This window comes from Plectropomus leopardus, chromosome 4 (genome assembly GCF_026936395.1).
Source record: "Plectropomus leopardus strain MGB_pleo_1.0 chromosome 4, ASM2693639v1, whole genome shotgun sequence".
In the NCBI taxonomy this organism is placed as follows: domain Eukaryota; kingdom Metazoa; phylum Chordata; class Actinopteri; order Perciformes; family Serranidae; genus Plectropomus; species Plectropomus leopardus.
Window position 1 is genome coordinate 17,117,143 of NC_142179.1, and position 265,070 is coordinate 17,382,212.

The 265,070-nt window shown below is 39.2% G+C and overlaps 4 protein-coding genes and 2 long non-coding RNA genes across 16 annotated transcripts in view; all 6 read right to left on the bottom strand.

Annotated features, from left to right (window-relative positions):
* LOC148189752 (uncharacterized) overlaps window positions 1-610 on the bottom strand; it is a 2,457-nt gene extending 1,847 nt beyond the window's left edge. The window contains exon 1 of the long non-coding RNA XR_015776318.1: window positions 69-610. This is a non-coding gene — a long non-coding RNA (uncharacterized LOC148189752). The remainder of the gene's footprint in view (window positions 1-68) is intronic.
* Window positions 611-3,896: 3,286 nt separating this feature from the next.
* Window positions 3,897-161,561, bottom strand: ccser1 (coiled-coil serine-rich protein 1). The gene is made up of 11 exons (XM_042488761.2): window positions 161,344-161,561; window positions 153,322-154,336; window positions 151,591-152,008; window positions 147,457-147,641; window positions 137,037-137,127; window positions 133,232-133,337; window positions 109,296-109,470; window positions 103,230-103,307; window positions 88,736-88,813; window positions 81,247-81,327; window positions 3,897-10,735 (listed from the first exon to the last, which is right to left on the bottom strand). Exons 2-11 carry the CDS (start codon window positions 154,309-154,311, stop codon window positions 9,926-9,928), a joined length of 3,012 nt encoding a protein of 1,003 aa, XP_042344695.2. The 5' UTR covers window positions 154,312-154,336; window positions 161,344-161,561; the 3' UTR covers window positions 3,897-9,925.
* A 3,035-nt stretch (window positions 161,562-164,596) lies between these two features.
* trim36 (tripartite motif containing 36) lies at window positions 164,597-207,130 on the bottom strand. 9 transcript variants are annotated; one of them, XM_088076655.1, is made up of 15 exons: window positions 206,845-207,130; window positions 199,555-199,789; window positions 194,460-194,489; window positions 191,070-191,150; window positions 189,690-190,036; window positions 188,132-188,278; window positions 184,927-185,022; window positions 183,980-184,117; window positions 183,590-183,705; window positions 181,937-182,058; window positions 174,375-174,492; window positions 174,081-174,286; window positions 170,182-170,365; window positions 169,589-169,702; window positions 164,597-167,899 (listed from the first exon to the last, which is right to left on the bottom strand). In XM_088076655.1, exons 1-15 carry the CDS (start codon window positions 206,905-206,907, stop codon window positions 167,530-167,532), a joined length of 2,367 nt encoding a protein of 788 aa, XP_087932781.1. In that variant the 5' UTR covers window positions 206,908-207,130; the 3' UTR covers window positions 164,597-167,529. The 9 variants fall into 9 exon arrangements, with proteins under 9 accessions (XP_087932781.1, XP_087932780.1, XP_087932782.1 ...); XM_088076654.1 differs by having other exon boundaries at window positions 199,543-199,789; XM_088076656.1 differs by lacking the exon at window positions 206,845-207,130 and adding an exon at window positions 201,384-201,638 and having other exon boundaries at window positions 199,543-199,789.
* Window positions 207,131-211,690: 4,560 nt separating this feature from the next.
* On the bottom strand, window positions 211,691-233,380 carry pggt1b (protein geranylgeranyltransferase type I, beta subunit). The gene is made up of 9 exons (XM_042488417.2): window positions 233,226-233,380; window positions 232,557-232,675; window positions 228,556-228,620; window positions 227,037-227,188; window positions 226,470-226,602; window positions 222,985-223,030; window positions 219,435-219,619; window positions 218,343-218,451; window positions 211,691-215,639 (listed from the first exon to the last, which is right to left on the bottom strand). Exons 1-9 carry the CDS (start codon window positions 233,351-233,353, stop codon window positions 215,473-215,475), a joined length of 1,104 nt encoding a protein of 367 aa, XP_042344351.1. The 5' UTR covers window positions 233,354-233,380; the 3' UTR covers window positions 211,691-215,472.
* Window positions 233,381-234,168: 788 nt separating this feature from the next.
* ccdc112 (coiled-coil domain containing 112) lies at window positions 234,169-241,552 on the bottom strand. 3 transcript variants are annotated; one of them, XM_042488825.2, is made up of 14 exons: window positions 241,478-241,552; window positions 240,831-240,943; window positions 239,381-239,502; window positions 239,104-239,193; window positions 238,772-238,847; window positions 238,013-238,139; window positions 237,581-237,697; window positions 237,219-237,356; window positions 235,991-236,097; window positions 235,669-235,795; window positions 235,296-235,463; window positions 234,964-235,062; window positions 234,707-234,825; window positions 234,169-234,597 (listed from the first exon to the last, which is right to left on the bottom strand). In XM_042488825.2, exons 1-14 carry the CDS (start codon window positions 241,520-241,522, stop codon window positions 234,567-234,569), a joined length of 1,479 nt encoding a protein of 492 aa, XP_042344759.2. In that variant the 5' UTR covers window positions 241,523-241,552; the 3' UTR covers window positions 234,169-234,566. The 3 variants fall into 3 exon arrangements, with proteins under 3 accessions (XP_042344759.2, XP_087932787.1, XP_087932788.1); XM_088076661.1 differs by having other exon boundaries at window positions 240,831-240,940; window positions 241,478-241,531; XM_088076662.1 differs by lacking the exons at window positions 240,831-240,943; window positions 241,478-241,552 and having other exon boundaries at window positions 239,403-239,502.
* A 9,660-nt stretch (window positions 241,553-251,212) lies between these two features.
* LOC148189753 (uncharacterized) lies at window positions 251,213-259,037 on the bottom strand. Its single transcript, XR_015776435.1, has 2 exons — window positions 253,279-259,037; window positions 251,213-251,939 (listed from the first exon to the last, which is right to left on the bottom strand). It is a non-coding gene; the product is annotated as an uncharacterized LOC148189753 (long non-coding RNA).
* Window positions 259,038-265,070: the final 6,033 nt, after the last annotated feature.

A 265,070-nucleotide genomic window follows, 5' to 3' on the forward strand; every position in this document is an offset into this window, starting at 1 on the left:
CCATTTAGCTTTCAATAAAGTCAGAGAGAAAGAAAACTGAAAGTCGGGATTGTGTTTGCTTCACTCACCGGGACATGAAGGTCCTTCATGGGGGCAAAGTGTCCACTGTCCTGCCGGTAATACAGTCCATCAGCACAGAATATTCCAGTGATATTTCGGCAAAATGTCCAACTCTCTGCTGTCCAAATGTTCTCCAACGCTGTCCTGTTTTCCACCCCAGCACAGGTCCAGGTGCTAACGCCAGGTGCTAACGGCTTAGCGAAGTGCCGTTAGCTTAGCCGGTACAATTAGCAAACATGCCTACTGGGTGGTTTCATTTGTATATCGTCGCTAAATGTAAATGATTCAATTAGTTGTTCCTCCAATGCTGACCACTCAGTCCCGCGAAGTTAGTAACTTGTCTCGACTTATCAGCGGATGTCCAAACACCTGTGACTCCAGATGAAGTCTGCTGCTGCTGCGCACTAACACTGGAATAGCTTCAGGCAAGAGGCAAGCGCAAGGTCCACAGTTTCCAATAAATGGATTTAGACACGCCCCTGATCACCTGTCAATACCACCCTCTGCTCTGACACTAGAGAGACCTGACAAGAGCAAAGAAGTGCAGCTTCACAGGTTGTTTTGAAACCGTACATCAGACACCTGTCATGGGAGAGCATCATTCACAGATGAGGCCATTTATAGCACATGTCATTAACACAGCATATGTAACCTATCTGTAAACTAGTGATACTCAACTTAAGGCCAGTGGACCAGATCTGGCCCCAGGTAGGGTGCCAGGTGGCCCCCAAGCCATTTTAAATTCACTATAGGAATAAAATGATTCACGCTGGGAATTGTTTTTGTACTTTTCATATACACAAGGTGTCATAGTGCATAAAAGAGCATCAGAATAGAGTTTGTTTATCAAAAAAAAAGTGCCAGTGGAGGATCCCCCACACCTGCTGACAGAGGTCTTAGCTAAGATTCTGATGTCCTAAAATCCTAGAAACGTCCCAAAATCCTGGGAATGTTCTGGAATTCTAGAAATGTGCAAAAATCCTAGAAATGTCCTGAAACCCTACAAGTGTCCCAAAATCATAGAGATGTCCTAAAATCCAGAAATGTCTTAAAATCACAGGGTCCTAAAAATCCCAGAAACAACTTGAAATACTAAAATGCACTAATCATAGAAATGACCTAAAATCCCAGAACTGTCCTGAAATCCTAGAAACATCCTAAAATCACAGCAATGTTCTACAGTCCTAGAAATGTGCTAAAATCTTAGAAATGTCTTAAATCACAGAGTCTTAAAATTCTTGAATTAACTTGAAATGTCCTAACATCCTTAAATGTCTTGGAATCTTAGAAATGTCCTTAAATGCTGGAGGCATGTATTGGGTTGCTGCGACTGGCCCCTGGCTTCCTGTCCTTTGCAAAAGTGCTTCCCAAGTAAAGCAAGTTGAGGGTCCGTGCTGTAAACATTGAGTCTGCACCATTTCCAAGTTGGTGTATGCCTAGCCGTGCGGGCTGAGTTTAAACAACTTTTGTCTGCCGATGTCAAAGTTTTTCTTGTTTCATTCTTGTTTTATGATAACCGTGTAGCCTTATGTGTGGGAAAGGACATATGCGTGATTTTTTTGTGTGCAACCGTCATGTTGCCATTGCCTATACAGCAGCAATGCCAATGCCTCACCATAACTGACTCACAAGTACTGAATATCACAACCCAGAGGGTGCTGTTTCACTCATCCTGGAAGAAACCCAATCAATATTGGGAAAGAGACTGCAAAAATGCTGACACAGTAAATTTTCTGTGGTAAAGAAAAAATGTTTAATCAACAAATATTGAGGATAACTAATTTTCACTCCTGCCAACTATAAAGAGGCAAGAATGATCCAATGCTATCATTTTTAAGTTACGCAACATCGGTAAGAATTTGGCATAAACAGCATTAATCATGAAACCTGTTTTGTTAATTAATGCTGTAGTGGAGTTTACAAAATGAATGTCTGGCTGATTAATCTCCTACATCTAAATCATTTCCATAATTATCTGGACTGCTCTAATTACAAATCAAGGATCCCCAACAATGCCAAGTAAACATGGTCGTCAATACTTTCAGTTGAATATCAGGCCAACTAAAATAACTCAATCAGATTAGATTTCTTTAGGGAATAGCGTCGCAGGATAAACAACACGGGCATAAGTGTTATCTGAAGGACACAAACTTGAAGGTGTTTTTAAAACACAAAAGATTTGGGGCTTTTGAGAAAACATTCGGAGCAGGAGTCCCAGAATCTCCCACCTCCCACTCTGCCTCTGATATCACTGCTGATCTGTATCCAAATAGAAAACCCTGCCACAATTTCATAGGGCTCCATTACAATGTGTTTGTCCCTGTTGCCTCTTAAATGTCACAACAAGAATGAGGTTGTAAACACCATTTTCTCCCAAACCTCAGTTCTGTTATGCAGTGCTGTACTCCACAGGTATCCAATATTTACAGACATACTTATGGTATATTTTATTTCACCTATTGTTACTCCCTTGTTCCCCATTTTCTGGTTTTCTACCTCTGTACCTACATTATAGTATTGATTATGAAGCGGTCAGAGACATTACTAAACCCAGACATAGGAACACTAACAAGTCCTTTGTGTTTCAGTTTTATGTTGATTATTTTATTTATTATCATTAAATTCTAATAAAATTTTGTGTTTTATCTTATTTTGAACTTTTTTTAATGCAAAAAAACACAACACCAGCATCCTGCCACCTTTAGAATCTCAGCAGCATCCCAGCCAAAAATAAACAAATAAAGTGAGTTTTGTGGCCGTTGTGCAGCCAGCCAAATACTTATCATGATTTACAGAATATAAATTGATGCCCAGGAGTTGTGTGTTTTGTTTTGTTGAATTTACAATGACATAAAACTGCAAATCCAAGCAGAAAATGCAAGGCTTTTTGACAGGCTGGAACTGCCATGCTTGTCATATTTGCTTAATAAGTTATTTAAACAGTTATCAATGATACTTTAACAATATAATACATTTTAGGCCTATTAATGAACCATTTTAGCACTTTTGGACTAAAAACCAGAAATGCTAATTTTAAGGACAACTGAGGATCCATCATCAACAGCAAAATAAAACATGCAGTCTATTACTTGAACACTTTGGACTCCAAAGCTCAGTTAATCAGCAGTATTTTTACTGATGTGCTGACCCGCTGACATATGAATTACACCGAGTTAGTATCAAAACTGCTGTCTTTTAATCTAGTGTGTTTGTGTGTGTGTGTCAGCCAGTCATAACCTCACCAACGCTAATTGAGTGAGTCCAGAAATGAGAAGCGTGCACAGGTCCTCCCTAAGGGGTAAACAGTCAAAGCCGACATCCCACACACACATGCACGCACTCAAACTCATTCTAATGTAATTGATTTTCTAAACACTTCCATACTTTATGGTCACTGCCAAATGAAAACTCACTCAAATAGGTTGGAGGCGAGTGTCAAATGAGGTAAAATTACTCCTGTCTGCACCCGCTGCCGTGCACAACCTTTTAAAGTCCACCTAAATGTTACAGCTGGAAAAGTTTTCTCAGTCTTTTAGAGTGATGGCCCCTAAGATTCTTTATTCATTGCTTTGTTGTACGCTCTACTTTCACTCTTTGATTTTATTCATTCTTTTCTTTAGAGATTTGTACAGTGAAATCTACTCAGCCTGAGAGATGGAGCCTCGGTCCCATGGATTCAACGCTTTATTATTCCACCGCTCTTTTTTGGTGGCAGCAGAATCCATCATTCATTCCCATTGCTTCAATGCGTCCCAGTCATTTCACAGACACACCTTATTTTATAATGGAAAGCCTGACATTAGTAATGGAAAATCAATAATCAAATCTACAGTAAATGTTTTCCTCAATTTTATTTGTATTAAATATTAACAATAAGGAGACAGTGGACAAAATTCTTTTGATAAAACATTTCTCATGTGAATAAACAACTGTGAGAGTGACCCAAAAAAAAAGTTGGACAAAACCTAAAGAGAAATACCTTGGGTAAACACACGCCGCAAGGTTTTTTGACCACGGTTAAGCCCATTGAACAGTTCTTGACAAACACACAAAATTTCAAAACTGTTTCAAAGAAGAATGTAAAGTGAAAAACAGCTATGAAGAAAGATATTTTGTTTTGATTTTTCCCAATTAATTTTTGGGCTAACTGGTCAGAGGCTCACTGTGTGACACTACCGAACAGTTTTATACACTTAGACAGAGTTCGTCCTCAACTGAAAAAAGCAGCTTCAACAGATCACCACTCTCTTTTCTGACACAGACAAGCAAATGTTTTCAAAGTCCTGTCTTTCAAAGTAATCTCAAGCAGAAATAGCCGTAGTGCAAAGGCTGGATTTCAAAGAGGGGGATAGTTGATTCATTTATAGTTGACCCTACATCTACCTACTGGCCTTCAAGTGAAAAAACTGTTATGGGGCTAAAGTTTAACATTTTTGTCTGGTTGTTTTTTGATGTGCAGCTACAGTCTGAAACACTTCAGTGAGAGCTCAGACTGCTGACTGCATGTGACATTTGTCAATAAAACACTTTTTGTTGTGTTGAAATCTGTGATGTGCCAACAAACATTGTATGTGAAACCTAGTCTTAAAGGAACAGTTCAACAAAAAATAAAAAATACAATTTTTTCCTCTTACTCGTAGTGCTATTTATCAATCTAGATTGTAATGGGGTGAGTTGCTGAGTGTTGGAGATGTTGGCTGTAGAGATTGAACTATTATATATTAATATACTAATATAATCCAACTAGATGGCACTCCGCTTGTGGTGCTCAAAGCGCCAACAAACTACATTTGAAAAACTAAACAGCTTTGTATTTGAAGAAATCATGACCTTGCTATTCAAGATAATCCGCTTACCGTGTTGTGAGCAGTTTCATGTAGGAACTATTTTCTTTCTACCGACAACACTGGTATTTTCTTTCTACACTCAACAACAGAATCACTACGCAAAAGAAAGCACGAACCTTAACTCACCTAACAAGAATGAGCTAGCTAATGTTACAGCTCAGCCAAGGAGGACACTACTAATATTCATAGCTCGCACTGTCACGAGTACGAGCCTCTCATCCATGAGTAGATGCACACTTCCCTTTGCATGGTGATACGGTTAGTGGATGTAGATCAGTAGAAATTAAATACTTCTTACATGAAACTGCTCACTACACAGTCTGTGGATTATTTTAAATAACCGGGAAATGATTTCTGGAAAGAGACACTGCTGTTGAGTTTTTCAACAAAATTTTCAATTTTTTTTTACTCCTGTAGCACAACAAGCCGAGTGCGATCTGGTTGCATTTAATGCAAAGGAAGGCAGACATCTTTACAGCTGATATCTCAAACACTTAGCAACTCAGACCCAAACAATCTGGTTTTATAAATAGCATTACAGGTAAGAAAATATATGATTGATTTTGGTGTGAACTGTCCCTTTAAGAGTCATTTATGTGAGCACAAACAGATTGTGATCATGAACAGTGAACATCAACAGTTATAATAATTTATGTACAATTATACAGCTCAATTTCATTATTACAGAAATTTGTGAAGGAAAAATAATAACTACAGTAAGCACATTAAAAAGCTAGCACAGCGTAATATCTGTAATTCATTACAATTATAATAAGAAAACTTCATGATTATTATAATTGTCATGTCATGACCACTATCTTTATTAGTTAGTGTCAAGATGCTTTTAGGAAACTGATTCTATGGCAATAAATATAAATAAGGCAGAAAACAATAAATAACTTCCCAACAAATAAATGGGTCTTAAATGCACAACATGCTGCCAAGTAAAATGAAGGATTGAGGTTTGTGAGGTGTGCCCACTTTTCTATTGCAGACCCCTGTTTTCTTAGCAGTAAAATTTTCAATTTCAGTTCACTCTTACAATTACACAGGCAGATATGTCTTCATAAAACCTCAGAGCCACATTTGAACTGCCGTCTCAGATGTGGCTCTTTCCCTTTCATGATATGTCTCTTAACCAGCAGCCCACCTTTCTGACTTCCCACTTTGAACCACAGATTGTATAAAATGGACGGAGCCACAATGACATCACTCATTGGTTTGTGGACTCCCATTTTGAAGCCTTGTGTTTGGTTATTTGCCAGTTGCCATCTTGGATCTTTAAAGCCAGAATTTGGATGAGAGGTTGGAGCTGTGGAGGAGCCAAGGGTGGATCTGACTCACAGACTGCAGTGACACCTCACAGAGAGCCTGCCATGGCCTTAATTATGCAGAACTTTAAGTCTTAATAAAATTTAAACAGGTGGGTTATATAAAAATTCACCCCCCTGCATACAGTAGTCATGAATGTTGAAAAAATTAGGATGGGGGTGGCTGAAATGCCAAACTTGAGGTTTCAAAACAGCAGTCCACAAACCAATGGGTAACATTACGGTAGCTATGACCATTATTTTACACAGTCTGTGCTTTCGAGTTGAATTAATTTCTAAGCCCCGTAGGTTGCAGCTTGATTAACACAGCTGAAACAACCACAGCTGTTTAAAAAAATTAAATCTGAGTGGGCAGTGCAAACAGAACCAAACACTCCCTTATGACATTTCACAAAGTGTCAATGACATTACGATGCCTGCGTTGACGAGGGATGTAAAAAGTATTTCTTAAGGTCAGCCAGCAACGCAGCATTGTCACCCTCTGTGTGTAAACAAACCAAGCAGGGAATGTTTAGTTCACATTAGAGCTGCCGCTCTCAGTCCAGGTCCTCCGGAGCCACATTACTGCTGGCCGTCTACACTACCAGGTAGTTAATTGCATTCACCAGGTGTAAAATGACTCCCTGATTAGACAGCTGGAATGAAAATCAGGCCCCAATGCCCAGGACTGAGAGCCACTGCAACAGAGTCTGTTACCGATACACTGTATGACAATACAAGCTCTGGGTAAGTACACTGATCCGGGGAGAGAGATAGAGGGAAGGAGAAACCTGGGACATGATAGTGGGAGAAGAAAGATAATGGATTGTAAAGAGGTACAAAAGGAGCTACTGAGTTGGCATGCAGTAGCGTTGAATGCTGGGAGACAGAGGGAGGGAAATGTATAGGGAGAGATGGAGGAGGGGATAGATGGAAAATGCAGAAAGAAATAAGGACAGAGAAGAGACAGAGGGGGAAAAAGGGATGAAAAGAGAGGAATTTGTGTTCATGTAAAACAGACCAGAGGGAGAGACGTAGTTTCCACCAGTGGGAGCAGAGCTGTCTTCCTGCAGGCTTTTCTTCACCTCTATCTGGTCTTTGCCTCACGACGTGTGCATTACAACACCCACACATACACACACACACACACACACACACACCCACACACACACACACAATCTATACACCCTCCCTAAAGCCAGGTGCCGTTTAGAGACAGACAAGGTCAACAACTTTTCCAGAATCTAACATTTTGTGCAGACGCCGGGAGCTGTGAACTTCTGGCCTGTACTTAGCAGCAGAGCAGGCTCCCGCCTCCTGGTTGACATTATAAGATTTGTTTACCCCAAAGCCTGTGTGGAAAGAAAAGGGCTGTTCTGCAGTCTATTCTACTCAACAGAGCAAATATCTTCAACAGTGGCAGATTGAAGAGGCTGTTACGCAGCCCAGTTGTTCACAAATAAAAAAAAAAACTTTTAAATGAGTTTTCTCGCTTATCAAATTGTGACATGTTTTGTCCCCGAAGTGTGAATAATGTACAACTTAGCAGGTCATGGCAGTTACGATATAAATCTCAATCAAAAGGTTTGAGTCTACAGTCCAAAAAAACAACATAATTGCTGGCCTTATTATACCAAATGCCATCTCGTTAGGTAAAACATCAACGCATCTGCAATCGGGAAGATAAAAGAAGGCTAGCATATAAGGACTGGGTATCAGTGGAAACACTCAGTGCTGATGCTTTTCCAAATGGGGTTGTTTGTATAAAATCATGTTTTCTGTATCTTTCTTTTCATTATTTGATCAAGTAAACAATTTTCTGTGCAATACTTGTCTCGTCACATGTTCCCCTAGGCAGAATCAGATTCTACTCAATTGATGCGTCAGTAAAACTGTCATAGAAAACGTGTCAGCTAACTGTAATGCCATCATTTGAAACATTTTTCCTTTTGAATCTTAAAATGGATATTGATTCTGTCATTTTGCAAAACACCAGTAGGTATCCCAGCTCCATACCCAGCCCTAAAGAAGATATGAAGTGCTTCATTCCAAAAAACTGATACTGTTTTTCCCCATTTAGGAAAAAAATACATAATGCTTGCTTTGCCAAATCTTAGAAATCTTGCTCTGCTCTATCTCATTGTCTGATGTGTTTGGATTTTGTAAGCGGAGGGTTCAGCAGAGTTACTGACATGTACTTTTGTCATTATGAATGCCAAACAAACAGCAGATCTCTCATTTTAGAATGAACTCTTCATGTATTGTACTGTACTAATCTAACACTGCAGATACACATTTCTCTTGTATATAATGTGGGTAATATTGCAACATTGTATTCCTATGAAAAAAGTGGTCCAGTATTAAGCCAAAAGTACTTCAAATGTCATACATACTGTACACCGATCAGCCAAAATATTAAAACCAGTGACAGGTGAAGTGAATTACACTGATCCTCTGATTACAATGTAATGTTCTGCTAAGAAATCTGGTATTCATGCAGACGCCACTTGACACACTCCATCCGCCCACTGTTGCAGATCAAGCAAACCCCCTCATGGCAACGGCAGTCCCTGGTGGCAGTGGCCCCTCCTACCAGGACAATGCACCATACCACCCCACAAAAACTGCTCAGCCTCTCAATTCCCCAAATCCCAATTCAATCGCATCTGTGGGCCCCGCCAGAATAAGTGTGATCCATGGAGGCTTCACCTTTAAACCCACAGGTCTCAAAGGATCCACGGACAACACCCTGGTGCATTTCCCACCTGTCAGTGGTCTTAATGTTGTGGCTGGTTGGTGTATGTGAGCAGAAGGATAAACATTTACTTCTCAAAACACTCAACAGGCTTTTGGTCAGAGGTTTTGGCATGTTTTTTTTCCCTTCTTGAGAGTTGATACTGAAACGTTATTAAAAGACTTTAAAAGTCACCCAGATCCTGTTGCGGCATAAAATGCTCACCTGTATTCTCCAGTTTTAAAAAGCATGCAGTAAAAGGGTCGTGGATGTGGATGTTTTCTCATTTGCACTTGTGTCAGCAGACATCAAGGAATGAGGAGTTGATCTGATGGAGGATTTGGCAATGTGAGAGTATATCCTTATCAGCGCAAATGATGGTCAGTCCCATAGTTCATTAAGCAGCACATGGTTTAACTTTTAAAAATGATCAAATAAATGGATAAAAAATAATCTTTCACAACACACATACAAACCTTACCTCTGCCTCCAGTTTAAACGCCTTGCTCTTTGTGCAGATTGTGAGGCGGCCATATCGCAGATGATGTCTCTGTGTGAGAGTGTGTATCTTTGTGTAAGTGTGTGTGACTGTGATCTGTATGTGTGCATGGATATGAGTCTTGGTGCACTTTGCATCTGTGGGCGTAAGCACATCTAAACTGTCAGCATGACACAATGTGGGGGTTCTGACAGACGGGTGAGTGCCTTTTTCATACTCACAGCCTGATATGTGTGTGTGACCTTGCATATGAGTGTGTTTAAGCGAGCAAATCTAAGAACAAAATGTCAGCGAAGGTTTGGTCTGGATTGTGAAGAGAGACAGGCATGATTGTAAGCGCGTGTTGTTGATGGATTCACAGGGAACTGGGACAGTGAAAGTCAAGCAACTTGTATTGAAGGAGCAGCAGTTTCTCTAAAAAGTCACACATTTTGTGGCTCGAGTCAATATGGATGGTGTAAATGAGTGTGTGCTCTCAGCTGTCTCTCTGCGTCAGAGCTTGCAGTTCAGCAGTCTGTAGGGAATGTTGGAGGAAGACGTTTTTACGACTGTAGCTATGCAGAGACAGAGGGCCTCGAGGTGGTTGTCCTAAACGACCCGTAAATGTGGAGGATGAGGAGGAAGAGGAGGCTGAGGAAGGAGTAGCAGGTGGAGGGGAGGCTTGGATGGATGATGAAATGCTTGGGGAGGGGCTCCCTCTGCTTGCAAGACTGTGGAGACTTGAGGAGGCGCTGGCTCCGACTGCACGAGGGATATGGCTAGGGGGATGGTGCTCTCCTCCTCCTCTTCTCGCACCAACTGACAGACTCACCCCTCCTCCTCCTCCTCCTGAAATTAAGGACTCAGAAGAGGAGGACACCCCCTCTGGCAGCCTGGAGGACAGAGATGGAACTGCGGTGTGATTAGCAGCTGCTGAGCCGGAGCCTGGGCATTGATTTGGACTAAGGCCCGGGTGTGAAACTTGAAGCTGGGCTGGAGTAGTAAGTGAGGATTGGGCTGACACTGCAGAAGTGGCACAGGACGAGTTGGAGGAGCCCTGAGCCAGATTTGGAGCAGGGTTACGGGCTGTGGGCTGTGCCAAGACTCCCTGGCAGTGGCGCTCCTCCCTGGCAGCGTGTCGTTCCGAAGCAGGAGGTCGGCCATGCAGAGATGGATAGTGGTGGGGGAGGTGCTGGTTACAGAGGTCCCCTCCGAGTGCTGCCCCCACACCCCGTGCTGCTCTTCGGTCCCTTGAAACCAGGCTGCTGCTGCTGCCTAGTCCTGACCACCGGCCTGGATGACTGATCTGAGAAAGACGAAGACAAAAAGAAACAGGGAAAACACATGTTCAGAGACTTCAGCACTTACTCTACTTTCTTTCTGTCAGTGAGTGTGTGATGTGAATCTTTCAAGAGGGACATGAGAGAAAGAGAGAGAGAGACACCGACAAGCAGAGACAAACAGAGAGACAGGCAGCGTGAGAGAGAGCACTGTTCAGTATAGATTGTTAATTGGGTGACATTTGGAGAACGATCTCTCTGGGCTCCTGCAGCTTGTTCTAATTGTTTCTAAACCAACCGGAACCCTGCTCACTAAAGAACAGACACACATGCAGAAACACACACACACACACACACACACACGGAAACAGGACAACACAATGTGCATGTATGGAGACATGTGCTCAAGGTATGCACCAATCCTCTCTCACAAAGCAATGGGATCTCTCTCTTTCACACCACACACACACACGCACACACACACACACACACAATGGGGAAGATGGCATATATAGCTAGATGGCAGAAACAGGAGCCACCTGTTCTCGTTCACACTCCACTGCACCCCCCTTATGCAACGTATCTCTTCACTGTCCCCCTTCTGTCTCTCTCTCTCGCTCTCTCTTCTTATCCCTCTCTCTCTCTCTCTCTCCCACACACACACAAACACACGCAAACCCAAAAGTCACACTGGGACCAAGTGTGCAATGTTCACTAAAGTAGCACAATCTCATCCGACACTGTAGCTCACGGGACAGTAAGCTGAGTTGACATTTGCCGACACGATGGCTGTGTGTGTTCTCTTGTGTGTTATGTATTAGCATGTGTCTGTGAGTGTACACGCACACATACTGTTTGCATCATAGGTATCAACATGCATGTCTGTGCGTACGCGTTGATTAACACTCCTGTGTGCTTTCATGTGTACGAATGTGATCATATATTTCATGTGTTTGTGCATGCAAATGAATATTAAAAGTAATGTAATTACAGTGTCAGGGCTGTCGACAGAAATTTGGTGTGAGGTAGAAATGTGATTAGCCAGTACACAGCTAACTGAATAAGTACAGTATAACAGTTGCAATGCTAATTCAATGAAACGGTTTCTATTCATAATACTGTCAGCTTGAAATCAAATTAAAGAGGGGAAGGGAGGGAGAACGTGGGGGAGATCACAAAGAAACTGGAAGGCAGACTTTGTGGATTACAAATGATGCTCATTGGACAGAGAAATGTTAGATAGATAAGTGTCACAGTTGATTTGCACTACAGGCGTCTTAATGCTGAACCTTCAGTTAAACTCAATACAAACTAAATTCAGTCAGTTTTTCAAACTTAATGGAACATTCGAATGACTTATGCATACGTTTTATGGGTTAAAGAGCATCACACATTGGCGGTGTATGACGCACCTACTTTTTCAATGCAAGGCCACACAAAAGCCGCCCATAGCACCTATCATTATGGCAACATATACCTCTCTCCTACTTCCCACTGACAGCACTCTAAAAGTAGCAATTTCATTGCATTTACTCCCTGAATCGTCCCATCTCGACTACTGTATTGTGACTACTTCCTGTATCTGTATGAAACGTTCAGTTTGTGCCACTGGTGTGTTTACATCAAATGATGCAACATGGCCAATGTGTGCTACGCTTTCTTCTTTGTGTTATACACTGAGCTTTTAAGCCCCTTTCACAAATGCACTGTAAACCTGAAATTATTACCCAGAGGACCTGTATGTCAGAATGCAAGAGTCGTAGCAATTGGTTGGACATTAAACAAACAGCTTTATCCTGCCAGCTCCCTGGTGAAAAGTCTGTGTAATGTCCAAATGAGCCCATGTGTGAATAGAGCAGGCCATTGTCCACAGAATTCACAGTGACCGAGAGGATGCATGGACAGTGTTTCTGATATGGGTTCAAGTGAAAATGGAAGAAAACATTTGCGGGTGAACAAGAAGAGTCATATACATGAAGATGGCAGCAAAAATGTTTAACTGGAGAGTTGAGGAGACTCGGGAACTTTTGTCAGTAAGGGCCGATGCCAAATTAGTCAAACAAATTCAACAAACATCAAGAGACTTGGTTTTTAATGACCAAATTATGAAATGGCCAAAATATCTCAGAGTAATCGTCATCATGTCCTGCCTCCTACAGATTATTCCCAGTAGATGAGAACGCTTCTGACACAATCTCCTGTTGTGTGCTGCATGTATGAAAGGGCAACTTTTGACAATGTCTGGACCTGATTCCCTGGATGTTGTCCAGAGTTCATATGAGAAAACATCTATATACAGAGTCATAGTGGTAATTTGGCCCAGTACTTTCTATATTGCTGGACAAATTAAAATAGCAACTTTAATGAAAGTACAAGTTGGGTTGAAAGATAAAAAAAAATGTAAAACCCCTTTTGTACATGGCACGCACCTTTAATGAGTAGTTGGACGGACCGATTATATTTAATGAAGTAGTCATATTCATGCAGTAAGAAGAGAGTAGTATTAATTATACTATGCGGTTGAAAAATTCTGTCTGTGTAATGGCTTGTGAAAGTTTCCAGCCCCTGAACACCACCAGACTTTTAATATCTTACTGTGAGGTGCTATTTCTAGCTTTTTTTGCATTTCAAAGTATGAAAGGATTCTATGAGGATTTAGCTGTGACTGGCTCTAATTTAGTCTGAGGCGGTGTGGAGTACAGGGAGGGGTAAATATGATAAGTAAACAAGGTCCTGAGAACAGTAGAAAAAACAAGTGAACAGGGTCAGCCTTGCTTTGAACCTTTCTGTTGCTGATACAGATATTCATGCTAAAGAAATAAAAAGATTTTCTTTTTCTCGTCTTACTTTAAAGATAAAGAAAGAGGGAGTTAATTGTTGTTTTTACAACAAAATCATGTGTAAGCCAGTTCAAAGCCTGATTACAGAGGAGTCTTATATTTGATAATAAAATCTTAATCTGCACATGCTGCTTGTATTCCCCCACCTACAATACACAAAAACAGCTCCTGACATATTTCTTATATCACCACGATATTACTTTTTTTTTTTTTTTTTAAAAAAAAAAGCTAAATTAAAGCCAAACAAGCTGTACTTTAAAAACTCCGTCTCTTTGTCCTTTCATGTCCAACTTTTAAAAAAAAAAAAGGAACCACCACAGCGCTCTGCCAAAACATCAAACGGCGTGTCGTTGTCTATACAGCTTACTTAAAGAGCTCGGGGAATGCGTCTCTACTTTCTAATGGGCTCTAATGGGTGGATAAACACTACAAAACTCCTTGCAGATTGCTTGATCCAATTAAGAGAAGTGAGAATTTCCATTCCAGCCAAATTTCCTACATAAGGGCGCAGTGAAAAAAATAAGGGTATTGTCATGGTACTGAATATCCACTGTGGCGGTGTAGGTTTATGTGGGGCGGCTTAATTAGGGCTAAATCTATAAACAAAAAAAAAATTCTGCTGTGTTTTTCCACCCTCAGACATTTGAGAAAACAACATAAGGTAAGGCGAGAACAGCAAGATACAAATTGGCAACTGACAACTTTGAAAGAAATAATTACCAGGCAGAGTACAAAGAGCTGGTTGTAGAAACATATGCTCCATATCAAAGGGGCAATGCTGATCCAAGTTGGGGAGGGAGAAAAAAAAAGTAAAAAATTCATCAAATACAATGAATCAAACGCAACCAAAAACTGGGTTAAAGCTGGGGTGGCGTATGTGTGAGCGCACAGGAAGGGCAGACAGACAGAGAGAGAGAGAGAAAAAAAAGGTCAAGCGCAATGAAAGACAGGAGTAAACAAATTGAGAAAAAAAGTGAGCAGACAGGAGAAAAAAGAATGAGAAACTGGCGAGAGGGTGATTAAAAACAAAGAAAGAAAAATGAGTACAACAGAACAGACAGCAAGGTACAGAGAGGAAGAGAGCAGCTCTGATTTACAAACTCAGGTGTCCTTTCTCAAGTACACACTCTGCGGCAAGCGGGCTGCCTCTTCTCCAGTGACAGACCGCCTGTGTGTGAGCAAACACTCTGGAGTCTCTCTTACACACACAGTCCTATAAATACACACACATATACATAGACATAGGTAAATCAGAGTGATTTAAGGGGGCCCTCTCCTGCAACCTTAGTTTTTATTGGGCAGTGAAGAACACAGCAATGTGGTAATGGCCAAGTTTGCATAAAAGAGCTCCTTAAAACCCTAAAACATCCCTACACAGCATTTGCTATCGGCTCTCTTTGTCATTTTTATACTGGAAGAGGAGAGAAGGGTGGGGGATTTATTTCAGGAATTTTCCTCCCCTTAAATAAAATAAAACCAACTAATCACAGAAAACACTACAGACTGTAGCACAGTGTAACACAGGCCCAGTGTAAGCAGAGCACACCTCATGCACCTGCCATCAATCACACACCATGGCTCAACATCCCTGCACCCACACATCGAACTTTAATGAAGGCCATGGGGCTGAAACGCATTGGACCCCAAAAGTTTCCGGCTCTTCACAGTGAGATTAGACTGGTAAAAGTTTGTAAATGCGAATTCTTTATATTCTTTGACACCCACGTACACCGCGAACAAAGTAATCCTGTGGTTCTTTGAAAGTGTGAAACGCCGGGGTGTTCAGTGTGGATACAATAACAGTGCAGTACGCCCACACAGATGGTACTCTAAAATCCTATTTAGACTATAATCAAATACAGTTTCCAACCGCGATTTGTGAGCCCAAAGCATCCCGCCTCATCCGTTCACCTTTATCTCAACAGACGGTCTCATTCATATTTGTTTGCATATTTATGCCCGGAGTGACAGGAAGGTAGAGATGGCAAGGTGCAAAACCCGGGACCCAAACTGTAAATTTGATGTCGCCTCTTGATACTGTTGTTATTGTATGTGGGGAGTCAAAATGACAGCAGACTGTACATCAAGATCATTTGACAAAGCCTTAAGAAGTTCTAATATGCTACAAGTGCTGTATGCTGGTTTGCATTAGTTTTTGAAAGTGAAGGAGTAATATAAAGAAGCAAAACAAGCTGAGAAAAACACAATGTCAATACCCGAGAATCCCACATGCTAAAACTATCACTTTCTTAGCTCTTGCCCAGAAAGTATCATTGAATATTTACAGATAAGGTTTTTACAGCAGAGTCTCCCACATCAACTGAAGGCACTTTGCGGGATAAACCTGCAACAAACAATCAAACAAGAGGTGAAACTGCATCCTGACTCTGGTGTCTCAAGGCCATAGCATACCTTTACTTTGAACTTGCTGGTTTACATCAATACACACAACCCCCACAGGAAATGAGTCTCTTGTACAGCCTGTAGCAGCATCCTTGCTTTCCCCTCCTTCGCTCCATTTTGACTTTGTTCGAGTCTTCCATCTTCATCTCCCCTCTATTCCCTGTCTCTCCTCACTATTTCCCTATACAGCTCTCCCAATTTTCCAACTGCCATCTCACTCTTCACCTCGCCTGTCTCTGATTTTTATGTGAAATTTTACTTATAATATGTGATACAGGAAGCACATTAAAATTCAGGAAATACAGTAGCAGTAAATCTGCTGCAGATCAGGACAGTAATTTCACCAAAGTAAGAACGGGAGAGGACAAAACAAGTAAACAACCTGAGGGGTCAGAATTAATGCTGAAGTAAAGAAAAGGACATAATGAAAGTGCTGCGACATAAAAGAGTATTGAACAGAGAGGTGGATCTATAAAGGGGCCTGGATAGAGTGTCAGCATGCCCACCCAATCAGATTCATAAAAACTAAGTCACTTAGTCATGTGAGAGGAAAATTTCATGATTCTGATCGGGTGGGCACACTGTCAATCTGTCAGTCACCATATTGACAGAGATAAGAAACAGGTAGCGCACATTCTCCAGTCAGGTGCCATTATAACCATCACAAAAGAAAAGGGTGCAACAAAACATGATAGAAATATGATGTACAATGTATGATGTTTGTCTCAAATGGAAGACATGGACACGAGAAGCTAGCTTGCCATCTAATGTTAGCTAGCTTGATAATAAAATACTCAAAAAAATGATATTTTTGGTCCATTTACCATTTTTTTACGTTCCATGCCTGTATACTGACTCAACACCTGCCAGGCAGCATGTCTCATGTGGGGAAGTTTGTATTTTTTGCGACCAATATCATTCAATAGCATCAGCTAGTTAGACAGGTTAACAATCACTGTCTCCTCCACACATACTTCTTTGCAATTGGTTGAGACAGTGACTTTGCTGGTCATTTTTCTGTTTTTTTCTGTGTCAGTATCGCATTTGTTTTCATTGTTTAGCTTTTTTAAAAAAAAATGTTGTGCTATTTTTGGGTTATGACTTGTTTAGTTGCTTGTTGCCTTCTCCTCATGATTGTGAAAGAATCAAATCAATTTGCTTAGATTTTAAAGGGTTAACAGTAGGCAGGTTGATCTATACTGAAAGTGTGGGTCCCAGAAGTCCAGCTATGTCTTTGCTCCCCTTCCCCGTCTTTCTCCGTCTTCTTTCCTTTTCTTGTCTCCCTCCCATTTTCTCCCCACCCCTCTTGACCTCTCTTCTTCTCTCATCTCTCACCTTCCCCACCACTCTGTCTTTTCTTTCGTCCCTTATTCACCCTTTCTTCGTTATGTAACTTGGTGCTTAAGAATGCCAGCGACAGGAAAGGCTGAATAGACCCTGACAGCTGGAGGATTGATGGTGCGCTACAGCGGTCTGAAGACCATACAGAGAGAGAGAGAGACAGACAGAGAGGGAGGGAGAGAGAGAGAGAAAGAGAGAGAAAGAGGGGGTTGGTGTTTTTTTTGCTTTCTTTTTTTGGTGGTGACAGTCGAGGTGAGGTTGGAGCTGAGATGATGAAGAAAGATGGAGAGGACCAAAGTTGAGCTTACGTCGCTCGAGCTGTCAATCCGGCCCACACTGCAGCAAACTGCCAACCAGCTGGCTGGGTGTCACATCCCGGACCTGCCTGCTGGAGGCACACACACTGAGGGGCAGAACACTAATGTGATGCACTGCACAGCTAATCGGCTCACAGTGCTCCCAATCTTCAATGCTGTCACTGTACTACTGCAAAATTATCGACATTAGGCGGATGTTACATCGAGTAACTGCAGCCAAACACAGGAACCTGCTGCACCCCACGAGTATCAAACAGGGCTGTGTGTGTCTGTAACTTGATAAATATTTAGACTTACAATACCTCAGACAGGGCATCTCTGCTGCATATCAATGTGGCTGAAGGCCTGAATATATTATAATGTCTGAGACTGAGTCATCTCTTTCCTATTTCACTACAAAGAAATTCATAGGAGAAAACAAATGTATTTCCGCCAATAGCCTTGGGAAACACTGCAAATCTTATAACCATGTACACAGCCCATGAACCATCACATGCACCCCAAGATGTTTAATCACACACTTAGGAGCGGCATGAAGACTCTACTTGAACTGGTGAAGGTTACTGTAAGTACTTGAGGGGAACACTAACCATCGCTGCTAACTTGAAGCCTGTCTGATATTTCAGATTTGCAGCGTTGTTCTTAAAAAACCCTGATGATTAAGCTTTTCTTGTTTGGTCCAAAGAATTCAGATTCAAAGCACTTCATACACACAGCATAGCCCAGTTCTTTTTTAAGCACCTGGGGAGAGCAGGGCTGGTGTGGCAAATACTATATAATCATTATGTAAATTAGTCCACCGTGTCCTCTGATGACTTTAAGTGACTTTTAGAGCAGCCAGTCCAAATAATCCCTCTAAAAACATGAATGTCAGCGTTATTTAGCAGGGAACTGATATTACTTTCACTTGGATGGACAAGAAGGATTGAACCAAAAACCTGTGGTCATGAGGTCACTTTGATGCCTAGTTTATACTAGTGGACATGACTTAGAGTTGAATTTCTGCTTGCTGATAGTTTTTGGAGCTCCCTAGCAATAGCCCTAGGTCACAGGCAAATCTGAGACAGCTCAGCACTCGAAAATCTGTGCTTAAGCATTATGCGTGAACTATTCCAAGACACAATCTGAGAAGCTCCCTGATGCATCACAGACGTTCCTCAGACTAAATATTTGTTCCTGTCGGTCAACAACAAAATAAAGGAGAAAAGCCAAGTAGCGCTTTTTGCTGACCACCTGGAGGTACTTTTAACAATCACAGACAGTTTGAAGAAGCTAAATACTATATTCAGAGTCTGGACTTGGATTGCCTGCACATGGCTCTTACTTCTGATCCTTCAAGTGGACATAGAGGCAAGTGAACCACAATGGTAGTGGCTAGCAATGCTAATGATGCCAACAGTGCAAACAGTGCTAAAAACAGCAATAGTACTGACGAAGCTAACAGTGTTGACTGGGGGGAAACTGGAGGGTGAGTGTTATGCTTCTGTGACTATGCAGTCACACAAGCGTTTTTCAAGACAGTGTTCTCAGTGGTAATGACGGTATGAGTGCAGTGCAAAGTGGCAGTGATTGGCTAGGCAGTGCAAAAGGAGGAGGGACTCACATGCACTAACATGCATGCACAGCCAGCCTGGCAACCAAAACAAAGAACAGAGAAGCTCTGATTCCAACATACACTGAAGGAGTGTGACTTAATTCTCTGTTAATGCTCTCTAATTATTGTTCAAAATCTAATCTGTCTGTCTGTCTCTGTGTGTGTGTGTGTGTGTGTGTGTGTGTGTGTGTGTGTGTTTGTGCATAAAACTGTTAAAAGAAGTTAACCACTCAATCAGAGTTTCAGCTAACTGTTCTATATGTTTATTATTACTGTTCTGCCTAAATATAGCTGTTGTTGACAGCTATATTGTTGTTGATTGTGTATCTTACAGCCACACAACCAATAACACATTGCCTAGCAACGGCAAGACGCCTCTCACTGACAAAATGCCTCAGTGTGACCTGGATTACAGCCACAGGGGACGGGAGCATCGCAGTTCAACTCAGTTCTGAGGCGTCCAATGTGATCACCGCCAAAGACGTAGAGAGTTGCTGAACTTGGGTCTGATCAGTGATTCTTAGTCAGTACTTATGATTGTCGGTGTTGAGAAGTGTATGGCCCCTGGATTTCCAATTCCTCCCAGAGTGAAAAAGGCAGGCTGACAAGTATTGAAGCCAGTGCCATGCTGTGGCCAGGAGGCCTAATGAGGTTTCTTGAGCAGCTCTGATGGGCATAGATGCTGAGAGTCTGGCAATGCTCATCAACCACCATCCCCAACAGGTCTGTGTGTGCACGCACATACGCATGTGTCTGTGTGTGCGTGTATGTAATCATGGCAAAACTCATCGACCACCAGCCTGTGCCAATATGCTTGGTGAACACTGCCCAAAACCATGAGTAAACAGGAGCGAGATGTAAAAGAGGAGAGTGAACCAGCAAAGATGAGGGAAGGAAATAAGAGAGGGCGGACGGAGGGAGAGATAGGAGTGAAGTAGAATAAAGGAGAGGAAGGAGAGTAGCAGAGGGAGAAAGAGGACAAAGAAGTGAGAGGAGGAAAAGGTGAAAGAAATAAGAGAGAAAAGACAAATAACATAAGGCGAAAAGAGTGGCTAAAATAAGTAAAAGGTAGCAGGTGACACACAGGTAATAGTTAGGTAAAACAACAAAGGAAGAGAGGACAGCAAGAGGATAGATAGTCAGATGGATGAGGGGAACAACAGGGGACAAAGCTGGAGTAAAAGGTGACAGGAGAGAACCAAAGTTAGAGAAGATGAAAGAAAGAGATAATTAAAGCTAGAGTGTCTTCTAGTGAAGAGAAGTCTAAAAGAGGTAGCATCAATATAGGGCAAAAAGAGAAACCTTTGGAGTCACTTCAATGGAAAGCTACATGCTGGAGAGGGACATGAACTACTCAGGAGCAATTTATGTGTCAACAGCATCAGTTTCAAGGGTCCTGCATCAGTTTCAAGGGTCCCATTGGAAACCAAAGAATGAAGTGATATTTTTGCAGGATTTCACTAGGAAATCACAGTGTATATTTTATTCTGTATCCTTAGAAAACACTGACCTTACAGAGAAGTTCAATCTGTGTATCTCTGTATTAAAAATGATGCGTTTTTTTTGTTTTTTTAAACCAAAGACACTAATTCTATTCAAAAAGACTGCTAGGAATTAAATGCTTGTCACGTGCTGCATCTCATTTTGGCTCAGTGGGATTGTATGCCAGATTTAATGCCTAATTTAAGTCATAAAAACTTAATTATCCACAACACAATTACAGATTTAGCTTCAAACATCCATGTATCTATTTCACCCTGAACATAAAAACTGTCTATTGCAATCCAATGTTCACCTTTATGGTTTAACCAGTTAACAAAAGTGGACAAATACTCCCATATCCATGTTTGGATCTTTCATTTTCCCATCCTCCTCCTGTTTTTTTTTCTTCTTTTTTCTCTTTAATCTCATGTAAAAGCTAGACATAAAAAAAATCACAGCCAAGATTATACTGATACTTAGACTCAATCCCGATGCACCTCTACCACTTAGCCCTTACCCTGCCATTTTGTGCATTCACATATAGGGTTACAGTGTCCCAATTCTCATTGGGATATAGGGGTAGCACAGTGTGTAAGGGCTACCTGGTCCCCCAAATAGAGGTTTTTCAGAGGTAAACTTCAAACCTACTATTCTGAGAAATCACTGGCAAGAACTCCACAAAAGTATTTTTTTGTCAACACAGATTTAAAAAAAAAAAAAAAAAAAAAGATAACCGTTGTATTATCTTAGTTTAATGTTGTTTTAATGTACTGTGGTCCTAACACAACATATTGCTTATGTAGAGACATCTTGGTAGCTAACTAGGTTATATTGTTATTGCTGATTTGTGCACGACAGTCCTGCATTTGAAATGTTTCCAATTTGCACCCCTCCCTTTGATTGCATGACGCCAGATATTTATCTTAAGTCTAGCATTGAAGTTGCTGCACTGTTACTGCTCCTCTAATATCAGAGCAGACTGGCAGGGTAGAAGCACAGGTGGATAAAATTAGCCTGGATAGCAACGCTAGTGACTTGGTAATGAAGCAGTATTCTTTTTTTATCAAATGACATGTTTGATTGACTGGCAGCATGAAACTTAAGTTGTGAAGAAAATAGTGGGTGTCCTGACAACTGCAAAAGGATGCCTTATAGCCCACGCAAGACCAGGCACCACAGCAGAACATGGCATATTTTCAACACTTCTTGTGCCTGTTTATGTAAACGTAAGCATTGACTCTTGAAAGGTCGTTTCATTTCATTTGGGAAGATTTCAACCACTACCCCTTGTAACTCTGTTTTGAGAGGCAAGATGGCCCTCGAAAACAAGGGGCAGGGGTAAAAATGAGAAACGGGCTTGGTCCCTAGTCAATAATAAAGGATAAACAGTTATCCAATAGGCTACTTTAACTAGCACTACTATCTTTCATAATTAGGAAATTATGCATTTTGTTTTTCAGGACTGTGACCTCTAGGAGAAAGCTGCCATGCCAGACTCTGTCTAATCTGCTCTCCTATCCAAAGACATGCAGGTCAGGTGAATCTGAAACTCTTCATGGCCTGTTGGTGTCAGTGTGTTTGTCAACGTGTGTTAGCCCTGTGTTAGACTGGCACCCAGACCTCTAGCCTGATGTGTGCTGGGAGTCCATCCAGCCTCCTGTGATGCTGAGCAGGTTTAGTGGTTTAGCTAATGAATAGATGGATGTTTTACCTGCTACGCTGCAAATAGAAACCACAACCTGATTTTAGGTGTGCAGTAACACATAAGGGCTAACTACCCCTCCTTGTGCACTTCAGCTGTAACTGGATTGATTGCTGCACCTGGCTGCTCCCCCAGGTGTCAACATGGTCCCCGCTGGTGCTGTCTAATTATTGCAGAAGCTGTGATCTATGCTCAGCATTACTCTCTGCCTAATATGTTCCTGTAAGCTGTCACTACTGCTCTGTATGTGCATACAACGATTCCTCTGGATTAATATGTATTGCTCTATTAGTTCTTACCTTCAACTCCCATGCTACATTTAAAAAATGTCCCAAATGGTTATTTAATACCTTAAACTGGCACTATAACTTCTATCTAAACCTCAAATTATGTTGACAGTATTGTTTACAGAGGGTTATCTTTACAATAAGGAACCCTGGCCACACCAAGAGTTGGACTCTTGTCAGTGTACATTCCCTTGGCTTGACATTACTCGTCTAGCTGAGGACTGGCAGTATACCTGGGATTATTCCACTTTAATCAGGCTAACTATTGGCTGGCTTCTCCTTCTTCCACCAGTCTCATCCTCCAGGCTGTGTGGGTGGGAAAGCTGTACCTTCCCATTCTACACCCCAAGGCTTCCACTGTAACCCTTAACTTGCCCACATGCATGCCCATTAATCACTGACTTTTGCACACCTCAACATTTTATTGCACTTGTCTATAACTTTTCTAAACTTTTAAACTCTTGTTATTCCAAGTCTCTCCATCTGTTTCAAATCTGTGGTCATAAATCTTGTTCTCGCTTGCTGTCAAGCCATGACAGAGAAAATCTAAACATGTTATTTTATTTAGACTCACTGTCACCAACCAACAATGCACGATCTCTCCAGTTCCACATAAGAAACTTCTCAAGGACTGCAAGTTTATACTCTGAAAACATCTTCTGGCTAGACTGGTGAATGCGCATCCTCTCGTGACGTCTGGCAAAACTAACAAACTCATTCAAAATTGTGCTGCCTTAAGTTTCACTTATGTCATATCCCCTGCACACACAGTCCTCTCCCAGTTGAACTCCACAGACTTCAGGATTCTGCTAATCTCACACAATCCTCTACTTCTGGTCTCCACAACTGCAACCTAGTCAATGCTCTCTGTGTCCTTTCCGCCCCTAACACCCAGATCTACACGTGTCCTTTTGCTTTTTGCCCTGCAGCATCCAGGCTCACACATCTACCATGCAACATAATGCACCTTGAATCAACAATTATTTCCATTAAAATTTAATTGGATTGGAAGACCATAATATCTACAGTGTAGATGAATATAATGTGTCATCAAATTATTCTGAGAGGTTGAATCTTTTGGTTAAAAAATAGTAAGGAAAAAAAAAGACTGCTGTGGGTGATGGGTCGAAGAAATGTTTGTCAGACTAGAAACAGATGGATCCATACACCAAAACAGCTCTCATTGAATTTTAATACTGTACAATATTTTGAGCCAGCAGAGAAGTCTGAGGAAAAGCTGCTTTATATAAAATATACGCTGTAAGCTATTTGGTGCGCAAATCTATTTGTTTCTACTCAGACACTTTCAGTTCGACATAAAAAACACAATTCCTGCCCTCCTTTTTTCTAACAATGGAAATGCATCTATTTCAAACTTGGGAATTATGACCCTCGATTTAAAAGTGGCCAATTAGCTTAACCACGAACGCCTTATATTCTTTTAATAAGGTTTGTTACTTTGTTAAGCTTGTGTTGAGGTTTGTACTTGTTTTCAAATTTCCAAAACGTCTCGAACAACAGGCTCATTTGGATGCTAATATTTGAGAAAAGAAGAAAAGCAGATTGGAAGCAGCGACCACTGATCTGTATGAGAGGGATCGTTTTCCGATTCAAAGGCTGTAAGTTGGTAAAGCCCTCTCAGTGTGTGACTTTTGCAGCTGTTTACTCTTTGCTATAATATACTTGCTAGTTTTCCTGTAATCAACAATAAGATGTTGTGGCCAAACAAATCTATCTCAAATCTAAAAGACAACAATAAAGCACAGAGGCTTGACAGCTTGTGTTGGACAGGATGGATGGACAGCCTGACAGTCGCGAAAACAATGAAGATTGTGGTTATGACAGTGTGGTAAAGACTGTCAGAGTGATACATCATGTGGGAGAGCTCAGGAATTGTAGCAGTAGTGGTGCTTACGTGTGTGACTGTAAACATCTTTATATGTTATATATGTGCATATCATCATATGTAGTTTGAGTGTGTGTGTGTGCTGTATATGTCTGTATGTGAGAGAGCAGTGGGGTTTGTAACACAATGGTGAGCACTGATGGAGCGTGAAGCTGATGTGAGCCAAAAGTCTTTTTCTCTGTCTGTGTATATCAAAGCCTCCCCCAGACGCAGCAGCACACACGCGTGCACCGACTGATTACAAATACTCATACACACCCATGCAATTATGTGCTCATACTGCAGCAAGTACACACACACACGCACACATGCACGCACACACACACACACACACACACACACACACACACACACACACACACACACACACACACACACACACGTGTATGCAAGTATGCACCAGCTTATTACGAACACATACAGTTTCACTAACACACACTCACACACAACTACCCTCCTGTCAGTTGGCGAAGCTGATAAGCTGCTTTCCCGGTTTCTCATCTTGTTCTGTGTGACAGCCCAGGAGAGCTGAAACAATACGGGAAATCAGAACGGTGGGGGTGTGGGAGAAAAACAGAGATTGAAAAATGAAAGATGAAGAGGAAAGTAGAGGAGAAGTGTGGAAAAGTGAAGAGGGAAAAAAGAAATAAGTAGATTTTTCCATCAGATATCAGGAAGGCCTGATGATAATGTTGCAGCTACCACCTGTGTCATCACACTGAAAACAAGTGACTGCCCTGCTGCATCCGCACTCCACTCAACAAGACAGAGTGGAGAGGAGAGAGACAGTGATCTCACATGATACATTTAACCCTTTGAAACCTGGAAAGACATCTGTTTTATCTATGTTTAGACCCCTTCGACATGCATTTAAACCTTTGAAACCTGAGAAAAATTGGTTTCTTTTTTATTTTTGAAAACATGGCTGAAAAAAAGCAAGGAACAACTTTGCAGGAGATGTCCCAAAAAATGGAAAAAAATAGGAACAGAAAATGACCTGAAAAATTAGTTTTACAAAAAAGAGAGTGAGAGAAAAATGTCCAGAAAACTGCATTTATAATAACAACTACAACAACAAGAGATGAAGTGGGCTTTGAAATAACTCCAATGTAAACCCATCTGTTTGTCTTTGTGTCACTGCACCCTGAAGAAGGCGCAAGCCGATACGCGTTGGTGTAATTTTAATGAATTTAGCCCATTAAATTAAAGGCCTTTTACATTTTTCAAACCTACTTGAGTGCCTGGACTTGGATTTTTTTGTGCCATTTTCTCTTTTTTTTGGCCAAAAGTTTTCCTCTTATTTTGGCCATCTGAGGTGATATTGGACGCTAAGAGCAACTTATGCAATATTAAAAGCAAGAGAGTTTGTGTTGAGAGTAGGCCAGGGTGGATAGATGGGTCAAACAAACAAAGGACTTTCACCCAAAAGACCACTGATTGTGTCCCATGTAAAACCAAAAGTCATAATAATTTTTAACCAAAACTATTTTATTTTCTTAAACTCAACCAAATACTTTTGTTACCTAAACCCTATGTAGTTTTAGTACCATAACTTAAATTCCGGTAAAGACACTGTATGCATGTGACGAGTGGAAACTGACATGCCTAAAACAAATGCTAGAGGGGTACTTAGAGCATTTTAGTTTGAAGCATAAGGTTAATGACCAAGTGGCAGTAGCCTTTGATGAGTTGGGACACTAAACTTGCTATAGGTGCAGATGAATATTTTGTTACAAAGTAAATTTTTGTCGTCAGTCAATGGTTTAACAGTAAAGGCCCTATTTCTGTGCTTGTACAGATAAAATTCAATGACCTTGCACTCACAACCCATCTCTTTCTTCTTCTTTTTTGTGGCCTCCTAAACAAAACATTGGTTTCTTCCTGGGTAAAGTTGGCCTGGATTCCCCTCTCCATTATGTATCTGTCAGTGTGCCATGACTGGGAACACAGTGCTTTTAAAGGAAATAAGATTAGCTGATTTGATTAGCTATGACTGTTGCCAGCTCCTTACACACCTACAACTAATTCTTCCTAATTCAACCCATTTCACATCTGTGCCCCCGCTGTGCCTCTGCTGCATCAGCACCTCGGGTCATGAAATTACCAAGTACCTGTTTGTCACAGCTAAGTGAGCATGTCCTGTGAGCTCACATTGTGGACCTGTGAGGCAGCAGGATCCTTCACCTTGATTCACTGACACAAACAAGCCCACAATGATGAGTTACCTCCAGACAAATGACTATTTGTAAAGGCAATAAACACCATAGACAGTGTCAACAGTTTTTACGGAGACAATTTTCTTTCGTTTCAGTACGTTTCAGAGAGAAGTCTGTGGAGACATATTGCTATTGAATCATTTAAAATATAATTTTACAGTATACAGTTAAAAAAAAAAAAAAAAAAAATATCTGCCCTGATACAACAAGAGGAAAGGAGATGTTTGGATAGAGAAATACAGAAAATACCGTTCAGTGTCGCTTATTGAATCTTAATCCTTTAGAATCCCCTATCCAATCTTTCTAGGTAGTTTGTTTGGTTGGGAATTAAGGCATCCTTTAGTTACACAAGATGCAACATTCATTAACCCTGCTCTGTGACATTCATTAACCCTGTCCTATATGCTGAAAAGGAAAGCACTGTTTGCGGAGGGATGTGCTACAACGGCAGAAGCAATAGAGGTCCAAGTAAATCAACACAGTGGAAAAAATATTTTAATTCTACTTTAAAATGCAGTAAACATCAAGTAAATAAACCCTAGATTCTCCTACATACATGTTGCACTTCATTATATCTGATGATGAAATCGCTGTTGTACGACTACAGGTCACAGAATTGGTCACAGAATATAGGCTACCACCTGTGGTGGACTGAGGCAGAGCACCTGTCCTTCTCAAGCTATCCATAATGCCAGTCTAATTAGCAACTGTGTTGCTGAGTTAGCACACACATCGCTAGTTTTCCATCTTTTTCTTTGGATCCAGTCGATTTCGATAGTAATAAAACTAAACTTGTATATTTTCACTTTGATATAATCCCTGGTTTTCTATGAGAAAAAAATAGAAACTTGATGTTTCTTGATATTGTATGTTCTTTGACATCAAAGTGTGGTATTGATTCATCCCACACTGCTGAGCTCCCTCAAAAAAGATGCTGCCAATTTTACTCTGCTTGCAACTAAACACGCATTTCTGTTGGAAGCATTTATTGATGAATGGCAGTAAAACAGAGTGTAACTGTCTGAGCTGAAGCAAAAGGATACATCTCACTGATACTTATACAGTCTACACACGTGTAAAGTGCATTATGGGATGCTTAGCAAAACTTTTAAGGGACAGTATGCATGGGGTATTATTTTCAGATTCAGTTTCTTTGTGTTGATAAAAATTAAGTGCATCCTCATTATTGGGGCAGACCACTACATTATCTGTGTAAATAGAAAGCCAAAGCAAACCACTGATAGGTGATCCAACTGTGCAGCCGTCTGTTGTTACTACAGATGATGCTCGACTAGGACGTCTCAATTCACAAAATAAGTGTTTACACAGCTTCTCCTTCCTTACATACTTCGCTCCTTTAAGTGCAAGGAGAAGGAGACAATTAACACCTTATAAATGCTGCAAAGACTACAGGGGCTTTATGACTATGAGCATTACCACCCACATACACACATAGGCCTGTCCATGACTCTTCGATTGTTTAAGACAGATGCTACAGAGTGGCGTACTGTGTCAGACTATCAAACAGTGGCACACAACCAAAAATTGATTCACTGAAGAGAGAGAGGATGCGGCCATGCCACCATCAGCATAAATTATTAAATGCAACCATCTTGTTGAGCAAAGATTCACGGTCGAATTTTGTGTCCATAAACACTACACTCTACCAGGATAAGACGAGCAGAATTGCAGTTGTGCATCTCCTGGAAAGATTCCAGAAAGACATCATTTTTCCAAATGAGACACATTTTCCAAATGAGGTTGGACACGGAAAATGAGTTTGCAAAAGTTATTTTGTTCTAATTATGTTTTAATGAACTATTTTTGTTCTGAATAATTGAATCTTTTCTCATATAAAAAGGCACAGAGATCATTAGCCTACATTCTACATTGGTATTGTCATTGTTTCTGCACTGTGTCCCATTTTTAGCCTTGTTATCGGCGGACACATTAAAAGGCAGTATTTAAATCACCGCTTATTGCGTAGCAGTTACGGTGGCCAGAGACCAACCAACCTCACCGGGGAATATTATCTGTAGAGAGCCACAGTGAAGGAACTGAAAATACAAATCTGAGCTAAACAAGGGCTAGATAATATTTCAGTACCTGAGAAATAATAATCGTCCTCTATTCATTCATATGTGGAAATATAGAGTTAAACTAGACTGTGTCAAAAATAGTAAATCACATCTGGTGAGGAAATATAACACAATCTTATCTTAGCAGAAATCAGAATTCAAGCATTCAGAGGATAGTATGTAAAGGGATACATCAATTACTCACCCTGTGTTACAATGAATTTGTTAAAAAAAATACAGCCTATGTATAGTTTTTTTCTCATATGCCTTTATTGTAAATAAAGAATTCAAAAACAGAGGAAATTTCTGATGAATTCAAGTCAGAGGGGTCTGTTATTAACAATAGCAAAACTAAAACAAAACATCTTTTTATAAACTCTCACACAACTCTTGCAGTACAATCCAAGTCTCATTTATCCAGTCTTTGATTGGAAATGAACTAAAGTGAAACTTATCTATGTTCTCTCCAAAGCCATAATCCACTGACAAAAACAGGAATTTTACCCCACTGAACACAGGAGCTGGTGGTCTACTGCTGCCTTGATCAGTTAGTTTGCATGTGTTATTGTGTGACTTCAGTGAATTTGAAGCAACTCTTTCAGACACCAAAATTACACAATAACACAAACAAGCCAACCAATTCAGGCAGCGGCACACCAGCAGCTCCAGTGTTCATTAGAGTAAAAGAGAGCATAGATAACGTTCACCCTCAGTTCAGTTCGCTGTTTGAAATGGTTGTTTATTTGGGAAGTACCGAACAAAAAACTGTATAAATGAGACTTGGATTACACTGCATGAGTTGTGTGAATATGTATACACTGATTTGTTTGATATAGATTTGCTGTTGTTGAACATGGACCCCTATGATTTCCATTTCTCAAGAATTTTCTCAGTTTTGGATTCTTTGTTCATTGTGGAGACATGCAAGAAAAAAAAAAGGTTTCTTTACAAATTAAATGATCATTCAGGGGCTGAAGGCTTCCTTTAACATATCTCTGTGATGGTGAAAAACATCAGGAATTAGGTGATCAATCAATTAGTGACACATGCTCAATTTAAAATGAACGATAAACTACACTTCATGTCAGTACACTGGATGCCTAAATGGTAGCTACATATTGAATGGCTCAGAGGGACACATCAACATGAACAGAGATAGACGACATGGGAGAGGACTGCGAGGCAAAAAGATCTCTGTCCTTCGTGGCCCCATGGGGTGCATCTATCAACTGTCACTCCTGGTCTGCATGGTGAATATGCTGCATATGAACGTACGCGTAGTGTGTGTATGTCCATGTGCGCACATATGGGTTTGTGTGCAGCCAATGTGCTGTATCAGTGAGTGCAGAAAGTGTCATGTCCTGTATCTCTGAGTACCTGAGGGCCTTGAGAGTCCGGCACTGAATATCTATCTGTCTGTCTCTCTACCTACTTATTAAACACCAGGAGAAACAGCAGCAAACTCAACACAGAATGAGGAAGGAGGCGAAGGGACGACACAAAGAGAGGACAATAAAGGATGAGAAGGAGAATGGGTTTACGTGCATACAACAGTATTGATGTAAGAGAAAGAATGAGAAAAGAATGCAAAGACAGAGATGGAAAGAAAAGATTCATTCTATGATTAATTATCCTCATTGTATCCCTGAAAAACGCTGAGGAAAGAAAATTGTGGGAAGCGGAGAATATGCAAAGACACTGACTCACATACACAATCACACAGAGCCACAAAGGTTTATGAAAGTTTGAGCTGAAGTGTTTATAAAAGTTCATTCAATTCCTCTGAAGTTCTGACGACAGGGCCAGAATAACAGAAAAATCACAGCTAACATTTCAGCTGAGGTCGGCCGCATCTCGGCTTATGAGGTTATTAAATACACACCATGTGTAAACACTCAGTCTGAGTCTTGTTATCTTTAATGAAAATAAACTAGAACCACATTTGATTTTTGATGAGACTGCCCTGGAGTTCTAAGAAAAAGTTTTTAAATTTAGTATGTGAAGGCATACATAGCCCCTAGCACAAAAAAAAACAATTTCCCACACTCAGAAACCCACTCGAGTAAAATACAAACAGAGAAAACCATTAAAACACATATGCACACTTCTCTGACAGATACTGTAAGTGCTTTCTGCATGGTATTCATGTCTGTAGTACGTAATGGAAATGGTAAATGGTTCCATGAAGTTAGGTCACATGTAAAATGCACACAAAATGTTACAGGCTGGTCACACATTTGGAAAAACACCAAAATGTCCAATATTCCAGGAATATTGCTCTAAGCTCTAGATTTTGGTAAATATGCATTTTTGAGTTACATGAAAAGCTGAATCAGAAGTCTGAGCCACCGTGCCCACAAAGAAATACTCCTGCACACAACTTTTTTAAAAAATCTTTAGATTAAACAATGAGGCATGGTGTATTAATCCCTGAGGTGCCTAAAGGTAGGTTTTGGAACCTTTGAATAGAGTCAGGGTTGTGGTTTCTGCCCGTACCGTCTTTGTGCTAATGCCTTGTTCATACCACAGGACTTTAGCCCTGATTTTCTACTCACCAACACTTTTTGGAGCTCCCCAACAAAAACCCCAGATCATGGGCAAATCGATGTAGGCTGGGAGCTTGTAAATTTGTGCTCAAAAATTTGTGAGCTGTCTGTGACGCAGAGAGGCTTACCTTAAGATGGATTACTGAATGGGCCTACTGGGAAAAGACCAAGGGGCCCAAAGTGCCTGGGGACCCATGGCTTTCACTTGCAAAATGTCAAATGCCAAATTAACATGTATCGGCCAGGAAGAAACTCAAAGAGACCACAAAGAGACACAAAATTACAAAAATAGACAGGAAAAATAACCTCAAAGGCACAAAACCACCACAAAGTTTCTAGCTTCTATGTAGGAAAGGTGGTGGGGCCCTTTGCATATCTATGCCCAGGGGCCCATTGTCTCATAATCCGCATTACTCATGATTCATCTATGGGCTAAACAGTGCACAGCAGAAGCATCCCAAATATCTGGCAATCAAAATATCTGGACCTACAGCCAAAGAAAGATCTTTACTCGGGGTTGAGGACAGAGACAAGTGGCGCTTTGAGTGTGTGCATGTGTGTTTGAGAGGGAGTACAGAGGGAGTGGAAGAGAAGGTGGAAGGTGGACTATTGCAAGCAATGTTGGTGCAAGTTATTAGCCTAATAACTTACTTGGATCACTGCTATGTCACACTTTTTTTTTTTAAAGATTATTTTCAGGCATTTCACAGCTTTCTATAATTAAGAGAAAAAGCAGGAAAATAAAAGGAGAGAGAGGGGATGATATACAGCAATTAGCCTGGGCCAGATTCATACCCTGGGCAGCTGCTGTGAGGACTCAGTCTCAATGGCAGGCACTCTACTCGCTGAGCTGCCAATCACTTTTGACTTTGATATGTTTTACTTAGCAACCTCCTGACCCTGAGTTTTGGTTCAACTCATGCATCACATGGCAAACTAAAATGCGTGTAGTGTGACCTTTTCTTTAGGTATCATCCAACCTGCTGCTGGTGGTTATGTTATACTTGGCACAGATATAAACATGAAAGTGTGCTAACAAAAATGTCAAACATTTATTTTATAGATTAATGAATTTCATATGAACATAGATGGAACTAAGTTGGGTTTTCTCAATTTCCAGCATACTGCAGCTAAACTTTAACTGCCCACACATGAGCACACACAGGCAGTATTGCATGTATCAGGTGGATAACATGGAAACTTTTTCTTCCTGGATGCATGAAACCAACGGGAAGAAAGAAGCAAATCAAAACCACAAAAGTGTGTGTGTTAAGGAGTTGCCTTGCTCAGAGGGTGGAAAACATGAGACACCCAGACAATTTCAGATTTCATGTTGTCACTGAATATTCATTTGCAATATTTGTCAGTGAAATATTCCATCTTTGTGTTGTGTGTATGTGTGTATGTGTGTGTGTGTGTGTGTGTCTTACTACTTTGCCTCTAGGCCATCCGGAATGTGCAGATTCCAAAAGAATAGCTCATCAATATTCATATGAGTTTATGCTTTCATTAATGTTGCAGCAAATTGTCTCAGATCAAGCTCACAGCTTGTATCTGCGTCCACACTCGTGTATCTCGCAGACAGCCAGCATGAGAAAGTGTGCGTGAGAGAGGGGGAGAGTTATCAGAGGGGAATAAAGATGGAGAGAACAAAGAGAGGGCTAGAACTGCTACAGATGGCCCTATGTTTCCAGCAGATGAAAAGGAGACTTTGAAAAAAGAAGGGAAAAGATCATACAGATGAGGGGGGGAAACATGAGGAGGTCAAGAGAAGAAAATAAAAGAGAGGAAGAAAGACTGAGTAGGAAGGAGAAGAGAGTGAAGTTCTAAAGGTACCTGTCCTACTTTGGTTTGACTAATGAACCCAAAGTGTCCTGAATCTGTCCTGAATCACCGCAGGCCCAGTTAGACCACCCTGGGCTGAGTGTGTCTGTGTTTCCTCTTGCATGTGTTTAAGTGTGTGAGACATCTTGATGTGTGCGTGATTTAATATGCTCTCTACTGTATACTAAAGTTGTGTGTATGTGATCTCAATGGCCTGCATGTGTTTAATGAACCACTGTCGCTTCTAGTCATCTGGCTTCATACCAACATGTGTAAGTCACACACGCACACACACACACAATTTGCAACAAAAATAGCAGGGCTATCTAATGTCCAGGGAAAAACAACACATACACGAACACGCAGCACAAGAAATGACTAAAGGGTCTTGTTGCATTATAGCGATAATACAACCACAGCTGCCAGCTTCCGAGACAAACTCTCATATCAGCGTTTATGCGTCTGTATTTCCTTTAAATAAACAATCCCCAGCGCCTTGACATGTTTCTGCATGTGTGTGTTCATGCTTCCTAATCTCTATCCTCTCGGCACCCCATGCATGATTAACCATGTTCAAAGGGGACGACTATGAGTTAATGAGAGACGTGTAATTGGCTTTCATGTGCAAGCTGGGGATATGTACAGTAGCTCAGAGAAGGAATGAACTATTGTGTCTCATGTTTGAAACAAGATGCCAAAGATCATTGGGAGAAACTAACAGTATAGTGACCTGTTTTTTTAAATGTTTATACAATGAATGAAATCAACATATTATCTTTGAAAAGATTTCTTCACGACATGACAGCTCCCCAGTACTAAAGCCAAAACAAAACTGGCTGCAGTATAGGTCACAAACGCCGCCTCCTTCATGTAAGCAGATGGGACATGGGCCAAACTAAAAACTCAAAGTACACGTCAAATACATTTTTCCTAAAGATGGTTCCTGTCTATAAGATAGTTCTTATTATGCTGATAAAAGTTTGAGTGTTTTTTTCTAGCAAGTTTGATTTTAATAATGTATTTGATGCTTTAAAAAGGGATTTTGACGACATTATTGAAGACAGTGTTCCTACTGGTGTGCCTGCATACGATGGCGCTGCTCACAATTGGTCAGACGGAGGATGCTTGACAAGACAGAGATCATTACTGACTATGGCTCCAAATGACATGCCAAAGCAAGATGGAAGTGTCTGTATCAGGTATATTTTTGCCTAATTTTTGCACAGTGGGGGTAAGTGGAGACGTCCATCTTTACATACAGTCTGGTTTGGAGATAAGGTTTTTTTTTTATTTTATGACAGTATAAATTAAATACTTTAACCAATCTTCAAAATAAATTTAGGGAGATTTAGGGTGTTTTCATATTAGGTGTGAAATATTAGGCTGAGTACAATTGCCCACCCCCCTCTACTTTCCAACTGCTCCGATTTCACATCAGCAATGTTGTTGTCGTACCCTGGTACACTTGTGCTATAATCTATGTGACATTTTTGTTGTGCTACAGTTTAGAAAAGAGCACCAGCGACGGAAATTGTTGTCCCGGGGATCATCATCAGCAGGGGCAAGTGGGGCAACAAGGCAAAGCTATGCTCCTGGCAGGAGGAGGAGCTGGTGATGTAAGGCACGGGGCTCACCACCTCCTGCCAGAACTGACTGTAGAAGGTGGCAGCGAAGCCAGATTCTGGGTCTGACCATGGTTGGCTGCGCTGCCGTCTGACACAGAGGGATCAGTATTCGATTGAGACTGTTTGATAACCAGTTAAAAACTCCTTTCAGTCAGGTTAAACAGCAGACTGCTTCTGTGTTTTGGCACAGTTGGTGTTCACACCTGATGCGTACTGTACTGGAGAACAAATGAACCGTACTGGAGAACACCTTTTTAAGTGGACCTGTAGGCCACAATATGCTGTACAATTTAAACAAAATAGATTTTGAGGTTAATTGGACTCAGACCCAGGCTTGAATCCCAGACGTAAAGGCCCCCTTTTTGGAATTTATCTGGTACCCATCCCAGTTTCAGCTGTACCTCCATTGCAGGTAGATATAAATAAGCCCAAAGATGATAAATTATTTAAAAACTAACATGATATCTTATTTAACTTTTCCTAAACTACAGAAATTAACTATATTTTCAACTTTCTGTCAAACACAATCTTTAACGATTAAAGCAAATCCAGATTGCACTGTGGGTACTAAAGTGTAAGAAAGGGATGAATTACAGTCTTGATTAGATGCTGCATGTTACCTCCAACAGAGCGAGCTGCGCACAGGAAGAAAACTTTCTATTTGTTTTCACAATGCAAAGGCTGGAGGGAAACTGGCTTTAGCTGGCTTGAGCAATAACAGGCAATTTGTCTTCCTCTGTGTCTGAGAGCTGTATTTTTCATGTGGATTAAATATATGTCTCGCATCTCATGTGTTCCCTCTGCTGGCATCCAGACAGTTCTTCCACCAGTGGAGGCACACCTGTGTTGATCATTTCTCTCTGCCTCCTTCTCTACACAGACATGGCAGCGCAGTCTTATGAATTCAAATGTATGGAGCCCATATTTTCTCCTTTACATCCTTCTCCATACTTGCTAATACTATGCTAATAAGTAACTCCCATGGCTTCTTCCTCTGATTCTCAAAGATGAAGCTCAAGCTAATTGCTTTTTTAATAGCTTGGAACATGGCTTATTGTGTGTGAGTGTGTGTTCCCATGTGTATTTGACTGTATGGACATGCACACGTGCAGCTTTATGCTGATATGATTACTGTAACTTGTGTAAAATGCTGTTGGAATTGTTTCCCATTTTTGTGTGTTTTCCATCATTGTGCTATTTGATGTTGCTCTAAAGCCTCATTGTGCTGTTGCTAGATTTATTTAGCTGCTTGCTATAAGAAAAAAAGAGGGAAAATATCATTTTTGTTTCCCACTTCTAATTTTTACAGAATCACTGAATGTAACTCTTGGGGATGTCTGTGTGGTAGAGTGGAATGAAGAGGATAATAATATGAATAGTTTTTCGATTTCTTACAACTCTTTAGGGCAATATAAAATCTGTTACTCGTCTTAATGGACCTAACTAGAACAGAAACAGGAATAATGAGAAAACTCATGCTCAAACTTTAGGTCTGACGTGACAGACTGAGGCATGAATGTGAAAAAATATCATCTTGAAAAAAAAGGGAGACAGAAAGGCAACGTGTGGCAACGACAATGAAACACAACATCTTGTCACTCTAAAAAAGGATAAATATATAAATAAAGTAAAACCAAGTTTCAAAATAAATTTTTAAAATGACAAAAAAAAGGATTGTGGTTTCGAGCAGTATGTAGAGCAGTGTGGAGCTCTGATATGGGCCTCTCTTCAAAGGCAAATGGCCTTTCATCTCAGCCTGCAGAATCTCACAAGCACTTGTACACACACACATGCAGTGCCTATAAAAAGTATTCATCCCCTTTGGACTTTTTTCTGTGCGTTAATGTTTACAAAACTGAATAACAGAAGATGTAATTAGGCTTTTTTTGACACTGAATTAAAAAGAAAAAAAATCTTGTGGTGAAAACAAATCTATACAAATGAATCTAAATTAAGATCAAATAAAACACAAGGGGGTTTCCAAGTTGTGGGTGGAGCTACACCGTATGGTCACCAAACTCTTTGTATTTAGAACTAGAATTACCGCCTCAGGGTCGTATGTCACCAAGCACCAGTCAAGTTACACTTATAGTTTACGTACATACATATTTGTGAAAACATGGATGCTTTACACACATCTTTCCCAGCAGCACAGAACATCTATACAGCCAGCAAGATGTCAGGGTGGACACACAAAATTGTAACACCAATAAAGTATCTGACCAAATGTCCTTCCTTCTGTTTCTGAGTTATGATGTTGAGTAAAGGCAAGAAAAGTGTTTTTACAAAACATAATGACGTCACAGTGAGGCTGACCTTTGACCTTTTGAATATAAAATGTCACACATCATTTTATCCTATTCAGCATTTGTGTGAAATTGTTTTCATGATTAGCATAGAAATTCTTGAGGTAGGCTGTAAACATGTTTTATGAGGTCACCTTGACCTTTGATCACCAAAATCGACCAAATTCATTATTTTGTCTAAGTGGGTATTTGTGCCAAATTTGAAGAAATTCCCTCAACGCGTTTTTGAGATATCGCTTTCAGACAGACAACCTGAAAACATAATGCCTCAGGCCAGGGCTGTCGCCGGCGTGGAGGCATAAAAATAATAAAGGTGTAATTTTTCACACTTTAATAGGTGCAACAAAGCTAACAGGAGGGAGAGAGAGAGCAATGTCAATCAGGCACAGTTTGTGCACACCCACACAGTCCTGAGAGGACATCTAATTAGCTAAAATAATTGAGGGACCTTTAAATATGCTTTTAAAAATCTGAGTAACCGTGACGACAGGCGCCATTTTGCTGCATCACACCACTTAATTTCTGTCAGTTATTCCTGTCAGTCATCATTCTATCCATCTCACTGCGAAACAAACAAAAACACACACACACAGACACACGCACACACACACACACACACACACACACACACACACACACACACACACACACACTATCAATTTCCATCTCTCCACCTTGTTTTTCTTCTACCTGTGTTTGATGACGAGTGAATGACTACCAGACTGGCTGCTTTAATGCTTTAAAAACATGCATAAGATAATGTTAAGTACACACAGTGTGAAATGATAAACTGATGCATAGTAACACACTTTGATGCACATGTAAACAAACAGCCCCTCAAAGTAGGAACGTCCTGATTGAGCCTTTTTGTCCCTATCACGATCCACGTAATTTAATATTGAGTAACTGCTGATAGAAGTCTTGATCTGATATTTTTCAACATAATACAGCTGCACAGGGTCTACATCACAATTACAAAGCCTCATCCAAGATGAGATATGACAGCTGAATGGCTCAGCATTAAGAAAATGCCACCTACATCACCGCTCGCTTTTCATGGTTTCTGGCAGCGTTTGGTTTCCAACAGCGTATAGTGTCCATACTGAGAAAAGTTTCAGTCAGGAGCAGTTGTTGAGTATAGGTTTGGGACACAGTGTTGCCAACGCTTTTCCAGTGAAAGTAGCTGGCACAAAACATGCTTAAAGTTGCTGGATGACATTATGTGCTTATTTGCATATTGGTGATGTGCATTTGTTTGGGATAATGGGAGCACTTTACAACATCCCCAATTTAGATTCAATATGAAAATCCTCAACAATACATTTAAATGCAATGAGTTTGTGCTTCTGCTCCAGAAAGCAACAGCATCAATGCAACCTACAACTGAACTCCCACAGTGCAGTGAGCGGTGTCTCCTTTCCACCTGCCTGCCCCACATCTACTGACAGCCTGAGATAGAGAGACACTGAGAGACTCAGCACTGTTGACAGAGGAGCTGTGAACTGTGATTAGTCTGAGTAGCACAAATGAAATACAAAATAATGTGATGGTCTGAATAAGCCGTCAGATTTGTTGCTAGTTGCTATTTAGAAATAAAGCCACTAATAACTTACTAAATCTACCATGAAAGTCACCAAGATGGAAACACTTTCTAGACAGCCTCCTTTTAGCCCTAGCATGAACACATGTTGCACAAAGCGTACGTTACGGCTAATATTAGGCCTTCAAAGGCAGCATATTGTAGATACTAAGGCCTGGATCTGCTCACTGAACTTCACAATTGTGCTATTTATTTGATCATGTTATTTAGCAAATTTACTTGTTCACAAAGGTGTGATACAGCTAACAAAAAAATGATGAAAACATGCCGTTACTAGCTCTGATAGTATTCTTGATAAAATCTAAATGGATAGCCTTGGAACATCTCTACCTAAAAGCATTACTTATAAATTCTTTAACATTCTGCTTCCAATTTTTAGCAGCTCCACGACAACACGATGTCACTCTCAACTGGTCAAATATGGCAGCCTGGCCAATGGCCTTACACTTTAAACTGTTACACTCTAGGTGCCGCTGGAGCCTCAGTTTCTGATCAATACATACATACAATGTGATTTAAAAATAAACTAATAAACTATGTGTTCACAAGAAACATGGATTTTGGCACCAAAACTAGCTAGTTAGGCTTAGGAAAGGATCATTTTTGACCCACTCTCCACCCTAACCTCTTCCGTACACAGACTCGCTTACTCTCCACATCACGTCAGTTGCTCTGAGCTATTAGGCGCAGCAGATGAGTTTACCCAGTAGTCCATTTAAAGCCTACTGCTATATTCATTAATTAAAACCAAGGTACATAAAACCATACATAAGACATATTTTAACTTTTCTTCAAATGGCTAAACTCCTTCCTACATTGCTGACATGCTCACAGTGGACTAATTCCTCAGATCATCCAGTAAAAGTCTCCTTACTTCACCCAGAATAAATTCGAGATCAGTTTATGACCCTTCCAGTCGTTAAAGTCCTACTCTCTCAAATTCTTTACCACATGAACTAAGAGCAACTACAACAGTGTGTTCTATTAAAATCAGACCGAAAACTTTTTTTTTTCTCGCAAGCTTTTAGTTGTTTAAGGTGTGGAGTTAACAAGTAATAATATTTTATAATCAGTATTGCCCTTATTTCATTTTTTAAATTAATAATACCTTCTTGTCTTATTACCTTTTCATTGTAATTTATTCTTATATTATATCAGACCTATTAAATTGGTGGCCAGTGGGCCATATCTGGCACAGAAGACTTCCGAGTGGCCCATCATAAATCTACATACCAGTATGACGAAGTATGTAAATGACTCAGCTTAGTGTCAAGAAGTAGCTAAAATGAAAGCCATATCGCTTCCTTCTCATCTTTGTTGAGTTACACATGTGCAGTACCAATTGGGCAGGATGTACACATCAGTATATAAACACTGCCAATAATGTCTTTCACAAAACATTATGGCATTATGGTAGAGAGAGTGTAGAGAGGTGTCTTATTGGTAACAGTAGTTGCCGCTTGTTATATTTTTGTGCGTTATTAACAATGGTAGTTCTTTTTTTATGTGTTTGCACATTGTAATGTGACTGGGATAGATATGTTACCACCATTTTTATTTATTTTTATTTCAACAGTAAAACAATAAACATTGCTATTTTTTTTTTACTACATACATTTGCATTTGTTTAACATTTGCCAATTCCAAAAACTAAAATAAAAAAAAAAAAAATTGAAATAGGATACTGAAAATGTCTGGCCAGTCTATATCTCCAGCTTTCAAAATGCGGCCAAATTGAATTTTCCATTGAATAGCCTTGTTTATATGTTCTTAACTTATATGCTTTTCTTATATATGATCTTTACTGTTTTTGAGTCATTTGACTCATTGACTCTATGCCTGTTGTATAAAATGCGCAATATAAATCACCTTTAATTGATCCGACTGTTCTGTTAAGATGGCGCTCTCCAAGGTGCTGATCCCAATAAGCTATCCTGGTGCTCCCTCTATCTCTCCTCAACCCACAACAGTGGGAAGGCTGCCACCAGTGGAAACTTTCAGCCAATAATTATCCTTGTCTAATATCTGTTTCCTAACATATATTTACCCCCTGTTAGTGTTTACTGGTTGCTGAGTCTTGAGTTCACCTATAGAGGAGTAAAATTATCTGTTTGTTGTTTTTTCATTGCTGTGCATTGACCATAGCCAAGTGAGATTAGTTACACAGCCCTGCTGGCTGTGGTGTTTTTCGTTTTGCCAAGAAAATAAAGTCCTTAAACCTGTCTTCAGTCTCCTGCCTCTCACTGCACTTAGGCCCTCACTGCATTCTTACATATTTAAGGTTACAAGTGAGGTCATAGAGATAGCGAAGTCTATCTCAGTATAAGGCAGAAGCCAGGAGGAGCTCTTGACAGATCCATCAATCCATCATGTGGCTAACACTAAAAAACTTACTCTTCATTTCCACTGCTGAGTGATTCAGAGTGATTCAGAGTCTCAAATTCACATGAGAAGCACACTTTCAGACTATGAGAAGAAAACTACAGGCGCACAGAAGATGTGCATTTTACTTAAGTGTTTTAAGTGCACCCAGTTAAAAGTGAATAATTCAGGAAAATGTGAAGTCATGTAATAGTACATTCTTTGGCGTCTACCATTATCTGTACTGAGTTAAACCTTGCACAAAAATACGCCTACTGGGGGAAGTATTTCTCACGGCCTTCAGGTTAAATGCCATGGAGAATTTTACAAGCAATGTATGCTTGTGCTAAGAGACTCCAGTTTCCTTTCCTTTGGTGCCCATGGCAACTCTGAGATTTTCTGTCTCTGTCCCAATTCTCCAGCTCCTTCGAAATATGTGTCCTAAATTCACTTCCTTCCTGACAAAGTGTGTGCCCTAAATTACCAACACCACTCTAGTTTTATTTCCAACAAATGCACCCTTGTGCTAATCTTTTTTTTGGGAGGGAGTTAGTAAATGTGCCTGACAGGTGTAATCTCTTTGCAGCCTCATGTCTTTTTGAGTGTTTTCAAAACTGTGAACAAACAGCTGAAACATGAATTGCATTGCAAAGTGTTCAGACAAGGACACAAGCCCAGTTGTCCACTTTAACCATTATGATGCTTTTTAAAATTCTAAGATTGCTTTAATTCAACCTCCAACTAATTCTGATTTTGAGTGCTTCTGAGTAAACACAAAATTCCTCTATCCGCTATTTATTCATACAGAGAGAGGAAAAAAGTCAGATGACTTAGAGACAGGCTTATGTGTCATTTCTAAACAAGGGTAAAAAAAGACTGAATAATGTCTGGGAGCAATAGGATGAAGAAAACTGTCTCTGATTTGCTTTTCTCTCTCATATGGTAATTGCCTGATAACCAAGGAAAGTAAATTTTCAGAACAGAAAAACAGAAGAACGGACGTCCCCATTCAGATCAACATAGCAGAATGGTTACAGCGATGACTGTTTTTATGTGTACCATTGCCATAGCAACAATTGTAACATGCTAACTTCCATATGAACTTCCATATAAACAAACCAACCAGGGCAAGCTGTGAACTCACTGAGATGAGGTTTTGTAGTATCCATCAAACAAGCAGTGTACTTTTCAAATAAGTAATCTGTTACTTTTAAAGTATTATCGTAACTGTTAATTCCCAGTTTCTTTTGTTGCTATTAATTTCTCTTTTGCTGAAACATGATGCGCTGTAGCTGCTTCCAAAGAACGACTGAGAGCTACTGCTCTGTGTGCAGCTAAGAGACAGAGATGTCGTTGTTTTTTTCTTTTTTAACCAAACTAGAGTTGGGGGGTTGTTAAAACTGTGACCTAGATGACAAAAAAAACTAACTAAGACGGTTATGGTGGGTTTTATTTTTGTTTCTGTTTAGTTTGAATGAACGTTAGTCTTAGTTTGGTGAAAGAGAGAAATATGGTCTACAGTTGTATTTTCATGTTAATTAAAAGTAAATGGGTGTAAGAACAGGCAGAGTTATTAAACAAGGGAGTGTGACACACTTTACCAGCCCACTGATGTCTGGTGTCACCATAATAACTAATGACAATTGCCATTTTCTTTTGTACTTGACCCCCGGCAAATACTTCAATGTCCTTTCTTTTTATTCTATTTCTATGGATAATACTCATACATGCACATATTCTGTCCAACATCATCTGTTACACGAGTTTCTCTTAACTAACATCTGATTCCAGCCCTTTTCACTTAAACTTTGGGAAGTGAGATTTTATAATTGGAACCTAAAACATTATTTATGATGTACACGTACGCACTTGTTAGCATCACAAAGAGTCTGCCACTCATGACTGAGCTGTAAAAAATAAAAAATGCATTCATTTCTCAAAGGTGTGACTGTTGCACCTATCTTTAATCTAAGGAGGAAAAAAATCTATCTTTAGTGATATAAAAGTGGTCAGTTGCTATTAATTAAGGCAGAGAATGATGATAATAGCATATGCAAATACTTTTTTAAAGGGCAGTTATCTGGGAGTCAATTTTTTACTCTAAACATCTGTGTTGATCTGACGTTTTGAATAATTTTTCAGCCATTACCTAACAATGAAAAACTCATTAAAGCAGTTGAGGCCCATTTAATAGAGAGCTTAATTAGCTTGTCTGAGAGACCCACAGCAGCCAATGCAAACCAAAAAGAACTGCACTCATTGCAATATGTATTGCATCATTTGGAGTCACAGAAAACAAAGCAAGGTCGTGTACATTTGAAGAAGTGGGGATTTGTGAATATTTCCCCTTACTAATACTAAGAACTGATCTGACAAACAAAAGTATTGATCCAGGGCTGTATTTTTGCTCTACTGATGATTATTTAATGATTCTGAATGGGATGGATTCAGGCTGAATTTGACAAAATTTGTTATTCAAAATACAAATCATATTAGGCTCAGCCATTGAAACAGAAGTGTCTTATCCCCTTATCGAAGAGGATATGCATTTATCTTAATCTCATTTATCTAAAATTCTGTGTCAGGTATAATCAGTGGCTGTAAATCTTCCCTGCACTTCAGAAGATGACAAGTCAAACAACAAAACATAAAAAACTGCTCTCAAATGAGCACTCTTTGAAAAATAAGTTTTTGTCAGCAGATTCAAAATCTTCTGTCTCTTGTTTCTGTAGCACACCAATACATCAAAGTTGTTGCATCAAAAGAACACAGACTTTCAGATTACTAAGGTAAGTCGGGGTCAGACCCGCCTAATTTTCATGAGCAAACTGTGAGAAGATTCAGAGAAATCAGCTTGACTGTTAGTAAGCTAGTACACGCTTCCACATGCATGGACAGGCCTGTAATTGAACAACTGGGATGAAGAAAAATGAATAAACACATCTGTCTGATTTATTGATTAATCAAAATTTCTTTAGCCCTAGCCATATGTACGTTTACAAAAACATTTTGACATGTACATAATAAAAGTGAGGATAGAAAAAAGAAGAAAAGGGTCATGGTGGCATCCTTACAGTATATGTTACTAGAGCCAGTGCTGCATAGCAGGCTCACTTATCTTACATAGAGTTGCACCAATACTACATAATTAATCCATCCACCCACTTAAAGCCTCCCCCTCAAACTGACAGAAAGAAAGAGTTCAAAAAGGAGAAAGACAGAATTAATAACAGACCTCATGTGTGAGTGAGAGTGATGCAAAGCAGCATGACATCAGTTCTCTAACTGGAGCAACCACCTGTTTCAGGATCATCTCTGACCTTTAACCTTATTATCCCCATCTTCAATTTTGGCATGGGTTAAAAAAAAGGATGGAAGACCACGAAAAGATCCACTTTTAATGCATGTGCAATGTGCAAAGGCATTTTTTTGCAGACAGTAGATATCATCAAAAGCCAGAGACTGTATCATTTTGACTTGCTGTGAGCTGTAAATTCACATTTTCACCTTATGGAGTGGTCTCTCTCTCTTTCCATGCCGCTGCCTGCATGTCTGCAGCTGCAAAGAGTAGTGTGAAAGTCAAGAGCACTCACTCTGCAGCAAAATCTGGGGACCAATACATCCCCAGGAGCACACTGCACACACACAAAAAAGTCTGCTCAACTTGAAGCAATCTCAGTCCACTGAAAGTCCCTGACTGATGATTTGAGCCTCTGACTTTCAAGAGGCAGCCCTTATGACTGATTAATGAATTGATTTCTTTTTTGTGTGTCATGCACACAAACATATTCTCAAACCTAATAGGTTTACAAGACACCATTAAAATGGCTTTGTAGTGATCAAATAAAACTAACAAAATACTCTGCCTTCTATCAGTGGCCCGGCATACAAAGTCTGCATCACAAAAAGGTTCCCCTCCTGAAACATTAATGAAAAATGAACCTCATTCTCAATTTTACCTCACACAACAAACAAAGTCTGTCCCTCTCTGGAGTGGCATCAAATCTACCTCTCTCAGACGAATGGTAATGTTCCTGAGCATACCTGTGCACATAGGGATCTTTGTCTTTTGTTTTATACTTCACATAAAGTTCAACACTGCAGTTATTTTCATGAGATAATACGTTTGTAATTTTGGTTTATAGCACATATAAACAGACATTTTTTTCTATGCACTGTTGACCAAGCCTTTATGTGTTATAACACCTGTATGCACTCACTTAAGTCTACTGGTGCACTTTGCTGCACAATATTTTTCAGAATAATTCAACCCAAAATCATCTATATAACTTAAATTCATAAAGAAAACTTCATTTTCTCACATACCTCCAGAGTGAAAGGAGAAATCAAAAACCAAGAAACTTTTAAAGAATTGAAATAAAAAAGTACCGCGTTGAACAGCAAAACTGGTGCATTCCATAGAAATCCCACCTCCCACATCATGCACTGGCGAGGAGTTCTGTTATTACTCACCCACACCTGTCGCTTTCTGGTCAGTTTTCAAAGTTTTTGGATTCTTTGTTCACTGTGGAGGCATGTGAGAAAAACTAACTTTTCTTTAAGAATTCTAGGTAACACAGGGTGAATAACTGATATATAAATGATCCTTCTGGGAATTAAGTATTCCTTTAAATGTTGTGCACAATCCTTGGTAAAAATAACATCAATTACATCTTTCCATCTCTTGCTCTTGCACTCTATTTCACTATTCTTTCTATTCCCCCATTTCTTCTCCCTTGTGTAAGCGTTACAGTCTTTCACGCACATGTCGCAGTCTTTCATGGCCTTTGCTTCTAATACATTTAATTCCATAGATTCCATTCACTCCACTAATAAGTGAGTGCGTTGGCAAGTGAGTGGTTGAGTGTGTGTATAGGTCACCATATACAGATGTCTACATTTTGTGTATTTGGTAGTTTCTTTCATTCGTCTGTTTGATTGCAGACTCATGTCTCGAATGTTGCAGTTGCCTTGACCTTAAAAAAATAGCCAGGAGAGTTAGCCAGTACACTGTAAATTTGGGAGCAAATAAATAAGACTTATTGTTGACTGTGAAGGATTTTTTTTTGTGAACTCAATGTGTAAACATGGACTTTATACAAAATAGTGGGTAAAATAAAATGCTTTGCAAGGCTAATGACAATTTTCTCTCATTAATGTGAACAATTTTACAGATTAAGAGATTTTTTTTGCTTGTTCAAAAAAGTATCTAAAAAAGTGAGAAACCTGCACTTGCCAGAATGACAGTTGCTGTCTTCAAATATCTGACCAGAAATCTAAAATCAAAAAATGTTCAACTATTATTAAAAAACAAGAGCAGGATATCATCATTTTGGAGAAGATGGAACCTCTGATGGCATATTAGGGCTATTGTAAAATTAAAAACAAACAAACAAATGGAGCTGAGGGAAGGGTAATATTTAGAGGAAAAATCCCAGGAAAATAATAAGTCAACTAAGTCTCAAGTCTCAAAAAAAAAAAACCCCAAAAACCTGTCACACAGGACACAAACCCTTGTTCGCACAATAAAAGTCCTGTGCTAAACCCATTCATCTATCACAACTTCCGACCTTCCTGGCAGATGATAGTTGAGTTTTTTTTTCTCTTGTAAATTTGCAACATTAATCTTGAAAATGTAGATTTTTTTTTTCTCAGAATATTATTCCCCTCCTCTGGCTGAGTATTTTTAGAACCTACAATGGTCTAAAATGCCATTGTAAAAAACAACATGTATATAAAAATGAGAGCATTGCTGTGTGTGTGTGTGTGTGTGTGTGTGTGTGTGTGTAAGAGCTTGAATTTGAATGTTAAATGTCTCTCCTGGACATGTAACAGCACAATGGACCTCTGAAGACTGACAGATCAAAGTTGTCTAATCTAACCTGTCCGTGTCTCATATCCACACCTCTATCCCTCCTCTCTCCATGACCCTGTCCATAAATGCCAGCTTGTCTTTCTCTTTCTTCTTCCAACTCTCACACTGATCCATCCATCATTCCCCTTAGCCTCACCCTAATTAACACTCTACCTGCTTCGCTCTCACTCTCTCTTTCATCCATCTATCCATTCATCACCCTTGCTGGCCTGCCCAGGTCATTACCCACTGTGATGATGGTTTTGTCGCTCTAATTATCCTAATTATAGCTGTCAGTTATAACCTGGTCCTCTGTGGGGACCTTGTGATCCTACTGTGACTCTTTCTGACCTTGGCCACTGAGTGTGTGCATGTGTGTGATACCTCCGTTCTGACCTCAGCACAGGACTACTCTCACACTGTGCCTTTCTCAACTCCGGATTTACTTTCTTTTTTTCATCTTACAGTAGATTTTTTGATTTGTTTTATTTTCTAGCTACCCTCGTTTTAGCATTGCTTGTTTATTCCCTACTTCCTACCCTACCTGTCATTTTGGCCTTAAATCAGGAATTTTGTTCCACCCTCAATGGCCTGAACCATACTCTTGACGATTTATTCAAGTGGACCTGGGCATGAACTGGAGCTCTATGCCTGGGTGCGGTACAAACTATTCACACTAATCAAACAAGCTGGACTTGGAGGTCAAGCTCACTCAGATCCAAGCCTGGGTCCCTTTTTTGAAAGCCCCCAGCATTACTATTTCAAATACATCGCACTTTGTTCGATGGTGCTGTTGTTTCAGATTTTATCTGCTCTCTAGCCCATTCTGTAGTATTTTTTTTATTTTTTTATTTTAAGCACCACATTTTTGATTTTTTTTTTAAATTTAAGATTATTTTATGGGCTTTTTTGCCTTTATTGATAGGACAGATTGAGCATGAAAGGGGGAGAGAGGGGATTTAAGGACCACATCTGATGTGAGTTTTGAACCTCCAGTGCCATTTGATGACATTTTATTCATTGAAGGATTTTCAGGAAATATAACAATGCACTGCAAACTATAATGACGCTCATGAGTGTAAACAGCTGACTGCATGTTTTACAAGTTAAAAATTGGATGTAATTTTGGTACACTGATACAGTGCTTTCTCCTACTTCTGTGTTGTTCATGTTTACTGCTGATCTCTGCTACTAAACAAGAAAAACTTAGTTGTCGTTTCCATGTTATAGCTTTGTTTTATTTAGCTTTTATTTAAAAAAAAATCCATTGCATGCCCATTCCATTTTGTACATTTTCTAAATATTGTACTAAGTATTGTATTAAATTTAGAAATTCTACATTCATGAGAAAACTAATTATGTCAGTTTTGTCGTGATTAATACATGTGCCTTGCCTTGCTTGTTTGGTATTTCAAAGTGAAAGGAGAGTTGCTACAAGAGAGGATTTCATGAAATGAGATGATGTCGACAATTGGGTGAAAATTGGGTCTTTTGACTTTTCACTGAGAGCATCTCAATCTGCACCTGGTACGTTCTGTGACAGAAATATGCAGCAATTATACAATAATGCTAAATGAGAATAAATACTTTGATTAAACACTCTCCAACATGTAGATGTAATTAGACTAGATTAAAGTTTAATGCAATTATAGCAAGAATGACAGTACATCAGCCTTCTAATCTTTCAGACTGTATGAAACCCTTTCAGTCTTACAGCAGTACGATGGGAGCAGGCCAGATATTGCAGCCTCTAAAGTAAAGCAACACTACACATGGTAGACCTGGCTACCTTTGTTAAAATCATGCACAACCAATACAAGGTCACTGCACAATGGCAAACACACAACACATCTCTAATTCTGACAACATCAAACAGCTTGGGTGTATCAGTTTTGTGCACAGGGCACTGCAACAAGTGAAGAAAAAAAAACAAGTTAACTTACATATACCCTTGTTGTCCTTTTGTACATGACCCAGGTTTCTCCGTGATTATGCTCTTAAAATAGAGCTAATATGTTATTTACCTGTCATTCAATACATTCAAGTATGTTACATATGTCTTTTCCCTGACTGAATGTTAAACCCTGAACTCTATTTCTCTCTTTTCTATTCTGTGTGCTTTAAAAGTGGCTTGCAGTTGTTCCACTAATCCTTTGTGCTACATGCCATAATTATGATTAATGAATTTCCTCCCTTCCTCATGCTGGCTCAGAGCAGTGTGTGTTTGTGTGGGAATTCATGTCTGTATTAGCTGCTGTTATGATGATATATATGATGTGTTCATCTGATTCGTACATGTAACTGTATGGGTGAGAGAGCAGGGCCCATCTCTACAGTGTATCAATCTTTATGAAAAGGTTCCTCTTCAAATGTCTGGCATCTACCCCCCCTTTTTTTCATGCATTTTTTAATGCATTTCTGTTCTCTTTCATTTTGCCTTTTATTCTCTCTTACTTGGCCTCAAACCCCCTGCAACCACCCACCATCCTTCTATGTCTGGCCCTCCCTCATTCTTGCTCTCTGCGTGCGCTCCTCTTTAGACCCCCTCCATCCCTCTCTCTCCCAGGCATCTTTCTGCTTTCATGAAACAGATGTCCCTTCATTAATAAAGACCTGCTCTACCACAGTAATGAAGGAATGAGCCAGCGTGCACAAGGGAGAGGGGGGAGGATGAGTACAAAAAAGATAATATTTAACATGTATGTGTGTGGGTGTTGTGCTGCAAAACCAGAACACACTGCACTGCATCACTAACCCACTCCCCTTTATCTTCCTGTAAGCAAACACTTCAACATTGGCTGGCCAGCTAAAAACAAGTCATTTCATTGCCTTCTTTTTTAGCTCTATTCTCATTTTGTTTGAAGTTACTGTCACTGAATTTTTAAAAAGGCATTTCAAAGCCTATATAACCTAAAACTGGGGCATTATTAGTCTGAAATTGTAATACTGAGTTATGTCAAACTATGGCTGGGCAATAAAACGATAACAATAATTATCTTGATATAAATTTCTTCCCTAGAAATATAACACATTTTCAATTTAATTAAATCAGCCATTCACCGAAAGAGGGAACAAAAATGCACCATAACCGGTAGATGCCAACTACAATTGAAACCTGATTCAATTTTATTGTGGTGCATTCATAGACCCTTCACAAGATTTGAGAAATTTTGGTTTAATTTCTTTCGTGAAAGTTTTAACAACAACAAAAAAAAACAAGAAGAAATGTAATGCAAATTGCAATATATAAGTAGATATAGAAAATAATTTTTAAAAAGAAATTGTTGTGGGGAAAAATGTTCAGAAAAATAAATTTTAACTATAATGAATATATATTTAAAATTCCATTAAAGAATTATTATTATTTTTAAACACATTTTAATTTCTTTGTTTTTTTTACTGTTGTGTTTAGCTTTCCTTTCCTTTTATAATTTATTTTCTTTTCATTTTTTTTGCCCAGTTTCAGATTATTTTCTTCTCCTTTTTTCAGTAATTTTTAAAATCATATTTAGGCCATTTTTATTTTTTTTACTTTTCCCACCGCATTCACATATTTTTGAAAGACATCATGCCAATTTGCTCAGATTTCAAGAAGTTAAAGCTGGAGTAGGCAGTTTAATATTGGCTTCATTGGGCAAAAATCCCATGATAAACTTTGTGCATATTGTAATCCAAGTAGTCTGAGAGAAAACTAGACTTATGCTTCTCCTCTTGGCTCTATTTTCAGGCTTCAAAAATCCAGTGCATGATGGGAGATAACAGGTCATTTCAGAGGGAGGACATTCCTATTGGCTGTTTTACAGTGATAGCCTGATTCAGAGACAGCGAGGCCCGCAGAGAACGTTGCTATTCCAGTAACAGTAACAACTGCATACACTGCAAAGAAACCCAAAAAAGGAAGACACTATCAAAGAAAGAGTCTTAACAAGGAGGCGCCCAGGAGCTCAGTTGGAAGAGCGAGGGGGCCCATTGTACAGAGGCTATGTCCTCACTGCAGTGGCCGCAGGTTCGATTCTGGCCTCGGCCCTTTGTTGCATGCCATCCCCTCCCTCTCCTCCTTTCACACTTGAGCTGTTCTATCCATTAAAGACTCAAGCCCCAAAGAATAATAAAAAAAAAGAGTCTAAAGAGAGTCCGACAATAAATTAAATAAAACAAGTGTAAATATCGGCAATGTGTTTCAAAGATGGAGACAAAATGTTGCTAATAGTTTAGCCTTCTGCATACCAAAGCTAAAGGCTCACAGCTGCATCTTCAAGTTCATGTTTATGCAACCAACATTAGCTAGACCTTCCACCACTACAGGCCACCTTGCCAGGGGGAGGGCAGGCAGCTGCTCCGGAGACTCCACCCCCCCCCCGTCATTACATTACACATGTGAGACCTATGCTGTGGTGTTGTGCTAGCTGAAGTCAGGCTGCTACAGCCGCCATCTTCTGAGCTGCTGGGCGCTGTCCAACCAGCAAAGACATTCACAGCAGTGAGGCGCAAGGTGGAGGGATCACAGGGTGGCTAGCTAGCTAATTCTTCTCTTATTTGTGGCGTGATAGAGAGAGACAGAGAGAGAGTGGGGCAAGGAGGGACTGAGTGAATGAGCTGCTCTCAACTGTACAATAAAACAGGATTAAATAAATCCAAGTATAGGAAACACTGGCTTACTCTATGAAGTGCCTGCATATGCTTATGGTCATCTGATGGGAGGGGCTTAAGACAGAGAGGAAGGAAGGGAGAGCTACAAGAGGATGAACGTTCAAATTCTGTCATTTTTGTTGTTGTTTCTTGCTGATTTTAGATTTCTGCATGTCCCTGCTTCAAACAGATGAGGAAGAAGAAGTAATAGAGGACATGACCAGAAACCAGCTACAGTAGCTGTATGTGATTACATGATTGGCCAAATCGACCAGACACATGTCAGACAAACTGCCTGAGATGGTCCCAGCTAACAAAGAATGCAGAGGACTGGATCAAATGACCAGGCAGAGCGTGTATCCGAGGCTGAAGCATGGCGTGAATCCCTCATGGACAGCAAACTGTAGTTTAGAAGTACTTGGTTAGTTTCAAGGAGAGTTTAAGTGGCGTGATCTAAAGATAATCTCATGTCTTTTCTCCTTGAGCTCCCCACACACTGAGACACACCAGCTGTTGTCCCATTTTCACGCACACACACACACACACACACACACACACACACACACACACACACACACACACACACACACACACACACACACACTCTCTCTCTTCTCGAATTCGGACACCAATACACATTTGCACTGCACTCCTGCAAACACACATACGCACACCTTTCAATAACTGCCCATGAAATTGTCTGCTTAAAGCTCTACGCACTGTCTACTAATCCCAGAGATCAATCAATCAATTGTTTATTTCTAAAACACTTAGGAGTAACTGATGTATCTTCTTATGGGCAGAGCAAATCAGTCAATCTGTGAACTGAGCAGAGGGGCAGGTGGAGGAGTCAGAGAATACCAACACACTTTAAACTTAATATTGTGTGGCCTCAGTTTTTATCTCCCTCTGATCCAGTCTAATTCTGAAGGAGAAAATCGAATGCCCCCGCTTTAATTTCAAAGAGCGACTTACTGGCTTTGCTTTTGTCTGAAAGCTGACTACCATTGTTTGTGTGTTTGGTGCTGCACATTGTTCTGTTGTTTTCTTTAGATTTGTCACATTCAGTCAGCAACACATCTTTTATCCAATCAGCAGCTTTGCAAAAACATGTCACATCATTTGCAAAGGGCTGATAAAATGTTGACTTCCGCCCTGCCAACCACGCTAGAGACAAACTGAGTGACACGGCCCTGCTCTCAGTGGTGAAATATTCCCATCAGAGGCAGACTCATGCAGCTGCAAACTGATTACGCTAACAATCCTCTGTGCTTTCTTCATTAGATCATTTGCCCAACGTTAAACTGTGTCTTGCCTGGCCAATTTAAAAACGAAATCAGACCCACTCAGACAATTTCCTCCAATATACGCTACAGAGAGGACACTGTTATCTGTCTGAGCTCATTGTTGAACACTGTCTCATTCAGCTGATGGAAATGTAAGAAATGCCTCCAAAAAATCTGCAACATGACCAATACTGAACTAAGTGTAACATTTAGTGGGCTTAAAGCGTTGCTTTCAGTCACACAATGACCTTTAACACTGAACGTCTGTTTACAGAGTGATCTTAATTACAAACACAGCATCAAACATCATTAAAGGGATATGTCAGATTATTTGTTTGTCTGATTGTTTGTTTGTCTGGGGAACTTGTCCATAGTAAGTTTTTTACCTATAGTTGATGGCAGACGCCAGGCCCTCAGGCAGCAGTACTGCTGGTCGATCAGTTAGTTTGTTTGTGTTGTGGATCCAAACTAACCCTTGAAAATGACGGTCACACAGTAACACAAATATATTAACCTCTAGGAAGCGCTGGACCAGAAACTCCCATGTTCTGTGAGGTAAAATCACTTTTCTTGTCAAAGAAGTCTGGTGGCTTTGACAATGGCTTCAGTTTGTCATTGGAAAGGGCTACGTGAGGGCAAGGTTAAATGATGAAAAGTTTCTAAATCTTGCATACACAGAGACTGATATTGTTTTTTTGGGGGGTCGGGGGTAAAATGCCCCTGTATGTAAGACACTGACCATGGATAAGTTCCCTATAAAATAAACCCACTTAAAAAAACCCATCTTTTTAAGTAGATGGAAAAATACAGCTGAGTCTTACTGGGAGGGAAAACAAAGATGATGTGGAAAATAAAACTACATTATATCAACTTGTCCATGAACAAAACAGTATCCTTCTGATTAATTGATGTCTTCAGGCACATTGGATGCACGTATAAATGCTGCATGATGTGAAAAGTGCAGTTCAACAACAAATTTAAATGTAGATATAGTGACAAATTTGACAGGAGATGAGATATGACACCCAGCTCTGCCAACAGGGCAATGCAATCACAGCAATGCAAATCACCTACCATCACTCAAAACAGCCAACCTGTGGCTTTGCTCGGTATGAATTACCTGTAAACAGGTTGTTAGGGCATGCAAATCACATCCGAGTCAGACTGATTCATTTCTATTAATCAAAAGAGAATCACGTACGACGGACAACAAATAATAAATGCTGATTAGGAATGAACAAGAAATGATGAATGCTGATCATTATGGTTACTTTGAGTGTATTAAACTTGACAAAATAGTATTATCAAAATATAATTTTCACATTGCATTACGAGAGACAACCGATGTCTGAGTTAATAAATCTATCTGTAAATCTTTTAAGCTATGAAAAGACGATTTTCAGTTGACATGCATTAGTATGGAGCCGGTTAAAGAGAGAGTCCGACTAGAAATCAACATGTAAAATTAAAACAGATACATCTTTTTTTCTGTCACACTCAATCATTGCTCAATTGAATGAATATTTTTTTTAAAAAGTGTCTCTATAGTCTAAAGTGGCCGTCTTGCTATAATCCATCAATGTCATCTTTCTTTTTCTCCACATTTTCTGTATTCACGGTCATACACACGGTATACACACGCCATTACACTATACAGATGGAATTTGATTTCTGTCTTTGAGAGGATGGGGGAGACTTGGCAGGGATGAGAGAGCCACTTGAGAGCACTGAGACCTACATAGAATTAGATTGCTTTGGAATACACCCATGAGGTCACATTTACCATAACGAAGGTAAATCTAATGTTCAGCTGTCTTGATTGGAGAGAGAAACAGGCTAAGCAATGAATGGTTAGATAAATGATGGATAGACGGCAGATGGCACATATAGTACAAACCTGGGCCAGTTGTGAGCTTATCCCTGCCTAGAGGGCGAATAGACCATTACATAGTCTACAGCCTGCCAGCCTACATCAATCAATTACTAAAAATAATGAAAAGCTAAAAAAGAGCAATATTTTCATATGGATCCCATACCTTATTCCTAGGATGGTTTCCTGATGTGAAATATTGAATATATAGCTGGAATTCGATTAAAAAATAAAAAATAAATAAATATTGTTGGGAGAAAGCAATTTTCAGACCCAGGTTTGTAGCTTGACCCAACCCAGACACCCATACCTGTTTCATTCCTCCGTCATACCATGCTGGTTACTGCTTCCGGACAAATGGAGGTAGACATGTATGGATGGAAAAACATAAGAGAAGACACAAGAGATATGACGCAGTGAGATGAGTACGGTGGAACATGGAGTACACACAAATGACTACAAGAACATGGATGAACATGGATGGGAAGGAACACAAAGGAGCACGGAGAGAGTATGGGTAAATGTGGCCATAAACATACATGCCACAGTCTATAACTTGATGAGTGACATGCGCCTAATGAGAAAACCAAAAGCCCTTTGAAGAGTGAAATAAGTGGGAGCTGAAAATGAGAAGTCATAACAAAATGTTTTGATGAATATAATCATTTTAGGTCTCAATAGAAAGTTTCTAATGAGGCACAAAAATTGTACACGGTTCAAAAATAAAAAATTAAAAAGGATGTGTCACACACACACACACACACACACACACACACACACACACACACACACACACACACACACACACAAACACACAGACAATAGTCACTTACAAAGAAGCAAGGTTTATCAACATGCTGCGTGGTGATTCCCAGAAGAGCCTTCAAGAGACTAAGTGTACTTGTTCTTGTTTATGATATGCAGAGCCAGTACCAAAAAGAGCTTACATGTGACAGTAAGAGAGCCATTTGAAATCTGTGTGATTGCCTATTTGTGCTTGAGTGTGTGCTTTATGTGCATGTGCCACAAATACAAAAGGAATATAGCAAGCAAAGAAAATGGGTTTTGTAATACATGTGTTAAATAGCAGTATGCTATAGGTGGAGTCTATTATTTCACATTTAGACCCCGATAAGACAGATTATGTTTAAGCAGCCTGAGGTGGCTTTTTGTAATTGTTTTCTATGAGAGCGCTATGCTTGCTGCTTTTGGGTTGTTTAGTGCCTCACATTTTTGCAGGAGCACCCTGAACACCCAGAGTTGAAAAAACTTCAACACAGTACTGAAAAAGTGTCTGACATTGTTGTTGCCATACTAAGCAAGACATATCTAAACAAATTGTCTCCTCATCTACTTTTTAACATTTTACCAACCGTAATTAGGCCAAACAATAGACAGCAGATTGACAAACTGTGCCTGACTCATCCTAAAATAATCATTGAACCGCCCATCATACAGGCAAAACTACTGAACCAGCTCACTGTGATTTCCGCTCTTTCTGACGGTCTCGTGCTCACACAGATCTCACTTTTCCAGTGTCCAGTCCCTCAGATGCCCTCTGTATGTTTATTTTAAAGCAGATTTAAGGTACAGATATATGAGTTTACAACACAGCAAAACAGCAGTTAAGCTAAGGACAGGTGATTCTGTGGCTGCCTAGTAAGATTTTAAAAAAGACACAATGAACTGCAAAAAAAGCACTGTCTGCTTTAACAAAAAAACTGATCTTCACCTTAAAATGAAGTATTTTCTTTTTTTCAAATGATAAATTGAGATGGAGTTTTTGTGTAGTAAAAATATCAAGCAAAAAAAAAAAAAAAGGCTGCAGTTTGTTCTTTGTGTGCACTGAAAAAAAACCCACTACATAGCCCTGGCTCTGTAAATGGGAAACAAATAAAGCGGCTTGGACAACACTATGCATGCTACACAATGCATTGCCCTCAACGCTCCCTCTTCCACAGCCTCGCATATAAGGATCTGAGCTACATCATGATAGTAATGAAATGTAAATAACATTAGAGATATTACTGGAGCATTGCATTGCATGTAGTATATTCATGCAACAAACACAAATAAAAATGCTTCAGCAGTAATTTGTAAAAGGAGAAAAGACAAGAAAACTGTGTCAGTAGAAGTAATGGTGATTTGAAAAGGGAAGTGAGGAAGAAGAGTGAAGAAAGAGAAAGAGAGAAAGAGAGAGAGAGACAGAGAGAGAGAGACAAATAGAGGAGCCATAAAAGGCAGCAGCACTTGAAGCGGACGCCAAGACAGTAGGAGGTCTGGAAAAGGGACAGAGAATGGTGGCAGATGAGAGGAGGATCAAAGACCAGGACGACAGGATAAGGAGTGGAGATGCCAGTTCAATTTAGGATTTCTGAAAATGGCCTCATATGCTATCTATAGGTGGTGAGACATCCTCGGTACTTCAGTCTCTTGAAGCAGACGGTGCTGTGTTCAGCAATAATGTGGTTGTGTTACTGGTGTAAAAAAACAAAAAAATCACTGTAGCTGGGCTAAAAATAAAATGATGACAGAATATTCTGTCATTTATAAAATTCAAAACAGGTGACCTCACACATAAATTGACAACCACGCAATTGTCTAAATTGTGAATAACAAGCTAACAACCACAGTGACAAATGCTGTAAAATTAGGCATATTTTGTGAAAAACTTCTCTATATATTTTTCAACATACTGCACATAGAGATGGATGCTGTGAAACTGGATTTTGTTGGAATCCATTGAAACAGTTGTAAAGCAGACTACAGCTGCGGTCTGAGGGGGCAAGCTACAATCTTTTTAGAGTGACGTTACGATACTCAAAACACAGGTTTCTGTTAGATGAGATTACATACTGTGACATTTGAAAACTAATAAAGCCCACCTTGTGTCTCTTATTTGTCGTTCTCTCTTCCTATGTGAACAAAAATGGTTGTAATCACTTGTTCTGGGAGAGAAGTTCAACCGTGCTTATTTTCAGTCTTACGCACCAACTGAAATTAAATTACAATCTTTTTTTTTGTTAGGGAAATCAATACGAGTGATACATTTCACTGATTGGCGTTTCCATTGTTGCACCTTGCTTGTGCTAAAAATTGTTCTATCAATCAATATTAATTTGATAAAAAATACTTAAGTATCCCGGTAGCTCAACTGGTAAAGTGTGTAGCATAACAGCTCGATCCTTACCAACATTTTCAATTAGGAAATGTCCAGCTAGAAGCATTTCAAAGTGCTTTTGTGAGGTGCAGCACTTTTTCAGCTGAGATGCTTTGGTAGCATCTGGTTGCTATGGTACTGAGTATCTGCGGAAGTAAAAGTGTCAGCGCAAGGTAGAGAAGTTGCTCTGAATGAAGGGAAGGCTAAAACACGTAGGAATGGAAGATGACTTGGCGGACAATGTGGCTTCACAAGAGCAAAAATATATTAATATATAAACAGTACAATAACATATTTCCAGGATAGAATGGTTGGTCTTCTTGGTATCTGTCCCTCTTCCACTGTGATTGAATAGCTGTCTGTGACAACGAGTGCAGTGTTTTACCCAATGTTGAACATTTTTCAACTTTCAGCACCCAGAAAGAAAATGCCAAACGGGCAGCGCCTCATCATGCTGCTGCCGGCCCATTGAAAAGTATTTTAAAAAATGCAGCCCCCAAGAAAAAATGTTTTGGTGGACAAAGGCCCCTCAATGTCTCTTTTCAGTTTTCACTAAAATAAAGGCAAAATTCCTACCCTCAACACATCTTAAAGAATTCCCATTGATAGTTCTGCCTCTATATAAGACGTAGTAGTGCAAGGCTTATAAGTAAGGAAAATAATCCTTCCAATTAGAGATAATTCTCCCTATGAGTGTGGCCATTTCATTGTTGCCCTCACTTTTCGTGATACTTTGAGCTTTAGAATATCCAATGAGGATAGGAGCCATTATGAATTCATTATTCAAGGTGAATGCAAGGAAGGTTGCACAAAGGGCAGCATAGTAAAGAGAAAATATGGCATACCACAGAGCGATTAACACGGTGACTGTATCACCAAATACAGGGAACATTATATATATTTTATAAACAAGTAAAATTTGATTTGATATCTACGTAATGAAACAAAACGGAGACAAAATGAGCGAGGACTGAGGTAGTGCGGGAAGGAGAGAGAGAGATGCCTCTTGACGCCCGAGTTAAAATGTTAATCTGGTCTCGACCTTTTGGAACATATCTAAAGGAGCTGAGAGCCAGTAGGCACACACAAACACACACACACACACACACACTACAATCAAATTCTGGGCTCCTAATTATGTAAACCCGCTACTCAAATAAATGAATATGTGACCACAGATATGGTGTCTGGTAGTGAAAGCTGGAGAGCTGGGAGGAGCAGGAAGGAGAGAGAAAATGATGAGGAGAAAGGACAGAAGGGAAAGAGAAACAGGTGGCAGATGGAAAAAAAGGACAGAGGGGAAGATGGAGAGTTAGAGATGGAGAGGAGAGGGAGCCAAGAGGCAGAATGAACCGCTCTTCATTCATTACTGATAAGAGCACTTATAGGTCAGCAACATGGCACACACTTGTGCAGGAACGCACGGGTGCTGCAGCACACACTGTGCATATTAAAACCCAAGAAGTCATGTTGGCAATGCTGTGCCTTCCCTTCAAATATTTTAGATGTCTTGTTTATCATTTAAACATGCTTAAATTCAGCCTGGCATATTTGGTATTTTTGGTGACTTGGGATACAATATATATGGACAAGACATCAATCATTTTTCTGACCTCGATATTGTTTGTTTTGTTTATATGTGTGTTTGTCTTAATAAGAACATCACCAATGTTATAGGTAACATGATGCCAGCATAAACAGTAGGGTTTTGCCAGCCTTTACAGGAACATCCTTCCCATTTTTACTCTTAGCCCCACCTACTTCCATAACTACGAGGAGAAATAAAGCAATACTACAAAGATGAAACCATTCAGCTTACTAGTGTCTGGTAGCTCGCAGCTGCAGTTTTGATGTGGCACAGTCCTGATAGCTGTTAGCTTTAAAATGCCTTGCCACCAGCTAAAAAGTTTATTTGTAGTATTACCCTAAAACAACTTCATCCTTTACTCTGTGAATCCACCAGCATACTGTCTGGGTCCCAGGCCATTCATACCTCTGTCCCGACTGCAGCGCACCAGGATTATGGTGGTAACTGCAATTTTCCTGGAGCTTTGCTAAGCTTGTATAAAAAATGAAAGAGGCATCACTTGGTTTTGTTTCTGTTGGCCATTTTTTGATTAAGTTTCCAATTGAATAATTTCAAATTTTGAATTCCTTTAAAGATAATCGAATTTTATAAATACTTTTGTATTTATTTACCCTTTGAAACCTGAAGCAACATCACTTTTCTTGTGGGGCTTAAAGAGGCCTTTTTCAGAAGTATTTAAATATTTGAACCTAAGCAAATTGGCGTGATTTCTTCCAAAAACACAGGTAATATGTCAATGAGCAACAAAATGTTCCATAAAGTGCAAGAAAATAGTAGATTTACATTTTGTGTTGCAGGATATCCTCCAACCAGTTACAGTGACAACCCTACACACACTGGCTTCGTCCTTCTGAGGCAACTTTGTCATTGAAAAGAGTATTGCTATCATTTGTCTTTCACCTCTTGTTTCCATGTACAGTGACTTCTCTTCCCCCCTCATTATTATCCTCTCTCCTATCTTCATAAATCTATGAAATCCTTCACCTTGTCTTGTTTTTTTCTCTAAACTTCAGTCTCTACCCTCTGCTCTCCACTTCCTTTTCATGATTTTGTTTCCCGCCGTAACCCTGCCCAATCCTTTTAACTCCTTTATGAGAGCTCCATGCGCAAAGTTAAAGGAGACTGTGCCTTTGAAGTTGTACAGTAGCTCCTGAACTCTTTGGTGCTCAAACCGCCACTTAAGATCTGTGGACTCTGTAAAATAGCAGCTCAAAATTCACCTGCTTACTCTTTGTTAAGTTTTACCAGTCTCATATGGTGTCTGTAATATCAACAGCTGTTAATGTTTATTGGAGCTCATACATTTTATTCTCTTCCACAGCCCCCTTTGTTATTTTTTATTTGTCTTTCATTTTCTTTGTCCTTGACTTGACTGCTTCTCCTAGTTTTCTTTACTTCCTTCCTCTCCTGTCTTCCCTCCCCCCTCCTTTCCTCCCGTCCTGTCCTGTTCCTTTACCCTCTCTGTCACTCTTTCTCCTTCTCAAATCCTCTCCTCATCTTTCCCTTTTCCTCATCATGTCCTCCCCTTCCTGGCTCCTTCTCCCCTCCTGTCCTTCTGTCCTCCTCCCGCCTACACCGGTGTACCCGGTGTCATTGTTCGGATAATTATTTATTAACGTGTTTATGTCGCCTATGTCCCTGTCTGTTGCTGCCATCTGCGCCCAGTTAGGTGCCCGCCTCCCTGCGCCGTTCTGCCCTGCCCGTGGGGGAGAGAGCCATACATGGGGGCACAGATCAGAGACTCCCACACAAGCAAACACACACACTTTATCTCTCTGTTCTTCTTTCTGTGACACAAAAACCCACACACGCACACCTTCTGCCGACAGCCCCCTCTCTCCCCTGTGCTGCCCCTGGGGCTAGGTGGGGTTAGCCGGGAAGAGAGGCACGCAGCAGTAGCCACCGCGGTCCCTTCTGTCCTGTCCTGTTCTGTTTGCTTTGTTCTTCTCTGTCAGCACTACACGTATAGATGAAGGAGGTGGGAGCAGGAGTGGTGTTACCTTGATAAAGTTATTTGGAGGACACAGAAAGAAGGCACATATAGAAGACTAATTATCAGTTGACTGGGAATGTTTGAACTCTGAGGACTATACAGCAAGTTAAATGTACTGTATTGTACAGCTGCAACACTTAATGGCTTGGTTGTCAACTATTACATCATTCCTTTGAAACTTGAGCAAATTAGATTGATTTCTTTCAAAAGCATCTTTCAAAAATGAACAGAAAAAATGCTTGAAAATAACAGTAATTCAGTAAAATATTTATTATAAGGATAAATGTACCTACTAATTTCTTGCAATTTGCAGAAAAGTTGCTGCCAAAATTCTCACTGGCTTTTCCCCCCATCTTTTCAAAAGACAGCAAACTAATTTTGAAGGTTTAAACATTTGTGAAGGCATCTGAATGCAGCAAAAGAAAATTGATGTTGATCCAAGTTTCAAAGGGGTAATCAGCAACTACTTGATAATCGATTGATCAGTTTGAGTAATTCTTTTAGAAATAAAGCAAAAAATTCTCTTGTTCCATTTTCTTAAATGCGAATATTCTCTGGTTTCGTTCTTTATAACAGAAAACAGACATTTGAGGATGCTATCTTGTATTGACATTTTTCACAATTTTCTGACATTTTAAAGACCCAACAACTAATTGATTAATGGAGAATTAGTGAGTGGCTGAGGATACCATTTAAGGTTCCACTTGCTACTCATTTTTCTAACCATTCAAACACACTCACACACTGGAGGAACAGCCATCAGGAGCAATATGGTGTTCAGTATTTTGCCCGAGCACACTTGTTGACTGGAGGAGCTGGGGATCGAACCGCCAACCTTACGATTAGAGGATGACCCGCTCTAACTCTGAGCCACAGCTTGTTAATTCTTGGGCCATCTGTAATCAAGAAATGTTGCCGTCACCTTAACAAAGCAGGGTTGATTTGGGGTGATTCTGATTTGAATGTTTTGTGGCAGCATATTCTTATTGTGTATACCATATCCTATGGGTACGTATAACATGTTAATGCAACCTGAGCCTAATCCTTAAGGATCTAAGCAGCTGACGGCATGCCATCCTCCCCATGATGTGATATGAGGCAGGATAAAGAAAGGGGGTGGACAAAGAAAGAGGAAAGAAAACACAGAGCGATAAAGGAGGAAACAACCAAAGGGAGGGAGACAGGAAGATAGGGGGAGGCAGAGGAAGCCTGTGGGACTGCAGGGGGGGATTGTGATCATGTATCCTGGATCTCAATAAGTAAACAGAACAAATATTCTCCTTCTCTTCTCCTCCTTCTCTGCTCTTCTCACAAGCCATTCCAAGTCCCCTGTCGTCCATTCTCTTATCATGATCTCTATCTGTTGGCTTCTTGGCAGTCCATCTTTCTCATCTTCTCCACTCCCCACGGCAGCTTTCTTTCATCCCCTCGTTTTTTGCTCCATTTCTTGCTGCATTTCTTCAGCTCTCACAAGTCTCACAGCATCAGGGTTTTTTTTTGTCTTTACATCCTTAATTCTATCTAACTAAGCCTCCCTCTATGTCATTGTGTCTTCTGTGTATGCATGAGCCTAACTCTCTCTCTCTCTCCGAGTAGAAGATTAGGAGGGAGGATGGCAGAGGAGGTGGTCCTGGTAGCCTCTATCAAGGAGCGGAAAGGAGTGTGGGTACTTCCTCAGGGAGAGTGCCTCATTAGTGTGAATGGTACACAGGAGAGCATGTAGAGACTGTGTGTATATGTGTCTGTTTGAGTGCCTCTGTCTATAATTAGGAGTCACAGCGAGTAGCACTGTGGATCAGAGTTAGATAAGTGCTCTGGCAGCTAGCCAGCACTGGAGCTAGCCTCATGTGCGGAAACACACACACAAGCATACACACACACACCCACACACACAGATAGCTCCCACCTCTGAGGTTCTTGTATGGCAGTGCAGTGTGGTTGTTGGGAATTATTTGGCTTCCGCCTCCTCTGAAAAGTACCACCTGCAGATGGCAGGGGCCAGTTGGATGTATCCAGTTTTACCTTGACAATATCTGTCTCTCGCTGGAAACCACATTCACAGATGCACACACCCACACACCTGTACTTTATCATCTGCCTGTCTGAGGCAGGCAACAAGGGAACCACAATGGGTACCAAAAACAGAGGATCAAAGACATGATGCGGCCACACATGCACGCACACACGCCCAAATGCTCAAAATAGGGAATCGCTCTTGCCCTCATTCAACCCCAGAAGGGACAACTCTGACACATGTGCAAAACACACACACACAATATTTCCTCCGGCATGCGTCCTCCACCTGGGTAAAGGAGTCTTTCATCTTGGCGTGACTGCCACTGGGCAGGCTTGCATACCCACGCACACAGACACACACACTCTTTCACTCTCTCCACCTGCTACCCCTTCTCGCTATGTGGATATAAGCGAGCCACCTCCACCAGCCTGCAAACACACATTCAAACACAAGCACTGACTCTGCTGGGCAACCAACAAACGCAGATGTATGTTTAGAAGGCACTGAATCAAAGAGTCAATGTATTTACAATTCAAATTAATTCATGAAAGTTCAGAAAGCTCTCCACCTAGAGGCTGTTCTGTCAGGCCTTTATGGGGCACTACAAAACACTTCACCCTAAAGTAACAGTTTATGGCTTTAGTCAGAGTTTTAAGACTGCAGAATAGATGTGGTGTCTGTGCAGCTTTATGATGCCTAGACTTTAGCGCCACATTGCTATTAGTTGGAGGATGAAATCCAAATTTGGTGGAGCCTTAGAAGAGCTAGGCTTTGGTGGGGAAGCATTTTGTCGATGCATGAGAGGCAAATCTGGCCCAAACATACGCCTCTTTAACCCTAATGACTCCTTGATGGAGCTATAATTTGCAAAATTGCCACCAAGACACACATAAAATAAGGGGCAATTAGCCGTTGCTATGGAGAAAAACACTGACTTTGTATTTCTAAGGAGAAGAAGTCAGGGGTCTCTTCTATTAACTTACAGCACCTACAGTCTGTCTTGTTTCGGCAAAGCATCTAGTGGACATCAGAAGAATTGCATCATGAGGCTTTTCTGGCTTCAGCACTCAGCAGTGGTGGTTACCTGGTTTCACCTTGCTGAATAAATGGTATTTAGCTCATTAATGTTGTTTGTCCAGCAACAGGTCCAGAAGTGACTAATAATTCAACAGCACAGCATTACTGTCAGTCCTTGAGGAGTTTAATGAGCAAAAAGGATCACTAAGACACACACGCACAAACGCACGCACGCACGCACACACACACACACACACGTAGAAAGTCTGGGTGGTTGTGTAAAAATAACTCAACTGCACACACACACACACACAAACATGCACAGACATGGAACTGCATAGGTGCCCTTGCGCAAATGAAGCAAACAAATGATGCTCTAATGGCTCTTACTGTCTCTTTATGCATTGACCTTCAAACACAGGGGTTATATTCCTGAGAGGCACACTCACGCACATACTCACAAATCAAACCAGAGAAAAAGGCTCTTTGCACTTAATGGTTAACAGTAGATGTGTTCTTATAGAATGTGCATATGGGACGTCTGGTCTTTCTGTGCATCTATAAATGCCTGTGTCTGTGAATGTGTGCGTCATGTAATCACATGTGGTTGAGTGGAGGGTGGCCAAAGCCTGTCTAGACAAGGTTACAGGTCACATAGGTCGATGAAAGGTTATAAAGTGCTGTGAAAGGTGGGGCACAGTTCATAGCGCAATGGCAGACGGGGTAAAAGTTCACACATGTACTGAAAGAGGAAGGCTGGGATCATTGCATTCACAAACTGGTGCTCTTAATAGCATGCTCAACATTACTACAATCCAGCACAGAGTGGGTAGGTAGGCAGGAAGCAAGGAAAAGACATGAGAAAAAAGAACACTTTGTTTAGCTTTCCTCCCCGGAGGCATTTTCACTTTGGGAAATTCCTGAACTCCCCTGCAACATAATATTTTTTGTGCAGTACAGTATTTAAAATGCAAACCCATTATCATGAGTTCTACCTTATTTTCGCTGCAAATTACAATAAGCACACGTCTTAGTGCTTTTTTTATGTTGGAGGGCTGTTGATGAATTTCCATAAGTGAGAACATTTCCACAAAAAGGAGGGGAAAATAAGGGAGGAAGGGGAAAAGTGCACCTCTAAAAACCATGGTGACTGCGTACTGTAATTTACAAATCCCTGAGTGGTTGGTTAGTTGTTCAGTACTTGTTTGTGTCGGTTATGAATGTTCAATGTTATGAATGTCTCTTTTCAAAATAAAAGTCCCTTTTCACAGGACATGTGCTGTTTGTTAATTGCATTCAGTCTTTTTCAAAATAAACTTAGAATGTAGGGAAAAAAACGTATTTTTCATTTGACGAGTTGATAGTGAGACTGGGTTAATGTTAGTTAGCTTACTGGAGCATAATACACATTTCGGTCCTTTCAGATAAGCTAAAATCTTTCAGGTGTGCTTGATTTTGTATTTCAAGCACTTGAATGCCCAGAGTGCAAAGTGTTCCTCACATTGTTCAATATTTGAAACCATGTCATTTGTCAAGATCATTGGCTTAAAACAGAAATGACCTGCACCATGAAATTGCAATAAAAAAGAGAAACTATCTGTACCACTGATTTATGCTGGGGCAGAGTTTTTTTTTCTCCCTCATCTGACTTAAAACACAGAAAATATTACACTGTCTTTTACACTGACTTCCAACAGACAGAGCTGTTTTGTTAGAGTGATTTAAACCAGAAAAGAGATTATCTTGTTGCCAAGATGCTTTAGGGTCACCAGCACTTCGGGCAGGATTTATTTCAGATAGGTGTAATAGGCAGCATTCTTGTCTACATTACGGGACAAGGCAGTGCAGGTGGCATTCTTAACTCAGAGGGTCTCCATACGAGGATTGATTAATACATCAACTGGCTTAACCCATCCACTATCATTTCACTTCACAAAAACAGCAATAGATTCAGTGACAGCATCTGCTTTTATATTACGCTTTTTTTGAAAGTACATTAAGCTTAAACTAGTCATTAATTAATATTGCACTCATGTGTATTAAGTGTGTAAAACCCCATTATTACTACACTGAGAACCTTCATTATGTCTAATTGTGGAAAACAAATGCTATAAGAACAGTATTAGCTGATTTGTGAAGTAAAACAATTGCAGATCAGAGTTTAATCAGCCCTTGGAGCTGCATAGATTAATCAAGCCTCGGTACCAAGACCCCCTGTTCTCCCATCTATCACGGTACATTAAGGTAGACCACTACAAAACACAGTCACGTCCAGTCAGGTGATATCAGAACACAGACACTCACTCAGCTGTCTCCTTGACGACAAAGTGGCGCTCCCCTGCGCCTTGATGCCCTGGAAACAGAAGACATGTTGACACAAAGAGTAACCAAGAAAAAAAAAATAAAGAGGGGGACGGAGACAAAGAGGGATTGTTGTTAGATAAGAAGAGAAAGAAATACTTTACTTTGGTATATTTCACAGCAGTCATGAATCAAGCTTCAACACTTCCTGCCACCTAATGTGTATTTATCGTTGGCAGCCTGTCATTTCTCATTACGTGTAAATAACTGCAAACAGGTCTGCGCACAGTGAACAAATATACAGTGTCACTGATGCAAAACAGCCCACAAAATTCAATGCTGGTTCATTTTGTCGTCTGTAGACACATGGTCATTGTTTTTAGTACAATAACACTAACCCACCTGCTTAGTTAACTCATTCATGCATTCACTCAATCACAGCTACAGCACATCTGCAAGTTTCTATTCAAAGACCTGGTAACGTGCAGTGCATTGCCTCCTTTCTGTAATATTGATGAAAAGTGTGAGGTGCTTTGCGTCATTGACTCCTGTTTTGATGAACAGAAGAAAAAATAGAGCTAGTGGGTGACACCACAGCCGCAAAGTACAGGGTTTATAAATACTGGTGGTTTGTTCTTCATGTTCCCACACAGGGGTGTTCTTCATGTACCCACACAGCCGCTTGCCTGCCAAAAACTACAAATGTTATACCAATTCCACAACAATGTGCTTAGAAGCCAAGAGACAAGGACACCATTTTTAGGCAACTGCGCAAACATATATGCACAATGCTCAAATAACAGTATTTCCATGGTATTTCCTATCCATATTAATGTTGTCCCAGCTGGCAATGCTCTTCTCCTGTTACTAATTATTTTGAATTCCCAAACAGTGAAACAAACTCCATGAAGAAATACGATTAGTAAACACTGCATCCTCTTTTAAGGTACCAGTAAAAAACAGGGTTAGTCTATAAACTTGCATTTAAATTATAATTTGTTATGCTGCTACTGTAATAGTTATTTATTTTGTTGAGTCCTACATGGTGTTTGCATTTTGCCGACTGCATATTAATGGGCCAACAGTATTAATTATCCTTTAGCCTCAATATAAAGTGTCTGCTCAGGAGCTTAGCTTTAAGTGGACATTTAAGCACACTGTATTGTTAATCTTATAAACTTAAGGTGCAGATGCTTTGTTATGGCAATACTCTTAGTTAATCTTGTTTTAACAATACATTGGAATGCTAAACATGCCTTAATGGACCCAGCAATAAGTCGTCTTATTGTCTGATTTTAAATATGAATTTAATTCTTTTGAGTACGAACATTACCAAGATAAAGGTAAGGTTTACAGTAATATAGTAGGAGTACAATATGGCTGTACCACAGAAACAAATGTATTAATAAAGATCATTAGTAAAATTAAGTCAAAGGATTATTTCAATATTTGAGACATGCTATATTTTCCCTTGCAGATACCTACACTGAACAAAATCTACAGATCTTTTGCTTTCGCTTGCATTTTCATTGGATGAAGTGAAAGACCTAATACTTTTTTTATGCACACAAAAGACAAACTTCTCTTAAATTTGATCACAAATTTGTTTAAATCTGTGTTACTGAGCACTTTGCCAACCTAATCCGTAATCCATCAACCTGACAGGTGTGGCATATCAAGATGCTGATTAAACAGCATCATTACTACACAGCTGTGTCTTGGGATGGTCACAATAAAAGGCCACTCTACAATCTGCAGTTTGATCACATTACACAATGCCACAGATGTCACAAGTTTTGAGGGAGTGTGCCGTTGGCATGCTGAATGGCCACCAGAGCTGTTGCCCATGAGCTTAATGTTTATTTCACTACCATATATCGTCTTCAATATCATTTCTGAGGAATTGGCAGTGCATCCATCCGGCCTTACAACCACTGACCACATGTAACCACACCAGTTCAGGACCTCTATATTCAGGGTCTCCACCTGCAAGATCATCTGAAATCATCTACCTGAGAAGCTGAGGAAAGAGTTGGTTTGCACAACTGAAGAATTAAAAACTATCAAAAACTGTCTCAGAGACGCTTATCTCACCGGCTGGTGTCAGATGATCTTGCAGGTGAAAAAGCCAGATGTGGGTGCACCCACTTGCTCACTTGGTATATCGGGTGCCCCGTGTACAACCACGATGGCCTTGCCACTGCAGGTTCGATTCAAACCTTGGCCCTTTGCTACATGTCATCCCCTATCTCTCTCCCTTCCACCCTATTACTGTCCTGTCAAAGTAAAGGCTTAAAAAATCCCCAAAATAATCTAAAAAAAAAAAAGAAAAAAAAGGCCAGATGTGGAATTCCTGGCCCGCTAGTCCAGTTGGATGTACTGCCAAACTCTCAGACATGGCACTGGAGATGGCTTATGGTAGTAAAATGAACATTCAACTAATGGGCGGACATTCCTGCAGTCAGCATGCCAATGGCATGTTCCCCCAAAACTTGCGACATCTGTTATTGTGTCATGTGTTCAAACTGCATATTTTGGAGTCGCATAAAAAAAGCATACATACTTCAAGTCATGAAAAACGAGAGCAAAATTGTTATGTTTATATATCCCAAAAATAACAGTATCTGCCTGCCAGCACCTATGAAGCTCACTATTTGACAGGTTTTATCTGGTCTGTATCTAAGTCTGGTTAACGTATACAAAAAACTGAATTGAGTCTGTGAATTTAGTCAATAAATTAGTCAATAAACACCAATACATTTTTGCAAATTGGAAAAACATAACTGTGTCAATATTTGATATTTACAAGGCAGTTTGTAAAGGATTAAGATGAGGATTATAAAAAATGTGTTAAAAAGTAATGTGCAGGTAAGTGTACAGCCACTCATAATTGGCTGAACTATTAAAATGCTATACAACTATCCAGTATACCTTATGACCACCGATAACTGCTGATCCAAAGAAACTATTTAATGTTGTCCAGTGTTTCATTACCACACTGCTTCTCTGCCACATGCATTAAAACATTAAGTAAAATTCCTCGCTCACACACACACACAGACACACAGACACAAACAGACAGACAGACACACACACACACACACACACACACACATGCATGCACGAACACCCACTTAGTGCTAATCTTAGCAGGCAGATGGAAAGAGGTCTTGAACAGTAAAAATTGATGGTGACATAAAACTGCAATAAAATACCCTATTCCCCTGAACACAGCCTTTACATCTATCTATCTATCTATCTATCTATCTATCTATCTATCTATCTATCTATCTATCTATTTGTCTGTCTGTCCATCTGTCCAGGTCCAGCACTCTTCAAACACCTCCTGGAGTTCAGGCCAACATCACTGCAGTGATAGGGAACCCCTCATCCCTGCACAGTCACCACACCAGGATCCTGCAACATTTGATCTTCTAACCCCGTTAAACTGTCAAGAGCCATCACACTTAAATGTCCATCTCCTCCACATGTGCTATCACAACTCCCGTCTGCAAACCACACAAAAAACTGTCTGGCATCAACCTTTTTCATAAAAGTGAACTTTAAATAACAGTAAAAAAGAAAGTTAAACAGGCATAAACACCCAACAGTCAGTAAGACAAGTAATAATACTTTTAGACAACAATAAATGTCATAACTCCGATTAACTTGTCTTTTTTTGGCAAGCAAGAAGTGAGTACAAAAATAATCACGTAATTTCTCCCTCAAATCATACAATAAGGGTTCAATAATTCCTACAATGTGATGCACAAGCTCACCGCTGCTCTCACTACTGAGGATGGGATGATGTATGATTTTATTGTGGCTCACAATAAAAAACACTAGCAATAAGTTGATCATGGTGAATTTCCATTATTGATTTAATTGTGAATATTATTTTCAACAGCACCCAAAGAAACAGGTGGGCAAAAGGGACCCTGCAATATCATGTTGCATACACATCAACCTCAAAAATTAATCAAGTATTGGCATATTGAAATTAATTATGTTTTTTTAGGATAGTTTTAAGCATACTTTGAAAGTTATCTGAATAATACTGTAAATCAGGATTATTTTGGCCAGGACCATCATGATTTTTTTTGTCCCATGCCTACTCACTGTAACATCAAAACTGTGTGTAACTACAGGTCACCACACAAACACAGAGTAATCAGTAAGAGTAATAATAAAAGTGATGGTAAAAAGGGAAGGAGAGGAGAGGGTTAACAAGAGTTGGAGAGAAACTGTAATAGAGGATGAGCAGTGACAGGGCGGAGCAAAGCAGGGTGAAAGAGTAACGGTAATAAAGGAGAAGAGGGAGAAGAGGGAGGAAGTAAATGTGAGCAGAGAGGGATACAGGTGAAAGGCCGACCATAAAGATGAGAATGTAGGAAGGCACAGTGAAGGGATATCAAGAAATGGATGAGAAGGAGAGACGGCTGATGGAAGGAGAAAGGAAAAAGAAGCAAACGTTTGAGAAGAAGGAAATGCAGTCAAAAGGATAAGATGATGGGGGAGATGAAGATAAGAGGAGAAACGGAAAAGGTGGTAAGGGCAAGGGAGAGAGAAAGTAAGAGCAATATGAAGATGGAGAGAGATCAGAGCAAAGAAAATGAATGAGTGTGCAGAGAGAAAGAAAGGAAAATCAAGGGCATTTTTATGAAGGGAGAGGAAGAAAAGAAGGATTAGGGAAATCATAAAATTTATAGAAGAGAGGGCGAAAGATGGAAGGACAAGAAGACTGACAGACAAAAAGAAAAATTTATAAAAACTCTAAGTAGGGCAGAAAACTGCCTCTCTCGTGCTCAGCCCCTATCTCCTCCTCTTTCTCTCTATCTTTCTTTCTTATTTCTATCCTTAGCAGCACCATTACTCAGTAAGGACTATGGCTGTACAAAATGATCTAGTTTACAGGAATAGGAGTTGGAGACCTACATAGTTGCAATCAGCACTGGACCCTCCATCCTCCCGCCTAAACTGGCACAGACATGGAGAGCACTGATGATGTAGGCTCATATGATCTATGTCATCATACATATTGACTCAGGGTTCCCCAGCCCTGCGAATGTACGTACAGAGTGGTGCTGATTAGGAGTGCTCTCTCAACAGGGGTCTGCTGAACGTGATCTGTGTCACCACCGTAAACTGCCATAATAGCTGGACATCAGTAAAAGCAAGCGAGACCAAAGCCTTCTTCTTCCCATGACACTATGGATCAATAACCACGGACAGAAACATCCCCAGAACAAAGGCAAAGAAAAAGAATCAATGGCTGCTCTGCTTTGATTTGTACAAATGTTGAGATAATCATTCATTCTCACACAGCTAAAAGGTGGCACAATTCAGCGAGAGACATAACTGTTACTGAGCGGGAATGCTTTCCTAAGCAGTTAGCTGCCAAGGAGCATTCAGGGAGATTCAATTCAGATTTAATCTTTCATTAGTATTATAAAATGGAAATGACCTAAAAAGGTGCTTAAAATTGTACTTATTCTGTAACATAATTTTAAATCTAAAATTGTGATAGTTATCTATTAATAGTTTCCATAGCGTGTTTGTTTTTTCCTTAAACATGCCCCTCTAGCATTTCTAAAATAACTGTCAAAATCTACAATTTTTTTTGGCAATTTCTTACCAAGTTGCTTATTGGCTATTTTCCCATGTTAAAAAAAATCAAACCAATATGTTCAGGGTTTAATGGGTTAAATATGTGTGAAAGGCATCCAAACGCAGCACAAGAAAAGTGATGTTGCTACAGGTTTCAAAGGGTTAAATCACTTGCTACTGTGCTTTCTCTGTATATTTCATATTTTACAATGATGGTACATCAGGTCTCAGGTTATATGGACAAGCCGTTAGAAATGACAAGACAAGTCTGACGTTTTTCATTTTGTCATTCTTCATATGAAATGGCTCGTCTAGCTCAAAGAGATGATTCCTCAGCACATAAAGTCCCTCCATACCTCAGTACAGTACACTACTTTAGAGATGGAGTGAGGAGAAAAAGCAGAATGTGAGACAAAGAGGAAAGAATCTGCATGATCTTCTTAAATGTTTCTCCATTCAAATGTAATAGCCCACAAACAGACGATAAACGATCCTCAACTATCCCTCCGCTCCTCTCATTCTTTTCAGAAGCTACTAAAGAGTCAGAGAGGGGATGAAGAGAGGGGCGGGTGTGAAGCCAGGAGAAAAAGAGAGAGAAAAAGAGAGAAAAAAAGGGAGGCAAAAAAAGTAAAGTTGCACAAATCTGGGGAGAATAGAAGACGACGGAGAAGAGAGTGAGAAAGACAGCGCGAGAAAGGGAACAAGAGTGAGCTAACCATCAAGAGCTTTTGATTCCCCCCATAAAATGTTCCTTTTAAGAATGCCCATGAAATTAGCTTGCTGAAAGAAAGCAATCTCAATCGATTCAATCCCCTCTAAAAAACTTTCAAACAGCCACCATACCTCCAGCTCTTAAGAGTCTCTGCGGGACATAAAATAGATTCTCGCTTTTTCTCTCTAACCCCCCTCTTTATTTTCTCTCTGTCTTACTCTTTCTCAGTTTCCCTTTCACCTTAGCTGCCATCTCTACATTGGCACACTGACAGAAAGAGGAGAAATCTTTAAGCGCAGAATTGAAAAATGGTTGTCAGGCCACAATTTTCAAGTTGTGTAAGACTCACTATGCTGCCACTTGCCAGCTACAGGTGGATCTTTTTTAGCAACACTCTTCACAAGGGTCCTTTATATGAAGAAGGGGGGTGTCAAACATACAGGGCATTTCCACCAGCAGGTCAGTTCAGTTCAGTTTGGTATGCATTTTTTTACATTAACATTGTGAAAAGTTGTGGATGATAGCTTTAGTACCTTTGGAACTGTCCCCATTTCTGGTTACCCCTCTGCTTGGGGTACCTAGCGCACAGATCCAGCACTAAAAGGTGGAGCTGGAAACATTGCAGCCTGTTGATTGGTCAATTGAGAGCTGTCAATTAAGAGCCGTCAATTAAGAGCCGTCACTCTCACTGGACAAAGACTCAAACAGAATAACTTTTTTCAAGTATTATTACTGATGTTAGCATTATTATATATTTTTGTATTCTCGTTCTTTTAATATAATTTAATGTAATGTAATTTAATTTATTTACTTATTTATTTATTTGTACCCCAATTTATTTACTTCTTGGAGGTCCACGGTGGGTGGTGTATGTATGTTTGAATGTTTGTAAGTATATTGACTATAAAACCTATAAATAAAGTATGAAAAAAAAGGATGTTGTGAAAGCCTGCGGCTTGGGCACAGCCAAAACTTTGATTTGTAAATGGTTTTTAAGGCAGAGGATAACTTGACCTGCTTCTTCAATCACTTCTACTTTACTTTGGCGATGCCAGCTTTACTGCATAATGGCAATGTATGGAAAATGCACATAACATGTCAGTGAGTGGTAAGCTCACTGTCTGTGGAAAAACTGAGACATATTGTTGAAATTGAACTTATCTTGCTTGAGACATCTAAGGCTGTTCACCAGTTTTGTAAATGAAGAATTTCAGAGTGTGTACAATGAAAGGAAAGGAATAAAAAGGGAAGTGTTGTTTTTTAAATTATTATGCAATGGTTTTATTGGTCCAGCCCACTTACGATCAAATTGGTCTGCATGTGACCCATGAACGAAAATAAGTTTGACACCCCTGATGCAGAAAATAAAACACGATAAAAGTAACCACCAACTAGTGATGACAACATGTTGTACCTGCTGATAGACACTTTATCTACATTTGATGACTTGACTTTATGATAAGTTTGTAGATCATATTCATAAAGCATTATCATGCATTCACTTTTTTCAGCATTCCCACTAATTTACTGCTGTAATTTGCCTACATACAAAAAATTAAAATCAGGTTTGGCTGAAGAGGGTCACAATGACTGCACTGACATCTGGTAGATTGAGGGGCCCCACATTTTTTTCACTACACTGCATCTTAAATTGGTTTAACTGTGCAGAAACCAAGAAAATATATGACTTTTGGAGGAATGGAGAATATAGGTGCGTGACTAATGTAAAATGGTCCATTATTCATGATAGCTTTAACACAGTCGATTTCCATTTACTCAGTACAGCTGTGAAAACTAACAAGATGAGCATCTCAGCTGTCATTTAATCTGAACTAAACATTCATACAAACAAACACTTGAGTTCAAGACATGACTTAAGGAGTGAGGAATGCACTCCAGCAATCCAAAAACTTTTCTAGGCCTTTCTAGAACTCAGCAACATATGAGATAACCTGAATAAAGTAGAATGAAAGATGAACTTCAAGGCAAGTTGGTCTGAAGTTGCATGAAGGGCCAGGAGCGGTCCCTGGTACAGAGTGTCTGACGGTGGGGAAACCAGGGCAGGAGAATCCCTGATGGATTCCTGGAGGCCTGGAAACCTCTGTAAGGAGAGGAGAGGAACTTCTGAAAGCTAACTTCTGCACTTTCAGGGATCAGCGAACAAAAGCAGGTAGAAAACAAGGAGGAGGACAACAGAGTGAGGAAAAGTAGGGGGACGCTCCAGAAAAGAAGCAGAGTGAGGTAGAGGGAGAGAGGATGAGTGAGATGGTCGACCTCGTGAAGTGGCAGAAGCAGTAGAAATAGCTGCCCCACTTGTAGACACACTTTCTGTTGCTAGCCGAATGTCCTCGATGCACCGGGGTAGCTAACCTATATAGGCCTGCTTCGCCGCAGCATATCCCACACACTCACAAACACACAGGGACACACACTCTGTGTGTCTCTCTCTTTGTCTAATACACACAGGCATGCACAAATGGGAGGGGAGGGGGGAGGCTAAAATCAGGCCGCACATGCTGTAGCTACTGCTGAGTTAAGTCACCTGTGCTGTTAGCCTAGCTTGCTAGCGGGCAGCCAGCTGCTCCTCTAATTAAGAGCCCATCTACTCAAGGGGCCTGAGCATATGGAGGACTCTATAGCTAGGAACTGGTTTTATAATAGATAGCGATGCCATACACTTGAGCTCTGGCCAGACTTCCTAAAGTTAGATGTACTGTGTTGGGAAGATAACACTGTTGTGTTCCTGAGTAGACTTTATGCATTAAAGGAATTTGAGGATAACAGGATATTCTGAATTTGTTGTGGATCATGTAAACGGCATATTATGTTAAGATGTCCCAAATGAAGCCTTATTCCAAATTTGACATAATAAATGACATGTTTCAGCACATTTATCGGAGTATGCGGGGCTGCATGTATTTTCATTTTCAGAATAATGGCAAAAAACTGAATAATTTGTGCATGTAAATGTAGTCAGTGATGAGTTAATTCAGTAGATTTGCGTATTGCCGACTCTTTCTGAATGGACAAATGCTGTATATCTGGTAGCTAATATCACACTGTTTTCCACCTGCAGAGTAGACACTCAGTAGCACTACTTGAATTCAAATGATTACCTGCAAATTAATCAAACCACTTCACCTCATAGAGGTGATATAATTGAGTGCATCTTAAAAGATTAAACCTCTCCTCATATATACTACTGGACTGTAGGAGCAAAGAAAGAACATCTTTACCCTCCTGGTGAGGCAAATCAAGGTGATTGTCTAAAATTAGTTTTAATTAAATTAATTGAAATTAATCAGAATGTCAGAAAAATCAAACTACTTTAAAATACTCTCCATCCACAGTCCATTTTTATCTGGCAAAGAGTCATTAAGTAAAACAGTGGTTCAAACTAAAAGCATGATCTGTTAGGGGCATCACCATACTAATGAGCAGTTTATGCCATGTGAGGCATGTCAACACATAAAAACACACAAGCGACCAGAATATCGAGTGCATTATAATGTCTGAGGTATAAATGCAACCTATTTGACTGATGTTACTTTGACACCTTCAACAGCATTTTTATTGACTTTGCTGTCCAAGACCAGGACTAATGGCTGCCTCAGAGAACACACGCACACACACACTTGCATAGGCAGACACACAGGCAATGACAAACACATGGCCATGCATACAAATTTGCCGTTCAACACAACCTGCACAAACCCACACCTTGGCTTGCTTTAGCCTCTAGTACCAACAAATATACAATTATGTGAGGCCATTTCAGGCTACATTATGAGAAATGCATTAGTCAGTGATGGCAAATGGAGCACAGCGCACAAATATCTAAGGCTGAATGTGTGTGTATATGTATGTGATGTGTGAGAAAGTGCTAGAAAGACACAGAGGGAAACTTAAAACAGAGGAAAGGAAAATCCCTAAAAAGGACGAATGATGACAGTTATCATATGATAGAATTCAAAGCTGTAATTTCATGCAGACGCAGTCGACAAAGTGGCGTTTTTTTCTGAGGCACGGTGAGGCGTTTTGCTGCACCTGTATTGGTGACTTGTCTTGCACTGCAGAGAAAACAGTCAAAGTAGGGGGGCGTCATTATCCAGCACTGCACTGCAATTTTGCTGTCAAGGTTCACCATCTGCAGCCCACCTGTGTGGGTCTGGTCAATGGTGCACTGAGCAAAGTGCATCTACATCTGAGCTACTTTTTAAGATTTTAGTAAGGGGGCACATGAACCACACAAACTTTATAAAAAATCATCAGCATCACACGATCTTGCCAGCTGATATTTATGGCGGTGTGAATTTCATACATGTAACATTATGCTTGGCTGATATAATAGAAGGATGCAAATCTTGGCAGTTTAAATATCAGTATTGCCAAATAGTCCATCCACCTATTAAGTTCCTGTTTAAAAACTTTAGGATATAACAGTGTTGCCAGCTTATATTTATGGCTGTGTGAATTTCATATATGTAACATTATTCTTGGCTGATAGAACTGAAAATTGCAAATCTTGGCAGGCAAAATGTCAGTATTGCCAAATAACACATCCACCTATGAAGTTACTTTTCAGGGACTTTAGGATTAAACCATGTTGCCAGCTGACAATTTGGACTATTTTAACTGGACAGGATGAATTTCATAACACTTGCATGGTCTGAGAGAAGAGGAGATACAAATATTGGCAGGTAAAATATCAGATTTGCCAAATAACCAACTGGGAAGTTCCTTTTCAGAAACTTTAGGATAAAGCAATGTTGCAAGCTGATATTTTGGACTGTTTTGACTGAACAGTTTTAATTTCATGTACATAACATTAAAAGGAAAAAATAAGGATGCTAAACTTGTCTGTGTAATTGTAATTTTTTTGAACAATTGACACATTTACTGCATATTAATACACACAATATAGTTTAATTTCTGTAGTATAATAAAGCCAACAAGGTAGAGTAAAGATTAACTTCTGATTCTTAGTGGCAACCCTCATCCACGACTATAAAGACCTCCATTCAGCTGATTAACTCCCTTTGTTGTCATCTGAGAATGGCATCTATGTGTTCCATCTGCAGTCTTTAAATTAATTAAATTATTTTTTTTATCTCATGCAGTTTGTTTGTTTTTTTTAGTTGATATTTTAATATATATTGTTGTCTGTTTGTAAACTGTTGGTTATCATATATAGCTGCCGTTAATGTCACTATTACTTGGGGTCCTTCTACAAGCCCCTAGGTTGTTTTTTTCATCCAAACTGTGCATTGTTTATGTTATTGTATTTTTTCCCTTGTGTTTCATTTTATCATATGCACAAGTATATAACCAAACAGCCTAAGTGGGGAAATTTGTTAAAACATACATACACACACCAGACACACAGTGAACACCTTAATCAGATCCTGTTTTGTCACCACCAGGATGCTGCAAAATAATCACACAAAGTCCACACACCCAGCTGGTCTGTTGTGGTTTGATATTCTACACAAACTGCACTTTTACAGCATAAAAATCATGCCAGGGTTTGGAGGAAATGACACAATCAAGATGAACAGTACAAGAAAAGTTCACTTTGCTCCGTTAAAAGATATCAGAGGGCAATAAAAACCCTCTTGTTTTCTGTCAGACAACACTCTCAGGACCATCGTTCATCCTCTTGTTTCCAATAGGGTCTAGCAAATGTAGCACCTAAAGCTTAGTACTAATGAACAACATAATGTGGATGAGCATAATTATAACTGTTCATTTAACTGTTAGTTTATTTTATAGTTACAGTGTGAGTACGGGACTCTCCCCAGGGTTCTCCATTGTGAAACTGTAAATGGCTTTATTATACAGTGGAAACCACTTATCGTCACGTCTGTGCGGGTCAAGCGGTGATTAGTATGACCTTTTTTTTCATTTTCTTTATTTCTCATGCAGATTACCATCTAATTGACATTTGTATATTTATTAAATTATTTCAAAGTAGTGCAATGGACAGCTTCATTATTTACTGAATATTATGGATTGTTTCAAAATAAAGTACAGCTGTTTAGAATGCTTTTTAAATTACTGTACAAAAGAGGGCACCCAGTAGCTCATCTGGTAAAGTGGGCACCCCATGTACAAAGGCTGTGTCCTTGCTGCAGCAGCCGCCGGTTCAATTCCACCCTCAGCCCTTTGCTGCACATCATGCCCTCTCTCTCCCCCTTTCATGATTATATAACTGTCCTATCAATTCAAGGGAAAATTCCCTCGAAAAAATAACCTTAAAATATACATATACATATATATATAAATTAAATTACTGTACGGATACAATGACACTTTAAATACATTACAATACTGTATCAACAATGTTTACTGTAATTTAAGTTTCCCTCATCAAAGGTACATTAAGTGATCGGTCATTGTCAGTCCACTTGATAAGGGTGGTTTCAACAGGTACTTTCCTCGTGCACATTCATTTTCTGTCTCCACTCTCATTGTTTGAGTGATGCGGTAACCTGACAAACACCAAGTTTTGCGGCTGCATCTCACTGATTCATTTTTGGCAGTTTGTCATAACCCTTTTTCCCCACACTGATTATAATGTGCATGCAGATTATGTATAAAAAGATCCAAAATGAACACTTAAGTGGCCCACATGATGACTATGCAAATTGTCAAAACGCTGTTGGTATAGGAATGATTCTGTCCCAAGCTTTTTGATCCATATACAGGCTTCCCACACGTTTACATGGACAAAATTTCAAAACTTTTTAATGCCGGGAGAGAAAGAAACATGTGTGACAGAACACAAAATGTCACACACACAGAAATGTTAAATCTACAGCTACAGAAAATAAATTTGCAATTTTGTTACATGGACATTATCTAAAGAAAAAAATAACCTAAATATTTCACACAACAAAATTCCACAACTTTTCTAAAACTTTAAATGTTTTTTACTAATTCCCTGACCTTCCCAGGCCTGGAAAATGTGTTTGTGAAAATCCATGACATTTCCAGGTTTTTCATGAATGTGGGAACGCTACATATAAGCAGTTAAGAGGTTTCCACTGTGGCAAGAAGAGCACTTTTCTGAAGGAAATAAAGGGTACCAATGTGGTTTACCATGACTGTAACAGGTGATATTATTTTTACTGATCATATGAGCAGTTATCAGTGGGTGGTTTAGTGCTATAAAGTTATTGAATTATTTGTATAAATCTCTGCATACAAGTGAAGTAATATAAATGAAGTGCTATGAATAGCCAATAACTAAAGGTCACAGTGAAGGAAGAGTCACTTGGTGTTCTGCAGCACACACATGCAAATCTATGTTCTGTTCTCTTCAGTTCTATTGACATTGTACCAATAAAGTCATATATTATCTGTGTGGATGTATGTTAGTGTGGGTATTATGCACCCCCTCGCTCACACAATGACACAGCTTTCCTCCTTTAACAATGTTTCTCGCCAACTTTATACGCAGCACGATTGAAGATATAAAGAACTTTCAGAGGAGATAATAAAAAAGTGTTTTAAAGGCAGGAAACAAAGAAACAGACCCCAAAACCCTGCTCCTGTTTCCGTTACAGGCAGCCATTTTTAGGCAGTCATCCATTAAGTCTGCAGCGTTCCCATACTGTCAGCCCCAAGTGAAGCCAAAGAGGCCATGTCAACTGAGGGCCGAGGTAGGAGGCAGCACAGCACCCTCTGTCAGCACAGTGGGAATTGTTAGAAGGAGGCGAGGAGCAGGTAGTGGACTATAATATGAATGTCACCACAGTACAACATCTTTAGAATGAGTAAGATGGATGAGAGCTTTAGCTCAATGTGAACAGATGCTCATAAAGAGATGGAAAAGAAAAGAAGAGTGGGGGATGGCGGCTCTGGCTCAGCATAAAACGCATCGCCACAGAGAGGATAACAATATAAGAGAATAGAGAAAGAGGGCAATTTAGGTTTTTGTTGTAGTCTTTGTAAAATATAATCATATAATTTACATAAAGCGCATTTCCAGTGCAACAATGCATTGTTTGTGGGGTTTTTTGCGTCTGTCAGAGCGAAAGAGAGAGGGTGTGTGTGGTCTGTGTGTTTCTCACCTCTGGCCCCATGTGCTCTGTCTGCGTTGCGCGGTCAGTCATTTGGCAGTCTTTCATCTTCAGGGCAGCTTTGGCACTCTCCTGCATACAAAACAAACCCACACCCATCAGCCGTTTCCAAAATCTCACAGAGAAAGAACATCAAATACAAATAAATCAGAACAACTTAACACTCTCCCAGCAGACTTATGCCTTGCCTGCACTCACAACACTTAGCATAGTTGGCTTCCATGCTTAACTAGCTATCAGAAGCAACAAAAATAAAAAAAACAAAAAACTTGAATCTCTAAACAACCTTAACAAAACCAAATCCTTTTTCCCCCTTCGGCTTCCTCTCCTGGAAATCCAAGAGGTCATAAAACTGGGCTGAATTGCAGGAGAACTTTTCTACAGCCAGACATTGGAGCAGGAACTATCCTCAAAGTGCGCCAGTAGAGAGAAATTCATAAAAAGTGACAGCTAGTACTGGCCGGCTTGCTAGAAAGGTCCTTCTAGGAGATAATTAATAGGTTTCCTCTGGCAGATTTACAGATGAAGGTGCAGAAAGAAAAGTGTTTGCCCTGTCCTTCAGAATACAGCACTTTTACCTTGACTAGGAACCTCCCGACTCCTGTTACCTCTATGTGATCATTCTGAAAAGGCAGCTTGCAAGTCCTCTGAATGAGAGGAACCCAGCACTATTTCCACCGGGAGCATTTTATGACGATGTCACTAATCATCCTGACATGCTCGCCCTATACTACTCATAGGCCAGGGAACAGAATAAGTTGAAAGTTTCAGCGGTTCTGAAATATTGAGAAATTCATTAACCTTGATTAAAATTAATCACTGAACTTAGGACAGTGTGTAGGGATGGGTTAATGGTAGGGAGAATGAAAGGGAGTTCATTTATGATATGGCTCTAAATATACTGTCCTGTTTAAATCCAGCAGAAGCGAGCTGACAGATTAAGTTAAAAAACTGTTTTCATTAGTCATGCCTGTGCCCACATGAAAAGCAAAGCAGGTTTTCCGCGGCTAAATGTTGCAGTTGGAGCACGGTCCTTCAACAAAATGCACCAGCAGAGAGAGGAGAAAACTCATAAAAAGTGACAGCTAGTGATGGCCAGCCAGCTAGCAGGTCCTTCTAGGAGATAATTAATAGGTTTTCACTGGCAGATTTACAGGCGGAGGCAGAGCGAGCGGAGCGCTGGCTATGAGCTGCCCTTTCCTTCAGAAATGCTGCACTTTAACTTAGCTGCGGCAGGCAAGGTATCCCTTTTAGATTCTCACACACAGACACAAATATACCTTCACAAGGGTTCTCAAGGACAGCAAGGCCCCACACATACACAACTCCATGATTTCAAAGCAATGACCTTTGTTTCAAGGACATACAGTGCAGTTAAAGATAAGGTTAGACTGCAACTGCATGGAGGATACAGGCTGGTATGAGACAATTTATCAATACACACACACATAGATATATGCGCACTTGCTCGTAAAAACACGTAAGCAGCAGTACATGTCTAGAAATCAAATCCAGCTGGTTGCAAGAGCCAGAACATCCCTGTCAGAGAGAAGTGCCAAATAGATGAATACACTCGCTCACACATTCAAGTCTGATCAGCATCTGTGTGTGTGTTTGTGCATGCACAAATGATTGCATGGCCCAAAGACTGATTGATGGATCCATGTGTGATGTGGGGAAAAAAAAGAAAAAAACATTTGGTGGTTTCACCGTGTCACCATATGGGAGATAGAGAGAGAAAGAAAAAAAAGTGTAGAGGTAATGAGAGTAAATAAAGAAAAGAAGAGAAAAGAGGTGGACACAAAGTACATCGAAGAGGGTAGTCAATCTATATCCAGACTTGGAGACTTAAAGGAATACTTCACCTCCCAAATGATCATTTGTGTATCAATTACTCACTCACTAGATTCAATCTGTGAAGAAAACTTTCATTTTCTTGCATGCCTCGGGTGGACAATAAATCCAAAGACAAAAAAATTCCTCATGAATTTTTCAACAGACATCCATTTATAAACTCTCATACAACTTGTGCAGTATAATCCAGGACTAATTTATCCAGTCGCATGCTCAGTACTTACAAAACAGACAGCCCAGTGAAACTTATCTATGCTCTCCTAAAGCAGACTCCACTGACAAAAACTGTAATTTTACATCGCTGAACACGGGAGCTGGTGCTGTACTACTGCATCAATCAGTTATTGTGTGACCTTGTTAAATCCAAACTAACCCATTTAAACAACAAAATCACACACTAACTTAAACAAATCAAGGCAGTAAAAGATAAGCAGCTCCTGTCTTCAGTTAGGGAAAATTACTGTTTTTGTCAATGAAGTCTGCCTTTGACGAGACCATTGATAACTGTTTGGGTACTACTCAGCAACGACTGCATGAATAAGACTTGGATAACATTGCATGAGTTATATGATGTTTTGATACAGTTTGTGTCAGTTAAATATGGTCATCTATAACTTTAAAAATGCAGAATTTTATCAGTTTTTGGATTCTTCTACCACCAGAGGCATGCTGGAAAAAAAGTTTTCTTAGTAAATTCAATGAAACACAGAGTGAGTAATTGATATACCACTGATCACTGGGCAGAGGTGAAGTAATCCTTTAAAGGAAAAGGCATTTGATATTCTATTTCTGTTATTTAAAATGATTAGATTATTTTAAGTAGTATAATTGCTTGTGTACTGCTTGTGTATCTAAAGCCCAACACAGTTTGGCTTATTCTTCTGCATCATAGACCTCTATTGTTGTTAAAAGCCATTAAAAACACATCAGAGAGTTACACTGTTGCACTGGATGACATGTTTCTTCATTACCATGAACATGATCCCTTCTAGTTTATTTTGATTAAATCCCACATACACCGTCCTGCTGCTGTAAATATTCACTCCATCTGCAGCTGGAAATAGTGCCTATTACAAATGCACTATTTACTCCTGTTTTGGTATGGCTTGCTGAAAAATACAGTGCCTTGCTGTTTTGGGAAACTTCTCTTCCTTGTTACAATGAAGCTGTATATTTGTGACCTGTTTTCAAAAATGTATACTTCAGTAGCAACGGGCTTGGTGCGGAGAGACACAGATAAGCTGGGGAGCTCGGAAAGTACTGAAAAAGGGACTAATGAATTGTTGGCTTCCACGGGACTTACTGACAATAAGAAAAATATAGAATATCACCAGTCTTACCCTTAAAAGGGATAGTTCACCCCATTATCAAACATACATATTATTGATCTTCTTTGAGAGGGCAGACATCTCTTAGGCCAACATCTCCAACACTCAGCAACTCACACCAAAACAATCTAGACTGATAAATAGCACTACAGGTAAGTGGAAAAATATATATTTGTGATTTTGGGTGGACCTTTATGCCTAGTAGTAGTTTCTAGTGGTGTTAAACTGGACTACATTATACAAAAATAATTTCCCCCCTCATGCTTCAGTGGGCAATGCATTAGATTTTATATATATATATATATATATATATATATATATATATATATATATATATATATATATATATAATGTTAATTTACTCTACTGTTTCCAATCTCATTGAAACACTATAAGCATTTTTATATAACACTACTTTAGTGCAGTTTTTGTTTTTCATCAGTCATTTTTTTGCACCAGTGCAAGAACATATCAAAGTTCCTAACACAGTTAGTCAAAATGCATTCTGGATAATAACCTTCTTTGTCAACACTATAATCTTTCGATAATCTTAAATCTTTATCCCCCCCAAAAAATCTAACATCAAGCTGCCTACAGAGAAATCAATCTACCTGAGCCACTGAGGACTGCCACAGCGAAATACCATAATCTTTAAAGAGAAAAAGATCACATTTCTTCTAAAACTTCTAATCGGCTTATTTAAAGTACCTAATTTATGAAGTGTTTTATTCACTGAATTCAATTTCCTTGTGAAATGAAATTATAATTAAATGTAAAATGCATTATAGATAATTATGAAGTGCTGCGTGTATTTATTAAAAAATAGAATTAGCAGCAAGAAATTATTGACTGCAATTAAAAAGGTGTTTTAGTGTGCAAGTATCCAGTATGTTACATTGCCTGTAGACACAAATTTTTCAGAGAGAGAAATGATTGTTACATGAACTGTTAAACAGTGTCAATAGATGTAATACAGCTCCAATCTTCTGTACAAGAGGAAAGCTTTAGGTCTGAATAACTTCAGGCAAAGCTGTGTTCTGGGGAAACTGTGCCTGTACATTTAGCTGTCTGAGAGACCATTTCAGTCATCAGGTAAGTCTGACGTCTGAATACAAATTTGCTCAATTTTTGTATTACCTCTACATTACGTGAGCACAGTGCTGAATACAGCCCAGACAGAGAGAGGAAAGAGGAGGATAGGTGCAGCTGAGGGAGAGAAAAATGAGATGTGAGTGCCAGAAAGTCATCAAACAAACAGATGCCAAATGAGACTCAAGGCAGTGGGTTGGACTGGCATCCGTCACAATAGCGCTATAACACTGGCACATTATCCTGCTCAGGCCTGGCATTATGTCTGCATTACATTGCTTTGATAGAACAGGTGACAAATTACAGACTTGTAGAAGACAAATGACGAAAAACGTTGCCGTATGGAGAATTTTTGCACATGATCCAACAATCAAGCTTCCAAAAGGGAACACAGACAACTCAATGTGTTTTGCATTTAAACACTCATGTTTCACTAGTGTAATTTGCTTACTGTAAACATCTAAACATGCTGCAGGGGCAACATTTACTTCTCTCTTGGCTGGATTAGGGATAGGAATCGAGAACTCATTCCAGTTGATAATTGGCTCCAAATTGTCCACTCCACTGAAATAATATGCCCCCAAATTTATCAGATCTTTTCACTCATGTTGGCATGTTTTTTCTGACAGTTGTGAATTGCAAAACAATGACGTTATACTCATGTGTTTATGCTTCTGGACAGCTGCAACAAAAAGGGCTCATTGCAAAGAGGAAGAAACGGTCCAAACCGTGGCTTCATTTCACAAGGAAAGTTGACAACAGAGTGCTGCTTGTAACATCTGCAAAATTATCATTTCAAGTGAAGGTCTAAAACACCAGCAAAATGCTGAAACAACTTTCTATGTAACATTGCCTTAAATTCCAGGAATGCCATGCATTTGGCTGTTTCTGTGTGTGGTCAGTCTCTCGTCACTCTGCCCTCTGCTGTATCTACTGTATCTCATACAGCAGAACATCATAGGCAGATGGAAAAATGACAAAGCTGTTTGGAAAACTCTTTAAGAAAAGTAAAACTTTCCAGTTCTTTGAAATGTTGTTTTTTTTGTCTAAACCTTCCTCAGAAATGGATATTTTAATGTTTAAAAGGGAATGAAAAAGACTGTGCTTCAAAGGCAATTAGTCTTTAATTTATATCCATAACACAAATAATTCAGAAACATTCAAGCTGTTTTAATTATTAATTTCAAAGTTTGAAACTGTGACAGAGATAAAATTAGATGATCAAACCTACCATTGCTCAGTGTTTGAGAGTTGCTTCTCTTATTACATTGGAAACTGCTTTTAGTGATCGCATCTGCCCAGGTCAAATTGATCACTATAAGCAGATGATTACTATAATCGATTTAGGTGGACTACTGTCAGGCAAAGCATTGTGGGAGTAAGTGTGTAGGTTTAAATGTTTGTCCAGTTATTGTCATGTATGAAAAGAACCAATATAAACACTTTAAATGGACTACTTGATTAATATACCTCTTTACCAAGCTTTTGGTCCATAAAAGGGTTTCCCTATAGTTAAAAAGGCTTAACTGTCTTTTGGAAAAACATTTTTGCTTTATTGGATTTATTTAAATTCCTCATCACTGCACATCATACATACATATCGCTGTATTGTGATCATATGAATATCTAGAACTTGTTCATGACAGTGAGTCAAAACAGAGAAGTCTTTTTTAAGTATATGTGAAAAATCCTTTGAGAAAACTGGTTTAGTAAATACTTTGTATTCATTTTGAGAGAACTATGAACTACAAGACAACTGATAACAAATTTTATTAATTTTCCAGCCTTAGTACAAAATGAACACGCAAAATTTCTGTATTATTGACTAACTTCAACTGTTTTATTGGCTCTTGGGTTTACTGCCTTGGCTTGGCTTTGTTTGTAAAAGCACGTAAAATGTGTTTTTAAAGGTGCCATGTAAATAAAGTTATTATTATTTTATTTTGTTAGATCAACTCTCATGAAAGAAGCTCAACACTGTGTTGTGATTTCTGTTTATAGACTGTTTCAAGCATGACGTTAACACTCTAAGTAGGTCCCTTTGGGAGCGTCTGGTGGCTCAGTCGATAGAGTGGCGCCCCATATACAGAGGCTGTATCCTCGCCGCAGTGCCCATGGGTTCGACTCCAGCCTCGGCCCTTTGCTGCATGTTTCCCACTCTCTCTCTCTCTCCTTTTTCACGCTCACACTGTCCTGTCACTTAAAGGCAATAAAAGCCTAAAAAAATAAACTAAAAAAAAGTAGGTCCCTTTGAATTTGCTTTTGTAATGCTTTATATTTTATAGGCCAAATCATTGTGACAGCATCACTACTGGGCTTACAACTGGCAATTGATTTGTATTGCAGAGATATTTGAAATCTGCAAACTGGTTTATTTCTGTTGTCTTTTACAGATGTAACTGTAATGTTTAAAGATATATTCTTGAGCACAGTGTTCTGACCTGTCTAATGGCTCTGCTCTGCTTATTTTATGTACTTTGTTGCTTTGCTAACATCTTTAATGAACCAAATCTACTGGCACAGAAGCTGAGAAATGTACTGCTGTGGACCCAAAAAATCCACAGAATCAGTGTAAATGTACACCGTATTTCAATATTTTCGCTGCTTTACCTTATACAATTACCAAGTGAAGCTATGGTCCACCACTAACCAGTCCCATTGTGACGAGTTTAAGAAGAGGAATTTGAGAAAATATTTAACAAAAAATAGATGTTACCAATTATGATATAAGACATTTTCTTAACAATTAAGGCCTTATTTTTAGATTACTGAATTCAATGCCTTTAAAGACTTTTTAAGGATTAGCAGGAACCCTGGCCAGAGTTTGCTCAGAGCCATTTTTTTTTAACATGACAAAAGGGTTTTCTACCATGAAGTTATTGGTTTATCTAACCTTGTGATTCAGTCTATGGGTGTGAAATTAGCTGACAGAAAGTAAACCCAAGCTCTTGCCTTGCAATACTCTAGTGAAATGGTCTATACCCACTATAACTAAAAGACATTTTAAAATTCAAAATGCCATCCCTGGAAAAAAGAATTAATATGGTTTTTAAAATAAAAAATACTCTGCAAAGATTCACACAAAGGTGCAAGAGGATGTCAGACATCTAGAAAAACACTGACAGTTTTTTTGTTTTGCACTCACATTTGAACAAAAACCTGCCCATTATTATGATTATCATGTATAATTACAGGTTAGTGGACCTCACCAGTTCACTGTGCAGTCTGAGAATCAGTTCATCTTTTTCTCTCAGTTGTTGCAGCAAGGCCTCCTCTCTGCCAGGTTCCTAAACACAAGCAACAAGACACCATGTTACACATTACTCAGGACACTGCAGACAGTGGTGATTTATCTAAGGGACCATATTCCCGCAAAAGCAATACATAGAGCCTAACAGGATGACAACATAGAAAAGGTGTTTGTATGTGTGTGTTTGTGTGTATGTGTTTCTCTGGCTGTCTCCATAAAAGTTAACGTGTGTTCGCAAGTGTTTTATGTGCATTTATGAGTTTGTTGCTGTTCTTGCTACTGTGTGTGTGCGTGTAATAAAGTTGTCACGCATGCAGCAGGCATTGTGATCTCCTCTCCTCTCTACGTGTCTGTGATAAACTTGGTGTGTCCTATGGCAGCATCCCCAGAGCGCACGGCACTTTAATATGACCTTGTGTTGTCAGGGGACATTACTGTGGGGAAAGATGGAGAGCGGCAACAGAGACAGAAGACAGGAGAGGCAGGAGAATAATAATACTAATAAATATAACATTATTCTTAAGGCATCTTTCAAAACAACAGTTACAAAGTGCTTTACAACAAACAAAAAAAAAATAGACAATTATAAATGATTTTCAAGAGATGTCATTGTGTCACGTAAAAATGCGTTTGATGTTTGTGATGTATTCGTGCTTATAATTGTGTTGTTTGTCTCATTTACCCACTTAGGTTCTTTAAGTAGAATTATTTGACATGACTTGTGTTTCAAAGTTGCTGAAGTGAAAACAGCAAAAATTAAAGTCTGACAACCTGATTTTCACTGGCAGGGTTTGCTAAAGCCCAGTTATCGGACTGTTGAAGAGCCAAGAGGCAGCCGCCAGAGGATCTCAGGCTGCACACTGACTCACAGGGAGGTCAAAAATCAGAAATGTAGCCTGGCTCCATACCCAGCAGTTTTGATTAAAATATTCAACTTAATTCAAACATTGACAGGAAGCTTAAATCTGGACACAGAGTGAAAAAGAAAAAAGAAAATAGAGAATATGAGCAAAGGAATAAGAGAGATGGAACGATAAGATGGAAAGAAGGAAATGACGGACAGACGGTCATTACCTCTTCAAGGACATAAAAGCAGGTGACAAAAAGAGGGGCAAGATAACAGGAGGAAAATGAGTGGGGAAACAGGAGGAAAGGGGGACAGCGATAGAGAGAAGGAGAGGACAGAGAGGGCCTGAGGCTGAGCATGATGGTCTGAGACCGTGGGGAGCCATCTAGCTAAAGGACAGACAGAGAGTCAGAGGGAGACCACAGGGAACCATATAGCTACAACACCGTCCTTTAAATGACCTCTCTGATGCAAAAACAGACAGCTAGCCTGATCCCCGAGTCACATCAATATTCAGAAATGTACAAATATAACCTGTACACAAGTGAGTTATATAAAGATTGTATTAATGATTCTAAATAGCTGAAAGGGATTTTTTTGGTTTATACTGGCTGCATTATGAAGACACCTGTTGAGTGTGAAGGGAGGATTATTGAGTCAACTGAACTCAATCAACTTTATTAGTCTTGTCACAATACTGGAGTTTCTAACTTCAATACAATACTGATTCTCAACAAAATGTTCAATACCACAGGGGAATAAAAGGACAAATTACTAAAAGACAAAAATGACTGCTTATCTTAGCTGCAAAGAACAGCAGAACCACTGCAGGAAAAAAATGACATTAAAACTTTTCTATCATAAGTGAAACAAATAGTCTTCTTGTGGTGGTGCACATGTGAAGCCTCTGAGGATGTTGCACATTAAAAATGCACTTAAGTGCAAGTAAAAACAAGACAAAACATTTCTTTGCTCTAGTAGATCTTGGCCTATTGTACATACATTTTGTTGCTTTTATTCCACACTTTCTTCAGTAAACGTACGTTTCCAGCATTAATAAAGCCACTCTGAAATTAATTCAAATGGGATGAAGAGAGCGAGTGAGAAGGGGCTATGGGGGCACAGAGGCAGTTTGTGTGTCAACTCTGTTGGAGTGTAGTGTCAATAGTATCAGTAATGCTGACAATCAGTAATGAAACAGTTTCAAATATTCACAGTTGACATATCAATAAATTGGTATTTTACCTGCACATAATTATTCCCGATTAATTTCTGCTTATTGCAAGTGCAGAAGACACCTGCTGGTCTAGAGGTGTGCAAAAGTTTTGTTTTTAATACCTGAACAGCGCAATGCATACACTCTTGATGCTGGATTTGTCACACAAAAAAGTGAATATAAAGAGGGACAGTGAAAGAGGACAGTGAAGTTTGAACAGGGTTTCTTCAGGGTTCACAAAGTTCAGACTTTGAAAGACTATTTTAAAACCACATAGAATACCATTTAAAACCAGTTTCACAATCACGTCTGCTGAGGTATAAAGGTATGATAGAAAACAATCATGGGCTCAGAGGTTGCATCAGCTGGCTGTTTTCCTTCATTGACTGAATTGTTTTAACAATGACAGAAAAATCTGAAGACTGTCCATCATTTTGACAGATTAGGACACAGAGAGCGACCGACTGTAACTTTAAGTATTTCACACCTTTGTCAGCTGGTGGTGTGCACATATTAATTGGCTGTTGTCTGTGATCTCATGTGCTGGCTTTTGCCATCGTGTTGGTAGGCTGTATCCCCACATGACATTCCATTCAGTTTCATTGCAGCTGAGTGTCAGAAGTTTAGTTAATAAGCCCAATAATTGTGACAGAGTTGATAATTGAGGTGAAAAAAAGAGGGATTTATGTGCTGGAAAAGATCATTTGTCACTTCATGCGGTGTTGACATAAAAAGTGACCGCACAGACAGTGTTTCTGTTCATCCCTTCTCTTCGTGCCCTTATCTGTTAGCCTCATCTGTATATTAATAATTAAAAAATGAAAATGAATGGAAATTAACGCAATAAAAAACAATCATCATGACAGAATTTTGCGACCCAGTCCCTAAAATGACAGCCAAAAAGAAAGTCTAACACAACCTCTGCATGGACAATTGGTCTTTTAATGATTTATTATCATATCACATTTTTGTTAGTGCGCCCCAACATCTGCTGTAGCAAGCAGTAGTGACAGTGTTTGCGACAGGTTTGTTAGTGCTGACTGAAAATCCACAAAAATGAGACTAAGCAGTGCCATAGATGCAGAATCCACTGCCTCAAAATTTGCACTTTTAGTTTACAGGGGTATAATTTCTCCCAACAGCCCACAATCTGATACACAAACATTTTATAACTATAATTAATGAACATAGATTAAAGACTTTTTAATACCCTCTAAGGCTTTATAATTCAATTCTTTTAAAACTTTGTTTAATGTCATACGTAAATCACTTTGAATTCCCTCATTGTTGAAAGGTGCTATAGAGATAAACCTGTCTCGCCTTTTAAAGATCTAAACGCACCCTGTTAAACTTTCTCACCTCTGCACATGAGGCCAATCACAGTGTGAAGTGGGCTTCTGAGAGTCAGATCATTGCTTTCAGAGAGCTGAAGAAACAGGCGTACCACCCTTAATTTGACATTGAAAAGGTGTGTGTGTGTGTGTGTGTGTTAGTGTTGTGTGCGGGGGGGGGGTTCAACTGCTGTTCAACCATCTGACAAGCACTTAATTTGGAGCATAATTGTGCCATAAATAGTTAAAGTGAGAGAAAGTGCAGTCTCATTTCCACACAATTATACCAAATAAACATTTCCCATCCATCTTGACAGCTGAATAGGTGACGGCAATGTTTCACAATTCCACAAGGGATTAGTAAGACCAATGTCCTCAAGATCTGCAAGTGTCTCAAAAAGTTTTGATGGGTTTTGTTTTCTGTCTGCCTCATTTTAGACGTCTAATTGATGTTCAGGCCTGTGTTGGGTGTTTTACATAGACACAAAATAATGGTCAAGGAGGACAAAGCTAAAAGCCTTGCTAAGTGCTTGGATGGTGATAAAACCTACAAAAAAATCTTTCCCACTAGGAAATTGACAAACAATTAACAAAAACAAATCCCAGCAGTATTCAATTAGAATGGACTGTTTACCTGGCTTTGCTGAGGAAATACTAGTATTTATAGATAATAAGGATTTTTTTCCCAATTGCCAGAACACACACAAACAGACACACACAAACACACACAAACAGCGGGAAATTACTAGCATGAGATTTGGTTGGGACTGAAAAACTGCTAACATGCTGTGACAATTACTACATTAGTCAGCCTCTAAAATTAATCTCACCCGAATAGGACTGAAGGCTGTTCTAAATGAGCTGTCTGGCTACAACTGCACAGTGTTTTTTTACTTCGCCCTGTGTGTGCGTGCATGACATTGCATGTGTACCAGCAGTTGTGTTTCAAACATTCAGAAAAAGCTCATGACTAAATCCATGTAGACTTTGTTGACTTGCGTGGTTTGTTTACAGGTCAGACAAGACCTTAAGAGTGTAAACAGAAAGAAAGAGAAGCTGTGAGAGAAATACAGAAGGATAAGAAAGCGAGAGAGAGCGATTATGTATTTCAACTAGGCCACGCAGAGTTTAATACCAAGGGACTGGACACGCTATTATGACCTCAATGTGATGACCTACAATTAAAACCAAAAGTGCACTGGCCTAACTTTGTTGTCTATCTGCTAAAACACCCTTTGCTGAGCAGCCCGGCCCTGTAGTATCCTGCAAAAGTCATTCAGAAAGAGAAAGGCAACAAATCTAAAACTAAAATGAGAAACTTTACTCTGTTTGCTGAAAGAAGCATCACAATGTGCATTAAGTCGCCCATCAGGTGGCATTCCAACCAATTTTTCAAGGCTGAATTGAATGGAAAGGGCTGTGGAAGAAAAGTGGGGCATGCGAATTTATTTCTAATGTGATTGGAATGGCCTCAGTGGGGATAAATCTGATCAAAATCATTGGAGTGCATCCACTTTATGTGATTTTGTATAGAGGTTAAGGCCACTCTATGCTTGCAATCAGCACCAAGTTGAAGAGGGTATGGAGATGAATTACATTCCCCTTGTTAGCAGAAATTATTCAATTTGGTCGCTTTTTTTTTTTTTGAAACAGACATTAGAGAAAACGTGAATGTTGTTTATCTATTATTTTGACACCTCTCTTCCAATTTTTTAACAAATTGCATATTTCTTGAAATTGGGGCAATGGCTGTGAGAAATAACAGCATAATCAAATGCATTCTCCTCTTTATACCAATTTACCAACCACCTATCCATAATGTTTCACTTCTTAAACCAGAAGTGCCTGTGACTTGTAGGGGCTGGAAGGGATGTAAGATGGTATAATCACCTTGACTACATAATCCTGGAGTGTCACTACATTTTAGGCTAACTTCCAACAGCTGCTACGGTCCTGACAAAAACTAGGAAACATGACCACATTGCTCCAGTTCTAAAATCTTAACACTAGCAACCTGTCACTCAAAGAATAGATTTTAAAATCTTGCTGCTTGTGTATGAATCACTGCGTGGCCCAGTACATGCTTGTGACCAATGAACTTTCCAGGACCCTCACGGCATCTGGGGTTGGTCTACTGACCATTCCAAGAATTCAAACAAAACATGGTGAAGCAGCGTTTTGTTATCATAAAGTACAAACCTAGAATAACCTCCCAGATGATGTTAGACAAGCCTCGACTCTGACCAAAAAAGCTAAAAACGTTGCTTTTTACACTGCCAACTCCAATCAACTGCAAACTTGTTTTTAAACTTGATTTTGAATTATTTTAAGTAATCTTTTTATCTTTGCATCACTTGTCTGCACTTTTGCTTTTGTTATGGGTGATTTTTATTTAAGAAAATATATTGTTTAATAATTAATTTTACCTTTTATACATTTTCTGTGTTTTACATTTTAATGCTCTGTAAAGCATTTTGAATTGCCCTGTTGTATGAAATGTGCATCACAAATAAAGCTGCCTGTCTTACCAGCAAACCTTATTTGGTCATGAACGGACCTCCTTAACAACTTCAATTCTAACAGGATGACGAGGACGTGGAGGTGTTTAAGACACAATAATTATGTAAAACTACGCACAGAAACAGAACAGACACCAAACAATAAAAGCCAATCTGACGAGAGGAGCTTTAAGCTGCTATTTAAAGGTCTCAGCTGTATCCACGAATCTTAAGCCCAAAGGAAAGACAGTTCCAGTGTTGTGGGTAGCTGCTTCAAATGCTCAATCACCTTTAGTTTTTAATGTAGTCTGACCAACAGCCGAGGATTCTTGGTCAGAAGATCTGAAAGAAAACTTAATCCACTAGCTGTACAGAGACCAAGTATATCACACATGTACTGTAGGCAGTGGTCTGACCATGCAGAGGCCCATATGTAATCACAAGAATTATAAACTGAAATCTAAATACATCATCAGAAAGCCAAAGCATGTAAGAAATAAGTTCTTCAGTTCGACATGGATCAAACAGGAGTTTCTGACGTGAGTATACTGTTCTTAAATCGCATGGACAGAGAGAAATTTCTGAGGGCTTCATACATATTACATAGAGTATGTCTCCATATATTACTTATTCCTTGTATCCAAACTGAGAAATAACTTATATATAACTTAAATATAGGGTTAGGGTAATATCACACATTTTCACAGATGGAAAAACTGCAAAATAAAGTATGTTGGAATGTGCCGGCAAGTGTACTACAAATTGCTTAATTTTTCAGTTTGGTGCTGATGGACACTGTTGTCCCAAAATGAGAAATGGAGGAGCAACTCTCTCTTGAAAGACAAGAGGAAAACAACTGATTGCAGTAATGACTTACTGGCATTTTACTAGCTTTTTTGAGAATCAGAAAATTGGGTCTGAAAAGGGTCATGTTCAAAACTCATTGTCTGATTTTTCCATTAACGCACTCCCTTTTGGTACAAAATGCTAAAGCAGTTGAATTCTTTGCAAAACTCTTCCAAAACAGTGCACCCCGAAAATTGAAAGGCAGCTCCATTTTTTTGAGTTTTTATAATCATTCTGTTGTTGTAGCTATATTCCTGTAACTCCAGCAGTGGCATGGAAGCTAAGCAAATACTGTTGAGGAAGGCGAGTTAGTTTGGATCCAAAATCACACAATAACACAAACAAATTAACAGACTGAGGCAACGGTAGACCAGTGACTCCTGTGTTCTGTGAGGTGAAATGTTTTTGTCAAAGGAGTCTGGTGGATTTGAAGAGAGCAATATAAGTGCTTCATTCCCCCATCTGAAAGGGCTGCCTGACAGCAAGCAGTGAAAGCAGTGAAAATATTATCCATGACCATGGATAAGTACATCATACAACCCAACAGCGCTCTTACCTACGTCACTGCTGTTTGCTAACAATTGAGTGGGCGTTTTCATTTAACAAACTACAGTAAAGTACATAGATGGAGTTAAGCTTTATGTACAAAGTACTTAAAGGTCGACTTCAGGTGAGCGTACTTCGTATCTTGTACGGAACTGAAACACAAAAACTGAGTACAGAAAGTGCCACAATGTAGGCTGATCAAGCCAACTAAACCCTGGATAAAATGGATACAAGTCTTATTTCATGTCTCAGATAGGTGCTTAAACAACCTATGGCTAAGTAATAAACTCTTCATATTTATGGCTGGATTAAAAAAAACAAAAAAAAAAAACATGAACAAATCTGTGCACACTGACCCAGCATTAAACTGACTACCTCTGCTATGAAATATTTGCTCTTGTCTTTATCTGTCTTAATGTCTGTCTGCCTGCTGTCTGTGTTTATCCGTCTGCCACACCGACTATAATTATGATGTTAATAGCATACTATTTATACACACTGTCAGAAGAGGGCGAGAGAAGCAGCTTAAGTGTAAAAAAAAAAAGAAGAGAGAGGAGGTGATGAAATATGTGTCATTTGCACATACAGATACAGTATCAAGCCTTCCAGAACGTACAATTTAAAAGTCTGACCTTTGTCACCTGTCGTTATGCATTTACTCAGCTGTCAGTAGACTCTGGAGACCAGGTCACCATCATCTCCTCAGTATGCTATGATTCAGCAGCTTTGAAAATAAAAATTTCTGTGCATCTGAATACTGTACACAGCAAGCTGTGTCTCTCCTCATAAACTGAAGGACATGCTGTGTCTGGTGAACAGCAGCACTCATGATGATGCTGTATGTACTCTGTCTCAAGCACCTCAAAAGATAGAAAAGCTGACACCTCACACAGAAACAGTTAGGCAACCTGTCAAACCAGCCCTCTAATATTTATGCAGTTTGAAAGAGAAGAGAGATTTCACCTGCCTAGATGTCTTAAAAATATAGCCATAGCCACTGAGCTGGAATTATCAGAGACATATTAAATATAACATAAGTGGTTGTAAAAATTAGGCTAATTAAATGCATTGAAATACTGTAATTCTACTGTATTTCATGTTGCTGAGACAGGAACCCACAGACACATCAATGATAGTATAAAATATGAAATATTAGCGGACCAGAAGCTGGTTGCATAAAGAGAGGCTCTAACTATGGCTTAGATGTAACAAATAGTCTTCAGATATAAGTCTTAAGTCTTGAGTATTTTGACTAGGATTAATTTTCTATGTGTTCTGAGTGAATTAAAACTCTTTGAAACACAAGGCAAAAAAAACATCTTCTCAGCTGCTCCTCTCCTCTAAAACCAGCAGAAAACATATGCCTTCTGGAATAATTTCAATTGTCATAAGGACATTTTACTGTGAATATTCAAAGCTGAGTGTTGTGGCAGCAGAAGTCATATATATGTATTACACTAAGCTGCTGCCGCAGTCTCTTAAATCTCCTTCTTTAGTCATTACTCACTCCATAACTCTGTTTTTCTCTTATCAGCAGGTGTCATGGATTGTTACTTCAGAAACACAGCTGTTAAGTGTGGAGATACCCCGGGGCAAAGGGTAGTAAACTTGAAACATTTTGGCCTTCCTTTTCAAACAACAAAGAAGTCTAAACAATAAATACAGACCTCATGCGGTAGATCAACGTCGTCTTTGTGCAGCCAGCCTCAGACGGAACTGACTTTTTTGGCTAATGTCGTAATGAGTATTATGAGATACAAGTCTATTCAAATGATCACAAGTCGGGGTTTCCATCCAAATGTAGCACGAATATTAGCTAAATTTCTGGAAATTCAGAAAAAGAAAATGCAAATGAATGTGTTTTTCCATTCACTACTGTACTGCAAATATTGAGAGTTGGTTCATAGAGATAAGCAGAAGGGTGGTCTTGATCTAGGTACCACTGCAACAGAGGACGGAACAAGGTGGAGTAATAAAAACTGCACTACTCAAACCTTAAGCAAGGAAAACAATGGATGTAAAACAATGAAGAGCACACTGGACAATAGAAATAGCACGTTTTGAAAAAAGTATTATGACAGCTACAGTATGTGCTCCTGGAGGTTGGGTTGGGTATTGTGTTTTCTGTCCAATACCCGTGCCAAAACGATAATTTTAAAAAAGTAACAGTACCTGTACCTTTCTTTCAAAATGATGGTACATCATGACAATATGTCATCATTTATAATGTGAATCTGTTTCCATTGGAATTAATCACATTCACATTTAATCAATACACCAACTTTCCCACCTCCCCCAGGTGTAAAAATCTTTTCTGCAATACTTGTGATTTTTCTGAAAATTTAGCATTTCCAATCAGATTTTTTTAAAGCAAGTTAAAGACATGATTAATAAAAGATGGATGGAAATGCACCTAGAAAAACACTGAGATGGAGTAACAGAAATTTAACAGAAAATATGAAATTCAGGACTGCAAATCCTGAGAACTTTGTGATTACCTTTCCCTGTCTTTCACACATTAACACACTTTGGTTTGTGACAGTGTGCGTGTGTGTGTGCGTGAAACTGGCCATCCTAGCTGTTAATGTGAGGCTCAGACAGAAACAGTGTTTGGAGAAGAGATTACCTGGAATGAAAGAGAGCCAAAAAGAAGACAAAGAAGGAGACAGATAGAGAAATGAGACTGGCAGTCTGGTTTGTGCTCATGCTTCTTCTAAAATAACATTTTGTATTTTGATATTCAGTCTGTGTGTGAGGATGTGTGTTTATAATTGCCTATTTGCATGAGTTTGTTTTGAGTACCCATGAAAATTGTATGTTCACATCTTACTGCAAACATGTATCTTTTTAACCCTCTCAAACTGTGGCCTTGGTGTAGAGAGCAATCTATAATTATAAATTCAAAGTCATTATAGTAATACATTATTAATTTCTAATTATGCAGCATGTGACACAATGATAAATGTTTGACTATAAAAAGATGTTCCTCGTGTCTGCAGAAACAAAGGTGAATGTACACAAATGTCAATTAATTAGGTACAAAAGTTGCTGTCCTAGACTTTTTTTGACACACTGCTGCACCTCTGGCAGTGAGATTTTTACTTCAGTCTTCTAAAATACAGTAGAACACTTTAACTGGGACAAAATCTGATAAAAATCATGTCATATGCATTGGGTCTAAATTAAACTGGGGCGCAGTGTGACACCGCAGCCTCTCAGGTGGCTACTGTAGATTATTTTTATATCCGCAGAGTCGTTTTCTGGAGTGCCAGGACAAATTCTCCTCTTCTCGCCCCTCCCACAACCCCTCTTTTTCTTCTTTCCCTCCCTTCTCTCTTTCTCTACCGCCCACCTCTTCAAACTCTTCCCTTGTTTTTCCTCTCACCTCCATCTCTTGAACTCCCATATTCATTTCCTCCTCTTTTACTGAGTTATCTAACTTAATGTCTTCGATCTGAATGCATTCCCTTTGTATGCACCTCAACTATAGCTTCCATATGTTACCCTAAAGCCTTTCCCCCTCATACTGCTCACTCCTCACTCTATCTTATAGTCAAGAAGAACAACGTCCTATTCTCAGCATCGCAACTATTTCCTCATATTCAGCTTCTCCTCATGCAATATGCCCTCTCCATCTTTATGTTGTTTCTTGCATGCCTCCAGCTCTGTCAAAGGGTTAGCCTTTGCCTCCCACCTTCTTACTCATTCTCTTCTATATATATATACTCTCACACTTCCTCAACCTGCTTCCATCTCCTGCCTAACCTCAATATCGCCAGCTCTTGCTGTTTTCTCCCTAATCTTTATATCAATCTCCATGCTGCTGCCACTTCCTCCGTCTCGCCTCTTTTGCAAAACCACAGTCCACTTCTAGTTAGGCAAAAAGACAGTCAGGATAGTTATGATGGACGCTTCATTGCTAATCAGAAAAAGAAAACAATAGCCTACTGTCCCTGTTTATGACAAGAATCTTGTCCAGATTTTCTTAACACTTGGATGCCAGCTGGTGCTTGTTCTTCAGTAAAAGTTTGGCAAACAAACATGTTAATAATCTGGTGCACAGCTTTCTTAATATTTAACAATGAATTAACAAATCCTTAAAAAAAATCTAAATCCTCACATTTTCTTCATAACCAACCAACTTTGTTTCAAGAGTGAATCTTGCTCTTATAATATGAATATCTTTTTTACAAGAGCTGTCACGATTCTAAATGAGGTTTCTATTTCAATCATCGAAATCAAAAGCACAATTGATGATGCCTCACAAACCAGTGGTCAGGCCATAAAACCAATGATATACTGATCTTCACAAAACAAGACTCAACTCATTTAAGGTCACGGTCACACATGAGCGAATGCAGGCGAGTGACCGCCGAAGAAATATTTGTGCTTAATGTGGGCAGTGCCTTATGTGACGAGCACCGAAACCCAGCGTCAAAGCTAATGTTAGCTAGCTTGCGAATAAATACCACAAAATATTTTGTATGTTTTGATACATTCTCCATTATCTTGAATTTTCTGTGGCCGTCTCCTGACTCATGGCAAGCCAGGCAGCATCTCTTTTGTGGGGCTGTTTGATATTTTTGCAGCCAATATTATACAATATCTGCAGGTTAAACATAGCAACATCAATGTCTCCTCCGCATGGAGATTTTTTCTACTGGTTGAGGCTGCAACTTTTGTAGAAGTTTACCAAAGTTGAACTCCAATCATTGCAAAGATGTAATTTGCTTTGCCACTTAAAGTGAATGCTTTATTTGCCCCTCAGCTCACAATGAATGCAAGTGTATAGGAGGCTAATATTTTTATTTCGCTCATTTGGCTGTACCCTAGCAATGGCAGAGCTATCAGTTCTTTAAAAATGTTTAGATCGAAAATTTTATCCAATTATGACCTTAAAATCGAAAATCAAACTGAATTGTGGATTTGGATATTTGTGATACCACTACTTAATACATACATACAGTTTGAGTTTCCAAAGTCAACAATAAACCTTCATGCTTATTTCAAACCAGTTTGTATGATTGTAATATAGGTCTGCTATTACACAAAAACTGTGGTTTGCACTGTTTAAACAGACACTTGCCCTGATTTCTTTTTAATCACTCCAGATCAAACTTTTCCAGCTGTCCACCTTCCCTGTCTGTCCATCCGTACATTCCTTCACAAGGGAGTTTGAGCCAGAGCTGCTGTCTTCATGCTGTGTCCCACCCTACATTTTTAATTTTTCCTTATCATCCAGCTGCCACTGATACTCCATGTAGGTCAATAAAGAGGGCATGCACTCACAAAAACATCCGCTCTCTCTAACACACACAAACACAAATAAATGCACAAAAACTGAGATGAGTGACAAAAAAAAATACTGTGTGTAACCCCATGTTAAAAATTCCCAGTGTTACACAAATATAAGTTCATGCACACTAACACACACTTGTACACAGTTTGTTGGTACTGGTCAGATACAGAAACATTAGTTTGTTGTTGCATTTTACTCCACTACATTTCTAGGGGCTTTAAGAAAACACCACAGAGTATTAGGAAGAATACGAAGTCTGCTGCTCCTCTCCCGTGTAATGTTGAGTTCCCTAACAAGAACTCTGCTGCCACCCAACTAAATCCCAGAAAAAAAGCTTAACAAAAGCCCTCCCTTGGTAAATCTTGTATACACGCACACACACACACACACACACACACACACACACACACACACACACACACACACACACACACACACACACACACACACACACACACACACAGACACAGTCCCTGCAGAGATTAATAAATATCATCTAGATCTCACAGCTCTGATGGACGAGGCTGACAGAGAGGGTCTGGAGCCTGTCAACACAAGCAGAGCACTTTGCCCCCCTCTCATTCAATTTATCCCAACCTCTATTTTTGATACTCTCTTCTTTATATTTCCCTCATTTTCTCCCTCCCCGGCTTGTCCCTTTTTCTTCTTATTTGATCTCTTCGTGATTAATTAGAAGCTGGTTTGGAAAAAGGCTGTTAATTGTTCTGATAAGGGTAAAAATGGAGGAGACACACTGATCAAAGGAGGATTCAGTTTTATATTTTTGATCAGAGACAGACTGCTGTGCTCTTTTAATTGAACTAGCGGGTTCCATGTAGTTGAGGGTTGTGTGAGTAATTGTTGCTCGGTGTAGAAAATTGATATGTAGCTCACTTAAAGCACCTCTACAGAACTTTGCAAAATCATATCTGTGTATAAAATAATGGCAAAAACAATATTTTCAATATTTGAATCAACACTATTGCACAACAGAACCTTAAACTTTTAGGGTCATACTGTATGATTCAATTGGCTACAACATGCCTGCTCATATTGAACATAGATATACAAACCCTGATTTAAGCCATCAACAATTTCAAAAAAGCTTAGTTCAGTTTTATATCACAATAGTCTCAAGACTACAACTTTAGCCGCAACATGTAAACAACTACTTCAATTGCATTGAAAGTAACCCACTACAGTTTATGACAGATCTTTTGACAGCAGCCGTGTGGGAAATCAAAGACAGCCAAAAAAAATTTATGACCTGCCAGAAATCCATATAGTCGTCCTACAGACCGAAAGTTGATCAGGCATCGCAACCGCCCTCAAACTGCATGTCAAACACCAATCAATATGGTTGAAATCCAGCCTAATTCTAAGATTAGTCAGGGGTGATCAGTTTGAGACTAAAATTCTAAAATCAGGCTTGATCTGTACAGTGTCTGCACAGCTTGATTAAAACATTTGCTTGCTTGAGAGACAGTAAGGTTAAGTGTGGGTGATGCACTCACACTGGTTGACAGATGTCAATGACATTTGGTTGAAAGTTGGCCCAAGCCACCTATTAAGCATAGTGGAGGTTTCTGGCACAACTTCACAAACTTCCGATGTGCATGATGAATAAAGAAAGTCTTGAAGAAGTCAAAGAGCAACACTTGAAGTTTAAAAAAACACTGATGATGATCCTGATGAAGGCCACAAGCCAAAACACGTTGGTCTAATAAAGTTGTTCTTCAAACTACAAGTGTTGCTGGAGCTCTTTGTCCTCTCCAAGCCACTTATTACACACTCACTAAACATCTCTCCCTTTTTCTCAAACAAAAACACACAAATTCAGTGTTGTGCATATTGATAAAATGGGGTTTACCTTAAATGGAAGAGACTTTTCACTGCAGGGGCTGATGGGTAGAGACTGGAGGCTGCTGGCAGGACTCGTCTCTGTGCTCTGCAAAAGATAAAAACATAAACATTAAGATGAGGTTTGTGATATACACACTGTAAGTGATAAATGAGTGACGTGCCCAGAATGATTTTCACAGGATCAATCTCATTTAATACCTGTCTGTTTTTTTACACAACCCAGGAAGCTGGGTTGTGTAAAAAAAGCTTATTTCCAGCTCTTAATTCCTGCAACTTAATTTTGTTGTCAATCAATACAGAGTGTCCCAGGGAAGACGTTTTTCTGAAGACCAACCAGGAAGCCTGATTCGCCCCGATTCCTTCATAAAAAGCCTATGACATTTTTCCATTGGATTTTGGATCATTTCAGAAAATAAGCTCTGTGGTAAAAAAAAAAATGTTTATGTAACTTATACGTTTTGTTCAGCAAGATAATCTTCACAAATAAACACCACTTTCAGGATTTTTGAAGTCTAAATGCAATCGTAGTAAAGTAAAAAGCTATTGCTAGGCTAAAACGAACTACACCATGGTCGCATGATTAATGCTGCCACCACCACAACGAGGTTGTAAAGCTGTGTTTGGCATGATTTGATGTGATGATGTTCTGTAGTCTCATTTAGCCGCTTGTTTGCAACGGTCTTTTTGAATATGCATTAAAGCTTCAAAGTTCACGAGTGGGCTATTTACTGACGTATTTTATGCTGTGGAACAAAACATGAAAGTCTCTTCAGCTAATACTAACCACAGACCTTATTTCAGGTCTCATTTCAAACCCACTGACTTTGAGACAAAGGAACCAGAGGTGTTGAAGTGCTAATTCATTTTTGGGTTTTAGAACTCATTATTGAGGTTCCCTATTGGCAAAAACATTACACAGAGAAGTCTGGCAACTCATACAATAAGAAAATGAGAGAGAGGGATAATATATTAAAATGCAAAATTATATCTAGTCTCTTAATCTAGAATTAAGGCACCTTTTGCTCATAATTGGTTTCACAGAACTTGACTATATGAACACAACTTCATACTGTAACTTCTTTCCACCTGGTTTCTTACATAATCTCTGTGTTTTCTTACACCAGCTGTGATCAGACACATTTTGGCTCTGCTCCTCGACACAGGTGTCTTGTGGGCAGAGAGCAGGGGCAGCTAGAGGGGTTTCCACACAAACACACACACTTCTGAAAGAGAGCAGACGCTGGTCTAAATGTCACCTGTGACGGCTTATGATCGGACAGATGGTAAAGCTGGAGAGGATAAAGTCATGTCTTTAGGCAGGACTGCTGATATTGATGTAATGCTACATAGTAAGGACATGACAGCACACACAAAGAGGATGTGACAGGACACATGACAGAGACATGTCATGGGACAGGGACAGGTAAACTGTGAGCTAGTAACATGTTCCACACACTTAGCTTTCTGAACAATGTGTTTCTTGCCATATGCTGCCCTCTTGCAGATTTATATGAAAGCCAATGCCTCTGCTGTTTGAGAGAGATGACAATACTTCCAGTCAGGACACCCAAAAAAAGGCACTTTTTAGGCTAAAATCCTGATTATGTTTGTGCATATTTTTTGGCTTGGTTTCAGTCTCTGAGAAACATCAGAGTCCAAATCTTTGCACAGCACAAACTTGACGGTTTATTGGTTTGGCTGACCTTTTAAAGAAGCATACCTCCCTATCAGAATTATAGGTGCGCTATGGCGTCAGGCCCTCAATGTGTCATCGGTGATCAATGCCTTTCCCCATGTGGAGAGACAGGCGCACACTCACTGACGCCCAAACACTCTCCGCCTCTCTTTCTCTCTCTAACACATACACATTCTCTTTAAGGTCACCCCTGTCCCACAGGCCTTAACACACAACTGTCCTCACAATTAGATGTGGTTCAGTAAAAAGCCTTTCAGATTTGAGAATGGGGAAAGCTGCCGGGGAGCTCTGGATTTAATGACTTGCACTACCCAGGAGCTAAATGTCTAAAGATGATGAATGGCCTAAGAAAGGAAAGCAGGTTTTGTAGTTTGATACACCCATTTAATCACATTCACACATCAGTTAAATCAAGAAATGAAAACCTTCAAATAACTCAAGGTGCATTTATGCCCTCTCTCTCTCATTGACATTTGGCTTTTCTTATCGGAAAGCAGCGCCATTAACAAAATGCTGTCATGCAATTTAGTGAGTTCTGTGGCAAACACTGGGTGAGTGTTTTGAATTTGAAATGCTGTTCGGGCATTGCTGAGTTTTCTTCTTTATTTATTTTAACCCTGGGTTTCTGGAGTTCTTATGTTAGACTAAAGCTGTAAAGAAATGGCTGCAGGGATGAATACAACTGCCTCAAAAGTAACAAACAACAGCATTTTTAACTACGCTTATAATACAGACAGCTATCCTTATAACAACACTACGCCGCTGAAAAGATTTGGTGGAGGCAGCAAAGAATAAGCTGCTGCCACAAGTCAAGCAGTGGCCTCGGGGGTCAGAGTCACTGGGACGGACGGAGGGGCTGCAGAGGCACAAGCTAACAGGGCCTGGCGTTGCATGTGTGGATATTGCACAACCATGCCCACAAAGGCTGTGAGTATATGCTGTAACGAATAGGACCGTCACAGTTTTGCTTGAATCCATGGCTGACATTGACAAATGGGGATCATTGTGTTGGGCACAATAATGCACACATGGACAGTGGCATTTTAGAAATGTTCCTCCAAGCAGCCAACAGGATAAACTGCTGAGAATGAACCAAATCAGGGAAGGATGGAGTCGCTACAGCTGCCTTAAATATGCTAATCTGACAAAAATGATGCACAACAAACAAATTATATGGTGTGATGTTATTATCTGGCCTGTTGGTCATGCGTGTCATGTGTAATGATATGCATTCTTCTTTGCTTTCTGTAGGATACCAGCATTTATATCATAACCTGTTTTTTTAAATTGTCATTTTTAAACCTTAAGTCGAAACAGCAGAGGGAGAAGACAGGAAATGATGGAGAGACATGCAACAAATGACCCGACTTGAACTGGGTATGTTAAGGTTCATGATTTGCATCTTAACAGCTCTGTGTCATGGCCTTTTGACAGAAAATCAGATACTGGCATGTTGTTGTACTTTTTATCATTTTATTCACTGCTTCCAAGTCTTCTTACTGACAACTTTTGAGCCACAGTAAACTTCTTTATCCAAAAAGCTGGCTAACACAACTGAACTAAGTGTGCGTTGTCTCAGAGGGCAGCTAGACTTTTTAAAAATTAAATTAAAAAGTTTTAGTGCTCAGTCTATCTTAAGGCATAATACATTACATAACTAGCTACAATCTGGGTAATGTAAGACGATGGCTATCTTTCTCTGCAATGTTTCTACCAAAACTGCTCCACAGTCCTGACTGTTGATTTATATTATTGTATTTGTGGGCAACCTTAAAGTTTAACAGAGCGACAATGTCACTTCTCAGGGATGATGTAAGTTTGACCAACTTGTACTTTGTTTTAGGTTGCTCAATTATAATTTAAGAAAGTCTTTGCTACAGTAATGACTGTTTCAGAGCAGAAAAGATGGAGAATGTCTATGAGATACTGAGATAAATACTGAACTTTTGGACTTGAGCACCTGGTTGATAACTGTTTACACTACAGACTCATATAATGAAGTGAAGACTTCATTGAGTGTAATATTTGGCTAACTGTCACTTTCCAATATATTAACATCCGTTAGAGACTATTTCTAGAGATGAAATGACGAGCTGAAGCTCAGTGAGCTTGTGGTGGACAACCAGGGGATCAGGACAGAGCACAAAGTTGTTGTCATTACAGCAGACAGTGTTCAAATATGGATGTTGCTGCAAAGAAGCTACAAATTCCAAAACGTGGATACTTAACACACATCTTTAACTCAGCAGCACAGAAGATCTATACAATCAGCAGTTTCAAGGTGCTTTTCAGCACCTGACCAAATGTCTCAACTTTTGTTCCTGAATTATGGCGTTGAATAATGGCCAGAAAAGTGTTTTTGGGTTTTGTCCTTTTTCGAATTTGAAGAAGTTCCCTCAAAGCTGAGATATTGCGTTCATGAGAGGGGAAAAACAAATAGATGGACAGATGAACAACCCAAAAGCAAAATCTTTGTCCACGGCTGTCACCGGTGCTGTGACTGTGACAACAAATGAATGCAACAGAAGATTGGGGCTCAATACCAGAAGGTCAGGCAAATAAAATGCAAAGCATACAGACATGCCGAGTCACCCTCCCCTTGCCACAGAGTGGATTACATCCGTTGATGGCGGGTAACAAAATTTGCAAGTTAATGACACAACAGAGCAAGCAAAGAGGGCAAAGTATCCCCTCTTTCATATTCATGCTCTGCTGCTGTGCTGCGTACCCCCTGTCTCTCTCTTTTGCTCTCTCTTTAGTCTCTCCATTGCCACTCTAGTTTATGTCTCTCTCCACTAATTATTATCTTATCATTTTCATGTCTCATGTCTCACTCACAGCTGTCCTGGGAGGGAGAAACAGAGCGATGAGGAGTGACGAGAAAGGGAGAAAGTCATACATATGCCTCTGTGGACTGTAATTCACAGAAAGGTCCTCACAGCAGGCTTTGATCTTAGTTTAAAGGTACTAATGGTGGGGTATTAGGGAAGGTCTGGTCACCCTTTTATATGTCTTTTTGTGTATTTGTATTTGTGAGTGTGGGTCTGTATAATATTGCTGTATTTTGTAAAGGTGAGTCACCCATGTAGATGACAAGAGAACAGCAGCCAGACATTGATAATGGATGCTCTTACTGCTCAAATACTGAAGCATATGGTATTACTAACATCCCTCTTTGGTATGTAAATGTATATACTTTCAAAATATAGGGACAAAGGGTATTTGTGAAAATATGGGCACTTTCATTCCAAAGCAAAACGTACACAACCCAATATATTAAATGCCACCAAACACAAACTCCCACATAACTAGTTCCATTGATGTTGTGCTTACACAACTTTGCAAAAATTTGTACAATTGTTTAGGCCTCAGTGTAATCATGTTCTGGCCAGGTGTGAACTCCAAAACTGGAATTATAATCAGCAGTTGATTATAAGTTTTATCATTATGACTGAGAATCTTCCCCAAGTCAAGCTTTCTGCAAATTGCAATTACCCTAAATAAAAGCATGCAACACATTTAGAACAGTTTTATGTTCTCTTGAGAAAAAAAGAAAAAAAAACATGATAAATTATCAAATGTAAATGCTCTACAAGGTTAAAAACTAGAGCATTATTACGTTCTATTTATATTCTGGTGTAAAGCAGTCCAACGACTGCATGACTGCACAGGGCCATCAATATGGTTCCCTGGCTTTTACAGTTACACCTTGCACAGCTATTGCTACGTGTCACTGCTAAGTGATCATTACAGGTAATCACGCCTATAATGATGTGGATGTAATTTTACTAGTTTTTCACTCACACTGAGATGGCCTCATAGCCTCAGGTAAAACTTAAGCTTTAAGCAAGCTAAAGCATATAAAGAGCAGAGTGATACTCTGAAATAGGAGGATTAATGTGCAAGTGTGTGTCTGTGTGCATGTAAAGAATATGATGGCAAACGCTCAAATAAGCCACCCAGCTTCCTCCTCCGAATGTAAAATCTGATTAAATTAACAAAACAAAGTGATTACAGAGACCTTTTAAAGGTGGAAAAGCATCCATTTTGAGATGATTTCATGGACATGAAATCGAGCTGATTAAAACGGGGAGAGAAGAATTTGTCAGTGGAGCACTGAACTGTTTTGGTTCGAAATGCCAATCGCGTCTTATGATTTGCTAACCTCTTACTCTTACTGGTTTAAAATAATTTAATGCATTTATAACTTGATCAAAGAAGGGTCTGTCGAGGTGCTGCAAGATGAATAACAATGAATATTGGCCTCTAGTTGTGTTATTCCTGTGCTTTGTGGCAGTCAGTGTCTTAATCTCAGCATGAACCCGTGTTAAGAGGAGTCTGCATGCTTGTGTCGGTGTGTGCTCGTGCATATCCCACCTCCTGCAGCGTCCGTCTCAGTCTTAAAAGCAGGGTTTTGACAGCAGTGCAGTCCTGCTGCATCAGTCGGAGTGGAAGGGTCTCCAGTCCCGGAGGTAAAGGCTCATCTTCCCTTCCCAAACCCAGCCCCGAGCTCCAGTCAGCAGGCAACAGGCTGGTCGGCCGGCAGGGCTCCCTGGAGGGGAGGTAGAGTGGAGCGAAGGGAGAGAAATAAAGAGACTTAATGTTACCATGAGTCAGTGTGAAAATGTGATCATTGACCTGCCTTCACTGCTCCCCACTGCTCTCCACAGGCAACCAGCTCATCCTTGCCTTTGATCGCTACTGATGGTGTACATGACATATTACACAGCACTGTCAAGATATCAGCCGCTTCTGAGAATCCCAATAGTTTGCAGCATTCTGCGAGATATCATGTGCGGCAGAAAAAAAAAAAACACGCACAGGCTTGGTCTGAACAATAACTTATCAGCATGCAGAACTATAACAGCTGCTCTTTTTATAACTTTTTCTTAAAAAAAACAAAAAACTATAAAATCAATCAAGTCTTTGTCTTCTTATGATTTGAGCACTTTGACTGGCTGTTTAACACTATAAGAAACAGTGATGTCACCAAAGTAAGACATTTCTCTCTCTGTTACAGCTACACATAAAAATAAAGCTGCCCCCCTTTTTTGTTATGGAATCCATTTTTTATTGTTCGTTATGTCTTATGTCTTTGTGATATGCATTCTGTCTGTCTTACTTGTCTGTGTTTTGTATGCACCTGCTGTGGAAAAGAATGTCCTCTTTGAGGAGAAATTATCTATCTATCTATCTATCTATCTATCTATCTATCTATCCATCTATCTATCTGATTATTAGATGCACAGATATTCAGTTTTGTTAAAAGCATTATGTGAAGATTTGCGTCAGTTCTTCACAAAGTGGTTTTCAAAGGCCTCACAGCGTATGAGTTTTCTTCACAGAGTTCTTAATATGGAGGTGGCTAATAGTGCCCAACTCCATAAACAGCACTAAACAATGGCAACAGTGCTGACAGAGCTAATGGTGTTAACTTGGGGGTAACCAGAGGGTGGGCGCAATGCTTTTGCAATGCTTTTGCAATGCAGCTGTCCTAATATCAGTAATAACCACCATATGAGCACAGTGCAAAGCAGCAGCAATGAGCTAAGAGGATACACACATGCACAAACATGCTTGTGCAGCTTTAGACTTCATTATTTGATGACATTGCTATACCATATCTTTACATAACAAACAGCATACAGTGGTTTGCTGCTACACCATATGGATAAAAGTATTGGGCCACCTACAAATTACACCTACAGGAGCTTTTATGACATTCCATGTGTCTGCGGGTATGTTTGCCCATTCATCCAGATTTCATACACCTGTGGCAATGGGACTGAATGAAACACCGGAATTCAATGATTAACAGGTATGGCGAGGAAGTTGTGCAGTGTCCTCCTGGGGGACGTGTTGGTCTCCAGATTTTGATGAAGAGTGGTGCTCTTGATTTTCACACTTCTGTTTGATACAGAGCTGCGGACATGCAGGCAGTGAGTGACACGGAGGACATATTTGGTAAATAGGGACCGCTATGCTTGGCAGCGATGAATTTGCAGCTCAGGGCAAGTTAATATGCTGCAGTCTCTGGCATTTGTTTGATATCTAGTGTCAGCAAAAAAATTTGTTGCACATTTGCGACCCATCGTTTACGAGCATGAGCATATACCCCCATACATATCAGGTGAGGTCAGGGCTTTCTAAAAAGGTGGCGATCAGATGTCTGACCGTAAACAGCAGGCATCCAAGTGACACAGTGCCAAAAACAAATGCAAATACAGTGAGGCAAAATGCCAAACGAGGGTAAATCTGGGGCTGACGTTTACTTATTTATGAACAGTAACCAACGATCCTGCATTGTATACTGCTCTGAATGTTACATACAGCTCCTTTAAATAAACGAAAGTGAAAAGACAAGAAAAACAGAAAGACAAAAGAGAGGTTTCTACAGAGGGGAAAATAAGACAGGAAAACAAAGGTCAGCTGATGACCAAGACCTGCAACACAGCAGCTGCTCCACAGGACTCCCTCAGGACTTCATTCTAATGAGCACTCAATTCTACAATAAGTCTGTTTTAAGATGATTTAAAACAGACAACACCAGGTGATAACAAACTCCCACACAAACAGACAAAATAAAGGCACATACAAATGCCTGTGTGTGTAGACACACATTCACACTAATGCATTCAGAGATCAAAGAAGCCGAAGCACATGAGTCCATCTTCTAATCCTGCATCTCACCATCATTAACAACTCAAAAGGATACTTCACTGTCAAGAGCTTTGATTCATTATAGCTCATCACAGCTGTGTGATCCCGTCTTTGTGTCCTTCTCATATTTTTTTGAGGATTCTTAATGTAGTGTTTTGTGTTATTGCGTGTCCACAATTATACTTCTGCAGAAACAACCACTGTGTGTGTGCTGATTGTGTGACTGTGACTGTGACTGCGTGTGTGTAGGAGATCTCACAGTTGGAGAGCTGCATATCAAACACCTTTCTAATTAACAAAGCTTTCAATGTTAAGCGCAGCAGACCTCCTGGCCGTTTGACAGATAGAAGGGATGAAATCTCTCTGAAAAAGACAAGTTCATGAGTCACTGTTTAAGGCCTGATTATTAACAAGCCTCTGAACCAATAAAACTCTCTACTCCTCTGCACAGCTGCGACACTTTTGCGCTGGTGTGGGGTCGGACTCACATTGACACAAACAACAGGGGGAGATCAGACAGGCCACTGTTTTAATTAACTGTCCCATTTGAGAACACAGTCCATTAAGCAGTAAACGGGCCTCTGGAGCAGTATGTCTTTGGTCTCCGGTGCATGGCCTCTGTTCTTTTTCTCTCACCTTCAACACCTATTCAGTGTAGCAGAGGACAGATACTGGGAGAAACTTTAAACAGGAGTCAGAGGTGCTCAATGTCAAAGCATTCCTCATCTTTCTTTGCCTTCCAGCCAGCACTAAAACTCAATTGAAGCACCACAACTAAAAACACTGACCTTATCTATAAAAACTAATATCTTCATAGTCATTCGTGGCTTGGAGCCCACTTTACTTGTTCTGTCAGTTTGAGAGTTTAAGTTTAACCAGAAGCATATTTTTAACTGCTTTACGACGTAAGACTACTTTATATTCCTCCAGACTTTAAAACAGTCTCAAAGCAGAGATCAGGCTCTTCTTCTGTTTAGTAGTTTCAACTGTTTCAAAGAAATTATGTGACTAATGTTTTAATTTGGTTGGTTACATCTCTGCCTGGCCGCTCACATGTACAAGATGCCAAATACATTAGAAAAATAAATGCAACAGCTTACTTTTTAATAATTTGTGCATTTTAAATGATATTCCATGAAGGCTGTGTGGCTGATTTTGTGCATAATTTGAACTTTTGAACTGCAGTATTTGATGATTATGGGGTAGTAAAAGATACACTCTGAAAAGCATTTTTTAATTTGCACATTCTCATTTTAGGATTAACATAAACCCTCAGTAAATAGTTGTTCATAGGTTCATTTAACACTCTTTTCACCCAGCAATAACTATGAAAGAAGTCAAAACTGTCAAATTACGCTCAACCTTTAAAGTCTGGCCTGGCTATGTTCATGGCTACAGCTACCATGAAGAAAGAAGTTATTAGCATGAATGAATGTCTGGTTAGCTAAGAATTAGAATGAAGACAATCTAATAAAGACAACAGTTAGAGTACAATGAAATTTGAAATCATCAATAAGCAAATAAGCTATGGTATTTGAGTTTAAAGCTGTAGTCAGTAATTTAAATAAAATCAACTTTTTGTCATATTTCCTAAAACTATCACTCTATCCACACATTAGTACAAAAGACAAATAACCTGTGAAAAAAAAATCATGTTCTCCTTTCTCTTTGTGCTTCTGATGGCTTTTACAAGAATCCATCACACAAAAATACCCAATCAAAGCCAAGGAGTCTCTAAACCAAGATTCTGTTACTGCATTGCCTATTTCTCGCATCAGATGTTTTCAGAAACACATTTTAGTGTACTGTTTAGCTGTAAAATGAGAACGTTTGTGAATCAGCCACCATGTGCGAGCCAAAACTACGCACTAGTTGGACTAAACTTTCTCATTTTACAGCTTAACAGTACACTGAAATATGTTTCTGAAAAGCTGAGAAACAGGCAAGGCAGTAACAGAATCTCGATTTTGCATAAGATGCATGAGAGACTCCTCGGCTATGATTGGATGTTTTTGTGATTCCTGCAAATTTCATTAGCACAATGAGGAGGAAAAGGAATATGATTTTTTTTCTCAGAGATGTAACACTATATGGATAAGGGACAGTTTCAAGATTAATAAGAAAGTTATTTGTATGAAAGTTATCAATGTTAAGCAAAAATAACCTCAACACTGAGTTGTGTAAATGCTGAAACCTGAACCTTTGGAGGGTAAAATCTGCCTTCTTTTATTGACAACTATTAAAAAGCAAACACTGTCGGATTTTCTATCAATAAAAATGTGAAGACGACCCTGACTTGGTCCAAAGAGATTTTCCAAATGTCAAATGTAACAAGAGCTTTTTGAATGTTTAGCTTCAAGGCTGATGTGTTTTGAGAGAGTAAACTAATAATAATGATAGATCATGATTCTTCCTCACAACTGCACAAAAATAAAATGTTGGCTTTTAGCTTTGTCAGATTATTACTGAATTGAATGTGAAGCCTTTATACAAGTTATCTTACTGGGTGCACAGTACCATGACATAAACTATTATAGAAGGAGTAAACAAGCAGGTAACAAAAAAACACAGCTATTGGAGTTAACTTTACTGTAGTGAAAGAATAATGCTGTAAACGCAATGTAAAAAGTATTGTGTGCTTAAGGCATGATTGTCAACAGTTTCCCCATTTCAGGTAAGAACGCTGACATAAAGTAACTGGCAAAAACAACTAAAATGAACCAACAGATTAATCAAACACATCTGAATAAACTACAGTCCCGCATTTCTCAGCATAGTTGTGATAGCATTTTGACAGGAATGCATCAAGAAGGGGACTGTTTAGCTCACCTTCTTTATGACATTTTCAAAAGGTGAGCCAAGAAATACCAATCTCCTGTCTAAAAACCACAAAGACAACCAGTGAGCTCACAGTCTGCATATCAAGAAAAGGAGGAGAGGGGAGGGATGGCAGCAGAGAGAGGCAAGCATAGACGCAGTAACGAGCTCTTTATCATCAAGAGACCGTGTTCACTTTGACTGATAGCCATTTAGAGGGTAGGTGAGGGGAAATTAGATGCCTTTAGTCCCATTCTCCCAGAAAAATCACGTAAACAGTGGCGGCAAGCATTAAGTTGGACAGCAAATTCTCCGGGAAAAATGTTCTCTGAGCAAAACAAGACCATATCACTAAAATATCGATCAACATGAGCAACTCCAAAGAATTCTTTCTGAAAAGGTCGGACTGAATTGCTCCCTCATTTGCCCTGATACTTTCTTCTTCACTTGTTCTTCAGACAACCCCTCTTTCTTCTCTTCGCCATCTCTCTGTCTTTTTTTGACTCTCTATTCATCAATCATCCATCCTCAACCGCTCTGTCCAAGCTCTTGTCTTTCTTACTTTTCTTTGTTCACCTGCCCTTCGCCCAACCCTTGTCTTCTGTCTCTACAGCTCCCCTCCTTGCCCCTTCATCCCCACCCCACCCCGCCCCCCTTATCACTCTGACAACCACTACACTCAACTGGTGCAGTTTCAAACCCTGAGGTGTCCCCCTGGGGATTCTGCTTAGCTCCTCAGACAAACGTCATCATCAAAATAAAAAATAAAACTGACTTGACTCGATGAAGCCTGCTGTCTTCTGAGGACAGGTGAGCTCTGTCTGGTGCTTTTTTCCCACTTTAAACTGTATTCGATGCAGCTTTTGTTCCTGCCTAGCATCTCAGGTTAGAGCGAACCTTCTCCCTTTATTTCTCTGTTGCTCAACCCTGCTATCTCAGCTGGATGAATTGAGTGTAAATAAATGACATACGATCAATCATGCACTCTTCTCTCTGACAGCTTGTGTCAAGTGGCGCAGTGCAGTGACACAAAAAAGTTTTTTTTTCTGCACTCAAAGTTGTTTTTAGTTTTGTTTTTGTTATATGTCTGTGTGTTTCTCTGAGTCTGACACTCCTGCCCTTTTGCTAGCTTTCACCAGGGTTTGGATTCTTCTTTTACCTCTGTGGTGCACATCAAATCCACAGAGCGACGGCAAAATGAGTGGGAGAGGGGTTCAAACAACACTCACCTTCCTGAAACTATAATAAAAGAGGCGCCTTTATGCAAGGTATTTACTGGTGCAGGTGACAAGAGGTGTAATGTTTCTGGTCGGGCTGTAAATGTGTTTTACTGTAGGGAATTCTTATTTTAACATGGGAAAACCACTAAATCTCATCTTTACAGTAATGTCTGATTCACTCTCAGTACTAGGTTATTGTGTTTTTTAAAAGATGCAATAATCTCTATACAAGGGCTGGGCAATTCAACGAAAATCAATCGAAACCGACATTCAGAACCTCTAACTGACGTAATCCTGCCCATGTCAGTTATTTTGGTTATTTAAAAATTCAGTTAATCCTTTTTCCCTACCATGGTTGCCAACTCTCATGCATCTGGCGTGAGTCTCACGCTTTTGGGCTCTGTCTCACGCTCTCAGGACACCGAGGAAAATCTAACGCCAAAATTACTGTGACAGCAGAAGTGTTGAACAATAATATAATGCAGTGAACGATTTTGACTGTAGAATACTGCTGAGACAACCGAGTCATATTGTGCTTCCACGGTGTTTCATTATCGCGGATCAAACAGCTGATTGTCCAACAGCAGCGGTACAGTATAAATACAATTGTATGACATTATGGTAGCTAAGAAGTAAAAGTACCAGTTTAAGGTTAAAACAAATGGGCTTGATTTCTTCAAAAGTTTATGCGTTAATAACGCGTAACACAAATTCATTTTAAAGCCACTCATTTTTCTTTGTTTGTTTGAATGACAAGTTCTCCCATAAATTTGTAATTACTGTCTATTTGCACAGATATATATATATATATATAGCAACAGGAAGTAAGCCTTTTAAGCCAATTATGAATGAATGGAATGTGCGTGTCCAGCACCACCTAGTGGCCACTGATAGTGGTGCAACATGTAAATTATGTCACTCCAGGGTCCAAACTCTCTGCATGCACTATCTGACTTTCACAGAAATAAACGACCACATCAGCCGGAGTGCCGCCAGGGAGGTGCAAGGGCCCATTCATCGCTGCTTGCAGCTTTAAATTTTTTTATTACTGTATTTCTATTTTATATTATCACATACTTTGTGCTGGTACTTATTCCTACTTTATAGTTCTATATGCTGGGCATCAGAGCAAATTTAACAAACCACAATTTCCCCCAGGAATCAATAAAGTATTTCTGATTCTAATTTATCATGCTGTCTTTAGCAGTACAAACTGCATTTAGTAATTTCTTTATTTTGCCTCTATGTCCACCTACAGCTAGAATGCAATGTCATTTTATTGTATGTCCTGGCAATATTCAACATGGTTGCAGAAGTAGTTTATGTATTGCCTGGCAAAGCTATGTTGTGAAGTTTAGGATGATGGATGGGCACTAGGGATGGGTGGATCGCTACCACCCGATCAAAACTTTGATACTTACAAGCTATTAATTTCGTATTTATTCCCTTAAAAAAAATATTGATAGTAAATACATATAAATAAAAGACATGGGTGGTTGTATCTCTTTCAAATGTCTGCAGCACAAATATAATGTTTGCAGCAAAACAGCTGATAGCCTATCCTGTTTCCAAACCATATTCAAATAGCACAAGGGAGACACTTTGTTTGCTCCAGGGCCAGAGTCAGTACTGACGGCCCCAAAACAAGACACGGAAAAAACTTTTGCTGGTCTTGTTGAGCTGCAGCATTTATTAGTGCACTAACTATAAACTCTACTGTACACACACTTGATCTCTTCACCACTAAACTTTAACTCTCCTTTGCCCCTCTGCACTCGCAGTCATCCTCTCTGTCTTTCGCTCTACCACCCACTCCTTACAGACACACACACACATACACACACCTCATCACCACCCAACAAAAAACAAACATGAGAGATGGCAGAAAGGGAAAATAGAATGGTGTGGTGCTACTTTTCACCTGTAGACAAAAACATAGCAAAACTCATTATTTGTGACAATAAAGTGCCACACAGCAGTAACCCTTTTAAAATAGTTATAAATTTATATTTTTAAAATTCTAGACTACTTTTATATTTATTAGCACAAATGTTGTACTCATATTTGCATTTATACGGCATTTGTTATTAATAGCTGGTATGTATCATGTGATATGCCTTTAAGTGTAATTTTTTTTCTTAAATATTACCATCATTTTAAAAAAATCCCACACTCATTAAGAAATGATGTGTATCAGTGTCATATCAAATTTGAAAATCTGGTATCACTCATCCTTTACAGGCATGCAAAATCCTTAAGTCTGACAAGACAGATCAAGTTTCATGTCTCATTCTGTACCAGAAGTAGGTTTTTAAATATTTAGACATGAACACAAAGGCCCTAAAAAAGTCATACCTCAATCAAGATTTTATTATCACATGCAAATACTGAAGGAATAAAAACGGAAAAATATTGGCAGTATATCTGCAACGTATTTTTTAGAAGTGACCTGAACTAGCAATGGGCTATTTCCTATACATACGTTTATGGTTTCTGTGGTTTGAACTTCTGGATCTAAATCTCCCCTCAAGAATTTCAGCTTAATTAATTGAGCAGTAAACGAGGCCCAAGTTTGAGTGGGTGTGGAAGAAACAAAAAACCGCCAGTGTCTGAGGTATATGCAAGTGTGTGTATGTGTGTGTATCTATGTGTATATGTGAAAGCATGTCAGGTGCATGTTTTTGACCATAGGTTCAGAGAAGACAAAGTCATTTTCCAGCTAAGCACAGGTCTCATCTGCAGGTAATTACCTCACACATACGTGGATGAGTACTCACCAGACACACACACACACACATACCAGGAAGTGCACGACACAGTTGAAGACAAGTCTGTTCAGTGATGATAGATGTTATACAGGCAGGGAGACCGTTCCTCTACTCAGGGTCATCTGTCTTTTCACTGTCATGAGCCGATAGCCCGACACGCTCACTCTATTTCTCTTTTTTTACTACTCTCTCTCACTCTCTCTCACACACACACACACACACACACACACACACACACACACACACACACACAGCACCTCTGAACAGGTATTATGTATCTGAGTACAGGGAACAGGGCTTTGTGATAGGAGTCAGTTAGAAAACTACAAATGGGCAAAGTCCTAATTTGAATTTATAAATATGTAGTATTACACCAACTAGTGGCCAACACTGGCACTGTGCGACCATGTCAGTGTGAAGCATAATTACAACTGAATACATGGATTAAAGTGCAATTAAAAATGTTCAAAGAATTGTTTCTCTTCACAATCTTGTTATGGAAAATTGTAAGAACTCAAACACACATAAAATAAAGCACAAAAACCACTGATGAGTTAAAGATTAGAATTACGTTTGTAGAATACTAATTGAGAAAAACCAAACCTTATCACGAAATCCAGAAGTCAGGAAGAATAAGTACATCTTCTAACAAGAGATACAGACAGCATCTTTAACAGTTAAAAATCCTGAAAAACATGTTTTATTTTCTTTCCACTGAACTGCACATGCCAACTGTATCACTGCGCAGAGGGAAGTATGCATTTACTCTTGGACGAAAGGCTCATGACAGCGCAAGATGTAAAAGTTAAGGCGTCCTCCTTGGCGAGCTAAGTCGTGCTAGGTGAGCTAGCTTCTGCGTAGTGATTTGTTTGGCGCATGTAGTTCAGCAGAATGAAAATAGTTCATGCATGAAACTGCTCACAACAAGGTCTGTGAATTATCTTGAGTAACCAGGTCATGATTTCTGGAAAGAGACATTGCTGTTAAATTTTCCAAATGTATTTTTTTGACGCTTTGGGCTCCACAAGCCGAGTGTCATCTAGTTCTACTATATCTAAGAGAAGGCTAAAATCTCCAACACTCAGCAACTCACACCAAAACAAACGAGATTGATAAATAGCATTACGGGTAAGAGAAAAAGCATATATTTTTTGTGATGAAATTTCCCTTAAGCACGTGTTTTTGCAGTCTCCATATAAAGCAGTGAGCAGAGTGAACAGAGTCACAGTAATAAAAGTGAATAAATTATCAAACTAATGTTTCATGCAAGTTTACTGTCACAGTCTTTCCCGAGTAATTACACAAAGTAGGAAAAAGTAAACAGGGGAGGAGTGTGAAAAATGCTTCCCTCCTTTCCATTGTACTGATATTTTTCTTTAGCTCTTTTTGCCGTCACAATACATTTTATCTTTTGTCATTTCTACTTCTGTCTCATCGCATTTTCATTTTTCTCTTGCTCACCTCCTTTTCCTGTTTTCTCCTCTTCCTTCAATATGTAATTTCTCCTCTTTTGTCTTCCTCTCCCTTAAAACCTTCCTCACCCTCCCTCTGCCTCCCCCCTCCCTCTCCTCTCAGAAGCCGTTTCTCAATAGCAGCGTTAGAAGTGATCCATTTCACCAACCTGAAAAAGCCAATTATCTACCTTTTTATGACTTTCATTATTTTACCACTCAAACAGTGCTTTATTACTAGGCCATGGCTCCCAGCACATACCTGCACAATCATCCACATAAGCAATAAACAATGCACGCACGCACACACATAAAGCCAACAATGAAGGGACACACATTCCTATATGCACGCTTTACATAATGTTCAGTTAACGTTTGAAGTGACAAATAATGACTGCTAGTCAAATAAATTATGTGTGATTGAAGTGCATTATGTTTAGCAGCAGTGAAGAGGGGTGGGCTGTACCCTTGTCAATCAGCCATATGAAGACTGCATTGTCTCCAGAATAATAACAGTAAAAGACACTTTAACACTGAGAAGCAGCGAGAGAGGCAGTCAGTCTCATATGCCAACTTTTCCCTCATTAATTTTTTACTGACAACAAGGAACACATTTATGGGGACAATGCAGTATGTGTGCGTGTGAGTAGCACAGACATCTGTGTGTCATGCGTGCACTTATATGCATGCACAAGTGAAGTATAACAGCATACAGCAGCTATTGGAGAATGATCGCCCTCATTTGTCACTCCTTCTTTCCATCTGACAGACACAGTGTGCTCATCTGCATTCAGCACCTGAGGCTACGGATGTTTAATGCTGCCATTAAACTCATCTCCGACATAAAGTGCATCTGTGACTAAAGAGTGAGCACAAGCCAAGCTCCAGGCAGTGAGTCTAATGGTGAATTCAAGTCTTCAGACACAGAAAGGGAGAGAATATAAAACAAATTTAATATGGCAGGGGTAACTTACTGATTAACCTAATTGTCCTCTCCGCTTCAGTTTGCACTCTACACTCTGCACTCTGAGTCTGCACTTGTTTTGTAAGAAGTCTGTGCTGTCATCCTATTTTTCCTTAACCTTTAGTTTACTCCTGCTTCTCACTCTATTTTTACCTACGACTTTCTGAGGCTGTCCACTCATCCACTGCTTTGGCATCTGTGATTATCATGACGGTAAACCATAAAAAGGTGGGCTAAAAAACACTATACCAGCTTTTTGTGGGGGAGCAACCTTAGGGAGTTCTCAGAACATACTTGCACTAATTACTATCAAAACTTCTTGTTGCTTGGAGAGATCTATTTAATATTGGTCCCATGTGTCACATTACATTTTCCTATTTCAGAGAAAATCGCCAAGCCACATTGCCCAAAATGTTATCCAATATTGAAGCCTTCAAGTCATATTCCACTTAAGTAGAGCTTTCTTACTTTTTAGTATTAAAAAAAATGTCTATGAGTTCATAAAGTCCACTATTAAGAGTGACTGCCCCAGGAAATCTAAATGTGTTACACTGTTGAGTTTATAGTGTTATACAACCACCACAGCATTTCTTCCATTGTTATTTAATGACGCTGGTTCCATTTATTCAAAAGTAACTCTGTCTGTTTGAAATCTTGGTAATGAGAACTGACTAAAACAGCATTATTGCTAAAGGTGACAATAGATCTCAAAAGCAACCACTGGTTGACTGAGGCAGTTTTATTTTATTTTTTCATAAACTCAAATCAACAAATCCATGTTAAAAAATGCAAATTCCCCATCCAAAGGGAATTTTTATTTGGAGGGCACATTAAATGTTCATCTGTTCTATTCATTAAGGACATGAGAATTTCACACTATTTATTCTAATACCATGATGATAAAGGATCAGAATTTCAATTACCTGATAATGTGTTGTGATTTTGTTTATTCAAGACACCTCAGCCTCTATGTGCCTCATCTGACCCTGCAGCTACGAGAAGCTAGAAGTGTCAAAGACTTGCAAAATAAATATAACAGTAACACCATTAAAATGTATATAGTGTATGCATCAGGTAACATATTTTTTAGCTTGAAGGAGCAGTGTGTAGGATTTAGTGACCTCTAGCTGTGAGAATTGCAGATTGCAAACAACTGAAACTCATCCGACGTGCCAAGCGTGAACTCCCAGATAGGATTACATCAGGGTTTATTGTTCGGGAGGTTTTTACCAGGAGCCAAATTATCTAAAGAGGTATCCTCCTCTCCAAAACAAACGGACCAGGTGATTAAAACCAGTAAATATACATTTAAAATGTAGGTTTTCTGTTGTAAACTTTGAGGAGAAAACACAGGGGCAGACCTGTACTGCAAATTCCGAGTCTAAGATATGTATTTGGTAAGTGTACAAACACAGCATGTAGCTAATTTTTTTATGATGATGGTCTGTAACAACACCAACAAGATCAAAATAAACTAAAATGGTGTCCCTCCCTCTTCATCTTGTTTCCTCTGGTCATTGTCAGGCTGCCTAATTTCCTTTCACAGAGCCAAATATATTGTTAAAGATGAGTCATAATTCTGATTTGTTATTTTGTTGTGGCATTATTGTCACTGCCTTGATAAAATAATAGCACAGTTGAACAAAGGTATCAGTACTGAGTCATAACAGTACACATGATTAAAATGACAGTGATCCTGTATGCACGCCTTTATTGTGACAGACTCTGTATCAGGGTCAGCTCTGTGTCAAATGTTAAACTTCATATTTTCGTTGACAGCCATTTTGAATAAATGTTACTAAATATTCCCTTATTAAGACCTGTTAGTCATGTTTTGGTGTTGGTGCACACAAATATAATTTCCTGTTCACAATCACCTGCATAAACTCTGATTCTCAATAAATAAAATGGAAATGTGCCAAGGTACCAGAAATAAGCTTCTCTAATCCAAGAAAGGCATGTATGCTCCTCGTCTGCTATTCTTTAAAAGCTGTTTCCATGGCAATACTGAAACATCCAGTATATCTGTCTAAAAGAAAATTGGAGAGCAGGATATGAAGACGCGAATGAAATGTTTATCAAAATAGGAAACTCTGAGTTACCTAGTTATGTGTTATGTGTATAGAAGGCTATAATGACTTGCTTTGATTGAGTACTAAATGTACTTTACAGTATGTAATGTACAGTCTACAAAATTTAACAAATGGGTCCATCTGTATGAAGGGAATTTAACAGTGATGGGAAACTGGATTGCCTGGCTTTGTTGATATCAAGAAGATGCCCACCAACACCTCTGATTAAAAGATTCTGTCTCTTTTAGCGCCCATTAACAGCAAAATAAAAAAAATTAAAAAGTTTTACATGCTATAATGCTCTGCCTCTTGACAAGTTTATACATCCACCTGGCACTTCTGTGTCATCTGCAGCAATAGCATGGGTTTGCTAGAAATGCTCAGTGAGCACAGGTTTTAGTTTAGTCCCCATGGGGTTGGGTACCAAACTCTGTACCTTTAACGGTACCCACTGAATTATGTCAGTACTATTAAATATAGATCCAGTTTAAGGCCTCTGGAAACGTGGCATGATATCAGTAAGAAAATGTTAAGAATGCCTATATTATATCAAATTGAGTGTCTTATTAAGTATCTACAACTCTGAGTTAAAATAAATGTCCCCAACTATTAAAACAACTTAGCTCAAAACAGCTCATTTTGAGGATAGCATTTCTCCAGACTGTGTGGGTGTGGCAGATCACAATTTAATTGAAACTTCGATGCCACGTTTGTCAACTGTCTTTCGTCTCCCCGACAGCCAAGGACCAAAGCAGGACCAGCGTGGTACAGCCCTATCTGTTCCAGCCACAAGAGCGTTTTATTTCTACATGAATTAACAAATGGTTAAGTTCTTCACACATTCAATCCGTTTGGTGTTGCTGCTCCTTCTCCCCAGAGTGCCCAGAGTGCGCTCTGACACTCCCAGAGCGCAGTGCTCTGGATAACAGAACGGTAAATTTCAACAGCTCTGGGGATATACAGTACAAACGGTCCAGTTTGTGCCAGAGTGTTTCCAAACAAATCCTATTGAAAGGAACATTGAGGCATGTTTAATTAGTATCAACTGACACCTGACTTTGAATTTTTGATTGGCTTCATCCATATTACGTGATATGGATCGGAAAAAAACACAACTAAATCAACCCAGCTTCAGGAAACTGAAAACTTGGATTATGGCTAATGTCTGATCATTTTTTATGCTTTTTATTGTGCATGTGAAATCATAAATTACATTCTAAGAAAGCTTTTTGGTGATCTGGGCTCCCAGAGGCTTTAAATCCATTAGTGCCACACGTCAGTACCTGAAAGTGCATCTAAACCTAAACAGGTTTAGAGAAGAGGTTGAACTGCAGCAAAGAGCCCCAAAGCCTTGAAGCCAGCTAGGAGCTCAAAGACCAGCAACAGAGCTCCACAAAGCCGCCTGGTTCAACTTCAGACAGGACACAACTGTGCGCCAAAGCTGGGAAGCTTTTTACAGAGCTCCGCAGCCATGCTGTCAGGGAGCAAAAACTCCTGCTGCAGTGCCCATATGTGGCAATAGCTTTGGTATCTGGTCTAATTTCTTTTATATTTCATTTTAGTTTAGTTAGTGACTATGTCACCCCTGCAGATTTTTCAAGTACCCTTGGATACCAGTATCTAATTCCAGGTATGGGAGCCGATATAGGTTCAAATGTGTACCGTGCCCAACCGTAACTCTGAACAGACACAGTAGCACCAAACTTGAAACATCAATGTGACAATAAGACTTCAGGATGCTGTGCACAGTCACTGCATCCAGCTATTGTTTGCCAAGAAATAGTTACAGTAAAGAACTCCCCCATAACCACAAATTATTGTTTCTAGCTCTCTGTTCTGAGCCAGACTTGCTCTTGCCCCCTGCTTTCAGTCTTTATCCTAGGCTTGAATAAACATCGCTCCACTTGGTGCACAGATATGAGACTGATATTGATCCTATCATCTAAAGAAAGCATAAAAGCATACATCCTCAAAAGTTGAACTATCCCTTTAAACTTGTCACTTACTCAGCCAAAAACTTATATCATTAGAAGGTTTTGCTTTGACTCAAAACACCAATGTTTTGTGATGATTATTACAGAGGCTTTCTCTTCCAGAGCTTCAGCTCTAACATTACGGGCAGTTATATCAGCAACAAATTCTCATGGGAAATATTCAGTATTTGCTAAGAATGTTTTTTTTGTTTTGAACAGTGGTAGGAATGTGTTTGAGAGAGCAACAAACAGGGTGGGAAACATTGTATCACAGCAGAATGCAATCATGAATGTTTTGCTGTACATTTCATTGGAACCATGCTCTTATCTCAGCATGCTGTATCAACAGTATGTTCAAGATCAACATACTCTATGTTGTAGTCCAAAAAAGGAGACAAGAGGCAAACAATGCACAACGAGCCAAAAATAAAAGTGCACCCCTTTCTTTGTTATTCAGAAAACCACCATATGCTGCAAAATGACACTAAAGTTCAGGAAAACAAACATGTATGTCATGTCTAACAAACTGGTGACAGAAACAGTGAATACCACTTCAGTGATTCCTTTCATTTCAGGAACAGACCACTAACTAATGGAAAGCAAAGGAATGACTTATTCATTGCCAATCTGATGTTTTCTCTCTGCGATACAAATCAGAACAAGTTCCCACTCAAAGCAAGTGGGAAAAAAAAGCAGAAGCCAACACTAATTAGTCTTCTCGTGTTGAACATTTAATAAACCCAATTGAGTGATGAAAATTAGAGGCTAAACAACAGCAATGGACTGTGCATGAAAACAGACGCAGAGCAGACTACAGACTACAGGGTTTTGAACCTGTTTGGTCTATTAGGCTGGTCTGAAAATCAAAAATGTCAGAGAATAATAGCCATAGCTCCCCTGAGGCTTGTGAAGAGTGCAATGCTTAGCTAATACAAGCGATCTGTGGGAAGTGACTGTGAGAAAAATAAAACTATCTATCTCAAAGGATTGTATAAGGAACATAAAAAAATAACCAACTGTCCAAAGAGCACAATACCAGATAAGAGTTTTGTCACCACTTGTTGGATTAATAAATTCTGCGTCATTATATTCCAGAAAATTGAACAGAGATGGAGGAAAATCTACTCCGTGTTCCCTCGCACTCCCTCTGTATGCTGTGTGTGTCTGAAAATCATGCTGCAGTGCATTTTATCTGTCCCCAGCTCCACTCCAAGGCTCAGCTGGATTCTTTATGCTTGTCTATTTTTATAAATGTGCATGTGAGTGAATGTTTGTATGACGTGCTGTAGGAGGAGATGTGTGTGTTATTTTTGCTGACTATATTAAGTCAGGTGGGATTAGACAACAACTTGGCTGATATACTTTATGAATCACATTAACATTAAACAAATTTCTTCCCTCTGTTTATGTGTGTATGTGAGTGATTTCTATATAATCACGGATTACATGTCTCTGTGGGAAAGTTTATCACTATGCACCACATCTACCCGAATGTGAGAGGATGGCATCCTTTCAAATCACAGGACACTTTCTCTACACTTTTCTTTGCTGCTCAGCGTTGTCTAACTACCAAACTGACTCAAGTATGACAAGTGTGAGTATACTATCTGTCTTACACTCTTCCTCTCTATTGCCGTCTATGATGTGCTTAATTTACAAAACCCCGCTGATTCTGTTGCAATTGCTCCTTTTCATTTGCAGTCTAAAACACACAAAATAAGCACACAGGAAAAACACATTAAACCCCAAACTACAAAGTGAAAGTAGAAGTAACCCTTTATAGCTTATGACATACTTTTTGGTAATATACTCATTAGGCTTTGGCAATATCAAGACAATGCGGTATACCAGGATACAGAAGTCAATTTTTTTGTGTTAACACCTCACCCAATCCTTGATCCTATAGACAGTCTCGTATACTCTACAATGACTTCTATCACCAGCAGCTATGCTTTCATGTGTAGTTTTTTTTTTATTTTTTTAATTATTATTACACAAATACCATCATATTCCCCTTGTGTAATAGAAAAGGATATGAAGCTATGACAAAATAGATAAAGACTAATGTATGGACCACACTGCCTGCGTGAGCAGTGCAAGTTTGGCATTTCGGTCAGCGTAACCGAGGTGGGGGCCGTGCAGGAGTGAGGAGTGGCTCTGACTGGAAGCCAAGGAAACTATCTGCATAAAGCCCCAATTTAAATATGTGGGCCCTTAAATATGTGTGACTTTGGGCTGGGTGAGTTATGAAAAAATTCACTCCCGTACTGTTGTTGAGTGTTGAAATTGGCTGTAGAGAACAAAGCCAGTTTTTGTACCAGGCTGGAAACATATTTATTTCTGTTGCAAAGTTGGGCATTTTAACATGGGTTCTATGTACCATAGATGTTCTGCAGCAGAGCAGCAGCCGTGCTGTGCCAGAGCAGCGCTGCTTACCTGTTAACATGGGTGGCGAAAACAGAACCATGAGATTCTGTGATGCACATGTGCTGCTCACACAGGCAGTATGGCCCAAGCATAATAATTTGTACAATCTGTTAAATAAGAATCTCTATAGCCTGATAGACCAATGCATTCTGGGTCTATAAACAGAAGAAACAAAATATTAACTCTGAAATCCTCTTTAACTAAGTTGTCAATGGGTAGAATTGGGACCTGTCCACAAATGTTGGCATTTTTCTAATAAGTATTATTATGCGATTGAAGAGCTTGTGAATCATACAGCTAAAGATTAATCCTCAGATCATGGAGCTATGGAAATTAAGACATTTACATGAGTGTCCCCTGCCTATTGACAGACAAGGACACCTCTAAGTGTTTGCATGTCCTCTCCTAAGATTACCTGTCTTCTGCACAGTAATAAAGGGCAATGAAAAGAGAAAAGGGGAAAGAAAAGAAAAAGGGAAGGGGAACACTCAACAGGCAGACTGCTGTTACCATAGCAACTAGCAAGCTATACCGCAACTGTCAAAATTTAATTTCCTCTGTGTGTTTTTCTATAGGAGAGAAGAGGGAGGAGTCGATGTCTTAACACAAGGCATTAAGATATATCACACAAACAAATGTTCAGTATTCATCTTTCTATGCGCCCTCTGCCCACCTCCTCCACCGCACAAAAGCACTGAGGCACACTCATTATTGTCATGCAGTGAAGATGGGCAATATTCTCTAGAGTAAGTGCTGCAACTGGCAGAAGTGCACTGAGGAGGGCTTTATATAACAAAACACATGAACTGATGCCAAAAAAGTATTTTTGGCCCATCTACATTCTGTCAATATGTAGCCCTGTATGACTGCATAAATTTGGTGTTTTGAGCATTTTAGTATGACATGCAAGCGTGAGGGAACAGCAAATGAAGTGGCTGTGTTAATGTTCACTGGAGATCAACAATGAACTGCTCTCTGCTAAAATAAATCCACCCAACATATCTGATTTATTCTAAAACTTATAGGAACTGTCTTTTAATATAAGGCTACTGTAAAGGCACTGAACTGGAAATATCTAGAGCTGCAACAATCAGTCAATTAATCAATTAGCCAATTGACAGAAAATGTATCTGTAACTATGTATATCTACAAATAATCATTTAAGTCTTTTTCTTTTAAAGATTACTTTTTTGGGCTTTGTATCTTCATTCCATAGGACAGCTGAAGCATGAAAGGAGGACACAGCCTCTATACCTGGGGGGGCCGCTCTATCCACTGAGCAACCAGGCGCCCCATTTGAGTCATTTTTAAAGGATAAATTGTAAAACATTAACCAGTTATAATATTTCAAATGTGAGGATCTTCGGCATTTCTTGACCTTCTATGACAGAAAACTGAATATTTTTGGATTTTGGACTGTTTGTCTGACAAAATTTGAGAATTACAAGATGTCCCTCTGGAAAATATGACAGGCATTTCTCACCATTTCACATATTTTATTGACAAAAGAGTTTAATGCTTAATTTTGGAAACAATCAGCAGATTAATTGATGATCAGTGATGCTCAATTGTTCATTGCAGCCCTAAAAACACCTGTATGTAAAGTTGCATCACTGAATCTAACACTACTTTTCCTTCATTCTCACTCTTTAGATTATATGATTAAAAAACTATTGTACAGCCCTTCCAAGATGTTGCTATATTCTGATTGCAATAATTAAAGAAAAATTCAGCGAATCCCTGTAAATTCTGCATGACATTTCAGTTTCAATCAACGGCAACTTTTTTGCAAATTTGATCAATCATCTTGTTTTCGCATGAGTTTTATGAGTTGTAGCAATCCCCCATCTGTCACCAAATTCACTTCCTTGTTCCTGGTTGTTAAGATGCAGACGTGCGACAAAAACATTTCACAACAAAAAATACAACTCTACTCTCTCTTCAAACTATTTTTGCAATTTTCACTTGCCCTCGCAATTCAATTCCAACAAAACAACTGAAAACACTGCAACAAACATTTCAATTTAAAATTTAAAAAAAGCTGCAGAAATCAGCAGAATTCCCTGAAGGGGTGAACTGTAAAGTAAAGTCTCTGTTGACCAATCCCTGTTTATAAGCTACTGTGCAGCATGTGTTAGGTGATGAGAAACAGTGACTTTCTAGGATTTTGCCCCAAATTCTTGTGACTATAGGACAGTCTCTCTTTTCTATCCAACTCTTCTTCCATTTCCCACTCTTTTTCCGTCTCTCCCCCTCTTCACACCTACTGTATGCACCCACAACGAAAAGAAACTAATATTAGCACAAGGTGTTTCTTTTTGAGGTTTCAGTGTTTAAATAGTCGGAAATACAGAGAACTAAATGCTTGCCATCAAAATTATCCAACTGCCATACATCAAAAAGAAAGTGTGTGTGCATGACTTTAAGTGTCTGTGTTTGTGTGTGTGTGTGTGTGTGTGTGTGTGTGTGTGTGTGTGTGCGCGCGCGCGCGTGCATGCGTGTGTGTGTGTGTGTATACAGCAGATGTTCTGTGCAGCCTGTAAGACAGCCAGCAGTATCCTGCAGCTGATACCCTCTCTGGACAAGCTGACTGACTGACAGGTGTGTGTGTGTGTGTGTGTGTGTGTGTGTGTGTGTGTGTGTGTGTGTGTGTGTGTGTGTGTGTGTGTGTGTGTGTGTGTGTGTGTGTATGCGTGCCTGTGTGTGTTTTTTTGTGTGTGAAGATGGGAGCTTGCTTTGCCTCAAGCAAATCAATGTCCCCTTGAGGGAATGTGGAACCTGAGACAAAGAGCGAGAGAGACTGAGAGAGAAAGAGCAAGCCCTGGGCAAACACGTTTTGCTCTCTTTCCCCTCTCCAATCTCAGCATCTTCACTCACAGACTTTACACACTTCTGCTGCAGATGCTGAACTAGTGGGAAATTTACACATGCCAGCAGCCTTGTGTCAATCAGGGTAAGAAACTCCATTATGTAACCTGCTCCAATGTTTCCAGAACATGTTTTACTGACGTGGATTCCTGCTTTCATGGTTATTTAAATAAAAAAATGTTTCAAAATTCACTTCAAAATCAAAAGAAAGAAGAGTCTCAAAGTCTATAAGCCTCAAAGGTGTGATATGTAATTGAAGTGTATCCGCTCTTTCAATCGAGTTGTTTTTTCAAGATGTTTTCTGAGGTTACTCGCTGCTCTGCACTTCAGCTACAAAAAACTGCTCCCTTGCTGTGGAGAAGTTAACTGCACACACACACTTCTCCCAAAGCTCTCTATATCATATCACTGCCTCACTGTCAGTTGCACACTCACTTTTAAATTCTGGGATATGTCTACGGTTTCAGAGGCTTGAGTCATTCTGGAGCAAAAGGTTTAAGACTTAAGTGCAGATTGGGGGTTTGTTATAAAGGTGGCATATAAAGAGGAGCTAATTAGGTCATCACTTAGGCACAACACGATTTAAATGTGAATTTGCTGCATGCCTTTTTTGCCACACAAGCAGCTTAGCTCTGGGGATGGAAATGTCAATTTCTCTAATTGCTAATTAGCAAATGTTAGCATGCTAACACATGAAACTGAGATGCGAATATGGTAAGACACAGAATTGTGTCACTGAAATTGGATTTAGTTGTTCAATACTAATGTTTGACTTTTTTTTTACCCTTTTATTTCATATAGTGTTTGAGAGTTTGGTGGGACATTCAGGGTCGACTTAGCCCTTTGAACTAATGAATGCTTTCCATGCTAATGACAGATCAGAAATATGCAACATTTTACAATACCAGATATAAAAAAAAGTCAGAGACTGTATTGCATTAAGTTGATGTAAGGTGTAAATTCACCTCTTTTAAGCACAAGACAGAGGATAGCATTATTGGAGCTTGGCAGGGCAAAGCTTCTCTTTATTCAGACAGCTTGCTCCCATTCACTCAGACTCATCCTGGGTCTGGGTCTGCAGCTTCCTGTACCGGAGAGCAGCATGAAAGCAAGGAGCGCTCACACTTCAGCTTATTAAAGACTGCTCAATTTGAAGAATCTTAGTCGACTACGGGGTCTCAAACTAATAATTCAGATCTTCTACTTTCAGCGGACAGCCCTATTTAATATCATACCATAAACATAATATTTGCAACATATCAGCATATCAGCATTGTCATTGCGAGCATGTTAGTTCGCTATCATTCGCATTAGCTAAAAGTACCACTGTGCCAAGTACAGCTCCACAGAGCTGACTGCATTGCCAGTACTGAGGCTCAGTTTTGTTTAAAACTGAATGGTCATCTCAGAGCAGTGCTGCAAAATGCGGTTAGAGCATTTGAAGCTACACAGCAAAAAACCATTTATTCATTCATTCATCCTCTCGCACAGCTTAAGGGATACAGTACTATTGTGATACACTGTCTCTGATTGTATGGAAAGGGATGGACCCATCTCCTCACATTATGGCATTTGTAGTCTGAACCATGATGCTGCAGTCAAGGAAAACTCAATCAAACAGAAAAAAACTGGCGTCAGATGAATGACATTTTAGACTTGACCTTGTACACAGAGCGGGATAATGCAAATACTTTTGTGTGTGTCTGGACATGAATGCTCCTCCAGAACTTTCAAAGACAAGTGGGACTTAAGTAGAAATGAAACAACCAATGAACTGTCTGACAAAAACCTTGGATGGGTTGAAAAGGTTGACTCCCAACTTGCATGATTCACTGACAGTGTCTAGACAGAGAAAATGTCTCTCTATTCAGCGCAACATTCAAAGAGTGTTAAAAGCGTGATAAAAATGTCCTCAGAAAAAAAAGAAGCCAAGGCTAAGCACAATGTCTCAATGGTGTAGTATAAATCCTTCAACCTCTACTTCAAAACAACTCGCAAAAGTTGCCCTGCACTGTATCTGCAAACAAAGACGCTCATAGCCAAATTATTTAGGGGAAACATGGATAGGCAGATACATTTACTCTATGTGTGGGAGCAGAAATAAAATACATATTATTAGGGAGTAGAGAGAGGAGAACTGAAAGTATAAAGATCTACTGGCTGTTGTTAGACTCATCACCAGACAATACCACTGGTGATACAATCTTTCTATTACACACTACCTCCATAAAACCAAATAAGCCCTTTCCACAGAGCTGCTTTGTTTGTGTGCATGTGTGTATGCATCTTTTTGCAGAGGCGTGGGCATGCATACATTTCACTTTGAGACCTATTCTGACTCTTGAGCTCAGAGAAGAAACAAGTGGCCAAGTCAAATCAGATATGGAACCGTCCTTGGCAGCGGTACACACACGTACAAACAGAAACTCTAAGTGTTCTCTTTCAGCTGATGGCTACTGGGTGAAAGAGGAGAACAGAAAGACAGCTTGCATATTCATTCGAGGAGAAATTATTTATTTATTTACCCTGCGTCTTTCTGTGCTAGAGTCCCGACTCATCTCCAAGGGAGGGAAAGACATAAAATATGTGACGCATTTACAGGGAACATTCAAGATCAGCAATTCCAAGAATAGACAATAACCCCTTTCCTCTCTCTTTGTCTCTCAAGTGGCAGTTAACTGTGGGGCATGTGATAAAAAGCACTACTGTAGCTTTAATGTAAAGAAAATGGACTGTACAGAGGATAAATGCTCCTGTGGACAAGTGGGCATCAAAACAGGTCCTTGAGCCACCCATATGCTCCACTTGTATTTGATTAAGGCCTGATCCTGGCCAGCCAGCACCAGATCATTTTTCTTCTGTCTTTTCTTTTCATGGTTGTGCATCTGTGTCAAGCCCACATATACACAAATGGCACACACATATACACACATCGTTTTTTAAATATTTGTCTTCATTTGCTTTGTTAGAGCACAAAACATATCTACTCAAAATTTACACATTTTTACACTGACAGCACTTTTGCACATTCTCCCAATTGCTTTATAGGGAGAGCACACAACACAGTTTATTAATAATAATTAATATATTTACCTCTGAGTGTTTTCCTTCCCTGGGATGCGATCACCTGATGGGTCCATGGGGGAGGGTAGCAGGTTGAGACAGGAGGCCAGGGACTGGCTTGAGTCTTCTCTGGACACTGTGCACACACACAAACACATGATTTTATCACATTAATTTTTGATTCTTTAATCGTAGCTGACACCTATTTGCGATACTTTACTTACAGATTTTCAACTGGCTTTATATCAAAACAATGTGAACAGTAAATGTAAATTAAGTATAATAAACTTCCCTCAATCTTAGTGTATGGAAGGACCCAGATCTCAGATGAAACTTTAAAACGAGGCAGTGCTGATCAAATATCAACAAAGATTCTGTTCCTGTATTGCCTATTTCTAACCTAAAGAGTCCCCAGACACATATTTTATTGCACTGTTTGGTTGTAATATGAGAATGTGTGAACAGGATGTGGGTTCTATATGGTTTGATGTATTGTAAAAACAGAGGCTGAAAATACTGAGATCAAATGGTAAAACCAAGCAGTGCTGATAAAATATGGACCAAGATTCTGTTACTGCATTATTTCTTGCCTCAAATGTTTTCTTAAACATATTTTAGCTAACTATTTAAGTGTAATTTGAGATAGTTTGTGACTGATAAGCACCCATATTGTTTCTTGTTTTAAAACAAACAAGCTTGCATTAAATAACCCAACAGCTGGAGCATTTATTGGTCTAGGTTGGTGCAATGCATTCTGGTAGTTGTAGATTTTCTAACTCTTGAGCCAAAGTGAATGCCTCTAGCACCAATTTAAAAAGTATTTGTTTATTTCTACTGCAAAGAAGGCCAAGTTTATTTTCAAAAAAGACCATCTTTCCAGCTGAGAAATTCTTTTTTAAAGGGGTAATATGCAGGATTTTCTTAAAAAAAAATGCACAGACTCATACAACAGTAATCCCTCTAAATCATCACTTGTGACCCACTAGAAGTTTGTAGCTGTATATTTATCTACACAGACCCTTCCCCCACATCTTCATTTTATCTTCATTTTCTTCTTCTTTTTGTGTGCTCGGGATGTTTCTGGAAACGGCACACAGGTGAGGCCTGGTCTGTTAAGAAGGTAGCAACCAGGTGCCAGACCATAAGCAGCACGCATCCAAGAGGAAGCCGCAAACATTGAGGACACAGCGTTGAAACGCCAAGTGGACAAAGCTCATTCCAAAATTAGAGTAAATCTGAGGTTGGATTTCACTTTCACTTTTCATTGCAAGCATGTTTAAAAATGATAACTAACAATTCCTGCATACCTGGCCTTTAAATGTTTCAAAATACCTCGCCTGACCTCAACATATTTCATTCATCAACAACTCTACATACACGTCCTCCCAAATTAAATTAGAGCTCTTAAAACATCAGTCACGTCACAAAGTAGCTTATTAAAATTCAGTAGTGATAGGTTTGAGTTATGAATACTATCAGATGATTTTAAAAAATGATATGTCTGCTTTCACTTGCACATTTGACAGAGCAGTGTGGAAGAGTCTGGAGCAAAAACTTGCGATGAAGCCATGGCCTTGGCATTTCCTCATGTCTTTGTAAAGGTCCTGCTGTCTTTCTCTTTCTGTCCCCGTCTGATTCCACAGGGCACGAGTCATAGTTGGATTAGAAACACAGAGCCCTGCAGCTGAACACTGTTGGCTATAAATTGCTGTGAAAAGGCTTGCTTTTTAATAAAGGCTTCAACAAGCCACCTGAGAGAGGTAAAATAAAGAGCGCCAATGAGAGTGCAGGATGGTGGTGTGTCCTGTCATGCACATCTGTCTGTATATATCTCTGTATATACGTGTACTTATATCTGGTCTGTCTTTTTAATGTATACTGCCCGAATAAGTGTGTGCAGGTGTGCGTGAGTACTTATATTAGTCCCTTTAATTTGAGTGTGTGGTAGAACCTCACTCTCCCATCGCCAGCACAAAGTCTTAGTCCCTTGACTTTATGAGAACAATTCATCAAACCTTTAATTTCATGCTACACTCTGCAAACCATTAGGTCTAATAACTAAGCATGCACGCGTGTGTGTATTAATGCCGGTGCCTCCTTTTTGCTCTGCACCAGCCTGTGCCTTTAGAGGTGTTTTAAATCTCTGTGTGTGGGTGTGTGAGTGCTCAGTTAAAAACCCACCCTCCCTCCCAAAACTCTCCAAACCCCCATAAGCACGGGAAATTCAGTTTATTAGGGCTGAAGCTCCTGTTGTAATCTTTACTCCACAGTGCTGCTGAGCATTTTACTTTATTTGACTGCAACTGTAATATTCTGCGAGTCCATCTGGGACTTTGAGATAGATGAATTTAACCTCACATTTATATATAGTGCACCCTCAGATCTGTTAGATAACAGTCAAAGCAGAATGTGCTCATACACATGATGAGAGCCAAGCTGAGAGTAAATGCACACTGATGTATCCTGTCTCTACATTTATAGTCAAAGATTTAGTCTTTGTATCTGAGTGAAGCCGAGATGTGGAGGGGGATCACATTTCAAGCTCATGTTTAGTTTCAGTTGATTATGAAAATTATATTCAAGTATCATACACCAGCTGTCCAAATTAATGTGTGCATTTTGTGTCTTTGCAGTTTGATGTTTGTTAATACGAAGCAAATATTTGCAATCTGAAACATAATCAATGCTGACAGTATTTGCAATTTTGCCAAATTACCACAATGTTCCTGTGAGGGATGATTAAATAGGAACTGTGCTTGCATATGCAATCAATCATTTCACTTCACAACATCTTCTCACAACAAAAAAATAACAAATCGCTTCCTATATTAAGAATTTACACAAGAATGTGTTACAAAAGACTCTATTAAGTCCATCTTAACACATTCACTTGGGCTGTAGTTACAGCCACCCACCATGCTCATTAAATATAATACTTTCCCTCATGTGGAAAGCCTGGGTTACTGTGTTTAGCACTACATGCTGCACTGTGACAGAGCACAAGCAATGGTTCTCCTCTGACAGTCACTTTTCAACCATGAGGCATGTCAGAAGGATTTTGACTGAAATGCCAAAACAACAAAGGAGATAAATTGCTGCAAATGAGGCAGCTACATCAAAGTTGTGGCACATGTGAAAAGAACCAAGGAGAGTACTGGTTTCATGTTTTTAGGGTGATGGAGTAGAGGTGGCTTTAATGAGGAAAAAGAAAAAAAGGGGGGGGGGGGGCAAAGAGGTGCTGAAGCAAGGAAAAGCGAGAAAGGAAAAAGAATCAACGACAATTAGGAAATATGAGCAGATGTCCACTTGAATAGAGGGGGCGATAGATAAAAAGGAAAGAGTTTGTATGTGACAGATTTTCTCCTGATTTGAATGGTTTCTTTCCAAGAGGCTTCCTTCCAGAAGAAAAGCTATGCAATGATTTGGGAGAAATTTACCTAAAAATAAGAACTAACAGACCTTGTATTTGACCCCACACTGGATAGTGTTGAATTCTGAATTTACTTGCAAAGTCCATACCAATGCATAAATATGTAGATAGATGTTTGCTTGAGATAGATAAGTGTGAAAAAGTGAGCAGGCTTCTGTGTAGAGACCAAGGCTAGAAATTAGCACAAACCACCAGCCAAATGCTGGTAAAGTATACAAGTAGCTGCTAGATTTGCTTCACTCACTGGCCAAAAAAACAAAAAGAAAAAAAAAACAATAGTAATTCACTGAGTGGCTTGTAGATTTTGGAATCCACGGACCACAGTGGCAGGTGAACAAAAGTTCATTTTCATTTCCAACACTGGTAGAGACGCAGACCTTGTAAAGCTAAAAAAATTTAAATTACCATGTCGATGTCGCTGATCATCAGAAAGGTCCAAGTCTAACATAAGGTCATCTTCATCCAGCTCTGATGAACCCAGGTTGTTCAGCACATCCTGAAGAGAAAAAGGAAAAAGCCCAAAACTTAAAATAAACAATTAGAAAATAAACATCTGACAAAAAAATGGAGTAATTATGACATCCATAATAACATAATGTATCTGAATTGTTCTGTATTCCTTACAGAGAAAAAATACTTTAGCAATTAAACTAAACAAGTCATTATGATGAACATTTTTAATACAATTTTAGCGAGGCACTCATTAATTTCTAACAGGTTTAGCAAACCCTGAGGAAGAAAAAGAAAAAAATACTAATTAAACATAGGACTAAGATATGACAACATAAAAGCAAATAATTAAATGATTTTCATCAGAGTTATCCAGGTAGCTCAAAACATTCAGAAGAGATTCCCCAAACAGGAAAATACTAAATTTTATCAGCATTAGCAATAATAATGATGTTATTTTTTTATAAAGGAGTGGGATTTTTTTTCACTTCACTTAATGAGATATTTAGTCCCTAATCCCTGCATCTAACCTCATGAAAACATATTGCTACTGCTCTTAGGTTGGAATCATTAGGGTTTAGTTTGACAAAGCAACGAATGTGCCAATTCAGACTGTAGTTTTGTGTAACATCTGTCAACATCCCCCATGTTTCACAGGCAAAATACCTGCTGAACTTTGCAAACCTATATTGTCCCTCTTCTCCCACACAAAAAATTAAATTTCATCACAGAATGATATTATATAGATTTTTTGGACAACAATACAATATTTGACATTTGATATCACAAAGTCTGCAATGATATGAGTTCGATTTGATTCAATTCAGGGGCCTGTGATCGATATGAGACGGTATCAATACATATCCCCATTGTCTTTTTCTTGGCTGCTCGCCGTTGTCTGGTGGAAGCTGGGCTGCCAGCACTGCTTGAATTTTCTGGAAGGTGGTGTGCTTGGATGGAAATGGTGACAGAGATACGCCTCTGGTTTTTCAAAATGATGGCATAGCTCAACGATGATGATATTTATTGATAATTTAACTTTGCATCAATGATAATGGATTGTTAATTATCAAATTGACCCAGATCGATAATTTGTTACACCCATACCCATTACTTAGTCATGCAATTTTGTAAATTGTGTTTTTGGAAATCAAAGCATTTATCTGATGACATTACCTTGATTTTGTAGGCTCTAAAATTAATCTAACAAAATGTGCTGTGTTAACACTAAGAACTTGACACTTTTACAGAGAACAAGGTGTTCTTTGCCAATACGACAGAGCTAACAGTGCTGATATCCTTACTCGAGAAAAAAAGAAAAGAAAATACCACTTGCCGGAGCAGTACCTCACCTGTATCCCCCCTGCCTTTATCTACCTCCTACATCTCAAACTGCATGAAATATAAACCACTGAGTCTACTAACCACTCTAAAACGTCTGTTTAACAAAAAACAGATATACAGTGTGTCTGTGAGGTGGGTTTTTTCTCTCATAACTTGCCTTCAAATATTCAATTCAATTCAATTATTGCTGATAATCCAGTAATAATAACTCAAGAATGTCATAAAAAAACATCTTTTACAGACCTGCCTCCACCCTGGGTGACCCTGAATTATCCACAGTGTCCCCACTCACATTATAGTTTTAATATTCTAGATATTGGTTTTCCAATTCCTTATGTTTTACATTAGCAACAGCCATATCACTATACTGAGATAGTGTGTCACTGGTTAATGCCCACCACAAAATCTTCACTTGTAATCTTTCAGTAAATGCTCCTATGTTCTTGGTATTATCATGAGGTTGTAATGATCCATAATGCTCCTTTTGGTTCAGCCACATTGCAAAAGTCAATGCTGCCATCTGATGGTCCTCAAAGGAAAATCTACTGCAGAAAAAAGTTGCAGCTTCAAGAATAAAGACTAGCAAATTAATTTATTAAAACACTACATACCCCTGCAGAAGAGTGTGAATACTGTAGCTAATTATCGCAGCAGGGAACAGCACTGGCTAAAATAGACTTGCTTGAACATTTGCACTTAATAACACACACACACACAGATCAGACAAAGAACTCTCAACTGCCAACATAGGCTTCCCTGATGCCATATTCTCACCATCAGTGGGTTCTTTCCAATTACCCTTGAAGTAAAGGGACAAAACGATACCAAGGACAAATAATGGTAATTTTAGATAATTCTGCGCACTTGGTTTCAACAGTATACAATATAGGTGCACTAAAAGACAAATACCGATAATAACAATTACCAGTGTTTTTTAAAATGTCATTCAGTACACTGAATTGTCCTGATGCAGCAAATCTCAGCAGTCTGATAACGTCAAAAGGCCACAACAACAGGCCTAATTATTCACAATGAGTAGTGCTTTGACCTGATTCTGAATTTTCACCTGAAACCACCTTTTAGACAAGATTTTAAAATGAAGATAAGTGATGCTTACCATGGGCTTTCAGAGCCCTTAATATTGGCTGAAAGACTTACTCTGAACTTTTGTGCACTCAAAAGATGAAAAACTTAAACCAAAGCAAATATCAGGAGCCTAAAACTATGCGCCCGTCTCATAAAGTATCTGCAGATGGATCTGAAAATCCAATAACCAACTCTGTTCAGCTCTCATCACAGTTGTTTAGACATAAACAATCTCACAACAATCTCACAGCCACACTCTGTATTGATCTCATCCCATCTGAGTACCAAAGCCTCAATGCTTAGTGACATGCCTAAGTATTTAAACATACCTTTGTGTGTGTGTGTGTGTGCGTGCGCGTGCACACGAGAGAGAGAGAGAGAGAGAGAGAGAGAGAGGGAGAGCTAGAGCAAGTGCAAGAGCAAGAGAGAGAGAGAGAGAGAGAGAGAAAGAGAGAGAGAGCAAGAGAGAGGGAGAAAGATATTTCCAAACAGCTAAATCAATGTTCTCCAATGCCATACCTTACCTCGGTGAAGCCATTATGGCCTGTGTACTGTATGAGTGTGTAACACTATATTGCTGTTTTTCCACCATATGCTCGGCGCAGTTAACATCAGAAAAAGACTGGAATGCATTTCACCGTAATGCAATTGAACAGAAGATCCCATTTCAGGCATTACAGCTAATAGCTAAAGGTATTGGAAAAGAAATGAAGACCCATACCGTGTACTACTACTGCACACAGACTTCATTCAAAGCTAAATTGCCCAATTTAATGTGCCCCGCTAACCACAGAAATGTATTAATATGATTTTACAACCCAGAGATGTCACCTTTTTACCTCACTCATGCGATATGAGTGAGTGTAATCCTTGAGTTAATAGAGATAATATCAGATTCTGGTCTCATTAACAGATGGCTCCATCTCTTAACTGCCAAGCAGAATGACATCCAAAACAGGGATAAGAGGAAGCAAGAGGTTCTTTCTGTCCATTAAAATCCACTGGTTTCTGTTCAAACGCTGTGGAAATCACAAATACAGTCTATGAAAATTACATTTATTCAGCGCTCTAGGGTGATAAATGCATTAAGATCTTGGGAAAGAGATTTGGCTCTGCAGCCAGGTATTATAGCTCCCAGCAATGGAAAAATATACGGACTAACAAATGACTTTCATTCTGTCTGAGCAGACGCTTCACAGCCAGTTGTGTTTACAATGTGCCTGAGGGAACAAGGGATTGAATGTCCAGTCAAATCAGGAAATCTGTTTGTTGAATGAAAAGGAACTGATTTCTACCCACAATGCCTCACTTACATCACCTGACATGTGTTATTTTTTAATCTTCTCCTATAAATACAGAATAGTCACTCATCTTAAAGCAAAGCAAACAAGCAATGCCATTTAAAACTGGAGAGAGATAAACAACAGTAAATCGTGGTGCTTTATACTGTGGACGTTTTTTGGCAACAGAGTCCATATTTTAACCATGGCCATAAATTTTAAGGGTTTCACTTTAAATGTTTTAATTCAGGATTCCTTTGCATAAAATCTACAGCTTCATAAGAATCTTCTCCGACTGAGGCTGTTGAGGCAGAAATTATGACTACAGTCAAAACATATCAACATATAACTACATTTCCTGCTTCTGCAATACATAGTCTGGACATGAAAAGGATTTCTAGAAGATCAAGTACCTAACGAGAACATATTGGAAGGCATATGTCTATTGACCTTTCCATATAGCAACAGGAGACATTTTGACATATAGCAGGAAAAGCAGAGCTGTAATTAACATGAAACAACTTTATTGTTTTTCAGTGCTCCAGTTTCGCGGCCCTGGTACGTTATTGAGCATGCTAGGGAATAGCTTTAGCTAGGAATAGCAAAAAGTGAGGTTGAACCTGATTTTGCTCCCCATTTAATTCTTTGCAGAACAATTGAGACCTATTTGATGAGACCTATGAGACCTTCTGTTTCTTGTTCTACAGCCAGTTCGATAGACACAATCAGCAGAGAAGGAAGGGGGGCTGCTTGGCTCGAGTCAGTACTAGAACAATGACTGAAATTACCTTAAGTCAAGTGTTTGATCAGAAAGTGTATAATTTACAACTTTGTGGGGTGCTGTCGTTCGCACCCTCATTTATGCTTACAACCCTCAGGGTTCCTACACATTTTCATTGACAAAATTTTAAAACATTTCAATGACTTTTCAAGGACCCATAATAAAATTTCCATTACCATTCACAATGTATTACATGTTTTACATATTATCTCAAAAATGATGTATAATTTAAAAGTAGTAGTGGAGCATAGATATGGAAACTTTGTAATTCATGGCCCTGTGTTAAATCACACTGTCACAAAATAATTTTTCTCTTAGTCAAACATATCCGATTCTAACTATTTAAACATAGTTTGAGCTAGCTGGCAAAAATGGAGAGACAGTACACTGGGAGGAAATGAATGTAAGTGTATGTAAAAGAAACATGTTCACGTTCATCTTAAAATCTTTTTAGTGACTGTCTTGTATGCTACTGTATAGTTCATTTTTCATGTCTGGCTATGTTTGTTTTTTTCTGTATACTGTGTTCAGGTCCCTCTTGATATAAATGAGATTACCTGATTGAATAAAGATTGAACATATAAATTAGGCAATATCTTGTAGAGAAATTGAATTTTACAAACTAGGCAAGGAGCATTGAAGCCATCTGGAGGCTGGTGGTGTCCTAACTCTATACTATAAGACACTACATGTTGGTTCTTCCTTTGTCACCCATCTGTAATCTAATTAAATACAGCCTTAAATTAAAGTAGTGCAGAGTTTACACTAGAAAAAGGTATTAAGTTATGACTATGCCTATACATTACCATAATACCATAATTACATCATAATTAAACTGAATGAATGCCTGACTGCACCAACAAAATCCAAAAACTTTTAAAATGTTCATCTTTGAGCTCTTTAGCCACATTACTGTGGATGAAAAGCAGTTTCAGTAAATTAAAAGAAACATTTCGTTCATACAGCAGAGGTAGTCAATTCCAATCCTCGAGGGTTGGAGTCCTGCAGACTCTTGTTCCTCTCTGATAGCTAATGAGCCCCTAATTGACTATCAACTCCATTCTTTCCAGGTACATTTACCACTTTATAAGCCTCTACACTGTTCAATTATTTAAAAATTAACACGTTTAGAATATGAACAAGAACTTATCCTGACATAATCACCATGATATATGAAACAAAACTAGTCATAATAAGGGCATTAACTTACTGGATGCAATATTAGAAGCTACTCACAAGTGTATGTGAACATGCTGGTTTTCCCACAACAGAACTGGTGTTCATATTTGACACTAAGTAGTTTTTTTAAACAACTTTTCTTAAGAAATATGCATATAAATGCAGCATGGTGATTGTTTCTAAGAATAAACAGCACAAAGACGGCTGTTAACTGCATCAACTGTGCCACGTACTTAAAGCTGGGGTAGGCTGTCACAGGTGTTTCTGGGCAAAATTCCTCTGATAAACCTTTCATCCATGATGGCGATTTCAGAGACAGCAGCTGTCAATGATATAAATTACTGCTCATTAACTGCAGTCAAACTCGGCAGCACTGATCAAATATGAACCAAGATTCGACAGCGTAGGCCACTGTTTTCAGAAGCAGTGGAAAGTTGTTTATATTTTCACTGAAAGATTTACCAGTTCAATTGTTTCAATTGTATGTGATTTTCTTGTTTGTTTTGATAAACTTTATTATTTGAGAAGCAGCTGACCAAAAGATTTTCACATTACCTAATTTAGTCCCCATTCAAAGAACTTTAGACACCCCTTGGCAAGCTGAAGCAAAGCACTGCCCACCGGCTGGACCAACTTCTTCTTTTCTAAGCACTACACTACAATACGTTTCTGGAAACATCTGAGGCAAGAAAAAGGCAATGCAATAACAGAATCTAGATTCACATTTCACTAATGCTTATTTTCAGGTGTCTTCATTTTTGGTGAAAAAAATGTTCATGAAAAAAATTATTTGAAGGCCAATGACTTACAGCGTTTTTGCTCATCTTACTTTTTGTGCTAACAACTATGAATTACTATTAGTCATGAGACAAATCCACTTTTTAATCAACTACTGTTTTCAGAGCTCTACTGTGCGACCAGTTATGATTAAGAAACCTAGCCTCAGAGAAAAATGATTAGAAATTTGATTTGATTTGATGTGTGTACGATAATTGTTACTGCTTTTATATGATGTCTTTAGGCAAAGTAAGCACTCACAACCCATATTATACTCACACCCTTATTGTTTTGCATTTCAAAACGCAATCGTCTAGTTGTGGTTATTACAAATTCTGTCTGGGCGAGGAAGTGAATCCTGATCTGTTCTATGATTAATACAAGTGTCACTTACGATATCTAGTCTTTACAAGGCAGCAATCAGACTGGAGGATATGAAAACAAAAGACAGCCTGCCTTACAACACTGTCTACCAAGCGAGCTGCCAAGCAACTGTGGTTGTGCATAAGTAACAGTCAAAGTAAAGTGGATTGCGGTTGAACTATTCTGCCACATATGCCAATCAAACTACAAACAAAAGTTCATGTTCAAAGTTGTTCAGCTTCTCTCTTAGATAAGAGAGAATTTCTAAGTTATTCTTTTTGTCAATGTGAATTGAATGCAGTCACTGTCAGCCTGCCAAAATCTTATCATTGCTGTCTTTGAGAGACTTATGAGCAACAAACATTGTATATGTTAGTAAAATAAATATTTCGCAGCATCCAAAAGGGATACCAAAATAACAATAACAACTGGAATGAAATCACAGAACAGCTCAAGCAAACAGAGCCTTGCTTTGCTTTGCAGAGGCACCTCACAGTTTATTTGAATTCAACAAATTAGTCATTTGTCACTGCAAATCAAATCTTTATTTGTTTTAGGATAATTAGATTCTATCTGCGCTGTAATGAAAAAGCAACAATAGGGGTGACCTCTAGCTCACCAGGTAGAGTGTGTGCCCCATATGGCTGAGGCCTCTGCAGCAGCCGGGGTTCGAGTCCAACCTGTGGGCCTTCTCTCTCCTACATTACCTGTGTAAAACTATCCTGGAAAAAGGCTCAAAAAATAACCTTTACAAAAAGAAAAAGCAACAATAAAGCACATCCACCTTGCACACTGTTTAGTATGGTGTGCTTTAGTTTGTCTCTGTTTAGCCCTGAACTGGTGCAATGTCCCAAAGGCCTCCTTCACACATAAACACCACAGTCAGCCACATTGTATATGCTTAAACAATGAGCAGACCTTTTTCTATTCTTTTTATTCATACCCTCACCGGCTTTCATTATGTATTTACTTAGAAGAGGGCGTCTCAGGTGTTTTGGTCCAGACTTTTTCATAAGCTTCATAAGTGCCCTCTGCCAGCCAACAAACTTTTATCAAACTCAAAGAAAAAGGAGAAGTGGTGGTACATAATTTAATATATACTCCAAGGCTCCTGCACTTTCTGCACAACTTAGGCCCCTGAAGGGTCCTTCATAGGCGGGAGGAAGGAAAAGAAGAGATTACTCCACATTTGCTGGAGTGTGTGTCAAGAAGCTGATGCAGTCTGTAAAGCACACAGCAACGTGCTGTGTATATCCCTGCCCTTTTTAATCTCTTCGTGAAAGCCGATAGTTCCTGGTAAAATAAATGGAATTGACTTAAACTAGCTTTCCTCCTACAGGGTGTCAGCGTGTGTGTTGTAAGAAAACCAGCTCAAAAAACAATAGTAGCTATAGCCCGTCCCAAGAAACAAACGTGGATATAGCTACAGCATGCATCAAACAAAGACGGATGCAATGTTTGTTAGACAACCAAAGCTAACAAACAAGATATAATGCTTAAATCCTACAGATGACTGAAGAAGTTTTCCAAAGCACTATCCATCCACACTGGCACTGAACTTAATATCAGAGCTTTGCTTTAAATAGCTCTAAATGTAAGAAGCCAGACTTTTATTGTGTTGTTCAAATTCATGTGTACATACACATACAACATTACTTTTACAGATTCTCATGCTTGACTTGAGCTGTTAAATATCTGTACTGAGCGGCAAATTAAGACTTGAGGTGCTGTTTTGTTAGGCCAAGTCAATACAGCACTTTAGATCATCATTTAATGTGCAAGTTCTCAATTAGCTCAATTTGCATTACATTAAATAACAAGTACATCTGAAAATTAGTTTCTGAGATAACCAGGACCTACAAACACCACATACAGACTACTTTTGCCCTTGCTCTAAATGTAAACAGGCACAATTAATTTCAAAATTAACATTTTAAGCAAATATGTGGTTTGTAGTTTTTAACTCAAAGTAAGTGAAAATACAAAGCACTATTTTTGTGCATCAAAGTTGCACACTGCGTCTGCGTTTACTCTGGGCGTGCTGGAAGACTTTTGGTATTTTCATGGCTAAAGGCATGGGTACTGGGGGAGATTAGAAGGGATATCCTATCATGCTGTATATTGTAAAGGAGTATGTTAGCAGCTGGTTACAGTTGTGGCCAATTACATCCGCTCTTTTCATCCCCAGGGCTCTTCCTGTAATGATGCACTAGCAATTTGATAATCCGGAGGTGAGTTTCCCAGTCCCTGGATATGCAGCGTTGTTGAGTTAAGAGTGCATAGCAATTAAAAAACTTGCTAAGGGCAGAAGTGAAATTGGATTCAAGATTGTGGAAATATTAAATATCTGTGTGTTATTTTACACATTTCCCCTTATACAGTTATTGTATAAATAACAATATGCAGTACTTGTGTCACTCTTCTGCTCCACACATCACCTCACAGTACACACTGTTCAGTGCTAACTCAGAGAGAACCATATGTGCAGAGATGGACTTTTAAGCTCATTTTGGGACACCTTTTTCGATATTACTGTGAAACAAGCAAACAAACTTGTACCTGCCCACAGGCCTAGGGCTTTCAAACAAATCTTTATTTACACCTGTCAGAAACCAAAACAGCCTGCAGGAGCCGACGAACCATTTAATTGTCTATTTTACACATACAGTGTGAGCACTCAGGTCACGACTTAACGACTGGTTAAGCGCATAACTTTCGAGCTTTGGCTTCACATTGCAGATGATTAACTTGTACAGTGGGAGCTGGAATTAAACAACATTTTTAAAACGGGCTCAATTTGCAAAGTGTTTTCCCAGCTTAACAGTACTGAATTCCAAGTACAAGTACAGGTATTGGTTCAGTACCCAACCCTAGTGCCATGCATGTAAACTTTTAAAATGCATAATTCTAATCATTTCAGAATTAAGAAACCATTGGTTTAGATATAAAGCGCTTTTATTTCTGTCTGTCTTGTTTTCAAGTTCAGGGACATATTCATTTTCCGTAATGTACTTTTAGTTCCTTTTTTTAAATTTGTGGCAATTTATTGCTGCCCTGTAACTGCACTGCAGTGTATTCTAATTTGGTCAGTTTTGCCTGTTTTTATACTTTTTGTACTAACTGAATTTATTTTCCTCATTGTTGTGATTTAAAATGATGTTCCAGTGCATTTCTCTGCCATATGTAAAGTACTTTTACTTGCGTCTGAGCCTGAAAATGTTCTATGCAAATGAACTTGCCCTGCCTTCCAGCGAGTATATACAGAAGAGGAAGTGGCAAATACTCCGTTATTTAGTGCCACTAATTGCATGTGTGTGTCTGGGTCTAGTTATGCTTTACCCTAAAGATCTTAATTAGAATGTAAACTGTTAAACATACACTACACTGTATGTTTCATACACACACACTTGTGTCTGCTAAAGTGTTATATAATGATAACAGAGCATGACCCAAAGTCTGTAAATTATTTTTATATGATTAACTTCAAAGGCACTCGTATTTATTTATGATATAATCTAGGGGCTTGCACTAACCGATAAAACCACACACACAGCTCCAGACCTACCAGACTTCCCAGTTTGGATGATGAGGAGTTGTTCCTGTGTTTGAGCAGACCACATCCTTCCATGCCAGGGGCATCTCTGTGGTTTCCATGGATACGAGGCCCACCAGCCCCCTCAGACGAGGAGCGAAGGCGCCTTTCCATCCGCATCACCTCATGATAGGGGCTGACACTGCTACACAGAGAGGCTGGAGGAAAGAAAGAAGTAACAAGAGGGCAGAAAGTCAGATAGACGAAAGAATAAAGGTGAAACTGTTGTAATTTCCACAAGCACAGACATAATCATCTTTTTATTAATATTTCCAATTGGTAACAGGAAGCCCAATATCCTCTAGGAAATAAGGTTGTTTTCATAAAACGTAATGACAAAGCAGCTTACTTATTCAGCATTTTAATGAAGTTAAATCTTCTCCTTATGAAGCTCTGTGGCCATATTGCTTTTGGTCAAATGGTATTTCTGTCAGTTTTTTAATAATCAAGTTTTTTTTCCGAGCACCTACAACAAGCTTGCAGTGTAACAATAAAACTAGAGAATGAATGTGAGCTTTCAGGGGCAACACTTTTTTACTCAAACAAAAAGAGGCTTGTTTTAACAGCTCAGTTTTCAAAACAAACAATGCCACGTCATCTCATTGAGGGAAAGGTTATAACACATTTTTTATAAACAGCACTTAATGACAACACTCACTCTCTCTCTCTCTCTCTCTCTCTCTCTCTCTCTCACACACACACACACACACACACACACACACACACACACACACACACACGTGTATGTATCCATGTCTTGTCTTTGTTCTTGTGAAATCACACACTGAAAAGAAGTGAATGGACATTTGCAGTTTTTTGGCTTCACACTGAGCAACAAAACACTGAAGAAGCCCCATGATTACCATGTCTCCTTGTGTCTCCAACCACTTTACCACAGACTCAGACCATTTCAATCAGACAGGAAAATAGATACACAGTCCCACAATCAGAGGCCTGTGACTATAGGGCTTTGTATTGTTTGAATTTTAACAACTGCTGATGCTGATTCTTTGAGGGGCGGAGTCAAAATGTGTCACATGCTTGTTTTAAAGCATCAAAATTATTTATAATAACTTTTACACAATTCATATTCATATTTATAATTCACTTTGTACAGTGTACCTGAAAATTAATTAATGCAGTTTCATTGTTTGCTGTGATTAGATAATATTATTCTTTATGATCCATTCATTCTCTCTTTTTATTTACTGTACTGGTTTGCATTTATTTAGCACTTTGCTCGTCATGGCAGCAACTCAAAGTGCTTTACAACACAAGCACCATTCACAGACACAGTCATACACTGCTGGTTTAGGCTGCCATCCAAGGTGCCACCTGCTCATCAGAAGTGATATACATTCAAACAGGTAAAACCACCGGGAGATATTTAGGGTTCAGTATTTTGTGCAACATGCAAAGACAGGCACATGCAGGCTTGTTTACTTCATAGCTGAAATGGTGGTCAGTATACACAATATACGAGTGGAAACACAAAAGAACATCCTTTGCGCCTTGGAGAAAAACACACAAAGGTTGAGAATGATGACTATTGTCACAAGAGTGTAGCTCAGTGAGTACTGTGTGTGTAGCAAGTGTGTGGTTCAATGAGCATGAGAGACAGAGCTGCACTGACAGCAAACAGGTGTTGCTGATCAGAGCAGAGAAGAAAGAAGCCCAACCCTTCCTGTGACACAAATTCGGTTTTGTTGGAGCCCAACAGAGAAGCTCACTCTGTTTTTACTGTAGTCTGTGTGTAGTTCTCACTGCCCGGAAGCTAAACATTTACCAAGTGCAAATCAATATTCAGCATTTTTCCTGCAAGCATGAATTGTAATACATTGCGTGTGTGTGTGTATGTGTGTGTGTGTGTGTGTAACAGGCCATTGATACTGCAATAAATGGTTGCTGACAAATGATCCGACAATCACACCAATTTTAAAATGCACAACTGCACACATTGCACAATTACATCAGTCAGTTTTCTGAGTTTCTTATATAACAGAAAGATGACAATGTGTCAAACTGAGTCCGTCAACTATAACTCAAATACTTCCTAGAGCAGTATCTGTGCTGGATTGTGTATGAATATCCTAATAATAATTCTAATTATTTTGGTGACTACTCTGACGATAATGTTTTGATCATGATTGGTCTTGATGATATTCATTAGTTTCCACATCTCTTATTAACACTGTCACAGTTTCAACTTCAAGCAGAGCATTAACAAATTGGCATTTCAGTATCGGCAAAAGGCAATTATCAGTTACAGCAACTAAACTCTGATTCCTAATTACACGGTTAGTTAGTCATAGTGAAACCCTAAATTTGTCAACACTCCTTATGAGTTTAAATGATCTATCTCTATCCCTGAAAGGGTAATAAACCCAGGCAGTAATTCATGTTTTTCAGTGTCTGATCAAAGTCTGACATGAAGTAAACAAGTGCTGGAAAACCTAGAGTTGGGTTTCAGATTTGGAGAGAAATTATTCGTTTTTGTTACCAGAGAAGCCTTGAGAAACCTCCTCTGCAATACATTACAACAGCTGAGAAAGAAGTGAGGAGGATAGTAACAAATCATCCTTGGTTAAAGAATAAATTGTCAGTATGACAGACACTGTTTGACTACCGTCAACCCACAACTGACAATGATTTATTAAACTAAGGTCATCATTTCAGATTTACTGGCTGAGTTACTGCTTGGAGTGACAGCTACGAGAGTTTCAAATCAGTTTTCAAAGCTGTAAAATGTCTTGGAACATTTGTTATGTTTGGAAACACTCTCAGTTTTATCGGAATTCATATTTACCAAAGAATTTGGAAGTTGGGAAAACATGATGTTGTCCATAGTCATCCAGTAGTTTTCACTCATGTGGAAACAAGCTGGAAAAGACTTGAGTATGGAAGTACTTTCTTCACCACAACTTATCAGTTTCTTGGGGAAATCTTTTCAGGAAGCTTTGTAATGAAAGATTTTTACTGGCTATGTTGCTCACTCTTGCTCCCGTGTTGAGTCATGCATAAGGAAGTAATAAAACCAAACACTGAAGGAGCAGAAGCACAGAATCTCTTCAACCACCCAATGAATGTTTTGATGAATCATTGATAATAGAGATTATATACTAACAGGAAGTTAGTTTGTCAATGTGTTAGTTTGTCTAACACAAAACGAGCAGAACAAAATGCATGTACAGACATTTAAGTCACCAAAGAAAGCATATGCTATCCTCAATTATCAATTAAGGGCAAAAAACGCCCCAAAAAATATCTTTGTCCTGTATCATTAGGATCAACGTGGGGATTTCAAAATCTGGTGACTGATATGAAGTTTATGCAGTACTGTCACGCTTCTGATGTGTTTATGTTTTGTTGCCAAAAAGAGCTCACAACAAAATAACAGATTATAAGCATTATTAGTATTATTGGACTGCAAACTGACCACATGTTGTAAATAATGACAAACAGGTAAAAACAGGACAAAAAGGAGGCGTCTTGTACAGTTATGACTAAGGCTTTTTACGGTGCTATTGTAGTTACACACTTTTTATGGGCTTAATGAACTGACAAAGTACTTAGAGTTGAAAACAAGCACAGCAGTTTTAACAGCTTTTTATCCGGGAAAATACCCGTGCTAACATGCTTAAGTGTTACTATGATTATCAAAAAGGCCTGCATAAATCCGATATAGCTGTTTACAGATCAAAAACAAGATCATGGACATGCTTGACGATCAGCAGATGTTAGCGGTTTAGCCTTTGATAAGATCACTTGCCTGCCATCATAAAATCCTGTGGTTGGTTGATTTGTTTTTAGACCAGAAACTAACCAGACGAGTGTCCACTGGGAGGTAGACTGACACCCTCCTTTTCAGGTGATCTCGATTTGGTTGTTTGGTCCACAACAGGGCTCAATAGACTGCATTCACACAAGTCTAAACAAACTGTACTAACCATTGTGCACTGGTGTATGCTGTGTGTGTGTGTGTGTGTGTGTGTGTGTGTGTGTGTGTGTGTGTGTGTGTGTGTGTGTGTGTGTGTGTGTGTGTGTGTGTGTGTGTAATTCTGTGATTTACCCGCAAGTGTTTGAACATTTCATTTGAGCGTTTCATACCTGCATGTGGTTTCCTCAGATGAGAGGACCTCGGTTCGTGGCAGCCACAGAAGCTTCCTCTTTCTTGAATGGAGCGCGTGTTTCTCGGCCTCCTTTCTGACTGCTCTGGGTTAGAGTGACAACCCTCACTGCGTACCACACATGCCTCGCTCTCACTTGTGGTCTCTGTGTGGTAACCTGCCTTCCGCTCCTCCACCATCTTCTTCCTCTCCGCGGCTGCCACCTCATGCCTCGCTTCCTCTCTCTCTTCCTCCCTCTCCTTCCTCTCTTCCAGTGATTGTTCCCGCAGAGGTAGGCAGGGTACAGCTGTCTCAGGCTCCGAGAGGGAAATGGCAGTCTCATAGTCTGTGTTGTTTGCTGTGCTGGTGTCGGGGAGTAAAGGTTTTTCAGCACTGGACTGGGCCGGAGTGAAGAAAACCTGAGGAGAGGAGATTTCATTGAGTATGTGTAAAAACAGTTCAGTTTTTACAGTTTTAAAATGTAACACTCAAGAACATCTGTGTACTCCAATGAGGCATAAACTTTACAGAGCACTTTCACACGCTATAGACGGTGGATATTTGTGTCCTCCGGCAGCAAAATGTGCATGTTCTGATAGCACAGTCACACAGTATTTACTATTCAATGGCCTAATGTACTATTCAAAGTACAGAACTTTGTCTTTGCAGCTGTTGCACTGAGTTCATGGTTTCCTTTCTGGAGTCCCCATCACTACCAGGAACTAAAATACAATAAATTCTTTGAAGGAGGAAAAGTTGTAAGCACAAAGGTGGGAAATGTGGAGGGCAGTTTTCAGACACACGTGGGTTTTCTTTGTCATGCCTTTGCTCTTTCAATAAAAGGACTTTTCATGCCCAGTGCTCAATTTTTATGCCACATTTCACAGATTCCCCACAGTGGTCATAAATACTCCTCCTTTATGGATTTTGTTCTTGACATCCAAGGGCACCTGTGGTTGTGTAGTCCATTCCTCAAAACAATAATAGTGCAATCTTTTTAAAAAAACAGTTTCTGGTTTGTATGTTTACAAGCAGAAAGAGTTATTGTTGGAATAATGTAGCACGCTTGTCATAAGGTTACATTTGGATCATGACGTTCATTCTGCTGTACAATAATCAGGTTGCCCACACATTTTCATGGACAAAATTCAAAACTTTTTCATGACTTTTCAAGGACCCATTGTAAAATTTTTCTTTATGACAAGCATGTGCTTCACTGTGTCTGCGGCCCTTCCCAGCTTGTTTACGGTACTTTTCTACAAATACAGACACAGATACACACACACACACACGGCGGAGTCTTGTTCCCCATAACAAAGGCCGCCACACTGCATCACATATTCAGGTAGCCTATCTTATAGGAAAAACTTGGCTACTAATCATGGAAAGAACCGAGCAATTTGCCGTTATATTGAATTACATGGATTGTAATGTAGTTATCCCTGGAAAATTACTATAACGATTAAACTTCATTACACGCAACAAAATTCACTGGCATTTATTAAACTTTCAGTTATTTTTACTAATTCCATGAGTTTTTCAGGCCTGGAAAATAAGAAATTCCATGACCTTTCCAGGTTCTCCATGACTGTGGGAACCCTGTATGATAACACACCACTTTTTAACATGAAGCTAACTATTTTTCTATACTGATTAACACATTTATTTCCAAAGATTTATTTCATACATGATTCAGAAAGACAGAGAAAATAGTGTAAATCGAGCACACTACCTGGGAGGTAGAGACAGCGACACTGAAGCTCTCTGGAACACATGAAGGTTCAGGTGGAGCTGCATCAATAGCCAGCCCAGGCACAGAGGCCAGTCCTGGGGTTAAACCAGATCCAGGACTGGGAGCTGGCAGAGCATCCACCTCAGATACAGAGTCCTCCGTGATGGGGATGAACTCTGAAGGAGTGATGGCTGTGGTTCGGTCCTCTGATATCATAGGGGACTGTAGTGAGCTCTCACCGCCGGCACCGAGCAGCTCGCCTGGCCACGACCCCGGGGTGAGCCCTCCTGTTCCCGGAGTTACGGTTGTGGAGCTCGGAGGTTCCAGATTCACTTCTGGAGGTCTGTGGTGATCAGAGGTGCGGGAGAAGCGGTGGTGAGCAGAGAAAGATTTGGGCAGTAGCTGTTTCTTCCGCGACGACCGTTTATTGTTATTACTGCCCCCACTGTAGTCATCGAGGAACCCAGAGTCGTCGCCCTCATTGGCCCCTGAGCCACTGATACAGTTTATAAACACATTTCGATTGGCTGTGGAGGAGGAAGAAGAAGCTTTTTCAAAATCCTCTGTCTGAGAGCGTGTGATTTTCTTTTGCTTATGGCTGCCAAACCCAAATGAGTGGCGCGACTTTGGGCGCCCACCACCTTCACTGAATCCCGTTGACGTTGACGTCGTTATCGTCTGCTGGTTATTTCCATTTGCGTCAGTGCTCTGTGTCAGCGGGGGTGTGAGGTTGAGGTTGATAGGCTGAACACGTGGATCACTATTTCGTTTAGCAGAGAAACTGAGAGATGGAGTGCGGAAAAGGCTCCGGCGTTTCCCCGTACTGCCAGAACTGGAGTTGGTGCTGGAGGGAGAGGAGGTGTGGACCCCATTACCCTGTCCACCTGAAGACGGAGAGGAGGGAAGAGAGTCCTGCCTTTTACTGCTGCTGCGGCGGAAGATTGGCAGGCGGGACACCAGTGTGGAACGGCGGGAGCCTGATTCACCCATCTAGAAGTTGAGGCAGTGGGGCACTCTGAGGGAACAAAAAACACAACATTTTTAAATCAGTTGCTGGAATTGGCAAGGCACTCAGTTATTGTGACTTTCACAACTTTGAGCATGCACGCACTCTAATGTATTGTTCATATTCACTTACCAACCCAAGCAAATGCTGGACCCATAACCAACCATCCGTAAATATAAATCTTAATAAACAACTATGAGAAGCTTTAGTGTACAGACTGTTTGAGGTGAGAAATCTCACATTAACAGATCACTTCTCTCACACTAAATGAGTCAAAACAAGTTGCTGCTGTAGATGCTTCTGTTGCAAACGATGGTTAATTCATATGTAAACAAAAACAGTGTTGTTTACCATGTTGTTGCTAGACTGTCTCCTCTGAGAAGTTTCTATGATGAAATCATTTCAGAATGCAACTGTCATAACATTTTAGAAAGCAAAACATAAACTAATTTCCATTTTTCACATAGGTATTACATGGTTATCAACTCTGAAAATACCTAACATATAAAAGATTCCTGGCTGAGGTGCAGTCCCATGTCTGGTACATCTGTACATGAAAAGCACAAAGGATGTGAAAGGTCACAGAAAGAGAAGCTGAATTTGTCATCCAGTCAACTAGTATTTTTTAACCCTAAACCTCCCTGCCATCTGACATATTCAAATAAAAAAGAAGACATCACTGCTTATAGTTGTTTTTATTATTTTACGTTTATAATGACGTGGTCTGAAACAAACGTATATTTTTGTCAGGCACACAGAGATTATGCCCCAAGGATCAGTTCTTGTTTGGTCTCAATCAGATTTAAAGTTTGTACACGCATGTAATTACAGCCGGTATGAGAGCAGAAGGGTTGACATCTCTTTAACATGCTACATATTAGAATTAACGTTTATCTGCAAGATTGTCGGTAACTGTTTGCAAACAAGCTCGCCATTGACAGTCAAAGTAAAAGCTAAGCCCAGCTTCACTGTCATTTGGCTTTTTGCCTCACTATTTGCGTTTTTTGGCACAGCGTCTCTTGGATTCCTGCTGCTTAGGATCTGGCACCTGGTCACTACCTTTTTATAAAGTCCTGACCTCACCTGAGTGCTGTGGAGGTACACGCCCACAAATGTCCCAAACACAGAAAATAAGAATAAATTAAGAAAACACAGGCACAGTCCCTGCAGAAAAATTAAATGCACCACTAGTGAGTCATGAGGGATTATTTCTGTGTGGGTCTATATATTGTTTTTAAAGGAAAATCCTGCAGAGTATATTTTAAGTGTTTGCAGAAGTGTTCACTACTCATATATAGTAAGTACTGATTCTGCACTTTGTGTACCCAAGCATGTTGTGTATGTTTTACCTAAAACATTTACTGACTTATTTCAGATAGGACAACACAAAGAAACGTGAGGACCCTTTTTAAAGATTATCCTCTCAGACAAAATATCCAAAACTAAATAGAAAACTGAACATAGGAAAGCTATTACAAGACGCCTGTGGCTAAAATACATTAAGAATATTAAAACAGCCTCAGCTGCACCCACTTGAGAGCGTAGGCTACAACACAGTGCCTCATGTAATCTTCACTTACAAAACTCTTTATGCATTTTACAAATTAGCAAGCCTGTTGTTAAGCGCAGTCAAAGCAGGGCTACTTTCTCACTGCTTGTAATAATTGACTAAAGTTTTCAAGCTTTGAGTCACAGATTAAAGGGAGACATTCATTTCAGTAAATACTCACATTTTCATTTTTTTTGCAATTAATTAGCCGAACAGTGACTATGTTGTCCTCGTATTTTTGAAGTTGCTGCCTCTGTATGAGCTACTGAAGCATTTTGTTTTCGATCTCAGTGTAATAAGATTACATTAACACCCTTTACTGAGGTGGCTTATGAGTGTGTCACCTCCTTGAAAGTAAATTTGATCAAGTTGTAAATACACAGTGATGCCGTTCTTATTTTCCTTCCAAGTTGCCTCAGCGTGACATATAAAAAGGTCAATAAATACTGTCAAAGACAGAGAAGACAAAATTACATTTATAGTAATGATACCGTAAACAATGGAATGGATTACACACAAACATAAAAAATGTTTTTACACTTATCTCTGTCTGCCCTCGCTTTAAAGCTGCCTTTGTGAGTCAAAACACACTGCAGGTTAGCAGCATTGTCCAACACTTTTGAAACACATTTGAGACTTCCTTTTTTCAAATGAGCCAGCAGTTCAATTGTTACTTATCACAACCACACAGCCATTTGACCAGGTCATGCAGTCTGACCTGGCTCATTAAGACGAGGAAAACATCCTCCAACTAACTGGACAGAGATTAAAACAGATTGAGTACACCTCTCACAGTCAGGGGAAATAAGAAAACTCTGTGAATTGTTGGCTTATAAGTTTCTAGTCTTGTATGTGTTAGACAGATAAACCCTCACATTACTTAAACTGACCAACTGTTAATGGACATATTTGTACTTGGCATTAGGGAAATGTGACCCACTGGAGCACTTCTCACCAGCATAATAAAAAAAATCACTCCACTTAAAGGTACAATATACAGAATAGTTGGTTACTGTTTGTAAATCCGTTCACCAGAAAAAAGTCAAGTAAAATCCAAACACTTTTTATTACAAATTTACTTTCATTTGGCGTTTGGCCTTGTTGTATTTGAAATTTGCAAAAACAAGCGTTAACTTCTGCCCTGGTCAGAAGCAAAGACAGATATATTAAACTAATTTACATGTTTTTGACGGTGGTGGGAGAAACCGGAGTGCCCGGACAGAACCCATGGAGACACAGGGAGAACATGCAAACTCCACACAAAAAAGCCTGGGTCGGCCGGGGCTTGAACCCGGGACCTCCTTGCTATGAGGCAACAGCGAAACTGTACTTCAAACGCAGCTGAAATGTGTGGCCCTTCGCATTACGAGCATTACATATTATGCTAGAAAAAAAACCCCAGCAAATTACCAAATTACATTTATTTGAAAAAACATTCTTTAGGAATAATGCCTGATTATTACAACGGCATTTTCACTGGGTGATTGCATAAAATAATGATTATTTTAATAATACGCTTAACTGATGAGTACTTCATGTACAGACTAGTGAGGGTAGCAATGTTTAATTGACTAATCAACTTCATGTGCAAATGTTTAGTTGGTACCTTTTTTTACGAAGATCCAACCACACCTGTGTGCTGTCGGGATACATGCACACAAGAAAAGAAGAAAACAGAAAAATACATGGCGTAAGTGATAACAGAGGAATTGCTTCTGTATGTATACATTGTTTTTGTATGAACATTCTGCATGGTATATCTTTAAGGTCTTTACAAAAAGAGGACGTAGAGAGGTAGAACTGCACTGGTGCTTACTTCCTCACTTTTCGGCCACTGCGTAAGAAGTGAGAGTACCTGTATTAGAAAAGCAGCAGTTCACCTCATATCAGTTCCTCTTCCCTTTGCTCTCTGCAGTTAGTGATAATGCTGCTGTGGTAAATAACAAAGCGGAGAGCAAACTCAATTTGATTTGCCGCATGTTTGACTTCCATTTGCATGTGGATTTAGGAACTGACTGAAATAAATCAAGCATATTCAGAGTGGACTAGACTAATACATTTCTAAGCTTTAAAGATACCAACAGGCTTCTGGAGTGCTTCAGTTTCTGAATATTTCAGTAGTTGCATTTTCAAGTAACTGTCCGCATTCACACTGAGCCAAAATGATTAAATGATCACCAAAGTAATGCTGCTAGTATTGATGACAAAATGCTAATTAATTTAAAATTGGTGTAAAGGCTTTGCAGTTGCATCAGAACAACTTTTGCCTGAATACTAACTTTTATAAGCTATTTTATAAGTTATTGTTAATAGCCATAAAGATACAGCAAATTCACTGCTCAATGCCAATGTGCCAGATAAACCATCTTAAGTTTGCCTTTTATTCCTGCACTGCTGTGTAGTTTGCATTGTCTTATCACCACACTCTGCAGCCATGTATGGGTCCAAATTCCCATCTCAGTGCACTTTTAAACTAATACACGTTTATCAGTCTGTTTGAAAGAAAGAAAGGTGTGTATGGGGTGTGAATAACTGGGTGTTTCCTATAAAACAGGTTCTTCATGGGATCTTTTTCACAGAGATAATAACCACACATAACATACAAACCAGATTCCTTTGCCACATGTAATGGAACAATATACTGCTGTGTATAAGTGCTGAGTGACCACAGAAAACAACATGCTTAACACAAGCTTTCACAGTTTCCTTCTGACTGATATGGTATCTTGGTTACTTTACACAAATGTGGCTCTGCCAAAGTAAGGTTAATTATTTGTTTTTGCCTGGAGGGGAATTGCTTTAATTGCTTCACTTGGTACAGCATTCAGAGAAAATTAAATTAAAATGCCAGGAAACACAAACTACATACAAGTAACCAACCACGTAACATTAAGCAGATTTCCAGATAATAACAAATCTATCATCACTTAATCTATGTTAGATCAACATATCGCCTAGCTTCTGTGATGCATGTGCGGTATAGCATAGCACAACTGTCAGCCTTGACAATGCAAGCCAGGACGTGTGGTCAAAACAACAACCTATCTTGAGCTAGAGAGGACACATTTTAAACCAGGGACTCAAATGTAATCTTTAAATATTGGCTAAACGAAAATATTGCTACTCTGAACATATGACAACCATCGTGTTTAGGGATCACCAAAGAAAAAATAATCTGTAGACTAAGAACCTCTGCTAATTCAGACTACACTCGCCATCATCAGTTTGACTTTTGGATACTGTATGCATTAACAATGAAAGCTATGGTGGCCGAGAGACACACGGCAACTTCAGAAAACACATGCAAATAGACAAAGCTCAAGCAAATCACATGCAAAGAGTTTGAAAACACATAAGTCACACATAGAAAAACATGCGAACACAAGCAAAGTTAAGAACACAAGCAAAGTTAGAAAAGCATTCACCAACTTGACAGCACATACATGGCATAGAGAAACACTGCAGACTGGAAAACACATTCAGATAAAGGTGAGAGGTGTAATAGTGAGATAGATTACCCAAAAAGTAACAAATGAAAACAATTACAACCAGTAACACAGATTAAAAAAGTAATTTAAAAAAAAAATAGATCAATCTATAGATATTCAGAATATTAGAATATATACTGTGTATGTAAAAACACCGTCTGTGATAGATGATGAACACACAACTTTTCTTATTTGGTAACTTGACATTATTAGTCAGAGCCTAAATTTATAGTAGACTATAAGCCATCGTTTTGAACCAATGTAGTTTGTACAGGAATATGATATATGATATTGCAATGAACCATGTTAAGGTGCACGCTATAATAAAGACCTCTCCATTTGCAAACACAATGCATCAGTGTTTCTATTGTACCATGCATATGCAGGCCTCAGTTAAAGTGAATGAGAAATGAAGTGAATATTTGCAAGGTGCATTTGGCTAAAGTTGGGTTAGCGTTGGGCCTTTTGTAGCCAGTTAACACATCATACAGTTTGCATAGGATGAGATGCAGTGAGACAATATGTTTTTGTTATATAATATGTGATGAACAGACTGGATTAAGTTGAAATTATTAGTCCAAGCCTAAATTTATCAGAACTGATGCAGTTTGTATGGGAATATGATATTGCACTAAACAATGTGACTGCACAGCTAGAATAATGCCTTTTCAATTTGCAAACACAATGCATCAGTGTTTCTATTGCACCATGCACATGCAATCTTCAGTTTAAGTGAAAGGGAAATAAAGAGAAAGCTGCAAGAAGCATTTGGCTAAAAATGGGTTAGTGTTGGGCCCTTTGTTATGAATCTGCAGGGTTATTTACTCAGACTTTACAACGCTCACTCCAGAGACAGAGAAGGCATTTCACAGCGCCTTCCACAAGCTAAGTAGCACCAAAAACACTGATATTTTTATGAAAAGAAAAATAATAAAGTGTCCCGGGTTTTGCTGAAAGTCATCAGAGTTTCTAAAGCACCTTGCATGGGCAAGCTCAGCTCAACAAAGCGAATATTTGCAGAATGCATTTGGCTAAAAATGGGTTAGTGTTGGCCTTTTGCAAAAAATCTTTAGAGTTATTCACTTAGACTTTACAAACCTCACTCCATAGACACAGAAGGCATTTCATGACAGCTTCCACAAGCTGTGTGGCAACAACACTGATATTCATATGAAAAAGGGTATATCTTATAATGCATCAGAGTTTCTATTGCACCATGCATGTGCAAGCTTCAGTTGAAGTGAATGGGAAAAGGAGCAAATATTTGCAGGACGCATTTGCCTGAAATAAGTTAGTGCTGAGCCTTCTGTTTTAAATTTTCAGGGTTATTTACTCAGACTTTACTCAGACAAAGCTCACTCCAGAACTACAGGAGGCATTTAACAAACACACCTTACATGTGAAATCGATGGGAGTTTTAAGGTTTTGCCAACAATGTTATATTTACAATAGCTGCTGCTATAGTAGCACGTTGCCATGATTAGTGATTGAGAGTTTGTCTGAATCATCAAAGATCAATGAATGGGCCTTAGCATGTTGTCACTGTGTGCTTATAGTCTTACCAACAGTTCTCACAACTGTTCAACGGGCCCGGTTGCTTTTCTATTTTGTCCATGAATTAGCTACAGCCAGTTAGCACATTATACAGACTGTGTGGGATAAAATGCAATGAAATAAATGCATGTGAGCAGCAGCAGCAGCCCAGCGGGACACCAACAACTGTCAAACCGAAACGTCAACAACGCTGTGAAGCCTTAAATCCAGACTAGCTAGCTAGGTCAATTCAGTCACACTCAGACGCTCCGTATAAGCTGTGGCGCTAATGGTCCAAGCGACACTATATCGATAAAACGCAGCGTATCGCTGTCTTCGAGCTGTAAAGGTCACCGGTGTTCAGAGGAAACACAGTAGCAGCACCGTCCTGTTGTGGTTCAGCCGGGCTGCTGCTAACACACAAACCGTCCGTTAACGTACGTTACCTTCAGCGGATTCCCGGAGTCTCCACCGACGCTGCTCGGGGCAGAAACAGCTGAATATATCTTCGCTCTGTGGCCACGCGAGTTACTGTAAACCTACATGAGGAGATGTAGGAGCGCACAATGGTTAGTGAAATCGTACTGAGGTAGCACCTTGTGTTGCGCTGACGCCAATGTTACACCTCAGTGACGTGGAGGGTCTCTTCCGCGTTGCAACGGCAGGCCGCGAGCGAGCGTGCACAGCGTGACGTCCCTCCTTTTCCTCCTCCTACAGCTCAGCATCCTCCAGCAGGTGGATGGATGGACAATTCAGTCTTTCTCTGGCGAATATCATCAATAAACCCATCCTAATCGATTCTTATCATAGGATTTATAGCCTTACATTGCACTCCAGAAATAATCTGTTTGTAAAAGTCCCGCAAATAATATTTTTCATTCATTCATTCTAACCTTTAGTTAGGACTCGAGAAATCTATTGAGAAAGGCCCTTATTTTCATCGATGTCGAGCATGAATAAAGACACTAAAACGATAGATAGATAGATAGATAGATAGATAGATAGATAGATAGATAGATAGATAGATAGATAGATAGTAACTTAATTAATCCCAAAGGGAAATTCAGGTTTCCAACAGCTCAGTAGGCCTATCTTGTTGCACAGACATAAAAATGGGAGAGACAAATTACAACAAATGATAAAAGTGTATAAAAATCTAAAAAGGATTTAAAAGAATAGATATAAAAACCCAAAGAATAAAAGAGCCATTGAATGGATATTAAAGCACAGAATAAAAACCATGTGGTGTCTGTGATAAAATAAATAGCCATTAATGATAATAAATATACTGTGGTTTAAAATGCACAGTGTGCGTAACCTGAATTAACAGATTAAAATGCCAACAGAGCCCCTGTACTAGTTTAAAAAATGAATGTATAGTCTGTGCATCACGTGTATGATCAGGCCTCTTAGTCCTTCTTCTTAGTCCTTCCTCATAAACAAACATGTTGAAGTTAAAATATAAATAACATCATAAAAACACAGGTTAATGAACATGTTATTGTGTAGATGTATAATGAAAAACTTTTACACTCAGCACTCAATTAAGGTATCTGAACAGTCCTAATGATGGACAAGTGTCCCAATTTAAGTTCCTTTGTGGATTATTCCATGTGAAAGGTGCACTGTAGTGCATTTTGAATTCCAAGAGTGTAAGTAATCATACGCAAAATAGCCCATTTCCAAATAGTTTGTAATTGGGTTGTAATTATTGATGCATTAATGCAGCTGGTGAAGGTGGAGCTTTAATTACTTTACTGCTGGGTTATCATAATATATCATAATGTTTATATTTATTATATTGTCTAATATTAATTTGAATCCCCAAAGTAACTCTGTTTATCAAATAAATGAAATAAAACAAAAAGCACAATGTTTTACTGGAAATACTCATGTTTAACTTTAAGGTAGTTGTTTTTTAGCCTATAGATTTTAGCATCACTTTGCATCCCTTAAATAGCTATTTGTTCTCTTTTGGTATGTTGACATGTACAGCTGTCATTGAATACAACAGTTAAATACAGAAAATGATTAGTTTATTATGACTCTGACTTGGCTTTAATTAATGAAAGACAAAAGACACATGACTGACATAGCTGCAAACTCCAAGCAAAAATTGGACAGCTTTTGTGCTGGTAAGCATGTATAGTTACGGTGTTAAATTGTTAATTTATATACAATATTCTTGTGTAGCCTACGTCTTTTTTTGAAGGTTTGCATTGAACAAGTAGTATGTTAATGTGACAATAAACTCTTTAATGTGCATTTTTATTTTTCATCTGAAGAGGTGCTTTAATTTACTAGTTGACTAGAGAGTAAGTCACAGTGATAAATATTAATTTTTGTTTCAGTGCATATAAATTTTATTCTTTGATTTTTGTTGTTTTCGCTTTTACTTAACTAGTGTTCCCTCAGGTGTTATATTGGATTAATTTTGTATAATCTTTAGTCTCCCAACTTTATTTTTGACTTTACTTCTTCAATACACTTGTTTGTATGTTTGGTATAAAGTAGATTATATTTTTGTTTTTTCACGCTTCATTTTGTTTATATAGCCTCTATAGTTTTTTGTTGATGATAATATCTATTACCTTACTTTTCTCTGCAGTAATACTTAAATTTCAATGTGTTGGTTTATTGACTCAATTAAGTTTATCTTATCTTATACAAAACACAGCCTCCAGAGTTTAATGAATTTCGCATCCTCCCATAATCTTTAATTTTGTCTTATGTGTAATCAACTCAACTGTGGAAGAAAATGTTTCAGTAAAATACAAAGAAGAATTATTAGACATCCTGAACGTGCCTCAGCACATTCACTTTTAAACTATTAAAGATCAAGGTCTGCCTCCATAGTGCCCAGATAAGTAAACATGGAAGATTTGCGGTTGTGTCTCAAACATGTATTGCATGCAAGACAGAATTTCTGAACTACAAGGCTGCTTTAATTTTCCCCTAAAAGGGCTTTTCCAAGGGATTTTTTCCTTATCAGAAATGAGGGTCAAAGGAGAAAGTGTGTTGTTTACTGTACAAAGCCCCACAAGGCCTTTTTTGGTAATTTGTGATGAGGTTGTATATATAAAATTGACTTGATTCTACGAGGAATAATGGGAGAAAGATACTAATGCAAAAACTGAATGATTCATATAGTTTAGGGGTTGGGATTTCCACCAAAGTGGGTTTCACAGAGTGGTAACTGCCTAAACATTGCACACTCCACATCTGTTGCCCTTTTGAAACCTGAGCAAATTGGTTTAATTTCTTTCAAAAACACCAGTGAAGGCAACAAGCAACTTAAAGACATTACCCAAAAATAAGCAGAGAAATTAATGAAAAACACAGTAAAAAAATTAAAATAAAATTATTTTTTGGATAATTTTAAAAATAGTCATCCCCTCTTTTTTAAACTATTTTATTAGTTTATTATTAGGTTTTTTTCTTTTCCCCTTAAGCTAATTTCTTGTGTTTCTTGCAATCCATGGGACCTTTCTTGCCAAGTTGGTCACTGCCTCTTTTCCCCACATTTTGGCAAGAAATCAAACCAATTTGCTCAGGTTTCAAAGGTTCAAATAGTTTGTGAATGGTGTCTAAACATAAAATGAGAAAACTGAGGTTGATCTAGGTTTAAATGGTTTAATTAATCAAATGGTATCTACACAACAGCTCAAATATGTCAACAACATTATTAAAGAGACAAAGTAGATTTAAAAACACACTAGTTTTATTTGATGGAATCCCCACACAGCAAATTAAAAAGTGTAGCATTTCCAGGAATCTGAGCAAAGAACAATATTTCCACATCTTTACATACTACACATACAGAAACCCACCACTTACACACCACATCCAAATCCTCTGGAGAAACCACATGAGGACAAATGCACTGTCGCTAATTTAGAGTTCAGAAAATTTGAGTTTTACTGAGAAAAAAAAATTACATATCAAGTAGTGTTTAAACTCCACTTTGAGCCCATTTCAAACCACAAAGTAAACTATAAACTAATTACAGTGCAAATTGTCTTGATAGGCTTTCATCTGTCTAAACGATTTTCTACAGCCTGCTTAATAATATTGCACACACACATTTATGATACACACCTGCAGAGCCAAACAGTTGCTGACATGCTACAGATTTTTAAAGTGCTAGCTTGAAAATAGATTGAGAGCCAGCCTGCTAAATATTTGGTTCTAAATTTGTTACTGAAAAGCAGGCTAGGAAGCATTTAAACTTGAAAATCAGATGAGCTGTTAAGATGACAAGCCTTTTGTCATATTTCTATAACTACAAACAACTGTGCTGTGACCCCCGAGTGGAACAAACCCATTGAAAGCCAATAAACATTCAGTTGCAGTAAACAGGAATACATTCTGTGATGGAAATAAAAATGTGAACCCTGCCAATTTTTTTTAAATGCATAGACGTGTTTTAAAGATGTTGAAACAGTCAATTTTAAAATACAGGAATCAGGGTTCAAGACTGTGAAATCTGACGATTGGAGTGAAATAAATGAGAGCAACAACTGTGGGACAAAAATATTTACAGTCACAGAAATCCAATATTTTGTTTTTTAAACTGGAAAATGTTTCTGATCAGCTACATGTAAGAGCATGAATTTTTAAATGTTTAACCCAAAACAAAAAACCCATAATGTGTTGCACACTATATAACCAAAACATTTAAACTGACTAATCAAACCAACACCACAAAGAGGAGGAAGAAAAGGTTGTTAGTACCATTTGAAAAACACTCCCTTGACAAAGGCAGCCGAACAGGTTTAACATCTGCTTACAGTAATTTCCACCAAAATTGATACACGTCTTTCAAGTCCACAAGCAAACACCAACTTGTAACATAAACGTTAAGATGTACTTTATTTCACTAAAAATAATATACTCTGGATTAATATGTACATGGAAGTTAAATCAAACAGTTTGAAAGATCAGCTTATTATCTGACATTAAAAAGAAGGCGGATATCAAACGCACTGTAGAGGACAAAGCTGCAAATCAAACCAAACTTGTTTCTGTGAGGAAAGGTACAGTAGTTAAGGTTTTCCAGGCCTGACGGATAGAGGTAGGTAGCATTGGGGCCCCAATCAGGGCCAGAAACCTGAGAAAACACACACACCAATTACCCTAACCCTCCAGAAATCAAAATATACATGAATGTACAAACATGTGCAGGCACATAACCAGTATATGTCAATACAAAAAAACAGGTGTGTTCGCTCGGCAAACAGTCTGTCTAGTGCGCTCTCTTAGACTTGAATATCTGAGCTGATTTAATCAAAGCCAATCAACCACTTAGGTGATCTGTCTGACAGCCATACTCGGCAGTGACATACTAAAATGCTACACGTCATGTGTCTGCACTGCAAGTAAACAGTGAATTTGATAGCAAAGTGTGTTTTGTGATAGCACTTTTTGTAAGAACCTGAATAACCGTTTTGTTCTTAAACTGCGTGTAAAGGCTGTGAGGCCACAGAGTGGTGTGTTGCACTTAAGTCAGCACCAGAACCAACACGATTTGGCTATGAGTGACTTTGCAGCTGTCGAACTGACTCCAAGTACCTGCTGTTTTGGTACCCGGATGGTTTTTATGGTGTTGGAGTCACATTCAGTGCTGTGCAAACAGTGAGAGGCTTTAAAATCCAAGTAACTACTCAAGGACTTAGGTGTAAAAGGTGAACGCTTTTTGTGAGTCACTATGAGACATGAACGTGTCGATAATGTCTACGCCGTTTATAGTGAAGAAGCTAACTAGGTAGTGATAAAAACGTGATGATTGTTAGGTTTATCATGTGCGAGGCTTCATTCATCATATTGTGCAAAAACAGCTGAACAAAATGGTGACAAAGAGGAAAAGTAGTGTTTACAGTGATAAGAGTAAATAGGTAAGAATAATGAATATTCACCGTTATAACTTTGACACCAGTGTCTGTGATCAAACTACAGTAAAAACCCACATACAGTATTTATGCTGATAAGTATTTCCACAATGCTTGTGCAATGACACTAACAATAAGGGATCCATTTCCTAAAAAGAAAAAAAAAAAAGGCACGAAGGCGCTAGCTTTAAAGTAGCTACAAGGCTCTCAGGTCCACCAAGATCACATCTAAACCTATGCTGCTACGTTTGGACAAATAGTTACAGAAAAGAGCCAAAAAGATCACCCAATACACACAAAATAATCTATAAACATATACCTTGCAAAAGAGGAAGTGTAAGTGTAAGCTCGAAGGCGTTTCATGTTAAAAAGATTTAAAGTAGCTGCGGACTAACTTTGCAGAAAATTCCACAACAGCTGATTGCAGCTGGAGATTAAAACCAGGTCAAATACAATTAACAGATACTTTGGTATGTAGAGAAGACCTTTCACATACCAACCTCTGAAGACCTTTGTATGTGGACACTTATACTCAGCGTCAAACTCTTGTGTATGGATCATACATTATTCATGCCAGCTCTAAATAGGACAGTCTCTGACAGAGAGAGATCCCATTTTCACATTTAGGACCATCTGCCTCATCTAACCTTCAAAAAAACTATTTGGATTGTACTCCATCACCCTGTCAATAAAATCTGCTCTCCTCAGAACACGCCACAGATTAAACAGCATCCGCATCCCCCCTCAAAAGGTCAGTCTCTTAGCGGTGACAAACTCTTCCAGCTGAACCTTACCGCTGCCCATGAGACCAAAAGCTGGATACATAGTTCCCGAACAATCCACCTGCCTCTCATAAAGGCACCTCATGGTGTCTGCATCGTAGAAATACACCCGGCACGCGTCGTAATCGAGACATACACCCAAGCGCTGAGGCATGGGAAGCACGCGGTTGCCGGGGTCAGCGGATGATGCGTTTGCTGTAGAGACGGAGGAGGATGAAGCAGCCTTGGGGATGAAGACTTTTCCCATGCCCAGGGTGAGGAGGGTGAAGGGCTGGGAAAGCTCATAGCATGCGTCTTCACTGCCGCTGTCATGCCCACTGTCGTGGTCGTATCTGGTGAAAGAAAGAAGGAAAAGAAGATGATGAAGAAGATGTAGAAGAAGAGGGGAGGTATATTAGCACAGGGAGATAAACATTTGATACAAACTGTAACAACGTTGAAACTTCTGTTAAAGCCCAAACACACCAAACAAAAATCAAAGAACTAGTGTCGCCTCAAGTTTCCTCTGTCTTGGCCAGAAAGTTTGCCCTTGAACACACCGCAAAGTCTACAGCCAACAGGCAACCAGCACATACGTCCTGCACCTGTGCTAGAGGAAATAACTCTATACCAGCATACAGTGGTAGTCTGTGTTTGTCATTAAAAAAAGGAAACTCAAAGACTGACAGGACTGATTCAAGACACTAGTTAGCACATTAACAACACAACCTGATGCTGAAATAAAAAAAAAGGTTATTTACTGTGCACTAGCCACCATTAACACAAACATTTACAAACTGTTTCTGCTAAAGAGCTCAATGGCTAAAAAAAATTAAAAACATTACTCAATATAACAAACTGTGTTTTGATCTCCTTCCCTCTTCACTTTAGCTGTTTGTTTTACCCACTTCCACCCTCTTCTCGTACACTGAGCTGAACTGTCAATCATCTCATTCGCTAACAGGCTCAGTCAGCTGCGATGCAACATGTTAAATCAGGCAAAAAACAGGTGGTGACGGCCAATGAGTGCCAACAATGTAGGACACAACACAAAAACTAGGACGATGTTTACTGATGGCCTGACATTGACTGATGGCAGGGAGACGAGTTGTTCAATCACAGACCTTAAAACCAGATCAACAAATGTGTTGAACAGGGACCAGAGTGATGATCTGCCCCAATCCATCCTATGTGTCAAAAATTAGTTTTTGGCCCAAACTGTTAATAAGTGTCACAACGATTTATCTGCTGATTATTTTCTCAAAGAATTGATGGTCTGTAAAATGTCAGAAAATACAGAAAAGGGCTTATCACATTTTCTCAGAGCACAAAGGTGACATTTTCAGATGTTTTGTTTTGTCTGACCAACAGTGCAAAACGCACATGCATTCAATTTACATTTAAAGAAGCCAAAAAAAAAAAAAACTTGACACATTAATATTCACATGCTAAGGGGCTTGAACCAGTGAATTCTTTGCTTTTATTTGATAGCGTTAATTAAAACATAATTTTCTGTTGATTGACAATTTGAAAAGCCATGTAAACCTTTCATGTCGTCTTTTAAACATAAAAACAGAAATCAGACTGCTTTTGTTTATATATTTACCTTTTCTTTAAAAAAAAAAAAAAGGGACTTAAGACTTTTCATGTGTTTTCTTTTGAGGGAAAAATGCAAACTCAACCCTCAAATAACTGGTGTAATGCTGCCAGCTATTTGTCACCTCACATACATTTAGTAATTACTACAGATTTAAAATGTATTTGCGTAAATAAATGTGTTCCTTTACATGCTTTTACATGAGCTGATCCTGTGAGAAAGGCAGGCTTTGTCTGAGAGTAAGCTCTTTACGAGTTTATACCGGTTCTCTTACATCACAGGATTAGGTATGACTCAGACACACTTTGCTGTGCTGTGATTGTTTGTGTGTGCTGCACATGTCTGGTATGCAAAGGTAAACATAAACAGAATTTGTACGGTTTCACCACGTGTTTATGAATTGTGGACAAAGTGTGGATGATAGCTGTGTTTTGCTTTCACTCACCTCGGGCTGCTGGTATCTCTCGGGCTGTGAAACCATTCAAGCAGCTTTGAATCAGAGGCAACTCCAACTTTAACCATGTAGGAGTATGGTTCCACCTTGAAGGCCCAATAGTGTCTGCAAAACAAACAGATTAGTTTTTTTTTTAAATTTTATTTACTACAAAATTAGACATTATTATGACCCCCTAATATGCTCATTTTCTGATTTGTCCTCTGACATCTCCGGAGCATAAAACTCTTCACACTGACTTTCTGAACAAAGGTAAAGAAAATAGACAGTTTAATTATTCCATCACCTCTTGCTCAAAAATACATTTCCATCTCTGCTCTCTCTCTCTTGAATATTTTATATCCAGACATCATGACATATTGATAGTCTAATGAACAAGATACCAGGAGCTTCCACAGTGTGTGCTACACTGCCTGTGTGTTCTCATTTTTGACCAGATTTAAATGTAATTTGCTAATGTTTGTACAGCTTTCTTGAGACAACATCTTACATTTTAACAGTAAACTTTTAAGCCGCAAATTAAGCACACTGCTGGACACAACATCTTTGCGCCAGCGTCCCAGTGTTGTCCGTTTGTAGCTTACCTTCCCTGAGAGATGCCCGTGTCCCCAATGATGTAGTCCAGTGCGATGTAGCTGCCTGTCTGCACGCGCTCTGCTGCGAGGAGGAAGGCCATGCTTGCTACGCTCTCCACAGTGTCCCGTCGCTTATTTAGAATGAGACGGTCTGCACTGAAGCCACACTTTTCGCTAAACAGGAAACCAAAAGCTGTATGTGAAGAGAAAGGGGGCGAATGAGTGAGAGGATGGACACATGGGAGATAAAGGACGGAAAGATGGAGAAAACAGAGGAAGAAGAAGGTGGAAGAGAGAAGTATAACAAGAGAGAGAAAAGTAGAAAGGTTAAAAAAAAACATTAATAAAACTCAGAAGAAACTAGATTTTGCAGGTCCATACAACTTGTACAGAAAACCGTAGTTTGTTCCTTTCTAGGGAACAGGGAGTGGGTGGGTGACAAGAGCTGACACATGAGGGCGCTGTAGGACAATCTTAAAAAGCTGCACAAAGAGCTACTTGCCATCATAATCTACCAGAGCAACAGCCATGAAACCCAATTCACATTTCTATGTGCAGCTGCCATTTATATTCATCATCTGGGTGTAATTAAATGCACTCTATAAATAGTTTGTAGGCCAAAGGCCATGATTACAATAATCCAGGGTACATATAGGCTGAAATGATTATGCCTGTTCACTCAACCGTCCCATGCAATCTGGGGTTTACACTGGGGAAGACCAGTTAATTGTCATGTGTCTAGGGAAGTCCTTCCAACAACTAGGCCATGATAATGATAATAGTATTACCATGACTAACAGTGAACAGATAATAATGCTCTGTGAAGTTATGCAGCAGGGATACAATGATGCCAACAGCTATCATTTAAGATAAAGTGGAAGCTTAAAATCTAATTTCAAATGAAGTGCCATGTCAAAAATAAGTAAATGGGCAATTACAAGCTGTATTCTCCAATGATTACATTTGGCTCCATTTTTTTGTGATACGGGGTGTATGTGCTCAAAAAAACTATTGCTCTGCCACTCTTCTACATCCAAGTTGCAAAAAAAAAAAAAGACAACTGGCTTAGTACCGTCAATTGACGCTGCCTGTCATTTAATAAATAAAAGAAGAAATGGGGGCAAGCTTAATTGCTGCAGCATGAAATTAGTCCCAAAGCAACAATATTTTAATTTGACATGCAGTTAAAAAGTAGACCAAGATATTTATAGTATGAATTTTCTTTCTTTTTTTTCTTTTTTTTTGCAGTGAGTGTGTGATGAGCACCTGGGACAGACAATTGTATCTCAGACACAATCAGACGCTGAATCTGTGGGTTCAGCATCTCTGGGTTAAAAGAAGGATCTTTTTTAAACCCAATCACAGCTGTCATAAGTAGACCACGTGTGTCGATCACAGATTGTCCTCATGCAGATGAGGAGAAAGAGACAAGTGGTGGACCAACTAAATGTGTTGGTAGTAAGAGAAATACAGAAATGCTTCACACCTATTTGCGGAAAGTATAGTGTAGTGGATAACTACATTGGTTTTGTCTGCAGGTCTTAAGTGCAAGGCTCCGTTAAAGCGATCTTCTATCCATCACTCGTTACCTTAAACTGCAGCTGCGCTGACACATAATAACCACACAAGGAGATACTTGTTATTTTTACAAATCAGTTGGACACTTTGCATTAACAGTTAGCAGTGGAAATTAATAAATAATGAAATATTCTATTAAGACAAATTACTAACGAGTATTTAGACGCTTTTATCCACCTCCACTGCACTCGTCCACAACACCACACAGACCAGCTAAGGGAGGATGAGAGTCTTGTTACTGTCTTCACTGAAATCACCTTTGCAACTTCATTAGCCATTTCTAATCATCTCAACAATTGCAATAATAACCTACCACTATATATTACATAATCACTGAACTTCTGACAGTAACATGATCAGGAAGATAATTGGTATTGTGGACACGAGTGCTGACTTTTAAGTGTTTGGCCCTGGTTTAAATCAGCTCTATGGCATGCACGTTCCCTTTAACAATGAAAATGATAACAGCAGGCCTACTTTAAAGAATTACAGAGGCTAGGTCTATTTTAATGCAGGCTAATAAAAATGAGTAAAAATGCAGAGGCTAAGAAGACCATGGAATAATTATGAAACATATTTATTTCAGATCAGAGTGACAGCTGATTGAACCAGTCAGGCACCAGGATTAAACAAGCCTGACTGCACGGAATAAATCTCCATGGTAATTTATGTGCCGCTGCTTTCATGCATTTGAGTCATGGCTAAATTCAGCCTGTATACCTGGAAAATCCTGGCTTAATCCACTATCTAAGTTTTGTGCAATAGCCCTCTGCAGGATAGGAGCACAGATTCCTAATGTTGATATACAGAGCACCACATTTAGCACAGATCTTTTTTTATTTGATCGATTGATATAGTGATATTTTTTGCGAACCTTTTCTTTTTGCTAAATTTTCTTTGTGCTAATACCATTATTACCATAGTCTCATCTGGTTACATAAACCACATCAATGAAAATGACGATACTGATGACATCTTGAAGGGTTTTCCCTTGTAACTTTGTTCTGAGGGATAAAGGGGCGCTCAAAAATAAGGATTAGGGGTTAAATAAGAAATGGTATTGGGCCCAAGACTGACAAAATAAAGACCAAAGTTCTTACATATTGTAATGTGCTTATAATTTTAAGGGTATGGCTGAAGAACATTTGTTGTCTGTAACCGTCTCCACTCATACTTTGTCATCAGTCGTAGTTTGTGTTTGTGTGCGAGAGCCAGTGCATGTTTTGTCCTCAGCCTTTCACCCTGGTCTGAAATTTCACCTCATTACTGACGCACAGTGAATCCATCCACTCAGTCGTACACGAACCAGAGAGCACAGGAATGTGGAAGCTCCAATCACAACACAAATGACAAGGCTTTATGCCTTAGTGACGTGTCATGTATGCATGTGTGTAACAGACTGACATTGATGTTGGGCTCCTGCCACAGGAAGGGAAAATGAGGAGCCTGGAGTGTGTCAAACCTTAGTGACAATGCAACAGAAAAGACCTTTGGAAATCCCAGATTTTTACTCTGACAGTATAAATAATCAGCTAAAGCAGCGAGTATAATGAAATGATAATAAATCAAAGCGACACAGTCCCTCACTGGAAGGATATGACTTGAATTCAAGTTCAGCAGATGGTTTGGGATGACTGTTTTTAATGAATTCCACGTTGCATCTGTCAGGCTGCTCTAAAACGTTTGCAACAGATGCAACTGCAGGTTTCTTTTCCAAGCTGTTTCTCTGTGCACCAAGCTTTACTCCCACATACTCATACAGACAAAAGATATATTGGTTTCAGCCATCTGAGACACAAAAGCCATCACCATGGTGATAAACTGAAACACTGTTGTGCTTCATTACCTCCATCATGCATGCTGCAAGAAAATCCGAAATTCAAAAACAGTGAGGTATCTGTCATCTGATAGTCTTCTAAAAATCCAAATGCAAAACACTGAGACGGCTCTGATATGTAAAGAGGTTGGAGGAGCTTAGCCATTGTTTTTGCCAAAAGAGGCCCAATAACAGGGGCTGCTTTGTCCGTCCATAATAACACTCTGTCAATTAATTAATGCCAAATAACAACAATAACACAGATTGTGGGGATTGAGCTTAATAAAAACTCCTTGCCATTTTCTTTTAAATCACTTTTTCTTCAGAAACTCAACCAATATCTTCATATCACGTAAAACCTCCCTTCCTCCAATTCCCTGTTCCCTTTATGTCCAACTCTGTCCTCAAAGGACAGACTAAGAACACGCACACCCATCACTGGGGGAAAAGAAAGGGGAACAGACATATCTAACAAATTTTCTGGAAAACTGTACCCCCGCCTCTTACAGCTTACCCGGTGCAGGAGGGGTGTGGAAGGTGACCTCAGGGCTGTGGGGGCTGAACATGGAGTTCCTGCAGCTTCGGACCCTGAAGGAGTACAGGCTGTCAGGGTCCAGGTCACACACCACAGTGCTGGGACCGTACACCCGGTCTGTAGCCCTCCAGACACCACTGTCCTCACCGTCCTCCTGGGACGGGGACTGGCCCGGGCCTCCGAGTCTAGACAAAAAGGAGGTTATAGTCAGCCCATTGACCTACACACTCCTTTACTCTTTTCTTGTTGTGTTTCATGTATGTTTGCACCCACCTGCGGTATTCAAGTATGTGGTGATCTGTAGGTAGATGGTCATCAGAGAGTCTCCAGCAGATTGAGGCCTCGTTATAGACTCTGCTGTTGGACAAGTCAATCAGAGGAGGGTCTGGAACTGAAGAAATGCAAAAGAAGATAACCAGTCAGTAAAATTCAAACCAGAGATGGCGAGACTGTCAACGTAGATCATTCTTCAATTAACTATGAGATGAAGTAAACAAACAAGAGGGTCTAAAATAGGGGTGGAAATTTCCCGTCACGTCACAATTCGATTTCATACCAGAGGGGCACAATGTGATTAGAAAACGCTTATTATCATCAACGCATCAACATTTTTGATATCGATACAGAATTTCTTTTTTTTCTACCTACTGGATTGTATCCATCTACAGTGCACTCAGCCATCCTCACCAAAAGTCAAGAAGTAGCCTAGTTTAAAATTTAAATATGACATGTTTTCACCTGTTATATTTCACTATTCAACTGGTTCAACTACAGAAAACATACACCCATCATACAAAATTGTCACAGCATCATGTCGAGCATTGGGTTTTACATTTCCGATTATTTTCTTTATAGCATCAAGACCATCTTAGAAAATCAAGATGTATCTAACAATCTGTTTTGTCCTTACACTTTGTCTAAAACACTCTGCATGTGTGCGAAATGCAGCTGACAAAATCAAATTTCAAAGCAATGCCAAAACTGAAGCTGGGCCCTTCTTTGTGCAGTTTGCATGTTATCCCCATGTCAGTGTGGGTTCTTGCTGGGTTCTCCGGCTTCCTCCCACAGTCCAAAGACATGCAGGTCAGGTTAATTGGAGACTTTTAATTTACCCGTAGGTGTGAATGTGAGCATGAATGGTTGTCTGTCTCTGTGTCAGCTCTGTGATAGTCTGGCAACCTGTCCAGGGTGTACCCTGCATCTTGTCTAATGTCAGCTGGGATCAGTTCCAGCCCCCCTGCTACCTTGAGTAGGATAAGCTGTTACAGATAATGTATGGATGCTAAAATTCCACAATAAAATGTTTTTTTGTTTGGCCAGGTTTTATAACATTGCACCTGACTGAGGTTAATGCTGAAAAACTGGTTTCTGGTGATAAGCCAAATGCAACAGATCTCATGCATAAATGGAAAAAACTAATAAATTCCAGCAAAATCTCTTTGGTCCTAATCATGCTTAGTGTAGTGTTTCAACTCAATAACTCGGGTTTAAGCAAATGCCGCGGTGTGAGTGTGGCAAAGATTAGACTTGTCAGGATCAGGGCTATCCACTTGGGACAATGGACAAGACTGTCTTGCATAATGGAGCCTGTTAAGAGGTTTTCACATAGACTCACTGCCAGGAAATGCACTTTGTAAAACACCCCCACCACCAACACCACCTCTTTCTTCCTCTCTTCCACTTTCACCTCTAATTTTCTTCCATCTCTTTACTGCAGCCATGTCTCACCACTTCTTCCATTCCACTTTCTCACCATATTGACTGTATTTTTCATCCTCTTGGTGGTTGTAAAGATTTCCTGTAAAGCATCAGCCTTTATAGTCATCTACAACAGCCCACTTCCTATCCATCCTCTCATTTATGTCAACATAATCCACTGCGTTCACCTTATCATTTACTGTTCTCACAGCCCAAAGCTCATTTTTCTCCAGAAACAGAATCACATTACTGTAAATCATGTAGGTCACCATATTTTCTCTGTAAGATCAAGGCATTTCTTTGCACACTTCATTCATTCTCCTTGTGAGAATTCCCCTCATCTCCTTTGTACTATTTCCATCCATCTAGTTTTCTATTCTTCCCATTTTCTCCATCTTTTGACATTCCCAAACCCTCTTTTCTAAAGCCCTTTTCCCCTACAGGCAGATTCCCCGTGCTGACCAGCATCGCCACTGACGCAGAGCTTTCTGGGCCTCTAAAGTCACTTAGCTAATCCTTAGTCTCCAAAGTCGTTTTCTCCCAGGCACAACTCTCTTTCATGAGCTTGTGTCCTCTTATAGCCCATTTCATGCACAACTACAACTACACACCATGTTGGTAACGTTACTGTACGTGCATGTATATTACAGTAGTGTACCTGTACAGTACCTTGAAATAATTGATGATGTAATTTCCAATAAGACAGGGAAATTTATATTAAGGGCATAAAAATTCAAAATGCATATTAAAGGATAAATATAAAAGGCTAAAACATGACATTGACAACTTCTTCTCTTGGTTAGTAGCAGAGAAGAGCAGAATGACTGCAAACCCTAAAAAACATTAACAATAAGAGACAGAAAAAATTACCGTTGGTACCAGTATATGGATATAGCTGAAAATGGAGTACTGACACCGCTTAAAATATTCAGAATCTTACATTTGACAACACTACATTACAGAGATATATTAGATAATAACGGATATAATGCAAATAATGTTATAAGCAAATCACTCCCAGTTTGTTTACAAAACTTCTTTTAGTACAGGAGAACAGAACAGAAAAGCTAAAATAAAAATTATATATATATATACACACATACATATTAATCAAAGATTAAGCTTATTTCTATTATTTGGGTTGTTAGTTGTGGAACAATGCCAATATAATTTCAAAAATTAGTTATCAATTTTTGTTTTTTTAAAGAGTGGTTTACAAAGCTATTTTTGAGGGCTACAAGTCTGAATTATGTTTTTATATTCTTGGAGTGTAGTTTAAATTGATAAGAATGTAGGACAGGCATATATAAGCTCTTGCCAGTCACTTCTTAATACATAGGCTGTGTTTTTAGCTTGAGCAGTTTGTATTGTGTATACTTATTGCATTATGTGTGATGACTTTAAAAAAATACTACTACTACCACTACTAATGAGCCACTAACAATGAAAAATAAAATTGTGTTTTCATCTGTTTACCAACAGATGGACCAACAGGAAAAAAACCAAACAGGGCAGTGAGCCACCCAACACTGCAGGAGGCAGAGTTCAGTGACTGAGAGAAAAGCACTATTGATCACATACATACAGGCTGCTGCCAGACAGTCGGCAACAAGGCCAAGTTTCACTGCAGGAAACCACTTTCTCTTGGGTCATTTTTCATTCCATCACTCCCTTTACAAATATGAGACGACTGAAGTTTAATTTCTACATATCTTTTAAGACGTTTATTAAATTTAAACTGTCTTGTATGGGAAATAAATGAGAGAATCGTTGTTTTCAGCCTGACATTTTGAGGAAACCCCAATTAAAATGGACCACAAATGGGCATTTTCATTTGACAACACAGTCTTTCACAGCGTCTCAAGAAGCGGAGCATGAGGTCAAAATGTGCAGAAGGGGCACAGCTGGGTTAACACGGGAGCGCACAAACACGTCATTATCCAAGAGGGGAAGATATGACTAGAAAGCATGGACAAGCTGAAGGCAATGAGAAAAATCTGACACATGCAGCATTAAACACTAACAGGATGGACGGCGTCATATTCAAAACTTGACAATATGATGTATGTTTTTCTATGCATGTTAAGAGGACGAGATGCTCTCATTAAGGAGAACACATAACGGCAACATCTTTGCATTTAGTTCAGATTTAAGCTTCAGCCTCAGGTTTTTCAGAACTATACATGAGTGTGTTTTCAGTTTCCTGTATAATGGATGTATAAGTGCTTCCGGGCACTGTCCAGAGATACTATAGTGGTACTTCACTGCTGCATCATCTGCCAAGACTTCAATTAAATTACTGCAGTGTATAACTGCCCATACAGCTTCTTTTTGCTCTCTGAGCTCAGACTAAGAGCTTCGGTAACTCCCGCAGGCCACTTAGATTAAACACACTCATCAATATGACAGCCACCCAAAAAGATGCATGCAGCACTTTCCCAAAAGGATGCAGCAGTTTAGGGTACATTTTTATATGAAAAACCCATTCTCTGCAGTGTGGGGATTATCGACGAGCCTAAGGTAGCGTGATGATGAATATTCAGTCATTTTAATACTGTTAAGATTGAGATGATGACTGATAAATTATGTTTTTGATAGGATTTTCTCAGGGTAATGCTTACCTTAGGTTATTGTATGGTCAAATAGAAAACCGCAGAGTAGATAATGGGACTATAAAATAATTCAGGGTTTGGTTTGCACTTAACAGTTTTGAGATAAAAACACTACTTTTGAAAGCATTTATTTGATCAAACTATCAACGTGACTGTATTTTTTTTAATGATTATCAAACGGTTTCTTCTTTTAATGAGCATTTTCTAGTTCACGAGTCTAGACAGAACCAAGCGTACCCTCAGAGATAAATCTCACATCACTGATTTTAAACAAACCAACAGTGCTGCAACAAAAGCCCACAAGCTCACCAGCAGTTACTGAGACAACTGCCAGTTAGCTGCATCCTCTTGAGGGATAATGGCTCTACGCCAAAGTGACCTCAGCTTTATCTACAATGTCAGCAACGTTTAATCCGTCAATGATTTTAACATTTTTTGAATGCTCAAGTCCGAAGGCACGGCTGACACTCAAATCTAAACCACTTTCTATTGAGAATGACAATCATTTACATCGAGCTCTTTTTTCCAGATGCCCCCCAAACCTCATATACCACTCAACTGTCTGTGGCTAACTACGACTGAAAGAACTGTCACAACTAACCGTCACCATCTGCAACAATGATATTCAATACTGCACTGCTCTCCCTCCAAGTCACTGACACACGTGATGTTGTCAGGTTAGACAGAAAGGCGTGGGAGACGAGCCTCGGCCAGACGCAGCCTCATGTCACTCAAGTAAAGAGTCCATCTCTGTCTCAAGTGTTATCATTATGCATTATCAAGGCAGCAATGCAACAAAGGTAGATCCAATATAAACACAATACTATCATGTTAATGCAGTAATTTTCAGTTTGAGTGCACATGGTAGTAATGTATTATATATAATTCTCCAGCTTTATTTAGGAGTATGAAAGGAATTTTGGCCAAGTGAACAACTTAAAGGGGACATATTACGTGTTTATCGCTCTGTAATATGTTACAGTAAGGGATGTTCATATGAAAGTGGCCAAAGTTTCAAATAATAAGGTAAATCTATTCAAAAGTACCCCCTGTGAGCAAAAAAAAAAAAAAGTTTTTTCCTACATTTGAGACAAGCAAGATTTTTTGCTACATGCAGCAACATGCAAACGTTGAAAAGACATGTATTCTTGGTTGCTCATGTTGTTAATTTCTCCCAAATAAGATTCCTGCTGAAACATGTCTGGTTGTAGAGGTTTTGGTTTAGAAGCTTTTATCGGTCAATTTTTCACAGTAGAAAGTGTCGCTATTCTTAGTTAGTCATTTTGCCAGCTATAATGACTGTGCAGGGATGCAGAGAAATAAAAGACCCAGAAAAGCTGACCAATCAGAACAGAGTGGGCTTTTAACGTTAGGGGGGGTTAAAGAAACTGGCATTAAAGTAGAGCGTTTCAGACAGACCATTCATACTGACGTTTCAAAAGACGGTATGAAGAAAATAGTGTTTTTTGACCATTAAAGCATGTAAACATGTTTGAGCTGAGACACAGACATATATAAATAAGAAAATGAGCAAAGATGGTCCCCTTTAATCTGACAATGATTATCTGAGTTTTGATGAAATGTTGCAACACACGTGCCCAATCCAGCTGCTTGATGACACATCAGTGATTCTCATTTTGTAAGGCTGCATTGACGAGGCCTCCGACTGACCCTTTCGTGATTATTTACATCTTCTTATTTAGACATTTTTGCAACCTGCTCAATTATCTTCAGACTTTTGATCTTTGCCCGCGGAAACTTTTATTGAGCAACTGTTGCTATGTCAGCTGACATTTTTTAACCTACCAAATTGTTCTGTCCTTTATAGTCCTTTGAGACCAATTTCCATGATGGACTGAAATCATGAGACTTTTGTCCCTTGAACTCGGGTCTGTCTGGATAGTTATAAGACGTGGTAACATCAGGCAGTCCATCACATAACCATGTTTGCCTTCTGACATTTTTGTCTGATAACACGCTGTCACCATCCAACCAACATTTACTGGGGTGTCTTTAAAAAGTATTTCCATAACAATGTGTAAGGTCGACAGAGATTTGTATTTGAAATCACTGGTGCACTGCAATGATTTACACTGCACCTGAGCTCTGGCAGTTGAGTGCTATGCTGCAATATGATCAGACCCATGCGTGTTCATGTTGGCCGAACATTACGGTCCTCTATAACTTGTTTCTTTTACGTTTTGTTCTCTGTCTCATAACACGACACCCACTATGGTGTAGAATAATCCATGGTATTATTATTAGGAAGCATGTATCCTTTCTTCCCTGGGAAACCTCTACCTGAGCTGCCCTTTAAAGATCAGGTCTTTTGTAAATCAGCAGACTGGAAAAAAGCCTCACAGAGCAGTAAAATCCACTCTGAGTGTATCCGGGGTTGTAAGTGTTTATCCCAAAGATGACCTTTGACCTTTTAGCACAGCACAGTTCACAGGGCCGTGCATGTGACAGACAGGTGTTGACAAACAGCTTAGTTTGACCATATTTCTTGTTTTAAAAAGCTTATTTTGTTATACTAACTTAGTAAAGTGGCAAAGCTCTTTTGTTCTGTCACAGTCGAGAGGACACATGAACAAAGACTAGCTTCATCTTCAGAGCTGAACAGAAGCAGAAAACGTCACCATATTTTCTGTAGATGAGCTAAGGGTCACTTTTTCCAGCTGTTGTGGTCAAACTGTTATGCAGCTTGTCTCTTAACAAAGAGTTTCTGTGAGACATGATGTGTGGAAACGCTGAAGTGGAAACATGTTCGAGAACAGAACTCCTTAAAACGGAGACCAAAAACTGAAAATATGTAAATGTTTCATGATTCACTCCACTTTAATTCAGGTTAAAAGTAAAATATTTGAATTATATTGTACTCACTAGTTTTGTATAACACTGTCAGAGTGTCACAGTAAATATTAGGGCTGTACCGAAGAGTCTGAAAAGTCATTCATAATGTTGACATATGTTGTTTTTTTCTTTTATTCATGCAGTTTAAACTTGATATTTCTGCACAGTTGCAGAAAAAGATTATGTGACACTAATATTTAATTATACTCTTTGTAGAATTTGATTGTTGTCGTAGTTTCACAACATTGTCTCTGACATTTTCAACGACTCAAGAATCTGGTAAAGTCCAATATAGATGTAATCATTTCCAGAATTCACAACATGCTTTTATCTAATCAAATATTCTGCTTTTTGTTAGCATTTAACCTTTTGAAAACAACACTTTCAATTTGGTAAAAAAACCAATTTGACCTCCCACTTGATGCATACACATAGAGAGGCACACACTTGGTTGGTGGTATTTATGTTGATGAAATTGTTATGTTCATTAAAGAAAGATGAAGACTTAAACATTTAATCACTTAACGTACACTGAGGATTTTGTTTGAGGATTTCTTTTTTAGTAGGGCGATGTCATAAAATGTGACAATGGACATTTGAAGTATCTTTCAATAACCACAGCACAAGCTTTGAATGAAAAAACCTAAAACATTTTAAATAAATGGGTTGTACCTCCACCAAAGCACATCTCTTTGAGCAGAGTTTCTTCTCTGGATGTGTCCAACACAAACTCGTCAAAGCAGGGGTCAGACGCAGGGTGGAACGTCCTCAGAGACTCTGTGGCCCTCTGGATCCTGAAAACAGACAAGGCAGACATACAGAGTAGGATTAAATCAATCAAATCAGTGGAGTCATTATTTTCTTTCATTAATTCATTCATTTGTTTGTGATGCAGGACACTCACTAAGCTTAATAATTTGTCGCTGTTTATGCTGCTAAATTTAGTGAAAAATCAGTTGCTATCAGAAATGGATTTCCTTTGTTTTTTAGCTAATATTCACGAATGTTAATCGCAGCAATTATCACCTGTTAAAGCCTTTCAGTACCTTGTCTCCAGCCTCAAATACTGTATTATGATCATCGTTGAATGCTAACGTAATTTATTTGTGCCATTAAGGACACATTTATGGTAAATGCCTTTTGCTTTCATCTCTTTAATTTTCTATTGTCTTCCAGAAACCATATGTCAGTCAAATCAAAAATCAATCCCCCTCACATGATACAACATCTGTGGACTGGACAATATGACATTTATTTGCATGTGCTGTAACCCCCTGCCTTCATTCATTATTCAGTACAACATTGAATTTCATAACCTGGGCCTGGACATAACCTGCCTGTGTTTGTTTGTAAGTGAAGCCAGTGAGTGGGATTCAGAAGCCAAGTGTTTTCATCCACTGTGTTCAAATATATTTTTTATTATGTTGAACTTTTGAATCATTTGTTGTATCTATTTATAATGACTTTCATAAGTGAAAAAGAGGCTTAAATATCCTTGCAGACAGGAGAAAAGTGTGCAGGCCACAGTATCATGCTCTTGAGAGTGAAAAGGTTTTGCGATTATCCAAAGCTGCTAATGGGGATCAATTAGTCAGCTTAGAGCAAAAGACGCAGCATCGACTGGACACTGCAGCATAAATCTTTCCTTAGCTGCCCTTGAGTTTGTAACCTGTGTGCACGTGGCTCCCTGTCTTCCTGACACACTCCGGTCACCCAAACACATAATCAGATTGATGCTCTCAGCACTAAAATAAACAGACCAAATCCCACTGGTGAAATCCACTGGGAAACTGGAGGCGTCGCTAATAATAATAATCTCTTTGCAACACAAAATGAGTTACAACAGACTTCAGTTTATGACTGTTGAGCCTGTTAAATAATCATGTTTCGCTTCTGTAATTTGTAGTGAATTTATCTGGTAATCATTACGAAGTTGCCAAAATAATAAATTAACAGTTTACATTCAGGATTTAAGTGGTGAAAGCTATCAATAATGATTCCCAACAGGCCCGGCTCAGCTTCCTGTTAGCGGGTTGACTGAGGAAAGCTCTGAGACACCAGAGAGATGCGCAAGTGCACTGTCTGCTTTACGTATAAAAATAGGTAATTTTACTGTTGACTCCTGTCTAATTTACAGATTCCAATTACAGCTGACAAGTGATGTGATTTTAAATGTTACTTCAAAGAGGTAAAACAATTTATGAACATATATCCTGGCATGTTTTTGCACTTTCTTATCTTTTCTGAAGGTTTCAGCTGTGTGAAATGAACAATAAAAAAACATTCATTCATTTAAGTTAAAATGTCAGTGTCACCCAGCTCTACCTGGTGTGTAGCTGCTTTGCAGTCTGTACAAAGCAGGACTGATCGGTCTCTTTCAGCACCTCCTGAGCGTAGCCCACAAGACCGCTGTTCTCCAGCATGCCCTGGTACTCCTCCACCTGGGAAACATTTTGAAAAGTCAGGGTACTTTAACATTTTGAAATTGATTAAAACAAGTGAGTCTGTACTGAACAGTATCCTCTCATCCTAAAGGCTCTTTTTGCACCCCTAATCAGACATAAAGGAAATCACCTACGACATACTAATCATCATGTGTTTAATGCAATCCTGATTTCTCGTTTTCTTCCAGGTGAAAATATGATGAGCAGAAGGATGATGCATGGACGAAGAGGATACTTAATAGAAATAAAAGTCAGTCCAGGTATTTCATACCTGAGCCTTGAGTTGGTCCAGACGTCTGTTTCGAGACTGTTCGATTGACCTCAGCATCTCCGACTTCCTCTCCTGCAGAGTCTCAAACAGACGCTCAAAGTGCTCGTTGGCTCTACGCTCGGCCAGCTGACCATTTTCCTTCAAGAAGAAGAAAGTTTTGTTATCTTTATGTAAAAAGAAAATAAAATGTTCCTATCGTATATCCCTCCTTAAATGCTAACATGTAGTGTGAGCATTGCTTCAGAAAGTGTAAAGTCAGGTCACAGAGCATCAACACATTATCCTGAAATATGTGATCATCCTCACAACATGCTGTGAGGATGATCATCCTCACAACATCCTGTTTTCCATCCATACACGAGTATAGATTCAAGAGTGACAGAACAGTTACTGTATTAAACTATATGCTGTTTTTTGGTATTAAAACTTTAGCTTGACAGATAGTGGATATGAACACGGACAAAAGTTTAAAGATTTAATGTATGTCACACCCATTTTAAGGTTACAGTCAAGGAAGTAAAAGTTCCAAGTTCACATTGTAAAATTCAAATTCACCGTTCAGAAAATTATTACGAGTAGTATGTCATACTTTAACTGATATTTAAAAAAATAAATAAAAAAGCATCAAAGTAAAAAGGGGAACAAGCTCAGCTGAAACTCAGACGTGCAGGAGGGAAACTGGTAGGCAAATTCTGTGTTTCCTTGGTTTTGCATACTGTTTGTTTCATGACCTTTCCTTATACATCCAAACATAATGTGGGATTGTTCCTCAACATAACAGACTGGTTTTGTGAGAGCTATATAAATATTTGTATTCTGTAAGAAAAGGCACCACATTCCTCCTGTTTTCAAGAACTATCAACTCGTGTAGATCTGAAGGGGGTTTAAGAGATGTAATTTTGGGAGTGGAGTGAAAAAAGGACCTTCAGCAGCATGAGTCAGCTCACCTCAGTCTGATTGATGAGCTGCTCCAGATCAGTAATCTGAGCCCTGACCTGGTCCTCTTTGCTGATGAGGTAATGGATACTCTTGGCCAGCTTCTCCTGGGGAGACGAAAGATCAGCAGCAGATACAGTGAGTTTATCAAACCGTAAAACAATGACACAGCGCTAAGATGGCAAATAAGATATCTGCACAGTTTTCAAACACAACTTCAATGACATTTTAAAACCTTTTCTATCTCCATTTCTCTTAATCTTTTGAAATAATTATCCAAATTTTCCTGCAGTTTACTCTGAAAGGGCATTTTTAGTGCGAGCATAGGGCTTAAGCTCACACAGCGCCTCATACGAATCATTGCATGCTTGCAGTGTCATGTTTTTGGCATTTTTCCTTTCCCCCTTACTGAGGCCCTCAAATCAGAAGTTGGATAAACACGTCCTTCTGAGTTAAAATGTACATCACAGTAGGGCTGGGTGATATGAGGATAAAATCAAATATCACAATATTATTGACCATTTATCTTGATAACAACATTGTGACTATATTGTAGGGTTGACTACTGGTACTTTCACAAAATATTAACAATTAGATTTTTGATAAATAGTCATCAGTAATGTGGACATAACGACAAAGTGGGCAAAGGCAAATAATGAAACAACTAGAACAGTGTGATTAGGTCAGAAAATTTCATCAATTTCCTGAAAGCCTTTAAAACCAGGAAAACTGCACACTTATGATTATATGATATCCAAAATCCAAGATCACAATATCAACATATTATTGTTATTTTGCCTAACCCTACATTACAGCCACACAAGGTGTATTACCAAAACCTACCAAGTGGTAACACACAAATAAATAGGAATTAGACAATGATCAAAGAGTTATTGTTGTGGGGTATAAAATACCTGTAAAACAAACAGAAAAACTGGGAAAAAATGCAATGCCTCTTCTATTATTCCAGACATTGCAATACATTTTTAGACCTTGAATATCAAATACTATACACTTTAAGGATCCCTGGGGACCCTGAAATAAGACATAATTTTCATGACTGTCACTTAATCAACATCTGCACTGCATACACAAAAAAAGTTCATTAAAATGTGTGTCATTTTAAGGAGTAGAGCAGGATTTGGGACTTTGTGCTCACATTCCCGAGCTCTGACATGGGTCACATTTTCCTCTCATCTTATATCATATTCACAACTGCAGCTGCAGCTGTTCGGGACATGTGCAGCGTGTCCTGTATGACCCTGTATGTCCCTTTAGTATGTGAGAGCCAGTTTCAGTGGGAGCAGTGTGCAAAACAGCACACACTAGTATCACAATAATATGACAGTGCAAAACCCAAACTACTTCCTGACTGATGACGTATTCTAGGATATGTGATTACATCTTCCAACAATTTGTAGATACAGTGCACACAAAATTATGGGGAACAAATGGTCCCATTAAATATTAAGCACTGTGGTGTTTGTGTCAACGCAGACGAGCAGATTGAATTTCACACAGATTCTGCCTCGACTCGCTGAACCACCCCGCATCAACTCCACAAAGCTGTGTGTTCATGCCAACAAGATTAAATTACTATTCGATATGTTTCACTTAAAACCTTTTCTGTTAAAGGTTTCAGTGTGTTGCCTGGTGCTGTCATAGCAAACATAAACTACTGACAGTTTTGTCTCTACAGAAGCTAAACCAAACACTCAAGGTGATTGAAATTATTCCTACCGAGTGGCAAAAATCTGGCGACCACACGCGAGACCAATTAGTTTTAACCCAGTTAGCCAGCCTGCCTGGGTTTCAGTTTCCAAAAGAAGAGAGATTGATATCTAAGGTCTGGTGCATGCCAGCACAGGTACAGGTCAGACATTAATTTTACAGCAGGAGATGACAAATCCAGAGAGCAGTCAGTCAGTGGGTGGTACAGCACAACAAAACACCTCCTTAAGGCTTTTTTGTTAAATACTTAAAGCACTAATCCCACTGAATGGAAAGATATTACTCATCCAAAAGCTTTTACTCCATTTCCTGTTATTAAATTGAGTTTTGTAAATTTCTGAGAATCGATTTGCCTGGGAGTCGTGTAAATTGTACCATTTAAAAATGGAATATCTTCACAAAATGGTGGTTACTGGAGATTTCAGTGTAAATACATCAATAATTACAAGTTCTAAGGCTGCTTTGCTGAGCCTCGACTCCATTTCAAGCCTTTGTTAAAGTGAAACTTTGGTATTTTTCCATCTGGACCCTTTTTCCTCATGTTTTTGTCCAAGTGAGTAATGGGGACAACAATTTTTGAAATGGGTCCAGTGATGAGAGAGAGGGCTGCAGCCAGCAGCCGCAATACAGGCTGCAATGTAACCACTGTGGGCACTATGCCTCCTCAGTTTACATCCACTGTATGTCCTTGTTTTTACCACTTTAGTGTGTGACAATGGGAAGAATCTCTACTGAGATAGACCTTTTTCTAGGGACTAAGATCCACTTTTGTTTAACCAGAAACAGGCCCAAAACTGGAATCACCATCCCCACCAAACTCCAGTTAAATAAACAGTAATTTTAGTGTGTGTGTGAGTGCCAGCATATTTTCACATATAAGTGGGTGAATTAAGGGTTTATTTCAACCAAACCAGATTTGCCAATTCTTGGAACATTGGAGATACAGACCAAGAGAGCTTTTGTTGGTTTTCTTTTGTTTCTGTTGACTTTGAAGTGTGTTTTTTAATGGTAAAATTACTGCTTATTTAAGTGGAGTCTAGTGGATTGAGCATCATGATTTTGGGGCCATTTCTGGTTAGACAAAAGGTCTGTCTCTTTAGAGATCCTTTCCATAAAGTTATCAGATACTCTAAATAACAATCTGATCCAGTCTGTGGTGAAAGCAAGAATTTTTAAAATTTTAAATTGGTGGTGCGAGTCAGTTTACATTGCAGCTTATTTAGCTGCTGCTGGCTGCAGTGCTCTTGATCAATAATGGCCAAGTTTTTTAAAAAAATATTGTTTCTATTAGTCATTTAAACACAAAAACATGTAAAAATAGGATCCAGGTTAAAAGGTGTTTCAGCTCAGTTTAATCTTTATCATGTGACTGTATTGGGTTGCACTCCAAATGACTCATTACAAATTCCAGTTTGTTCAATTGACACACACCCATAGCAGATAACCTCTCTTTTCTCAAAGCGCTAACGTGTTTGAACGCCGTACCTTGAGGATCTTGTAGGCACTGCTCATGGAGGTGACTTTGTGGTTGGCGTGGGATCCTCCCAGTTTGCAGAGGTGACACACGGGTCGTTTGCACACCTCACAGTACATGTTCACCTTCTCCATCTCATGCTCGGGACACATGAGCACCTTAAATATCAAACAGAACATAATGAGTTAAAATCCACTGGGGGAAAAAACTTTTAGTGCATATTAATTCTACAGTGATTAAAAAACAAGCTGAAGTGAAACAGGAAGATAATCTTAACAAAAAAAGCATCCAGACAACTCTCTGTGACCCACTTCCTGAAGGATCTTAAAATACATTTAAATCAGCACTTTTTTTTAAACTGCCAAGATCCTCATCCTCAAATTATCAGAGACAGCATTTCACTGTTTGATCTACAAACGGATTAGACAGAGCAATGCAATATATTGACAAAGGCAGCTACTTTCCAATCAATTTAGTGGTCACAGAGAAAGATACAGAGAAAAGTGTGGTATATAATGAATTAAACTCCTCATATATTAGATTATGTCAAAGTGGCGACATTTGCTTAAACATACATATTGTATGATTTAAGATATTAAAATCCCTCTCTAGACACAATTTTACACTAATATTATTGCTCTGTTTGACATGCTTTTTCCACATAATAGTTAAAAATAGTGGAAGGAAGCCTCAGGTTCAGTTTACATCCCAAAACTGCACACTCTACTATGTTTGCTACCGTCTCTGCCCTCTGTACTGACAAGTCTGCTCTGCGCTGGAGGTTTCAGGTTTCTTTGACGGTGTTAGCCAAAGTCTGTTCTCCCATCAGACAGCATTTGGCTTTTCATATTAGTGATGTCCCTAATCTATTTTACCAGGCATATGCTTAAATAAGATTTTGGGGAAAGTGCACGAGCTTTGCACCTTTAGTAGAGGAATGTGAAAACGACTCTCTCATGATAAACTTTGCACAGATACAAGCCAGTATAATCAAGATAAGACATTTTAGGAAGCACAACAGAAGAAAAAACACTTCTGAGTAAAGGGGGGCTTTACACGTTGACTAATCAAAGGGCCAACTAACACAAATGAGATATTCCTGATGAGAAATTAATCATTAGAAAAAACAGATAGTGAACAATTTCGAGCAGATTACTTCTCAAAGCTCATTTAGTCATTTAAAGACTGAGCAAAGACTAATCTGTACATGCTAATGTTTGTTTATGAGTCATGCGACGATTTATCTCCTGAGAGATGTTCATAGTCCAACTGAAACAAAATCTAGGTAAAGGAGAGGGATGACTGGTTGCTCTGTATAATCAAAGATAGGTCAAAAACTTGTGTCAGGTGCTCACAGTTAAGTTAATTCAGGCACTCCAAAAATGTGGGAAACGAGGAGGAATTACATTTAAAACCTTTATTGTAGTGGCTAGATCGTTAAAAAAGCCAACAGGTTTCTACTTCCTGTTTATCCTGAGTCAAGTCCTTAGGACATAACAGATAAATAGTGCAAAAAAACCAAAAACAAAACGCAAGATAAAGCCTTCATAAGGTGGTGACGGTACTTGCCTTGGGCCTAAAATTGGTGGTGGGACCAACATACTCATGCTGAGCTTTGGGCGTGCCCCAGGGGTGGTGCATCTTGAAGCACTCATTACAGTAGCTGGCCTTGCAGTCCATGCAGCTCTTTGTAGCCTCCTGCTGCTGAGGAGGCTTACAGATGTTACACATGATGGCGATGGCTGCCCGGGCCGCCTGCCGGTAGCGCTCCACGATGCTCTCCAGGGTGAAGTTGCGGAACAGCATGCTGATGCCGCGCTCGCCAAGGTCAATGTCATGCTGGCAGCCTGGGCATGGGATGGTGGTGACCCGGGGAGTCACAGAACCTCTGCGCCACCCCGGGGACGAGATGGAGCCTGGAGGAGAGCGGAGGGCAAGTGAGAAAAGATCATGCATAATGTGAATACAAAGCTTTGGGTCACCCAGTTTCAAATCTTGTCTGAGGCCCTATTTTGACAACAACAATGTTCTTTGATTTCAAATGACACTGAAGGCATAGTTTCCAAGAGCGTCGAATAGAGGCTTTGAAAAATGTGAACCCCGATTTGTGTTCAACACATTCTGGGCCGAGATTCACAAAGCAGCATTACATCATCTGTGTGATGTGCCAAGTATGATCTTAAGGGAAAAATGCCTTTGATAGCATATATAAGCTTTCACATATAGGGCTTCAGCTTGTCTCCCTTTGTGCTTTATTTCCACATGACGACTACTCCACAGGGACATGGATGTATGCACGAAAACATCAGTACAGGCAATTTATTGAGTAGTCGTCATTACAAGGAAATAAGTCCAGGAAGAGAGACTTTCCAAGAGTGCTGGGGCAGGCTGACGAGTGATGACATACAGGAGGATGGCATCCTTGGAGCTTATAGAGAATGCACTGTATGAGAAATCAATTTTGCACTGCAAGTCATTTAACATTTACCACAGGAGTGAACAGGATGTAAGTGCTCACAATGATCTGGACAAAGGAAATGAAATGAGCGATCTAGAAAATTAAAATGACAAAACAAAGATTTTTTAAATCAAGCAAGTATGAATAGATGAAATTTAAAATAAAAAGATGTCCTGCAATTGAACTTTAAAACCACATGTCCAGTTCAATGCATCAACACTTGTTTTCACATGACAAAACTCCTCTTGAAGCAACATCGCTTTCAAGAGTTTCTCACAACATTGTGCTTGTTACTGATGCAGCAGCAGCATCATAACAAAGCAGCAACACAGTAACATGAGGTGGAAATAAAGGAGTTGTTACACAAGGTCACATCACAGACACAAGCATTGGGAGGGGGGGGGCGCAAAACACTGTTAGCACAGACTCAAACAAAGCCAGCAAACTAAAGACAATACACTGCAAAATAAATGACAGAAATATTGCTTCACGTTTTTGGGGGACAGGGGAAGCGAGGAGTGCTGGATTTATCTCTGTTTGCAAGCCAGTTTTTCCACTTCGTTTCCGAGGACCTGGAAATTAAATCAAACACTCCTCAGGTAAGCAAAATACAGGAAAACTACTTCACTTTTGCAAAGACGATGCAGCTGAGGGAAAAGCAGTGACAGAGCAACAAACATAAAAACACTGATATGTGTAGTCATGCCGTGTGACATGAGTAGAACTAAAGACTGTGACAGTGCGGGGACGGTCTATTACCTGGAGCTAAAATCTGTGTTCTGACAAACCTGAGTGCTGTTTGTTACACATTGATTAACCTTCCTGCATGAATTCATATGACAGAACGTGAACTGAGCACTGTGGTGTGACATTATGACGAAAGACTCAGTCTGACGATGGTGATGAAGGTGACATGGTTTTGTTAAGACAGTGAAGTCATCGGGTGAATTCTTGTCTTGCGGAAAGATTTCATATGTAAACCAATGAATGATGACGGTGAGTGCGTGTATGTGTGTCTGTATTTACATGCATGTCATGTTGGGAAACTGACTCAGGTTCTGTGGTCTGTAGCTACTGCAGGTATGAGCGAAACAAGAGATGCCTGCGGCAAAGTTTGTGCATGTGTGTGTGCGTGTTGATTTGTGGATCTGCAGAGGGTTGCAGAGTCGAAGGCAGAAACTGACGAGTCATTGCAGAGCAAAAGGGGCTTGTTTTCTTTCCTGTGCACAAATCTTCAGACACAGATTGATGCTTGAACTGATGGAGCATTTTTAGGTTTCATTAGGTTATTACTGTAAACGGGCTCATGCCTGCATATTAACATTCACATTTTTAAAACTGAATTTGGTCATACAGTCAAGGGAATTTTTTATAGTCCTGCAGCCCATTGCACCAGCTTTACAGATGTTCTCTCTTAAAGACATACTATGCAGGATTTTCCTAAAAGAAAAAAAAAAGATTATACAGACATACAACAATGGCCCACTAGAAGTGTTGTAGTGCTGTATTTATCTGCAAAGATTCTGCCCTCTGCCTGTATTTTCTTATTTTCTACTTATTTTCTGTGATATATATATACACAGCGCTCAGGTGAGGTTGGGTGCCAGAACAATGCAAATTTAGCAGGCAAAATACCAAGCAAGAATGAATCGTTGGTTGTCTTTTACTCTCACTTTCGCTGGTGAGCTTGTTTTGCAAACAGTAACACAGGCAGTTGAATCTCCAACATCACTACACAGTATTTAGAGCAGCTCTATTGCACGACCAACACGTTTCGGCTTGTGGCCTTCGTCAGGGTCATCCTGGAGGACCACAAGCCAAAATGCATAGGTCTTGCAATAAAGCTGTTCTAAATACTACAGGTGTTGCTGGAGATTTAACCTCTTCTGATTTAATTCCCTCCATCCACTTTGGTAATTGGTTAAGTTCTGCCTTAAATCCTCACTCTGCGTTTACAAATAGTAACAGACAATCTTGCATAGTATACCTTTGAATTAGGGTGCAAAGTCCAAACTACACGATAAATTTAATCTCGCTAATTTAACCGTAGAGCTGTGTTAATGTTAAGTTGTAACTTACTTCTACATTAGAACCATTTCATCTGGCGCAACCCTTGAAATGTTAACTGTGTGTAAATTCTGGCCTAAGTTAGTTAAATTAACGTAAATTACGCTACATTTGAATTAATTCATGGCTGGTGCAACCCAGTGCTGTTTATTCAGGCTTGTTGAATATTGTTTTGTGATCCAAACATTTGTTCTGTCAGTGGAGGAATTTTTCAGACTGTAATCTGCATAAAAATCTAATAAATAGGAAATAAGAGCTGCAACAGTTAGCTGACTAACGGATTGGTGGATCGACAGAAAAATACATGGCTTCTATTTTAATGTTTGATTGAATTAATTACTGAATAATGAAAATAATCAGTAGTTGAAGCCCTACAGGAAATTAAGGAAGAGTTTCTTGGTCTGATGTTAAATTATCGTCATAAAAAGGGTTTCAATCATTTTTTTAGTTTTTCATGCTTGAATTTACTAACTTTTTCAAAGATATTTTTATTGATGAAACCACTGTGTCACTTTATGCTGCTATTCTATTTTGAGCTGACTCCAGCTATATTTTATTCTTTGAGGGTATCAGTACAGAGTGGCTTTTTTCTGTGCTTTCAAACACAAGAGAATGACATGTTTTAAAAACATCCACTGAGCACGTCTAATAACTGCATCAGTCAGCCTAATAATAATAAAAAAAAAAACTATTACTCAGTCTTGTTTTACTTGGCCAGCAGCCTGACACTTCTCAATTCATCATACCCAAAATGATTAGAGGTAAGCTGAAACAGGTCTGCATTCTTATAAACTGTTTCTCAAACACTAATGACTGTCGAGTGAAGTATAATATGTACCCTGAAGGCACACAGACGGCAGTCTGTTAAAGCCTATTACGAATGTTAGCAAGCCCAAACATATTGTAGGTTTTCTTTTAGTGTGTGTGTGTGTGTTAAACCCATAAAAAAAACACAGACTAACAGTTCTCTGTCTCAGTAAATCAGGTTTACTTGCCAACAGGTTTTACGAAATGAATGCAAAGCTTAGTCTGAACACACACACACACACACACACACACACACACACACACACACACACACACACACACACACACAAAACACAGCACACACACACACACACACACACACACACACACACACACACACACACACACACACACACACACACACATTCCTGTCCCCCTTCGACTCCTAGGAAACATCCTCACCCCTTTCTCACTAAATTTAGTCTTTCAATTTCTTTTTGCCAATTGCCAAAACTCCCTTTTTTGGCCTTACCTTCCTTCAGTTCTCATCTCCTACTTTCCTCCACGCCACTCCTTTTTAGTCATATGCTGACTCATCATCGCTTCAAGGTTTTCTCTGTTCCCCTTTCATTTCACTAATTCCTTTTCTAACCTACTTACAAAATTAAATATCAAAGTTTGACAAAAAGGTGGGGAAAAAAGAAGAAAAAAAAATGATATGAGAATAACCTCAGGCATTTTTGCCTCTCCTTACCATCATCTTTAAATACACTGTTAATTTTAGATAATAGGAAAAGCTCAGTGGACATTTTTAAGAGGTACATGCCTTTTAATTCCAACTATCATCACCTAGTATTAAATGTCTAACAATTAATTAATAATCACTAAATGCGGTGACTGCGGTAATTCTCCTGGAAAATCAACCAGTGGTGTGAGTTTGTATGGTTGTGTTGACAGGGCTGAAGTAGACTAAGTAGAGAAAAAGGTAAAACCAAACTAGGGTTTAACAGGGGGTCTAGTAACACTGTACTCACTACAGCTACTCAAAACACGGAGCCCGCGTCTACCTCGACTTCCAAACGACCTTCGCACTGTGGCTGCAAGCAATGAACAGAGAAGTGAGGTGAGACCAACAAGAAAAAGAAACAATACATAATGTGAAGTGACGTGAGATACCTTTTTTTTTAAAAAAAAATCATGACATTTAATAAACAAAGCCAACATAAAAGTAAACTGAAGAAAAAAATTAGTAATGCAGTTCAGAGTGAAATACAAAACATACTGTTTTGAATATACATACAAGATGTGAACAGTTAGAGCGAACAATTAACTCTTGATTTGTGCACTTAGTTTAAGCCAAAATCCACACCGAGTTTAACAAATGTTCAGAACTAGACAAATCACATTTCTGCAATAAAAATGTCAGCAATTTGCATTAAAAAGAACAGTCAAGCATTCTGGGAAATTTGCTTATTCGCCTTCTTGCTAAATATGAAGCTGGACCCAGGAGAGGGTTAGCTTAGCTCAATTAACATCAAGACTGAAAACAGGCAAACAACTCACTCGGCTCTGTCCAAAACATAAAAACATCCTCCTATCAGCAATATATATATTTTAATCACGGGCTGCGTTTAAATGCTTAGGGGGGTTCATAACTGAGTAAAATGACCCGAAATACCTAAGTAGAAGTCATAATAAACAAGAGTTGCTTAAATTCTCTAAATGCTAAAAAAGGTGCTTCAATTCTTCCTTTCCCATCTCATTTAGGAAAGGAGACACTGGACCGTCCTTTACAAAAAGAAAGGAGATAATTCTGTCTCACAATCCCTGCAGCAGCAACATTAAAGCAATGTATCTTTCTGCCATTCACAGAGACAATAGTTGCATAAACTTGATAATTATTTACATACAATTACACTAACTGGGAGTCCTGCCACTGAATATGAGTGAAGTGTAGTTAGTAAGAAAAGGGTGAGCGTGAGCAACCAATCTGTGACTGTTTTTGTGACTGGCACTCTACACTCTTTTCCCAATTTGAACCTTAGTAATGAGGCTTTAGTTTTCCACAGGTTTGTCCACGATTCAGTTTACTTTATTTCAGCAGGGACACTGCAAATTACATCATATTTAACGTCGATATAAGAGAGTGGTATCAATCTTATCGAACATTTGACAAGAAAATTGCTAAGCATATTTCCCAGTATGTCAAACTATTCCATTAACAGCACTCACACTTAGACTCTAAAGGGCATTTGTCAAGAGTTAGCTGTTGAACAGAAATGCTTCATGCCCTGTTTTGAGCCCCGGCAACATAAAATAAGATGAAGTTGAGAAACAATGCTGATGAGGTTTAGTAACCGCCTTCCCTCTGTCCATGCAGAGCAAGGCTTGTCCAAGCTGCACACTGACTAATATAGCCTTAAGTCTTTTCTTTCTCTCCCTTCACCTAATCCCTCATTCATTCCTTACAGGCAGGTTGCGTCACCATGGCTACCAATGATCTGATCTCCCAGAGTTGGAGGCGGACAACAGAATTACTCGTTTTTTTCTGTTTGGGAGTTTATGTGCTCATAGCGTACTTTAAGGTCTCCTAAAAATTCCTCAACACAGAGAATTTGTGTTTTGTAATCTGCTGATTAAATGCACTTAACACGGGAACAACCTCTCTGAATAATCCCAGTGGGAATTCCACTCGCACTAAACTCGTGAATGGACTAAATAAACGGTGCAGTTCGTTCATGACATGCTGCTAAAGGAACAGTACGTTTAAAATAAGTCTTAAATTACTTAAAACAGTGTGCATAAATGCACAATCAGTCAGAATGAGACTATAAAAATGGCAGAGCTGTCCTTGAGCACAAAACGGCTTTCAGCAAGGTGCGAGATTTGTTTACTCAAAAAGCTGGATTTGATTATTTCCTGCGTCAACAGATGCAGCCCTGCCAGTGAAGAATGAACTCATTCAGGTTGAAGAGGAGAGTCTGAATGAGGGAGGCTGTGTCTGGGAGACCGGTCCCAGTGGTTTTGAACCATGAATAGCTCAATGGCTCCCAAAAACGAGTTCACCTCACTGTACTCTGGGGATCTCTTTAGCTGTGGGGTTCAGTGTAGCTGCAAGGCGACTTGGCATCTCAGTTAAATGGATACCAGGCTCAGTTTTACGTAATGTGGGCCACAGACACATTTGATGACAAACCAATCAGATTTAAGGAAATAACTTTGTGTGCTAAATCCATACTACACCGTGTATTTTTACAGTTTTTCAGTATTATACAAGAAATCATTATATAGAGAAATCCTTGAACTATCAGACATCAAACTGCAGCTTGAGTACTACTTCCAGTTAAACTTCACAGTACTTATTTTCCTTTACAGTGTTTCTGGAGCTGTTTCACCACCATTTCACCAAAAATAAGATGCAAATTTTTCCATCTGTGAGCTCAATTTCTGTCCAACATTACAATTCAATCGCCAGAATAAATATTGGCACTGTATGTTTCTGCAGACAACTGATATGTAACATTTGTATGTTTAATACGTAGCAAATATGTTGAAACCTAACGTTTCTTTAGATTTCACTTTTCATTTTTTTATTGCAACAACACTGTGGTTAAATTGTGGTTAGCTTTAGGCACAAAAAACATTGAGTTATGGTTAGAAAAAACATAGTATGTTGGCTTATACCCAGTTTGGATGTTACAAGCGCGACTGTGCACTGAACTCTCATTAAATATAACCACGTTTGAGAGACTTGAACATTGATCTGCTGTCGTCTCACTCAGGTGTCATGCCATCCACTTCCTCCTCTTCACAAGAAACTCAACTCATACACATGTAATCCCAACTATGTCATACATATGAAGTGTACAAATGTAACATATCCATTGTTTGCAGAAATGAACAATGCCAGTTTTTCAGTCGGGCGTCTGAGCTGTACATCAACACACACTTTTAGTATGCATACTGAGTGTTTTGAGTTTATTTTGTAGTTTCCTCAGTATGAACACTCATACATCTGCTAAAAATAAGTGTGTAGTATGGATTTGGGACACTGAATATACATGAGTGTTTGTGTTCAGTATCAAACATTTAAATGCATTTAAATATCAAAGCACAACTATAAGTGTCAGTGATAAATCAGCTATTTATATCTACTGAGTTGTGTCCCATTTCCATACCAATACACACAGCATGAAGCATAAACCATTTGTCATAACATATATCTTTTCCAGTTAGTACAAAAATGGTATTAAGTGTGTCAGTTATTTTGTATCCTAAAGAGAATGCGGTGTCTGCAGGTATATATATTTATATATAAATTAAAGTGAATTAGGGTAATAATACATTTTACCAAAAGGTAAGTAGGTTTTAAGACAGTTAGTGGCAGGTTAAACGATTTGTGTGAAATGTGAACTTCCTTGCAGAGCAGCTTAACTAATTTTGACATGAAAAAACAAGACTAATAAATAAAATTAGATTAAATGTTTGTAGCAATTAAGACCTAACAACAGACATTTTAAGAATATTTAATGGCTTTCAGGGCCCAATAATTATAAAACTGAATTTAATTTATTTTAAGGAGCTGCATACACCCTGCAAAATAATACATTTGCACTGGCAGGTTTCACTGCATATTACTTTACTTTCTTTAAGATATTTTTGCAGCCGCCTCTTCATCATTAAGTAGGACCTCCATTTCCTTTATTACATTGCATTATAGGACAATAGTGTACATCAACAGGTAACTAAATAATCTAATGTTTCTAGTATGCATGCTGTCTGTTTAACTGATCTTAATTTTGTCTGTTTTCCAGTATGTAAACACTCAAAACCGGCTTAGAATCAGTATGAGTATGGAAGTCAGACACAACTCTGGTTTTGTCAACAAGAGTGGACAAGAGTACAAATGAGACAACATCTTTTTGGACATGGCCTGCAGCCCAGAGCTCTCAGAAAGCAGAAAGGCAGTCTTGTGTCCCCACTGGGTAGTTTTCAAGGCTTAGACATTGACCTGCTCAAGCTTGGCTGCAGTAGAGCCATGTGCTCAGCAGAGAACTCAAAATATGTTGTGACAAGTTAATTTAGCTACCTGCAACCCCCACCTCGACCACAGCTTTCCCTCCCTGCAGCTCAGCTCGGTTTAAGAGTTTAGGAGCTTACAGATGTGCTTTGTTCACTCATGTGTACACAAAACACACACATATGCTTGTATATCCGATTAAAGGTGGAGTGAAAGCGATCTCTCTGTTCTTAAAACATTTTCAAATGAATATGTGAGTCCATGCATGATTGAGGGGATGTTTGATGCCCGTGGGCCATTAGAGGCAGACAGCGGAGACAATTAGGGCTTGAGAGAGCTTGTCAACGTTTATTTTCTCTCAGGAGACAAAACTACAGTTTGTCAAGTTCCTCTGCTGTCTCTTTAATGACGCCTGTGAAAACAGACAGGACTAGAGGAGGACGTGTTGACTGACAATGTTATGGCTGAGCTGTAAAATTATTAAGCTTTTTTTTTTAAAGGTTTGTTCTTGTTTATGTAGGACAAGGAGGGGGGGTCTGTGCCGCACTAAAACCCACACATACAATTAAGCTTGGCCCATTTTTTGTCTCGCAGACTTTCCACAGCCTTATTTGCCCTCAACCTTTAATTTGCATTGGCTCTTCACGGTGGTGTTGTTTGTGAGTTGGCTAATCATATTACATTCCTATTTGTAAACACATATTTTCTTATAACTTCCTTATAAAACAGCCTTTTATTATTTTCTACAGGAGGTAAATCCCAGGCTGCAGTCACTGAAACCTGTTGAATGCAAATGACAGCAGAACTAAAAATTGAAGTTGAGGGAATTTGGAGGAAGACAATGTAACAGGAAGTTAGCACGACAGATACAAAGCTCATATTGCCTTGCCTGGAAACAGCCTGAGATGCATTCAATTTTCACACTTCCTGTACAGTGATCGCCTGATTATTAGCTTCCATTAGCTCACATAATCAGGCTGTCCAACAGTAAAGCACGAGCACTGCTCCTACTAACGCCTCAACAACGCCTTTAACCTTGGAGAAATGTGAGATCCACTCTCCTGCACTTTTCATAATATCATTCCTGTAAAGCACTATATCTACAGAAAGAAATATTTTTGCCTCCTTACCCCGAGACCCACCTGATCTCACAAGCCTGTCCAGCCTCTCCATGGAAGGGGAGGGCACCCTGGACCTGGGGCTGCCCGGCAGCGAGCACTCGGAGCCGGCGTCAAAAGAGTCCTCATGGTTGAGCATCAGCAGCTCTCTGACACACTTGTGGCAGACGCTGTGCTGGCAGGGCAGGATCAGCGGATGCGTGAAGAGCTCCTTACAGATCGGGCAGATCAGCTCCCTCTCAATGTTCTTGATCGGGACCTGGTGATGGAGATATGACATAGTAGTGTTGTCAGAAATATCTAGGAGACCTCAGCGGATAATTCAGCTCACTGTAAAAACCTCCTAAACAGTTAACTCTGGAATCCTAACTGGGAGTTCACACTTGGCACACGGGAGAAGTTTCAGCTCGTTGCAATCTGCAATCCTCACTGCTAGGTGCCACTAAATCCTAAACAGTGCTCTTTTAACCCTTTGAAAGTTGGAATGACATTACTTATCATGTGCTGCTTTCAGACGACTTTACACGTAAGCTATTTAAACCTTTGAACCCTGAACAAATTGATGCGATTTCTTTCAAAAACATGGGGATAAAGGCAACAAGAAAACTCGAAAAGAAATATTCCACGAATTGCAAGAAATAAGTATTTTAAAAATATTATTATTTTTAAATTTTCAGGTGATTTTCTTTCCTCAGATTTTTTGGGTCATTTCTTATGTAGCTCACTGTCTTCTTCCCATGTTTTTGAAAGAAATCAAGCCTCTTTGCTCAGGTTTCAAAGGGTGAATACAAATTTTAAATTGCACGCCCTCCATATCAATTATTCCCCTTGTATTGAAAATCAATATTTTTCAAGGTATTGTGTCCAAATTAGGAAGTATTGTGCCAACACCATGACACAGAATTGTACTTAAGGCACCAACACAGCTGCTGTCATCCTTTATCTTAATCTTACAAGAGATGAAGAGGAAACAAAACAACAGAAGGCATCACAGCTCAGTCTGAAATAAGGCTGCGACTTCATACTTTGAGGCAAGGATACAGCTGTCTTTGATTCTTGGAACAATAACCTATTATTAGGACATTTTCGATGCAGCTAAAATGGGCCTATTGTCTGTGCTTTAAGCTGTGAAAACATTTTGTGTCAGTGAGGTGGAAAAAAATGAGTTTTTAGGTGGGGAGATTCGGGTTTAAAGTAGTGATTTTGTGCCACATGGGCATGCATTCAACTTTACTTGAAAGGCAGTTGATGCAACCACAATACCAGCCAGCCACGGTGTCTTTACCATGTTTCTGATACATTACATAAGACGGGATTAAGCCCAGCTGGCTAAATATAGACAAACAGTGAAATACTCGATTCCAGCAGCGCACGTTTTAACCTTCAGAAGACGAGCTGAAAACGTTTCTGCGAGCTCCAGAAAGAAAACTGTCCTCCCACATTTACCGACTGATTGTTCATTTATTGCAGGCGGTGTGATAAAACTCCCCAGTAAAATCTATCTTCCTTCTGTTGTGAACAAACATTAATTTAGGAAAAACGCCTCCGGACGTGTTTAAAGACAATACACAGAGAGACAGAGGAAGTTTAAACAGAAAGGAGAAAAACAACGAGTGTCCTCAAAGCCTGCATAAAGCGAAGATTTCATTCAAAAATTAAACATTGTTTCATTCAAAAAGGAAACAATGACTCGACACAATATGAATGGACACATAGTGGCGACAGTTTAAAGCTCTGAAAGTGCTTTCGACAATAGCCGGTCTCTTCATACGCACAGCGGAGAAGCTACAGGCTGTTAAACAATGACGAGACAAAAAGCGTTTTTATCATAAAGCTTCTCTTCTGCAACTTACCGCCACTGTGCTGCTACGCCGCATCTCTGCAGTCATACTGAGGGAGAAAATATAAAGCCTGGGAGTGAAACAACACCTTATCCGGCGTTTTTTTGTTTTGTTCGGGCTAAAAGCAAACTTCTCGGACGGGAGCTGAAGATGCCGACAGCGACGGCTGAGTGAATTTAAATAGAGTGACGCCGCTGAGAGGCAGCGCTGCGGTGAATCAGCAGCCAATTCACTGCTGCAGAGCGTGCGGGCGGGCCCGCGCACGCACGCACGCACACAAACACGCTCACACAGGGGGAGGAGAGGAGGAGGAGGAGGAGGAGGGGGCTGATCTCCATAGGAACTAATGCTGCCTTCAGGTGCTCCTCGTAAACTTTATTAACTCACCAAAACAACTTGTCGCCCATTCATGTGCTTTATAGACAGGCAAGAGTGTGTACAATGTTGTTAGTTTACTTTGCATTCATTTTCTTATTTCAATCAGGTACAGATAAGATGAAATGAAATTGCTACATTTATTGTAGCCCTACGTAGGTACAGTGTGATGTGAGCTAAATGCTAACCATGCAGATGTTTAGCAGGCAGCATATAATGTTCACCATAGCTATGAGAGCCAGTATGCTGACATTTGCTAATCAGTATTAAACAGAACATGCAGCTGAAGCAGGGTTATGGGAATGTCTTTAGTTTAACACATATCTGATTATAAATTTATGAAAGCGTAATGCATTCACTTGAGAGTGGAGAAAAACATTTCCCCTGTTTTTTCGAACAACAGTATCATCAATGCGAGTGAAGTGCTTATGGGAAGATCTGCCCTTGTTTTCATAATCAACAAGATAATATTCTTAATTCTGAGAAGTTTTAATGAAAAGAAAATCTGCTTATTTTCTAAATCAATGAGATGGTTGTCTTGGAATTCAGAGAAAAAAAGGTTAATGGGAAGAAAATCATAGTTAATATCTTGAAAATTCTATTTTTTCCAAATAAATGAGATTATTATTTAAACATTTTGAGAAAAATTCTCATGAAAAAAAAGTGGATTAAGAAAAAAGAGAAGGATTTTTTCCATTAAAAATGTTCCCATAATAATCAGATAATAATAATTCAGAAAAAATAGCACAGCACTATTTTGTCAAGTGAAAGCATTATGCTAAATCAAAGTATTTGTGGAAATAAAATTTTGAGCTGATGGTGGCACTAGAGCGATCACCAAGTTTTTACAATTCATTCTGAGAAAAATTCAATTCTCCATCTAGTGTACTTTTTACTGGATAAGTGAAAACATTGACCTGCTTGTAGCACTATTTTAAAAAGTCAGGGGATTACCAAAGTCAGCGAGCTTCATCCTCTGGGGAACATGAATGTAGAAAATTTCATGAAAATACATAAAATATTTGTAGAGATATTTCAGTCTGGACCAAAGTGATGGTCTGCCCCTATATTGTTACCCATAGAGCCATGCTTGAATACAACATAAATGATAAACACCACCTACACAGAAATTGAAGCATAAGTGTAACAAAAACACTCACAAATGTGAGTAGACAAGGACGTTACAATAAAAAACAAATTACAAAAATTGTACTTGAGGGTGTCAAATTGGGTAGTAGATAGTGTCTTTGGTCTGCAGATGTTGGCAGCATGAAATACTATTATTGCACTGTGTAGTCTGTCACTGTGTGACTGACTACTCCACTGGGGTATATACCTGCATATCAGTGCTTAAAATTGTAATTTGAAACAAAAACTGTCAAGATACATGCATCATCTTACTTAGTGTTTATACAAGAGAGACTAACTAGGTTTTCAGTCTCTAGTCTGAGAGTCGGCTACTGTTTTCAGCCCTCATATAAGGTTTCTATACCTTATTAAAGAGGCCCGTGAAGGCTATAACTCCTGTTAACTTTACAGTCACTACTGATGTCAGGGTCCCTTTCATTCTTTCAGGGATTTATGATCTCCTAATTGCTTGCTGCAGTGGCATTTTGTAGGTCTGCAGTTCATTTTATTGTACATTGGGGCCCCCTAGCAGGTCGACCCAACAATGTTTTGGTTAAAGAACAAAATGAACCATGCAACAGCTTTTTGGGAGGGAGCAGTAATGTCTTTTGGCTGTAAAGTGTAGCATATAATGGTATGCAGCAGCACAGAATGACTAAGTGAAATTTTTTAATCAATCAAGAGTGTGCACAGTCACTGAGGGCACTGTGGGCATCTTTAGGACTCTGTTGAGTCATTCACTTTTCCAAAAGCATTTTTTGGCAGCAAACCAGCAGCTCTACAATCATACTGGAGGCAACAGAGACTCCACCCATGTCTAGATATCTATCTCATATACCTTCAGCTACAACAGTACAATGTTTTACTTAAATATTGTGTGGGTGCAGTCCAAACCCACAGCCAGGGAGGGGTCAAAGGGTGCAGATGAGCCTTGACCCGGTGGGGCCCATGCAAAGGTCTATGCTCCACTGGTGGTGCTGGAGTGGGTGTGATGAGGGGCCCAATTTGGAAAATGTTGTCCCTTTGTCAATGATTTCTAATGGCGGGTCTGATGAGGTCTATAGGGACCTTTAGGACCCATGAGATTCAAAACCCAGCTGTGTCTGCACGCTAAAACATCCAAATGGCTCCATAAAGTTATGCATCATTTTCAAAGTGTATGATCTGTTTCATTCGGTTTGTTAAATTTGCGCAATTGCAGACGTGGATTTTCTTTGCATGCCACAAAACACCATAAATGAGAGTTTTCCACAGACTGTGTAACCGTGGCCTAAATACATCTATTCTTTCACACAGCTATCAAAAATGTAGTGACACGTGTTCAGTAAAGAGGTCAAAAAATAAAACAGGATATTTTGGAGCACAAACTGTCTGTACAGTCTCATGTCATGCTGTTGTGTATTTTGATACTACAGCCTACAGAAAAAGACCCAACAAATACTCTCTCACAATCGGGCCATAGTTACACTGTGTGTTTGTTGTGTGTTTGTTGGCATCTTAATTTTTGCTTATTCGCTCTGATTATTCTGACACCACAAAGATAGGACTAAACATGGATGGCAATCATACAAGACAGGCCTGATTAAATTTTAAAATATCACTGAATTCAGCAGCTGCAGCCGGCCAGTGAGTCAATCACGCTTTTTTTTTCATCCCACATATGAAACACACACAGGCTCATGCATGCATGGATGAATGGCTCAGATTGGAGCAGGAGAGATGAATTTCAACACATTCTGTCAGTCTGGAATGGGTGAAATGGGTAAAGGCCTCCTCCCTGTGCAGGCTCATACACACCTCAGTAACCCGGTGCCCTGTCTCACCACACAGCTGCTGCCAAGTGTCCCACATATTGACACGAGTCTGTGATCTGCCTGCAGCGCCAACACACTCAGAGACTATAAGGACTCTAATTAAACTCTTTATCTTCACATTTTTTTCCTCTAAGAATAGAAAAACAGCCTTGCAGCCACAAGGCACTGACACAGACCAGAACAGAGAAAGTGTGGCTCCATATATTGGTTAAGTAATGTATCTATTTATAGTACATTGTTACATTTGATTACTTATTACTTTTCAAAAAAATGTTTTAAACTGGGCAATAAAACTGAAAAATGTTAAGGCTATGTCAAAACAAGGTATTCCTGCACAGCAAGAAGATGTAAAGCAACAGGATGAATGTTTTATATTATATAGAAACTGTTTCCCCAAAAATAATATATTCAGACAAAACCCCTTTTTGATTAGGAACTGTTATTCAATTAGATGTTTTTATCTTAGTATACAGTTACATTTATTTTGTAATTTTACTACATGGAACTATTACTGCCCAACAGAGTTATGGAGGTATATTACAACATAATAATATATAATAATATCATTCAAAATAACAGAACAGGGATGGTTGAAGCATAGGATTATACGATTAAGATTATATCAATATTTTGAACTGCATAGTGTGCCATATTATACCAGCATAACACACAGCTGAGATATTTTACATGGATAGAATAGAATTGAACAGAATAGAGCAGAATACAGAAGAGAGTCTATTGAATAGAGTGTAGAATAGAACTGGGATAGAATTAAATAGGATTGAATTATGGGGGCTTATCATTACTTGACATTAACTTATAATACCTAATAGAATTGAAATAAAAAGGTTTGGTATTAGTATGATTACTTTGGTAGAGGAACAGAACAGAAATATTTACAGGAATAGAATAGAATAGAATAGAATAGAATAGAATAGAATAGAATAGAATAGAATAGAATGCTCAAGCCCATGTGTGGACTTATATATAGACTATTCAATTAATAGAACAAACAAGGATCCATTGCTTCTCAGAGTGGAGAATAGAGTTAGATAGAATTAGATAGAATTAAATGATGGGGGTATGTCGCTTCTTAATATTAACATATATTGCTTAATAGAATTGAACTGAATAGGTTTGGTGTCAATATAAGTAGCAGAGGCACACCTTAAATTATTTTACAGGACTAGAACTAAATTAAACAAACAAACAAAAAGATATGTGTAGATCTATCTAGACTAGTGAATCTGTAGAACAGATTAGGGTTTAATGCTTATCATTACAATGCTACAGTGGAGTGTAGAATAGAATAAAATGCTGGTAATAATATAATAATTATAAATATGAATATATCAATGTTTTATAGAAATTAGTTGAATTTAATATGCATTAAAATTTCTAGAATAGCAGAGGCACACACCTGAAATAGAATAGAATAGTATAAAATAGAATAGAATAGAATAGAATAGAATAGAATAGAATAGAATAGAGGGTCCATCTAGAGGTAATTCAATCATAGAACATTAATACCTCAGATAATGTTACAATCACAATATAAGGTGGCATCAATTAATAGAGAGTGTAAGGAGTAATGTGAATAGAATAGAATAGAATAGAATAGAATAGAATGCTGTAGCCTATGTATTGGTCTACCATTCAATTTATGGAGCATATTAGAGTCTATTGTTATTACAATATTAGAATACAGTGAAGAACAGAATAATGGGAGTGGTTGTTTATTTTATTGGTATATCAATGGTAAATATAATTGAATTAGAATAGGCATTAATATGATTAGAAAAGCAGAACACACACCTGCAACCGTGTAACAGAAATAGAATAAAATAGAATTGAACAGAATAGGTGTGGATCCAACTAAAAACCTATTAACACCTCAGGTCATGTTACAATTCCAGAATAAAGTAGATAGTTGTATAATAGCACACTATATAATGTGACTGATTGGGACTGATGAGAATAGAATAGAATAGAATAGAATAGAATAGAATAGAATAGACAGTGGTCTGGGTTTGTCAGCATCCCTCTCCCTGCCCTGACAGCTCTGCAGGCCGGCCCGGCGCTGCTGCTGTCGGCAGCATGATGACAGACAGACCGCTGCTGTCAGAAAGACCGTAAATCATCCGGATGAGACTCACCTCGCCCCGCTCGATGCGCTCCACGATGCTGGCGAACTCCGTCATATCCTCAGAGTCCGACATGGCTCCAGATGAGGGTGGGTGTTGCAGCGCCGGTCAGCAAATACTAGAAAAATGTAGAAAAACACACGCGCGCACACACACAGCAGCTGCGGCTTAAACAAACAGGATCAAAAGCTTCACAGCTTCACAGGGGAGGTGAGATAACATCAAGAGAGAAGAGCCGCTCCTCAGACCACATCACCATCCTCCCTCCCTCTCCCTCTCTCCCTGCTTGTCCGTATAGAGTCTACAGTACATGCGCCGGCTGCAAGAAGCCAATTTTATTTTAGTTTGCCTCATCTTGGAGGGAAAACCCCGCCCTCGCCTCCTCAGTAGTGTACCATCTCCCTCCTTCTCCCTCTGCATCATCATCCCTCAGCGGCGATGTCTCCACTCACAGAGCTCTTTGTATGCTCCTGCTCCGTCATCTATCAGCCCGTCTCATCCATCAATCACTGGAATAATCTTAATAATCTCAGATTGGGGATTAAAGAGGCGGGGTGGGGGGTCTTAAATCTGTTGGTGCTGCAGTCAGTCAAGTTGGGCATTACGCATGGCTGGCCGCGCGCTCATGTATGCATATGTTGCTTTAAATGGACTCATTTCTGCTCATTGCGACCCAAATATGTGACTGCAACTCCCTGGTCCCACCATGGTGATTGAGGACTGATTCTGTCATCATGATAGGTTTAAATAGAGACCTGTTTTCATGCACGAGTCGGAATGTAAAGCGCCTGTTGTGTGAGGCCGGATTAAGTTCATGTTTTTAATTTTTTTTCTGGCAATGCCACTTGTTCCGCGTCACCAGATGGCCTGATGGCTTCATGCAGACATATTCCACCCCATTGAGCATGTGGAGGGGGACAAACGGGCAGACTGCCCTGACGGAGCAAACGGTGCATGACAAAACTAATAATTCAAAACTGACTACTGTTTCCAAAAGCACTGAGATAATCACTGTTTACTGCAGTGTAGCAACATGATCTCATTTTTGGAACAGCTGTCATCTATGGAAAATCTTAAAATCGATGTTATTATCTTAAAAATGGGATCAAATTTAGCCTACCATTTACAAATGATGCATCTGAGGCTGAATAATGAATCCAACTCGAAGTGGGAAAAACTGCAATTCATCGAATGGCCACTTGAGGCTGACTCCACAAGCGAGTCAATCCAGACCTTTGTTTTTTATTTATAACACCAGTTTTCATTTTATTGGGGCTTAAAGTTATGCATAATTAAGGGCAGGACGTAGCCTATTAGTGGTGCATTCCATTTGAAGCTAGAAGTCGAAATTTCCAAATTCTTGGTCGGGAATTTAAACTGTAATCAAGCCAGATATTCAACTTTAAAAGTTGGAAAAACCTCACCAATCTCGACCTCAAAATCCATAATGGCTGTGCGGCTTGCCAACTATAGTGAAACTGTGGAGTTTTACTGTTTATTAGCACTTAGTTGTACTGTCGAGCTTCTATCTGTGGACATGTTGCTTCGGTGTGTGTATGAGCAAAAAACAGCATAATGCATTGCTGTCTGGTGTTGCTAATAATGGCTAACTTGGCAAAAATTGTTTTTTTAACCTACTGAAACTGCAAAGCAAATTTAAGAACAGCATTACATGGTTGACTGCATCCAGTACAACACGTCGCAAAACCAAGATGTAAGAGCAATAACAGTTCAAAATTACAATGATGCAAAATCCAATGGAAAAATCCCACTGACTTTCTGATGAGGGAACCATTTCTGCAGCACTTTGTACCGCTGTAGCAGGCACAGGTAACAGCGCACAAGATGAAATCCTCGTCAAAAAACAAACAACACAGCATGACGTCAACTTCACATTCTTTCCATTTGCTGTTTAGCACTTAGACAAAGTGCAGCTGAGGCCAATGGAAACGCAGGCATTTCATCATAAACCAAATGTTAGACAAATAAAAATTATAATATTTTCATGACTCCAGATGGAAGAATTACAGGACAGTCAGAGTAACAATTCAGCCAGAGGGAAACATGAATGTCCATACCAAAGTTCACAGAATATCTCCAATAGTGTTGAAACATTTCACTCAAAAACCACATCTGATCCATATGGTGGCATTATCAGAATAGTCTGAAGATCAACAGTCATTAGGATTCATCCTCTGGGAACCATTAATGTTTGTGCCAGATTTCATGAAAAAAAAGCTTGTCCTTATCACAATCTAATGTCTGTTCTATTAGCATCATAAATGAACTAATAACCATTTAAAAAGGCATTAGCTACAGCTTACAGACCCTGTGCTAGGGTGCCTTGCTGCAAAGCTGTGACATACGGCTCACCGGTCGAGTGCAGCATCTATTGGCCATATCTGTATTTTTATAACCACTTCAATAGACTCTAGGGGCAAAGATGAGAGCTTAAGTCATATCTGTGGAGATGACACTTGACTGCCCTGTAAAAAACCATATAACTGAGCCACAATGCCCTTCACTAGACTGAATAATCAATAAAATGCATTGATTAGTGTGTTTTACTAAGCAGAATTGACTCAAGTTAAATAACTACAGAGAAAGCAAGCTGTTGTATAAGCACATATACGTCAACCCGCAGGCCTGCTGATCATTCGAAATGAGTCATCCATATCACATGATGCAAAGCAGTAAACACACTGTGTGGTAGCAACAGCTCCATTCAACAAACAACAAAAAAAAACAAAGGACTGTGACAACAAGTCCCCCGGTGCTTGACAAATAAATCAACTGATCTTAGCAGCAGTGTTCTCATCAATGAAAGGCAGAAAATCTGAGTCATCAAAGTTCACAAAACCAGATTTCAACTCGAGTTATCTTCCGCTCAGCCTCTCCTACGTGATGGCAGTATAAGGTTACATGTCTCAGAAGGAAGTCTGTCTGCCATGCAGGTATTAGTTGTCTGTTGAACAGGGGACCATAAAACCACACCCAAACTACAGCTGCAGCTGGCTGTCAAGGGAGCATCTCCAGATGGTTGTAGTCTGTGTTGGGCTGTATCCACAAGGGAAGAAAATACATTTGAATCCTTATTTTCCCCTTTTTGTTTTTTAGATTGCTTTCTAAATGTAAAAAAAAAATCAGAAACATCTCATCGAATTATGTTGAATTTTTTATTAACCTCTACTTTCAGATGTCTAAGTGCCATTATGGGCCACATTTGTCTGGATTGAATTACCTCATCAGTGCCAACAGTGAAGTCTGCGGCTGTGCTATGCAGCTCCCAAGTGGGACTCTATATGTGTGTTTGCATGCGTGCCCTGTATCCAGTGAAACTCCCCTTCCCCCAGGCTTTTAATTATGTCTTAGCCACTGACCCAGCAAAGAACAGAAAAAAACTCCTCATCAGTCTGCGTTACTTTCAAGCTCATCCACATTGCAGAAAAAATGAAGGGTAATTGAGGCAAATTAGGGAAAATGCTGACCAGTTGTTGTTTTTGAAGTTAAAAATAGATCAACAGTTTTGAGTCATCCAGCCACAGTCTACAGCAAAAAGAAAGACTTGGGTCTTGTAAACAGAATTTCAGCTGTTGTAGGTAAATAACACCTGAATCTTTTTGCTCAAGGAAATAAAAAGGTACTGAAACAGAAGTATTTCTAACCTGTGCCTAAAAGAAATGTCATGTTTGATGAGGACATATTAGTGATCGATGTATCTAATGCCTGCCGCTCATTTTAATTCAACCTTTCATCACAACATAAAACCCTCACTATGAATAGTTGTTATTCACCACTAAAAAATAACTTAAAGGGATAGTTCAGTTTTTTTTTTTTTTAGGTGGGGTAAGGTAAGGTACAACTTAAATGTCTCCGAGGGGCAATTTGAAATACAGACTGTAGTCATATGTACAACTAAACAGACAAATATAAATACCTAAACACACAGAAGCTAGAATCACACACCGTCAGGGGTAAATTATGGCTCAATGCTTGTTAAGGTAAACAATAGCAGACGGGACAAAGGTTGTTCTATAACGCTTTGTGCTGCAGGGAAGCAAAACCTCCGCCCTCACGGAAGCACCTGAACTCAACATGAAGGGTTAGAGTTATTGTTGAGTTGGGTTAGGATTGTTGTGAGTCCGAGACAATCGACCGAGATTTAGCGGTGACCCTCTCTTCATGTAGATGCTTTCTAAGACATTTTATTTGTCTTAGAAACATTAATCTGGAGGAAAGACTGGTCACACCACCAAACAAATTCATCCAGTACTGGACCATGATCGAATGAGGTGAAACCTACAGAAGATGGAAGAAAGAGTAGTACCGCAGACACTAAGCAATGTCTTGCTGTGGACGAGAGGAGCTGCAAAACATATTTAAGACACTTAAAACAAAGTCAGTCCCCTCCAAAATCAAAATCAGTTTAAGAATATTATACTGGCTATTTGTTACATTTTCTAAACCACTGAACTTCTGTATCTCTGCATTAGTGCAACTGTCGGGGGGGGCAACAACAACTATGGAAAATCAATGATTTCTTGTTTGAAACAGTCCATGTCTTTTTGCCGTTATATATTTGTTTCCTATAATAATATGATTTTTGTATGTTAAGTCGTGTGAGACCTACTGTCAAGGGACTTGTTTTAATAAATGCTAAAAAATAAAAAATAAATAATGGACGTTTTGCTTTAGACCAATCGAGCTGTAATCCTATCCAGACTTCTAGAAGAAAAGCCTCTTTTACCCACTTCAGCGCGAAATGTCAACCTAACAAAAAAACATCACAAACTTGCCATGAATGCCACAATTATCCTTCCAAAAGCAACCCTGAGATCTCACACTGAAACCAGAACAATTGTAAAAGTTAGTAGGTGTTTTTATTAACCATAAATACAATATGCACCGCCAAGCTAGAATGGACATCAACACCCTCAAATTCAAAGCCGAAGTATTATAATACATCACATATCAACATTTGCATATTCAACTCCTTTGACTGTCTCAATGATGTAGCTGTAAACATTTTTTCATCTTGAGCACTTGCACAATAGAAGTCACATATTTATAGACATTTACATATTTATCTACACTTAATATCTCTACAAAGCATAGAAAAAATAAATTCCATTACATTTATTGTTACATTTTTTATCATTACATTATGTATATTAGTTTATGATAGAGCGAGGGTTCATGGCTGACCATGTGTGGCATTTTGGCTGCATCTCAAAAGACTTTCACAGTCCCTTCTCAAGACGATCCAAACACTGCAGCAGTCTTAAACGCGCAAAGCCTCAGTCCCCTCTGTACATGCAGTGGGACTGAGAGCACTGACTGCAGTGTGACGTAGCAAAAAAGAGACACAATAAAACAACTGCTGTAAGTGGCAAATCCACTCATCCAATCTTTCATCCTTTTTAAGTCGAGTAAGCATTTATGGGTTCTAGCTCAATGAATTCTTCCCTCCTCCTGGAAATACATTATAGATCAGACATAAAGGGACAAAGCCATATTCTGGTCAAACGACCTGTCAGTCAGCTCTTGTCTAACTGGATAAGTGAACTCTACAAAAACAGGAGGGGGAAATGTTTACAGAGTAGGTGTTTCACTTCCTGAATGTTCACTAGGATTAAGGATACAGTTTTCCTTCGTCCCCTCTAGAGAACACTTGTATATTCAGAGCATTTCTTGACCAAAACAGCCAATCTAAGTCCAATTTAAGCATGCTGTACATGTAGAAAAAAAAGAAAAAGGAAGATGAGAGCATTCAGAGAGCAGTGACCCAGAGTAACGCTACATGAGGCACATTTTCAGAGTCAAGTTTGAGAGCGTGGTCTTGCAATATTAGTTGGCCTATGTACACTAAGGACAGAACCATACCCGACGGAGAGTAGTAAAGTCGTAAAAGTCACTTGAGAGGATGCATGAGACATGGTCGTTCTGTTTCACTGCATTGTTGACCCAGGACCACCACCAGATTTAGAACATTTCATAACTAAATTACAGAAAAAGATTATGGTGAATAATTCAAAAACTTGTATTATAACATAATTTGTACGTCTGAGGCTCAATTCAGCAGCGGCAACTGAAGTCATAGCTGAACACTCCCTAAGGTGACTTTTTTCAAAATATTTTATAGTAACTTAGAAAAATGTTTGCAAAAAAATGGCAGGAGAGAAGTCGGCAAGAGCAACTGTAGCAAAGCCTACAGGCAAACAATAACATCAAACAACACAGCAACACAAGATGCAGCTGGCTAAAAAGCTATTGTTTTTGCACCAAAATAAGGCTATATAACAGTGGGGGTTTGGTTAGAGGTTAAGAAAGGAGATTCCAGCCTCTGACAGTTCATTTTCAATAATAGATGTGTCAAATTATTTATTTATTCACCTCTGCGCCCCTCCTCTCTCCTTTCCTCAGTCTGGCTGCTCTGTTTTCTAAGTCTGAAAAAGAGGGCAACTTGGCGGGAAGGGGGAAAAGGCAGGTACAGCTTAATTTAGTTGGTCGAGGGAAATCCACCGAGACGATATTGAATTTAATATCCACTCAGAACTGGTGCTGCACACAGCAGACTTCTTCTGCAGGTAACATGCTGCAGACAGGCCACTGTATTTCTGACCTGCTGTGATATTGTCTCCTCCTCAATTCTCGTCTCAGGGAGCAGGTGTTGCTGTGTCAGCAGTCTTGTAATAAAAGGGTGTGGCTTCAGCAGGGGGGCTGGAGGAACCTGTGAAGCTAGAAATGTCACTTGCTGGGAATCAGGAGGATTTTTTTGTGTGTGAAAAGAAGGCAAGAGGAAAAGCTGAACTCAGAACTGCAGTGTTTCACTATGTGAGGCGGTTACCACTAATTAAAACTATAAATTTGTAGCTTAGTTCAAGGGATTAAAAGGTCGCTTGTGTGAGCTGCAAGTGGCTGCCGACGCGTATGTTATATGTCGCACTAGAGGCTGACGCTTTTGTGTTAAACGTTGCAGCTGTCATGCCTCTTTTTCCTCCATGGCTTGTTGTCTAAAACACAGTGGAGCTTTATTATATCGCCTTTGTTTGATTCTGTGTAAAAATGCAAAGGCGGTGTAGAGAAGGGACTTCTTAGCCGCCCTATGGTGCAATCTCTGTGTAAAAAGGGCTCGTGGCACATTTGGCTCATGTGCATTGTTCTTTGTTTTTGCCTTGCATCCTTTCTGTTCCGAAAATAACATGTCAATTCCCAACACTGTTCAAAAGAACAAATTTCCTCAAGTCATGATGCCACTGTCTTATCTTTCTCTTATTGATTTCAGGCTGGTTGGTGCCTTGCAGGGAGTGTGGAAGCTGGGGAAGCAGCGATGCTCAGATCAGTTCAGGGTTCAGGAGTCGGGGGATGTTGGGATGGGATCTGCTGGAGAGAAGGGATTTTTAAGCCCCTATTCTAAAACAATATTCCTTTAAAGGCCCAGTCTATTTCTTCTGTTAGCTTTAGACAAAATGTGAAAAATAATATGATTTTGTCTATGATCTAAACTGATAAGGCCTGCAGCTGAACTAATTCCTTCTTTCTACAAGTTTTTGATTTTTTTCCTCTCTCATTGATTTCCCCCTTGGGGTAGTTGTTGGCTCTTAGCTGCCTTTTCCATAAATTTAACCCCAGCGGTTCTATTATCATATAAATCTTTCTTGATCTCTGGACAAAGCCTGCAGTGGTGAAACTGAAGCGAGAAACATGGGAGAGTTTACCTGCCCGGCTGGTATGACCTGTGGGACTGAAGAGCTTGAGGCTCTGAAGAGAAACATGAGGATGGAGATATTAGAGGAGCAGAGAGGCAAAAAATATTGTAAAGGGAGCACAGAGCCCTAGGGTGCGTAATCGTAAAGATGTACGGGTGGTAATTGTAAAGAAACAAGTGATTTTGTCTCAATGGTCCCTAAATTACGCCCCCAAAACGATAGCTGGCCCCCTCAATTTGTGAACACAAATGAGAAATACATTTGCTATATTATTGTAAGATACGGGGAAATTATTCAGGGATCGCAAACTTGTATATCATCATCACCAGCTCTCTCAAAAACTTCTAGTTACTGAGGCCACCAGTTACTCCAGAACCATTTAAAGACACAATTTAGGCCCTCTTTGGGGTCTCAGGGAATAACGCTTACTCTGAGGATGTTTCTGATGTCCATGTAAAGTGAGTCACTTTATCCTTGGCTAATAAGGTGTACAGCAGATTGTGCTGTTGACTATGATGAGGAGCAGCAAGCTTCCAAAACTGCATCATCTGAAAAAAGTTAGCAAAATTGAGGCATCTGGCGTTTCTTCGAGTCTCCAGTGACTCAAATTTGACTTTCTGGCACATAATTTTATCCCCACAAATCACAAAGCAATATTTTCTATGTTCTAACAATAAAAAGGCAGCAAAAGAAAAGTGTGGCATATATTGCTTAACAGAAAAGTCACTTTTGATGGACTTAAAATGAGCACCCTGAAGTTACTAATGTGTAACTGGGGTTTTATAAACCTTCCTGAAATGAGGTGGCCTCTCAGGTGAGAGGCCAAACGTCTTCAAGACACAGCAAAAGTCCAGTCGTCTCTGACTGGCTCCTGTTAGATGTTCCTCATTACTGAACCTGTTAAGAGACAGAGCTGTGGCTCGTCCTGCTGTCAGTGCTGTCTGCTACAGCTGCCAGTGTTGTCCCTCCATGTCTGCTGCAGCTGCTGGACGTGCTGAAAGGCTCTCTGGCTGATGTTAAGAGCTGGGTGGACCTTCCTCAGACCAGGCTCTCCAATCAGAGACAATCCACACAGCCCCAAGTAGGCATGGAGAGGGTCTGGTGGACAGAGAATGGAGAGAAAGGGGGAGAGGGGAAGAATTGGGGAGCATAGCGAGGGATGAAAGAGTGAGAAAAGAGAAAAAGGAGAAAAAAAAGGAGAAACTAGGTCAGAGATGGGAACACAGCAGAAGCACCTGCATGTGACAGGTCTGCAGACTTGATTAGAGCGAGGACGACGATACTGTTTGACACCTCACTCTCCATTACTGAATCAATAAAACAATAACCTAATTTCCCATAGAAACACCATTATGCAGAAGCAATGTTTTTGTTGTACTGCTCCTTTAACAAGATATAAATAATGCATACAGGTTGACCCCGCTGCCCTTTCCCTCCCCTGGGACCATAGTAAAAGCTGCACTGGCCAGTTAATGGACCAGTAATTGAATTATAATTAAATGACAGATGATTGGACACGGACATCAAAATCAATCAAAGCAACATTAGCAGCATCCATCAGGATTCATACGGACTCAAACTGAAGGTTGTAAAATAGAAGAATTAGTATGATAAATCCAATATTTAATACTTTTTTTTACATTTACATTTATATGACAAGTTGTGATATCCCGCAATTGTATTAAAGCTAGTTAGAAAAACTGATACAAAACAAACAAAAATTTGCAGAACATGAACAAGGTAAGACCATGATATAGTTCCACTGAAATGCATATTATTGGATTATTGCTCAGCTGCACTTCAGTAATGGCCATTTAACTTATGATTTGATCAGAACACTAATTCCCAAACTAGATGCAAAACTTCACTGTTTGTTTACACAATCAACCGTTTCAGTGAAGAAGAGTGTGTGATGAGCAGAACCGGGCTATTATCCCTCTGTGGCCATCAGATCCACTGGACTTGAGATCGTGGATAAGTTGAATTTTTCCATCCCTGTAGTGTATTTATGATTGATATTTGTGATGCTATGGATGGTTTTAATGTAACTTGTCTTTTTTTTCATTAAACCTGTAAAAACTTTTTTTCAAGCCACTAAGGGGCCGTGGAAAACAAATTGTGAATACAACATTGACAAATCAATACTTTTTAAGGTGATACAGTAAAAACTTGTTTGCAAACAGTAGCTTACTTACACATCCAGCAGTTACATAGCAACATATTTATTCATAAACTAGCAATAGCTATAATCTCTATATGTGAAACATCAGTTACTACAGCTTGTTTCTAACAGGCGGTTTGTTGTTGAATAAAAAGTGGATTTTTTAGAGGGTTTTTACTGAAAAATCTGCCTCCTGCTGCATTTCGATCAAGATTAACTCTTTGCTGTAGCAGTTGTTATCAAGGCAGAGATACTCAGACACAACATGGACCAGGTTTTTTGGCAGTTTTGTCAATTCCATCAAAAAATAAGCTCAGCTGTGGTGTTCAGTGGGAGGAAGGTGCTCTAAAAAAACAACTGAAAAAAAAGTCTGCCAAATAGTGCATGCAACATCACATACTGTCAATCACACCGCCGAGTCAGAGAATAAAGTTTCAACATAGAAACCTTTTGAATAAAATAAAACATGACTCTTTACATGAGCAATTGCAACAGCAAATTCTTTTGATATTTTGATCTGTGGTCTTGAAGTCATCACATTATTTTTTGCCCAGATCTGTTTCTCGGGTTTATAACGACAAATGTTTTTACTGAGACTCAGTTCAACCAATTTAGGCTGTAATTTTAACCACCCTGTTGCCACATAATGGCAAATGTTCCTAAACTGATGACAACCCTCAGTGCATCTGAGGACAGAACCAGTTGTGTCAAATGTTCAAAGTGCCTTTGGCAACATTTGGTCTGGATTTGCTTGACAAACACACAGCACCTTCTTTTGTTCTACATTATTGTTGACTTCCTATCTTCCCACACCAGATCCTGTCCATCAGTAGCTGTGCATGACTGCACTCTTAGGGTACATGCAAGTCCAATGCTATCTGTCCCCCTGCTGAAAAAGAGTCCCTTTTATTTCCTAAAACTGTCTTTTGTTCTGTAATATTTACGAGGCTTTGTCAAAGCAGCGTCTGTTTTGCCTCATTGTTTCTTGCAGTCTATCTTCTCTGCCTTGTTCCTGTAATGTGAGAAGCTCGATCTCCCGTGTCCTCGGGCTGCCAATGAACAATCGTCTCATCAATTACACATTACAAGGCCGAGCAAGAGCACATACACACCAGCATGTGCGCCATTGAAGTTTAGGATTACGAGAGCTTTTCCACTGATCTCAAGTAAAACTGCCAAACACAACTCCACCCTGACCTCTCTGCACCTGTGGAGGGCAGGGTACAAACTGTTCAACCGAAAGAGAAAAGAGAAATTGAAACTGCTCAGTTTCAACATCTTTGTCCTTTATGAAAGATCTTTGAAGCTGCTGAAAAATAAACAGCAACAAAATGAACGGCAATCTCTGCAGCATGTTTATGTTGCTTGTTTTCACCACAAGGACATTTAACACACCGTTCAACCCCATCACTTCACTTCTGTTGTTTTTACAGCAGTATGCATCACTTCAGATTTTACGTCACTATTTGACAGATATCTCCCTACAGATACAAAGACAGCGATACTGACACAAGACATACATAAACAAACATGGCAGTATTGTGTAATCGCCCCCCCCTTTAGTGTCTTTTTATTTGCACTCAATCGTATGACTGCGAGACTTTCCTGAAATAAGCACCTCTGCAAGTGACATCATTTACCTGGATGGCTGTCCGGCCACTTGGCAAATCCCCCCACTAATCGATCCTGCGTGGATAAGATGAAGCTCCTGTTCTTGTCAAAGTTCGTAAACTGGAACACATCTAACAGCTGGGACCGGAGAGAGGGCGGGTGGGGGACGAGTGTGAGAGCAAAGAAGAGGAGAGAAGTTTTACCATGACATTTGGGAGGAAACATAAAAACTAAACAATATAAATCAGAGTGTTGATAATTATTTACACCTAGTTGTTTCTACAGTTTAAAATACATTTTAAATTCCAAAAATATGGAACATTTAAGAAAAATTCTCGCATAATCTTCGTCTGGTGTAAGCCTGGAGGGGATCATGTGTTTGGTCATGTACTGTATGTTCCTGTGTGAATGTGTGTATCTGTCTGTCTGTCAAAATACATTAATCCTCATAATCATATCATATTCATATTTCACATAAAATGCTAGAAAACGCCATCTGCTCTGTGCAACGCATTGTATCTTTGTCAAAAATAGACAAGGCGCAAATTTTTATTAGCTTCTGGTGACACACTGCACCATGTCACGTAGCCACCTGGTGGAAATTTGTGCTCTACTATGTGCATTTTTCTAGCTGCATTTAATTTCATAAAGGTGGACTACAGCAATCTCTATCTATACAGATGCTAGTTGAGGAAACATCAAGCCTTAATGTTTTCCATACTGCACTTCTGCCTTATACAAATATTTGCGTACGCGATTTGTCCCTCTGGTCCAGTTTTGAACCAGGAATTCACTGTTTTTCTGCACCATGTTTGCTAATGTGCATGTGCATGTGCATGTGTGTGTGGTTGTTTCCTGGCTTACTCATATCTAGCTGCAGTTTAACTCACAGTTTTCTGGACCGTGTGTCTGCATGTATGTACCTCTGGCATAATCATGACCCAAATGATGGAGGTGGGGGATTATGCCCCATCTTATTTTGTGCATGCCTGAACACTTTTTATAACTCCTGTCTAAGGAAAAATGGAGGCAAAAGCACAAAAAAATCCCCTAAATACATGTTGATGCATGCAGGAGTGTGTACGTGAATATGTGTCTTCATCTGTTTCTTCAGTCTGTACCTCTAGCGTAGCTCCGACCCAAAAGGAGTAGCATGTGTCTACAGGTTTGTTGGGGCGTCCATGAAAGCCGCTCTGCTGCCTCATGATACACCAGCGCCGGATCCTGTCCAGCTCCCGCTGACTCAGCGCCTCCTCCAGTCGACCCATCAGACACAGAGAAGCTATGGCACAGTACGTCCAGCCACCTGAACACACAAAGAAAGGCAGGTCCATAACGCACATGGAGGGGATGTGGACAATTCATAACACTACTTAATTCAATTAAATGAATGTAGTAATGTAGTAAAATTGAAAAGTGGTTCCAGTGGTTCACCCTGACATGTTTTGATAACTGACAAAAAGATGATTACAGGGCACTGCAGGAAAAACAGAGGGCGTGTCTGCGTGTGGGCTCCTTCACTGCCAAATATTTGATAGCGTGCAGCTCAGTTTCCACCTTTCCTTGGAATTTATCACAATGTGGAGTTACTTTAAAGGGACAGTTCACCCCATTTAAAAAAAATACATATTTTTCCTCCTGCTTGTAGTACTATTTATCAAACTAGATTTTTGTGTTGTGATGTGTCGAGGTCTGGAAATATGGGCCGTGGAGATGGTGGGGAGAGTTTCGCAGAAAGAAAATAATTCCAACATGAAACGGCTCACAAAAAGGTATGTTGATTATCTTGAATAAGCAGGTCATGATTTCTGGAAATATACCTTGCTGTTGCTTTTTAAATTTAGCTTGTTTTATGTTTTGTTTTTCGAGCATCACAAGTCAAGTGTCATCTAGTTCTATTATATTGAAGAGGAGCCAACATCTCTAAGGCTGATATCGCCAACACTCTGCAGCAATTCACACCTAAGAGGAAAGAAGAGGTAGGAGTAAAAATATGTATATTTGATTTGGTGTGAACTGTACCTTGAAGGTTTGTATGAATATAAAGAAATGTTAGCTGTTGGGGGAAATGGCTGGTAATCAAACTTTCGCATTGTAATTAGAAATTTTTGAGTGGAATAAAGATGCATTAAGAAGAAATTTAATGCAGGGTGACTTAACAGCCAGAGTGTGTTCATGGATTGATGACAGTCTTATTGGTAGAGCCACAAGCAGCAGCTATCCATCACCTTCTACAACCCAGCTGTCAACAGCTTTCATTATCACCATGCCTTTAACTCATCCCTAAACATCACCATCATCCCGGACTGCTTATCTGTGTTTGTGTGTTTTCAAGGGTGATTGAGAGAAACAAAGCCAAAGTGGGGTGAGGTGCATGGGTCATGGCTGTAAATCTGCAAACGTGTTACACTTGCCTCTAATCAAACACGTCTAGCTCACTATCTGCTGGAGGCACAGGAAGATCGAGGGGGAATAAACATAAATCTGAATCAAACACAGCAGTGGGAAATCCAAAACAATTTACTCTAACAGTAGGTTTGTAACAGTTGTGCTTTTTAATAAAGTTGAAATAAATTCAAAATAAAATTTAAAAAAAAACTTTTGGATCTTTTCCAGGTGCATTTATTGGAAAAATAAGCACTTTGTACATTGCCCCAAGAAGAGGAAATGCTGGAAATGCAGAAGCAGGGAGATAAAAGCCAGCCACACTGAATGCATACACATGGAAAAAGTTAATTTATCACCCTGGGACATAGTCTCTGTAATACCATGTTTGGGTATTGAACTACTGAGTGGCTCAAACACAATCATCTACAAAAATAGTGTAAGAGTCTGTAAAGATTTTAAGCACAGAGTGTGGGAGGTCTCTACGCTGAGCAAACACACACTTCAAGGGTGGATGGGTAATGGGCATCTTTTTTATATCTCTACTGATGTGTAATCAGCTCTCAGACAGAGTGTTGGCTGGTTTGCAGTAGAGAGCTGAGTCTCAACGAAGGCTGTAATCATAGATGCTTAATTTATGACAAGTAGTGCAATAACCAAGATGCACTAGGAGCTATCCCTCTAAGCGGTTTTATTTTTATTTTATTTATTTTTGGATTTAATTTATGCAGTCTGTCACAAGTTTGAAAATGCTACCTTTAAACTCTGATCAAGGTGCACTATGCTGCATTTTTTGTTGAAGTGCTTGAAGTGAAGTAAAAATCACAGATCTCAACCTCAAAATCTGCATAAAAAATGGACAGTTGGAGGCCTTTGTGGAACCTGCTAGCTTTTCTCTGACCTATTCAGCATGCTGGATCGGTGGCGGTGGCTGTGAGCCTGTCAGTGAATGAAATCACTCTGACTGGCTGTTCAGCTCAGCACACGAGAAGAGAAACTGAAGCGAAAAATGAAAACAAACAGCCAAATTGAAAAGGTGAGGTTGAAACACACTTGTTATGTGAGGTAAGACTGCTTTTCTTTAACCACTGAGCTCTTAACAGAAATGTTTCCTGGTGATTTGCATTGTTCACTGGCGCACAGTAAATATTCTTTGTTCTTTCAATATTGAGTTGTGTTGTTAACTGGCTAACTAGAATCATGGCGGTGTTCGGGTTTCCTGTTTGAAACAGCGATTACAGACGACTGCCATCTGCTGGCATGGAGGGGTATTTCCTCTTATGCAGGTGCAGAACACACATGCTTTTTGGCTGCCAGTTTGGTGTGTTCATGTGCAACCCTTTGGGCAACACATGGTAACGTAAGGGCGAGGCAGCAGGGGGCTTTCAATGCCGCTAGTTCTCGGATGTCGGCTTGGTGTGTCACAGCCTATGAGGATGTTCCCAAACAGTTGGTCAAAGGGAAATGGATATCTGTGTGGGTACATGACACTCATACATAGGAGAGATGACAGGAAGTCCCACCCACTGGCCCAGGATGATTGTTATTTTATGATAAGTCAGAGACAGTTTCGCAATGGTCACGCCTAATTACGGTTGGTAAAACTTTAGAAAGTAGCTGAGGCAACATGTCTTGTGTTGTTGATATCGTCCCGCATTTTTAAGCAAGGCGTCCAGGGTGCGCCTGCAAAAACACGAGGTGCGGGGGGGACAAAAAAGCCAGGCACTTAGCAACGTAAAAGCAGCAAGCAAAACACTTCACTCTGATTAAAAACCATTACAAAAGTCGCCCCAGGCTGCTGTAACAAGCTTTGTCTGATTGGGGCCTAACCATGTCAAAAAGGTGACTATGGATATGTTCCAAGAAAGGCTTTGATATGTGTGTGTGTGTGTGTGTGTGTGTGTGTGTGTGTGTGTGTGTGTGTGTGTGTGTGTGTGTGTAGGATGAAGGCTTTTGTGCAAGAATAATAAGGTTTAATTTGAGTAGGGGAGGGATTAATGAGGACAATGTATTTGCAGAGATGGATTTTAATGGCTAATCCTTTAAACCAGTTACTCCCATCAGCCACTTTCATGCACTGTACTACGCCGCCGCCAACGCACTCACAAAGGTTTTGATCTGATATGAACCTTGAAGATATTTAGAAATCAAACATTTACACCTGGAGTCCCAAGTGTGTAAATTTTTACTCTTCTTCTCTGACTTACACAGCACCACCCTGATGAGTATACAGCATTTCTGATATCTGTAATTAAACATAAACCACTGCAAGATGAGCGTACTCACCATGTGACTCTCTCCCGGCTCCCTGGCCAAACCCATTGTCGTACGACTGTGTAGAGGACAAAGAAAAGCCATTCAATTACAAGCAATATTTCACTTGTGATGAGAGGCTAATGTGATTGTGGAGAGAGAGATTAGTGTCAGAGGAGGCTGAACTGCACACATTTACTTTCATTCATGCTGAACGCCTCGTTTGAAATAAAAAAATATATATATATATATATATATATATATATATATATATATATATATATATATATATATATGTGTAAAAGAGGAATTTGAAGATGTCACCATACCAAAAATCAACATGCCATCCTGGCAGAGCTGCAACCAATCATTATTTTCATTATCAATTAATCTGTGGATCTTTTTCTTAATGATTATTTAGATTCTTGGTCTATAAAATGTCAGAAAATGGGTACAAATGTCAATCAGTGTTTTCCAAAGCTCAAGATGACACTCAAATATCTGCAACCCAAAGATATTCAGTTTACTGTTATGGAGTAGAAACCAGAAAATATTCTGATTTTAGACACTTGAATCAATTTTTTTAATTGTACAAACTGATTTATTGATTAATAAATTATAAATATATTGCCAATTTAATTAATAGCTGACATCTAACTGATTAATTGTTGCAACTTTATTTCCCAGCTGTTTTAAGTGAGCTGTTCAAATGCAGTGTGTAACTGTCAAAATGAGAGGCTTTTCCATTTGTTCACAACTGGCATGCTAATCTTTCTTGTATTTAGTTGCATTGCAATCAATCATCAGCATTTAAATATTACATAATCTCATTAGGGATACAAGAACACACACTGAAAAACAGTCCAGCAGAGCTCTTGGTCCCGAGGAGTAGGACAGAAAAACACTTTGTTAAATATATGTGAAAAAGGATTTAAATAACCCTGGTCTGGTTTCATTGTTTTAAAATGCCATTGTTCAATTTAAATCCCTGTTACTTAACTAAAACCAAGTTTTATCCAACAACTACAGCACGATCTTGTTATTTAGGCTTTTAGGTCTTTATTTAACTAAAAATGTTACTGATACTGGTGGTAACGGTCCCAGATGGCGTTTATTAGTTTTTTTAGTCTAAAAAACCTTTATATAACAGAACAGCTACGAATGAGCATGCCCCATGACCTTGTTTTGGGACAACACATGAGGAACTGGTTATTTCCGCTCACAGAAAGAAAAGGCATAAGGTTTCATCAACCAGCAAAAGTTGCAACACTTGCTTTAAAAACTACCCAGTTTCCCGCGAATCTTTTATGAGTTTCAAAGCAATTTTATAAATACAACAGTCAATCATCAGCTCTGATTCTTACAGAAAACTATGAGTTCAACAGCAAAAAAACTATAAAAAAAAACAACTAAAAAACTAACAAGGTTGAGTCATCGTCTGTATGTGTGTCTGGTCTGATCAAACCATAACAATAAGGTCGGTAAATGGATACCTGGCGCCATTCAAATGTAAGTGAAACTTAAGTGTGGCTGGTAAACTTGTCTACTGTTCCACCGCTTTCAGACACATAACCAGTTAACATCTGGTGGTTTCTATGTACTTACAGTCACCAACAACTTCTGTGCATTGCCAAAGACATTTTGGAATCCACCTAACAGCATGTGGTCAGTGGATAAATATACCTTTCAGACATGAATCACAGTTATCTGTTAACTAATTAACAGAGCGTGCGTGTGTGTATGTGTGTGAGAGAGAGAAAAAGAGTCATATGCACCCCACACACAATAAAGAAACTATGTAACAAAACACTCCTGTGTTAAATGTCTTCAACTTAAAATAAGCTGAGGTTTAGAGACGAACGGGATCATCTCTGTGCTCTGGGGACTTGAGTTGTAAAAGAGACTGAAAAGACGGGCATGAGGACAATACCTCAAACAGGCCACTTTGATGTGTCTGACTCACGCCTGATGGAAAAACCGAGGCTACACTAAGAGTTGAGTTAAACATCAGTCAACAATCTGACAAAAATATCACTCAAGTGCCACATCATAAAATCTGAGCAAACAAAAACCTCAACTACAGCTTTAAGACCCTGCTCACCCCCGCCCCCCACATTTATTATAAATGAAGTATTTCTAGGCAGAGTGCCACCTACTGAAGGTGGGTGGCCTATTCTCCCCATTCATGTGTAAAGACGCGGCTTTCAATGGTGCAGAAACAGAGATTGTATTAAATACTTTATATTCTCCCAACATTTTCGTGAGAGGCAGTTTAGTGAAGGTAAAATGAAACACGACCATCGGACATGACAAAAACATTCAAAGACTGTCAAATTGACATGGTTGGAAGTCAGCATAATTGTAGCACATGAGCAAGCGTTATGTCAATGTAGTGTTCCTCATGTTGATAGTAAAATGGCAGGATGCACATTTTTCTATACTGAGATCTCCCTATGGACCAACCTGCCCCTGCGTATTAAACAAAGCCAAACAAAGGCAAGCGTGGAGTTGCAAGGGGATGAGCAGGTTTATGACTTAATCTGTTTGTTTACAATGATATGGAGGTTTTTATGTATTGTTTACTCTGAGGATCACTCTGTAAATAAGTGCTTCTAGAAAATGCTGATAATGCTTTTAAATGCTATCATCTGAGATTTGTTTTAATGTAATGATACTTGTGTGAATTGTCTTACTGTAAAGTTTCAAATGAAAGTCAAATCAAATTTTAAAAATGGCTCATCGTAAAACATTGGTATAATTCTTCAATCACATGTAGCGATGTATTTAATGGTCTCACGGACCACTGCAGTTTACGACGCTGCTTCAGTTATAAGGTACATAATTATTACCTCCTCAACTCCCTTCTTAGTTGTTGTCAGAAACTTTTAACTGCACCCTCTGATGCCATTACAGGATATATCCATTTCAAAATAAGGGTTGCATGTTTATGAAGTATTTGTGGATTGACCTTTACAAAATTTGCAATCCATTTTATATATTTAATGCACTAGAGACAAAGGGATGTTGAAGAAAATATAATGACAAAATAGAAGCAGTAAAGATAAATTAGGAAATAAATGAAGTGACAAATTAAAAGATGACATTACATAAAAACAAGTCAATAAAAATGAGTTTTAAGAAGTAATTTAAAAGAGATCACTGATTCTGCAAGCCTCAGACAGGTCGTTCCAAAGCCGAGGGGCCCTGATGGCAAAGGCACGGTCACCTTTTGATTTAAGCCTCAACTTTGGAACACCTGAGGGTCTAAGGCTGTGAGCTGGCTCATACGGACTCAGCATTTCTGATGTAACTTGGAGAGAGACCCAGATGAGCTTTAAAAGTGATCAGTAAAATCCTGAAATCAATTCTAAAACAAACAGGGAGTCAGTGGAGGGAAGTGAGGATTGAGGTGATGTGATATTGTCTGTTAAAACCAGTGAGAAGCCTGACTGCTGCATTCTGAACTAGTTGGAAAATGAGCCTTAATGCTTCATTCTAAAATCTTAACATCCACTCACCAAACTTCCTCTGATGTAGTCAATGGCCTTTTGGATGTTCATGCCCGACCAGTCATCTAGTATGTAACAGATACTGGCTGCACAGTAGATAAACCGTATATCGTTTTCACTTCCTTCTGGCACTGCGTAAAAACTGGAAGCAAGAAGACAAACAGACACAGAAAGCCACAAAGACAGGAGAGTTACACAAACAGTTTAAAATGAGCTGGATGCATTTAAGTCACATTATACCATATAAACGTCTGTCAGCTCAAATTGCTAAAAGGTCAACTCAAATAGATTTATGTCTCGGACATCTGCCAGACCTGATATACACACTGTAGCAGTGTGTGTGTGTGTACAAATTAACTCCTGTTGTACAACTTAACATGAGTACATGTCAGTCCACATAAGACTGCTACTGTTCATATGACCTCAGGTATATTTGAGTCAGAGAGAAAGTGCCAGTGTAAATCAGAGTCTAGGGAATATTTGGGTTTGAGTGTGTGTTTCTGTGTGTGTGTGTGTGTGTGTGTGTGTGTGTGTGTGTGTGTGTGTGTGTGTGTGTGTACATGTGTGTGCACTGACCTGCCGTCCTCCAGCTGCAGCGCCCTGAGACCAGCGAGACAGGCCTGTTTGTTAACCCGGCTCAGGTCGTCTCCCAGTATAAGCAGCGAGCACAGCCCAGTGTAGGTCATGGCTACATGGCCACTGTCATACGGATGCAGCACACCAGGACCCTAAAGAAAATATCAAAGTGAGATATTATTCCAAAAACTGCAAGAGAAAAGCAAAAAAACAAGAGAGATTACTGTATTTTTTAAAGCAAATGTGGAGAAAAAGAAGCAGTTTAAAATAATGACAACAGAAACCTTTCTCGAACTTATTTGGCCCAGTTCACTAATTCACCAAATAACACCTTGTTAAACAATATTCTGGCTATCAACCCAGTAGGAAAGGGTATAATTATCAGTAATGTGAGATTATTTCTCATCTTCATTATCTATAACTACAGGCCTATGAAATGAGGACCTAAAATCGCAATCAAATAAGGATACATGGGATACATTTCTGAACAACTCATTAATTTCCGCTCCACGTGCACTCATGCGGTTTAAAATTCTCCATCGTCTTCACTGCATCAAAGAGAAATTAGACAAGATATGTTGGTGTGAACCCCGTGTGCGATTGTGGATTTCTTATCCACATTTTTTGGACCTGCCTCGACTTTGAAAGTACTGAGGAGAAGGTGTTTGAGATCCCTCTCCATCAATCTCTGCTCAAGCAATATTTGGAGTGGTTGCTGTAGAAGCTACATTTTCAAATATACAAATTTAATGGCATTGCTTTTAAGTCTCTGATTGCTTGATGAAAACATCCTAAGTGTAAGAGTAATGAGACAACGCCCACCCATGCTTACTGGATCAGATATCTAAAGGAGTTTGTGCAATTAGAGAAAGTTCGATCCATTTTGAAAGGATCTACTGATACATCTGGTAGCCAAATATCTCGCATGTTAAGGACTGTAAACTGAACATAACATTTTAAGGATAATTGTGTCTGGACAGTTTCACTGTTGCTTTGGCTGTGCATATTAGTATTATCAGTATTTGTAAGAAGATAAAGACTTCCAGAGAAAGAGAGTCCAAAAAAAAAACAAAACACAAAAAAACCTGACAGATCAAGTATTTAGCTATCTACAAAGGCCTTTTGGGGGAAATTATTTGGGTTGTAATGCTGTTACATCTACAATTATGTCTCCATGGAGAAAGAGAAGTAATGCCAAATATGAAAAACACATCTAATACAATGACTTGTAATGTTACAACTGCTATGATGATGCTAATAAAAGTGGAAATAACCAAGACCCCCTTGATGTGAAAGGAAAGATTGCTACAGTGATTGAATTGCTTAAAATATTTTGAGAAGGATTACTGCAAATGGGAAAATAGAAAAAAAATGGGATCATTAGTGGTGAATATGTTTACCCAAAATATATCTTCAGACTAATACAATGGGAGGGTGGCACTTTACATTGGTTATACAAGACACAATGTTTGGTCAAACTTGGGATCAGGTGTAGAAACGGTGTGGGGTAAGGCTGTACCTTAGTGCTGTAAGGAATTCCAATATGTGATGATCCTCGAAACCCACATCGATTAAGGTTAGTTCCTGGAAGAGAATAACAGTAGAAGGGAAGGTAGAGATGTAAGACAGCTTTATGTAGAGAAACTGGAACAAGAAAGCCCTACTTTTTTGCTATCTCACAATTGTGGTTTCATGCTGTCCGTGCTGACCTTCAGCAAGGTGCTGCAGTGATGCTTAGCTTGCTAAAAAGGTGTACTGCTGCCATCTTCTGGCCATGATAGAAACATTAGATACAACAGAACCCAGTTCACAAAATGTCATCACCACACTGTTAAGAGTGCACAATAAGCTAGAGTCAGCTTCCACATATATCAGCCAAACTACTCTGGGAACAATATTTTTAGATGTGTCACTTGTTTAAACTTAAATGGCTTGATCATGTTGAACTACATGAAAAAAGTTTTACTCTCACTCATTCTTGAATTAGTACTTTTCAAATCTGTATTCAGTCAAGCCAGAAAATGATTACACAACCCATGTATTTTCAGCATACGAACAAAACTGTCTGCAAACCAAATTTTGATGAGAATATGGCAGCTGCAACAACATCAGGGACAGAAATGACACATGAAGTGCCTCCCAAGCTGTATTTTTGCAACAGAAAACCAGCAAGACACCAAAACATATGGCAGCAGCAAAAACGAGACCAATCAAGCACAGCTATCCCGACATGATATCTGTTGATGTCTTGAATAATGAACTAACTGGGCATCTAAACAGATGGCACAAACTGGCTTGTTAGAGACAGAAAAAAACAAGTCATTAAATATTTAGAGACCAACTTTTCCTGATGAGTAGAGGTACAGTAAGAACAGGTGAGGTAAAGAGGACCGTTAGAGGCCAATATTTGTTTCAAATTCCAAAAAGTATGAAAACATTTTACAGTCTAAAGTTTGACAACTGTAAAGTCTTCAGACCGAATTAAACCATAGACCAATGATACTTAACTTGTGGCCCGTGGGCCAAATCTAGTCCCCCACAGGGTGCCGGGTGCCCCCCATTCCTTTTCAAATTCACAATAAAAAGAAAGTGATTCACACTGGGACTTGTTTCTGTACTTATAGTATACATAAGGTGAGGCACCAAAATAGAGCTTGTTTATCAAAAAAAGTGCCAGTGGAGGATCCCTCAACCCTCCGACAGAGGTCTTGGCTAAGCCCCTCATGTCCTAAAATCCTACAAATGACCTAAATTCTAGAGACCTCCTGAAATCCTAGAAATGTCATAAAATCCTGGAAACATCCTAAAATCCTTGAAATGTCCTAAAATCCTAGAAACATGTATGGGGCTGCTTTGACTGGCCCCTGGCCTCTCGTCATTATGCAAAAGTGCCCCCCAAGCAAAGCAAGTTGAGTATCCCTGCCATAAACCCTTAACACACACGCACGCACGCACGCACGCACACACACACACACACACACACTCTATAACATTTATAGAATAATTCTACTTAATAATTAAAGTATCTTTGACTTTGAGAAATGATACATAAGTCTGATGTATTATTATTTTTATTAGTAGCAGTAGTAGTGTTTTAACTGCTGTAATCTTAACATGCTCTTTTTTTATGAACACTCCACCCCACTAAATTTTCCTGCCCTTGAAATTAAGAAACTTTGTGTGCAAGAGTGTCCTTACCATGTGTGCCCATTACAGCAATAAATAGCAAGTCCTGCACCTTTTCTTAGCTCGTCTCTGCACTTCACTATTATCAATTCCCCAAAGTTTTTTTTCTCATAGACTGCTTCTGTCCTCCTCCTTTCTTAAAAGCTGATACAATATTGGAAGTTCTCAGGGGCTGAAACCCTTTTAACTTTTATTTAAAGGTATACTATGGAGGACTGTCTGATTGCTTGTAAAAACACTCATCAGCGAGTAAGATTCACTCCCATTTGGCATTTCCCCTTGCTACAATTGTGTATATTTTGGAGCTGAGTCTTGGATGCCCACTGCTTACAGTCAGGCACCTGGTGGCTACCTTTTTATGAAGCCCCAATCTCATCTGAGCTTTAAACGTCCCAAACACAGAAAACATGAAAAAAATGAGGAAGAGCAGGCAGAGGGCAGAGTCTCCGTACAAAAGTACACCGCCACACACTTCTAGTGGGTCCAAAGTGACAACTGAGAGGGATTACGTCTGTATACCGTAAGTCTATACATTGACTTTTACGATAATCTTACATGGTATATCTTTAACCAGGCAAGTGAAAAAAAAATCTCATCTCATTTACAAAGGCAGCCTGGCAAAAGGCAAAGCCTCTTGAGGGAGGGGGTTAGGAGCTAAAAATAAATGTCAAAAGTTAAAAAGACAGCAGCATACATCCAAACATTTCCAAAACACCCACTATTTCCATACAATTATAACAAGCATTTTGTGTGATAATAAGCATGACAAAAATAACATGCAAACTAGCACACAAGTATCAGGCAGAAAGCTTTAAGACAACAGGCTTGTGCTATACAACAAACAGGAGAAGAGCAACATACACAAGCAATAAGACAAAAAAGGCAAAGCAAAACAACAGTACAACAACAGTAAACAGACAGGTTACGGAGTATGTGGCATACAGCTGCATGTATCAGTGACAACGTTCATAATAGAGTCTGTTAAAGCTGACATAGAGATAAAATTGTCCAGTTTCAGTGTTTGTTTGCAGATTGCTTTAGCCTATGGCTGCAGCAGACAAAAAAAATATCAATACAATATAGATTTTATTATGGACATTTTCCTGTTCATTTCCTGTTTCCGGTGCAGGTATGGCCCTGAAAGTGAAAGTCAGAACTTAGTTCTTGGCTATCTAATATCTTCTTCTCATCTTCATCTAATACTGCTGTGATTATGCACATACTGGTTCTGTAGTCTTCTCAAGTTATTGAAGATAAAACTTCAGGTCTCACAAGATAAATTGATCAGAGAGGTTGAAAATGAGTCAGTTTCATAAAATGGTAAATGGTGTAGCTCCAGAATACTTATACTTCTTCTAGGGGGGCAGAGAGGCACACGGCACAACACCAGGTCCAGTCTGATGCTGGTTATAATCAGAAGCCAGATGGATAAAAGCTCTTTTCAGGTACTTGGGTGCCTAAGATTGGAATAAGTTTTCAAATAACAGACTGTATACCAAGTCAGGCAAATCTAAAAATTGGCTTTAAGATAACATATCCCTGTAAAGACAGTTGTGTAGGCATGGTTTTATGAACCAGTTGAATGCACTAGTTTTAGTATAAGAGAAAGTGTGTACTGAAAATATAACAAGGACCACAAAGGAAATAAGTACTGGGTAGAATTTCTCACACATTCATGTATATTTGGCAGTCCACTACAATTAAAACATCTGCCATTATGTTTTGATTTTCTATTTTTGGAGCTGGACCGTTCATTAGGAGCGCTGTTGGAATATATCTGTACTGTTATTCATTGCACCATACTCTCAGAGTACAGAGGGTACTCCGGGCACAGATGGAGCAGCAGAGCAGCAGGCACAGCGAAAGTGAAACTTAACCTCGCATTGTGCTATTTCAAAAAGTTTGCTTTCACTCAAAAGCATTGGCTTCTCCATCCATCAATATATTCAGCTACGATCAGATTTACTGATCAATTTTCCACCCCCCAACTCACAGCTCCACAAACTGGAGAGTATGCTCTCCAAAGGCGTTTTGGCTGATAAGAGAGTATGCTGTTACTGGCCAGAAAAAAAGGTGGGTGTATCCCGTTTGCCTGTGTATACCATCCACGACACCAAAGGTGTTACAACCATGTTAGTGACTTCTTTCAAATGAATTGTAAAGTATGTAAAATACACACACACACAAAAAAAGATTTGATTTGCTGCTTCGTGTGAATCGTTGCTATACGATTCTTCCTGGCAATTCTTGTATTACAAAAATGTTCATAAGCAAACTCAGCTTATTAAGTCAAGTGTGGAAAAATCACAAGTTATGATTAGTGATGCGACTTACGGTCCTCTGTGGGCAGAACCTGTAGTGAGTAGATCCACTCAATCATGGTGTTCCTATCGATCATATCAAGAGCGTCCAGCACATCGAGACCAGACAGGGCAAAAAATATGATTGTTAACCTGAAAAAAAGGCAGAGAGCAATCTTATTCATTTGTACTTATTTAATACTGGTGGACAGATAGGTAAACACATGCAGGTTACGACAACGACTGTATGGCTAAGCATTCAATTAGAGGCAATGTAAACTGTGAAAATGAACAGTCACATTGGATTTATTGAGTTGGTACACCCCAACTCACAACAATATCCTTAAAAGTAGCCTGAGTTTCTAACACTTGGCTGTTGGTTAATTTCAGCTTGTGCAGGCAGTTGAGTTAAACAGTCCATTAAGCTTGAACTTCACTTTCAAAAGAGTCGTGCTTCTATAATTTAATATAACAATGTTTTCTAATTAGTTTAACAGGGCCTAGTGGCCCGCTGTACGGTTAGTTTCCTGTCTAATTACAACCAAACTGTCAACTCCACCACCACTTCTGTTAGCATGCCCGCTAAGCTAAGTAGCACTAGCCCTCATTCAAAACGGTTGAGCCACAGCTAGCTCGGATGCTAACCAAGTTTCTCAGTGAAACACTTAAACTAAAGCAACATGTTTCATTTCCGTGAATGTACCTGGTTGTTTCCAGCGAGGCGTATCTCTCAGGTAACACCTGAAGTGTTCTCTGGAAGAATCGTACATGTCTATCTCTTAGAAAGTCTATTTGCTCAAATTCTTCAAACTGGCTCTCCTCTTCCGCCATCTTTGTATCCGCACCTATGAGGAATCTTTTCCGGTACGCGTGTTTTTCAAAATAAAAGCTCACACGGCAGAGCAATGCACAGAAGGAAATTCAAAGGTATTGAACAGGTTGTCTATTTAGCGTTATTGGAATGTGTTTAAGTGCATTTACTCAGGTAATGCACTTACGGACAAATTTGAGGTATTTGGTGGTATTTTGAGGTACTTTCCTTGAATATTTTCTTTTCACTTTATACTTTATTTCACTACATTTCAGAGGAACATATTGTATTTTTTACTTCACTACATTTACCTGAACGCTTTAGTTACTTTTACGATAAAGATTTTTCCATACAAAAAAATGGTTTACAAAATATACTTTGTTATAAATTAAATTTCCAAACAGTTTATACAAGTAAAACTGCAATGATTAGTTCATTGAACAATTGACATGAAATCAATTGTTGGCTATAAGCAGATGAGTGCATGAAAATGTGTGGATATTTTTGATAAACACATCATTTTTAATAATTTTAAATTTTAGTCTTTTTTTTGTCTTTGTTCTTATATAAATTACATTTTTTCTTTTTTTTCCCTGTTTGTGATTAATTTAAAGTACATTTATAAGTACATTTTCCTGAATAATCTTACTTACTTATACTCAACTAAAAGTATAGGATCTGAATACACTGTTTTTTGGTTATTATTTTTGTGAAATTTTCAAAATTAAAAAAAAATTACAAAAAAGCAGTAAATATCCAATTACAATGAATTACAATGACTGTTACCAGTTCACCGTTTTAACAAAGCAAAAACAGACCACTAACAGTTGTAAAATTTATGCAAAACTGTAAAGACAAGCTTTTAATAACAGCAATAGCATTTTTAGAAAAATCTAAGTTAATTTATTTCATTCAAATTGTACAAAATCTCAAACAACAGTATACAAAGATTCACAGAAAGGCACAGTCTGGTGCTGAGGTCCAACTGCATAAATTTTAATTTAATCACATTTCTATCAAAATAAATGCAAAAAGCTTCCACACATTTAAATCTGTCAGAGGCCTTTTCAAGGCATAAACAGCATGCCTTAAAGAAGGTTTCTGACTGAAAGCTTGCTTTGTTATAAAGAATTTTGCACAGATTTGGGTGTGCTGATGCTTTTTTCATTAATTTTGATAGTTTTAAAACGCAATGCATTTCAAGTCTGTTCGGCTGACTTCAATTGCAACTCATCACAGGCCTTGTCTCCAAGTGGGAACAGCTCTGCAAGAAAATGACAGAAGATTTCAGTGATTCAGAAAGCAATCGCCCATTGTTACTTACAGCATTCCTTAATAGTAACCTGACTATAGAAAAGTTTCGGCAATCAGACCTGTGAAACATCTGTGACACCGGCCCTCCTCCTGAAGGTCCAATGTGTTTCATTCGCTCCTCCCATCCCTTAGTTGGACGAGTAAGTCTGGAGGGGTCTCTGCTGATGTGACCGTCCACCTGAATGAGGAACAAACATCACCCTTTCTCTAAATACACAACCATGTTTATTTAAGATTTTAAAGATTTTCAAGCATTGTGATTATATATATTTTTTGTTAATCATTCTGAGAGATCTCTTCACTGTACAAACTTTACCTTCTCCTTCAACTTAGCAGTGATTTTCTTCTGTCTTTCTTCTTCCTCCTTTTCTCTCAGTTGTTTCTCCTGAAGCTTTGCCTCCACCTTCTGAATATCCTGCAGACAGAAAGAATCAAGCTTTGCACCTTACACAGCATAGTGACTTCTCTTCCTTACATTAGCCTTTGTATTTATTCCAACATTTGAAAAACTAGTAAAACCTCACATCCCTTGAATACATTACAACATCACACAGCAAAAACAGCGCTCCAGTGAGAGGACCTCGCCCTTAAAAGTGGTAACAGCAGGAAAAACAACTGTTTTTTCTCTGTGATTCTCAGACTTTGTACCCTTTCATTAAAGCGTTTGATGCCCTTTGCTGCCTCCCTTCTCCTTTCCTCCATCTCCCTCTGTTCCTCCTGTCTCCTCCTTCTCCTCTGCTCCTCATCCTCCTCTCTCTTTAGTCGCAGCTGCTCCTCAATGGTCAGCTTCACTTCCAGCTGGCGGCGGCGCTCTTCCTGATAATCAGAAATCATTTTGATAAAGATAAATATCTCTTGAAGGCAGCACCATGCACCTGATGACATCAATATATGATTGTGTATTGATTTTATCAGTAAATCCAGAAATGCAGTTAAGTATATACCAACACAGAAGCACCACGTTTGATGATAAATAACCACAAATACAGGAAGATGACTTTTCACACAAATGTAAAATCACCTTTGCCCGTTTCCTCTTTTGTATCTCCTCCGCCAGCCTCTGCTCCTCTTCCTGCTCCTCGTTCCTCCTCTTCTCTTCCCTCCACTCCTCCAGTCGACGCGCCGCCTCTCTCCTCTCCTCCTCAGTCCTTAAACAGAAAAGGATAGGAGACACTAAAACAAACGTAACACAAAGGTGACAATAACAAAGACGAGCAAATAAATCCCCCAAATTCATTTTTATTTACGGGGACCAATCAAACATTTACAGTGTTCATTAGATTATTTCAGTGTCTGCTCTGCCTCGTCTTCCTGTTTATTATTCTGCTCTACTTCTGACTCACCTGTGTTGGTGGGACTGGCTCTTGGCCTCAGCCTCCTCCGCCTCCTCCTGACTCTGTATTCTGGTCTGGCGTTCCTGATGTTTGCTTGCTTTCCACCGCTGAATAGCCTGGGTATGTTATGAAGATGAGTAATAAAAAATAGCAACTGCAAAAATATTTAGAAGTCAGAATCAGAACTACCAAACAGCTGTTTCTGAGCTCCTGGCTATGTCGTGTTTTTACAGAATAAAGGCAGTTACTGGAATATGAGTGTACAAGCACTGTAGGCGTACTGCTGGAAATCAATTTATAGCAGAGGTTGAATAACATTGCACATATGACCTGCTGGAGTGTACAATTACATTTTGAATATGTTAAAATGATATCTAAAATAATATTATTTACATTTTTTAATTTGTCTGACAGCATAAACTGCATCATCTAGATTCAAGAAGACTTAGCATTGTGGGGGACATAGGTGTAGATTTATTGTAGGGGGCATTTCCAAAATAAATTTATGCAGAAACGGCCCCAATTGGTACATAAAAAATTACCTGAATACAAGAAATTAATTGTTTGAAAGTAGGGGTCAACCGATATTGGTTTTTCAGGGCCGATACTGATACCAATAATTCGTAGTCAATGGGACTGATAACCGATATTTGGAAACGAAATGCATTTACAATAAAAATGAAAATATTTCTGTCCATATTTAGAATTTAGAAGATAATAAACTCCAACACAAAACTTTGTTTAAATGTCTGTTCAATCAAAACTGAAGCTCTCAACATCATATACAGCAAGTTTCCAGCAACTTCTTTTTTTTATAAAGTCAAGTGAAAATTTAAATAAAAAATGAATAAATAAAAACATCTCCTTGAGGTTTTACAAAGTAAAAGTTCCTCCCATGCAAACACATTCTTTGCACTTTTTAATTAATTTATTTGATCAGCGATCAGTAAAATCAAACTCAGACACAGATAATTGGCAAAATGCCAAATCTGCCATCAGCCCCAAAAATCGGCCAGGCTGATCATTTTTGGATCAGATCCTGACTTAATATGTGTCCACTTCTCAGAAGTGACATAGAAAGCTACGCTCTTGGTGAGAGATGTTACTTTTTCGTTATCCACATCTTCACATGCCAGTTCTTGTGACGCTCACAGCTCGAGGAGGACTGCTGTGTTAACCATGTAACTACTCAAATGAGGTTTGCTTTTTTTCGAACTTGTTTAAATTTTGTCTTCACCTCTCTCTTTCTGTCCTGTAGGTGAATCAGCTCCTGATGCCAGTCTTCATGTTGCTCAATCTCCTCCAGTGTTTTACCCGGCAGGTACACTTTGGCTTCTTTCCTGTAAGCTGGTCGCCCACTGTGCTTTGTCCAGACCTGCAAATCAAACAGATTACTGTAAGTCAGACTGGGATCTTGCAGCGATCGACCTTTGACCTGGCATCTGCTAAAGGTGCCTGAAGCAAAGCATCAACTGCTGTTGGTTTAAGGAGTGGTGTTCAGTGACTGTGTGCAATGATCTGCATGTGGAAGGTGGCAGAAGAGACAGCATTTTTCATGAAGACAAGTTATAAAGAGGTACGACAACACTAATGTCTTACTTTAAGGAAGGCTTGGTGGTCATACTGGTCCCAGCCACCACAAGGACCTCCTGTCTTCAGCAGGAAAGCCTCCAGTGCTCTGACCTCTGCAGGAACGTCACTGTCCGGGGATTTGGTCTTAAAGAAAAAAATGAATGCAGAATTTAGGACACATTTCAGAAAAAAGGACAATGACAATGTGCTTAATAGTTTTGTCGACTACTAGCACAATGCAAAACATAGAAACACTTTATCATGATTTCAAAAGTATTTTTTCTGATCAAGAACTAAAGTAAGATAATAAATAATAAAAAAGTAATATTTTATTTATTACTCACTAATTCTAAGATTCAATATTCAAACACAGACTTGGTTCTCCATCCTTTTTTTATTACATAAGAACAGGATATCAGAGAGAAAATACAGAGCGGGCGAATACGAGGAGCAGCAGACCTTGATGGTGGGGGTTTTGGGTAGTTTGGGGTCTGATTTGACAGCAAGGCTCCAGTTTTCAATCTTCTTGTCATATGCAGTGATCTCCTGTCTGCACGTCCTCTCCTCCTTCAACAGTTCCTCAAAGCTGAGAGGAGCAGAGAAACACAACCGATGACTATTCATGATATTTCCATTCTAGTACATGCATTTGTTCCCACAACAAACACTGATCAAGAGCTGTTACTTAACTGCCTACTTGGGTTTACATTACCTTGTAATATTTTTAACTTTTAGTTTGTCTGATAACACTGTGCTAGGGCATTTTAATATATCTGTATGTATATAAATTTGATTTATTGGATTAAAGATGTATTGGATTGAATTATATTACATGTTGTGTGTTTCTAATATTTGGAATATTGTGTTCTCCATGTATATAATTAACTGAACATTTTAAGTTAAAGGTAGTATTTGTTAAAGGGTTATTGGGGGTTTATTTATTCATTTTTTGCCCGAGTCTGCATTATCTATATTTCTTTTAATTTTCTTTGTTCTTTTAATCAACCTGATAAAGATCTGACGACTGAAACATTGTTTACACAATAATACAATTTTGGGACTAATAAGACAGTGTGCGGGAATTCTCATCATTGTCTCATCAGTGGACAATTTCTTCTTAAACACCTTTCCACAAGTTTTCTGAAGGTGAGCATGAGCCTCCACATTCATGGTTACTGAGTTAAAACGGGTCTGTAGTTGTTCAATGTATCCTGTTACCTTGAACGCTGTTCCTCCTTTAGGGTGTTAATATAAAATTCCACCTCTGACATTATTTCCTTCAGTCTTTCAATCACTGAAAACCAAAGTAGAAATGCAGAAATATTATTGACAATCTGATTTTCATTGTAGGCGGTTATGACACTACAATCACATTGCTTTTTAATGAGTAGTGCACTACTTTACAATATCATCTGTTATACTGATGTAATAGACTGGCACAAATAATTACATGAATGTCTCACAAGATGGCCGAATGTATGATAAAACAATATAATTTTATGATTATTTTAAAGATTCTGTGAAGACGCACTTTCAGGTATAAAACTTACACTCAGGTGTTGGCTTCACATCTGTTAGTTCTCTCTGAAATTTCCTCACACCATTATGAATCTTCACCAGCTGCTTTTGAAGATTCATCTCTGGAGGAGAAAAAAAGTTAAAACTTGTTAAAACTTTATTGATTTTTGAATTGATTTACTGCTTTGACTATTTCAGAGCATTTTTTATAACCTACTGCTAAAAATGCTGTCTAAAAGGCCCTGTCGACTACCACATTAAAACATCTGGGGGGAAATTTAGGATACTGTAATGCAGAGAAAGACCCACTTTCAGCATTTCTTTCTCCTACCAGGACGTTCTCATACTCTTCCAGTTCTCCAGGCAAATCTGTCCAGCCATTCTTTCTGCACTGAACACTCAGCGTCCTCTCTTTCTCCAACTTTTCAATCCTGTGAAGAAAGACGTAAATTAACTCACTGATCAGTGAAGACTAACGATATTAAAGTTTAAACTCTTCACAAAGTTCAAGATGTGTTACAGCAGTTCAGTGATTGGCTTTATTAACGCAGCACAAATGAGGAATGTGCCTTACTTTTCTGTTTGAAAGTAAACGTATAAAATGGGTTTAGCTTAGTGGTGAATCAGCAGCACAGAATCAGTCCCTGTAATTGTCAAACTTGTATGAGAGTATTACTTTATTCCCCATCCAAAAGATATGTGTGAAGTTATTGGGGATAAAAAAATACACATGGAAAAACCAAAACAAACACCCTTCAATGTTATGTAATCCAATACATTATACATTGGTAAATACCATCTTTTGGTTTGGTAAGACTGTAAGAGGTGTACTTTCTTTTGAGGTAGTGTTGGATTTAATTTATTATAGGCCATCTTTGTCATTTATTAGAATCAGAAATATTTTTTGATCCCCCAGATGGAAACTGAGATTCATTACAGACTGATGTATAGAAATATGTATAATACGCAAAGTAAAGTAAGAAACACAGAAATATGCACAGTGTGCTACGTCACACTGTATGAAACTAGTTTAAGTTTCAGACATAAAAATATGTAGTATGCTATAATGTACAGCACAATATATAGATCAATAGATATAAGAATAACAAAATGTACAATGTGTGATAGGGATAAACAGATTATGGGCCTGGCCGATTATTGGGACAGATAATTGGCATTTTGCAGATTATCTGCATCTGCGTTTTTTAATGATCACCAATAATATTAATTACAAAGTGCAAAGAAAGTGTCAGCATAGGAGGAACTTTTATTTTGGAAAATCTCAGAGAGCTACTTTTACTTATTCATTTTTTATTCCATTTTTCACTTGTCTTTAGGAAAAAGGTTGCCGGCAACTTGCTGTATATGATGTCGGAAGTCTGAGTTTTGATTAAACATTTACTAAAGGCATTTAATCAAAGTTTTTTGTTGGAGTTTGTGATATTCTAAATTCTAAAAATTGACAGAAAGATTCTCCTTTTTATTGTAAATGCAGCAGTTCCAAATATTGGTTGTTGGTTTCATTAACCACTAGTAATTGGTATCGGTATTATCCCTGAAAAACCAATATCGGTCGACCCTCAATGTGTGCATCATATGTTAAATATACATTCAAGAGTGGTCTGGGTAAGAATAATTTAGGATAGTTAAGAGTATTGTACAGTTGAATAATAGCACAGATTAAAAGATAACACAAATGAAATCCAGCCACTGTATCTCTACAATGAAAGTTGTGTGTAGGAAGAACAGTTTCACTTACTGCCTCCTGATTTTCTCGGCTTCCCTGAGAAACTGTGCCGTTTTCTGCCTGTCACTGCTGACAGGAGGTGATCTGCAGAGCTGCTGGGCGCTGCTGGAGTCCCCCTCTCCCTGCTCAAATATATTTTGTAAAAGCAAAACACAACCACTGATCATACTGCAACATATAGCAACTATAGGTGTAAATTTAATCCATCAAGCTTCCTCAAGCTGTCCGATAATGGAACACTACGTCTTGCATCAATCTAGCACAACAGCACTATGGGTAACCAAGTAACACACGAGGCATCCATTTTCAGACAAAGGCTAGTCGCAGCGATATATTTTCTCACAAATTACTGGTCAAACATTAAAAAACTATAACACTAATTAATGACGAGTGTAGTTCGGATTACAGTGTAACCGTGACGAGCAGGTGAAGCAAAAACAAATCAGTTACATTAACGTTAGCAAGCGGTCTTTCTCTCCTGTAATTTAGCTAGGGTTAGCTAGCATAAGTTAACCGCCGCTAGCTCGTCAATAGTCCAACGATACGCCATATCTCCAGTTTCCCTAAAAATGTTAAACACTTGAGACACTTAGATGCTGTCGACTAACTGATAGATGTATATGTGAGAAGTACTGTAGTAAAAGCTCTGTAATAGCTACCGAGCAGTGTTTAGCAGCGCACCGTCCGGTTGCTAGGGCGGCCATGTTTGAGTGAATCTGTAAACAAAATAAACTTTATTTAAATCAAAGGTGCTCATGTAGTTATTGATCCATACCAGTAGAGGGCGCTGCGTATCATTAATCGATTGTATGGCTATGATGGCAAACAAACCCTCATGAGATAAACAGTTTGAATGGGTCTTAAAATGATACAATCAGCCTATAAAATACCCAGCATGTGTAACTGTTTGATGTAAACTCTTAAACTCAAATTAAAATACTAAAACTATGTAGGACATGATCTTACTCTTCTTAATGGTGTCCTGATAAGCAGACTGACTTGCCATTTGAAGATGTAAAGGTAATTCAGGAGTCATGCACCAGGCTGATAAATGGCAGCTGCAGCATGGATGGATTACTGAACGGGGCACAGTCCATGGGGCCCAAAGTGTCCGCCTGTAAGAAGGACTACAAAGAAATTAATGATAATAATGCAAAGCAATTACGTCAGTGGTAGTTTAAGGTTAAAGTGCAAAACAGCAACTGCAAAGAAACTCAAAATGACCACTTATACACCTAATACTGCTACAAAGAGACACCAAACAACCACAGATAGAAACAAAATGACTGCAAAAGATGCAAAACAACAAGATAAAGATGCTAAACAACTATAAAAAGTGTGTGTCTTTCTCCTACTGTATGTAGGAGAGGTGGGGTTTTCTGCATATCTGTGCCCAGGGGCCCACTGTCTCAAAATCCAAACTTAAGTGGCAGCTATGATCAGATTAAAAAGAACACCTTGACTTCATTTCGACTTTTTTAGTGATAGCCAGGGCAAGTAGTTTTTGTAAAACTTTGCTTGAGATCGACATTTAATGTACTTTCTGTGGCCCTGAGGTACCCTCTGGAAACATCTGACCGTAGTCTACCCCGCTACAACTCGATGGTTAAAGTTACCTACGCATCTCAGTCTCTCACATAACTGCCCGTGTTGTCAACTGAGGCCTTGGTTTATTTCTGTAACAGCCTTTTTTATGATGGCCAACAGCTATAATTAATATGAGCGCTGGCCAAGTGGCAGTCATAGAGACAAGAGGAGGGAGAAAGAGAGAGTGGGAGGGAGTATAATTAGAAACCTGAATCCATTATTGAGTGCAGATATTGGGAATGGTCTCTCCCATGGGTGCAGAGGCAGAGTTGTCATCGCAACACAAATAGCAACTGCTCTCCTTAATGAAGAGTGTTACAATTTCCTGTCTTCATCCTCAGCAGAGGGACTCGCTTAATTTGATAAATGAGACAATCAGATGAATCTTCAAATGGTTGGCACAACAACTCAAACAAAACATGCTGGTACAGAGCAGGGGGGTTTCCAAACGGGGTATATTTGGGTATGAAAATATAAATGTCAGAGTGATAAAGTTTAGGTCAGCTCTTAAAATTAAGTCTTTCTTTCATTTTATTTAGAGAGGGAAATACTCTTGATATGACTTCTTGATATCATCTTGTCAGAAAAAGTTTCAGATAGTTACAAATTAAAGATTATGCAGCTGCCACAACAAGGACTTTGTTCACGCCTGCACAACCATGTGAGCTACTGGGCACCCCAACACAAAAAAAAGAAAAAAAAAACTCAGCTCACGGTCCGCCTGCTCCGCTTTTTCCTGACCTTTCGACTGCACTTTTATAGCCTTCCTTAGCAGATGGAGTTTGTTTTAGCTGTAGTGGAGAGTTGGTAGCAACAGGTGGTTGTAAGTTGGAAAGGTATCCATGCGTTGGAACTTATAGAACTGCATACTTTTACTTTTTCTAAAACTTTTACTTAACCCTCTGATTTCTTTCACAAACATGGGAAAAACTGCAATGAGCAACTTGGTAAGAAATCTTCCACAAACAGCAAGAAATTATTAGATATAGAAAATATTTTTTGAAAAAGCTATAGAAAAATGTCTAAGGATAAAAGAAAAAAAGCTAGGCAAAACTAGATTTATGATTATCATAGATATATATCTAAAATAATGTTGCAAATTTATAATAATACCATATAATATAATATATTTTTTATGCACCTTTTCTAGGCCATTTCTTTGTTGTTTTCCTTTTTTTTATTTTGTGTGTGCGTGCGTGTTTATATATTTCTTGGGTTTTTTTTGTTGTTTTTTAAAAATAATTTTCTGATAATTTTCTGGTAACTTTTTGCAAATTTCCTGCAAGTTTTTTTTTTTTTTTTTACAAATGAAAACTATTATACACTTTTTCTGCCAGTAATTTAAGATGTCATATAAATGTTGTAGACATATACCATAAAATGGAGATACTTCAGATACTTGAGTGAATGTACTGGTTTCTTTCCTCCACTGCACATGACTACAATTTAGGTCACATGATAACCACTGAGTGAACTCTCAGTGATGGTCTAAGGATACAGTGAAAAGCTCTGGAAATAACTGAAGAGTGTCCCTTGAGTTCAAAATTATTTAAAATTATTTGATTTTGTCAAACTAAAAACTAAATTAGCCACAACCACTTATCCTTTTAAGGGTCTTTTAGAGTAGAGATTTAGAGTCACCAATTAACCTGACCTGCATGTCTCTGGACTGTGTGAGGAACCCGGAAAAAACTCATACTAACACGAGGAGAATATGCAAACTCAGAAGGCTGAAGTACGTTTCTGACCTTCTGCAGCATTATGAATGATCCAGACCTCCCTGGTCGTCTGGGACAGGTCTGCTTTGTGTCCCCAGAGTCAAAACTAAACATAAAGTAGCAGTGTTCAGTTTTTATGCCCCACAACATTCTCTCCTATTCTGTTTTAGCTTGTTTTTACTTTCTATTTTCTTGCTCTGTAATTGCAGGTTTTAATCATTTTTAAATCTTTTATAAAGTGTTTGTTTTGCACTTTGTCACAATGGTATTAAAGGTTTATGTAGAGCACTTTGAATTGCATTGACTCTGAAATGAGTGATATAAAAATAATTGCCTTGCTTTCACAACTGTCGCAAAACTTATATTTTTCATTTTCATTATGAAGCTTAATTTGAAATAATGCATCCTTAACCGAAGGAGTCAAATGTAGGATGGCCAATAAGGACAAGAGGGACAAAGAAAGACAGACAGACAGACAGACAGACAGACAGTCAGACATGACCTTTGACCTTTTCTTAGGAGCTCATAAGCTGTTTGGGAATGTTATGAGACATGATCTTTGTAAACTGAGAGGTCAGTTTTGCATTCATGCACGGTGAAACTCTGAGCTGCCCTGGTGCTGCTTCTTTGAATTAGACAAGCTTATTTATGACATCTGCCACTGTGTTTATTTGTGTGAGAGTGTGTTTGTGTGTGTGTGTGTGTGTGTGTGTGTGTGTGTGTGTGTGTGTGTGTGTTTCCAATGGGAGATCCGTAGCTGCATCAGTACTCTTACACCCCAGGTGAGTGTGTTTACATGTGTAAACCTGTCCTGCTGGCTGTCAGCTTGTTAGTGAATGGGAGTGTTGTCAGTCAACATACCGACTTTAATAAAGGTTAACTATGTGGACACATACACATAAACAACATGCACAGACAAATATGCATACCTGCACACACACACACACACACACACACACACACACACACACACACACAGAGTCACAACACACACATACGCACACACAGTTACGACACATGCACAATTTGTTCTGACACCTGACTAGTGCTGTAATTTTATATGGTGTTAAAAAGCAACACAATCTGGTTATGTCCTGCACATGTTGGGCATGTTAGACTCAGACAGGCAACTGCACATGCATTCATATGTGTGTGTGTGTGTGTGTGTGTGTGTGTGTGTGTGTGTGTGTGTGTGTGTGTACATATCAGTAAATCACTTGAGCAGTGTGCTGTAAGAAGCTTGGGAAGGCAGTGGGGAAAGTGATCACTCTAATTGCTTTTCCTGCTGTGCTTCAGACTCGTACACCTTCTCTCTGTTTCTCTCTGTGACGTCAACACATCAGCATTTCTCAAAATGTAATACGCACCTTTTGGCCGGATTGAATACGTCTCCTATTACTCATACTTTGATGTAATATGTGTGTATTTGAGTGCCTTACATGTCAACCTCAACATTTCCTGTGTGTCTGGCAGTTAGCACACTGCAGTCCTATATCTGACATTTTTGAGTTTTTACAATGTTACTTTTCAAAGAACGTTTTAGGGGCAGGGATAAAACTCTGAACCAGAGCACAGGTGCCTAACATGTAAGGCGTTGGTACGACTTCTCGGGGTGAGAGGAGATATCTGAGGGGACACAAGACAATTTTATAGAGCAGTATAAGAATACAAACAAAAAAAACCCAGCAAATGCACAAACAAACAACAACAAAAATCTACATCTAAATTATAAGAAGCTTCAGAGGGTTAATAACTGAGAGCGTGTCACACCTCCAGTGTGCATGACGTTGACGAATGACGTTAATCAGGTTGATTTGATCAAAACACATTCTGCTTATCTTGGAAGACCTCATGAATCTGCCACCACCTGGACGCTCAGCAGCTCTCTTCTGACTGTCATTTCACTTATATCACCAGCCACTAAAGTGATGCTCTTATCCAGAGAGCCTCTTACATATTCACTGTGATATGACAAAAGTCCTTCCCTCACCCACACACTCCACATGGTGATGTACAGCGGAGGCCATTCACTGCTGCCCTCATATGACCTGCTGACAGAGAGTTATGCTCTTACTTTACTGCTTTAAATGTGGCGAGGGAAATCTCACATTATATAATTACAGGAGGTTCAAAGATGCTGTGCATAGATGCACCAAAGTATCTATTTAGTAGATGTGCTGAAGCTTTCAATCACATCACATTATCCTCATCAGTGTTGGATGTCACAGAAGCACTTTAAAGACCGTTTCTAAGCCAACGCGGACAAGAAATCATTCATAAAAAAACTGAAATTTGAACACCCACAATTCCCTGACAACTGGTCCAACTCCATCTGCTCGTCATGTGGCTCCAGAGCATCTGTCAAATGAACCATGTGATGAATTTTTGATTTTTTATAAGTGTAGAAGTTTTCTTCTGTCTTTCATTATGTATATTTTAAAATGAAATGAAATTTAGATAAAAGTCTATATTTTACTCAACAACCATACTGTATACTATACATTTTTGGCTGAGCTGTTTTATCATACAAGTATTATATTATGAAAAGCATAGGCCTATGTGCATTTTTTCTTAACTGTGATGTAACTCTTTATCATAGCTTGGCTATATCTAATTTAATAAAACGCAGACAATAATGAAGTCATTGTAAGTGGGTCACCCCTCCTGTCGGAGACATGCGTCTGCTCCAGCTCTGACTGAAGGGAGACTCCCCTCAGAGCATCATGGGATACACACAATCAGAGCTTAGACTTATAAATATAGCACGTTGACTGAGCGTTGAATAATTTTACGCAACAACATATCGCTGACAAAGTTTGGTTCACTTTGGTTTGCCGAGGTTGAAACCACAAAACAGCAAATCTGTTTCAAGTCTCAGCGAAGAAGAAGCTTTTGTGAGAAAGTCAGCCAGCTGTGCCCAGAAGTAAATGAGGTAACTGTGTGAATGTGCTCTTATCTTAAAGGAATAGCTCAGCATTTATGCTTATTTACTTTTCGGAAAATGATTAGAATTATTTAATAAGAAGAACTGAACTGTCCAGTTTGTCATGACAGAAGTTAGAAAACGTCACAAACTCTGCAAAGATAGTAGTCTATATATTCCACTCATATACTGAACTGAAGAACCTCAGAACAGGTGTTTTTCACCAGTTGCGAGAGGCTCTGGCATAAACGTCTGCATTACCTGGCAACAAAGTTATTAATTAGGTTTTAATATGACAGCTTCTGAGTGAGTTCTGCATTGATGCAGCAAGACCCCATAGGTGCTCCTGTCCCATTATTGAACACAGGTGTGTTTTAATGAGCTTCGGTTTTGAAAAAAATGTACTCAGCAGAGGCAACTGACTGTATTAATAAGTATACTAATAACCTAAAAGCATGAGCACAGCGTTAAGTGATCTTGCAGTGCACCTGCACTGTGTGCGCTGAATCCAATGGTAAAACCAAAAAGGATTTACTCATGTCTATATAGGCTCATGGAAATGTGTTTGTTCCAAGTTCATGTAATGCTGTTCTTATGAGGAAATAAAAATTGATACCCTGTCCACTAACCTTCCAAGTTGACTTTTGAATTGAAATCTTTACTTCTTCTTACTAAATTACCTCAGTGTTTAGTCAGAAATGCTTCCTAAAAACAGTTTCTCCCAAACAGTTTCAGACAGCGAAGCAATACCATGTGACAGTAGAGCGAAAATTCCCTGCTGTAAGTACAGGACATCGACTTCACTCACTTGTAGTTAGCAAAGCAAATCATATTACAGTAAAATGTCGCGGCATCTGTTAAATACTGTGCAGCAGCTGTGGCCCGGCTACAGTGCTGTACAAGTTGATTAAGCATTAACTCGAATAAGTGAATGAGAGCTCATGTGGAGTCTGGGAGTTGATAGAGGGGTTTTTACCATGAAGCTCTGTCACTGTGCAGCGCAAAGTTCAGGGCATTCCTGTTTCTTTTTCTGTGTGTGTGTGTGTGTGTGTGTGTGTGTGTGCATGCGCGTGTGTGTGAAACAGAGAGAGAGAGAGAGAAGAGAGAGAGAGAGACAAGTGCTAAAGTTACTGAGATGACCTGAGAGGCTATGAGACGAGCTGATTGCAGACATGCCGCTCAGGGTTCACAGGGTGTAATTCAAGTGTGTGTATATGTGTGTGTGTGTGTGTTTTAATGAGCAGGCTGGTAACTCTAAAGTCCACGGCTGTTTGTGTCACCTAATGCCCAATGTTTTAAAAGGAAGGATAACACTTCAGTCAGAGCAAGTGCCTCTTTCACAGAGAGAAAGTTCACCTCTTAGAGATGATTTTATACAGTAGGAAAGGAGGGGAACATGATGGGTGTTATCCTTATAATTAAAAATTTAACCTCCTCATCATTTCTATGCATATTTGAACTCTGACAGATGTTTGGTCCTGGCTCTGCTGTTTTCATTTTTGGCATTTTGCCTAAAGGATTTCATACCTTAAGGACCTCTGAGGTGCTGACACATCAGTCACAGAGAGCAAAGCTTCAATAGAAAAATCTGTAGCATTGGGAAGTGCTCACTGACAGGTGCGTTAATGGGCAACAATCTCCTTTCATTCTGGCATGTGAGCAGATCAACTCTTGGTTAACCCCCCCCCAATCCATTCAAGCCCCTTTATTTATAGAAAAGGTCTCCTCTGATATAGAATTGCACTTCTTTAAAAATAACGAGGGTTTGGGGACTTGCATCCGTGCTCTTTGCAGATGATATGGTTCTGTTGGCTTCATCACACCATGACCTTCAGCATGCACTGCGGCAGTTTGCAGTGTGAAGCAGTTGTGGTGAGAGTCAGCACCTCCATGTTCAAGGCCAAAAACGATTGGTTTCCCTCTCTGGGTTGGGAGAGAGTGACTGCCCCAAGCGAATGAGTTCAAGTATCTCGGGGTCTTGTTCATGAGTGAGGGTAAAATGGAGCATGACATGGACAGACAGTTCAGTATCAGCTGTGATGTGGGCGTCGTGCTGAACCGTCAAGGTGAGGAAGGAGCTGAGCCAGAAGGCAAGGCTTCAGATTACTGGTCTATCAACATTTGGACCCTCCCCTATGGTCATGAGCTCTGGGACCAAAAGAATGAGATCACAGATACAAGCAGCCATAATGAGTTTTCTCTGGAGGCTGGCTGAGCTTAGCCTTAGAGACAGGGGAGGGAGCTCAGACATCCGAGCGGACCTCGGACCAGAGCCGCTGCTCCTTTGCTTTGAAGGCGGCCAGTTAAGGTGGTTTGGGCTTTTCATCGGGATTCCTTCAGGATGCCTCTCGTTAGAGGCTTTTCTGGGTGCGTCTTACCGGCAGGAGTCTCAAGGCTCAGCCCAGAACACACGGGAGGGATTATATATCTCATCTGGCCTGGGAACGCTTCAGGAGGAGCTGGAGAGCGTTGATGGGAAGAGGGACGTCTGGGGTCAGATGCATAAAACTCTGTGTAGATCCACAAACTAAAACTGTGGGTACACACAGAGGCAGAGTGCATACACATTATTTTTTGACATATTTATAAAGCCTCGCGTACACCTGATTCTGTTTTATAAATCTCAATGATTTTGGCGCTGGATGCACAAGCATGAGCCTCATTTTCACACCCACAGTTCGCCATAAATACTTGTAGAAACACCCTTAAACATGCATTTGCATATTGACACGTGTCCCCTTCCACCATTCATTACACTCACCAGTGAGGAATACAGTAGAAAAAGGGCAATTTCACCAACTGTATTGCATCAACAAGGTTCTCCAAAAGTGCCAGACTGCATCATTACACATGGCTGTGGATATTTGTAGTGTCAGCACCACTTATTCATCACATCTCTGCAAATTATTGTCACAGTGAAATCTCGATCGTTATTACTATTAATAAATGTCAGAAGCACAATCAATGATTCATTCAGAGCGTTCATGTGGAAACTAACTTTACAAAATGCTCCACATGATAAAATTAAATGATCACTAACAGGGAGATTAAGTGTGTATAAAATAATGCAAAAATGTATCACACATAAATAGTCTAAGATTGAATTTATAAACGCACCTTTTATTGACATTTTACAGAGCACAGTGTAAGCTCCAAAAATATTAAATAAAACAATCAGTAAAATTGGCAAACAACCTTAAAACATTGTTTTCCATCTAACAAATTAATCTCCTTCTTATCATCCCTGCAGCTATCTCAGCTAAAACTTTGTGTGCACTTTATCTGAAAAAACTGTGAGGTGCACACATTCTCACTGCACATTCATCCTTTATAAATACAAGTTTATGTTTGGGAAAAGGTATATGCGTGGTATTTCTGCGTAACAATTATTCTTCTTCGTCAAAACTTGGAGCCTGCATTACCCACAGTACAGCTTGATCACAGACAGTTCAGACCCAGAATCAGGTATGTTATGCTAGAGGTGGCAAATAGCTTCAAGGGGAGATGAGGCGCAGCCTACAAAGGTTTGTTAAGCTCCTTTTTTCTTAACTCCAGACCCCCTGAAATGCTTTGCAAAAACTTTTCCCATATGTAGGCTAGTACTACATCCAAACAAACTTTCATGTTTAAAATTGTTGGAACTCCACTAAAGGCACAAGTTGTGCCTATCTGTGTTTGCATGTAAAAATATGGAAACAAGGGAACACAGAGAGCTAAATTTAGAGACAAGAAGGGATGGAGAGAGAGAAAGAGAGACAGAAAGAGAGATGTGAAGGCTTGGACTGAGGTATCAGCTGTATCAGTGTGATCATGAGTAATGGACACCAGCAGGTTGGAGCATCTAGTTTATCCTCTGGACACTGGATCTGTCCCTGTCCGTCCCTGGCAGCTCAGGAGAAAAGCAAACACAGTTGCTGCTCGTTGTGTGAATTATCAAGTGCTGAAAAGTGCCAGGACAGAAAGGGAGAAAAGTAGACTGTGTGCTTGTGTATGTGTGTGTGTGTGTGTGTGTGTGTGTGTGTGTGTGTGTGTGTGTGTGTGTGTGTGTGTGTGTGTGTGTGTGCATTTTCACACCTGCAAGCCATTATGTGCCTTGGCACTGGAGGTATGACAAAACTGTCAAACATGCAAACTAGACAATACTAGGCAAGCACAAGAATAGAATATAACAGAATATCCAATTTTATTTATAAAGCCCATTATCACATATCATAATTATATCATAAAATAGGATAAGGGAAAAACTAAGGGAAAAATAACCTTTAATGGGGGAAAAAAACAAAAAACAAGAGAAACCTCAGGGAGAGTGACTGAGTGGGTATCAGGATGGATGGACGCGCAATAGATTTCATAAAGAACGACAAAATTAAAGTAGATTTCATAGGAAAGAGAAGAGGGAGAGGAAGAGAGGAAGGAAGGTAGAGGGGTAAAGACTAATAAAATAACAATAGTCATAGACATAAAATTTAATCAGTTTAATTTATGATATCATGTATACTACATTAAAATATAGTAGAATAGAATAGAATAGAATAGAAAAAATGAAACCTTATTCCATAAATGAGGACATTTGGATGAGCTTTGACAGAAATCTGCATTATGTATTCATACAGTAATTCAGTTCTGACTATGACTGCTCTTTTATCTGCAACACTTTGCGCCCACATATTCAGGTCTGCGTTTGATTGCAGAGCCGCAGTGAAATCCTGGGGAGGGTACACAGTACACGGTGATTAGACAGAAAAGGAGCTACCTTGTGGAAATGGTGGATTCTCAGAAGAGCGTGGGCAGGCCCGATGAGTCAGTGTGGCAGATGGTTTGGCACTGGCAACAAATGTGGGCACAGCCAAACATTTACTGATCGAGAGGATTTGTTGTTGTCCAGGGTGAATTCTAAAAAGGGAAATGAAAGCGTTTGATGAAATGAAGGAAATAACAAAGACAAACAAATAGAGAACATGACAGGAGCAGGTTTGTTTTTCAACTTGACAAGCTCTCTATTAGTCAAAGATAAAAACCTAAACAGGATCCTGTAATATAACAGAATGTGGCCAGCCCTTTTTGATAACTTATCGTGATAAGGCCACTGACACAGACCTTGATAATAATCTTCTCATGTTTGCTGAGTCATTTCACCTGCCTCTTACCTTGCCAGATACAGGTGGTACAGTGAACAGTAATAAAATGTGCTTCTTGTAATTGTAATTGCAACTTTGCAGTAAGTACTCCATATTCTATAGGGTATCTCAATGCAGTGACAATCAAATTTAACCCTATGAAACCTGAGCAGATTGGTTTGATTTCTTTCAAAAATATGAATTTTATATTTAAAATATACATAACATTCTAAAGATATTTATGATTATAGATATAGTTTTTTGTGATTATTTTCTAATAATCCTCCCTCTTTTTAAAACTATTTTTTATGTAAAATGTCTTGAAATTTGTGGGACATTCCTTATCAAGTTGGTCATTGCCTTTATCCCCATGTTTTAAAAAAAAATTAAACCAATTTTCTCAGTTCTCATAGGGCCAAATAGCCACATTTCAAATGGTTAAAGAACGTTCATAAAATCAAAACTCACATTAAACAACACAATGAAAGTTAAACCACAAGTCAGTCACAAAAAAAAATAATCGTAAAACCTTCCTCAGTTAAAAATAAAAAAGTTTACAAAAGGTGTCAGGATCCTAGGTTTTGTCATAGTTTGTTTGTTTGTCTGTTTCCCATTTTATTCTTAAAGTCACTGTCCTCATGTCTCTTGTCTTGTCTTACTTCCTACCTTTTTCTGCTTCCATACACCCCTGGGACAAGTTCAGTCTCAACACATTTTGCACCTTTTTTTAATGGTTTCCAGTTTGATCCTGCCTGTGTGGTGTTTTGCAATTGAGAATTTTGAAATTTTGTAAAATATGACTCAAAGGGATTGGTATAGGGTCAGAAAAAAGTGAATTTTGACCTTGTCAAACTTTAATAAAAAATCTTGCAATATTGCATCTCTGCTGGACTTCCTTGGCATTTACAGGTGAGGAGTGCAGTTTACAACACTCTTCTATCAAAAGACAGTTGTTGAAATCACAAAGTTTATCTCAAATACACGCTACATGATCAATGTAAATTATAGCAGTTCATATGATGTCAAACAAATTTAACACTCCACAAATGACATTATGTTCTTGACGTAACGTTACATAGGATGGGTTTAGGAAATGAAACATGGTGAAGACATACCTGAATTTAACTCAAAATTCATTTGGTTTCACACGGTTCCAAACAGCCGTTTATTTGATGTGGTGCAGGTAGACCCAAATGCAGGCGACTGCAGGAAACAGGAACTTAAAAAAGATTGCTCTTTATTACAGGTCAAAGCAGGAAAACAGCAACAAAATCAAGGATTTAACAGAGCCTGAACTGAAAACCAGGACTTAAATACAAACTAGACTGATGAGAGGATGAAGTCCAGGTGGAGAAACAGGGCGGAGAAGCTCAGGTGAGGGGAATAAGGTGATGAGGAGAAGATCAGGCAGGGGGCTGATTGGCTTAGAAAAACTCTGACTGAGGAAAGGACCAACAAGGCTGATGTAGGACAGGTGCTGGCTAAACAAGGGAAAAGGCAGCACAGGAACACAGTAAACAGAAACACAATCCTCTAAATAGTAAACTGACCGAGTGAAAACAGACACTAATGCAGATGTCATAGAAAATTATTACAAATGAAAGTATGTAAATGTGATCATGAATAACTGTATGGAGATATGCGATTCACACGTTCTTTGTTTAGATGTTGTTGAAGAGCTTAGAGTCCTTCACTGACTCCAGGGTGTCCGAATGTGAAGATACTGCAAGAGCAAGACCATGTAGATGTTTAGACTACAGTGATAGATACAGCTCTATTATGTGCTGTATGAGGCTGAGTGATTCTACTGTTGCTTTGAGTTGTTGGCGTGTCGTTGTCTGTGTTCGTGCTGTGCCAAGAGCTTCTCGGATTCTATTTAAATTGTCTTTAAATTCACATGTTCATATAAGATCTACTGTGGCTCATCAAGTTCGTTCTATTACTCATCAGTGACCAAGAGTACAAGTTTTTTCTACATTAACAGGCAACTTAATGAGTCTGTTACACTCAGTTCAATATTTCCAAAAAGTCATCAGGACACTAACTGTGACAACAACTGTCTCCTGGTGGAAAGTCCTGTGTTTGTCTGACCAACTCTCCAACCTGCCTCCTTGTGTGAGCTTTTGGTCTTAATTTTTAGCTCACATGAGGGCTTTGGTCCCATGATTACATTACTTTTTGATTACATGATTATACATAATACATATATCATGGCTCATGATTACGTGGGTTATATGTGAAATGTGGTGCACTACTTTTAGTAGGGATATGTATGAACAGTGTGTGTGAACAGCCTGGCATGATGCCTTGTGTAAATACTTTGGCCAAAACTGAATGGTATTCCACTTTAAATGTTAAGTTTTACCTGCTTGTCAGACTAACCGCCATTTGAAATCTTTCATTTCCTGTGATCTGTCTTTTAAATTTGTCTTTTTCTAATTGTTTTTATTTATTTTATTGAGAATCAAACTTAACTTCATTCTATTTATAGATTCCTTAATCACATTGAACTCCTTGGCATATTTTTTTAAACTTGTATTTATTACTAATTCATTTATGTGTCTACATGTTACAGCGTGTGTACACAACAAGCTGACTGGATTAATAAAGTTGTGTGAATCTGACTATGGTAGATTCTGGAGCAGCTGAGGGCTGAAGTGAGGTTAAATCTTGATAAGATGTTCTGGGGCAAGCTGAAAGACATTTTTGGGTGAGTCTGTGACTGTCGGGAAGTATAGGCTCTGATTGGGATGTTGCAGGCCTAAACCTGTGTGTTATACTTCAGTCAGTCAGTCATTTTCTGTAACCGCTTGTCCTCGTAAGGGTCGCGAGGGGGCTGGAGCCAATCCCAGCTGTCATTGGGTGGAAGGCGGGGTACACCCTGGATAGGTCGCCAGTCTATCACAGGGCCGACTGTGTGTTATACTTTTAAATGAAAATTTTTAAATTACTTATTTTTTGTTTCAAAGTGTTTTTAAATGTCCTTTCATACTGAATTGCATTGATGGCCTGTTTTATATTAATTTTGTCTATTTTCATGAAAAGCACTTATATTGTAAAGCACCTTGTGCTGCATTTCTTGTATGAAAGGTGCTAAATAAAGTGTGATCATTTTGTTATTATCATTATTATAATTATTATTATCATTATTATTACTATTATTATATTATTATTATTATTAGTACTAGTAGTAGTGTTTTATTTTATTTTATTTTAATTCATTTTTTAACCTTTTATTATTAGTTAAATGTGACTTTCACTGAAGGTCACTGAAACCCCAGATTGGCTCCTCCAGGTCTCATCTAATGTTAGTTTTATGGATTACATTAAACCAAAGTTCTCACAGCCGTGATATATATTATCATGTGAGAGTGAAAAGGGTGTAATAAAACCAGAGACGCATACATGGGTGATAAAGGTAGTTTGTGGTTTCCATTAGCTCTGGATCTAAATATCAAAGAGTCCGGAACTTTGCACACTGTAAACGACCAGCACCTGGTTTCCTGATTGTGAAGTAACAAATTTCTGGTTAATCTGAGAGTGAAAATGGCCACTGGGTTTGTGAGTGTCGCTGCTGTAGTCCTCTCCTTGAGTTTCAGGACACCTCCTGTGCGTGTTTGTGTTGGGACAGCCACCAAAAGCAGCTGTCCAGGTTACCCGAAATGCCCCATGTGGAGTAGCTGCAGAGAAACTGATCCATCCTTGTTTATTATCTCCTCAGCTTGAAGTATTTTTAGTGGAGAAGCGGTGACAGACTGAAGATCTAGTGAAGCAACAGTGGTGTTAACAGTTGGGCTCGTTATTGATTGGTTTCCGAATAATTCGGATAATAATTCTGCAAACCATGGACATGTTAAATGTGCACATTTTATAAGTAGCATATACCTTCTTTATGTTTTAATTTTCGGTTTCATGCAGTGACAACTCTATAGTTAATGTGCGGATAGGCTTAGGCACAAACAACACTAGTTTAGTGAGAAAAAAATCATGTTTTTGCTTAAAATACAAGGCTAGGTGAGTACAATCGTGGCTGGAAATGTGCTCAACTTTGAAAAAATAAAAATAAATAACTGCTTTTGTTGGTCTCCAACAGTCGTTTCACCATCTGCCATCCCATCCATCTGATGAGAAACTCAGCTAATATGAACTACGTCACATGTATGAAATGTACAAATGTAAAATATCCTTGGTTTGCAGGAATGTCAACATTTTATTTTGGTGACTGGGCTGCTCTTACATTGCTTGATGAAATCACATTTACACATAAAGACTTGCAGTAAACAATAACACCAACATGTTCAAAATGTCTGAGAGACTTCCAAGAGTGCATTTGTTTACAGTGCATTTGTTCCTGCTCAAACCCTGAGTGCCTGAGGTTTTTTACTCTCATGTGATGACCTTTTTCTTCAAGTTCTTTGAGTTACATATGATGGAGACAGTCCTCAAGGACACCAGTACTTTGTGCTCCCAAGTTTTCAGGAGCTTTGATATGCAACAGCATATGAAAACATGTAGCCCTATGATCAATAACCATGATCCACACAGTCTTGAGCACTGGAGGCTGAAAACCTGGCAACATGTTAGAGTTTGACAGAAAGATCACTTGGTAAATAAAAATGGCCAAAGTGGGACATTGCATTAACATAAATCAAGACTAATGTTAGAAATAAAGCAACTGAGCAAATGTACCTGTACTGGAATAATGTGGCGTCTCTTTCTGTAAGGACAGTTTAAAACAGGCCTCAAAGAGGGATTCCTGGTGGTGGAGATGCACAGCATGTCCCCACATTTCCTGTCTTTATCGTCACTGTCGGCTGTCAAATAAGGGCAAAAATTCCAATAAATACATGAACAAACAAATAAAAATCTGAAAATGTGACAAGGAGTGAGTGTGTGGTTTGGGAGCCAGCGTGCAGGTAAGTGAAGGTGTGTGTGCGTCTACATGCACGTATACTTTTTTCGAATTATTCCTCAACTGTCTTTTCAACACTGATTGTTAATTAGATTGAGTGTTATAAGAGGATATCTGTGTGTGTGTTGTTTTTCGTATGTGTGCGTTATATTTGAGTATTTGTTGCTGTAATCACTGCCATGCCAGCTAATTCTCCTCTATTCATATGAGTGTTGTTTTGACAGCTGACTCAAAGTGGAAAGTCTCTGTGCCAGAGAGCTCGGAGAGCAGCAGTCACTCTTCCTCTCTCACGTACGTGCTCTCACACACACAATAGACAACTTTTACAGTTACACACACACATACACACACAATTAACAGCTCCTCTGGTCCAATCTGGGACGTGTGTGTTAGTGAGACAGAAAGAGAAAGAGCGAGGCAGAGACCATGGAGTGCAGTCCAGACCAGTATCAGATTCAGACCACAGTGATCCCCATGTTAATACCCTGCCTTTCTATTTTAGCTGCAGGGGCTCTTATGTAATCGGTCACGTTTTCCCAACACCACTTTCTCAGTCACCACCTTCTTATTTTACATTCAGCAGGTGTTCCTCTTATCCATAGCAATGCACTGCGAGTGCATCAGAACAAACAAGTACTAAAGTGCAGTACTGTGGTGAATCAGTGCAGATCCAGCACCATTTCAACTCTGTTTAAAAAAGATTGATAGTGCTGATAGATCCAACTGTTCCAGGGCTGAAGGGCTCAGAGGAATCAGACATTCAGCGGGCAATGACTCGTGGAAGTGTATTTGAACTCTGGAGGGTTCAGTTCATGTCAGCAGGTGAACTAACTGAAATTAGTTCGGCGCTAAAAAGCCGCACTGAGGTGCCTCAATATATGAGGCTGTCCTCTCTCAGGTCAAAGTGTCGTGGCAATGAGGTTTTTCGGGAACAGAAATGTAATCGGAAGTAAACAGCACAGAAAAGTCTGATTTTAAGGACGTAAGGAGGCAGATGTTAACATCTGACAGCTAGCAGTTATTTATTCATGCAGGGGCATAAACATGAAAAACAGGAGGATTCAGGGTCCTCTGCCAGAACATTTGAGCATCAAATTCTTTATTTTTTAGCATTTGGTGATTTATTTTTATGCACACATTTGTGCTTTTTCTGCATCCATTAATTTTAAATGTCTATAATTTTAGCAAAATAAAAGTCCTCTATCTGCTGCCTCCATGTTTTTATTGTTTGGGAACATGCACCGTGCCTGGAAAGCATGATGAAGATAAAATGCTTGTCATAAGTTATGAGAGCCCAAGTCAAGACCAGCATAATTAAAGTCAAATCCAAGACCAGTTCAAGGTAAAATCTGAGACCAAGTCCAGTGGCAGCTGAAGTCAAGACTGAATCTAGAGCAAATCAAGTCCTGTTCCAGATGCTAAAATTAATTATGGAGGAATTTTAACATCTAACATTAGCCGAGGTATCAAGTGACTTGCTGTAAGTGAGGTTACTGTTAGAAAACTGTGACGGCAAGATCTGAGATCAGAGCCAGCAGTGTTTGCAAAATTGCAATTCCAGAGAAGAGGACACAGATGGAGGGTTTTTTTTCCTGTGTGTGTGCAACTGATCCCTACTCAATCCCATGACGGTCTGATGACCAAAACGATGAGTGCTTAATGACCAGTTGCCAATAGCCAAGACAAGGCACGAGACCAAGACAAGTTTAAGACTCAAGAAAGGTGGTCCTGAGACCGGACTCGAGACTAAGACTGGACTTGATTCGTGCTAAAGCCCTGGCCCAAAATATTATAAAACGCCTTGTTTTGTCCAGTCAAAAGTCTTTATTACTAAAAAAATCAGTTCTATGTCTGTAACATGGAAACTGGAAAAAATCACAATGAAAGTTGGGTAAACGTGTCAGGTATTTGGTTATATATATACTGTATAAGTTCAACTATATCTACATGTTGCCTTTAAAAAACAATAATAATAAATTATGGTGGGAGTTAACTATTCGCTGAGTCCTCAGCCAATGAATTAGTCCATAACAAAGACGCAACAATGTTGACCCTACAGCACATGACAGCATCTCCTGCTGCCATGGCGACCAAGGACAGGGAGAGAGGAAGATGGGGAAAAGTAGAAAGAGAATGTGGCAGACAGACAATGACATACAGATAAATAGAGTAATAAAATGTTAAAAGACACAATAATTTCTTATTCATAACTGTCTCCTTTGTTGCTGCTCTTGTGGATGTGCTGTAGCGTTATTCTGCCTGTCTGTCGTGTCAGTACAACCTGATCTGAACTAAGATGGATTGAGTGGCACGTGGAGACGGACGGATGGAGGCACAGGGAAAGGAAAGGTGTGTGAGGCAAGTTCACCTGCAGGTATTCAGAGATGGAGGAGCTTATTTAATGTAGGACAGCTTTCCAACAGGGCATTCTTCAGCCCTAAATATAGACAGGACAGAAGTAGGCTGGGCTGGGAGCACTGCCAAAAAGGCTACGAAAAATAAGCCATAATGTGAAGACTTGTGCATGATGAGTGAGGACTGTGAGTGGTGTGCACTCATACATCTAACTCTTGTGTTTTGATGACTTAAATTGCTAATTGTCTGGGTTAACACAGACCCCACTTCTGCATGTCATCTAGGGCTGCAACTAATTATTATTTTAATTATTGATAAATCTGCAGACTAGTTTCAGAATTAATTGATTATTTGTAAGTGTTGAAAAATTGTAAATAAAATACTAATCACAATATCCCAGAGCCTGAAGTGGCGTCTTTGAATTGCTTCTTTTGTCCAACCAACAGTTCAAACCCCAGAGACTCATTTACTGTATCACACATCATTTAGTATGATTAGTGACAAAAAAATGTAAATTTTAATTTTTTTAATAAGCTATAACCATCAAATGTTTGACACTTGCTCTAAAAATGACAGGAGCAACGAATGAAATTATTAATGATCAATACGGTTGCAGATTAATCTTCAATGGATTGACTAATCGATAGTTGAATCTTACAGCTCTAAAATCTTCCCTTTGCCACAAACTGAGTTCACACATGATGGTAACAGTGACAAAAATATGACCATAAAGCGTTTTTAGATAAATAAAAGAAATATTTCATGATTAATGTGTTAAATAATCTATGCACAACCAAATACATATATCCCTTTGTTGGCCAAAAATGCATTCACAGACAAAGGACCATTCAGTATGTTATACAGGGACTTTATTTATGTTTGGGTCTAGAGGTCTTACTCGTTATCAGAAAATTAGAATGAACTGAAGTTATAAAAATCTTATTATGTTTTGGGTATCCATCTGTGTCTGCTGTTACTATCTGGGATGCCGTTACAATGATGTCAACAAATGCACATGGTGGGATGACGCTGCACGTCATTATGTTTTGACAACAATAACACATGGCAACTAATGCTGGGATGTCAACAAATGGATGGTTAAGATTAGGGAAAGAGGGCACACAATAAGGTTTAGAAAAAGCCATCACATTCAGATGGGAGGCAAACACCAGACTCCTGCACGAAAGTCCAGGGTTTGCTGGACCCATCCATCACCTCATTATATTATGTCATTATCGGCAGCTTTTCAACTTGACGCTGTCTGCCACGTTTCATGCAGACGCGACAGCTGCCATCCACCCGTGTTCTCAAGTGATGCTGCCTGTGCACATATCATACCAATGCAGCAGGTGCCATCCGGTCGCCCGCCAGTGTACAATAACACTGTGACCGGTTCTATCCGGCCACGTGCTCACCTGACACCATCCAGCGGAGTTTCATACTCACACGAAAGGTGCCGTTTGACATTGCAAACTTACGCCAAAAGCACTTTCAAAGCAGCAGTATTTTAAGAGTTTGGAACAAGAACAGGCTGAAACAAACTGAGCAGGTGATTAAAACATTGTCAATGAATAAAGCAGTTTCAAGTTACAAATCAATGTTTCTCCAACACTGTTTCTCATGTCGGAGACGGGCTGCTATCCCAGCACCTGCTAATGTGTGTTCACATTTTTTCTAGATCCAAACATTCTGGAGGTCTTTGCCGGAAGCTGAGTAGTCCACAGAGGTCTCTTACTCTCCAAAACAAACTGACCTGATGATTTAAACTTGTAAAAATACTGTATAAAGCCGTTTCAAATTAAAAATCTGTGGTTTTCCGACGCTCCTGTTGCAGAGGGGCTGCTAATTATGGTGGCCTCCACGAATGGCCTTACCTAGAGCCAGTGTTTGGTTTGTTTATTATGGCCTATTGTAGAGATAGTAATGGTAATGTCCATGAACGAGGACCCGCTCCCTAAGATATTGAAGACATGCCGATTCTTATTGTCAGATGATTTTACAACACTTAAGAAAACATACTTATTATATTATATTCCACTTCTGTCAGTATATCTCCATAAATCACAATGGATCTTTAAAACGAAACTGAAAAATGCAAACCTATCATTTGTGTATGTTTTTTGGAGTTGTTACAAAACAGAACATTAGAGATTATTAAAGCATTTATCTGTGTATTTGCACCACATGGGGTTTATACTTTTTGCATCTGTATGCTATCCACTGTGTCCTTTCCATCCTAAAACACAAAAACAAAGAGTTACTCTCTTTGTGGAGCTTCCAAGGAGTCTGTATCAAAGACAGCGCAGCAGGGTAGATTCCTGCTAACTTCATGACTGGGACTTCATGGGCAACCCTCTGACTCACTACACCCCCTCCCTGCTGAGCTGAGGAGTGACTTTTCTAGAAAATCTTTTTAACACAGACTTCCTACAGCTCATCTCAGCTACAGTCCTTTCTCTCTCTGCACCCTTTTTAATCTCTCCCTCATTATGTCAACATCTAGTTCAGCACAGAGCTGATGGCACAGTTAACCTCCAGTGTCGTGCTTTACACTGTGCTGCGACAAGCCTCGACTTGTTCCAGGCACCGAGACCCAGAAACACCTACACCATATACTTCACAATTACCGTCAATAAAGATGTTAACATTCCTGCAGGAGGAAATGTAGGTTAATTTAGGGAACAGGTTGGAAAGAAAGAAGAGTTATAGAGATGTGGGTGAAGTCAGATTAATTTTCCCACTCATATAAGTTATCAGGGATGTGTTACTCCTCACACAAGGTCAAAATAAATAACCCTGTGTCCTCTTTCACCTCATTATATCCATGCTATTTTTAGTAGTTAATCCTGGGTGTGGTTAGAATAATTCAAAACAGCACAGTTCATAGACACTCCTTGGTAAAACCCATGAACTAAAAACACACACAAAAAAATTCCAACTTCCCCCTCCTCTTTCATTTTCTCTTTCCAGGTTGGTTTTGACAGGTTAGCTAAGCTCTCTGAAGTTATAGTTGTGTTGTTTCTGTTATGTAACAGTATGGTTTCAAGTGGCTGTGTTATTTGTTATTTGGAGTGCTGGTTTGGAAAAAAAAAAGGTCCCCAGAGTTGCAAAATCCTTGTTTACAGATCACAAAATGGACTCTTGTTCTGCTATGACCCACGCAGATGGTAAAAAATATCTACCCAAACCTGCTCTGCTCATCCTCAGCCGCCCAGCACAAGCACGCGCGCACACACATACACACACACACACACACACAGACACAAATACCATAACAGTGATCATGACTCATTAAGAAATTCCCACTCTCCACTTTGCTAGAGATCCTGGCAGTGACTCACTGGAGAACATAGGATGGGTGTGACATTCTGGGACTGACTGCTGATGCTTTACATGTGGAGCGAACAGGTGGTGAGATCCTCGCTGAGAGACGGATAGGGGTGGGAAAAAAAAAACCTTAAAGGGATAGTTTGGATCTGTAAAGTGCTGTTTTATGTTTCATTTATCCGTAATCAGTGTATAATCTGCAGTACATGTCATTCAGTACGCCCCCAGTTTGGAGAAGCCACGGTACCATGTGCCCCTGTGGGCGTGGATCAGCAGCAAAATTTATTATTATTAGCCACCTACCTTGTGATTTTAAATGTGCTGTGATATGATCATTATTGTAGTATCGTATGCGTATCATAATAACATATATTGTGATACATTACTTTTTTTAACTGCAAATTCTGTCCCAAAACGAAAACTTTGTCAGCATCTGTGTCAAGATTAAATTTTCTTTAAAAGCAACACAAAAATTAATACTTGGCATCTGTGTATCAATATGATATTGCAACGCAAAAAAATATAGTGATACTATACTGTATCTATTTTTTCCCCCAACTCAACCTGACGGTCTGTTCTAACAGGGATGTCGTCAATGGCTTTAGTTCTACAAGTATGCTCTGTTCAAAGCCACCAGACTACAATGAGAAAAACAATAATTTTGGCTCAGTGAGCACAGGAGCTGCTGGTTTACCACCGCTTAATCAGTTTGTGTTGTAGTGTGACTTTGGTGAATCAAAACTAACCCCTTCAAGCACCAAAGTCACACAATAACACAGATAAAATAACTGATTGCAAAAGGTAAAGCAGTGAAAATACTCACAATATAGCGTTAACTTAGCCCTTTGGAACATAGTGTGACGTAACTTCTTCTGCTTTTAGACACTTTTCACAAGAATTAAAATCTTTGAACATTGAGCAAATTGGTGCAATTTCTTTTGAAAATATGGGGGAAAAAAGTGCATAAGACAATGTGAAACGTGGTTGAAACGTAGTACAAATTGTAAGAAATTAAAAGATTTTGAAAATTATTTTTAAAAAAGCTAGGAAAAAATGTTTAGGGAAAAGGAGAAAAGCTACAGGAAATCTATATAATTATCAGAATTATGTTTGAAATTCTGTTAGAGGATTTGTATAAGCACATTTTCTAGGTTATTTCCTTTTTTTTCTTTTTTATAATACTAATCTTCAGATACTTTTCCTATATGTTTCATTGATTTCTTGCTTATTTTTGGGTTGTTTCAAACTAAAATACTAACTAGGAGCACCTGAAAAACTGGAGAATAAACCACGACAAATACTTATAACAACAGAGAACAGCCTAAATGACGAGGCTGGCAGTCATCTATTTTTTCACATCACAGAAGTACTGGACACATGATTTGTTTTTTTTTTAAAAACAGTCTTTGCGATGACCGTGCTCAACAGAAAAAGACGTAAACTGTTTTTTTTATTTCTTGTTATATTGCCAGAAGCAAACACATTTGGCCGGTTACTATCACTGAGTGAGTAAATGATGTCTGCCTGTCTCTCAACAAGGAAAACACAGTCGTTCTCTGCAGAGCCTCCAGTCAGACACTGACGCTCTTATTACTTTAAGCTACGAGCACTAAACACACAAGCCACAAATCAGCATGTTTTTATTTGGGACAGTTCTAGGAAGCGACTGGACGCACAACATGTGCAACTCCCTCCTGCAACGTCAAAGGCTGCTCTGAACACATTTCAGTGCAGGGGGGTCCACCATGTACCCACTCCCAGCTCAAGTGTCTGGAATGAGTCCACCGCTCAGTGACTCTGCAGTAAAAAGTAGCCCGAGGAGGGACTCAAACAGTCTGGAAATCCAATTACATCAATTCAATTCAAATAGTCGGCAGATACTGTAGCAGCAAAACAAACTGGTTGAAGCCAGTTTCTGGTAATAACTGCAGTTTTTGCCTAAATCTGTGACATGAGTTTATATCTCAAAAGGATCTCTTGGGTGGACAAATGTGCCTTTTAAAATGATTTCAGTTAGGATTTAACTGCCTTTTTCATTATGAAATGCAATTATACTGATGGGACGTGACTTCCAATCATCCCTCAGAAACCCAAACCCCACCAGGGAGGCCCAAAATTATACCCTTTATCACTGCCAGAGACTGTAAAACATTACTTATCACTGGGTTTTCAAATTGTCGACGGACATTGCACAAATCGTGTGTTACAAACTAAAATAACCAAATCTGACTTTAAAATTTTGACAATTTATCAAAAATCATTTATAATCTAAATGTTTGATTTAAAATGACACCTTTAGTAAACAGTTTGCAC

Excerpts from the sequence above, each read along its gene's own strand:
- ccser1 (XM_042488761.2), bottom strand. The coding sequence starts at position 154,311 with ATGGGTGAATCAGGCTCCCGCCGTTCCACACTGGTGTCCCGCCTGCCA. Across the intron at positions 81,328-88,735 it reads TCAGACTGCACAGTGAACTG|GAGAGTGCCAAAGCTGCCCT; the intron begins GTGAGGTCCACT and ends TTTTGTATGCAG. Across the intron at positions 10,736-81,246 it reads CAGAGCACATGGGGCCAGAG|ATCAGTCATCCAGGCCGGTG; the intron begins GTGAGAAACACA and ends CGTCTTTCTCAG.
- trim36 (XM_088076654.1), bottom strand. The coding sequence starts at position 206,907 with ATGTCGGACTCTGAGGATATGACGGAGTTCGCCAGCATCGTGGAGCGC. Across the intron at positions 194,490-199,542 it reads GAGATCAGGTGGGTCTCGGG|CCACAGTGCGAAGGTCGTTT; the intron begins GTAAGGAGGCAA and ends CATTGCTTGCAG. Across the intron at positions 174,287-174,374 it reads CACATACTTGAATACCGCAG|ACTCGGAGGCCCGGGCCAGT; the intron begins GTGGGTGCAAAC and ends CTTTTTGTCTAG.
- pggt1b (XM_042488417.2), bottom strand. The coding sequence starts at position 233,353 with ATGGCGGAAGAGGAGAGCCAGTTTGAAGAATTTGAGCAAATAGACTTT. Across the intron at positions 232,676-233,225 it reads GCCTCGCTGGAAACAACCAG|GTTAACAATCATATTTTTTG; the intron begins GTACATTCACGG and ends CCTTTTTTTCAG. Across the intron at positions 226,603-227,036 it reads CTGCAGCTGGAGGACGGCAG|TTTTTACGCAGTGCCAGAAG; the intron begins GTCAGTGCACAC and ends TCTTGCTTCCAG.
- ccdc112 (XM_042488825.2), bottom strand. The coding sequence starts at position 241,522 with ATGGCCGCCCTAGCAACCGGACGGTGCGCTGCTAAACACTGCTCG. Across the intron at positions 239,503-240,830 it reads GCCGAGAAAATCAGGAGGCA|GATTGAAAAGTTGGAGAAAG; the intron begins GTAAGTGAAACT and ends CTTTCTTCACAG. Across the intron at positions 235,796-235,990 it reads AGCCAGTCCCACCAACACAG|GACTGAGGAGGAGAGGAGAG; the intron begins GTGAGTCAGAAG and ends TTTCTGTTTAAG.